We start from the raw sequence: 276,530 nt of genomic DNA, 5'->3' as shown, positions 1-276,530 counted from the left end.
TATCGAGAAATTAAATGTGAGAGTGTGTGCAACATGGAGTTAAACTTTCTGTGAAGTTGCTGTGAAGATTACCATGGCACTTTGAAAAGTTTAACTCCATGTTGCACGCACACACTCTCACATTTAATTTCTCGATACGAACCCAACGCAACAAAAAGCACCTCGATCCGACGCTCCGTATTGAACTGATTCGCGTTCGAACAAAACCGTCGAAATTTTGTATCGAGAAATTAAAAGTGAGAGTGTGTGCGTGCAACATGGAGTTAAACTTTTCAAAGTGCCCTGGTAAACTTCACAGCAACTTCACAGAAAGTTTAACTCCATGTTGCACACACTCTCACTTTTAATTTCTCAATATATATAGATATATACACTAGATAGAAGATGTATGTATGTATGATCCCCATACCCGCAGGCAACTTGGTCCCGAAACACATGTGAGCGCTAGGTGAACAATTCGATCATCTTTTACTCCGTTATCTGTACACCCACGTGCATAAGTTTTTTTGCACGAATTTTAGTGCTACAAATACCGGCGCATAGATCAAAATGGTTTCCCTTTTCCCACCCCCAGCGCCGGAAATTTGTAGCGGGTGTAGGGACACTTTGCATAGACGCCCTTGCTCGACGAGCGACGAGAAATTAATAAGCATGCCCCCCAGTCGAACCTTCATTAGAGAAGCAGGCAATCCACAACTCACAGCGAACGACAAAGGGAACACCCTACCGCGTAGAGGTGGGCAAAATCGCTCTTTTTTAGGAGCCGCTCATTTTCGTTCGCTCTTTAAAAAGAGCCGCTCTTTTAAACGGCTCTTTCGCTCTTTTTCAAAATTTGGATAAAAAGGGGGTTTTTCAAGAATCGTGTGATTTTATAAGTTATTTCACAATGGACTTTTATAAATTAGACCGTAACTCATTTTTGGAAGTTTATGTCCCGCAACTTTGGTCAAAGTCGCAAAAAAAAAACAAGCCATGGTTTGAACATTTTAATGAAAAAAGAGTTTTAAATGCTTTTTACACATCCCCAGTTGTATTGCAATCATTAGTTTTGAAAATATTGATGTATTGATGAACTTTAATTTAATCCGAAAAAAGTTGGAATTGAAAAATTACTATTAATTTTAAAATTGCGTTTATTTCTGCAAGAAATGAACTTTTTAATGCTACAGTTTTTGAAAATTCAATAAATTATATTTATAACAAAAATCATGCCAAATTGAAACGGTTCTTTCAAAAGACCAGAGTTTAAAAAAGAGCCGCGGTTCTTTTTATGTGAGCCACGGTTCGTTCGCTCTTTTCAGTGAACCGGCTCTTTGAGCGGGTCGCTCTTTTTTTGCGCACCTCTACTACCGCGTATATAATATGGTTTGCGTAGTTGTCTTCAGTGGAATGTATGAATGTTGGAGTGGATGTAAGGGTTTTTTGAAAAATAAAATGGAAATCTCTCACCAAAAACACGAAATTTCCTGAAACGGCTCAATTCCAATCGTCTCGCCATATTCCACTTGAATTTTATTTTTTCTTGAATTCCTGTCTTGAATTTGGCTTGATTAGCAGAACTCCCGGCAGCGGACTTGATATTGCACGCGAACAGCAGGCGACACATGACTTTGAAGTGTCCACACCTACTTCCAATACATCCCCAATGCCGTCCTGGATTTAATGTGATAGGTAGGAACTGGACACACAGGAACGCTTGAGGTAATGACCGCGTCGCAACTGCTGTTTTCGACTATTTTTTGCATCCGAGCCGTGGAAGTCGAATTTCTAATGTTCCACGGAAATAACATCCAATGCACTTTCACCATTTCCGCTGCTAGTGTCTGGCACTCAAAATAATAACGAAGTCTTCTTATTTTAACTAATTTCACACGTTTTAAAGAAAATTAAAAAAAAAATCGGAGGTAAAAAATTACAGCAAACAAAAAAAGCGTCCGACCACAGGCACAGTTTGCTTCGATCTCATATATCGAGAAATTAAAAGTGCAACATGGAGTTAAACTTTCTGTCAAGCTGCTGTGAAGTTTTCCATAACACTTGCGAAAGTTTCACTCCATGTTACCGGCTCACATCTCTCTTTTTAATTTCTCGATACACTAGATAGAAGATGTGTTCCAAAAATATGCTTGGAACTGAATCTATTTCTTTTTTTGAAAATGTGAAAAAATGCTTTGCTGAACTCAAAGAACTATTTAATTTAAAAAAAAAAACATACCAGCCGATGATAGTTGCATGCGTAAGCTCCCAACTCATGCATGTTTGAAATTTTGTTACAAATTGTTCTGCGTGATACAAAAAAAATGGAATCAAGTCTCCCCGTTCTTCCGACTTCTCTGTAGGGGAGAGTGGGGAGACTTGGTCCTCTTTTTTGTATCGCACATAATTCACTTAATTTCTGACAAAACTATGAACTTTTTGCATGAATTGAAAGCATGAACACTCAACTATGTTTGGCTGATAAAGGTATTTAATCAGATCTGGAGTTTTTTTGAAAAGGTCCAATAAACCAAATTTCTAGTGTTTGCTTTTTGGTTTTTTTTTAAACCGCCTTGAGTCAGGGGTATTTAAAAACATCCATAAAGTAAAAACTGAAAATTTGGTTTATTGGACCTTTTCAAAAAAAAACTCCAGAGATGAACTCTTCTAGTCTTGTGTCAGGCGGCATTCTCAAAATGTTAGGGTAACTAGATCCCCTTCTCAAAATTTTGAAGAAATCTTGAGCAAAATGTTTCTTATTCATCCAAACTTGATTTTCTATCAGAGCAGTTCTCTACGGAATCGGTCTTTTTTCTTTAATTTTAATTTTTGTATTTTTTATTCCGGCTGAAACTTTTTGGTACCTTCGGTATGCCCAAAGAAGCCAATTTGCATCATATAATAGTTTGTTCATATAATTTTCCATACAAATTTGGCAGATGTCCATACAAAAATGATATGTGAAAATTCCAAAAATCTGTATCTTTTGAAGGAATTTTTCGATCGATTTGATATCTTTGGCAAAGTTGTAGGTATGGATATGGACTATAATGGAAAACATTATACACGGTAAAAAAATATAATTTAAAATTTAATTTTTTGTCACTAAAACTTGATTTGCAAAAAGACACTATTTTTAATTTTTTTTTATTTTTTGATATGTTTTAGAAGACATCAAATGCCAACTTTTCAGAAATTTCCATTTGACTTATAAAAATTCAAAATAGTGTTTTTTGGCAAATCAAGTTTTAGTAAGAAAAAGTGAAATCAAAAATCATCAATTTTTTTTACCGTGTTTCATTTTTTTTCCAGTATAGTCCATATCCATACCTACAACTTTGCCGAAGATATCAAATCGATCAAAAAATTCCTTCAAAAGATACAGATTTTTGAATTTTCACATATCATTTTTGTATGGACAGCTGCCAAATTTGTATGGGAAATTATATGAACGAACTAATGATGCAAAATGGCATCTTTGGGCATACCGAAGGTACCAAAAAAGTTTCAGCCAGATTAAAAAATACGAAAAAAATCGAATGACCGAAATCTCAGAGAATTGCTCTTTTGACATAATAATTTTTATTTTATTTAAATGCAGTGAAAAAATCACTGCACAAGCTCACAAAGCTCACTCAAATTTCTCAAGTCGGTTTGTAATTTAAAAAAAAACAGGTTTCGAATGATTCAGATTCTTACACAACTCAAATTTTAATATAAGCCGATCAAAAAAAAATTTTTTTTTTGAAGAAAAATATAGCCGATTCAAAGAAAATTGTCCGCACTCTACTAAAAAATTAAGGGTTGGCTTGAGACATTTTTCTCTGTTATGGCACACATGTTCGAAATTATTTTGGAATACATTTTCTTTGAATAATTAAAGTAGAAAGTTAAATCCTAGTCCAAAAGCTTAAAATTGTTTGTTTTCATTTAGATTTTTTTTTATTTCCTATTTATGTAGTACTGAACTGCCCCTGATCTCATAAATGTCCCATGTGCATTTTCATCGTTTTTGAGTTATTGATGCAGTTTTGTTCAAAATCGTGTGATCTTTCAGAAAAGCCTATAACATTTTGTGCTTTGTTCTAGAAATCAGGAAAAACATTTAGTTAGAGTTTACATTTTCGAATCATATATTTTTCAAACCCTTTTTTTCACAATTATCATTTTTAGGTATCACATATGTTAGGCAGATTCGTCATATTATTATCCTTTCTCATAGTTTTGGCTTTTTGATTTACACTAAGGGTGTATGTGTTATCACTAAGCTTACATATTTTTATTTGTATGTATAGAGTTTTAATCTAAATATTTGATTTATATTAGAATTTTATAGCACAATTCTTGGTTTGTCAAAATATGTTAAACAAGTGTTAATGCAAAAATAAAGTAAAAATTTAAATCACGTCCTAATCGCTAAATAGTACCGTATTCAATTACCCCCTTCTATTCCCTACAGTATCCGCACTGGTTCCCGGCTGCTGTCCCTCCTCTTCCTCTTCTTCTTCTTCACCCTCATCATCTTCAGAATAATCCTGATAATCGGAGCACGACCCATCGGAAATCGTTCTCGGCACGACGTGCAACGAGCGCAACGGTTCCGCAATGTACTCGTCCTTGACCAGCTGAAACTCGGCCCAAAAGTCGGCCTCCTCCAGCTGCAGGACGTCCCGCAGTGCGTTCCCGTACATAAAACAGGCCCCGATCCGCTCCTTCATGTACTCGTTGATCGTACGCTCGTCGGTCGCCTCCTGCGTCAGCATCTCCTCCATGATCCGCATCTTGGCCCGGCTCTGCCTCGCGGCCACGGTGTTCCGCTGGCGAACGGCTTGCTGCTCCGGCGTACGGTTCTCCGCTCCCGGGAACTTGCGGGCCATGTTGGCGTTGTACCGGACCGGGACCTGAAATGGAACTTTCGGATCAACCGTCACCTGGGACATGTGCCGGGGACGACGAACGGCCTTGATGGCTACCTGGTAATCTCCACTGGTGGGTTCCTCGGGGGCCTTCCTCTTCGCAGCATCCCGTGGCGTCGTTGGTGGTTCAGCCTCGTCAATGACCAACCGATCGTCAGCGTCATCCTCCTGGACCACCGTTGAAGTTGACTCCTCGACCTTCGAAGCTTCTTCTTCTTCTGCCTCTTGCTGTGTCATTTCATCATACCGTTGGGATGCGACCATGACCAGAGCCCACCACAAGCTGTCGCGATCGCACCCTGGGGGAGGCTCGGCCGCGGAATCGATCCCACTCGACTGTTGTTCGTAATCTACGATGCCCATGGCTATGCTGGTGTTTGCCGTTGTTGTTTCCGATTTGGGTGAGCTGGTTGAAGTGATGGCACTGCGTCGTTTGGGCCGCAATTTAACGGAAGATGGCGATTGCGATAGGTAGGACTCGAAGATCATGATCGTGCGGAGAGGTAGTTCTGGAATGGTTTTCGTTTTAGAGGAGTGGCTATGATGGTAGAAGTTTTTGAAGAATAATTAAATATTTGTTTGAAACTGTTGCCTGAACTGCAAAGAAACGCACTTGATGTCAATTTACTACTACAAACAACGTTATAAGCACCCATTGTTTCGTCTTCTTTTTGTTAGAAATGTGCCATAAACCCTGCCTGCACCAACAAAATTGTCTACAAAGAGCACGTGTCCAAATCACCATTAGAAGAGATCAGAGAGTAGGGTATTTTTTCCATTAGTGGACCCCCTAGTAGAGCCGAAAAACATTTTTCACAAATTTTCAATATTTCAAGCACTTTTCCATAACCCTTTGTACAAAACAATGAAATCTGAAGTTTTTTGAACAACTTTGACTATTTGTTTCATCAGTTATTTGTTTTTGAGCAGAAAAATAGCCATCTAAAAAAAAGTTTTTTTTTTGCCTGTTATGGACCCCCTTTTTCCATAGTGGACCCGGGTCCACAATCGTCCACACTATAGGCAAACTATTATTTTTATACCAAATTTAACCGATATTTGATGATTTGATGCATGGTGTAGGTCTAATGATAGATATAATGTATAAATGATGGATTTAGCACACTTTTCATCATCAACAAATATGTTTCGTTAACAAATTTGGCTTTAACCTTCTTTTAGTGGAAAATTGTCCAAAGATTCTGAAAATGCATTCCATTTTCTGATTTGAGATCATGTTCATTAACACTCTACTGCCCAATTTTTTTTTCGATTTTTTTTATTTTTCCCGTGTTCAGGAGGTTATTTTGAGCAACTTTTGTTCTACGAAAAACTTTACCTCTCTTGTTTTAAGTTTTTGTTGTTTCATTTCTAGTATTTTAATCTGCTTTTATCTTGCTTAGTTTATGTTTGTTTTTGGTAGTATTTGCCCTACTCTACACCCTCCTATAATTACATTTTGCCTATCTTATTTTTTCATGTTTTTACAGTAACTTTTTCTATTTTTTGCATGTTTTTCACATTTTCTGCTATAAAATGGCACCATTATCATTTAAACTGTAAATAAATGTGTAAAGTCATAGTCTGGGGCACCAGAAAAGTTATTGCATACTTCTTTTTACTTGAAATTTAAGAAATGTTAGTAAAAAACACAGCTAAAGTTGACCTCTAAAAAAATTACACTTGAGCAACTCTCTACGAAATCGGCCGATTTCGACCATTTTTATTTTTTGTATTTTTTGACTTAAACTTGTGGGGGTAAATTCAGACCATTTTTTAAACTGCTTGTAATTTTAGATAGGTAAGTCAGATCTTGAAAATTCTTAATCCACAAGAAAGGTCTTCTCATATGCGTTCTAAAATATATAACATGTGAGGGTTTCATGAAAAAACCACCCTTTTTACTATAATTTTAATTTAATATGAAACAGTTTTTTTTAACATAACTTGTTAAAGACATGATAAAACTGCATGAATTTAAATAGCAACGTAGGGGACGTTAAGACGGATCGATTAAAACCATTCCGGCAAAAATCGGTTGAGCCTGTGACAAGATATTCCAGTGACATTGATTTAGTACACATGTCTACATACAGCCAAACACACAGACATTTGCTCAGCTGGTGATTCTGAGTCGATATGTACAAATGAAGGTAGGTCTAGGAGGTCTAACTAAAAAGTTCGTTTTTCGAGTGATTTTATAGCCTTTCCTCAGTAAAGTGAGGAAGGCAAAACGGTTAAATTTTTAGTAAAATATTTTTTTTAAATCTAAAAATGAAAGAAACGTTTCTGATGTATCAAAGTGATAATAGTTCAATTGTTAGTAAATTAGCATGTTTTTTCATGCATTGTTCTTCTTGCCCCAACGGGTTGTTCGTCTTGCCACACTAGTTAAGTAGACCGTACGAAAAATCAAAAATTTTCAAATCATTTTTTTTACATAAAACACAGAATTTTTTAAAAACTTGTTCTATCAAAGTCTCAGTCAAGACCTGGAATAAGATGATTCTAAAAAATCCGACAGATTTTTTAACGTTTTTAATGGGTTATAACGAGCATTTCCTTAGCTTGTTACACTTGCCCCACTTTCCCCTATTGTTGAGGACTTTTGAGAAAAAAATAGGTACACGAAAAAAAAATTAGCAGATTTTTTATCAACTTTTTTTTCACTTAAACTCAATTTTCCAAAATATGAATTTTTTGATTTTCGAGATTTTTTGATATGTTTTAGGGGACAAAAATCCGCAACTTTTGAGCCATAGAGAAACATGGTCAAAAAATCTGACGCCGAGTTATAATTTTTTGAAAAAATAGTGATTTTTGGAAAAAATCGAAGTTTCATGCAAAAACAAGTTTGACATTATTTTTTAATGCAAAATTGAATTTGCAATCGAAAAGTACTGTACAGATTTTCTGATAAAGGGCTCCGTTTTCAAGATATAGCCACCGAAAGTTTGATTTTAGCGAAATATTTGCAGTTTTTCAATTTTAAAAAATACTGACCATGACCGTTGACCGTTTCTAATTTTTTTTAAAGTTCAGAAAATTTGCTATATAATTGTCTGAGAGACATTGAAGATTGGACCTCGGGTTGCTGAGATAGAGCCGCTTTAAGAAAAAGAAACACGAAAATTGAAGTTTTCTTAATCTTACCAAAACAACCCACCATTTTCTAATGACCATATCTCAGCTAATAATGGTCCGATTTTCAATTTTAATGCATGAAAAATTCGTGAAATTTTCCGATCTTATCGAAAAAAATATTTTGAAAATGTTTAAATCAAGACTATCATTTTAAAAGGGCCAAACATTGAATATTACGCCCATTTAAAATGCTAGTTTTGATTTTAAAAAAATTCAAAATATTGTTATTTTATTTTTTGATGATACCCTCCTGCCACGTGGTGGCTGATTGCCATGTGGCGTCCTCTGCTCGAGGCATCCTTCTAAGTGTGCTTTGATTTTTCCTTATGGGTAATTCTCTACCGACTCACACGAAATCGGGAAAAGTTGCCCCGACCCCTCTTCGATTTGCGTGAAACTTTGTCCTAAGGGGTAACTTTTGTCCCTGATCACGAAACCGAGGTCCGTTTTTTGATATCTCGTGACGGAGGGGCGGTACGACCCCTTCCATTTTTGAACATGCGAAAAAAGAGGTGTTTTTCAACAATTTGCAGCCTGAAACGGTGATGAGATAGAAATTTGGTGTCAAAGGGACTTTTATGTAAAATTAGACGCCCGATTTGATGGCGTACTCAGAATTCCGAAAAACGTATTTTTCATCGAAAAAAACACTAAAAAAGTTTTAAAAATTCTCCCATTTTCCGTTACTCGACTGTAAAAAATTTTGGAACATGTCATTTTATGGGAAATTTAATGTACTTTTCGAATCTACATTGTCCCAGAAGGGTCATTTTTTCATTTAGAACAAAATTTTTCATTTTAAAATTTCGTGTTTTTTCTAACTTTGCAGGGTTATTTTTTAGAGTGTAATAATGTTCTACAAAGTTGTAGAGCAGACAATTACAAAAATTTTGATTTATAGACATAAGGGGTTTGCTTATAAACATCACGAGTTATCGCGTTTTTACGAAAAAAAGTTTTGAAAAAGTTACTTTTTGCGTTTCTCTTTGTTTCGTCGTCCGTGTCTGTCGCGGGTGACCATGAATGGCCATGATCGATGACGACCAACTTTTTCAAAACTTTTTTTTCGTAAAATCGCGATAACTCGTGATGTTTATAAGCAAACCCCATATGTCTATTTATCAAAATTTTTGTAATTGTCTGCTCTACAACTTTGTAGAACATTATTACACTCTAAAAAATAACCCTGCAAAGTTAGAAAAAACACGAAATTTTAAAATGAAAAATTTTGTTCTAAATGAAAAAATGACCCTTCTGGGACAATGTAGGGGAAAGTGGGGCAAGTGTAACAAGCTAAGGAAATGCTCGTTATAACCCATTAAAAAGTTAAAAAATCTGTCGGATTTTATTATAATCATCTTATTCTAGATCTTGACTAAGACTTTGTTAAAACAAGTTTTTAAAAAATCCTGTTTTTTAATGTGAAAAATTGATTTTAAAATTTTCGATTTTCCGTACGTTCTACTCAACTAGTGGGGCAAGACGAACAACCCGTTGGGGCAAGAGGAACAATGCATGAAAAAACATGTTAATTTGCTAACAATTGAACTGTTATCACTTAGATACATCAGATTAGAATGTATTTGAATGGTTTCTTCATTTTTAGATTAAATAATAATATTTTACTAAAAAAATTATCGTTTTTACGAAAAAAATACTACTTCGATGATAAATAGTAAATTTTCATAATATCACTATACTTTGTATGAACAATTTTTTTTAACGATTGTTTATCAGTTTTAAAGTACTTTCATGTATTTATTTCCCAATAAAATATGTTCTTGCAGCAATTCGTAATTTTTTCCATACTAAAAATCCATATGGTACACTTGCCCCACCTGAACAAGATTTTTTTAAAGCTCTCAACAAAAATAACCAAAAGTTAAATCATACTTTGTAATAGGTGCATGTCATTGGTAGGGACACTACTGATCTAGGAAAAATAGCATTTTGATAAAATGAGCCTTAAAACGAACCCTAAGCCTTATTTTGTACTTTCCAAATATTATAAGAAAACAAAGGTTTTGAAAAAAACTTCATTAAATCTAATGCCCCGTGGCGTTTACGTCATTTTGGCGGTTATGTGGTAGTAGAATCAGCTAATTGCATTGCTAGCAACAATTCCTCATACTGGAAATAATCAAAATTGTAAAAATTACGGCCGTAGGAGCGATTGTTCCTCTTGCCCCATATGGTCGTCTTGCCCCACCTTCCCCTAGATTCGAAAAGTACATTAAATTTCCCATAAAATGACATGTTCCAAAATTTTTTACAGTCGAGTAACGGAAAATGGGAGAATTTTTAAAACTTTTTTAGTGTTTTTTTCGATGAAAAATACGTTTATACGGAATTCTGAGTACGCCATAAAATCGGGCGTCTAATTTTACACAAAAGTCCCTTTGACACCAAATTTCTATCTCATCACCGTTTCAGGCTGCAAATTATTGAAAAAACACCTCTTTTTTCACATGTTCAAAAATGGAAGGGGTCGTACCGCCCCTCTGTCACGAGATATCAAAAAACGGACATCGGTTTCGTGATCAGGGACAAAAGTTACCGCTTAGGACAAAGTTTCACGCAAATCGAAGAGGGGTCGGGGCAACTGCTGTGTGAGTTGGCGGAGAATTACCCTTATACATTTAGCTGGGACCATGAGAATTTCTCCGACGCCGGAATGAATCCGGTCCAAGGGAAGACCAGGGGCCTCGGATCGCCATGCACCCTTCGGAGGAATTGTTCTCCAGACCATCTCCCAGGACCCCATGGTATGCAAAAATCGTTATTTGTTAAGGGCTGACTTGTACAGAGCAATTTACCTAAATGTTCCAGTTTTACGGGTTAATTCCCATTTAAACTTTTTCCTGCTCAAGGCAAGCCAGTTTTCAACCAAATGGGCTGAAATTTTGGCCTGAGCCTCCATTTTCAGCACTCTGTCTGTTTTTTATTTGAGCAACTTTATTTTTTTTTACCCGGGCTAATCAGTACATTTCCAATACCCTTTTAAAGGGTGACGACGGGTGAACTTTAAAAAAGGATACTTTTTACTTTGAGTGTACCAAAGCTGTAAAACTCGATCCTGAAAAGTTATTAGCGGTTAAAAATTGCATTTTGGTATGAAAACCATTTTTCTCGCCAATTTCGGGCTGGGGTATCAATCAGGAAGGTGCTGTGTCCTATCCCTCGCCTAGACCAGACCAAAATCCATGATAAAGCTGACAGACCAAATCTGTCAGACCAAGACTGTCAGACCAAGACTGTCAGACCAAGACTGTCAGACCAAGACTGTCAGACCAAAGAGCAAAAAGTAAACAATCTTGGTCTTCGACGTAGGTGCACACAAATCAACAAAAGAAAATTTGAAAAAGATTTTATTTTTCCAATTCAATGACTGGGTTTGGACTGCAAAATTGAATGGACGTCAGAAAATGATTAAACAGTGCGGCATCCTGTTCACCGACAATTAAATTAGCAGTTAAAAGCCTTATTCTTCCACTGTAATTTTTGATCGCGTTTTCGGTTTACACCTGAAAAATCTTGAAATTATTTATACGGATTTGTGGTTCCTCTCTTTCCACCATTCCCTTGGTATCAATGGGTTAACCTCAACCAATGTAGTTCAAAATCGGCATAGATGTTTAAAATAACCCAAAAAAACCGTTTTCCGCAGGGGTCATTCTCTTTGGGTACCCTACTACCTACCTTTCGGAACAATTTAAAATTCATCCCACGATTTCAGAAATGTAGATTACACTTTTATTTAATCAATATACAGAACATTTTATAATAATTGAGATCAGGTCAGTCTACCAGTACAACTTAAACACTCCCATTACTGTACCTTTCGCGCGAAAGGTATTCCGAAATCACCCCGTTTTCTGATCATCACCTTCCCCACTCTGATTGCCCTTCTCGGGCGTTCGCTCGTTCTGAGCTTGCGAAACAAATATCCTCCCCCCGTTGGTGTCCTCCTCCGGTGTCGCGGCCATCGGTTCCACCCTTCCCAGCAGCCTCCGAACCAAATTCAGCACGTGCGGCCTTCCGGGCAGCTCCCGTGCCTGCGACCTTCTCGATCTCCTTCTGCTGCTTCGAGATGATCCGCCGCTTGACTGTCTACCTCCACGATGCGGCACCATGACCACGGCCACCACCCGCACCCGTGCCACCGGTTGCTGTTCCGAACCTGCCTGGCGTTCCAACTGGCGCCGCACCTGTTCCGACTGGCGGCGGCGATGACTGAACCGCAGGGATCGCTTACTGCTGGCCTCGGACCTTTGCTGACGGTCCGAATGGAGTACGATCGACGCTCGACCCGATCGTTGCAGCACGGAACTTAGCGCGACGGTCGGAACTGGGGCTACTGAGGGTCGCTGGGATGAAGCGTTTGAGGTGGCCGACCTCTGACGATCCCGACTGGGCAGGATTGCAGGCGGAGGTGGTCGCGAAGACGCACTGGAAGTTGCCATCCTGGCTTTGATACGCTGCAACCGCATCAGCATCGTGATCCGACGGAGAAAGCGTTCCGTTTTGTGGCTGTCCATTTTTGTGCTGCTGGGTTCACGTCCCATCCTTGGAGCGTGTGACTTTTATTCTAGAATCTACTAGCACTTGAAATGGCGCGATGGACGCCGAATACTTGCTGTTCTTTAATGTGCTCTAAACAAAACATACAATGGGAACGATTGAGCTACGACTCAGCCTTGTTGGAGGTAGAGACTCTCTTTATAGCACTTAGCTTTATAGTAGTCGGAAGAATAATAGATTTTTATACCAAGAGACGCACGACTACCAACATAACAAATTGGACATTAACCACCACGAAAACCCTCCACAATATAAACACAATCGAATCTGTGAAACGTTGAACATGTCCTCAGAACAAAACGAATCCACCGAAATGGAAGTCGACCAGACCAGCGTCAATCAACCCGGAGTATCGTCGACGGACCAAGAGGATCCCGCCACAAAGCTGGAGCAGGTTCGTCGGATGCAGGCGGCCCGCCGAGCGGTGGACGCCTACGTGAACGATCTCCTGCATGAGATGATGAGCCGCGCCGGGATTGAGATTCCGCGCGACGAGCTGGAGCAGGGCTTTGAGGAGTTTTGCCGGCTGAATACGAGGGGACTGCGCGTTCCGGACCACCTGAGGGAGTGGTGGAACACCGAGCGGACGCAGCTACATCGGAGTGGTCCGAGTGAAGAGTGATGGGAATGTTTGAATAAAAAGATTTGAAACCATTGCAATAGCATCACTCTGTGTTTTCCTGACGAATCGACTAGAAAATCGCTATTCGTAATAAAGATTTTTGAACATTTTTTACGACCTTCGTTGAAATGGAGCCTAACATTTCAAAAGGGCACAAAATTTTTGTAAACATCCATTTCACGCAAATGACAGTTGCATAAGGTGTGAAAGGGATACACTCAACCCCCGTTGGTTGGTCACTATTTTGTTTGACACTTTTTTAGTTTGTACCCCGTTGGTTGGTCAAAGTCAACAAAAAGTCAAACTAAAAAGTGACCCCGTTCGTTTGACAACAGTTGGTGTCAAACCGTCGGGGTTTGAGTGTACACCGACGACGATACACTCTTGTTTAGATTAGTTTTGGGCCCTAATGAAATGGAAAGCACGAAATTTGTATGGGAACTTACCTATATGGATGATGAAAAATGGGATTCTTTTTACCAATTTCGTAAAATCATGGTTCATACAAAAACTAAAAAATTGGTATGAAGAAAAAACACGGTCTGTAAGGGACGATCAAAAGTTGATTTCTTTTTGCCTTTCTTACAAAAGAAAGGTTTATGGTTTGCTTTTGGAAAAACGCTTTTCTCAGAAATCTTAAAAAATTCGTGCACGGCGAGGATTCGTGCCAGGAAAAAATCCTATTACTAAATTGAAGGATAGGATGCGCTCTTTCGATTGAATTTTGGCCCGAAACCCGGAACTCAAAGTCTGATTTTTGAGAGCTCTTTTTCTGAAATACATGAGCAATGTCTGTATCCGCTCCTAAAAATTTGTGTCTTCCATCACTGGAAAACCGCTCGTAAAACCCACAATTTTTATTTTTCAGATCTGTAGCCGTGGGGTCGAAGACGAACATTTTATTTTTCGATACACAATTTTCGACCAGTAAATGTGGTCAAAGCCATTTTTAGAGGTATTTTTTGGACTATTTTACAGATAACACTATCAAATTAAAAGAATTCAGTTTCAAACAAAAAGCCATTCGAAAACATGCGCCATAAACTGCTTGGGCCCAAAATTTGAAGCTTTTCTAATATGTATTCCCAGAGATAAAGCCATTTTAGTGTTTTTCGTTTTATTTTTACCCTATTTTTTCCTATACAATCTATGGATTTATACAAAATCATATACTGAACATCAAATTCGAAGTCCCGGCTCGTTCTCGCTCGAAAAATCGTCAAGTCGAAGTTTCAACGCCAGCGCTTCTACGCTGCACGTGAAAGTGTTCTTTCTGGCTTCTCATAATTGATCGACAAAGTGCAATAGCGATACATATTTTTTAAGTTAATCATAGACTAACAATAAAGACTGAGTACCCTTTATTTTTTTTCTTATAATTTCAATCCAATATGTTTTTCTTAATTAAATTTAAATATCTTGCGACAAATAATGTTCCTCTGAAATAAAAAAATGGCATTTGAGGTTTATTATGTTTCTGAAAAATTTATTACACCAATATATTTCTCGGAGTTTCATCATTTTTTAAGAAAGGCTCTATTTCACCTCTGGTGATATTAAATCGGGTTTTTTTTAACACAAAATAAAAACAATTTGGGCTAAACTACCTTTATTTACGGCAGAGCGTTTAAGAAAGAAAAATTTGTTTTTTTTTGTGAAAAAAATTCAAAAATCGCTCCGCAAAATGTATCAAATTTTTGTGCAATCGAAACTAACGTGTTTAGCTTGAAGGATATTTCACAGAGAACATTTTGCCTTTTTAAATATTTAGTTAATGTTCACGCAAAGTCGAGTTATCCGCATTTTAGTGAATAAAAAGTGAAGAATTTTCAAAATTCTTAGTATATAAGCGTAATTCGCATAACAATTTGGCTACTGTGATTACAAACGGAAAGGCATATTTTTGGAAATTTTTATTTTGCTCGCTCAAAAACGATATTTTTAGAACATTTCATGAAAAAAATATGATATTTTCTCGCAATGTGACGTAAAAGACATGTTTATGAGCACTGCTCTCTCGACTTCTCGATATGAATAAATAAAGCTCGAATAAGTTTTATAAATGATTTTCTTTCATTCAAATCTGAAGTTTTTTTTGAAAAGGTCCAAATTTTTAGTTTTTGCTTTTTGGGTGTTTTTAATACCCCTGACTAGGGTTAGTGCATTTTCACGATTTCGCGGACAGCGTAAAATTCGTGAAATTCCTGAATTTCCGCGAAATTTCGTGTAATTTTAGGACTTTTTGAAATCATCGCCAAAAATTAAAAAAAAAACTAATATTTGTCCAAAAAAATTAGCGAAAAATATGTTTGCTTGAATCATATATTTTCATTGAAAAAGTTGCATTGTATTTCGATTATTTATGCAATTGAAATGAAATTTGTCATTTTTAGGCATTTTCCAAATTTTGTGCTTTGTGACCACTGATTGGATATACCCACCCTGAGTTTTTTAGCTGGAGGAGAAAAGACTTCATTAATATTTTGTGTTTTTTTTTCTCAGTGTAGTATGTTACTTGGAAAGTTAAGTATAATATTTGCTTCAATTGAAATAATTTACAATTAAGTGAAAATTAGTTATAAGTATGTTTGAAATGTTTTGTACAAATAAAGGTACAACCAATTGAAAAAATATCGTTTAGATGCAATTATCATCACTTTTATTACGATTTTACTAGTTCATTTTTTTTTAATATCAGTGAAAATTCCATGTCCAATTCAAAAAAGGCCGTTTTTTCAAACTCGGCTTATTCAAGATTACCTACTTGAGCTTTACACTCAACCCCCGGTGGTTGGTCACTTTTTCGTTTGACACTTTTTTAGTTTGTACCCCGTTGGTCGGTCAAAGTCAAACTAAAAAGTGACGAACTGTCACTTTTTACACGGTGCTCACCCACACTATCAAAACAAACATTTAGTAGTGTGTGTGAACTCCGTGTAAAAGGGGTGTCAAACTAAAAAGTGACCCCGTTCGTTTGACAACAGTTTATGTCAAACCATCGGGGTTTGAGTGTATAATATTATGTTAATTTAAAAATGGCAATTTTCTGAAACATTGTAATTTTTTCTTAAACCCGTAAAATTTTAACAAAACTTGAAGGTCCCGTGGAGCTGGAAATTTTCAGCTTGAAAAATCTTTTAGTTTATTTTAAATGTACAAAAATCTTTCCGGTTGTTAAACTTAAGATTTTATAGGTTATTACAGCATTTTTTACGTTCCGTGAAATTTCCGCGAAATTTTGTGTTTTCGAATAGTGGTCCCCGTGAAAATTGCATTTTTTTTACCGTGAAAAATCAGGAAGCCCACCCCTGACTCAATGCGGTTTCAAAAACACCCAAAAAACAAGAAACTGAAAATTTGGTTTATTGGACCTTTAAAAAAACTCCAGAAATGTACATGCCAACAAAATTTCACGTTCACGGCGTGAAAATATGAACCATAATAAAATTATGGTCGTTTACGTCACAAAAACACTAAAACAAAAACTTTAAATAAAATTTGTACCAGCCTAACATGAGCCATTACTTAAAGTTGCGGTTAATTTAATCGGTTAATTTAAAAAATCGGCACAACATGTCCGTGTACCTTTTTTTACAAATAGTCCTCATTAATATATTTGTAGGTATACCTACAACTTTGCCGTAGATACCAAATCAATCAAACAAAATAGCTTCTTTTGTCCTTGGGAACGACCCCACAAGGTTTGAGGCAAATTAAAAAAATCGAATGGAATGGAACGACTGACAGCTGTCAAAAGCTTGAAACCAAGTGTTCGGAAATTGTCGAACAATGGTGTTGAAACGTCAACATCAGTTTGACATTCGAAGTAGCGTAATTCGAACTAACGAATCAGCTCTGTATGGGTATCAAACTCCAAGGATTTTGATACATACAAGGATGATACATAAATTTGACAATAATAAAACTTTCTGCGGCGATTATTTTTGAAGATCTTCACATTTATTCTAACAACAAGGTTTAGCAAATTATACAGATTTCGTCATCATTTATTAATTTTCTCATTAGTATATCCTATATAACACATTGTTTGTTTTGTTTGTTTGTTTTAGATTATCTTGCATATTTGTATTTAGACATAAACTTGTCAGTGCTTTTTCAATTACGTTTAGGTTATTCATTTGTTTGTGGATATATTTTTTTTTTGTAGATATTTTGATTTTCTCTCATTTTCTCATCCTTCCAGTTTGATAAAATCTATCCAATTGTTCAACAGTTTATATAAAAAAAATATTCAAGAAGACACTTTCCCGTGCCTCTAGCTTTGCAGTTCCGGTCTCGTTCCGAAACAATCTCTCTGCAGTTTAACAACAAAAGTGAAGAAGATACAATAAATGATCAACAGTATTGTTTGCTTCTTTTTTCCTTCCCCCAAACCACGTGGTTTGGTGCTAACCGTGTTGTTCCCTCGTTACCTCGCCTACTACTTGTTTGTTTGCTTGCTTGCTTGCTCTACACGTTAAAAAGAGATTTTTGGCACAAATTCCATCACATACGAATCACATGTTTTGTATTTTTTGTTGTTGTTGTTGTCGTCGTCGCCTACTAGTTTAGAGTTTCTTGCGTACTTTGCGCAAATCACGCGAAAAGATCTTCTTTCACTTTCTTGCTTATACGTTTAGTGATTGTTTTGAACCTTTCTAGCGCTGGTTGTCCCTTCCGTTTCTGTGGGTGAATTTGTTATGTTTTATTTTTGTAGAAATGTTGTTAGAAAAGATTAACGTGAAGTGGGTGAAACCATCTTTCTTTTTTTGAAGGAGGGCACTTGAAAGAAAGCCGTCCTCACTCTGTTTGTAATTTTGTAATGAACACATGCGTTTGTTTTTCAAAAGTTTGCTTTCTTTATTTTTTTTTTGTTATTTTCATAATACAGTTTTCCCTTCTTTTCTTGCGCACAGCATATTCCACAAGCTATCTCACTTTGTTTTGCTTCCATCCATCGTGGACTAGCTTCGACAGGATCGATCAATATCAACTGATTTTGATTCATTTGTTCCGTAATTTGGTGGACCTTAGTTTCCAGTTGGTTTTGAATAAAAATTTATTCCAATTTCTTGGTCTTGTGGGGTGGTCCTACACTAACTAATAACATTTGGATAAAATATTGAAGGGAGAAATAATGGCAATCGACGTATTTTTGATTTCGTTTCTAATTTGAGATCAAATTGAAAAAAGTTAGAAATGAAGCTTGCCAAGCTCTGTGTGTGTGTGTGCGTTTTGTGCGATTTGCAATTTGATAGTACTTTTGCTTCCTAGCTAACAGTTGAAAACAATTATTCAGTATAACAGCTAAAACAGAGTTTAAAAATTATTCAATGCCCCTGATTGCGTTCGCCTGGCTCAATCCATTTTTTTCCTGCCTTTCAGCATTAAACTTATATCACCAACGGATTATTCTGCATTCCTTACAAATCTACTAGCTTTTAGCTCGTTTTGCACTTAAAACAAAATGCGCACAATTTCCGCGCGCGACACATTGATAAATTCTCTGTTGCCTAAGAAGATGGTTGTTTAAAAAAATACAAATTATTATAACATACATTTACTGTTAATAAAAAACCGCTGCTTTTTCAAGCTGAATCTCGTAATTCTGCACTGATCCGTGTTGTTGTTGCGCGTGTCGTGCCCTCCGTGTGCGATTGGCGCTCCCCCTCGGGAACCAAATCATGTCATGTAACGCATAATCTCGCGCAGCGCGTACAGCAGTTCCGCCTGGTTGCGCGCCTCCAGAATCATCAGATTCACGTGGACCTAAGGTTCAAAAAACCAAACCGTTAAAACTCAATCTCCAAATTCCACACCCACCCAACAGCCTACCTTCTCACTGTGCTGCAGCTCGACCAGCACGCTGTCGTAGTCCGGTTTGGTTATCCGCTCCGGGAAGCAGCACGCCGTCTTGATGAACATCTTGAGCGACCGGTCCAGCAGCTGGTTCACCTCGCCGTAGTCGTAGTCGTCGTGCCGGATGCCGTAGATGCACTGGATGTAGTTCCAGATGGCGCGCCGAAACTTGGACGTGTCGACGTTGGTGCGGCCGGCGATCGTGTAGTACGTCAGGTTGTACGCCGCCCGGAACTTTTCGTCCAGGTAGAAGCCGACGTCGTTGTACAGTCTGGAAAGGGTAAGAAAATGATTTTGGGTTAATACATCTGGCCTATTAAAAAAAAATCATGATTTTAGTTAAAATCAAAATCAATAAAATTCCAACGAAATTTACTTTGATGAATTCAGATTATTTAGTCTCACTACATCACTTACATACAAAAAATGTAATGTTTGTAATGTCTAAGAGCCTTTCGTTACACAAATTGCTGATTTTTAATTGATATTAAAAACAATAGGAAATGTTCTCAACTTTCTTAAAAATGTTAAGAAGACAACCTCAAAAACAAGTTCTGAGTTCTCTACGATTTAGCAAATTTTTAGTTTTCATTTTTTGATTTCGATTAATGCCCATGCATTCCCCTTTTCAAAGAAGCCATTTTGCATCATTCGTTTTTCCATACAGGTCTCCGTACAATTATGGGGGCTGGGTATGTAAATGTAGGAAATTCTGGATTTTCTGATCGATTTTGTATCTTCAACAAAGTTTCTGTTTTAGGACTTTTCGGAAAAAATAGGTACACGAAAGAAATCCAAATTTTTAAATTAAATTGTTATCAGTAAAAGTTGAATTCCCAAAATAACTCGAAAACATGTACAACACAAATATTAAAAATTATTTTATTAAAAAAAAATATTTTAAATCAAGTTCATTTTTCGAGTGATTTTATAGCTTTTCCTCAGTTAGGTGAGGAAGGCATAACACGATTTTTCTTTCCTCAAAAAATCATTTTTCATAAACCGGATTTTGCACCATCGCGCTCAAAAGATGTCTTTTTTAGCGCATAAATGTCCCATATGCATTTTAATCACTTTTGATTAATTGATGCAGTTTGCTTCAAAATCCTGTGTTCTTTTACAAAAGCCTAAAACATCCAGTGCTTTGTTCCAGAAATCATTCGGAAAACCAGTTTTTTTTTAGCGAAAACATAACACGTAGCCTTATGTGTGGGACAAACTTAAAAAGCGTTTTTCACAGCTTGCTGTTTTTGCTTATGGGACATTTTTGCGAACATGGGCAGTATAATACATGAGCATGAGCATGAGCATGAGAGATCACCCATGGTTGCCCCTCCGTTGCTGAACAGAACCGTAATATCCTTTCAGCAATACTGATCATAGGCTTCGACGATCTAGTGGTGTTTCCCTTATCAACAGCATGTATGAATGCGCTGAAAAGATAAAACACCATGATTGCTAAAGCAAGATCAGTTGCGAATAGGTAACAGTCATTGGCCACCAACGGCGCCCGCCATGCCAGTTTGTAGATCTCGATTTTAAGGGACGGGAATGTTAGTTAGCGCAGGTTGCTACTAGGACAGCTGATTTACTCTGTGCTTACACCCCACAAGCGCCAGGAACCTGAAAATTGGTTAGTAGGATAGGGTGTTTGGTCAGGATTCATCATAGAAGATGATGATGCGACCCAAAATCATAGTGTTTGTTGAAAGGTATTATGTTTTATTCTCAAGGCAAGCAATCGGATGCTGCGGATGAGACATTTCCCGTTTAACTGTTGTTAAATTTTTAATGAAATGGTTTAATCTTAGACAGCCAGCTGTGGAAAGATAAAACCAAATAATATTTGTTTATAGTATGAGGTGTTAAACGCAATGCTGCAATGATAGCGTAGTCTGATTTTTAATTATATAATCATTTAGTTCATGAATTTGTTACGGAATAGACGCGACGAACTCAATCATCAAGTGCCTTCCTATCTTCTTTCTATTAGCTAGATAGGGTATTGATTTTCGTTGCCTCTCGAGCTACGATGCTATGGAGAGGGCTTAACACACAAACAACCGACGTCGAGCCCTCCGAGCTACGGAGCTATGGGAAGGTCTTTTCAACACAAAAAAGACTAGCGCACCACACGACGTTCTTGATGAATCAAAATAATTTTGTTACGCGATAAACCTAACGAACTCGGATCGTTTTTATCGAAAACTATATCACAATTCACGACAAAAATGCGAAACAAAAGGCACACACAAAAAAAATCACTTTTCACTCCGAATATTTTTTTACGACCACGCGCTCCCTTTGCCAATTATGCACTGATGACGCTGCATTGCAGAGGGTAATCTTCTGCTCGCAGCGCACAATTCACGACAAAAATGCGAAACAAAAGGCACGCACAAAAAAAATCACTTTTCACTCCGAATATTTTTTACGACCACGCGCTCCCTTTGCCAATTATGCACTCCGAACATGGGCAGTATAATACATCAAAAAAATTCGTAAATTTAAAAATGCTTATTTTGTGAAATCCACTTTTGGCGAGTAAGAGTTTATTTTTGCAATTCCGTCGTGAAACTACTTACTTTTCCTGTCATTTTTGAACGACGAAATAGTCTACTCTTCTGTACCAAAAATAACAGAATCGAGTAGCAACACTTTTCAAAATAAATGCTGAAAAGTTCTACTTTTCAGCACTGAAATCGGTGCTGAAAAGTTGAAATTTTCAGCACTTGTTTCGAAAAGAAACACTTTTCAAGTTTTTGATTCAAACGATTTATTGACAAAATACATGAAAATTTGACTTATAACTTCACTCAAAGGGTGTTTTTCGGGATTGTAAAAAATGTTGCATGTAACTCGTTGCAAAACTTGATTTTTTCAGCACTCGTCGTATTTATTCAACTCGGTGAACCTCGTGCTGAAAATAACGTTGCCGAAAACGCCATATCGATCAGAAAATTCCTTCTCAAGATGCAGAATTTCATACATTTACATAGTTATTTTGTATGACCAGCCTCCAAAAATGTATGGTTAAACTAAAGATGCATAATTTCATCTTTTGACATAGGAAATGCATGGACATAGTTTCATTCAAATAAAAAAAATGAAAATAAAAAAAAATGCGACATCGCAGAAAACAACTCAAAACACTCATAAAAAATATAGTTTTTAAAACTCAAGATAAGAAAATTTAGGAATTTATGATTCCATAATTTGAATATTTAAAAATCAAAAAGTAATAAATTTACAAATTCAAAAAATTCAAAATGAAAAAAACTAAACTTTTAAAAGTTTAAGAATTAAACATATAAAAATTCAAAAAAACTTCTAAAATTATAAAATTGTGATTATAAAAAATGAAAAAAAAACTATAGGCGGCATCAGCGATGGAATAGTCATCATCAAAAGAAAAGCATTGGACGCTCATCAAGAGAAAAAATCCGAAAGGAGTATGGCTCTTCTCTCTCGCGCACGAAAGATCGGTAAAAGGAATCTAAAAAAATCATCATCTTTATTATTCGGCGGAACATCTTTTTCACTGCTACACTTGCAAGTGTAACGTCACACGTCGAAAAATGACCTGTTACATTTTGTAGGAAATACACAAAAAAAATCATCAGCAGATTGATTTTCTTGGAGAATTTCGGGAACGATTTTCTTTTGTGTGATTTGCCTCCTCTCGCTTTCGCGGGTGAAGAAAGATCGCATGCGAAATTGATTTTTTTGGCTTTAAAATTTAAAATTTTCCGAAATATTTGATTTTTAACATTAGGGATTATTGAATTCATAAAATATGTATATTTGCATTTTTAATGCATGAATTTTTAATGTATTAAAGCGTTTTTTTTTGGAGCTCCGTATTTATCTTTAACACGATTTAGCGTCATGATTTTTTTTTTAAAAATATCAGATTTCGGTACATTGATCGAAATTTGGTCTTAAAATTAAGCTTAAATTTGCGATAATAATGTTCACAACGATAATAGTAGTTTATGCAACAAGTTGAAAAAACAGGATTTTTTTCAGCACGAGTCGTACATTTATCCAACGAGGTTCACCGAGTTGGATAAATACGAAGAGTGCTGAAAACATCAAGTTTTGCAACGAGTTCCATACAACATTTTTTGCAATTCTAAAAAACACACACTGAGTGAAATTTTATGTCAAATTTTCATGAATTTTGTCGATAAATCGTTTAAATCAAAAAAAATGATGAATAGTGTTACTTTTCGAAACAAGTGCTGAAAAGTTCAACTTTTCAGCACCCATTTGAGTGCTAAAAAGTAGAACTTTTCAGCATTTATTTTGAAAAGTGGTGCTATTCGATTCCGTTATTTTTGGTACAGAAAAGTAGGCTATTTCGTAAGTAGTTTCAAGACGGAATTGCAAAAAGCTTATTTTTATAAGTGCAAAGACCCTTTGTACGACCGCAAAGGATTTAAAATGGATTTTTTAATCAATTTAAAAAAAAATAACTTCGCGGCTCTTCTTGACAGCAAAGGTACTTCTTGACAGCTCGTTTCAAGGGGACGATAGTTGATCCATTGAAAAAATGTTGTCTTGTCAATTTATTTTTTGCATTCAAATGGAAAAAGTGATCAGAAACGGTTTTTATTTGTGGTTTTACCCAAGGGGCTGGAAACTCTAATATTACTTAGGAATACTGAGTATACTAACGATATTCCAGTATACTTGTTAGTATACTAACTGAAAAGCAATAAACGGTTAGTATATTAAGATACTCTCAGTATATTGATAAGTATACTGGAAATATGTAAAGGAAATAATAAGTATACTAACATATATTTTGATATACTGGGTAACATAATAATTATATCTCTAAGAGTTTCCAACCCCTTGGTTTTACCATTGTACATAAAAAATTACAAAGGGCTTTAGGACCCTATTAAAGCACCACGCATCTCCAGCAAAATGTACTTGGATGTTATTTCTATGGAGAAGCATGGTACTTTAAGTTCTATTGATTTATCCAAATCTGAATAATAATATTCAAAGAATCATATATTGGAATCTTTTTGGGTAAAAAAATCTTGATGTTTTTTCGTCAAATCTCACATTTTTTGAAAACTTTTGATTGCCTATCAACTGTACGGGTGTAAAATGCCTTTTCCGATGGTTTTTTTTTTTCATTGAAATGTAGATTAAAAATTGATTGAAATGTTATTTCAATTTTTATACATTTTTTTATTTGTGAAAAATGTTTGGTCTGACTCAACATAATGTAAATTATGGTAAAAGAGCATAACTTCAACCAACCTGTTCACCAGCGAGTAGCCGTGGTCGTCCCACGAGTAGTCCTGTATCCGGAACGTCTGGGGAATGTTTTCCGCTCCGCGCCGCGCAAAGTCCTGATATGTAAAGTTGGGATCGTCCACGAAGCGGCCGATCTGCTGCGGCACCTCGCCCTGCCCGTCCACCCGCAGGACGGAGGACGCCGCCGGCAGTTCGGCCGCCTGCATCTCGACGTGCTTGAAGCGGTTGCTCAGCTCCATCTCGGTGCACTCGGTGCTCTTCTCCGACAGCTTCTTCATGCGCTGCATCAGCGCGTCCACGGTGACCTCGGTGCCCTGCGGCGGCGACGGCTGCAGTTGGCCAAGGGCTGCGGGAATTTTAAACGTTAGCATATCTTCGTTCCGGAATTCGTCCAACGGGATTCGACATACCTTCCTGCCCGATCGGCTGCTCGAGCTCAGTCTTTTGCAGTACAACAATGTTGTTGTTTTCAATCTTTTGACTAGATGTGTCCAGCTCCTGGGTCAGCCCGCAGGAGAACACGAACGACGACAGCGAGTGGAAGTGGGCCAGCAGGACGATCGCGTGCACCACCTCGGCCAGCGACCAGCTGTTTTGACCCTTGGTCAAGCGCTGCAGGATCAGAAAGTGGTGTTAGTCAAGTGCAATATTCAGACAAGTCAATTCCAAATGTACCTCTATGTGCTCCTTGCTCAGGAGCCACGGACGGTGGGCTAGGATTTTGTTAATGTCCGATATGGCACGCAGTTTGGCGGGAATGTACTCCAGTCCTTTCAGCCAGTTCCGATCGCCGCCCTGCAGCAGGAACTCCTTCTCGTACAGGTTGACCAGGTAGGTGCACTTGTGGCGGGCGGCGGCCTGGAATGGAGAAACATTTTCCAAAATTAGTTTTTGATCACTAACTTGCTGACTTTTTTTGTAATCAATAATCATTCAAAATCACGACTCTATAGAAAGGACAAGGAATACTTCCAGGGCAGCTTGGAAATTGAATTCATTGCATCATTGCATCATCTTAAGCCTCATCTGCACTCAAACTTACGCAAATACCGTAAACCGGGGTGACATTGATAGGATTTTAATTTATTTTTGGAATATTTTCCAACTGTTAAGGGTTTTCTCAAGACTATTATTTTTTAAACATGTACTAGGGTAGGCCATGAACTATTTTTGGAAAAAAAAATTTCAATAGTGTTAAAAAATAGTTGCATTGAAAATTATACCGGGGCCAAATACCGGGGTGACTTTGATAGTCATAGTTTTGGTTGTTAAAATCAGGTTAACGGTGCACATCAACCAGAGCTTTGCACCCATATTTTTGTCACAGACATTTTATTGCACACTTTGCACCAAATTCTCCACCATGGAAAATAATATCTGCACACCAAATATTTGCACACTTGAAATACTACCTCTTCTTAACACCAACTTTCTTCGTTGCTGTGCACACTTAAAGGTGTTCAAATTTTATTTTTACGTCGAATGTACCATCGCTAAGGTGGCTGATATAGTTTTTAATACAAAAAAATCAATGTTTATATTTAGTTAACTAAGTTTTTAAGTCTTTTAACAAAATACATATAAATTTTAGGTAAAATTGCTAAAAAGTCAGAATTTTGCCTTAAATTTGTTAATAATAGTTTTGGTTATAAAATAATTTTAATTTTAAACTGAATTCGAAGCCCGAATCAAAAGTTTTCACATTTTGTATAAAATTTGTTGTACTGAAAATGCCTTCAAGTTTGAAAAATTTATTTAATTATGTTTCAAAAACAAACATTTTTTATTATTTCCTAACTTCGTTTACCTACTTTTAGTGGAAAATTGTCCGAAGAATCCGAAAATGCATTCCGTTTTCCGATTTGAAATCATGTTCATTGAGAAAATCATGACAATTTAAGAATATGAAAATAATGCTATTCATCAACACTTTCTTAATCATACTAAACTTAAAAAAAACTTTAAAACTTTTTAATGACAACTTCTTCTAGAAGAGCAACCCTCTACGAAATCGGCCGATTTTGACCATTTTTTTTTTTTTGTATTTTTTTATTTGACTTAAACTTTGTGGGGGCCTTCCCTATGACCAAATAAGCTATTTTGCGTCAATGGTTCACCCATACAAGTCTCCATACAATTTTGGCTGCGGTCCATACAAAAATTGTATGTAAATATTCAAACAACTGTAACTTTTGAGTGAATTTTCCGATCAATTTGGTGTCTTCGGCAAAGTTGTAGGTATTGTTGAGGACTTTTGAGAAAACAATAGGTACACGGAAAAAAATTGCAGATTTTTCAAATCAATATTTCTTTCACTAAAACTCAATTTCCCAAAATGCGTATTTTTTGATTTTCGAGATTTTTTTATAAAATCCGCAACTTTTGAGCCATAGAGAAACATGGTCAAAAAATCTGCCGCCGAGTTATGAATTTTTGAAAAAATAGTGATTTTTGGAAAAAAATCGAAGTTTCATGCAAAAACAATTTTTTTTTTCAAATATTTTTTAATGCAAAATTGAATTTGCAATCGAAAAGTACTTTACAGAGTTTTTGATAAAGGGCTCCGTTTTCAAGATATAGCCACCGAATGTTCGATTTCAGCGAATTATTTGCAGTTTTTCGATTTTTAAAAATAGTGACCATGTGTGACATTTCTAAAGTTCAGAAAATTTGCTATAAAATTGTCTAAGAGACATTAAGGATTGGACCTCGGGTTTCTGAGATAGAGTCGCTTTAAGAAAAAGAAACACGAAAATTGAAGTTTTCTAAATCTCACCAAAACAACCCACCATTTTCTAATGACCATATCTCCATATAATAATGGTCCGATTTTCAATTTTAATGCATGAAAAATTCGTGTCATTTTGCGATCTTTTCGAAAAAAATATTTTGAAATTTTTTAAATCAAGACTAGCATTTTAAATTAGCGTAATATTCAATGTTTGACCTTTTTCAAATGTTAGTCTTGATTTAAAAAAAAATAAATATATTTTTCGAAATGATCGGAAAATTTCACGAATGTTTCATGTATTAACATTGATAATCGGACAATTAGTTGCTGAGATATCGTCATTAAAAAATGGTGGGTTATTTTGGTGAGATTAAGAAAACTTCAATTTTCGTGTTTCTTTTTCATTTCGCTAAAATCAAACTTTCGGTGGTTATATCTTGAAAACGGAACCCTTTATCAAAAAATCTGTAAAGTACTTTTCGATTGCAAATTCAATTTTGCATTAAAAAATAATGTCAAATTTGTTTTTTGCATGAAACTTCGATTTTTTTCCAAAAATCACGATTTTTCAAAAAATCATAACTCGGCGGCCGATTTTGGGAAATTGAGTTTTTGTGAAAAAAATATTAATTAAAAAATCGGCCATTTTTTTCCGTGTACCGTAAACTGGGGTCAATCGGGACACATGGGGCGAATTGGGACAGCAGTTTTAACCATGTTGGAGCACAATATTTTGATTTTTCTGGTTGGTTTCGGTTAGAACAGACTCAGGCCAACAAAATGTGTACATCCATTTCCAAATTTAAAAGCTTTAAGTGCTCTAGAAACTGCTGTCCCTATTCAGACTGTAGTCCCGATTCACCCCAGATTACGGTACCTATTTTTTTCTCATTAGTCCTCAACAATACCTACAAATTTGCCCAAGACACCAAATTGATCAGAAAATTCACTCAAAAGTTACAGAAAACATCTGATGTTTAAATATTTACATACAATTTTTGTATGGACAGCAGCCATAATTGTATGGAGACTGGTACGGGTGAACCAATGACGCAAAATAGCTTATTTGGTCATAGGGAAGGCCCCCACAAAGTTTGAGCCAAATAAAAAAATACAAATAAAATCCATTTCCGGTTTTGGTAGAGAATTGCTCAGAAGTACCTTGAACCTTTCTCTACCCCGGTCAGTATGATTCAATACAATTCCGTACGTATTTTATTTGTAGGTACTCTTCATTTTGCGAAAAAATCTCAAACCTATCATAGACACCCCGGCTATCAAAGTCGACCCGTTTTACGGTACCGTAAACTGGGGTGACTTTGATAGCCCGGGGTGACATTGATAGAAATTTGATTTTGCCACTAATTTTGATACATCCAATGTAACAGTCACATTTTTGCATATATGTTCGATAATAAACTACCCCTTAATGCTTTCATACTCAAAAATCTCAAAAATGTTTAGATATTAATTTGACGGGCATTTGAAAAACCTATCAAAGTCACCCCGTTTTACGGTACTTGTGAAAACAATCATCAAGTTGATCCAGATGTCAGTCGATATCGACCATCGGTTGCTGCGATCCCTGTCTGACATCGCAGTAATAAAGTAAACAGGGGCAAAAGTGACAGACGCAACGAGAGTCCTAAGAAGGAGTTCTTCGTCAAAATATTAAAAAAAGGCAACAATGATGCCAATAATTTGCAATAAAAACTATTTTCAACTCGTATGGTGTCACGAAAACCGACAATTATCCTCTCCCGTGCAACAGCTGTTCCACATTGCGTGGCACGTGTACGAGGTAAGTCACCTCACCGGGGCAAACCTTTTATTTGCTCGCAAAAAATAGCGAACTCCCCCTCCCACCCTGGCCTTATTTGCACTCACTCCCCCTCCTTAACAACAAAAGGCCGGCGTGGATGCCGGTTTAAAAATTGTCATTTTTATGTTGTTAACACATACACGGGGTGTGAGAGTGGAAATCTGCGCCGAGATACGAACAACAAACACGAGAGATAACACGAGCGCGAGCCATGTTTACCGATCGTCTGAAGAACCTTCTCCTCGATTATATTTTTTTTCTCTGTTGTTTCCATGGCTGGCAACAAGTGGCCCAAGAGTGGACATCATCATTAAACCACAGCCTGCTGCTGGCTGCCACCCAAATGACACACACACGCACAGACGGTAATAATGGGCGGTTAATAATAGAGATTCCAGACACGCAGCCGCGTGAAAAAGAAAGAAAGAAATGCTTTGCAATCTCTTCCACCGCCTGCTCCTCCGCCGTGCAAACAACGGCCCAATAATCGAAAGGTGGGGGAGTGTGAGTGACGTGACAAAGCGATGGCGATGCCCTTATCAGTAGCAACAGCTGGTTGGCGAATGGGCGATGATTGTACTCAAGAGAAGAAGATGTTTCATCGAAGAAATAACATACATTTCGACACACCGGCATCGATTTATTAAAAATGCAAAATTAGGGTATCAAACGAAGCGAAATTGTGTACGCTTTTTCGCTTTATTTAAGCTTTTTTTTGTAAAATAATAAAAATTTTAACCTTTTCAATTTATTAGAGTTTTTTTTCTAAAATACAGAAATTTTCAAAAATTACTGTTTTTTCGAAAATACACCAAATTTCAAAATATGCTATAACGAAGCAAAATTTGGTATGCTTTTTCACATTTTTTTTTATTTTTTATTTTTTTGTAAAATATAAAAAAAAAATCACAAAATACCGCACCGTAATACGGGGTGACTTTGATAGGTTTGCAATTTTTTCGCAAAATGAAAAGTACAATTAAAATACGTATGAAATTGTTTAGAATCATACTGGCCGTGGTAGAGAAGAGATCAAAGTACCTCAAAAAGAACTTTTCATAAAATATTGAACTATATAGTTAAGAAAATGTTGATGAAAGTCATTATTTTAAACTTCTCAAAGTGTCATGATTTTCTCAATGAACATGATTTTGAATCGGAAAATGGAATTCATTTTCGGATTTTTTGGACAATTTTCCATCAGGAGAAGGGTTAGTATGTTTTAAAAAAATAAATAATATGTGTTTTTGAAACACAATTTTATAAAATCTCCAAATTTATAGGCAGTTTCAGTTGAACAAATTTCATGTAAAATGTGAAAACTTTTGATTCGTGCTTCGAATTCAGCATAAAATACAATACAAATCAAAAATTTTATAAACAAAACCAGTTTTAAAAAATTCACGCCGAATTCCGTCTTTTTAACAATTTTACCTAAAATTTATATTTGTTTTGTTTAAAAGCTTATAAACTTAATTAACCGAATATAAACATTTATTTTTTTTTCTTAAAAACTATATCAGCAACTTTAGTGATGGTACATTTAACGTACACATAAAGTTTGAACATCTTAAATGTGATTTTAACAAGAAAAACTATGACTTTGAGTCACCCCGGAATTTAAACTAAAAATTTTTAGCGTAACTATTTTTCTAAACACTATTGAAATTTTTTTTCCAAAATATTGCATGGACTTTGTGTGGCCTACCCCAGTACATGTTTAAAAAAAAAATCTTGAAAAAAACCTTACCTGTTGGAAAATATTCCAAAAACAAATTGAAATCCTATCAAAGTCACCTTGGTTTACGGTATTTTTTAAAAATTACCCAACTTTTCAAAATTTGCAATATGTTAATATTAAAATTTTAGTATTTTAGATTCGTTTGATACTCATAGTGCATATTTTGAAAATTAGAGTATTTTCAAAAAAATACGGTAATTTGTGATTTTTTGTATTTAAGACAACTCTACTAATGAGAAAAGCAAACCAAATTTTACTTCGTTTGATACCCATATTGCATATTTTGAAAATTTGAGTATTTTCGAAAAAATATGGTAATTTGTGAAAATTTTAGTATTTTCCAAAAAAAAAACTCTGGTAAAATGGATACCCATATTGCATATTTAAAAAATTGGGTAATTTCGAAAAAATAGGGTTTTTTGTGAACAATTTTGAGCACATATTTTACTAGAGGTGGGCAAAACCGCTCTTTTTTAGGAGCCGCTCATTTTCGTTCGCTCTCTTTTGAACGGCCTTTTCGCTCTTTTTCAAAATTTGGATGAAAAGGTTTTTTTAAAGAACCGTGTCATTTTATAAGCTATTTCACATTAGACTTTTATAAACTATTTGATAAAAAAAATTAAAACTGAAAACGAGAAGATGCCCTTGAAAACCAAAAGTCTTGGTGGTATCTATGTCAAAATTTCTACTCGAACATAAACATTCGAGTAATTGATTGGCATCCAAACTTAAATCTAGGGAAGCTGGAAAAACTGCTATTAATTTAAAAATTGCGTTTATTTCTGCATGAATAGAACTAATATACAATCAGTTGTACATTGAAAAGATTTTTTAGCTCGTTTAGAAAATCATTTACTTTTGGGATTAATTTTTATAAGCATTGAAATATTTGAATTTGCATTTGCAATTCTCAAAAACAAATTTAGTACTAAAATTTTTGGGAAATTCAATTAATTATATTTATAACAAAAATCATGCTATCTTGAAACGGTTCATCCAAAAAACTGAAGTTTAAAAAAGAACCGCGGTTCTTTTTTTGAGAGCCTCGATTCGTTCGCTCTTTTCAGTGAACCGGCTCTTTGAGCGGTTTGCTCTTTTTTTGCCCACCTCTATATTTTACTTTGAAACTTAAAAAATAAATTCTTAGTGAAAGCATTGAAAATTCAACATAATATGGTTGAATTAATCGATTTAAGAAAGGTTTTAAAAATTAGTTATCGTTTATTATCGGCGATAACATTATCACCAATAGAATTATCGAAATAACGATAACGATAACGATAAATTATCGTTAACGAGCCTCGATAATTTTATCGTTAACAACCTTGGGGCCAACATCTTTTTTTTTTTTTTCAATAAACTTCAAAACGTAATCTGCTAAAAACATTTTTAAACGCATTTCGCTTCGTTGATAGTAATTTAAAGCATATTTGAGCACATTTAAAAATATTTTTAATTCGTCTGAAAATCCGAACATTACTACTTACGTCGAAGTCGAAGGGCAAAAAACTTCAAAAAATAATTTGCAGCGGCCTACTTAACAGTTCGACGTCATCGTGCTATCTTGTCGCACCCGCCATTTCGACATCAACCTGGAAAAACGCGTTTTAATGTTTGACCTTGAATAAACAAAACTAGAGCACGCAATGTAAACAATAACTAACACGTTTTATTTGGCTGACCATTCTGTGCATTGTCCCGAAGTTTGGTTGAAGTTGGTAGCTGGAGTCCCGAGTTATAATAACAAATGTTTACGGTAGTCTAACTTGTACGTGCGTCAAACGCGTTCTGACCTGAAATTCCTTTGGCCAGTTGTCGCACTTTTCAGGGAGTGACAAGATAGCATGGCAAGATTGAAACTTCTTTCATATAAAGAGCGACAACAATGCACGGATTTTTTTCGGGTTTTATTGAATATCTCAGGAATGGAATCGAATTTTGGAGATTGACCTTCACAGGTCAAAATTTGAGGCAACTATTATTTATCGTATAGCAAAACTCCCTATTTTGGATATTCATACTAAAAAAACAAGCTAAATAATGTTAAAGTCTTGAAAAAAAAAAAAAATTAACAAACACCAAGTTGATGTCTACTTCGAAAAACTACGACACAGACAGATTCATTAAACTCAGGAATTTTCAGTCTGTAAGAATTCAGAATCGAAAAAAATATTGTTGTTGCGCTACACTCAAACCCCGATGGTTGGATACCAGCTGTTGTCAAACGGGGTAACTTTTTAGTTTGACACCCTTTTTACACGAAGCTCTCACACACTACCAAACGTTTGTTTTGATAGTGTGCGTGAGCGCCGTGTAAAAAGTGACAGTTCGTCAATTTTTAGTTTGACTTTGACCAACCAAAAAAAACTAAAATTTACGGGTCCTTGGAATTCTCGGGAAATTGAAAACCTGGAGAGTCGTTACCTTCTAGCTCAGGTGTCGCCCTTCGAGATTCCGACCCTTTTCACGAGGGTGGCACAACGGAACAGATGTCAATCTGTTCGATCAATAATTACTATCTTCAACACTGAACATCGATAAACACAAAAACGGATGGTGGCAAATGGGAAACCCCCATTATTATCGGCAGATGGAACCTTATTGGGTGGCAGGTTAAATCCTCTTTGTTGTTGTTGTCCTCATTCTTCCAAAAATATCGTATTCATGTTTTTTAGATTTCCTATTATTCAGGCTTATGAAACAACTTTTTTACAGCAAAACTCACCATAATCGCGATGTAGGACCGGTACTCGAACGGCAGCGGCCCGTCGCAGTGCATCACAAAGTTCTGCGTGTTGAAGTAGTGCTCCAAGTAGCGCGGATGGTGCGCAATCACCTTCGTGACATGGTCCAGTTCGGCGCCGTCCATCGGCATGTGCTTCGACCCGTACTGCGGAGGAGAGAGAGAGAGAGGGGAGAAGTTAAGAGAATCTTGTACTATCACAGCTGATAAATGTAGTCCGTTGAACGGTCTACTGCTTGCAACATTGTAAGTTTGACGAGTTGATTATTTGTCTGCTGCACTAGATGTGGAGATGTGGGGACGGGATTGACCCAGAACACCAGTTCTAGAGTTTGCCAAAGGCATCATTATCGCTACAAACTTGATAGTGCATGGGGACGTTGATACACCGTGCGTCTCCATCACAGCTCTCTGGAGTTGGCGGAAATCATACAGACATAGTAAAACTTATTCTTAAGCTTTTCATTGAGCCCAATCCTTCTATTTAAAGCTGAGATTAGCCAGCACCAGGTTGTCGAACTTTGCATCAGGATCCGCGGTGGCCTTAAAAGAGTTGCAAATAACCGGTTCCAATCCACAGATAGCCTATCATCCCCCTGGAGCCTTGGCGTGATTAGCACTCATTTAAATGGCATTTAATCATAAAGTATACACAAACAATATAAATATAAATGGACGGAGTAAACGTTCTAGAAAGCCGCTTATCTTGCAAGACTACTCTTGTTCGCTGGCATGTTAATTTCACAAACTTATCAACCAGGCTCATGACGTCAACCGGTCGCAATTTGCTGTGAAGGATCACTGAATTTCACCTTTCACTGCGAAGCAACCATCACGGGGTGCTGAATTCCACGCAAATAATCCCCCCCCCCTCCCTCCCTCCATCAGAGTTGGAGTTGCGAGTTGCAAATTAACGCGAAAGTCCTGAGCTCAAGTCGAAAAGATGATTTATTAAAAAAAAAACTTTCTCAAAACCAGTAGCTCCAAGTTTTATAACGTTTCACCGCCAATTAAGGTCGTCTCGGACACCTCGTCAGCACAAAAAAAAAAACCAGCAGAACGTCGTAATCAGTTGAATTTAAATTTTCTGCAGACTCGTAAAATTGAGCAAGATAAAAAGTTAAACGTCCAGAAGCTGTGCACACCAAACCAAACCGCCACTTTGTCCACATTTTAACGACCGGCTTCCACCAAATCTCACCTAATGAATTTTGTCGTGAATGAAATGCACGCGAGAATGCAAATTTTATGCGCGCGAGCGCACACCTGACATGAATGAAAAAGGTGGTGATGTTGCATGGTTTTGGACAAATCAGTCGCGTTTGCATTGCAATGTTGGCGATGAGGAAGTGAGACAACTGGACACTGAAAGAATTTACATCTAAAATTAATCGATACAAATAGCTGGCTACTAATTTGTTTTGTTGATTTTTGTGTAATTATCTGTAATTTTTCTGTAATTTTTCTGTAATTTTTCTGTAATTTTTTTGTAATTTTTCTGTAATTTTTCCGTAATTTTTCTGTATTTTTTCTGTATTTTTTCTGTAATTTTTCTGTAATTTTTCTGTAATTTTTCTGTAATTTTTCTGTAAGTTTTCTGTAATTTTTCTGTAATTTTTCTTAAAATTTTCTGTTATTTTTTTGTAACTTTTCTTTTTGCCTTCCTCACTGGAGTAAGGCTATAATCCTGCTCTAAAAATTAACTTTGTATAAAAACGTCGTAGACCCACCTTCATGTGTACATATCGACTAAGAATCGAAAACTGAACAAATGTATGTGTGTATGTGTGTGTGTATGTGTGTGTGTATGTGTGTGTGTATGTATGTATGTGACCAACAAACTAGCTCATGTTTCTCGGCACTGGCTGAACCGATTTGACCCGAACTTGTTGCATTCGACTTGGTTTAGGGTCCCATAGATCGAGTTTTATACAGATTGAAGTTTCGATAAGTAGTTCAAAAGTTATGTATAAAAATGTGTTTTCACATATATTTGGATCTCACTTAACTGTATGTAAACTATGTCCGGATCCACCATCCGACCCATTGTTGGTTAGGTTATCAAAAGACCTTTCCAACGAGCCTAAAACATTGAAGATCTGGCAACCCTGTCTCGAGATATGGCCACTTACGTGATATTTATGTACTTTTAAGATGCCGCATCTCACTTAAATGTATTTAAACTATGTCCAGATCCACCATCCGACCCATCGTTGGTTAGGTTATTAAAAGACCTTTCCAACGAGCCTAAAACATTGAAGATCTGGCAACCCTGTCTCGAGATATGTCCACTTAAGTGATATTGATGTACTTTTTGGATGCCGGATCTCACTTAAATATATGTAAACTATGTCCGCGTCCATTATCCGACTCATCGTTGGTTAGGTTATTAAAAGACCTTTCCAACGAGCCTAAAACATTGAAGATCTGGCAACCCTGTCTCGAGATATGTCCACTTAAGTGATATTGATGTACTTTTTGGATGCCGGATCTCACTTAAATGTATGTAAACTATGTCCGGATCCACCATCCGACCCATCGTTGGTTAGGTTATTAAAAGACCTTTCCAACGAGTTCAAACATTGAAGATCTGGCAACCCTGTCTCGAGACATGGCCACTTAAGTGATATTTATGTACTTTTTAGATGCCGCATCTCACTTAAATGTATGTAAACTATGTCCGGATCCACCATCCAACCCATCGTTGGTTAGGTTATCAAAAAACCTTTCCAACAAGTCCAAAACATTGAAGATCTGGCAACCCTGTCTCGAGATATGGCCACTTAAGTGACATTTATGTACTTTTTGGATGCCGGATCTCACTTAAATGTATGTAAACTATGTCCGGATCCACCATCCGACCCATCGTTGGTTAGGTTATCAAAAAATCTTTCCAACGAGCCTAATACATTGAAGATCTGGCAACCCTGTCTCGAGATATGGCCACTTAAGTGATATTCATGTACTTTTTTATTCCGGATCTAAAAAATAGATGGATTTTTAATACAACTCCATCATATCAGCCATTGTTGGTAATAAGTGAGGAAGGCTCCAACCACATAGGTGGATTAAGTTAGTTTTTTCTTTAATTTTTCTTTAATTTTTCTGTAATTTTTCTGTAATTTTTCTGTAATTTTTCTGTAATTTTACTGTATTTTTTCTGCAATTTTTCTGTAATTTTTCTGTAATTTTTCTGTAATTTTTCTGTAATTTTTCTGTAATTTTTCTGTAATTTTTTCTGTAATTTTTCTGTAATTTTTCTGTAATTTTTCTGTAATTTTTCTGTAATTTGTCTGTAATTTTTCTGTAATTTTTCTGTAATTTTTCTGAATTTTTCTGTAATTTTTCTGTAATTTTTCTCTGTAATTTTTCTCTGTAATTTTTCTTTGTAATTTTTCTGTAATTTTTCTGTAATTTTTCTGTAATTTTTCTGTAATTTTTCTGTAATTTTTCTGTAATTTTTCTGTAATTTTTCTGTAAGTTTTCTGTAATTTTTCTGTAATTTTTCTGTAATTTTTCTGTAATTTTTCTGTATTTTTTCTGTATTTTTTCTGTAATTTTTCTGTATTTTTTCTGTAATTTTTCTGTAATTTTTCTGTAATTTTTCTGTAATTTTTCTGTAGTTTTTCTGGAATTTTTCTGTAATTTTTCTGTAATTTTTCTGTAATTTTTCTGTAATTTTTCTGTAATTTTTCTGTAATTTTTCTGTAATTTTTCTGTAATTTTTCTGTATTTTTTCTGTATTTTTTCTGTAATTTTTCTGTATTTTTTCTGTAATTTTTCTGTAATTTTTCTGTAATTTTTCTGTAATTTTTCTGTAATTTTTCTGTAATTTTTCTGTAATTTTTCTGTAATTTTTCTGTAATTTTTCTGTAATTTTTCTGTAATTTTTCTGTAATTTTTCTGTAATTTTTCTGTAGTTTTTCTGTAATTTTTCTGTAATTTTTCTGTAATTTTTCTGTAATTTTTCTGTTATTTTTCTGTAATTTTTCTGTAATTTTTCTGTAATTTTTCTGTAATTTTTCTGTAATTTTTCTGTAATTTTTCTGTAATTTTTCTGTAATTTTTCTGTAATTTTTCTGTAATTTTTCTGTGATTTTTGTATTGTTGTATTTTTGTATTTTTGTATTTTTGTATTTTTGTATTTTTGTATTTTTGTATTTTTGTATTTTTGTATTTTTGTATTTTTGTATTTTTGTATTTTTGTATTTTTATATTTTTGTATTTTTGTATTTTTGTATTTTTGTATTTTTGTATTTTTGTATTTTTGTATTTTTGTATTTTTGTATTTTTGTATTTTTGCATTTTTTAATTAGTAGATTTTTCGTCTAAAGTCTATTTCTTTCTTCAGTACCACATTACTCGAATTCCGGTCAAGGACCACAGATGATCATTCGATTCTAATTCCGTCCCTTCCTGGTTCCCAATTAGCTCACACCGGCCTATTTCTGGTCGCACAAATCAAATTCGCAACACTCTCTCAAATCATCAACACTTTTGCTACAACAAGCTAGATCAAGTGTATAAATAACACCCGTGTGTTCCCCTACACGTAACGTGACGTAAAAGTAGAACAATAAAAAAGGCAGCGCGTGCACGTAAAAATACACTCAACCGCGGGTTGTTGAGATGTTGATATCGAAGACTTCCTCCTCGCGAGAAATACCTTCTTGTTTACCACCGACTTTCCCACACTAAATAGCTGATGCAATCTTGCGAGGATGGTCGCGTATTGGAATGTTTGTGGAAGAAGCTCACTTTTAAGTGTTCTGAATGACGTTTTTCTCTCCGTGCCAAAACTCGCGTGAGGACACTGATCCGGTAACATATGGCAGCTTTTTTTTTTACTACAATTTAATTTCGGTGCCAAGTTTTTCGATGACACTGATTGGACCATTTATACAACATGTAGTGAATTTCAGTTTATTTACATTTTTAAATGTTGAAAATAAATGCAGAAAAAGTGGCATATGATGTTTTGATGGATTGCCGGCCGCTTCAAACTCACTCTCGATTGACGTCTCTAGCGACAGCCGTGTTAGTTCTGGTGGTCAACAAGTTACATTTGCGCACGCGAATTGATCAATGAAACGTCGACTCAAATAACGACTTTTACGATTACAATCTCGTGGTGCACCTCTAGAAATAGTACAGTGCAACCCTATACCTCTGCTACAGCATGGTGAATCACTTTCGGATTTCATGAGGTTGATGCTCCTCGAAATTGTCCCTGAGAGTTGCATCAGAAGAAAAATGTGATTTTACAGCAGCAGTAGCAGCTGTGACGAATGCCAAGTGCGCCAATTAATCACCTTAACCTTTCACTTACAGCTGGCATTAGCACACAGTTTAGTGACAATGTGGCTAAGCATATGTTGTTGGTGGAGCTTAATGCATTTTTTTTCGTTTGTACTTGGTGGAGACGGATGGTGCCTCAAATTGAGCTGATGCATTTTACCTTAACCTGTTCTTAGTTTTTTTCTTACTATAGTTTTTGTTAATAGCTTGACAGTTTTGTTGTTCAATTTTCTTCTGACACTTGCAGACCTAATCGACACCTTTTCCGTTCGGGGAGGAAAATTTTATTCCTGGTTCAAAATTTCATGAACGCTTGTTCACGATTTTGTGATCTCATTTTTCTCCGTGCGACGTAACATCATCGATTCACTCAACATCCAAACAACAGGCTAAATTTCGACTACTAGCTTAAAAATTGAGCATTGTAGGGTTGTTATACATACCAACCTTAACTAAAAAACATTTTAAAATCTAAATTTTTTTCAAAAAATAAATTGCAGCTGAACACGTTTTTCGGTCCAGTTTGGCATACTAAACCACCCTACATAAAAAATCCAATTTTCGTGCTTACTATTTTTTGACAGAGGAAAAACTCACCTTGCCTTTATAATCAATATGCCTTGGTCAACCCATACATTTTGACAGTTATTAAAACACGGTTTGTCGTTAACATGTTAAAACTCGCCTTTGTGAATTGGATATTTTTCTCAGATGTTTTTCCAACTTCTAGTTGTTTCATAGATGTTATCATCTACAGTCTTGCCTTGGTTTAGCACCGCATATGAAGGATGCAAAACCGAGGTGTGCATAACTTAATCACAGAGCTCATGGGATTTCGGCTATATGGCTATAATCGAATGAAAAGTCATGCATTTTTCCTGTATTTTGAAAATGCTATTTTTTACTCTAAAAAAACCTCAAAATATTTGAAATTGCAATATGGGTATCAAATGATCGTGTTTTTGTCATACATTTCGAATGTCATTCATTATTTTTGAAAATACTGAAAATTTTCAGAAAACTGCGTATTTTCGCAAAAATACTCAAAATTCAGATTTTTGCAATATTAGTATAAAATTAAGATTTTTTCATATATTTCGAATGTATTTACTTAATTTTTATGAAAATACTCAACAATTTCACAAAACTACGTATTTTCGTAAAGAAACTCAAAATTTCATTTTTTTTCAATATGGGTAACAAATAATCGGGACTTTTTAACTAATTTGGAATGTAATAACACATGTTTTAAAATAGTCAAAATTTTCACAAAACTACGTTTTTTTCGAAAAAATACTTCAAATTTCAGTTTTTCACAACATGGGTATCAAATGATCGGAATTTTTTCATACATTTCGAATGTAATAACAACCTTTTTTGAAAATACTCAAAGTTTTCACAAAACTACATATTTCCAAAAAACACTCAAAATTTCAGTTGGGTAACAAATGATCGGATTTTTTTCAAACATTTCAAATGTAATAAATTTTGAAACTTTGAAATTTTGAGTATTTTTTAGATAATACGTTGTTTTGCGAAAATTTTGAGCATTTTCAAAAAAAGAATTGTTGTGGCTTTCGAAATTAATTAAAACTCGATCATTTGATACCAATATTGTGAAAAAATGAAATTGTTAGCATTTTTTTTCTAAAATGCGTAGTTTTGTGAAAAATGAGTATTTTCAAAACATTTTGTTGCAACTTTCGAAATGTTCGAAAAAAATTTGATCGTTTGATATCCACATTGTTAAAAACTGAAACTTAGAGTTTTTTTTCGAAAATACGTAGTTTTGTGAAATTTGTTAAAATTGTTGTTATTACATAACGAAGTAGCAGCTACGGGTAGACACCAATGCTATGCTATGCTATTTGTTAAAATTGTTGTTATTACATTCGAAAGATATAAAAAAAATCCGATAATTCGATACCCATATTGTGAAAAATGAAATTTTGAGTATTTTTTTAAATACGTAGTTTAAATGAGTATTTTCAAAAATTTGGAGTATTGTTTTTAAATACGTAGTTTTGTGAAAAATTTAAGTATCTTCAAAAAAAAATCGAAATGTGTGAAAAATCCCGATAATTTGATAATAATAATAATTTGAAATATTTTTTCGAGAAACATTGCATTTTCAAAATGCAGCAAAAATACGGGCCGTGCTAAACGAGGAAGTTAAACGAATCAAAACCGGGGCAGTGCAAAACCGAGGCGGGCAACACCGGGGCATTATTGTACCGTAAATCAGGGTGATATTGACAATCGGGATGACATTGACAGAATGACGCTTTTTCGGCAAAATGAAAAATGCGAAATTAATACACACGGAATGGTACGGAACCTTACTGAGATTGGTAAAGAAGTATATAAAGTACCTCAAGAAGTAGTTTTCAGTAAATTTCAAAGAATTTTAAAAGATAATTAACTATATATTTTTAAAATATATTGGTGGTTTTATTTTAATGAAAGTACCGTTTGAATTATATTCGCGAAATAAATTGGCTCAACGTTAAACAATAAGTATTTTATTTTAAAAGACAGCATTTTGCTTCAAGAACGAAAGCAACAAATCTTAAATTGGTTGTTACGAGATCAAAAGTCATCACCCTTATCTTCAGTTCATCGGAGTGATCCTCCTCCACACCCGACAAACGTGCACTCGCGCGATCAACTGTGTTTACAATTGCTGCCAACATCTGACGGGGCGGCAAGAAGCCAAAAAACTCATTTGGTATCGAAGAATGCAAAAGAAGAAAACAAACTGAGTAAATAAAGCAAAACAAGTGAAAGGAAACCAGAATTCTTTTACCCAAACGAACAACAACGGCCGATCTTCTCTAGTTTCGCGAAAACAAATCAACAGCGGAAAAAAGTGGTTGAATTGCGCAGATATTTTGCGTACTTAAGTAATCTCTTAAAGTGACAAATATTTTTTTAAGTAAATAAATTTTGATTTGTATTCAGATCATCTGAATGATTGCATCGTTTTGTATTTCTCTAAAAATTATCAAATTTGACTATAAATAAATTTATTGATAAGTTTATCAGTTAATTACCCCTTTTCACTACATCTCTCCCTTCCAAATCAACCTCGAGTAAACAAAGAGATAACAATTGCCAAAAATAAGACCCATTAGCAACTGCCTGTCGACTGCTGTCACATCAGCCAGCATGGCTGGGGTGCGATGACAGACCACTTCCTCGGCGTTGTTCACCCTCTTCCCTGACCTAGGCATCGCGCAGTAGGCGATTCACAGCAGAGAAGGTGTTTGGGGCATTCGTGCACACTAAATTGAACTCGCGCACGGAGGGAGGAAAAAAGGCAAAGTAAAATCAACACTTTAAATTTAGAACGATCTCTTTCAGCACTTTTTCGCTTAAGGTGTGCACCTCGTCAGGCCAGATGTGAGCGGGGTTTGATTGAAAATGGTCCGGCTTGAGCTGTTACCAAAGCCGATACTTCCTCGCACTCTGCTTAGTGAGCATCAAATAAGAGTGTTTACTTTTTTTTGGGGGGATTTTACTTTATTAAGAACAGAGGCCATACGAGATAAGTCCCGGCGCCGTTGCTTTGAACATTTACCACATGTTGCCGTTGGGTTTGTAAACAAAATACTTTGGGAAAATCTTTATTCGATCATTTGTTGAAAAGGAAAAAAAGATTTTTGACAATCAATCAATAATAATTTCTTGGCTTGTTATCAAGTATTCGTTTCTATCAAAATGTATTCGAAACTACCTCGAACAAGAACGATTGTCAAAGAAAAACACATCTCGTGCGAAAACGGTTAACATTTCTCATCTGTTGACATAAACGATACAAGCACATCTAGTCGTGTGGTTGTGTTTACTGTTTACTCAAAGGCCTAAGTCCCACAAAAAAAGTTGTTACCGTCGACTGACCCCATTTTTTTTATTGACAATTTAATATCTTCCAGCTGTCGATGTGTTTTACGTATGTTCCTCAAGCAAAAAATAAGGAGCTCCTAATTTTTTCACGAAAAGTGTTGTTTGTTAGGGGGAGAGGGGGTAATATGCACCCCCGGGGCAAAATGCACCCCCTGCTTTTCTCGGTATTTGGAAGAATTTTCCGGGGAAAAATCATAGAAATTGGAAGCTTATTACTGCTAAACTATGCTGGAAAAATTTGAGCGTCGTAGTGTAAAAACAGCTTAAGTTATTTGCAAAACTTTAAAATGTTGTGTTTTCATCTAATTTTCATTGAAGTTTCTTTATGATTTTTGGACAATATAAAAAACATTTATTGTTATTGTAAATGTTGAGGTGTATAGTTTTGCCATAAGCTTCACTATTCTGTAGATATATGAGTCCAAAAACATCAAAAATGCATTTTTAATTAAATTTTCTCCAAAAGCGTGGTCGGGGCAAAATGCACCGCTGTGAAGCTCCTTTGTAAAAACAGCGGTGTCATCTAGTGGTGACTAGTGAAAACTGCTTTTACCCGGTGCATTTTGCCCCATGTTGTGGTGCATTTTGCCCCGTTGTTGTAGTGCATTTTGCCCCAATGTTGCGGTGCGTATTGCCCCGCATGGTTGTTTGAAATGAATCAGAAATGTTTTTAAAAATTTGATATTTTCGAACAATTTTGAGGTTTTTTAAGACTTTTTTCACATGGATGACGAAGAATAATAGTTGTTTAAGAACATCGAACAAAATTCTTCCACAGTAATGCTGTAATGGTTGAGAAATCACAGTTTTCCCTTAGGGGGTGCATATTACCCCCTCTCCCCCTAGTAACGCATCATTTATTTCTGTGTCTTCGCCTCACACACCGTTCATTTAAAAAAAAATATTCCTTTCGGTTCAACAGTTAAAAGCCCATAAAACTCGTCGCCACCGCGCGCCAAACGGAAGTGACACGATCTCAAACGTAACAAAAAATAATACGAAATTCTGTGTATATTTTTAAAAACACACACAACTCTCCAGCCATTCACAGCTCTGCAGCACCGTGAAATCAAAACAAAGCGATAAATAATAATTCTGAGCTCGCTCGAACTCGCGCTTGTACGCCGTTAACGGGGGCTCTCGCTACACTCTAAAACTAAATGCCATAAATTATGGGTCGCAAAGATTGTGGGGCGAGATCGCGCGCGCTCAGACGAGGTCCACTCCATAAACAGTTCCCGCTCGAGATCCGCTTGAGAATTATATCAATTTCTCGAAAGATTTCCAATGAGCAGCAGCATATAAATCATGCGTGTTGTTTTGAGAAAATATTATTAGGTTTGACTGAAGCCAGCTGTAAATGGCTATGTTTAGTACGAGTCCGAAATTGGCGCACATTTAAACACTTAAAATGCCATTCGTGGTTTGCTTCCGGAATGCGGAGACGCTTGGTGACTCATCGACTTGTGTCAAAATCGGCACAAAACTTGCACGTGCAGGAGGTTAAGCTAGACACATTTAAGACTATAAAATTGAAGTATGTTTCGTCAGATGTACAGTAATCCTTTAATTTGTTGAGTTATTAAAATCTTCATGTGATCCAAAATCCGTTATCTTGGTCTGTTACTTTTTCAATTAAAATAAAGAGATTTTTTATGCACGGTATTAACAATCAAACAGAAAAAAATGATGGTAATATTCATCAGGAAATGGTGACAGATTTTGTGGCAAAAAAATGATTAATTTTACTGAAAATGGTGAATTTTCATCAGTTTTTGATGAATATTCGTCAGGTTCATATTTTTACACATTTTTTATGAAATATTACTTAAAAATGAGGTATTATTCAACCTACCAAATTTTCAACATTCCAAAATTCAACTTTTTTTTCTGTGCAGATACATTGTATACACAGTTAAAATAAGTTAAATTTTAAATGATTGAATAAACCCACTTTATTTATAGTTAACCAAAAATATAATGTAAATATTTTTTAAGTATTTACCGGTTTCTGATGTTAAATAACACTTTTTCTGACACATCATCAGGAACAGTTGATTTTTTTTAGTTTCATTAAAATAATATTTTAGGTAAAATTACTCAAAAAGATACAAGTTTCAAAGTTCAAATTTTTCATTGAATTAAAACTGGCATAAAAAGGACCTAATAAAAATCATTTAATGACACAAAAAAGGCCTGCTCAACCCTTAAGGCTTTTCATGAAATATTCAATAAATTAATTGAGTGTCTATTTAAAAAAAAATCCTTGAGATCATATTTTCAAATATCATAACAAAAATTTAATTAGAAACATTTTGTTTTTTTTTTATTTGCTGTTGCAAAAATGTTGTTTATTCAACGTATTATTTGGAATTTGCCGTTGTATTTTTTTAAAATGTTTTTTTGTTTCAAATTCAATTTTGAATTTAATTCTTATCATCAATTTATGAATATTCAGAATACATTATTAAACTGATAAATGGTGCATTAAAACATATAAATGAGATAGCAAAAAATAATGCATTTTTCCGAACAACTTTTCAGTAATAATGTTTTGTTTGAAAAAAAAAAGAAAAAAAAAATATTCTCACTGGAAATAAAGATAGCTGCAAGTATTTTTAAAATATTACAAAATGTCTCACATTCAATTTAGAAATTCAGTGATGGTCCATTCCCCAGAATGATCCATTCCCCAGAATGATCCATTCCCCAGTATGACCCATTCCCCAGAAATATTTATGACCTTGAAAAACATGTTATGTTTCCCATTTGATACAATGCCATTTCGTATAGCGCCGTTTGGCATACCATAACTTGGCATAATGGCGCATAATGGTCAATTGGCATAATGATATTAAACATTAATTCTATATTAGAATCGGTTTAAAAAAGCCTTCTCGACTTGTGATAACTGCTGACACTATTTTTTTTTATTCTTTAAGAAGGGAAAACTCTCTTTACTAGGGAAAACTGCTAAAGGAAAATTGTCAGCATGCTGGAGTTATCACAAGTCAACAGTGTTTTCCCTTCTTTAAAGAAGGGAAAATTCTACTTTATAGCGAAAATTAAACTTTCGGCAGACAGTCAAGAGAGTTATCTCTTCTTTAAAGAAGGGAAATTCAACTTTAAAGGGAAATTTCAACTTTTGTCCGCAGTCATGACAGTCACGAGAGTTTTCCCTTTTTTAAAGACATAAACTTTGAAAAATATTTGCAACGGCCTAAGATTAAAGCAAACAGTTAAAAAAAGTGTGCCGGAAATTCAGCCTAAAGTTTCGCCGAATGAAAAAAAAAAAAAATGACTGAAAACGAGTTGTTTTTTTTTCAATTTTTTTCAGTTTAGTTTTTTTAAATTTTTTCCATCACGACTTGTTCTTTGGACTATTTATTAGATAACTTTATTTATTTCTGGAGGTTTTTGCATTCTTTTCAATATGACCAGTTTTTAAATGATTCATTTAAAAAAACTGTAGTTTTTACTTTCATACCTTTGAATTTATTTATTAACGGGAGTTTAACAGTTCATTTGACTAAACTGTAGTTTTTGAATTCTTTTCAACATGACCAATGCATTAAAAAAGAATTGGTTTTTTACATGACGGTTTCTCTATTTTCAAGATGATTTTATTTATTTCTGGAAGTTTTTTGTTAGATTTTGAATTGTTTCCAAACTTGACTTATTTTTTAAAAAAAAATTAGGTTTAAAAAAATGGCTCAGTTCCTTGAAAATAAATTGCTTTTTAATGTTAATTTCATTAGTTTTTGCATTTCTATACGTTTATGTATACATTTACATATGAGACTGAAAAATTTATGGACAGCTGGAGCAATATTGATATCGAGAAGAAGCCATTTAGTTCTTTGAGGTTCTGTTTTGTTTTACAACAAATTTCAATCCCTGCCCATTTTTTTCGATTTTTGCCATGCAAATTTCAACGATCAATAGCGACCCTTAAACCTTAACCGATTTGGCTCTAAATTGGCACAGTTACTTATTTGCCAGGGAGCCAGGGATTTCTCTTGAGATTTTCTAAAATTTTAAATTTGTCTTGTCGCCCTAATGAACAGTCACCGAATTCCTCTAAAGTATCCACGTAATTTTTGGATGGCCCCTTACGCAACATTGGACCGAATATATCGTGAATCGATTTTTTAAAGCAAAATTGCTGGAAGTACTTTGGATAATTAAATATACACTCAAGTATGTTTCTAAAAACGGATAAAACACATTTTAAAAATAAAAATACCTTCCAGAACAGCTGGACACCTCCGTAAATGTGAATCATAATCGTACAAACACTATAAATCATCAAACAATGTATGCAGTAAATACCGCCAGACACGTTCATTAAATAATCGCGCCATTTTCCTACCCACCCCCGAAGGGCAGTGTCTGGCAAAGGGGTATGGTAATTTTTCGCAAACAATTCCCGAATACGTTCGTACGACGACGCTTGCACATGCCAGCGAATGCAGGAATGAGGAAGAGTTTCCCAACCCCACCCGCGCCGCGCTGGCTGTTTACACTGACAGTTATATGGGAATGGTTCGTGCACACTATGCGGTATTTCCATATAAGCGAGCGGCCAAAAATATTTTTTTGCTTTTTTGTGACTTTTTTGTGATATTTTTCAAAAAAAAAAGTTTAATTTTCGATTTTTTCATATATTTGAGGCCACATGCATTAAAGTGGTGAATCTTAATATTCTTGCTCTGTCTATTTGATGCACGGAATGGCGGTTTATGCTATGTTAAAGTTTCTGATTTACGTTCAATCTCCCTCCCCTTTTTCTTGAGTTTAAATCCACCTCTCTTTGAAGACCCCCCCCCCCCTCCCTCTCCAATTTTTGTGGTGTTTTAGAATTTTAGACGGTTTATTTAATGGAAAATTGTAAACTTCACGTTTTCCACGATAAATTCTTCTAAATCAAAATCACTATGTAACCGATTGTCGTTAGATTACTTAAAATGTGAACTTCTTCTATGGGCTTTTGTATACCTCGTTTTGAAGCTACAGAACAACATGAGTAGTGATGGTTCTGCAATGTTCTAATTCTTACAAATATACTCGAAAGCAGTTCTCACGTTTTCAGAATAGTGCTTCGTTTTATCGTACAGGGACACTACGGTATTATTATCCATACTTTCAAAAGAACACAACAACGAACTGATATGAATATGCGACGAATCGTTTCTGTAAAATACTTAGAATAGGAATTTCTAATTTTATTAAACGTAACTAAGTACCAACAAAGTCATGAATATCAAAACAATTTCAAAACATACATAGCTGGTACGTCATTTCTGCCTCCGCAGGTAAATAATGTGATTTTAACCAAGCGTATACGCGAAATCATTAATTTTCTTGCATGAATCAAAATGTTCAAAATGGCATAACTCAAAAAGTGCACATAAGTGCACTTTGAAATTTGGAGACAAGTTAGGACATGGTTCAAATTTTAAGCTGCAAAATTTTCAGAACGCACAAATGCACACAAAAAAAGTACTCCATTAACAAAGTTGAAAAAAACTAAATGTTGAATAAAAATCCATCTTTTTTTATTTTTATTATTTTTTTTAGCCTGTAAAAGTGTGTTTTGTAAAATGTTATTGAAAAGTTGAATCAATTACCTTTCTGAATATATATAATGATGCAGGAAAAAATACATAAACAGCTACACAGTACAACTATGAAAAATAATCATTTTTGTCAAAAACATGTTTTTCTTACCATTTTCGCCTTTGAAGGTCTGCAATTCAGTGAATTTTGAACCTACAACTTTCAAACTCCGGATTTTTCTTAGTTAGAATGTTTATTTTCGAAAAAAAAACCAAAAAAATAATTAGAGCATGTCGGTTTTTCGATTTATGGCCGCCTGAAACCCCATAGTGGTGCAGGTCGTAAAATTGGCGATGCATTTCCACCCAGATTTATCGCAAAATTTTACTACGATTTTATGGTGATGTACTCGCTTTTGAGGTTTAAGCTAATTGGGTTAAACATATTGACTGGATTGATTTACAGGTTCAAACTACTAATGCTGCGAAGATGTTTCATGGAGGAAAGTTAGGTAATGAGCCACGATTTAACTAAATCAAACAAAGGCTCGAATCATCTCAAGAATGTAGCAAAAAACGACAGAGTCTATTCGCAAACCATGTTCCAACGTTGAAACATCGCCAAGATCATCACACTTCCCTCCTCGATTAATGCTAATTAAACGCTGCTACTCCCGTTTGAGCTAAGCTAGTAATAACTACTAATTATTCACGTCAAAGCAGATGCACCGAGCGGTAGCAGATCGTGTACAATTTTCTGTTGGAGTTGGTAAAATTATGAATCGCTGACTGTTTCTTCTGCAAACAAATACATTGTATGAGGAGGTTTGATTTATATCGCAATCACTGGTGGCACCGGCGATTGATATTTAGGGTTTATTTACACGTGTTGTGTGGAATTTAGCTATTAGCAGAGGGGAAATAGTTTGTTTGCAGTCCTGAAATGCTGTTTACTTATTGTAGGGATTCCACGTCGATTAAAATTATGAAATACGCTAATGGACAGGCGAAACATTTGCTCCCTGATCGTAAAGTGTGAAGGTTTGGGCAATTTCCGACCTGCCGCAAATGAAAATAAATTAACACTTTGGGTCAAGTTTTGGGCCACCAAACCAAGCTGTTTAAATTTAAGGTATAAATAAAAATCCATCCATCATCATCTACGAACAAACCACGATTCACAACATGATGTCATCAAGCCCACTTTATCTCATTGTTTTATATTGAGATTTTTTTGCAAGTATTAGTAGCAGCGACAGTTGGATTCTCCATGGTAGACGCGAAACAGCTGTTGCCGGCTTTAGGTTGCATCTAAACACTACTTATACTAATACTAATGCAATATCTTTCAATTGAGAGGTGAGGGGAGATGCATGGTACTTCATACTCATGAAATTACAATTGAACGTATTCAACACAAATAAAATAAAAATCAAGAGCATGCTGCCGGCTCGTGACAATATTTTTATACTTGCACAGCAAAGTTTCACAAATACACTGCCAAATTCACCTTTTGAGAGAATCAAAAAGGCCACATATGGCCTCTTTTGTTTGTAGCGAGTCAAATGAGTACGAGTGATAAACAAACGGATCACACCAGAGCGGGACGCATGTGAAATTGATTCGCTAATTACTTGGGAAAATTGATCGAATAAGGTGATAATGGCGAGCACACACGACCGGTGCGTGATTGATCAGTTCTGTGGTGTAAATTTGGGAGATTATCTCACCCCGCTAGGAATTATAAATTTACTAAAAATAAGTGATGATATCAATTCGATGTTGACAATTTGTTAGGCTTTACTCTACTTTATTTTTCAGATTTCTTCTTTTCTTAGTTTTCAAAAACTTAAATTGTTTTGTTTATTTATAGTTTTGATTATGATTTTCAAATGTAGAGTATTGAAATTCATCAGTGTCTGATCAAATTTTGGCAGGTATAATTTGTCCCTTGGCTAGAATCAAGATCAAGGACTAACCTAATTTTGCAAATATTGAAACAAAAAGTATTACTGATTGTTTAATCAATTACCTTTTACAATTGTGCTACTGTAAAAAGAGAAAAAAAAATATATTACTGAATTCGTGAAATACAGTGGACTCTCTGGCTGTCAATCTTCTCGATATCACTATTGCTCCAGCTGTCAATAATATTTTCAGTCCCTTCAAATAAATTGTTCTGATTTTTCGTTCTATGATTTGATACCCCCGCTCTCGACGGTCTCTTCAATATCGACAACGAGAGAGTCCACTGTATTTGTTTCCTGATATTTTTCGTATTTCAAGAAAAACTTTGTTTACACTTCTGCTTCAGCCCTATCACAATGTTTAGCTAGATTTGTCCATTCTGTAGTCGTGAAATACAAAATTTGCAAAATATAGCCCTTTCTGACTAAAAACAGTAATATTAACGTTATACAATGCATTCTTAATAGTTTAAAATGAATAGAACGAAAGCAATTCTCTTAATTTTCTTTTATTTTTTGTATTTTTTTCCTTCCTTATGCCCAAAGAAGAAAATGGCATTTTGTGTTATTGGTTCACCCATACAATTTCAACAGATAAAACATTCAATATTACCCCCATTTGAAATGTTAGTCTTAATTCCAATATTTTCAAAATATTGTGTCCGAAAAGGTCATAAAATTTCACATCTGTTTCGTTTTCAACATTGAAAATTGCTGAGATATTGGTATTAGCAAATGTGGGAATATTTGGATGAGGCTTAAAAAAACTTATTTTTTTTTTCTTCTATTCGTTTTGTTTCTGCTTCCAGAGGCCCAATTTTCAATGCCTCTTAGGCAATTTTATTGGATTTTTTTTTATGGAAAAAAGAAAAATATTTTCAGGAATGTACAATCGACATTTTTTTTTTAGAAATTGAGAGACGGAATTTTTTAGTCAAAATTAAACTTTAAATGAATTTACCATGAAAACGGTGTACCCTATAAAAAATTTACTTACTTTTCAATTCCAAATATGATTTCAAATAAAAACTGAAGTCAAAAATATTTCCACATTTTTGTAAAAAACGCCGCTTTTCAAAACAAATGTCCGTACTTCTTCAAGGATCAAAAGTTTTGTTTTTGTCCCTTAAACATACAAAAAAATCAAAAATTTAAACATACGGTTTGCAAAATTGATTTTTTGTAGAAACAAAAGTTTATTCCACAATCCGCAATCAAAAAAAATATGGTCTAATCATTTCGACCAAGATACCCCCAGTCCAATGATGAGAATAATCGGACAACTTTTTTTTTTAATCATGCTGTTTTCGTTGAGACCTGCTGTATTTATGCCCAAAATGTGTTACAAATTTGTCGAATTTTATTTTTATGAGAATGCGAAGCCATCCAGCTTACTAAGTCCGCGCCCCAATCCGCACGGCCATCTCGCCATTTTCTGACATAAAAGAAGTACTACTTACCAGATGTAATATTACCATGCTTTATTACTGTGTATAGTCAGTCGAAAAAATAAGACTTTTTGGGAAACAAAGCTATATTTCCGCAACAATTTGCCTGATTTTCAAAGTTCAAACATGAAAATTGTAGAGAATTTCCTAATTAATTTCCTATTTAAAAAAAAGTGATCGAAATTGACGTTGTCTGAGAAGCCACTCAAAATGCCAAATAAAATTTTTGATTGATTTTTTTATTAAATGGGCTTATTTCATAGAGAATTGCTCTTTCAGCCGACTTGGATTGAACCAAGGCCAAATGGGGTGACAGGCAAACTCGACATCACTACTGTAACATCAATAACACAGTAAAAAAAAACATGGTAAAATTACATCTAAAAAGGGGTACATCTTTTATGTCAGAAAAAAGCTTTAATTTTACCTCTAATAATGTGTACTGTATTTACTGCATATACGGTACATAGAGGTACATCGGCTTTGATCATCAAGGTTTCATAGCGGCGAGATGGCCGTGCGGGTTGGGGCGCGGACTTAGTAAGCCAGATATAACTATCGCCGGTTTGATTTTTTTTTAGGATTTCAGATATTTTTTCCTAGCGTCTGCCAGATGTAAATTTACACATTTTTAGAGGTAAAATTAAAGCTTTTTTTCTGACATAAAAGATGTATCCCTTTTTAGATGTAATTTTACCATGTTTTTTTTTTACTGTGAATATGTGAAAGAAGTCTCTCTTATGACATAAAATTGCGATGAGAAATAAACTTGAGGCTGTTTTAGAAAAAATGTAATTTTTAATATTTGTTTAAATAAAAATTTAGTTTGTAAATTTAGTTAGTCTTTGTCAACTCATTGCCAAATTATGACAACCAATATCAAGTTTTCACACATTCACTCATAAAAGTGTTGAGTTTTCAACTTTTAACTTTAAAATTTGCCTTCCTCTCCTCAATTAAGCCAACTCCAGTGGTCTATTTTCGAGCAGCGAACAGCAATGTTTACATTTTTCCAGCCCCAAATTATGTATGTACACAGAGTACTCACACACAGTACAAACAGCGCCAAAGATAACGAGCACTGATGATGATGATGAATTTGAAATTGGACCCACAACGGCTCGGTCCGCGGCCACCAGTTCAACCGCCCTGACCTTCGCACAGTGCGAAGCAAATTACACGCTGCCTGCCTGCTGGCGAATATCAGTCCAAGCACCAATCCAATCGCGGAAGTACCCCCCCCTTGGGGATGCCTATTCATGAGGCCACGCTTGGAAAATTACAAACCAAAACAAACATGAGAGGGGAAGTGCGTGGACCACGAATCTCTTCTCGGCGCTCTAGGAAACCTTCCGAAGGTCGTTACAAGACGCGTTTACGAATTGCTGTAGTTTAGCATGTAAATGATCGTGTCAACCAATGGTGCCACCCCTCTTGGCTTATTTTTTTCTGTATATCCCTCTCCGTCACAAGATTGACTGATCATGATTAATGCGTCCGAATGGGTCCCACTTCCTATAAATGTTTGTTTCGTAATGTCCCCCCCCCCCCCTTCTCCGTCCTCATCAACCACAGGCCCGAACTTCCCAGCATAGCTGAACCGATCAACAACACTGAAAACTGAATGAGAAGTGTGTGTGTATGCCAGCATAGTTGATGGCCATGAAATTTTGGCGCCAAACAAACGATCTAGTCGGACGTCAGGTCTGGAGATCGGATGTTTATGGGAAATTGAAGATCGGCCTCACTCAATAGGTCACACATTTTTTTTTTGTGAAGTCGCTTCGAGAGTTAAAAACAACTTGGATAGAATAAACTGATATTAAGTGTTGGAACCACAAAAACATCGTTTGGTTTTCAAAGAGATTCGAACTGAAGCTATTCAGATGAAAGACTGTCCCTTTACCATTGCGCCGCAAGAGCTTGCTGTCAGAAGATAGGGGAAATATACCCATTTTAAGCCTAATAAGCGGTCGTGTTTGAATGATGCTGGATAATCTGGAGTGTTCCTTGAAATTTACTAAAACCAAGTACACCAACGAGTAGAGCAACTTTTTGTGAACATTTCTGTTTATTTTCACTTTTACTAAAAGTTATGGTATTCCTTTTACAAGCATTTAAAAAAAATATTTCCCAAATGTATTCTAATCAAACGAGAATGCACTGGGCCACACCCGTTTTCCTTTTGGGTCTGCTTTGTGCTGCCAAAATTAATAAAATTTTAAACGAACACTCACATAAAGTAGCATTTATAGCGAAAGTTTTCTGGCATCACTGGCTCACTCCAACAAGCGCTGCTGGTGGTGTTGGTGGCCACCATTTGTTCTTTATTTGCCTTCGCTTCTCGCTCGGTTTTCTTCAGCTTTCGGTTGGAATGGGTCGTCAAAATTCAATCGTCAAAAGACTTGGCGCGTTTGTTTTTTTGATGGTGCTTGCTAATTATTTACATGTTTCGTGATTATTTTTCAAGTGAATGACTAACTAATGTGTAAAAGAACATGTTGCCGGTAGTTGGAAGCAATTTCATATCTTAAGCGCTTTGAAAACGTTGGCGTTAAGCTCTCATCTTGCGTGTGGATGTGTGTGCCACCAAAATGAAGCGAAATGGTGTTGCAAAATAGAAATTATGATCAAAAGTGCATTAAATTTGTCCTTTTTGGCCAGTAAATGGCATAAATTTGCGTGCATACTCGAGGGGGTGCTGTCGCTGGTAAGTTCATAGCCTAAATCGTATTTTTGGAGCTTTAATCGAGCATCAAACTCTCCATATGACAAAGATAAGTGTTTGATTCGAAAGGGCATATTTCCCGTAAGAAGAACGCAATTGTGCTCTTCTCTTTTGCTCTCTCTTTCTTCATCCATGATTCAATCATGGAAAATCATGATTTTCTGAGTCTGTCCCCAGCTGTGCTGTCACAATATGATCGACTCTTCAACCTTCTAGAATACGGTCCCATCGCGCGGTGCCTTCTAGAACATAATCCAGAACTATGGTCCAGTGCAGATTGACAGTTTGGATTAGCATAGCGATCAACAGTGTGTAGTGTCGCGCACAGCGGTTCGATCAATCGTTGCGGACTTTGATTTACAATTTGTTTACTCCAAGTTGACTTTTTTTCTTCTTGCGGTTTCGTTATCGATGCATCGATTTTTTTTTCATTGCGTCGCAAAAACACGTTTGTTCCCATTAGATTCCGATGGGGAAAAAAGGAGGCAGCAAAAACAGAAGGAAACAATCAGCTCGTAGTAAGGAGCAAACTCGGCGAAAAAGTGATAGTGATATTACGGTCGCTGGACGCGCTCTGCTGCAATGTTTGTGACGGATTACATCAGCCGATTTTGGGTTTTGGGGTTGAATTGTGCGTCTGCTTTTTTTTCCTGTGATGAGTCCCCCTATCACGTTTGCTCTAAATTGGCGAACCAGCGTCATTAGCGATTATGAATTATGCATTTGGATTAGGAATAAATTTGTCAAACTTACGTCATTTACAACATAATGGTAGACTTATTAATAATACGTACCTGAAACGAAAGAAAAATGGAACAAATTAGTTTTAATGATAACACAATTCAAAAATAATCAGAATCATTTCAAAACTCAATTTAAGAACGCTTAAAACAATCAACAAGAACAGAAGAGGTCAAACGACAGTTTGAACTTGAACTTTTCGCGTGAGCGCGAGCGCGGGTGACAACAGAAACGAGATTTTCTCCGCCGCGACGAAACCGGCTCGCATTGAGTCGCTCTCGCCCATCGAAATGTTGTTGAGAACTGGTTGTACGTCTCGTGTGGCACACCCAGCTAAGCGGGGAACCGTCCCGTGGCGCGACATTGGACAAGGGGGCTGGTTTTGAGCCACTTGGAAACACGGGAGTTGTTCGTGCTTCATTTTTTAAAAGGATAAGGGAAATTCTCCACGGTTTGATGAAGTTTCTCCAAGTTTCATTAGGAGTTGTACGGTTTTTAAGAAGGTGAATGGACTAAAAGCCACCCTAAACGAGTGGTAATGGCCGTTTGTATTGTGTTCTAATTTTTTGATACAAAAGCAATACTTCTTATTTCTTATTTGATGAATTCTAAAAGTTGCCCAGTAAAGTAGATAAATTTTAACTGCAATCTTGAATAATACGCAATTTCAACACAACTTGTCAGCTTTACATTTACCGATCCGTACAAGTTATGCCAATATAGGTACCACACGTTTTTTATACTGGATTAGAGCGTCCAATTTCCCGTCCTGAGAAAAAAAATTCCCGGAAAATTCCCGAAAAAAAATATTTCCTATTTCCCGGAAAATTTGTAAACTTACCGGGAATTCCCTAAACTCAATCGGGAGTATTCATTTTCCAAACTTTTTGGTACCGTATACCGGGGTGACTTTGATATGATTTTCTATTTGTTTGATTATTATTTGTTATACATGAACTGGGGTAGGCCACACAAAGTCCATGCACTGTTTTGTAAAAAAAAATTCAATGGTGTTTAGAAAAAAAGTTAAGTTAAAAATTCTTATTTTAAATTCCGGGGTGACTTTGATAGTCATAGTTTTTTTAGTTAAAATCATATTTAAGATATTCAAACATTATTTGTACGTTAAAATTGTACCATCACTAGAGTAGCTGATATAGTTTTTAAGAGAAAAAAAACAATGTTTTTCTTTAGTTTTCTAATTACATAGGCTTTTTACAAAATACATATAAATTTTAGGCAAAATTGTTAAAAAGTCGGAATTCTGCCTGAAATTTGTTAAAACTAGTTTTGTTTACACAATTATCGACTCATATTGCATTTTATACTGAATTCGAAACACAAATGACAAGTTTTCACATTTTACATGAATTTTGTTCAACTGAAATTGCCTATAAATTTGGAGATTTTTTTTAATTGTGTTTCAGAAACACATATGATTTATTATATACAAACTTATTTAACCTTTTACTAATGGAAAATTGTCCAAAGAATCCAAAAATGCATTCCGATTCAAAATCATGTTCATTGAGAAATTCATGATACTTTGAGGAGTTTAAAATAATGACATTCATCAACATTTTCTTAACTATAGTTAGCTAACATTTTAAACTTTTCAAAATTTTATGAAAAGTTCTTTTTAAGGCTCTTTGAACACTTCTCTACCACGGTCAGTATGATTCTAAACCATTCCGTACGCATTTTAATTGTTCTCTTCATTTTGCGGAAAAATCGCAAATCTATCAAAGTCACCCCGGCTATCAAAGTCACCCCGTTTTACGTTTTACGGTACCATTTTTTTAATTTAACAAAAATAATATGAGGAAGCTAATTTGATTTTATTAAAACAATCTAATTTTCATATTCGACTTATCAGCTCGTTTTTAAATTTCATGCCGAGAATTATTTCAGATAATATTTAATTATGAAGCATTCACACCTGGAAATAATTCTTGCTTATTTGTGGGGCAAAACAAAATTACGCTATTAAGGAATGAATATAAACTTTGTTTGGTAACCTATTAAAACAAAAATTGTTGTTATAGGGTAATTCTCTACCAACTCACACGAAATCGGGAAAAGTTGCCCCGACCCCTTTTCGATTTGCGTGAAACTTTGTCCTAAGGGGTAACTTTTGTCCCAGATCACGAATCCGAGGTCCGTTTTTTGATATCTCGTGACGGAGGGGCGGTACGACCCCTTCCATTTTTGAACATGCGAAAAAAGAGGTGTTTTTCAATAATTTGCAGCCTGAAACGGTGGTGAGATAGAAATTTGGTGTCAAAGGGACTTTTATGTAAAATTAGACGCCCGATTTGATGGCGTACTCAAAATTCCGAAAAAACGTATTTTTCATCGAAAAAAACACTAAAAAAGTTTTAAAAATTCTCCCATTTTCCGTTACTCGACTGTAAAAATTTTTGGAACATGTCATTTTATGGGAAATTTAATGTACTTTTTGAATCTACATTGTCCCAGAAGGGTCATTTTTTCATTTAGAACAAAATTTGTCATTTTAAAATTTCGTGTTTTTTCTAACTTTGCAGGGTTATTTTTTAGAGTGTAACAATGTTCTACAAAGTTGTAGAGCAGACAATTACAAAAATTTTGATATATAGACATAAGGGGTTTGCTTATAAACATCACGAGTTATCGCGATTTTACGAAAAAAAGTTTTGAAAAAGTTACTTTTTGCGTTTCTCTTTGTTTCGTCGTCCGTGTCTGTCGCGGGTGAACATGAATGGCCATGATCGATGACGACCAACTTTTTCAAAACTTTTTTTCGTAAAATCGCGATAACTCGTAATGTTTATAAGCAAACCCCTTATGTCTATATATCAAATTTTTTGTAATTGTCTGCTCTACAACTTTGTAGAACATTGTTACACTCTAAAAATAACCCTGCAAAGTTAGAAAACACGAAATTTTAAAATGACAAATTTTGTTCTAAATGACCCTTCTGGGACAATGTAGATTCGAAAAGTACAATGACATGTTCCATTTTTACAGTCGAGTAACGGAAAATGGGAGAATTTTCTTTTTAGTCGATGAAAATACGTTTATTCGAATTTGAGTACGCCAAAATCGGGCGTCTAATTTTACACAAAAGTCCCTTTGACACCAAATTTCTATCTCATCACCGTTTCAGGCTGCAAATTATTCAAAAACACCTCTTTTTTCACATGTTCAAAAATGGAAGGGGTCGTACCGCCCCTCCGTCACGAGATATCAAAAGACGGACCTCGGATTCGTGATCAGGGACAAAAGTTACCCCTTAGGACAAAGTTTCACGCAACTCGAAGAGGGGTCGGGGCAACTGCTGTGTGAGTTGGCGGAGAATTACCCTATATCATTTGAAAATAACATGGGAGTAGTTCTCCACGAAATCGGTATTTTTTTAATTTCATTTTTTGTACTTTTTATTCCGGCCAAAACTTTTTTGATGCCCTCAGTATGCCCAAATAATCCATTCCATACAAATTTGGCAGCTGTCCATACAAAATGATATACGAAAATTCAAAAATTTGTATCTTTTGAAGGAATTTATTGATCGATTTGGTGTCTTCGGCAAAGTTGTAGGTATGGATATGGACTACACTGAAAAAATGATACACGGTAAAAAAATTAGCGATTTTTAGTTTTACTTGTTAACACTAAAACTAGATTTGCAAAAAAAAAACTATTTTTATTTTTAAATTTTCTGATCTGTTATAGGGTACATCAAATGCCAACTTTTCAGAAAATTCCAGAACGGGCAAAAACTATTTTACCGAGTTATGATTTTTATGAAACAATACTGATTTTTTCAGAAAATCGAATCATTGGTCGCGAAAAAAATTCAACCTCATTTTTCGATGTAAAATCAAATTTTCAATCAAAAAGTACTACTCTAGTGAAATTTTGATAAAGTGCATCGTTTTCAAGTTATAGCCATTTTAAGGTAACTTTTTGAAAATAGTCGCAGTCATTCATTTAAAAAAATTCATACCTTGAAAGAAATATTTTTGAAAAACTGAGAAATTCTCCATATTTTGCCTTTATTAAACTTTTTTGATACGATTTCGTTTATACGTTCGTTCGTTTTCGGAATTCCCGGGAAATTTGTTGAAAATTTTCCGTTTCCCGGGAATTTTGTTACCCCAGGAAATTGGACGCTCTATACCAGATTTGTAAATATCACTTAGAGCCACATACCGCAAATCTCGGTAAAATTTCTGACAAACTTAGATTTTTTTGTGACATTTTTTAGAAAAAAATCACAATTAATAAATAGATGAACATTGCTTTTCTAGATCGAGTATAATTTGTTTGATCTAAAAAAGTAAAAAAATAGGCTAAAAAACAAACCTTAAAGCCTGTTGCTTGTTTTATCAACAACCCTCAGCAAACAAACGATTAGTTTACCATTAAAACACGTTTAAATCACGCACGCAGCTGAGACTTGTTTCGACGGCTGCAAATAATTGCCATAATCCCTTTTTAATGGCTACTGCTAATCTAGTCAACGAAACCTAGTCGTCACAGTCACTGTGCCCTCCGGATACCAACAACTTCGAACCCATCCATCATCAGGCGACTAAATAACAGAAATCGAACCTTCAACAGTGCTCCACTTATGCTAGAACTAGCGGAGCTTAAGGGGCGTTCGACGTACAACACATGTGCCCGAACTATTCAGCGCACGCGAGTTTGCACTCTAATTACAACTATTGACCTGCGGCGGTGGCTTCCAGCTGGTTTGCATCACGAGGTGTGATTGCAGAGTATAGCTAATTACAGAACTTATTCCGAACGGGAACCTGTTACCCGGGCCGTTGTAGGTCACGTGAATTCTGCCTCACAATCGATAGAGCTTTGCGGAAGTGCCAAGCCGGGCTAACCATACAGTGCTACATGTGAGTTTGCAGGAGGAGAGGCCCAGCTTAGCATAATTTGATTGGCTGGTACACGCGATGTGGATCGTACCACAGTCAACCGGGGTTCAGCTGTGTTTTGTTTGCGTCGTGTTCGCAGTCCCATATGGATGAATATTCATAGTAGGTACGTGGAGCGGCGCGGTCTCCACAATAATGGTTTCAATTGTCTCGCCAAAACCGGCGCCGCAGGCCCAGCCAGCGAAGCCATGAAGACCGCATCAACCAACCGGCGAGCGCGCCCCCGGTTAAGCTCCAAGGTTGGAGTCAGCCTCTTTCGTCGCCGCGCACTTGGCGTGTCTTGTGTCTTGATTGGTGCTAATTAATTTATTTATTTTAATAACAGACTACTTAATTCCATGGTAGCGAGACCACAGGTTTAGCCTAGCTATGACGTTCCCGCCCACTCCACGGGCACGGGCTGGGTTGGAGTGCTGGCTGTTAGCACTGGAGGTACAATAACCGTCATTGGGGGCGACATTGGGTTAAACTGATTTTGTTATTTGTTAGATTCTAATTGTCTTAACTGTTTATACGTTGAATCAGAACGTGACAGCCTAAAAAGTTATTGAACGTGCTCAGAAATAAACTACCGAATAATGAAGATTTTAAATAATTTCGCATCAAGATTTGGCAAAAAAAGAAAGTTCTAGCAATAATGTTTATGTAATAAATTGTCCAATTTCCACTAACTTGGACTTTGCACTAAATTATTGCTATCGATTGCATTAGAGAACCTGGATTGGGGTCTCTAGATCGCATAATTGCGACTTGTCAAACTGGCTTGAGAAATTTAAAATTTCTCAAAAAACGATCAAAGTAAGCCGAGGTTACTCGCTTGTTTTTCAGCTGTCAATCGCAATTTTAAAGTGCGAAAGTTCATTTTGGTGGAAAATGCGTCTGGAAATGTAAATAAACAATAATTGGTTGCCTAGTTTTTAGAATATTTGTTGTCAAAAGTGCGAGAGAAAAGTGCGGGCAAAATCCAAGTTAGAGTGTTGCACAGCAAAAAAAAAATCATGGTAATATTACATCTGGGAATGGGTACATCTTTTTTGTCTCAAAAAATGTGTTAGTTTGCCTCTGTAAATGTGTAATTTTGCCACTTTTCTCGTGTACTGCCACTTTTTCAGTCTAAATTGAGGTAAAATTAAAACATTAAAGAGGTTCCAAAGTTACAGCTTCCAAATTTACATTATTTTTTCTGTGTAGGATCAATATTAGCTCTTTCTAAACCAACTGTGCAGCAAACTTGGTTTTTGGTAATGGTATGGTTTGGCCAACTAAGATGATTCAAAAAGTACTTAAATATAACGTAAATAACAACACACTGAGAAAGTGTTGCCAGATCTTCGAACTTTTGAAATAGTTTTAGAGGTATTAAAAAATTATCAATCCAACTCTCTTGATACTCAATGTAAAGTTTAAAATACTGTCTGAAAGAAATTCTGTTCGAAAACAAATGTAATTTTACATCATTAACTGAGTAAAATTATATCAGTGATTCAAGCGATTCGCCCAACAAACATCAGTCGAATCGAGCTACAAACAATTACCAGTAGCAGCGACGTAATTTCTTGTAATCTCGACGACCTGTCAGATCTACCTTTATTCCTCACAAATCCAATCCAGTAGCACATCGGGTTTGAGCCCCCTGCTGTGCAAACAGATTGATGTTGATTTGCGATACAGAACCATTCAGCGATAAAGGCCCAGGAAGGAAGCAAAGTCGGTGTGTTTACCGTGCGGATTAGTCCCGTCCGTCCAGCTTGGCGGGGTTACCTTCAGACAAAGAACCCGTCGATCGCACAAGAACTGGCTCCACGAACAAAGAGAACGCGTTCGAATGGAAGAAAAAAAAAATTGAATTTGTCATCATCGTCGAACAACACGAAAATCCCTTATCATCGATGGGTCAGGTCAGTCATCGTTGCGTTGGGTGCAGTCTTTGTGGTAAAGTGCTTTGTTAATTGTTTTGTGTAGACGTTCTTGGCGAGCAAGTACAAGTAAGTTTATCACTATCAGGCTGCTGGACACACAGTGAACGGTAATTTGACATCGGTATCGTTCAAAGTTCCTATTTTTGGTATTGAGAACGTTTTTTCTGGAACAGCTACGATTTGAATCGAACCAACTGCACCTGATAGATACGCGGCAGGTACAAGGTTATCTCTTTTGTGTTATTTTAGCCAAATTAATGAGTAAAAAAATCAATTCGAGCAGAAAAATCTCACTGATATAATTTTACTCATTTTCTAATGTAAAATTACATGTGTTTTCAGACAGCATTTGTAATTTATCATCCAAATGAATCGTACACAGTTGAATATTACCTCTCTCATGATGTAATTTAACCTCAATTTAGACTGAAAATGTGACATTACACCAGACAAGTTGTAAAATTACACATTAGCAGAGGTAAAATTACACATTTTTTTCTAACATGAGCAATTCTCTACCAAAACCGGAAATGGATTTTATTTGTATTTTTTTATTTGGCTCAAACTTTGTGGGGGCCTTCCCTATGACCAAATAAGCTATTTTGCGTCATTGGTTCACCCATACAAGTCTCCATACAATTTTGGCTGCTGTCCATACAAAAATGGTATGTAAATATTCAAAGAACTGTAACTTTTGAGTGAATTTTCTGATTATGGTGTCCTCGGCAAAGTTGAAGGTATTGTTGAGGACTTTTGAGAAAAAAATAGGTACACGGAAAAAAAATTGCAGATTTTTTAATCAACTTTTTTTTCACTAAAACTTATTTCCCAATTTCCCAAAATATGTATTTTTTGATTTTCGAGATTTTTTGATATGTTTTAGGGAACAAAAATCCGCAACTTTTGAGCCATAGAGAAACATGGCCAAAAAATCTGCAGCCGAGTTATGAATTTTTGAAAAAAAATAGTGATTTTTGGAAAAAATCGATGTTTCATGCAAAAACAAATTTGAAATTATTTTTAAAAGCAAAATTGAATTTGCAATCGAAAAGTACATTACAGATTTTTTGATAAAGGGCTTTGTTTTCAAGATATAGCCACCGAAAGTTTGATTTTAGCGAAATATTTGCAGATTTTCGATTTTTAAAAATAGTGACCATGAGTGACCAATTCTAAAAATTTTTTTTTGAAAATTTCAGAAAATTTGCTGCAAAATTGTCTAAGAGACATTGTCAAACTTGTTTTTGCATGAAACTTCGGTTTTTTTTTTTCCAAAAATCACTATTTTTTCAGAAATTCATAACTCGGCGGCAGATTTTTTGACCATGTTTCTCTATGGCTCAAAAGTTGCGGATTTTTCCCCTAAAACATATCAAAAAATCTCGAAAATCAAAAAATATGTATTTTGTTAAATTGAGTTTTAGTTAAAAAAAAAGTTGATTAAAAAATCTGCAAATTTTTTTCCGTGTACATATTTTTTTCTCAAAAGTCCTCAGCAATACCTACTACTTTGCCGAAAACACCAAATTGATCAGAAAATTCACTCAAAAGTTACAGTTGTTTGAATATTTACATACATTTTTGTATGGACAGCAAGGGTTGCCAGGTTGCCAGATAAATCTGGGAATGCCAGATTTTTCAAGTGGCAGCCAGAATAAAGATTTATCCTTCTCAGTGCCAGATTTTGACAAATTTTGCCAGATTTTTCACTACATGCTTATTTTGAACAACTTATTATTTAAAATTAACGAATTTAATTGAAAATATAAAAAAAATAGAATGAGTTTTGCTTTGAGGGAATGGAAATTCAACATTTTTAAAGTCTTAAAATCAATTAAAACATCTTAATTCTACATTTTTGGAAATAATTCGACCTGCATTGAAAATTTGATTTTTGATTAGATTTAGTATTTATTTTCTGACGGATAGTTTCACCCCACGGGCCCCTCAACTGCACTTGAGACACTGTTCAATTTTAAGGTGTGAAGGCAGACCCCCTAGCCGACCAAGTGTCAAGTGTCCCCCGTTGAGTGTTTGCACAGCACTTGTTTATCAACTGTTTGCAAAGTTTGACTGAACCGCGACTTGTAAAAGCGCGTTGCGTCTGCTGTTGCTAAGCGCCCGCCGAGGATGGTACTTTTTTTGCTATGTAGATGTGTGTTTATGGTTTTTTTTTGTTATGTGTTTTGTTTTGTTGTCTCATGGGCAAGTAAGCAGACTGGCTAGCCAGACTTGAGAGTCATTACTTTGAGTAAGGCATTTTTGGAGCTTTTTTAACACTTCGTTCGTTCAAAAGTTCAACAGTTTTTGTTTGTTCGCAAATTTTCATCTTGTTTTTTTTTTGTAAACTTCTGAAAACTTACTAAAAAAACTTATATTTTTGTGTGCATTGCAAAACCTCGTCTCTAAAAATTAAAAAAGTCATTCCTTATCAACATGTTCCGAAGGTGTGTTATCGTTCAAACACCCCGTCTATCACCTGAACTGGTTTTAACTGGAATGGTACCAATTTAAGAATTTTGAAAAATAAAACAAAACAAAAATACCCAAATGTTTGCAACCATAACTACAGTCTTTTACCAGCAGAATCTAACGAAAACATTTTAACAATATTGCGCACAGTCACGGTTCTCGTGCGGCAAGAATCCAACTGAGCAAACTTTCTTTTTTTTCGATTTTGAAACACACTTCGCGTTAGGAACCTCGACCCACACTCACTGTGTGTGTGTTCAACTGATTACCAATGGGTAAACCTAGGTGCAATACACTTTGTTCAGTTTTTACTCATTTTTTTCGAGCCGGTATCCGATGTATCGGAACGGCAGTGCAATCTTTCTTGCTGGTGCCGATTCGACTGTGGGAGATTGTACTTTTGCTTCCTCTCAACTCAAATCGAGACCATTTTACTCACGAGCCTTTCATTAGTAAACAGAAAGCCTACTATTGCAGTACCTCCAGCGGACCAACTAGCTGCAGCGCGCTGTGCCAATATTGCTGATGAATGTGCAATACAATGTTTACTAGACTTGCACCACCAAGCCTATACTCAGACTCACGCACGGCGGTCACCAAAGCTAAGTCAGTCAGTCAGTCAGTCAACAAGTTGGTCAATTTGTATGTGTGAATCGCGAAAAGTTCAACGAACTCGACGCTGTGAGCTAACTGTGAAGTTTTTTTTTATTTCACGCCTGAGTTATAGCTGCTGGTCAGTCGGTGGGGCCTCCCCGACACGGACGGGCGTTGTTTAATGAAACTGAAAATTTGTTATCATAAACATTTGTTCAGAGAGTAGCCATAAAAACGGAAGGTTGGATGCGGCAATCTTCTGGCGAGAGAAATGGGAATGGTTGAACGGAAATTAATTGGTCGGAATGAGTTTCATTTAAATACTCAAATCTAACCAAAATAAAGTGATATTAGTTACCGATTAGTTCCCATTCAAACACGATACCATCGCGCTATCGAGAGTTTGGTGATGTGAAAGAGACAGTCAAGTTTACAAATTGCCACAATTGCACCCTAAGCCCTATGAAAATGTTTAGTTACAGCGGTAAGAAACACGATTAAAAACCATTTCTGATCGCTTTTTTTTCGTTTTAGTGCAAACAAAATATGAAACGACAACATATGTTACAATAGATGAACTATGGTTCCTTGTCATTGTCAAATTAGTCATTTAAAAATGATCATTGTACTTAGAAAAATAAGCCTTATCGTTATGAACTATAATATCACCAATTAAGCCTTAGTTCTAGGACCCAAATGATAAACTAACTTTATGCATATTTTACTAGAAAAGCAATAATTAAATGCATCACGAAAAGGGTACCAATAATCTTTAGCATTTTTCTCCTGTGGGTCCACAAACTTATGAATTTATTTCATTTGCTTGCTTTGACTGTTGGATTTTAAATTTAAGATTTCAAAGTAGTTTTTTCCCCTCGTGCAACTTTACTGATTACAGCAGTGCACGTACACGCGGTGTGCCGTTTAAGCACCGATTAGTACAACTGGGCCGCGAGGTGTGTGTGTGTTTTTATGTTTTGTTTGTTTATCGAGTTGTTGAGCAATAAGCGGTCAATGCAGATGTAGTGATCTGAAGGCAGGTCGATTTACACATGAAAAAAAAAAAAAACTTTTGAACTGAGTATAACATTGTGAAAAAAAAAATGTTGAATGATTCATTTTCAATACAAATCTCCGAACATTTGCTCGGTTTATTTTATATTAAATGGAGATGTGATTACTTCAAAATCCCTAATTTCTTTGAGAATGATGTTGGTTAAGATTAGGAGTTTTTATCAGCACCGTTTCTAGATTTTTGAAAAAAAAACATTTCTTCTACCTTTAAAAAAATATATTGTTAAAGAATACCACACTTATTTCTGAAAAGCGTCTGAGATGTATTTCTTCTTTTAAGACACTTTGTGCTGAGATATAGCCTCTAAAAGTTAAAATTGTGTGAATAGTGAGTTTTTTTATCAATGTTATGTTGAATGACGATGTCTTTTTAAAATCCCGATATCATGGCAAATTAAAAAAAAAAGTCGAATAATCCTAAATCTGCGATATTTGAGCTTAATTTGACAATTTTTAAATAAAAAGTATTAACAAAGCAAAAGGAATGATTACAGGGCATGCTGCTGCCAAAAAATTGCTAAACATTTAAGACAAATGGCAGTATATTATTAAAATTTACAATTTCTTGATCTTCTGTGGATCTGAACCTGAGAATGTTTACTACAGGGCTGTGGAGTCGGAGTCGGAGTCGGAGCCGGAGTCGGTGGAGTCAGGTCTTTTTGGGGACCTGGAGTCGGAGTCGGAGTCGGAGTCGTCAAAACTCGAACAGCTGGAGTCGGAGTCGGAGCCGGAGTCAGCTAAATTTTATGAGCTGGAGTCGGAGTCGGAGTCGGAGCCGAAGATTTCTGATAACCCGGAGTCGGAGTCGGAGCTGGAGTTATCTTAGATTCAAGAAAAAATATGTTTTTTTATTGAATCTGCTTAATTTACATTACAACTTATATTTTGAATTTTTATTGTGATTGAAAAGCTCTAATTGGGTTATTATACTATAATCACTAAATGATAACCTCTTACCCAAGTATGTAGTATCATAATTCAAAAAATGATAAAAAAAATATTGGTTATGTAATCAGACTACAATTATGTACCCTTTCAATTCAAATTTGACCAAATTTCATCCAGTTATTTCTGAAAAAAGTACACACAAAGTCATCTTTTACCCCGATAGCGAATGTCTTAGAGGTTTTAAGTTAAATCATTTTTTAGGAAAAAATTACGAGGTACATAAAAAGATTATAAACAGTAATCACTGTTTTTGCAGATCGAAAAAGAGCCACTGACAGTTCAACTTTTGTAACAAATAATCAACGATTATAACAATCTCTTACTTGAAACTCAACATGCGCATTATAACTGTTTATAACTGAGTACAAGAAATCAAAGTGTTGCATTTAAAATAATTGAAACTAACAAAAAATGTCAAAAGAAGTTGCAACAAATTTGAAATAATCATTGATTGTTGATGTTGATGTTGATTTTAGGTAAACTATTTTGATATCGTTGCAAATTATCGTTGAAAAAATCTCAAATTTTCCCATACTGTATGTCTCACGCCAATATGACGGAAAGTGATAATCATTGCAAATCAACGTACCTTAAAAAAATATAGAAATATTTGTGACCTTGAAAATATTTTACTTGTGGATATTTTTTTTTATTATATTTTAAGTTTTTTCATATATTTTGATGGAGGCGAAAGATCATCGATAAAGCTTCGTTTTAGATGAAGATTCACGAAGTATCGTGCACCTCCTTTTTAAAGTATATAAAATTTTAAAATTAAAATAAATTACAAATTCCAGATTAAAATATTTTCCATGGCACAGATATTTGAAAAGGACATCTTAAGCGTCCTTTCCACGAAGAAATTGTTAAGATACATTGATTTGCAATAATAATCTCCTTCAGCCATGGCGTGATGTCTATGTACCTCTTAAAAAAAAAAACAAAAAAAATGTTTCGTTTAAAATTGCCATTTAAAAAACAAGGTGCCTGTCACTGCGATTCTTACAAATGTCAGCCTGAAAGTGAGCAAATTGAATTTTAATGTTCAATGGATCATTAAGACCAGGTTTCTTTTAGTTATTCATTCAAAAATATCAATTTAATATTAAAATTTATTAGCTTTGAAAAAAATATTTTCAAATTTGAGGTTAAGCAAATAAATCCAAATTTACTTACAAAACTGTTCTTCTCAAAATGCCTCTAAAACTGAAGATATTTTTTGATTTCTGTTTCCATAACGTATAAAACTTGTAACCTAGAAACTTTTTTTCCGTTTATTTGCTTTACTTTACTTATTTTTCTTGACAAAAACATGACGCTTAGAGAGTATTTAAATAATCCTATTTATCAATGTTTTAAAAATAATTAACCAATAATAGTTGACTAACTTTTGAAACATTGAAAATATGTGGAGTCGGAGTCGGAGCCAACCATTTGTTGAAAGCTGGAGTCGGAGTCGGCTAGAGTTGGTAGGCCGGAGTCGGAGTCGGAGTCGGAGCCAACCATTTGTTCAAAGCCGAAGTCGGAGTCACCTAATCTGAGAATGCCGGAGTCGGAGTCGTTTGAAATATGACCCGACTCCGCAGCCCTGGTTTACTAAAATATCTATTTTTGTAAAATATCAAAAATTCCACCATTTTTTTATTTTTAGAACATTTTTATCTACGGACATTGGAAAACATATAGTTTGTCTCAAGTAATTTCTGTGGTACTGACTAAAAGCATACGTATTATTTTCATTATGGCAACATAAATCGAGTTTTTATGTTATCTTCAAAAACTTCAGCATTATTCCAAGAAAATTTAACGTTAAATTTTTAGGGTAAAATGGAAATTTTACCTTTCTACAATCCAAATCCATTTCAACCTATTTTTGATCTTCAAATAGTATTGGAAAGTGGCAATCTCATTTTTTTTTTGTTTTGAAAATTTTTGACTTTTTTTTTTAATTTATGCAGCTTTGCCAATGTTTTTTTAAATGTATATTTTACGTTGTTAACTTTGGCTGTGAAAGTGCGAAAACAAGCAAAAAAGAAAACGCGAAAAACAAACATAAATTGCAAAGTGACTTTGAAAAGATGAAAAAAAGGCGAAAAAACATTTAAATTAGAGGATTAAACATAAAAAGCCTTAAACTTGAAAACGGTCCGCTTTATCAGCAAGAAGTAAGGTAATTGTCGATTGCAAATTGGATTTTTTCGTTCGATATTTTACCCAAATCATGATTCCAGTACCAGATTCAGCGTAAAAGAAGCATTTTCTAGTCTCTTCTTGATAAGTTTAAAATAAGTATTTTGGTAATTTGAAAAACGTGATTTAAAAAGAAGGGATTTGCGAAAACGTAGAGAACTCAACTAGTTACAGATAAAGCCAAAAATATCCAAGTTTAAGTCGAAGGTTCTTGAGGTCAATCAATAAATAGGTGAAGATAGTTTAGTAAAGGTTGACCAGTTGTAAGATGTTTTCAAACAATCATATATAAAGGATTGTTTCAAATGGTTTACTCATTAAACAGTTTATTTTACGAAAAAGCTTAACTATTGTCCATGGACATTGTTCAACCGAAACAGATGTGTTTGCACTTTTGACTACAAGAAAACAAGAACCGTCCTGGCCGGCTGTTCGTAAACCATTTCGGTGTGTGTAATTGGGCATGATGTTGACGATGATGATGAATAATAAAAAGTTTGATTGCCGAGGCCGTAAATTCAATTGACCCATATAGTTGTTCTCCACGCCGCCGTTCTTGCTCGGTTGTTGTAACATGCCGTGTGGCAAAAATGAGATAAAAAAAAAGTATCAACAAATGAAACTGCGAAATACCCGCTAGAGAACGCGTTGTTGCCCATATTTATTAAGTTATTTGACAGCTCGAAAAGCGCGAATCTGCGCGCACTATTCTGGTCGTCTCGCTCGTTACAATAAACTGTCACACGGGGCATAAATTGAGCTAATAATAAAATCCGTCTCACGCAGGCACCGCAGCTCGGGCTCAGAATATTTTACGCTCAAATTTATACTTGTTTATTGTTAAAGTGCACACCGAGTGTATAGAGATGCCCATGGAGGGGTGTGTACAGCGAGGTTCAAAAGACGCCAGCGTTCAGCGGGTTCAATCAAGCAGTAAAACAATTAATCATAAATCACTTTATTCAAATTAGTTTTTATTCACGTACGAGCGTCGATGCGAGTAGATCTTGCTAGCCTTAAACACGATACCCGAGCACGCTCAACTACAGCGACGTGTGTTGGCGTTATTCGACGTTTAGCGTTACTGTTTCGGTAAGCAGAAGAGTCACGCAATAGTTTACAATTAGTAGTTAAAGCTTCACTTTGTATGTTTAAAGCTCTGTCGACAAAATTTCATGACCTTCAAAAAATAAGGTGGAGAGCAAACCCTCATCTGAAATGCAGGTGAACGTCAGCTTTATTTTTAGTAATTTATATTTGCATTAATTAACATACATTATACGAAATTGTATGAAGTTTGTAAACAAAACCTTCCCCACTGGATACGCTCGGTCTATGTCCCGCGTAGTATCTCCCATTAAAGTTGGAAGTGTTCTCAGCTGGAGAGTAAGAGCAGTATGTTAAAGCTGTCGACAGCTGATTGGACGTGGTCGTGTCAGCTTTTCAGCTAATCAGCATGGCGTTGAGTGATATTTGTTTGGTTACAAGCGTTGGAGAGAAAAGACGGGAAATTTTCATGGTTTTATGTTTCAGACAAATTAAAATTCTAAATCTTAAATCTAAATCACAAAATATATACAAACAACAAATTGCAAAAAGAAGATTATTTCAGCACTAGTCGTACATTTATACACAAATCAAGTTTTGCAACGAGTTGTTTCCAACCTTTTTTTTTTTTTGACCTAAACGCTTTTTTAATGAAATTTGGTGTAAAAGTGTTTAGTAGAATTACCATTCAAATAAAAAAAATCAACATGTAACTTTTCAATACAAGTGCTGAAAAGTTCAATTTGCAAAGCACTGTTATTGAAAGGTATTAATTTTCATTTCTATTTCTTTTGGTAGAGCAAAATGTAGGCCGTTCCAACGTTCAAGAATGACATGAAAAGTAAGAAGATTGACGACAAAATTGCATAAAAATATTTTTGCAATTCCGTCGTGAAACTACTTATTTTTCCTGTCATTCTTTAACGACAAAACAGCCTACTTTTCTGTACCAAAAATAACAGAATCGAATAGTAACCATTTTCAAAACAAATGCTGAAAAGTTCTACTTTTCAGCACTGAAATGGATGCTGAAAAGTTGAACTTTTCAGCATTTGTTAGGAAAAGTTATACCTTTCAACATAGTTTTTTTATTTGAACGATTCATTGAATCAATGCATGGACATTTGTCCTATAATTCTGTCCAAAGGGTGTTTTTCGGAATTGCAAAAAAACGTTGTATGGAACTCGTTGCAAAACTTGATTTTTCATCACTCGTCGTATTTATCTAACTCGGTGAACCTCGTTAGATAAATGTACGACTCGTGTTGAAAAAATCCTCTTTTTGCATAAACTACTATTCCTTCGTTAATGGCCTATCTACAATCAACTTAACTTAGGTTTTTATATACGGAAGCAGTCAACATGGTTATAGGATGTCAATCAAACAGCAGGCCTAGTTTGCTACGATGTTCTGGCACTACTAACGTCATGATTCGAAATCCGGACACTTAGTAGCATATCATTTTTGATATAGCTGGCAAAAAAAAATGTAATAAGTTGGAAATGTAGAAATATCATCAGGACGTAGTATAAATACGGACACTTTTGATTCGAATCCCAGACACTCGTTTTTGCTTATGGTTCGCACAAATTCGGACTGAAATTTTAGTGAAAGGCATTCGCTAGGTCTTAAATCAGCTGTTAACACCAAAATAAACGATATTTTGTATAAAATTTTGCTAGAATTTAAGAAAATCAGAACCAAAAGTTTTTGCTGGTGCTTCGAACGCCTATGAAATATTTCAGTGAAATGTTTCACTTTTTTGCTAAACTTATATTTTTATTTTATTGTTCTGGCATTGCCTACAGCGTCCAAACAAATTTGAAATGAAAGTTTATGTTAGAATCCATCAAATAACACAGTTTTGACTATTATTATGCGAACTTATATCCAAATAATTGATAAAACAAGATGAGGTTTTCGGGTTTCGAAGCGTCCGGGAATTCGAAGCATGACGTTATTGACTATTTTGGCAGGGTCATAAATGACAGCTGAGCAGTTCTCTCAGATTTCGGTCATTCGATTTTTTTTGTATTTTTTAATCCGACTGAAACTTATTTGGTGCCTTCGGTATGCCCAAAAAAGCCAATTTGCATCATTTGTTTGTCCAATTAATTTTCCATACAAATTTGGCAGCTGTCCATACAAAAACGATGTATGAAAATTCAAAAATCTGTATCTTTTGAAGGAATGTTTTTTAATTTAACTTTTTGTCACTTAAACTTGATTTGCAAAAAAACACTATTTTTATTTTTTTTTCATTTTTTGATATGATTTAGGGGACATCAAATGCCAACTCTTCAGAAATTTCCAGGTTGTGCAAAAAATCTTTGACTGAGATATCAATTTTTGAATCAATACTGATTTTTTTCAAAAAATCAAAATATTGGTCGCAAAAATTTTTCAACTTCATTTTTCGATGTAAAACCAAATTTGCAATCTAAAAGTACTTTAGTGAAATTTTGATAAAGTGCACCGTTTTCAAGTTAAGGCGATTTTAGGAAACTTTTGTTGTTGATAGTCGCACTTTTTCATTTTTTTTAATTAGTGCACATGTTTGCCCATTTTTGAAAAAAATGTTTTTGAAGAGCTGAGAAAATTATCTATATTTTGCTTTTTTGAACTTTGTTGATACGACCTTTAGTTGCTGAGATATTGCCATGAAAAGGTTTAAAAACATGTAAATTGATGTTTTCCAAGTCTCACCCAAACAACCAACCATTTTCAAACGTCGATATCTCAGCAACTAATGGTCCGACTTTCAATGTTAAAATATGAAACAGTATCTAGCTAACTCTTCAAAATTAAACTATGAAAAACTCTATGTCCACATATCAAAACTTTACGTAGTCTACGCCATTCCGGTTATGTCTGTGACATAACTACTTTGACTTTTTTGAAATGCATTTCCCTGCGTTGTGAATCATATTAAGCATGTTATACTATTTTAAAAATATTTAGAATTTTCCGCAAAAAACACATTCTTCGCCAGATTTTTTTTTCAATACTTAGATATTTTGAAATCTTATGATTGCAAACCAACTGGACTGGAACAAAATACACTTTTTTCATCCACCTGTTGAAATCATGGCATGCAATTACAATTTTTAAATTTTTATATTTTTTTCATAATCAAGAGGATGTCTCCTCTTAACTGTAACAAACAGCACATGTTTGTTTCTATTAAAAAAGGTACATATACTTAAAAAGGCTTATTTGAAATCGACAAATTGCACTAACTTTTGAATAAAACGAGATATCGACTTAGTTATTCCGTCAAAATACGCTCTAATTATGCCCAAAAACCCAAAATTACACGGAGAAAAAAGAGTTCCCAAAATCGTGAACAAGCGTTCATGAAATTGGGAACCACGAACAAAGTATTCAAATCTCACGGTACGTTTTTGAAAAACGTACCATCGAATTTGAACACTTTGTTCGTGGTTCCCATTTTCATGAACGCTTGTTCATGATTTTCGGAACTCTTTTTTCTCCGTGTACACAAAAAATCAAGTTATAGAACAAAAACACCTGTTTAAAGGTTGATTCTTGAGTAACCCTAGCTCATTTTATTTAAATTGCTGTAGATAAAGAATAAGAAATTAAGTGTCATCAGCAATTTTGTTCAGTATGCTGTAAAATTCTTACTTTTCCAGCTAAATTAAATCCTAAGCCCACTGAAACAACATTTTTTTTTTTTGTGGTAAAAAAAGGCCTTGTTATTTGTAAATTTTCTTGGCTGGACATCATAATTAAAAAAAAAACAGCTTTTAAAACTACGTAATACTGTTATCCAAACCGAAGATTTCTCCGAAATTCAATATCTCGAGAGGTTTCGAAAAATATACTACTAAGTTAAGCAAACTTTCCAAATTCAACGATACAAAAAAAGAACCCAGAAAACGACGACCTACGACAAAATTATGCCCAACCCGGGGGTCCATGACATCGTGCGACGACCATTTCAAAAATAGTAAAAATATGCAAATACCGCCATCTAAATTTTGCCTCCGCGCTCGCGTGGACGCGTCCAATTAATTCGGTCCAGCCTCGTCTTCTCGCACCGGGGACCTATTAGGCGTGTTCGTGGCCACGAACCTCTTTCCGAAACGTTTGCTCTTGACCACCTATTTCCATTTATTAGATTAATAATAATAATAACTCGTCGTGAGTTTGTTGTGCGTCGTCGCGGATCTTTTTTTTTTTTTTGGGTTCCCTGTTGACAACAAAAGAGGGGTTCGATACTTTGGGGACGATTTTCGTTGTCGTTGGTTTTGTATTCCGATCGGAGCTGACCCGCCGCCCTGTCCATAGCGGTATTAATTTTCATCCCACAAATGGTCCGCGATAGCATTGTTAGCCACAGTCAGGCTGCATTTAGTAGAAATTCGACAAAAGTTGTCATTGCACGCAATAAAGAACAACTTTGCAAGCAACTTGCAAGCAAGCTGCTTTCTGGGCTCCGTACTCCAGGAAACCTCACTGTGCTGAACGCGACTCAGCGTCGACGAGGAAGCGTTCGATACAGTGTTAGTTCGCATTCTGGGGTTTGTTTTTGGCAATTTATGCTGGAGGTCAGTCTCACGGACTCGGAGCGCGCGCGCCCGCTCTCGCGGAACAGCGCCGATTTTTTTTTGTGAATAGCCAGTAGTATAGTATGGTAAATTTGGTTAGCACACACACAGCAGCCACTTCTTCGCGCAGCGTGTGATTAGAATATCAATGAGGGTGTGCGGATAGGCCTACAGGCGTGCGCGTTCCAAAGTCCACAGATTTTGGTCGGTGGTAGACTGGTTCGTAGAGTTGACCTAAATTCGAGAAGAAGCTCAAGACGTAATTTTTTGGTTGATTGCAAACGTTAATGGACCGGCCTAGTAGCATCGCAGCTCGGATGGCACGGCGTTGCGAAGCTTAATAAGATGTATCATTATCCTTTGTAACAAAAAATAAATATAGATTCTTTGAATCAGTCTACCAGTCCGACTTCTTGATACGGCTCAAGGTTTTTAAAGAGTCGCAACTTTGTCAACCACGACTCGATTGGCATACAAAGAAAAACACGTTAGAACTTGTTGCAAGCTCGAACACTTTGTCGGGCTAAAAATAGCCGCAAGTAGTCTTCAATTACGACCAGTCAGCTGTTGTGTTGCACGCAGCTTGTCTGCCTGCCTGGAAACAGCGCTATTGCACCGGACTACTGATAACGGCTGTTCCCCTTTTTTTCTTTCTAACCCGGGCCGGTACAATCAGACCGTGTTATCTACGATATCTACGGAAGGGCTTTCGAAGCGAGTTGTATCCCCGTATCAGTGCAACTGCAGAGTGACTCACGGCACAGGAGGAGGCCCCTCTCCAACGGGGTCATACACCTTTCACGGGTTGGAAACACGTTTCCGAACCGTCTCGAAGAATAGACGGAATTCATTTTGCGTTATCTCTAACCAATAAACAAGCCGGGACTGGGTCATCTATACCATACACACACACACACACACACACTCACAGAGAACACAATAGCGGGCCTTTTCTTATCGCGTGTCGAAACGTGCCTAGAGTTGCTGTTGTCAAGGTGTATACTCACATCGTGCCCCAGTTGGCCCATGTCGTTGTAGCAGTCCACCATCGAATACATGGGGAGGTCTTCGCTTGGCCGGTCCAGCCTCGACGATCTTCCGGAAGCGGCGCGCGCGTCGCAAAAATCAAAAGAAAAAGATGCGCTTCTTGTCGACCAGCTTCCAATCCACGATCATAGGTGATGCTTTACGCTCGCAAAATTGTTTTCCTTCAATTGACACTTGATTTTTCTACACAAACACCATCACACACCGAGCAAGGTCCGATTGTAACCGTCTGCGAAGCGAGAAAGAAAGAGGTAATTTTAATTAGGTTAGATAAACATTTAATTTTCTTTTTTTTTTGGTTTCGACTCAAGTCAGATTGTGTTTGACAAACTCGCTGAGGTTATTTATTACTGCGGGCTCGCGAGTAAATGTAACCTTCAGACACAGATAAGAGGACGCACTAATTGGTAGCATTTATGTCACGCAAAAGCTGGACGCTAGCGCTGCCGTGTGGGCGATTGCAGAAGCTTGAGTGTCAAATTGGAACACTTGATGTTTGAATCAAATCTAACATGAATAAAAACCAACTCCAATGTTATTTCGCAATACAGTCGCGCAATATGCATATAAACTGCCGAACGTCGTTAAAATATACGGTAGCAAGATAGAGTATAGAAGCGCGATTACTGTCATGATTGATGACGACCAAGAGAGTTATGAGTGGAAACCGGCGGAGATTGGCGAAAACAGATTAGTAATAAGAGAACTGCGAGTCGACGGTATGCCGGTTTGTCAAAACAACACCTTTGTCAACGCAGAAGCAAAAATAGAATTTGAAAAATGCAAACATTTAGTGAGTTTGGCTTGATGACGCAGTTTATATCAAAATTAAAGTAATTTCTACTTGTCACATAAAATCATTGCGCACCAAAATTAAGAAATGTAAATTTTTTTTTCTGGTACTTTTGTACCCAACCCTCTCCGATTTCAATATTTTTGTACTTCGTAATTTAGGAAATTACTGTATCTCGAAGCCGTTGCATCGTATCAAATAGTAGTCTAAGACCAACTTGTAGGAAATTGGTCTGGCTTTCTGAAAAAATACACTGAAAGAAAAATACACGCCATTTTTAAGACATTTTCCGATTTTTAATTTTAACAGTTAAATTTTAAGATGAAAGACACATTTTTTTCGTTCAAAATTAAAAGGAAATAGCCTAAGTTGTAACAAAAGACGCATGAAAAATGCAGGATGGTATGTCTCTCCTAAAAAATAAAAAAAAATCATTTGCTAAAACTGTAAAGTGGTCTAAACGTCAAAATTTAAAAAAAAAACCGATAGAGGAATCGATTCTCTAGACAATTTGACTCGTTTCATTATTTACATAAGCTTATTTACTATCCGGGTTACTGCCGTTCACTTCATTACACTGAAAAAAATATCATGTTTTTGGTTATTAGCAATGTAATTAAGCTTATATCTGTTAGCAGTTTCTTCTCAAAATGTCAAGTATATAAACCATCACATTACAATTGTAAACTTCAGGAGAAGATGGGATGACTTGATCCCTTTTTTTTTTGTCTCCTAATTAATCACAAAACATGGAACGTTTTGCACGAGATGAAAGTTGAATTGTGATCAAAACAGTTGCCAATTGTTTCAAAAAATATTATAAATATTTATTTCAAAATGTTAGGGGGATTAAAAAAATGAGAGTTATTAATTAATCAAAATAATGTTTAGGCCGATGCAAATAATTTTCAAAGTTTTTGTCCTTCGGCTCTGGCCGGGGCCAGGGGGTGGCAACATAAATAAAATATTTAAATAACAATCCATAGTTTCAACATTTTCATGGAAAAAGTATTTTGAAATGCATTTACGCTTGTTCAGCTGTTTTGCAATAATTAGTTTTCAAAAAATGGAAGATTTAAAAATGATTCTAAAGCAGGAGAATGTATTTTTAATTGATTTCACTTAAATTGCAGCTAATTGCACTTAAATTAACATTGAAATTTGGAAGTTTTTAGAAATAATATTATTTTGCCCCCTGATTGTTCGAGCCATCTTTGAAGGGGGGGGGGGAGGAGACAAAAACTTTGAATATAATTTGTACCAGCCCTATTAAGAAAGGTATAAAACGGAAATATTAATAATTATATCAAATTAAGGTATGTTAGCAAAAGCTGATAAAATGGGCATAAAATTGAATATTTAACCCTTTTGAAATGTTAGTCTTGATTCCAACATTTTATTTTTTTTTTTTGGAAAAGATCATGAAATTTCACAAATGTTTCATTTTTCAACATTAAATATTGGTCCATTAGTTGCTGAGATATTGGCTCTAGAAAATACAAGCCTGTTTTTCTAGGGTTTTTTTTCTCAAAATTTATTTTTCTAAAAGAATACTCAGTAAGCAAAATCTAAACTTAGAAATATGTACCCTCCCTGTAAAGTCTTATGAATTAGTCTCAGTTGAAAAGTTTTCGAAAATATATTTTTTTTAAACCCGTTTTTTCAAGATTTTAATGACAATTGCTTTTTTATTAAAAAAAATAAACATATGTTATAATGCAAGTAATATTATACAAAATTAATGAAATATTTCAGGAATAAAATTTATCAAATAATAATCTTGAAAAAAATGATTTTGTTCTTCGTCATGGCGCTTACGTCACATATCCAAATCAATGAAAACTATAAATTCATAGGGAATTATGAAAAGTCACCATCTTTATTTTAGTAAAATGGCTTTATCCTGGCACTGAAGTGACAAAAAACCTAATTTTTCATAAAATTTTATTATTTAAGATGGATCTTTGAGAGTAATTCGTAGAAAATTTCAGACAAAGCTTTTCATTTTTCCAACTTTAACATGCTGCCAATGACGACTTCCTGGATCAATATGAATACAGAACATTAGTGGTGAGAATACTTGCTATGATTTTAAGTGAAATACGGGGCATTGAACGCATATTTCAAGGTTTTAGAACAAAATTACATAAATATGTTATTTTTATGAAAACAGACCATTTTTCACTAAATTGCAAATCGCGAGTTCCAAACGATCTTTGGGAATTTTTCTTGTATGAAAACATTGTTCCTGAGGTAAAAACCTATCAAAATCTCAATAGTACTCGAAGTATCTTTCGATTGAAATGTTGGTTTTACTTAAAAACTGAAGTAAATTTTTTCCTTCCTAAATTTTTGTGTTATGTTTTTTGCCCCATAAAACATATCAAAAGTCTCAAAAATAAAAAATACGTATTTTGGGAAATTCAGTTTTTTTTTAAAAAAAGGTAATTTAAAAATCGTCCGAAAATTCTGCATAGTCCTTATCCTAACCAAATCGATTAGAAAATGCCGAGCTTCCGAGGCCGTGAGATTACGGGTTTCGCATTGTAAGCGGAAGGTGATGGGTTCGATTCCTGTCTGGCTCGGCAAAGTCAGATCCCTTCAAAAAGTAATTCTACTCACTGGGAATACTGACCGGTAGGGGATGGGTTTCGACTAGCGGCGTGTTGGGTTTCCAATCCAGAGGTCGTGAGTTCGATTCTCGTACCGGGATGATGAAGTTTTGAAAAAAAAAAATTTCAAATTTCTTCAACAGTTACAAATTTTCAAATATTTACGTACCATTTTTGTATGGACAACTGCCAAAATTGTATGGAGTCTTGTATGGGTGAACCAATAACACAAAATGGCTTCTTTGGTTATAGGGAAGGACCCCACAAATTTTAAGTCAAATAAAAAATATATAAATAAAATCTATGCATACTTTGGACTTTGCACAATCGAATCATGAGCAAAAAAAACGTATTTTTTCATTATCATTCTTTTAACATCTAACTCGAGTTTTGCGACCACATTCTAGCAATTTTAAATAGTGTAGTTCCTAATACATCCTAAATTTGTTTTCCAATGTTCCATTAACGCCACATTGGCCACCATCTAGGTTTTAAAATTCTAAATCATTTTAGAGTCGTTTAGAGGTCATACTTAAGCCCGACAATCAGACATTTTGGGCGCAATCTCACGTTTAGACTTTCTAGCATGCTTTCATCGGACTGGCTGCTATTTTGTTGGATTATTTAAGATAAGATCATATATTAAAAATAACACACACATATTTTTGTAAACAATGGCCAGTTACATAAAGATAATAAAAATATCTTGAGTATTATGAAAACACGAAAATACGTTGAAAATTTTCCCAAACCTTAACTGATTAGAATCTGACAATGACATGCAACAATTGTAACTAACTGACCTAAACCAAAAAAGTATTAAGCATCAATACTTAAATCTCAGCACACGACCAAACCTTGCATCGAGAAAAAATAACTTTACACCACCAGGATCGTCGTCATCGTCAACAACACAACACATCGCCACTCGGCCCATATGGGAAGGCAAACCCTTTGGCTTCTTATTTGTTGTCATTTTTTCGTCTTCATCATCTCCGCCATCATCGCCGTTTTGTTGTTTGTGCCAAATTATTTATAAAACGTCTCTGTTTTCCGCTCCACCTTACCCGCGGACCACAAAATCGAGAATAGTGTTTGGAAACGTCTTAAATTTCTATTTAAATTTTATGTTTGTTGTGAAAAAAATCTAATTTTAATCTGATTAAAGCAATCGGAATTTAAAAATTTAAATTTAAACCCGTTTTAAACATGTCCACCAGCAATGGTCTCATATGGGTCTCCCCCCTCTGAACCACTTGTTCCTCTACCTCCCTCGAGCAGATCACCCTAAGAGAACCGGTGTCGGTGTTGAAAAGCCGGTTGTTTACCATGTTTGCCGTATACTGCTCGCACACACACACACCCATACAACGGGCTGAGTGTGTCGTTATCTCGTCGTTTTACCTCTTCCACCCGTGGCGGATCCCCCCTCGTCCCCCATTAGGGTGGTTTGGCTTCTTTTTAAAACCGCTCCATCTCATCCTAGAGGCGAGAGAATTGCATTTCACGTTGGAAGGTGGTGACAGTAGGTGACGCCAAATTAAAAAAAATATTTCTATTTCTTTTTAAATGAAATTTTAAGTTATACTGAAGTGAATCTTGAAGCTACATAAAAAAACGTGAAAATTTTATATTTTTCATTGCTTCTAGTTTTTTTTTATTCCTTTTTACTCCTAAAGGAAAGAAATGCTACAGAAATTGTCATCCTGGTCATGCTAAACGGAATTTTAGGTTTTATGTCAAAATGTTGCTCGCGAGTAAACTTGACAGCGATCTGCGATAATCACCAATACAAGTATACGCTTCTGCGTACCTGAGTAATGGTCAAAGAGAAGAACATGCAAAAAATGCATGATGACAGTTTGCATGTAATTTTGCAGCAAAATGATGCAACCCCCGGTTGGGTGTACCTTTTGTTTGAATCTTCGAAAATTAAGGGGAGATTACTATTACAATTATCAACTAAATTTGAAGCAGTCTATCGTTGGCTCCATTTAATTAGGCAAGTCACCCCAGTCGTCTAGCGATCCACTTTCAGCATCCAGTTACGGGTTAGAAGCGGATGCTGGATGTCTACATTCCGTCGAGCACATAAAATGTGAGGTTGCTGATTCTAGCTCCTTCCTCGTTTTGTGCTACTAAAAATTAGAAACCAAAAAAAAAAATTAAGTTATGTCACCATTTGGATGCCAGCTTGAGAGCAACAGTTTGTGGCAGTTTTTTCAGGTTTTTGTTTTTCACCATGCACCAAGCCAAGATTTCACCTCGGAGTTGGGTTGGGCGGTATAAATATTGATGAAAATGATAAACAGCTCAAATATCAAATGTGCACAACCTCGATTTGGGGCACGAGCGATGAAGGTTCGCAAATTATTAAATTATGTTTCATATTTTGGATTTTTTATATCACTTGATTTAAAAGAGCATTTATCACATGAAATTCAATTTAAGTAAATCCAATTACAAAACGATTGCACACACGAAATTCGAAATCCATTATCATTGGTTTCCTCCCAGAATAACCGTGCTACAAGCAGCTCGGAGTCAAGCCCCCCTTGCGGCCATAATCATAAATTTTGGCCGAGCAAGGATTATTGCCCATCCAGATAGGTCCATTCTCGGCACCTTCGTGCAAAAAGGAGCAAAACTGGTTTTCTTGAAACTGATCGCGTCTGTCCGTTCGATACAATGTTGACCAAAAAAAAAACGGCTGACTCTCAAGAATGAACAAAATAAAATCAAAGCATACGCACGCGGAGAATGACTTTAATAAATCGAGCATTGAAAAACAATCACTCGAAGAACACAGTTTTGGGCTTCCTTGGGCACCATGAATTGGCCTTCATGGTTAGCACAGAGAGGTGGTGAATATTTTGATTCCTCACTTTTTTTCTGGTTTTCCAACTCGGCCGGTTTATTTATTCACGAGACCAAGAGCAACAGGCATTCGCTGCCGGCAGTTTGCTGAACAGCTCTACTGGTTTGGGCATTTAAAAACGAATGCCTCACTGGGTCAACTGAATGCAGTTGGAGTCAACAATAAAAGTACAAATAAAGATTTTTAACTTGCTTCGATAAACTGCAAAAATGATTGAAGAGTTTTTTTTTCAATAAGTTGTAGTTAAATTAAAGAGAAAAACTGTACTTAACTACATCATAAAATTTATATTTTGAAAGATCCAGACAAAATACTGGGAATGATTACAAAATTCGTGTCAAAATAAATAGTATTACATCAGTTTCTGGTGAATTTTCATCAGGCTTTCATTTTTACATATTTCGATGCCGCTGTGCTCTCTTGTACTAAGCTTGCTGGTTTTCCTATCTAGTTAGCATAAGAGAGCACAGAGGCATCTATTTTTTAAAGGTAACATTACTGAAAAAAGAGGTGATTTTCTACCAACCTAATTTTTAATCTTACAAAATTATTATTTTTTTTTTGAAGAGCACATTTTTAGAAATCATAAAAAATGCACCCGCAATTTCAACAAAAAACATAATGATGCATGTTATTTTTTATCACTATCAAAATAATTTTGACTAACGGTACCCCTCCAGTTTTTTTTGTGTATTTTTTAGGCCGATGTAAACATTTTTCAAATTGTTTATCCCACGACTCTGAAGGGAGGGGAGGGGGGCCATTTGACATTGACAGAAAATTTAATTAAATTTTGTATCAGCCTTAGTAGACAAAAAGTGCCAACTTTCATGGCATGGCAAAGGGCAGGGGAGCTCAAAGTATTTGGAGGATGGGCCAAATTTGAAGCTCAAATGAGCTTGCGGGCCAAATTTACAAAATAATATATTTAAAAAAAACATTATTTTAATTTAAAAGACTAGAAAATACTTTTACTTTAAAAAAAATCAGCATTTCCGTTAATTTAAAACAATATAAAGTAATATAACAATATGAATAATAATTAATAGAAAGCACAAAATAGTAGTTTTTTAGGTAATGTTGATTTTATTATTTTAAGTAATTAAAAAAAACTTTTTCAATAAAGGTACTTGAGTCTTCAATAAAAAAAATTATACATGTAATCTGCATAATTCGTGTAACAGCGTAATTTTATCTTTGAATTAAATGTGACTAAGGCAAAATCGTTGAGAGCCAGAATTTAAAAATTTCAACAAAGCAAATGTTAGAAAATGTTTTAAGCACCCGTTACGTTGAATTGCAATCATTTTTTTTTTTCAACAAAAATATAAGATTCGACAAAAAAAACATTTTAGCGAAAAAAAATCATCTGAAATGCACACAAAAATCAAATTATTTTTGAATAAACCAGAGCATGCTTAAAATTATTAAAATAAAGTTTTTTGAAACAATATTTTTGCCCATAATTTTTCGAGCCAATTTTTGATAATGGGTGGAGAAGGGGAATATCGAAAAAAGCTTTGTAAAATACTTGTAACAGCCTAATTCCTTCGATTTCCACATTTTGTCTGCCTTAATCCTGAAGGCCAGAATTTCCAAAAATGTTTGATGAAAGTTTTGTTGATATTTAATAAACATGTTTAAATTAAGCCATTATTTTGAAAAAGTATAAAATAACTTTACGAGTGATCAACGCCACAAAAATTCACCTCGCGGGCCACGTTTCCCGCATAAAGATTTACTATAAACCAACAGTAGATTTTATGGTTATCACACGATAAATTCTATGGTTATTTTTACCATGATTCTACAGTAGCCATTATGTTTTTTCACCATAGAATATATCTTATTTTGGGAAATTACTATAAAAAAGGGGTATTGTTAGGCACAGTCACCATAAAAATTTCGACTTTTCCCCATACAAAAAAACCAAAACTATATACTCTACCGTATTTTCATTGATGCCTTTTCCGTCCAAAAATTACCCTGACCATAGAAAACATCATACATTTATAATAAAAACAGTAACCATTACAATGGTTTGCACAGTAGATTCACAGTTCTTCATGGATTTTTCCATACTAAATAGTACGGTTTAAACTATATTCGTACATTGAAATAAATAATAACTACAGTATGATTCATTGTATTTTCATTGTATTTATTTTTTCTCTCCACTAAATTGTACTGTAAAACATATATTTATACATTGAAATTAATGGTCAATATGGTAAGTTTTATTGTATTTTTATAGTTTTTTCGTAGATTTAAAAAAATAGTACTTTTTCCGCGTCTTTTAATATTCTGCTTCAATCCGAACTTTCTGACGTTGTTCGAAATGTTTGTAGCCGGTGCCGGAACTACTGCTTCGTATTTGGGATGAACTCTCGCGTATTTATGAAGCACAATCCTCAGTGGAATAGGCCCCTGTAAAAGAGAAACACACTAAATTAGACATAGGGAATATTATGTTTGTTTCGGTATAAATGCTATTAAATTAGCTGTTACTAGAATTCTAAAATTCTAAAATTCTAAAATTCTAAAATTCTAAAATTCTAAAATTCTAAAATTCTAAAATTCTAAAATTCTAAAATTCTAAAATTCTAAAATTCTAAAATTCTAAAATTCTAAAATTCTAAAATTCTAAAATTCTAAAATTCTAAAATTCTAAAATTCTAAAATTCTAAAATTCTAAAATTCTAAAATTCTAAAATTTAAAATTCTAAAATTCTAAAATTCTAAAATTTAAAATTTAAAATTCTAAAATTCTAAAATTCTAAAATTCTAAAATTCTAAAATTCTAAAATTCTAAAATTTAAAATTCTAAAATTCTAAAATTCTAAAATTCTAAAATTCTAAAATTCTAAAATTCTAAAATTCTAAAATTCTAAAATTCTAAAATTCTAAAATTCTAAAATTCTAAAATTCTAAAATTCTAAAATTCTAAAATTCTAAAATTCTAAAATTCTAAAATTCTAAAATTCTAAAATTCTAAAATTCTAAAATTCTAAAATTCTAAAATTCTAAAATTCTAAAATTCTAAAATTCTAAAATTCTAAAATTCTAAAATTTAAAATTCTAAAATTTAAAATTCTAAAATTCTAAAATTCTAAAATTCTAAAATTCTAAAATTCTAAAATTCTAAAATTCTAAAATTCTAAAATTCTAAAATTCTAAAATTCTAAAATTCTAAAATTCTAAAATTCTCAAATTCTCAAATTCTCAAATTTTAAAATTCTAAAATTCTAAAATTCTAAAATTCTAGCATTCTAATATTCTAAAATTTTAAAACTTTAAAAATTCTAAAATTACTTAATACATAATAACTCAATTTCCTAATTGCTTTATTTTTTAATTTCTCAATATCCTAATTTCCTAATTTTCTAATTTTCTTATTTTCTTATTTTCTGATTTTCTAATTTTCTAATTTTCTAATTTTCTAATTTTCTAATTTTCTAATTTTCTAATTTTCTAATTTTCTAATTTTCTAATTTTCTAATTTTCTAATTTTCTAATTTTCTAATTTTCTAATTTTCTAATTTTCTAATTTTCTAATTTTCTAATTTTCTAATTTTCTAATTTTCTAATTTTCTAATTTTCTAATTTTCTAATTTTCTAATTTTCTAATTTTCTAACTTTCTAATTTTCTAATTTTCTAATTTTCTAATTTTCTAATTTTCTAATTTTCTAATTTTCTAATTTTCTAATTTTCTATTTTTCTATTTTTCAAATTTTCTATTTTTCTATTTTTCAAATTTTAAAATTTTAAAATTTTCAAATTTTCAAATTTTTGAATTTTCTAATTTTCGAATTTTTGAATTTTCGAATTTTCGAATTTTCGAATTTTCGAATTTTCGAATTTTCGAATTTTCGAATTTTCGAATTTTCTAATTTTCTAATTTTCTAATTTTCTAATTTTCTAATTTTCTTATTTTCTAATTTTCTAAATTTCTTATTTTCCAATTTTCTGATTTTCTAATTTTCTTATTTTCTAATTTTCTAATTATCTAATTTTCTAATTTTCTAATTTTCTAATTTTCTCATTTTCTCATTTTCTAATTTTCTAATTTTCTAATTTTCTAATTTTCTAATTTTCTAATTTTCTAATTTTCTAATTTTCTAATTTTCTAATTTTCTAATTTTCTAATTTTCTAATTTTCTAATTTTCTAATTTTCTAATTTTCTAATTTTCTAATTTTCTAATTTTCTAATTTTCTAATTTTCTAATTTTCTAATTTTCTAATTTCCTAATTTTCTAATTTTCTAATTTTCTAATTTCTTAATTTCCTAATTGCCTGAATTCCTAATTTCCTAACTTCCTAATTTCCTAATTTTCTAATTTTGTTATTTGTTAATTTCTAAATTTCTAAATTTCCTCATTTCCTAATATCCTTATTTCCTAATTTCCAAATTTCCGAATTTCCTAATTTCCTAATTTTGTAATTTCTTAATTGTTAAATTTTTTAATTTCTTAATTTCCCAATTTCCTAATTTCAAAATTTCCTAATATCCTAATTTTCTAATTTCCTATTTTCTAATTTCTAAATTTCCTAATTTCCCAATTTCCTAATTTCATAATTTCATTATTTCCTAATTTTCTAATTTTGTTATTTGTTAATTTCTAAATTTCCTCATTTCCTAATATCCTAATTTCCTCAATTCCAAATTTCCGAATTTCCTAATTTCCTAATTTTGTAATTTCTTAATTGTTAAATTTTTTAATTTCTTAATTTCCCAATTTCCTAATTTCAAAATTTCCTAATATCCTAATTTTCTAATTTCCTATTTTCTAATTTCTAAATTTCCTAATTTCCTAACTTCCTAATTTCCTAATTTCATTATTTAGGAAATTTTCTAATTCTATTATTTGTTAATTTCTAAATTTCTAAATTTCCTCATTTCCTAATATCCTAATTTCCTAATTTCCAAATTTCCGAATTTCCTAATTTTGTAATTTCTTAATTGTTAAATTTTTTAATTTCTTAATTTCCCAATTTCCTAATTTCCTAATTTTCTAATTTCCTAATTTCCTAATTTCCTTATTTCCTAATTTCCTAATTTCCTAATTTCCTAATTTCCTAATTTCCTAGTTTCTAATTTCCTAATTTCCTAATTTCCTTATTTCCTAATTTCCTAATTGCCCAATTTCCTAATTTCCTTATTTCCTTATTTCCTTATTTCCTTATTTCCTTATTTCCTTATTTCCTTATTTCCTTATTTCCTTATTTCCAAATTTCCTAATTTCCTATTTTCCTAATTTCCTAATTTCCTAATTTCCTAATTGCCCAATTTTCTAATTTCCTAATTTCCTAATTTCCTAATTTTCTTATCTCCTAATTTCCTAATTTCCCAATTTCCTAATTTTCTTATTTCCTAATTTCCTAATTGCCCAATTTCCTAATTTCCGATTTTTCTAATTTCTAAATTTCCTAATTTCCTAATTTCGTAATTTCCTGATTTCCTGATTTCCTAATTTCCCAATTTCCAAATTGCCTAATTTCCTAATTTCCTAATCTCCTAATTTCCTAATTTCTTAATCTCCTAATTTCCTAATTGCCTAATTTCCTAATTTCCGAATTTCCTAATTTCCTAATTTCCTAATTTCCTAATTGCCTAATTTCCTAATTTCCGAATTTCCTAATATCCGAATTTCCGAATTTCCTAATTGCCTAAATTCCAAATTTCCTGATTTCCTAATTTCCTAATTTCCAAATTTCTTAATTTCCTATTTCCTAATTTCCGAATTTCCTAATTTCCGAATTTCCGAATTTCCTAATATCCTAATTGCCTAATTTCCTTCCAAGATTCAGCATTTTGAGATTCGGTCTGATGAGCAGCTCTATATGTTTTCATTAAATACAAAATTATATGAACCTTTGTAATAATCAGTGGCATTCAAATTTGCAAATTCTATTATTTTATTTATTCATCAAAACAAATTTAACACAGGCACCGTGCCAATAAACGTCAAACGCTACTTTCTGTTTCTGTTATTTTTCAGTTGCGTACCACTCAACAAAATTCTTTTCGTGACCTTTTCCTTGACCGTTGTTTGGACGTTCACCGTTGAGCATCAACACACAACTTACCTAACGATTTTCGCCTCCAGACGAAACGACCATCCTGAACAAATCCGGCCGGAAGTGTCCGCAGCAGGCGCCGGGCCTGGTAGAAGAAGTCCCTGTAAAAAAGAGGAACACACACAGTTTGTTCAGACCATTGCTCTCGCAAACTTGACCTTGACCATTCTCTTTTGAACATAACCAAACTTGTCCGCACCCTCAGCAAACGTCAAATCAAAACAAATTGCTGCCGGATCTTTCTCAGGATCTCTCCCGTAAAAGATCCGGCAACAATTTTGTATGGCTTGAAGTTTGCGGAGGGTACCAAAAATGTAAACAAATCACTTTGTGCATCAGCCAATAGCTTGGGAAATTTGCCTGAAAATGCCTGCTGCTGTTGCGGGTGCGATTCCGCCCTCTCCAAGTTCAACAAAACTCCAAATACTCACCCAAATATGCGAAAATTCCGCCATCCCAGAGCCGTTCCGGTTCGGTGACCCGGTGGATTTGTCCATCAGAACCATGTTGAACGAACGCCGGAACAACTTCATTCACGAGCACACGCGATTCGATTTGAGTATTCTCGATTTCAACTGCGCCACACAAACAGGATCAAACACGCGCGCGGGTGAAAAAATGACATCCTTAATGACAGCTCGATCAACTATGGTGTGTTCGTTAGGGAGCGTCGCCCAGATTAGGTGTCATGGTGCGTTCGTTAGGGAGCGTCGTGTTCGTTTTGTGACCCTTAATATTTTTTGCCGTTTCTATTATTGAATAAAAATGTTAAAATGTTTAAATGATTAAATGTTTAAATGTTTAAATGTTTAAATGTTTAAATGTTTAAATGTTTAAATGTTTAAATGTTTAAATGTTTAAATGTTTAAATGTTTAAATGTTTAAATGTTTAAATGTTTAAATGTTTAAATGTTTAAATGTTTAAATGTTTAAATGTTTAAATGTTTAAATGTTTAAATGTTTAAATGTTTAAATGTTTAAATGTTTAAATGTTTAAATGTTTAAATGTTTAAATGTTTAAATGTTTAAATGTTTAAATGTTTAAATGTTTAAATGTTTAAATGTTTAAATGTTTAAATGTTTAAATGTTTAAATGTTTAAATGTTTAAATGTTTAAATGTTTAAATGTTTAAATGTTTAAATGTTTAAATGTTTAAATGTTTAAATGTTTAAATGTTTAAATGTTTAAATGTTTAAATGTTTAAATGTTTAAATGTTTAAATGTTTAAATGTTTAAATGTTTAAATGTTTAAATGTTTAAATGTTTAAATGTTTAAATGTTTAAATGTTTAAATGTTTAAATGTTTAAATGTTTAAATGTTTAAATGTTTAAATGTTTAAATGTTTAAATGTTTAAATGTTTAAATGTTTAAATGTTTAAATGTTTAAATGTTTAAATGTTTAAATGTTTAAATGTTTAAATGTTTAAATGTTTAAATGTTTAAATGTTTAAATGTTTAAATGTTTAAATGTTTAAATGTTTAAATGTTTAAATGTTTAAATGTTTAAATGTTTAAATGTTTAAATGTTTAAATGTTTAAATGTTTAAATGTTTAAATGTTTAAATGTTTAAATGTTTAAATGTTTAAATGTTTAAATGTTTAAATGTTTAAATGTTTAAATGTTTAAATGTTTAAATGTTTAAATGTTTAAATGTTTAAATGTTTAAATGTTTAAATGTTTAAATGTTTAAATGTTTAAATGTTTAAATGTTTAAATGTTTAAATGTTTAAATGTTTAAATGTTTAAATTTTTAAATGTTTAAATGTTTAAATGTTTAAATGTTTAAATGTTTAAATGTTTAAATGTTTAAATGTTTAAATGTTTAAATGTTTAAATGTTTAAATGTTTAAATGTTTAAATGTTTAAATGTTTAAATGTTTAAATGTTTAAATGTTTAAATGTTTAAATGTTTAAATTTTTAAATGTTTAAATGTTTAAATGTTTAAATGTTTAAATGTTTAAATGTTTAAATGTTTAAATGTTTAAATGTTTAAATGTTTAAATGTTTAAATGTTTAAATGTTTAAATGTTTAAATGTTTAAATGTTTAAATGTTTAAATGTTTAAATGTTTAAATGTTTAAATGTTTAAATGTTTAAATGTTTAAATGTTTAAATGTTTAAATGTTTAAATGTTTAAATGTTTAAATGTTTAAATGTTTAAATGTTTAAATGTTTAAATGTTTAAATGTTTAAATGTTTAAATGTTTAAATGTTTAAATGTTTAAATGTTTAAATGTTTAAATGTTTAAATGTTTAAATGTTTAAATGTTTAAATGTTTAAATGTTTAAATGTTTAAATGTTTAAATGTTTAAATGTTTAAATGTTTAAATGTTTAAATGTTTAAATGTTTAAATGTTTAAATGTTTAAATGTTTAAATGTTTAAATGTTTAAATGTTTAAATGTTTAAATGTTTAAATGTTTAAATGTTTAAATGTTTAAATGTTTAAATGTTTAAATGTTTAAATGTTTAAATGTTTAAATGTTTAAATGTTTAAATGTTCAAATGTTTAAATGTTTGAATATTTTAATATTTTAATATTTAAATGTTTAAATGTTTAAATGTTTAAATGTTTAAATGTTCAAATGTTTGAATATTTTAATATTTTAATATTTTAATATTTTAATATTTTAATATTTTAATATTTTAATATTTTAATATTTTAATATTTTAATATTTTAATATTTTAATATTTTAATATTTTAATATTTTAATATTTTAATATTTTAATATTTTAATATTTTAATATTTTAATATTTTAATATTTTAATATTTTAATATTTTAATATTTTAATATTTTAATATTTTAATATTTTAATATTTTAATATTTTAATATTTTAATATTTTAATATTTTAATATTTTAATATTTTAATATTTTAATATTTTAATATTTTAATTTTTAATATTTTAATATTTTAATATTTTAATATTTTAATATTTTAATATTTAAATATTTAAATATTTTAATATTTTAATATTTTAATATTTTAATATTTTAATATTTTAATATTTTAATATTTTAATATTTTAATATTTTAATATTTTAATATTTTAATATTTTAATATTTTAATATTTTAATATTTAAATATTTAAATATTTTAATATTTTAATATTTTAATATTTTAATATTTTAATATTTTAATATTTTAATATTTTAATATTTTAATATTTTAATATTTTAATATTTTAATATTTTAATATTTTAATATTTTAATATTTTAATATTTTAATATTTTAATATTTTAATATTTTAATATTTTAATATTTTAATATTTTAATATTTTAATATTTTAATATTTTAATATTTTAATATTTTAATATTTTAATATTTTAATATTTTAATATTTTAATATTTTAATATTTTAATATTTTAATATTTTAATATTTTAATATTTTAATATTTTAATATTTTAATATTTTAATATTTTAATATTTTAATATTTTAATATTTTAATATTTTAATATTTTAATATTTTAATATTTTAATATTTTAATATTTTAATATTTTAATATTTTAATATTTTAATATTTTAATATTTTAATATTTTAATATTTTAATATTTTAATATTTTAATATTTTAATATTTTAATATTTTAATATTTTAATATTTTAATATTTTAATATTTTAATATTTTAATATTTTAATATTTTAATATTTTAATATTTTAATATTTTAATATTTTAATATTTTAATATTTTAATATTTTAATATTTTAATATTTTAATATTTTAATATTTTAATATTTTAATATTTTAATATTTTAATATTTTAATATTTTAATATTTTAATATTTTAATATTTTAATATTTTAATATTTTAATATTTTAATATTTTAATATTTTAATATTTTAATATTTTAATATTTTAATATTTTAATATTTTAATATTTTAATATTTTAATATTTTAATATTTTAATATTTTAATATTTTAATATTTTAATATTTTAATATTTTAATATTTTAATATTTTAATATTTTAATATTTTAATATTTTAATATTTTAATATTTTAATATTTTAATATTTTAATATTTTAATATTTTAATATTTTAATATTTTAATATTTTAATATTTTAATATTTTAATATTTTAATATTTTAATATTTTAATATTTTAATATTTTAATATTTTAATATTTTAATATTTTAATATTTTAATATTTTAATATTTTAATATTTTAATATTTTAATATTTTAATATTTTAAAATTTTGTATTTTAATATTTTAATATTTTATTATTTTATTATTTTAATATTTTAATATTTTAATATTTTAATATTTTAATATTTTAATATTTTAATATTTTAATATTTTAATATTTTAATATTTTAATATTTTAATATTTTAATATTTTAATATTTTAATATTTTAATATTTTAATATTTTAATATTTTAATATTTTAATATTTTAGATTAGTGCGCTGACCGCGGGGACGCGCTGTCTTGTTTTTGCATGCTTATTTTCATTTCTTTTGTGTTGCTGTTTGTGTGCTTGGGTGATTTGTTATAATTGAATCATGTCATCATAAGTGCAGTGCTTCTGGGAACGCGCAGTCCTGTTTTTTTCGCGATAATTTTCATCGTAAATGATCGTAAAAATTTATTCCAACTGGCAGTTTTATTATTAATTCATCAAATTATCGATTTTATGAAGAGTAAAGCGTCATCTATTTACTTTTTTTGAAATTTGCTCGCGTTATCTAAATTGAAAAAAGTAAAAATATACTGATAAGTCCAGCCCATAGCACTACTGCTCGGCTGGCACGCGTTCGATAAAAAAAAAACTTTTAAATGATCAATTGTCTATCTTTCCGCAGCCGGCTGCCTAAGATTTAAAATTTTCAACCGATAAACAAAATGCTCATGGTCACATCACTGCCACTCGTGAATCCTGACCTCATACCCATCTACTAACCCCCTCAAAACTCATGTGATACTTTGTCGAAGATGCAGTCGATTGGGCGGTCTCTATCACTCAAGTATCGGACTAACATTCCCATCCACTTCCCCGTGACCCTACCACTGGTCGTGGCCGGCGCCGGTATTGATCAGCATGATAGGGGCCTTTGAGAAGTTGCGAAGCGAGGAAAGATAGCTCCACTTATCTTCCACGGCTCGTGGATGTAACTTCTGGAGGTCCTGGTCAATAACGGAGTAGCAACTGCGGGTGGGCACCTATGCTTATGCTTATGCTTATTTTAATATTTTAATATTTTAATATTTTAATATTTTAATATTTTAATATTTTAATATTTTAATATTTTAATATTTTAATATTTTAATATTTTAATATTTTAATATTTTAATATTTTAATATTTTAATATTTTAATATTTTAATATTTTAATATTTTAATATTTAATATTTTAATATTTTAATATTTTAATATTTTAATATTTTAATATTTTAATATTTTAATATTTTAATATTTTAATATTTCAATATTTTAATATTTTAATATTTTAATATTTTAATATTTTAATATTTTAATATTTTAATATTTTAATATTTTAATATTTTAATATTTTAATATTTTAATATTTTAATATTTTAATATTTTAATATTTTAATATTTTAATATTTTAATATTTTAATATTTTAATATTTTAATATTTTAATATTTTAATATTTTAATATTTTAATATTTTAATATTTTAATATTTTAATATTTTAATATTTTAATATTTTAATATTTTAATATTTTAATATTTTAATATTTTAATATTTTAATATTTTAATATTTTAATATTTTAATATTTTAATATTTTAATATTTTAATATTTTAATATTTTAATATTTTAATATTTTAATATTTTAATATTTTAATATTTTAATATTTTAATATTTTAATATTTTAATATTTTAATATTTTAATATTTTAATATTTTAATATTTTAATATTTTAATATTTTAATATTTTAATATTTTAATATTTTAATATTTTAATATTTTAATATTTTAATATTTTAATATTTTAATATTTTAATATTTTAATATTTTAATATTTTAATATTTTAATATTTTAATATTTTAATATTTTAATATTTTAATATTTTAATATTTTAATATTTTAATATTTTAATATTTTAATATTTTAATATTTTAATATTTTAATATTTTAATATTTTAATATTTTAATATTTTAATATTTTAATATTTTAATATTTTAATATTTTAATATTTTAATATTTTAATATTTTAATATTTTAATATTTTAATATTTTAATATTTTAATATTTTAATATTTTAATATTTTAATATTTTAATATTTTAATATTTTAATATTTTAATATTTTAATATTTTAATATTTTAATATTTTAATATTTTAATATTTTAATATTTTAATATTTTAATATTTTAATATTTTAATATTTTAATATTTTAATATTTTAATATTTTAATATTTTAATATTTTAATATTTTAATATTTTAATATTTTAATATTTTAATATTTTAATATTTTAATATTTTAATATTTTAATATTTTAATATTTTAATATTTTAATATTTTAATATTTTAATATTTTAATATTTTAATATTTTAATATTTTAATATTTTAATATTTTAATATTTTAATATTTTAATATTTTAATATTTTAATATTTTAATATTTTAATATTTTAATATTTTAAAATTTTTGTATTTTAATATTTTAATATTTTATTATTTTATTATTTTAATATTTTAATATTTTATTATTTTAATATTTTAATATTTTGATATTTTAATATTTTAATATTTTAATATTTTAATATTTTAATATTTTAATATTTTAATATTTTAATATTTTAATATTTTAATATTTGAATATTTTAATATTTTAATATTTTAATATTTTAATATTTTAATATTTTAATATTTTAATATTTTAATATTTTAATATTTTAATATTTTAATATTTTAATATTTTAATATTTTAATATTTTAATATTTTAATATTTTAATATTTTAATATTTTAATATTTTAATATTTTAATATTTTAATATTTTAATATTTTAATATTTTAATATTTTAATATTTTAATATTTTAATATTTTAATATTTTAATATTTTAATATTTTAATATTTTAATATTTTAATATTTTAATATTTTAATATTTTAATATTTTAATATTTTAATATTTTAATATTTTAATATTTTAATATTTTAATATTTTAATATTTTAATATTTTAATATTTTAATATTTTAATATTTTAATATTTTAATATTTTAATATTTTAATATTTTAATATTTTAATATTCAAATATTTAAATATTTTATTATTTTAATATTTAATTTTTTTGTGTAGAAACAGTTAAATATGTAAAATTTCTAGTATTTTAATGTCTTAATGCTTAAGTTTTTAATACTTTGATTTGATTTGAGCTTTTCACAAAATCGTTTGTGAAGTTTTGTATTTAAAATATAACTCGATTTCAAATACTTTTGTTACATGATTCAAATTATTTTAAAAAATCGTTAAAAAAGTTAACACCACGGACGAACGGACATGACACCACGAACAAATTTTGCTCATTTTTCTGAGGCAAAATTCAAATTTCAGCCGAATAAAAATACGTTAAAACCGCCTTGAAACACTAGCGCTACAGGTGTTCACGTTGGCGAACTATTTTTGTGTTGGTATTATTACTATAATTCAGTCAAAATGTTGTCATGCTGCGGTGATTGAAAATTGTCGTTGATTTTCCCGCTTCCAATAGTTTTTCACAGCGCGCTGTTCTTTTTGCGGTGAACGGTAGTTGTACATTTTTGATTGATATCAACAATACTATCTGAAGCGAATCACGGAATTTGTAAATAAACAAAGTAATAAAGATGCACACAAATTTCGAGAAATTTTGAATTCAGGGCGATTAACAACGTTAAAAGGTATTTTGTTTATGCTTGATCCGCAAAATGAAATAAAAATAAATTTCGTTTTCGTCCATCAAATGTCACGCAGCTGGTAGTAAAAGGATATCCCGATGCCGTTTCTCCACGGTTCCAGATTTCAACAAAAAAATAACAGCGATAGATAGTCCTAGGCCAAATTGATCGCCATGGAAAAGGGAGGCCCTCAACACACGGAGCTCGAGGAGTGGCCTCCCAACTGAAGGACACCGCAACTTCCCAAGGAGTTCAGAAACGAGCTTTGTTGTGGTCCAGATTGTTTCGCAGCGATGGTGTGAGGTTTGCTAGGTTGAAAATCAGTTTAAAGTTTGATCTACAAATAAGGCACATTCGCGCAGCTTTTCCATTTCGTTTAGACAGTTGGGTAAAGTCAACTCGTCCTTGCAGCTCAACCAAACGATGATTTATCCGGTTCAGCAACGACGTGTGTGCTGCTGGGGTTGCAGTCTAACACGTCTTCGGCAACCAGGGCGATCGAACTGTTCAGATTGCCGATCCATTTGGACTTTGTCGTCCAACACATGAGCCACCGAGGTAACCGTTAAACTCGTCCCCAGCTTCAACCCTTGTTCCAACCACTCTGCTTTGTCGAAATTGTGATCCCAATAATTGGGTTTCCTCTTGCACAAAATTTCTTGTTTCAACCGGAACCAGGAAGGGAGGTACAGCCAAGGAACAGCCTACAATTCACGGAACGATTCTAGATTGGAGTCCTTGAGCTTGTCGACCCCGAATCCGGAAATCTTCTGCCGCACATTAACTGAGCACTCCGCCCACTGCTAAAAATTGCAGAATTCAGTAGAAATTTGTTGACGGAAGTTCGGATCTGTTTAATTTTTATTCGATTTTAGAAACTTCTCAATTTGATTAAATTACAAGCGCGAACTGAAAATTTTAAACGTTTTTTTCAGCCGACGAACCAACCAAAAAAATCAGGCAAACTGTCAAGTAGCGCAAACTGTCAAAGTTTGTTTTGACATGAGCGTTTGCGCACTGAAGACAAGCAGGAAAAGAAATAAGAAGAATTAGAAGAAAATCAGCTTCAAATTCAAAATGCTCGTGTCATGTCCGTTCGTCCGTGTTAACACTACGCAACTATAACATTACAATAAAACTTACTGTAACAAAAATTTGGAAAAAATGCATTATGAGATTTCCAATAACAAAACCATGATATTTGCTGTCTTCATGTATTTTACGGTAGTTTTATTGTTTCAATTTATAACATTTCCAATAACAAAACCATGAAATTGACTGTAACCATGAAATCTACGATAGCTTTATCGTCATTCCAATGAAGTTCAAAAAAATCAACCATAAACTAACTATAGATATTATAATATCTATTGTAACTGCATGGTTTTGACAATGCATAATATCATATAATTTTATTCGGGTTGGCCCACGGGCCATACATGATTTTTTAATGCTAATTTTTGGAAAGTATCGATAATATTTTTTTGATGATACGTTGAATTTTAAATCAAAAAGTAAAGTTGTGATAATAATAATAATTTTCTTATTTATGTTTTATCACAAAAACTAGGTTTTGATTAACATTATTTTTTATACTTTAGTGGAAATTAGGTGTTTTTTTTATGATACATTTTATTTGGAATCAAAAAATAAAGTTGTGATTGTTTGATAAAATGCATTGTTTTCGAGTTATAACCATTTTTAGGCTATGATTTTCAGAATTTTGATTTTAGTATTCTTTAAAAATTACTTTTCGAAAAATAAACATTTTAATATTTTTGTTGGAATAGCTCGAAAAGTACCTAAATGTTTGAAAATCTCTACTTCAAACATTGCAGCATGTCAAAACAATTCCTTCGAACTATAAACACTGTTGGATGACTTGTTTTTACCATATCTTTGATTTTGAGCATCATTTTTGTTTCATTTGACCCAATGTCAGCCCCTCTATGGGGTGAGATTGAGTCAATTTTCAAACGATTGCACGATTAAGTAGAGTCCATCAAATTCCACCATATTTTGGCAAAATGTTTGTAAACTATCTAAGAACAATTCTGGAGTTTTTTTTTAAAAGGTCCAATAAACCAAATTTTCAGTTTTTGCTTTTTGGGTGTTTTTTATACCCCTGACTCAAGGCGGTTTCGAAAACACCCAAAAAGCAAAAACTAGAAATTTGGTTTATTGGACCTTTTAAAAAAAAACTCCAGAATTCTACGTTAAAAAAATTCCGATGTTATTTAAATTGTTTGTGTTAAGAAATTATAGTTATGCTACCATCAAAACATTGCAATTTCAATGAATTCATAAAATTATATTTGTCATCAACTTGTATTTGTAAGTGGCCTTATATTCAAAATTTGTCAAAATATTAAAATAACAATTTTTTTTTCTTCTGTGGAAATTGCAACTTTTCCTCAAAAGGGTGATTAAAATAGAAAAATGTACATATTTACAAAGCACTGATCAGCATTTTGAATAATGTCTGCAATTTTGTTGAATGCAAATTTCCAACTCTCTTCGGCTAGTTTAAATTCACTGTGATTCTCGGCAAAAAGAAATGCGCACAGGAATCAAAAATAGATTCAATCTCTCCAGACTCCAAAATATATTCCATCAACTCGCACCGACAACCTGTCGAGAATAATTTAAGGCCAGCACCACACAATCCCACTCCCTGCCCCCCCCCCCCCTTTCTTTCCCTCCTCATCAGAACTTCTCACTTACTTGTTTATGGTCGACGAATAAGCTCCAATCAGGTTCAATTGTCGTCCTTCACGACTCGTTTATACTCGTCGGTGGCAAACAATTCTGTGTACGTAACACACAGGTCCAGCTCGGCTTCGATTCCAACTTGGAAGTGCTCGAGCCTACCAAAAAAAACCAGCTCAGCTGAACAACAACTCAACAACAAAAAAAAAACGCAAACTCCACTCTGTGCCCTTCGACAAACAGCGACGACAAAATTAACGATCGTCGTTTTTTTCTTTTGGTAAAACTTGCGCTATTAAGCGACAAAACGGCAACACTACTCCTCCTCCTTCTTCTCTGTAGGAAAACTGCCTTTTTGGCCTCGACTTGTCAGCGAACACACACACACACAAACGCACACTCTTTTGCCGCTTGATTTGATTGTTACGCGACGAACGCTTCTTTTGGTTATCTCTGTTTTCCCCGCGAAAAAACACTCTTCGTGAGCAACACACACTCCTCGGAATAGTTTGTTGATTCCTCTTCGTTTGCGAGCGAATTTTCACTCCTTTCCTAGTTGGAGCCAATTGCTGATTTTCACTTTCGCTTTTCTTTCGGCGTGAACTAGCTTTTTCGCTGAATCAGCTGGATTTTTGGTTGATTTTTGCTCTCATCCAACAGATCCTTTGACCTTGCCTTTCAAATCTGGCCAAGTCTCCCCCCAAAGAGTAAAGAATCCTGTATTCCTTTCTTTCGAAACAAAAAAAAGGTGCTCTCCCGCTGTGCACAGAAGACTTGGGACAATTTTCCACCCCACCAGCTAATCAGCTCGAAACACTTTCTTTCCCCTTGAACCGTTCTCGGCTATGGCTTCTGGCGAACTGAGCTCGACCGGCGACTACCCGTCGAGCATTATACTTGCGGGCCGTCGAGGGGCTGCTGCTCGGAGAGCGAGAGCACAACTCGCTCTCCGGCCTGCCCGAGCAGCTGATGAGCTAATACAAAAGCCAGTGCTAGTATGTATAGGCAAGGTTGTACTAGTGAAACGCGTCAACAACCGGCGACTTTGAGTGCAGTGCGAAGTTTGCCGGCAGCGTTAGGTGGGGTGAAACGGGACATTTTTCAGTTGTTAAATTTCATTCAAAAAATCCAATAAATTTGAATATTTGTTAAAATTCTAGAATCTCAAAAAAATCTACTTCAAATTAAAATCACACCACTTGACGGTAACACCATCAAAAGTGTGAAAAATGAGAGAGAGAGCTTTGTGTTGTACTAAACAACCACTAAGAGTCATACCCTATCTCGGCATATACTTTGATGCACTCTCAACGCGTTCGGCGAAAACGTGACCGCTTTCTCGGTAGTGGTGAGTAAGTACCTACAATCCCACTGGGCCAGGGCAGCGGCGCAGACTGGCCGTTGCCTGGCCTGTTCGCGAGAAGATGTTCACATATGGCGAATGTATTCGTTTTCGGACGGAGCAAGATTTTGAAAAGTATTGGAATATTTGAAGACTAGTTCATACATTATACTTGGAAAATCAGGATCAAACTATTTAAATATTTTTTCAAAAAACAAATAAATTTCAATGGAAATTTCAGTGCAAAGTGTTTGGGTTAGTCTGATAAAATCACTAAAAATCATTTTTTTCTTATTCCTAACAATAAATTCCAGGTGTTTAAAATTAGTGATTCAAAATAAGACAAGGTACAAATACACAGAAAAAAAAACGATTCTCGTAATCGTGAATCGTATGGTGCATTTGCACTATAAACGTGCATATATTCCTTCGTGGTTCTAGCATTCGTGAATTTAATTCACGATTTCGAGAATTGATTTTTTTTCAGTGTATCGTGACACAATTCTCCGAATATTCAGTAAACCAACTTGTTTTTTTTTTGTGTGAAGACTTCGGATAAGCCATCTTGGACTTGGACGCCATTAGAGGGTGACGATTCTCGAGATTTTCAATTTCTCGGGAATCGAGAGTTGAATTTGGCTATTTCCCGGGAATTCCCGGGACCCGGGACCCAAGTAACATTTTTTTTTCCAGGAGTTCTACAAGAGCTCTTCAAGATAGCTACAGCATAGCAGTTTGGACCGCGGTAGGATAAAACTATCTTCAAGTACTCTTCCAAACTCCTGAAGAAGTTTTAAAGAGAATTTTATCCTATCGCGGTCCAAACTGCTATGCTATAGCTATCTTGAAGAGCTCTTGTAGAACTCCTGGAAAAAAAAGTTACTTGGGGAGTTTGTTTTTACTATGCCAATAGTGTCGATAATTTAAAAAGAAAAGTAATGTTTTTTTCTTTTCAATGAATTTAGTTACAATTAATTCATTCTTATTTATTGAAACGTTAATTTAAGCAGTCTTATTATTTTGGAGAACTATTTCTACCTTTTGATTTTTTTCTGAGTCGGCAAATACTAGATCGTTTCTGGAGCTTTTTGAGACTCAAAATTGTAGTTTAAAATGTTAGCGAGTCTTTATTTGCACTGAGTGATTTTTCAAAAGTTTTACAAAACTTGTTGCATGAACTTGTTATTAGATTTTTGTGAAGCTAACAAAATAGTTAATATATAATTTCTCAGAATCGGGATTTTGGCAATATGATAATTAACGACTCAAAACAACAATTTAAACTTGTTTTTTAAGGTCAACGATAAATATCAATTGAAGATATATTTACCTTTATCAGGAAAACCCGAATGTTCACAATTGACAGACTTTAACTTTGCATAGATTGCCAAAGTTTTTTTTCCAAAATATTATCTAATATTTAGGTTGATGCAAAACACAAAATGACTTATTGACATCAAAAAAGGAAATTACATTGAAACAGCGAAATTTACTTATCTAGAATAAAAAAAAAAAGATTTTGAGGATTGCTATGCTCAAGAGAGGATATGAAAATCGGACTTATTTGAAAAGGCTCTCTTAGAAAATGTTGAAAAAAATCGATTTTTATTTCTGGGGTGTAACTGCTAAGAGTACTTTAAGGTTATTTTTGGGGTACACATTATTTATTGGCTACCCTCAATTATAGTTGTTGGAATTTTTGACAAATTAAAATAAACAATTGCTAAATTCGAAGATTGGAGAAGCATTGTTTTATTCGAACTTGAACATCGAACATTGAACATCTAATGTTCTAAATAATTTCGAACATTTCAATTGTTTTTCTGATTAGTTTATATAATTTTGCTTCAATATTTATAAGTTTAAAATTTCCCGGGAGTCTCGACCAAATTTCCCGGGAATCGAGAGGTCTAAAAATTGTCGATTTCCCGGGATTTTTTTCTCGGGAATTCCCGCTCGTCACCCTCTAGACGCCATCTTGGATTGCTCAATCTCTGAGTACTTTGAAGTATTCTTGGGATCATATTCGAGTTCAGCGACCCCAAATTAGATAAATTTGACCTGTTGATTGCCTGTTACATTTCTGTATAAACATTTCCAATATTCTCACTGCGCCATATCGGCCGCCATCTTGGATTGCACATTCTCTGAGTACTTTAGAGAATTCTTCGGGTCATATTCGAGTTCAGCGACCCCAATATAGTTAAATTTGAGTAGTTGATTGAACTTAAAAATCCTATTATTGGGATTTTTTCCATTCAGCCTCCATATTGGACGCCATCTTGAATATCTCGGTTCCCTTTGAGAATCAGGAAAATCAAAAGGCAGATTCGGATTTAGAAGGGTCGATTTAGTCTAAATCAATAAAAAAAACTGGCCTGTTACACGATTTGCTTCTAGACACGACACCTTTTTTGAATTCGTGCCTTAACTATAGCATTAGTTGAGCACTAATAGTGCCCGTAGTTGCTACTCCGTTAAAGACCTCCAGAATTTACATCCACGTGCCACGGAAGATGAGTGGGGGCTAATCTTTCCTCGTTTCGCAACTTCTCAAAGCCAACATGATAGGCGTCAAGCCCTTGAATTTTTCGGTCATACTCAGGTGTTTAAGGATTCCTTCTGTTCGAAAATTCCTTGCTATGAGCAGCAAATGGGAGTCGAACCCAGAATCATCCGCTTATAAAGCTAACAGCATAACCATTTAGTCACGCCTGTACCTGAATCTGAGTAAAAAAAAAAACATGCGCCAAAAACAATAGTTGACCAATTCTCTGAGATTACGGTTATTCGATTTTTTTTGTATTTTTTAATCCGGCTGAAACTTTTTTGGTGCCTTCGGTATGTCCAAAGAAGCCATTTTGCATCATTAGTTCGTTCATATAATTTTCGATACAAATTTGGCAGCTGTCCATACAAAATAATATGTGAAAATTCAAAAATCTATATCTTTTGAAGGAATTTTTTGATCGATTTGGTGTCTTCGGCAAAGTTGTAGGTATGGATATGGACTATGCTGAAAAAAATGATACACAGTAAAAAAAATTTGGTGATTTTTAAATCCACTTTTTGTCACAAAAAATTGATTTGCAAAAAAACACTATTTTTATTTTTTTTATTTTTTTATATGTTTTAGAGGACATTAAATGCCAACTTTTCAGAAATTTTCAGAATGGGCAAAAAATCTTTGACCGAGTTATGATTTTTTGAATCAATACAAAATTTTTCAAAAAATCGAAATATTGGTCGCAAAAAATTTTCAACTTCATTTTTCGATGTAAAATCGATTTTGCAATCAAAAAGTACTCAAGGGAATTTTTGATAAAGTGCACCGTTTTCCAGTAATTTCATTTTCAGGTAATTTTTTTGAAAATAGTCGCAGTTTTTATTTTTTTTAAATTAGTGCCTATGTTTGCCCACCTTTGAAATTTGAATATTTTTGAAAAGCTGAGAAAATTCTCTATGTTTTGCTTTATTGAACTTAGTTGATACGACCCTCAGTTGCTGAGATATTGCCATGCAAAGGTTTAAAAACAGTAAAATTGATGTTTTCTAAGTCTAACCCTAACAACCCACCATTTTCTAATGTCGATATCTCAGCAACTAATGGTCCGATTTACAATGTTTAAATATGAAACATTCGTAAAATTTTTCGATCTTTTCGAAAACAATATTTTCAAAAAATGTAAATCAAGACATTTTAGGGGGGCGTAATATTGAATGTTTGGCCCGTTTTTTTTAACATGGCAAGATCTCAGCAACTAAGGGTGATATCAACAAAGTTCAATGAAGCAAAATGTAGAGAATTTTCTCAGCCTTTCAAAAAAAAATTTCAGAGGTGGGCAAACATGGGCACTTATTTTAAAAATGAAAAACTGCGATTATTTTCAAAAAAGTTACCTTAAAATGGATTTAACTTGAAAACGGTGCACTTTATCAAAAATTCACTAGGGAACTTTTTGATTGCACAATAGATTTTATATCGAAAACTCAAGTTGAAAAATTTTTGCGACCAATATCTCGATTTTTTTAAAAAAATCTGTATTGATTCAAAAAATTATAACTCGGTCATTCTGGAGATTTCTGAAAAGTTGGCATTTGATGTTTTTTAAAACATATCAAAAGATTAAAAAAATTAAAAATAGTGTTTTTTTGCAAATCAAGTTTTAGTGACAAAAAGCTAAATTAAAAATCACCAAATTCACCATATCCATACCTGCAACTTTGCCGAAGACACCAAATCGATCAAAAAATTCCTTCAAAAGATACAGATTTTTTAATTTTCACATATCATTTTTGTATGGACAGCTGCCAAATTTGTATGGAAAATTATATGAACGAACTAATGATGCAAAATGGCTTCTTTGGGCATATCGAAGGTACCAAAAAAGTTTCAGCCGGATTAAAAAATACAAAAATTAAAATTAAAGAAAAAGGACCGATTCCGTAGGGGACCATCCACAAACCACGTGGACACTTTTTTGGAAATCTCAACCACACCCCCCCCCCTTCGTGGACAATTGTCCATACAAAAAAACTTTTTTGTATGGAGCGTGGACAATCGCCATACCCCTAAAGTGTCAACGTGGTTTATGGATGGTCCCTAGAGAAAACTGCTCAGTTGAAAGAATGAATCAATCAATTATTTAATTTTAGCTTTTAATATTTATTTATAATGCTAAATTTGACATAAAATAATCAAATATCGAAAAATTGATAAAAAAATTAATGAATCGATTTTATTCTTAACTTTTTGTAAACATTTCTGTTTAAGTTGACTTTTGCTAAAAGTTATTCTATTTCCTTTTCAAGCATTAAAAACAAATTTCCAAGTGTATTCTAATCTAGTGCTGCCATTTAGGTCAAAATTGTAAACAAACACTCATGAAAAGTGGCATATATAGCCAAACTGCCTCAATAACACAAAAGTGTATTAAAAATGCATTTGAGAGTGCGTGGCCGAATGGTTACGCTGTCCGCTTTGTAAGCGGATGATTCTGGGTTCGATTCCCATCTGCTGCAACCTTCCATCGGATGAGGAAGTAAAATGTCGGTCCCAGCCTTGGTTGTTAGGCCGTTAAGTCATTCCAGGTGTAGGCCATAAGTACAAACAACACACCAAACCAAGCCTACTCCGGTGGAATCGCTGGCGGCGGTTGGACTCGCAATCCAAAGGTCGTCAGTTCAAACACTGGGGTGGAAGGTTCCTTGGAGTAGAAAGAGGTTTGGGTGCTCTCCCCATTCAAGCCTTCGGACTCCTAGGTTCGAGCAGAAACTTGCAATAGAGACCACAAAAGACCCGGGGGTCGTTAATGTGGATGGTTTGATTTTTTTTTTTTTTTTTATTTTTGAGACATTTATGCAAACAGGGACAGAAGACAGCATTAAAACGTAATTTCCAAAGATGCTACGAAACATGCAACGCAACATGCAACAGGACAAAGGATGCAACAGGAAATCCATGGCGAATTGGTGGTTTTGAAAAAGTAATCTTGATAATAAATAAAAACTTTAAAATCTTGATGGCATGGTATGAACTTGAAGCAATTTAAAATGGATTTTCTTGCGTTAATAATAACTTTCAAGCATAATTGAACCAGTTTTAATTTTTTTTTAACGTTCAGAACATATTTTATATGAATTATTAAAAAAAATATTTGTACAAAGCAAAATCGTCTGATATCAAGAAATTCATATTTTTGTATTTTTCTTTGATTTGGCTAAAAATTTCTGTGACAAAAAAACAATTTTGAAAATGTTGAAATCAGCAACGTCATGCTTAGAATTTCCGGACGCTTCAAAACTAGGACACCTCATCTTAGTTTATCAATTATTTGGATATTCATTCGCATATTAGCTGTCAAAACTGTATTTATAGTTTGATGAATATTCTCATCAACTATCATTTATATTTAATTTTGAGGCTGTAGTCAATGCCAAAACAATGAAAAAAAATTAGCCATTCATCAAAATTTTAGTACAGATTTGTGTGATTCATAAGCCAAAACGAGTGTCCGGAATTCCAAGCAAATATGTCCGGATTACGAATCAGCTTTTGACAGTGTCCGGGATTCGAAGCAAAACTAATCATTCGAATTTTTAAAATCCTGATGAAAAAGAAAATTGTTTATTTGTTGATATTTCCACATTTCCAACTTATTACATGATTTTTTGTCAGCTATAACAAAAGTGATTTGCTACTATGTGTTCGAATTCCAAATCATGACGTAATTTCGGAAGGGAACTTTCTGAATGAATTTCTGTCTTCCAAAAAGTTTTGCACTGAAATAAAAAAAGTACCGTAAAACGGGGTGACTTTGATAGCCGGGGTGACTTTGATAGGTTTGCGATTTTCCCGCAAAATGAAGAGTACAATTAAAATACGTAAGGAATGGTTCAGAAACATACTGACCGTGGTAGAGAAGTGTTCAAAGTACCTCATGAAGAACTTTTCATAAATTTTTGAAAAGTTTATAAAGTTAGTTAACTATAGTTAAGAAAATGTGGATGAAAGTCATTATTTTAAACTTCTCAAAGTGTCATGATTTTCTCAATGAACATGATTTTTAATCGGAAAACGGAATGCATTTTCGGATTCTTTGGACAATTTTCCACTAGGAGAAGGTTAAATAAGTTTGTAAATAATAAATAATATGTGTTTTTGAAACACAATTAAAAAAAAATCTCCAAATTTATAGGCAAATTCAGTTGAACAAATTTCATGTAAAATGTGAAAACTTGTGATTCGTGCTTCGAATTCAGTATAAAATGCAATATAAATCGATAATTTTATGAACAAAACTATTTTTAACAAATTTCAGGCAAAATTCCGACTTTTTAACAATTTTACCTAAAATTTATATGTATTTTGTTAAAAAGCTTATAAACTTAGTTAACTTAATATAAACATTGATTTTTTTCTTACAAACTATATCAGCTACTTTAGTGATGGTACATTTAACGTACAAATAAGGTTTGAACATCTTAAATATGATTTTAACAAGAAAAACTATGACTATCAAAGTCACCCCGGAATTAAAACCAAGAATTTTTAACGTAACTATTTTTCTAAACACTATTGAAAAAACTTTTTTTCCAAAATAGTGCATGGACTTTGTGTGGCCTACCCCAGTACATGTTTTAAAAATAATAATCTTGAGAAAAACCTTACCTGTTGGAAAATATTCTAAAAACAAATTGAAATCGTATCAAAGTCACCCCGGTTTACGGTACCAAATTCCTAAATTCTAGAAATTTAGGCTCCATTCCTAATTTAGTAATTTGGTTTTTTGGATTACTTAATAAGAAAAGGAGGCAAAATTCCTAGAATTTAGGAATGTGGTACTTATTTTTATTTCAGTGGTAAGGACTTCTCAAGAATAAAAACTACAATCATTTTTGTATCAAAAAATCTTAGATTGCAATTTTTAGAAATTCAGCTTTTAGTGATTAAAACTTTGAAGTGTCCGATTACGACTAATTAAACAGGCGTTTAGTACTAGGATAAAACTTTATAAATTCTAAGGATAGTTTTACGAAGGACGTCTTGACTCGACGACGGACGACGACAGAAGAGAACGACTCTTCACTTGGGTTGTTCGACTGAGCTCTTTGCTATAATCTAGCACTGCAATTATGACTACCTACTTCATATTGCACTTCTGCAGGTTGGTACTATTTTAAACTTATTTAAAACAAATAGGTTAATTTTGTTTACAAGACCCTAATTTTCAAGAAAATTAAATCGAAAAAACGATAAACAGATTCATATTTTCCCAGAACACCAAAACTAATCCCCCACATGATTCCAAACCAAGAAGCCAAACCAACTAAACCCTACCAAGGACACACACAAGGGACCACCAACCACCACGGCATGGAAATCCAATCCACGCCTCAGCGCGGCCAGAAAATGACACGCAATTTCACCAGGGGAGAAAAACATTAGCGAATTGCGTGCTACATTGTATGCTCCTCTACCAAACACCAATCGTTCTATGCTAGGAGCTGTGAGTAAATATTCTTTTTCCCTGACAGTGGCAACCAATTCTAAATTGCCCTTTGTGCCGCGGACGGTCGGTTTGGATTGCGTGCCAAAGCATAAAGACATTTTATGCTCGCGAGGATTCACCCCTCGAACTATTTATTTTTCTGGTGCCAAACCAGCAGCGGGTTTGGTTGGCGCGCAAAATCTACCGCGCAACACGTGCCACACAGTGACATAACTACAATGTTGGGCTTTGTTTTGGAAAGCAGGAGCAGCGTCGCGACGCCAACTTTGGAAAATCGAATATGAAACAGCACTGGAGAAATTGGGGTTAATTAGGCAAGTAGATTTTTTTGTTTAAAGATCAATTTTTTTTAAACTAGTCAATTTATTTATTCATTGAAAAAATATCTGTTTAATTTTGGTGAAAAAAACAAAACCAAACAACTTAACCCTTATGTCCCTCTCCACAGTTTGGTCAAACTAGTTTAGATGATATCTTGTCGATTCATTGTCGCTTAAATGTTAGTATTTTTTATCCATAAAAGCAAGCTACACCAGTTTTTCTGGCCAAACACAACAACCAATGAAGCTACCGACTAAAAGTCGATTGATGTGTTTGATAAAGTTTTTTTTGTTGTTTTCCTGTCACGGTAAGCAACACTCGGTCGTTCCCTAGTTTGAATAATAGAGATGATTTCCCAAATGGCAACGCTAGGGCCTGGCCAAAGTGAGGTGTGTCACGCAGAGCAGTAATAGGGTTTGGATCTTAACCAGCATAAATCAGTCAAATGTTTCTTTGTCGTGCCGTGAAAAGCAGTGCATGCTTTACAAAGGGCCGCGAAGTTAGTAAACTTAATTGACACGGATGGGTTGAGTTTCTGACTAGGTTCTTATGAGTTTGGAATCAGGTTTTCTACCTCACTTAAGCCGTGCGGTATTAACTAGGAGAAATTCGATATGTAGTCATAATTTCGTAATATAAAACTTGGTTCCAGATTCGGCTTTAATTTGTGTTTTGTTCTGCACAAAAAACTTTGCTTTTCTAATTTGTGGGGGGGGGGGGAACAAAAACTTTTAAAAGTATTTGTACCAGCCTAAAACCTAAAAACCTACAAATAAACTATAATTTTTAATCTACAAATCACATTCTATAAAAAATAAATACATCTCAATACATTTCAAATATCAAAATTATTTAATTTTATTTTCAAAACTTTAGAGTTGCGTTGTAAAATGATCATTGATTAAATATTCTTTTTCTTAAATAAACATGTAATGAAAATATCTAATAATCTTAAAGTTGACGTATGCTCGATCACATCATAACTTTTAAGTTTATTAAAAAATAAAACAAAACAATTTGTTCAATAAGGGTGAAATTTTGGCTAAAACGAGATATTAGCACCAGGTGGTAAAGGATGTCCCAACGCATCTTTTGAAACATGAATTTCACTAAAATAGTGTTTAGATTTGGCTGCCGATGCGAAAAACCAAACGGCAAATATGCCACTCTTATGGAAAATTGCCTTGACGGAGATTTGGTGACAAACACTAAAACGCGTTTTTCTCGAAATACTTGATTTGGCATAATCGCCGAATTTTCAATTATAGGCAGCATATTGCATGAAATAGAATTTTGCTATATAAAATTATAACATAAATTTAAATTAATCAGAAAACATTACATCATTGTTTATTATGCATTCTAAAACAAATAAAGGACTCTTTAACATTTTTTACAAATTTTGAATTCCCGTGATTTCCGGAAAAAAAATATTTCCCGTATCCCGGGAAATTTGTAAATTTACAGGAAGTTCCCGAAATTCAACCGGAAGCATACATTTCTTAACTTTTTGGCACATTTTTTATTAAATTATGAAAAAATAGTGATAGATCTCAACTCACTGATAAGATCAATAAGTAAATAACAGTAAATTGAATTGAACAATTTACTGTTCTTATTGAACTTATCAGTTCGTCAAAAAATTGAATGTCAAGGTTAATTTCAGATAATATTAATTTCAGAAGAATTCATAACTGAAAAAAGGTCTTGTTTATATGTTGGACAACAACAATTATGTTGTTTATTTTTTAAATGAAATTAACTATTATAATTTTTATATTTTTTAAAGGAAAATTGTTATACTAGTTCAAAATAAAGTACTCCTTCCCGCCATGATCAAAATTTTGTTTCTTCTACCATTACCAAATTGGATGAAAATTGAATTGATATCATTCAAGAAATTGTTGTTCAAGAAATAACAGTTTAAAGTTGAAAATTCATAAAACACTTGAGCTACCAAGGGCGTAAGAGGTTTAAATATAAAACTACTCAACTACTTTTTTGATATGAAAGGTATTTGAACCGAAGGCTGCATCAATAAAAAACATTGAATAACTACTTCGTATTGTACACAAGGTGCCCAAAAATGCAAAAAAAAAAATCAAAAATTCGCACCAAATATTTGAAAAACGTGAAAAAGATGATTTTTAAGGCAAATTCAAAAGGCTTATCATATTCATGAGCTTAAATCAGTAAGATTTGTTCTGTTAAAAAATATTTGACATGAAAAACATATTGTCTGATTTTTTTTTTTTCATTGCAACTTGATTATCAATATTATTCTTTATGATTTTCTCTCAAACTAATCACAGAGACAAATCTAAATGCAATTTGGTTAGGATCATAGATTCATTTTACTCACTGCCCAAACACTGTGGTTTAAAAAATAATACCTAATTTTTAACAAAAAAAAATACTTGTAATATTTTTTTGATATTTTGTATGAAGACAATTCGAAAATTTTGAAAATTTGGATATATTTTTTAAATTCAATTTGTTTACAGGCAGTCAATGCATTAATTGATCTTTACACTTATTTTTACTACTGCTATAATAGCTATATTGCTATAATAGCTTTATTGCTATATTTTGATATTTTTACAATTTCGTTGCAAAATAATATTGAGAACCAGGATCAGATCAATTTTCGATAAATTTCAAACTTCCCGGGATTTTATATTAATTTCCCGTTTTCGGGAAATTGAACGCTCTAATTAAATCCGAACAAAACGTTACAGTTCAAGAGTTTTTGTTTCAAAATTCATTGAATTTTGTGATGTTTAATGGTTTTTTTTAATACTTTTGGTTTCGAATTTTTTAGCATAACATATGATTTCAAATCAAAAATTGTCTAAAAAATGTAAAGCTTAACTATCGAACAAAAACAATCAAACTACTTTTACCAACTCAAGACAAAAAATAAAAAATTAACTTAAAAGAAAAAAACTTCCAAAAAGGAATTTATTTAACCTATTTTTCAGAAAAAACATAAACAGGAATCTTTTTTCTCCATACATATTTTCTACAAATCCATACAAACTTCTACGCCGAATTGGCTCAAATTTGCCATAGCAATATTTATTTGGTAACAAAAACTTTTAATAAAATGTGCCAAATTATTGTCCATTTTGTTGAATTTCTCCTTCAAAACCATCCTAAAAAAACTTACTTCAAATTTAGACAGCTGCCAAAATGACAGAATTTGTTGTATGAATGAGATTTTTTCAGCTAAGTCATCTTTAGATGTCCCCTACACAACCATTTTAACAGAATTTAGTTTTATTGAGAAGAACCTGAGAAATTGTCAAATCCGTAAAAAAACACTTTGACCCAATCTCACCCCCCAGCAGGGATGCCAGATACACAGATTTGTCTGTGTTTCACAGACATTTGAGCTCGTGTCAGACATTTTTTGAGGTACACAGACTTTTTAAAAACTTCATTAAATTGTTATTTTGTTAAAATATCAATTGAAACTTATTTCGTTAGTCTTCAAATGCTTAAAAACACAATTTTTGATAGATTTCTATGACTGTAAATTGATTTATTTGAATTTTAAACAAAGACACAGACATACACAGACTTTTTCACAGACATTTTAAAAAATCATGTGGCATCCCTGCCCCCCAGACCCAATGTCACCCCCACTGACGGTAGTAAATATACTTAAAATTTCTTTTTTAAAACCTAGAAATGCCGATTACATTGTGAAATGCTTTTTAAATCAGATAAAAATGTTTTAATCTTTTTACAAATTCTATATTTTGGGGCCACAAATCAGTAAAAGACGTAAAATAATAAAAAAAAACAGACATTCATTGATATTATGGAAATTTTTGATAGAAGCAAAACTGTAATAATGTAGAACAGCATTTTGCGATATTTTTTATTTCGAAATTTCTAAAATTAGACTTAAAATTTGTAGTTTAGCTTTTTTTTAGAACTCTATCTGTGATTATCGATAGTTTAGGGAGCGTTCTTTTATTACGTAACGCAGTAGGGGGGGAGGGGGGGGGGGTCGGAGGCCGTGTTACGCTCCATACAAAATTTTTAAAATTTGTATGGAAATTTTGTTACGAGGGGGGGGGGGAGGGGGGTCTAAAAGTCCGATTTTTCGCGTTACGTAATAAAAGAACGCTCCCTTACCTTACCTCATTCTGTTCTTCTATAATTAGAACCACTAATCCCAGTAGATAAATGCTTGGTTACACTTTGATGTTTGCCAGAAGAAAAAAACAAGACCACTAATCGGTTTAGCAAAGCTTCCGAAGTGGTGCACCCGGATGGAAGCCATATGCAAGCTCGAGCAGCTCGGAATTCTCTCTTCCTCTCGTCGCTCTCGTTTGTGTTCATTTCATTACTAAAGAGATAGTACATACCGAAGCCCACATGTCGTCGCCATCGTGCTAACATGTCGTACGTGCATTTTGGGCCAAATTGAGTTAAGAACGCCATTTTGTGCAGCTCACAATGCCTCACCTTTTGACCTTCACAGATCCCCAAAATTCGATTTCTATCCTGAGATATTAAACAAAAACCGAAAAAACTCAGTGCATTTTTGTCACTTTACATATGAAAGTAGTTTCAATCTTGTCGTGCTATCTTGTCACTCCATGATAATTGATGTAAGTGCGACAAAAGGCCAAAGGGATTTCAGGCCAGGAAAGTCAGGATGCGTTTGTCGCACGTACAAGCTAGACTACCGTAAACATTTGTATTTATAACTCGGGACTTCAGCAACCAACTTCAACCAAACCTTGGGACAATGCACAGAATGGTCAGCCAAACAAAACGTGTTTGTTATTGTTTACATTGCGTGCTCTCGTTTTTGTATATTCAAGGTCAAACATTAAAACGCGTTTTTCTCGGAACGTCAAAATGGCGGGTGCGACAAGATAGCACGACGACGTCGATGTGAAACTTTCCATATGGAAAAATTGAAACTGATAGGACACAAACACAGAGCTTGGTTACTTATTTTTTGTTGTTTCAGTAAGTTTCTCTCTATCGCTCTCTTTTCGAGGCCAGAACGAGTCCCTCTTTTTATCAACGATGCAGAAAATGGGACAATAATCTTATCAGGACTGCAAGGCCCGCTCTCGTCAAACAAAGCTCGATTGTTTGTTTACTTTGTTTTGGTGACACAAAAGTTCCTTTATTGTTAAACAAAATTTTCCGTTTAATAACAAGTTGCTTTAAAGTGTCATCGTTTTATCATTGTAATTTAAAAAAAATATTAACACTGATTTAATTATAATCTGTTGCGCTGCATCTTGCGTTAGATTGCGATTCGTAAACATCCGTTTGGGATCTCACTCATTTCTCTCGTTTTCTCGCGATGATGACGCTTCTTGTCGCGGGTTGAACGATTTTCGCGCCGAAAGTAGGACACGCCGAATGATTTAAGAACGTTAAAACAACACGGACTTGATAACACTCACACAATGCTTAATTTGGCATGGCATAAAGCTACTAAAATGCACTTATCGCGGCTTGTTTTGACGCGATTTTTTTGCGCATTTGTTTTGCTGAACCACAGGATAACTGATTTTCATATATTTTTTGTATTTAAACATTTCTAGAACTTATGATAATGAGTTAAAAACCCTTTCGAAAAGATACCTTCCGCCGTGGCAGTATTTTTGGCACCACCAGCACCCCCAGAGCCAGTCGGTCTATTCGGTGAGAGTCAGCTGCTGTTGATTTGCTGTAGTCTTGGCTAGCAAAATAGCAACAGTGATTCACCGTGCAAATTACGCGAGTTGTTTTGATTTTATTTTCAGGACATTACGCGACACACGCAGCACCGCGAAAGCGCGATGGTTAGCACCCAAGGGTTCAGAAAAAAAGGTTGAAGTTCAAGAGAACTTTAGGCGATTGAGTCACTTATCTAATCATTTCAGTACAGTTCAATTGCAATGTCAAACTGTTTATTTTTAAAATTCAAATAAAAAATTTAAAAGGAATACAAATTTGTTTGCACAGCTTATTTAACATTGTAAAACATACAACAAGATTATTCAAATGCATTCCGATAACATGTGCACACAAGCATGGTGATGGCATGACACCTGAGTAAAGTAACTCACCTTGCCGGTTGCATCAGCTAAAATCATTGCCGGCGATTATCGTAGTTTGAGCGAAAATACATTCAAACGGAGCAGATATTGGCGGCAGATGGGAAAACTACTCGAACTAGAAACATGGTATTAGGTACTTAGTGAAAACAACAGACGAAGCAAAAAAAGGTACAGTAAAACAGTTATAGTAGGATTTTTTTTACAGTACAGACTCGATTATCCGAAGTTTCGATTACACAACTCGACATTTTTAAAGTTGATATCAGACAACGCCTCAGTTTCGTCAAGGTATGATAGATTTGGGCTCCCTAAACACGCTCCAATTGACAGAATTTAATTTTAGTTGATTTCCTGCCAATAAATAAAATTATAAATTATGGGTAAAACAGGGGGTGCGCATGGTTGTTATATGAGAGAACGCATGGTTGTTTAACATGTTTCCATAGGTTTTATACCCAAATTTACAATTTTATTTATTTGCAGAGAATTCACTAAAATTCTTTCGAGTTGTGTTATCCGAAGTTTCGATTATTCGAAGGTTTGTATGGCTTTGGACTTTGGATAATCGAATCATGAACTTTTTTTTTAGAAATAAAAAAAATTAAAATTCGAATTCTGCCTAAGATATAAAAAAAATCTAAAACATTTTAAAATAGTTTAGGGGTCATACATAAGCTCAACAAACAAAAATCAGACGATGAAAAAAAAAGTTTTTTCGTGATTCGATTATCCGAAGTGAAATTAACCCGATGCCTTCAGATAACTGACCAATAATTACCCTCAAATAAAAAGCTTCCGAATAACATTTATCAGATTTTTAAGCATTCTTTGAAAAAAAACACTGATATAAATATTTAAAGCAAGAGATATTTTTTTTAATTCATAAAATATTTTTAAAATGCCTCAAAAAAACACTAAGTATATTTCTAAAAATTGTGTCCTGAAAATGACTGAATTATTGTTGGTAACAATAAAAAAAATCAACATTAGAAATACCCCTTGATTGCTCAAAATGTTCACAGATTCTTATTAATGCCTAAGAAATTAATAAGAATCTGTGAACATTTTGAGCGAAATTGGTGAACGGTTAAGGTTCGCTTATTTTCGTTGAAGTTGGTAAAAAAAATCTATTCATACAAAAACGTCTTCCTTAATTCGTCAGAGTTAACTCGGATCGTTTTGCGGTCTTGGAAAAAGTTGTTTGTCATATAGTTTTACATAATAACCTCACACTTGACAATGATCCGACACATTTAACGCCATTTTTTGCCTCTTTCCGTACATTTTTTTTAATTGGCACAGTTACTTATTTTTGCCTAACGAATCGGGCCAGGGGCATCTCTTACGATTTTCCAAAATTATATTTTTTTCTTGTCACCCTATTGTACCATGATACACTTCTTTTAATAGAGTTTAATACATGATTTTGGTTTGCCCAATTTAATTTTGTATCTAATTTTTCTTTGGTGTACCATATTTTCTAAAAAATAAAATTAATGTCAAATAAAACTTAATTCCATAAAGCAAAAGATATCTTTTTGATTCCCTAATGAAAATAACTAATTTCTAAAACAAAACAAAAAAGTTTCATTGAGAGTTTGAATTTTATTGAAAAAAAAACATTTTGACTTTTTCGTTTTGATAAAAGATTTTTAGGCCGTTGCAAATATTAACCCCTTCAAATTGGTCCAAAAAGTCAGGGGAGCAGTTCTCTCAGATTTCGGTCATTCGATTTTTTTTTTTGTATTTTTTAATCCGACTGAAACTTTTTTGGTGCCTTCGGTATGCCCAAAGAAGCCATTTTGCATCATAAGTTTGTCCATATAATTTTCCATACAAATTTTGCAGCTGTCCATACAAAAATGATGTTTGAAAATTCAAAAATCTGTATCTTTTAAATTTTTTTTTTTCTATTTTTGATCGCCGAGTATTTTTACTTTCTTTGTTTAAATTGATATTTTTCGGCGAATAATAACACAATTGTTAAACGTTTTTTCTTACGTTTCGGCCTACTTTTCTCCTTTCGGCCATCATCAGAATCTATTTAAAACAAAATTACAAAAATATTACAATGTTACAAAAATTACAAAATTATTGACAATTTGTACTACAATCACACTTCCAGCTGGAAGAAGGGTTTTAAGGTAGCTTGTGTGATTGTAGTACAAATTGTCAATAATTTTGTAATTTTTGTAACATTGTAATATTTTTGTAATTTTGTTTTAAATAGATTCTGATGATGGCCGAAAGGAGAAAAGTAGGCCGAAACGTAAGAAAAAACGTTTAACAATTGTGTTATTATTCGCCGAAAAATATCAATTTAAACAAAGAAAGTATCTTTTAAAGGAATTTTTTGATCGATTTGGTGTCTTCGGCAAAGTTGTAGGTATGGATACGGACTACACTGGAAAAAAATGATACACGGTAAAAAAAATTGGTGATTTTTTTATTTAACTTTTTATTACTAAAACTTGATTTGCAAAAAAACACTATTTTTAATTTTTTTTATTTTTTGATATGTTTTAGAGGACATAAAATGCCACCTTTTCAGAAATTTCCAGGTTGTGCAAAAAATCTTTGAGCGAGTTATGATTTTTTTTATCAATACTGATTTTTTCAAAAAATCGAAATATTGGTCGCAGAAATTTTTCAACTTCATTTTTCGATGTAAAATCAAATTTGCAATCGAAAAGTACTTTAGTAAAATTTTGATAAAGAGCACCGTTTTCAAGTTAAATCCATATTTAGGTGACTTTTTGGAAAATAGTCGCAGTTTTTATTTTTTTTAAATTAGTGCACATGTGAAAAACTTTTGGAAAAAATATTTTTGAAAAGCTGAAAAAAATCTCTATATTTTGCTTATTTGGACTTTGTTGATACGATCTTTAGTTGCTGAGATATTGCAATGCAAAGGTTTAAAAACAGGAAAATTGATATTTTCTAAGTCTCACCCAAACAGCCCACTATTTTTTAATGTCGATATCGATATCGATAGTTGCTGAACTAATAGTCCGATTTTCAATGTTAATATACAAAACAATTGTGAAATTTTCCGATCTTTTCGAAAAAAATATTTTCAAAATTTTTAAACCAAGACTAACATTTCAAAAGGGCCAAACATTCAATATTACGCCTTTTAAAATGTAAGTCTTGGTTTAAAATTTATGAAAATATTGTTTTCGAAAAGATCGGAAAATTTCACAAATTTTTCATATATTAACATTGAACATCGGACTATTAGTTGCTGAGATATCGAGATTAGAAAATTGTGGGCTGTTTGGGTGAGACTTAGAAAATATCAATATTCCTGTTTTAAACCTTTGCATTGCAATATCTCAGCAACTAAAGATCGTATCAACAAAGTCCGAATAAGCAAAATATAGAGAATTTTCTCAGCTTTTCAAAAATATTTTTTTCAAAAGTGTGCAAACATGTGCACTAATTTAAAAAAATGAAAAACTGCGACTATTTTCCAAAAAGTCACATAAATATGGATTTAACTTGAAAACGGTGCACTTTATCAAAATTTTACTAGAGTACTTTTCGATTGCAAAATTTGATTTTAAATCGAAAAATGATGTTGAAAAAATTCTGCAACCAATATTTCGATTTTTTGAAAAAATCAGTATTGATAAAAAAAAATCATAATTCGCTCAAAGATTTTTTGCACAACCTGGAAATTTCTAAAAAATTTGGCATTTTATATCCTCTAAAACATATCAAAAAATAAAAATAAATTAAAAATAGTGTTTTTTTGCAAATCAAGTTTAAGTGATAAAAAGTTAAATAAAAAAATCACCAATTTTTTTTTACCGTGTATCATTTTTTTTTCAGTGTAGTCCGTATCCATACCTACAACTTTGCCGAAGACACCAAATCGATCAAAAAATTCCTTCAAAAGATACAGATTTTTGAATTTTCAAACATCATTTTTGTATGGACAGCTGTCAAATTTGGATGGAAAATTATATGGACAAACTTATGATGCAAAATGGCTTCTTTGGGCATACCGAAGGCACCAAAAAAGTTTCAGTCGGATTAAAAAATACAAAAATTAAAATTGAAGAAAAATGACCGATTTCGTAGAGAATTGCTCAGGGGGCAAAAAAAATATTTTTTAAAAAATCTTCAAAATTTTAATGAAAATAGAAGTCAAATCAACTTAAAACAATCTTAAACGCATTTTTCTGCATTTATAATCATATTGAGCATGTTTGGGCTGGATTAAAAGTATTTTAAATTTTTATGAAATTCCAATGTACAGCACCGCAATAGTAGTTTATGCAACAAGTTGCAAAAAGAGGATTTTTTTAGCACGAGTCGGATTGGTGCGCTGGAAGTGGGGACGCGAAGTCGTGATTATTCAGGTTAATTTTTTGGTGTGCTTTTGTGTCGCTGTTCGTATCGGATGAGTGATTGTGCTAATCGAATAATAGCATCTTTGGTGCGCTGGAAGTGGGGACGCGAAGTCGTGATTATTCAGGTTAATTTATGGTGTGCTTTTGTGTCGCTGTTCGTATCGGATGAGTGATTGTGCTAATCGAATAATAGCATCATTGGTGCGCTGGAAGTGGGGACGCGAAGTCGTGATTATTCAGGTTAATTTTTTGGTGTGCTTTTGTGTCGCTGTTCGTATCGGATGAGTGATTGTGCTAATCGAATAATAGCATCTTTGGTGCGCTGGAAGTGGGGACGCGAAGTCGTGATTATTCAGGTTAATTTTTGGTGTGCTTTTATGTCGCTGTTCGTATCGGATGAGTGATTGTGCTAATCGAATAATAGCATCATTGGTGCGCTGGAAGTGGGGACGCGAAGTCGTGATTATTCAGGTTAATTTTTGGTGTGCTTTTGTGTCGCTGTTCGTTAGGGGTGAGTGATTGTGGTGATCGAATAATAGCATGACTTACTGAATTATATGTGTCTTGAGCGTAATTTTCGTTGAGTAATTGGTGTTTTTTTGTGATTTTTTTTTTTGAGATCTTAATTAATTGTTTCGTGATTTTCAAAGCCCTTCCTATATCATCGTTGATCGGAAGGCACGGCGTCGGGTAAATTGTGTATAATGTTTTGAATAAGGTTTTATTTTTAATGGTGAAAAAGCCATTTCTATATAATGATCGAAAGACGCACTGACATTTTGGATTAATTAATAGTGGAGTGAAATAATTGTGTGTGAGTGACTTTGTGTGTTAACCAAAAGACCTTCCCATAGCATCGTTGCTCGGAAGGCTCGCCGACGGGTCTGTTATGAAAGTCCTCCCCATAGCATCGTAGCTCGGGAGGCATCGAAAAGCCAATCCCTTATCCTACTAACCCAAAAAATAATAATCACGTGATGCTTGAAGGAGATGCTGTGGATTCAACGGTCTCAAGCGGTATCAACAAGTATATAGCGAAAAACTGTGTGCTTGATGAGTCTGCAACTTCAACTATCGGACTAACATTCCTCCCTTTCGTTGAACTGCAGGCTTCTTGGGAGGGCGCCGGTATTGACTAATAAAGTAGGGATCTTCAGAGGTTAAACAGTGAACGGATGGTTGGCTCCCACTGATCATTTTTGATTCATTGTTTAACTTCAGCTGATCTGTCAATAACGGAGTAGCAGCTCATTGGCAGTCAACCATGCTCATGCTCATGCTCATGCTCAAAAGAGGATTTTTTTAGCACGAGTCGTACATTTATCCAACGAGGTTCGCCGAGTTGGATAAAAACGAAGAGTGCTGAAAAAATCAAGTTTTGCAACGAGTTCCATACAACATTTTTTGCAATTCCAAAAAACACACACTGAGTGAAATTTTATGTCAAATTTTCATATATTTTGTCAATAAATCGTTTAAATCAAAAAATGTTGAAAAGTGTTACTTTTCAAAACAAGTGCTGAAAAATTCAACTTTTCAGCACCCATTTGACCCATTTTCAGCATTTATTTTGAAAAGTGTTGCTATTCGATTCTGTTATTTTTGGTACAGAAAAGTAGGCTATTTCGTCGTTCAAGAATGACAGGAAAAGTGAGTAGTTTCACGACGCGACGAGTTCGCACTTGCAAAAAAAAATAATTTTCGTCAATACTTAGGTATTTTGGAAACTAACTAAACATTTTCCAAGATTATGTCGGTTCCCCCTTTTCGATGCAGCTCGAAAAATCGAGGAACAAAAAATCCAAAAATGTTTTCAAAAAATCAAAAATTGGACTTACATTTAACTGAAACATTTTAAAATACGTTGATAATTATTTTTATCATCATTTTGAAAAATATTTCATTTATTTTGTGAAATTTCGACGTAAAAAATATACAAGGAGAAATGGATTTTCGAACAAAAAAGATTACTGTTATGGTTCAAGCATTTAAAAAAATGTAGAAAAAATACAAAACAAAGAGCAAAAATCCAAAGTGAAATAACAAGTTACGGTATTGACCTTTAAATTAAAAAAAAAGTGTTTAAAATGCATTTTACACCTGCCCAGTTGTTTTGCCTTCATTAGTTATAATAATATCAAAGTAATAATTTGTTGTGTCAGATATTAGGTAAAAATCTTAATATAATCTTTAGATTTTATTGACTTAAAACTTAACAAACACCAATAACGTCATGATTCGAATTCCCGGACGCTTCGAAACCCGAACACCTCATCTTGTTTTATCAATTATTTTGATATAAGTTCGCATAATAATAGTCAAAACTGTGTTATTTGATGAATTCTAACATCAACTTTCAATTCAAATATGTTTGGACCAATGCAAAAACAATTAAATTAAATAAAAACACGAGTTTATCAACACTGTGAAACATTTCGCTGGAATATTTCAAAGGCGTTCGGAGCACCGGGAAGGCAAAGCAGAAATTTATGATTCTGATTTCCTTAAATTATATTAATTGTTTATAAAAAATATAGATTGTTTTAATTTTAACAGCTTTTTTGAAACCTTAAATTTCACTTAAATTTCAGTTCAAATTTGTGCGATTCATAAGCAAAATCGAGTGACCGGAATTGGAATCAAAAGTATCCGGATTTTGAATCATCAGTGTTCGGGATTTGAAGCACAACAAGTCATTTTAATTTTCAATTTCTGATGAAAAATTGTTAGAAAAGACATATTTTGCATACATTCTCTTAAAACTGATTGTTTTCACTACATCCTGATGTTATTTCTACATTTCCAACTTATTACATGATTTTTTGCCATCTATATAAAAAATGATATGCTACTAAGTGTCTGGATTTCGAATCATGACGTTACAGCGGTTTTTAACTGTTTAAAAGATTAAACAAATAGCTGTATGGAAGGTATTGAATTGAAAATTGTATTAAAAAATTGGATGACAATGTATAAATCATAACAAAAATTTAAAAAAATCGTCCGGTTTCTTTATAGTCGACCTAACAAGGTTCCACTGTACCTGTTAATCTCAAGAATTCAACAGCTGGCAGTGGCATGATTACCTTTTTTGTTGTTGTCGTTACTACCGATGTTGTTTTGTAGTGGATTCACTCTCTTACATGTTCAGTGCCGTTGATGATGATCTTGTGCAAATAGTGTGTTATAAATCGCGATAAACAGCCAACTCACCGCTCGAGAATGCGTTTGCCGCAACGCGTTTTTCAGTATCGTCAAATAACATTCTACTGGGAGTTAATTTTTGTCATGTCTAAAATCAATTAAAGTGATTAAAATTGTTTAGAATGAATTTAAGAAGATTTTTACACGTTTGTTCACCACTTATTACTAATTAAGTGGAAGAAATTTTAATTGATATCAATTAAATTCATGATAAAAAAAATGTTTTAAAAGAATTAGTTCAATTAAAATGTTTTTTGAATAAAATCAAATCGATGTCAAAAGCACCCGCTGGGCTTTAGAGAAACAAAATATAATTTATAATCAAATTCTCTTAAACAAATCTCCGATCAACTTTTAACAAATTTCTAATCTCCGCCCGGAAGGCAGTGGAGAGTGGACGCATTTGGCAAATATTGACCGTTCCCATCAGCAAAACCTAGCAAGACACTTCCTATTGCATTATAGTACGGTGGCGACACGAATTGCGGCGCCATTGTGTTGTATCACAGTGCAAACTAAACTGCTGCCACCGGAGAAGAGTAGAGGAGATCTCCAGAATCGAATGCTGGACGCTTGGAACACACGCGCTGTCCATCCCGGAGGAACGTGAACAGTGGTCCCTGGCTCCCGGCTGGGGAGGGTGGCTGGGATGCGGTGGAGGAGGAGGAGGAGGAAAAGGAGGAAGCAGCAGATGGGCGGCGCCTACGCAAGTAAACTTTAATAAAGTAAATTAATAAACTGAACAAGGGACGCGCTGGATAGGGTGATGTTTGAGGTTACGACTTCCATTATTGACATGATTTTGCATTCGATGATATAAATTTTGCATCGTTTTCAATTTTCAAAATTTATTCTGCAGGCTGTTTAGAATTGTCTCCTACACGATTTGATACTTTTTTGTAATTTTGTATGTCTTGGTAAGATATGAAAATCTTTACTATAAATGTCTTATAAGGCTTTCTAGGCCCAGTGAAAAAAATATAATATAACCCAAAAATGACGAACTTCTCGTCACAGTGTTCTGATGCAAACAATGATCGAGCTCGAGCTGTCACAGCCCGGCGAAGTATGTTGGCTAACATATCGGGCGGCCAGTCAAAAAAAAACCAGCTAGAAGTCGCCTGACAAAAAACTTTTGCCAGAAAGAGATAGGAAACCTGATGCAAACAAACGTCCAGCTGTAATGTAAACATTCTTTGAATGTGTTGGTAAATTTCTGACTAGAAAGCCTTATGGGAGTACTCGATTTATTATATTTTGCTTCCGCCATACCGTGATATGCTGATTCATATTGGTGCAGAAATTCGTAAAATTGATCTAAATACACTCAAACCCCGTTGGTTTGACACCAACTGTTGTCCATCGAACGGGGTCACTTTTTAGTTTGACATCCCTTTTACACGGAGTTCACACACACACACACTATCAAACCTTTGTTTTGAAGGTGTGCGTGAGCGCCGTGTAAAAAGTGACAGTTCGTCACTTTTCAGTTTTTAGTTTTCGATTCTGTTATTTTTGCTAGGGAAAAGTAGGCTGTTTCGTTTCTTCAGAAGAACAGGAAAAGTTGAAAGTTTTACAGCGAAATTACTAAAAGTATATTTTATTATTAACACGATTCTCCTCGAAAACCGCGAAAAATGTTGTTGTTTGTAATAAGAATAGTTAGGCAAAAATTTTGAATATATCTATGTTTAAAAAAAGTCATTTTGCATCATTGTTCCAAATCTCCGTACAATTTTGGCCGCTGTCCATTCGGATGCAACATGAATTTAGAGGCGTACGGAGCCCAAATTTTAAATATGAGCTTGATTGAACGTAACAGGTGCTAGCCCGGGAATTTTGGTCTTGAATTGATATGAGGATTAACAAAAAAGTAAATTTAAAATTGCATTTTTTTAACAACGTTTTACATTTAGTGTGAAATTCAGTATTTTTGTTATTTTTAAATTCGTGTGAGAACAGTTAAATTTTTTAGTGTGAAACAATTTCAGTACATTTCAAATGAACATTGTCCATTGCAAAAAAAAATATGTTTTTTAAAAACCGAGACTATTACCTAAAAATTTCTATTCCAAACATTGCAAATTCAACAACAAGTAAATAAGATAAATCAAAAATCAAAATAGACATTCATCAACTATTCTATGAACTTTTTTAAGGAATATTTTTTGCACTACTTTTATCAAAAGAAGCCACACAATTTTAAAAGCTGCGTCATAAAAAAATAATTTTCAGACCTTTTTTGAAAACAAAAATCAAAAAAACACAAAAAATTTAGATTTTGTTCGACTTATTCTCACAAAAAGATTTTTAAAATAAACATTTGAAATTCGAATTAAGTGTTATTTACACAAAATAACATATTCATTTGAAAATTCTCAAATTTCCAGAATCTGTGATACGACTTCGGTGATTTTTTATATATTTTTTTTTAATTGAAAGGAAAAAAAAACCTTGCTTAATCCACCTTAAGGTGGTTGGTGCCTCCCACACATAAATATACTCTTAATAGGGTTGTCAGATTTTCATTCTATTGCACTCATTATAAATGGCATGATTGATAAGGACATCATTTTCATCAAAATATCTGAGATTCGGCTTCAAAAAATTGTGCAATGACACTTAAGTGCTCATAACTTTTGATACGGTTGTCAGATCTTCAATCTATTGGACGTGTTGGAAAGGTCTTTTGATTATCCATCCAACGATGTGTCGCATGCTAGATTCGGACAACCTTTTCCTCAAAATCTCTGTGATCCGGCCTCTGAAAAGTGTATAAATAACACTATTCTTATAACTTTTAATAGGGTTGTCAGATCTTCAATGTTTTGGACTCGTTAGAAAGGTCTTTACAATAACTTTCTAAAAATGTATAACATGACAGGTTTTCTTACAAAAACCACCATTTTTACAATCTTCCGGGCATTCCTCAATATGTTTTTTTTATCATATCTTTTGAAGTACTTTTCTAAACTTCATAATATTAACTAGGGTCTTATGGGACCCCAAGACGGATCGAATGAGCCCAAAATGGTCAAAATCGGTTCAGCAGAATTTGATTCTGAGTCGATAAGTATACGTGAAGGTGGGTCTACGAGGTCGTATTAGGAAGTTCATTTTTGATATTTTTTATTTAGGAGCAATCCTCTACGAAATTAATTTTGTATTTTATATTTTTTTTTAATCTGGCTGAAACATTTTGGGTGCCTTCCATGGCCCAAGGAAGCCATTTGCATCTGGTTGCGCCATTAATCAGTGCATTGAATTGCAAACCCCGGAAAGTAGGCCTTGAGCGCAAGCGTAGGTCTCGTGCTTAGTTTTGAATAAAAAATTCAAGTTTTTATTTTTGAAGGGTTGTTTCTCGGCAATGGTTTGGGTAAGTTTGAGATATGCCTTGATTTTTTTGTAAAATTGTCCGGGGTGCACGATGGTGATCAAATAAAATTTATATAAATATAAGGAATGGGTAAAAATCACGTTTTAAACCATAAACTGCAAGTAAACAATATTGGAAGGCATTTGAGGGTTGATTTTTTAATGATTTCCTTGGAAAATTTTCTATAAAATGAAACCAGAAAAAAGCATGTTGGTCTTATAGTTGAAAAGTTAAGAGTAAAAGAATAGAAAGGTTTTAAGAAAATCGTCAAAAAGGGGATGTAGTCGAAGAAAGAGGGATGGTTCAATCGGCACCAAATTTGAGATTTCTGTTAACGATCAAGTTTGGTCAAAATCGGTGAAGATCGAGTCCAAAAGTGTACCCAGTTGACACGGAAATGTTTTAGGAAAAATAAAATGCCATCTTTCTAGCAAATTCCAAAAAGGTTAATCAATCTTCGACTACTTATATTTTTAAAAAATATCTTTTTCTGTATTTTACTAAACAAATTTTACTAGAAATGTAAAACGTTCTAAATAATATAAAAATAAGTTGAACAAAATAATAGTAATTATAAAAAACAAACAAGCATTGGAAAATTTATGTTTTACTTCTAATAATTCTAATAATTCTACAGGTTTAAAAACCTTAAATAAAACCGTCAAAATGATCCCTCCTGACACCGAAAGACCATTCCAGCAGCTTTCCCGCGCTGATGTGCCTGCTGGTACCTTTGTACGTGCTGGAAGCCACGTTGAAACAATACGCAATCATTCGACGGACAAGCAAACAAACACGCACACTTCTTCACAGACGTGCACATGAGCCGATCACGCGTCCGTACCGTGCCGGACGGGCAAAATAGCAAACAAATTTATAGCGCGCACACACACACACACACCCCCATACAGGGAAAGGAACGCGCAAATATTTGATAAAGATTTGGGGGGAGAATTGAAATTGGGCTGGTGATAATTTCAAAATTTAACTATGATTGTTGCACGAGCTCTGTGGGTCGAGTGCAGTTTGAACAGTCTGGATTAGGGACAGATTAGAAGCTATTTGGAGCAAATGCAAGTAAACAGCGTTTGAAGAGATGTTTACTGTTTATTTGCTCTAAAAACTTCAAATTTGATTTTATTTCATTCGAATCGAATATTGAATCAACCCAGTTGGAAAAGCTGAATTTGAATTATCATGGGTTCCCATAAACATTATTTTACATGAGTCATGGAGACGCATGGTGCAACAAATGTAATCTCGTAAATATGCTTACTTTTTGCCATTTCTATTTCTACCAAATCATGTGGGTAATTTTAAACTAACATTTGGCAAACATTTCCTACGCGTCACTTCTCGCACACATCTGTTTGTTAAATTGGCGATCCCCGGCAAGACTTTTTCGAGCAAACACGATGTCACATGTTTCAACTTGACGAAAGACGTGCGACAGAGTGCACCAGACTTTGCGTCGAGATTTAATTTTAAGTGCAACAAACAATCTAGTGGTCACTGTCAAAAATGATTGTTTTTTTTACTAAATTTATAAATTAATTGATGTTAAACATAACAGAAGGATACCAAAATCATCTATTAGCTCATCTGTGTACATGCTGAGGTACCTGCCAATAAAAATCGTAGAAAAAAAAACTTAAATAAAAATGGTCCCGAGAGAGCTCAAACTAAGTAGTACACCAAACCCGAAGGGGTTGTTGATTGACCAGGTGTTGGCACTCGATCGGCAGACTGTTTGTAACCAGCTGATTGCGGCTATCGTGACAGCGGGGAAAATTATGTAAATCAGACAGAGTCGGCACATTCTTGACCTGCTGCTGCAGGAATACCATCCATCCAAGCAGGCGGGGGCCAGCAACAGCAAGTGAATCAACAGGAAGTTCGGCGGTTGTTTGGCCACTAATCGGTTGCAAATTAAGTCACATTGTTTTGTAACCGCAATCCGGGCGAAAATTTGGGTTTGTTCGTTTTGACTTATCAAACATGTTTTTTTTACTTTTTCGCAGCGGGAATCGTACCGACAACCTCTGGATTGTGAGCCTAGCAATTATCATCTGGAAGTGGATATAATACTTAATTTTGTCTAAATGAAACCTTTTAAAACATCTCAATTAATGTAATGCGTTCCAAAGACTCAACTCAGAATCTCAAACCTTAAGCCGTGTCAGCTTAACAAAACAAACAAACCAATTAAAAACCCACCACCAGATCAGATACCAACACCCCGTGGGTCACGCACTTAAGGTTGCTACCAAATTGAGCGACCTCCTCCCGCGCACACGCACCACTTTAGACCACAACGCACTTGTTCCGGCCAGATATATCCGATAAGCCCAAAACACACTCAAATTTTGAGCGTAATTCGCGGAATTTCGGACCCATCGTACGAGCCGGCCGAGCCGACCGGTTTTAAACACTCCTCTATTCCGGCCTCCCGAATAAAAAAGAAGAACAAAATAGAATCATGTCTAATGAATATTAATCCGTCGTAAAGTTAAAGTACAGCCGCTGTCAAATAAATATTCATTTTCGAACTGTCCAGCTACTTGTCCCGCGGATATTTTCGAGTTTTTAGTCAATCCAAAACAATTTCCACTTGATTTTGGTGGATTTTTATTTCGACACTTTGGATCGAGCAGCCAAGAACGGTTGAGCACCGCATAGTCGATTTGTGGGCAGAGACGTTGCATTTAGGAAGGGTAACATTTTAACTTTCTTACGTTAATGAAATTTATCCAAGAGTAACCATTCCCTTGTGGACCACCAAACAGTGAGGTACTCCTCGTTATTAGCTCCTGAAAAGTGCTAAAAAGTGCAAAAAAATGCCTCACGGCAAGAAAAAGAGGCGGTCCTCTCCAGCAGGATCGGCAGATTTGAAGAAGCTAAAGAATGCCGAAGCGCTACCTGCAAAGCCAGGCAGTTTGAGCAAGGACGCTCAAAATTCGTCTGGTAACCAGGTCGCTACCCTCCCTGTGGACGTGAGCGAGAAGGAAGAATTTGAACGACGGGAAAAGTTGCCACCCATTTTTGTGAAAACATCGTCATCGGATTCGGTGCGAAAGTGGCTGACCGGGTTTATCAAATCTGGTGCTTTACGAGCTTCCATTCGCTTGTGTGCTGATGGACTCCAAATTCTGCTACCTACCAGAAAGGATTACAACTACGTTCGGGATTTCCTGAACAACACCAAGATTGAATACTACAGCCATGACGATCCAGGTAAACGCCCCATGAAACAGGTCCTCCGAGGCCTGTATGACATGGATGTGAGTGTGCTGAAAGAAGAGCTCAAATCTCTTAAGCTGAACGTGATTGAAGTCTTCAAGATGACGAGACACAACAAGGACATCAAGTATCGTGATCAACTGTACCTGGTTCATTTCGAGAAAGGATCGACAACGCCGTCTGAGCTGAAAGCAGTTCGGGCAATTTTCAACATCATCGTGACTTGGGAACGTTATCGTCCAGTGCACCGTGACGTGACACAGTGTTCGAACTGCTTGCAGTTTGGACATGGTGGAAGGAACTGTTTCATCAAGAGTTGTTGTGCAACCTGCGGAGGTGAGCACAAAACTCAAGCTTGCGAAACAATCATCGAGAACATCGAAGCGAAATGCTTCAATTGCGGCGGCGACCATTCGACCAAGAATCGAAGCTGCCCAAAACGAGCTGAGTTTGTAAAAATTCGGCAGCAAGCGACGACGAGGCACCAACCAAATCGTCGCAAAACACCACCATCTTTCACGGACGTGGATTTTCCTGCTTTGGCGTCACCTGGAGCGGGATCTGTTCGAGTGGCTCCAAATCTGCAGCCATTGCCGTTGAATCAGCGGCCAAAAGTTGCAGAAAATACAACACCTCCAGGTTTCAGTCAGCAACCGAGGGGAAACCAACCAGCATCAACGGATGAAGGCAGTAGTGACCTGTTTTCACCACAAGAACTTCTGAACATTTTCATCGAGATGACAACAACACTGCGTGGGTGCAAAACTCGCCAGGAACAAGTAAGAACCCTTGGAGCATTCATCTTAAAATACAGTTCGTAGTTTACTCGTTCTAATGATTTTGAATAATTCAAAGAATTTTTATTTTAGTTTTAAGTTAGGATTAGTTGTTAAAGTGATTTTTTCTTTTTTTTACCCAAATGTATCCGATTAAATGCAAAAATGTAAAACAATTCGAAATAAATGAATGAATGTGAACAGTTAATAATAAAACGAAAAATACAACAAAGATGAAGAGCATTTAGCCATACCACTTAGAATGTAAATGAAATGTAATTATTATAAGAGAGTTTAATAAAGACATATTTAATTTCAAAATTTCAAAAAATCCAAGAGTAAGCAAATCTTTGGAAAAATCTCATTCCCGCATTCACAATCAACCTCACAGAATTCGACAACGCAATGCGTGGTCGTTTCTTTCATTGCGGTTTTCTCAGAAAGCAAAAGAATCTTCGGCGAGCGTGCGTGAGCAAGGAAAAGAGAAGGATTGAAAGAAAAGGCAATCACGAGATAAAACAAAAGAGAACTTACAAGCTATGCGGTCGCAATACTCTTTGATATTTTGGTGCATGAATCTTCAAGCGATAGCTTTTTTTCTATCACTCATTAACAAAAATGGTGTGTATTCTTTATATGGCTAAATGTAAATGTAATAATGCATCATTCGTAAATCCATACAAATATGCTTGTGACAAATGACCCCATTTCGACAAAAAAATATATGAAAATTGAAATAACATGCCATAGCACAGTGGGAAAAAATTACCAAAAAATTACCGCAACATGATTTTGCGCAAACCATCGATTGCTATACACCAAAAGCTCCGTTTTTACACCAGGAACAATAATTCGGTGAAAAATCGCACTGCACGGACCGGTGGCCGGAATACAGGCCACCGGAAGATCGGGATTTTTGGAAAAAGTATCTGATTTATCCAATTGTGACCTGATACGCTTTCTTCTATCATAAATAATCATGCAAAACAATCATAGAGCAATATTAAATATCATAGGACCCATCGGAACCGTTTCCACCGATCTCCAGTGGCCACATCCGGAGTCACAGTGGGAAACAGCATAAACTAGTCGTGCGACGTATCAAACTTCTTGATTTTGGATGGGGGCATGCGTTATACACTCCTCTTTTAAAAACATGAAGCTTGATATGTCGCAAGAGTGGTTTTAGGAATTTGCCAAATATGATCTTAGGATGTGGCCACCAGAGAACCTGGGAACCGGTCAAGGATGCAAAAATACATCTCAAAAAAATACTCTCCATCCAAAATCAAGAAGTTTGATACGTCACACGACTAGTTTATGCTGTTTCCCACTGCGATTCCGGATGTGGCCACCGGAGATCGGTGGAACCGGTTCCGATGGGTCCTGTGGTATTTAATATTATTCTATGATTGTTTTGCATGACTATTTATGATATAGAAGAAAGCGTATCAGTTCACAATTGGATAAGTCAGATACTTTTTCCAAAAATCCAGATCTTCCGGTGGCCTGTATTCCGGCCACCGGTCTGTGCAGTGCGATTTTTCACCGGATTATTGTTCCCTGGTGCAAAAACGAAGCGTTTGGTGTATAGCAATGGATGGTTTGCGCGAAATCATGTTGCGGTAATTTTTTGGACCCTTTTTTCCCACTGTGCATAGTCTCATCATTTCCATGAAAAAGTATTTAAAATGCATTTTACACTAGTTTAATTGTTTTGCAACCATAAGTTTTCGAAAAAAATTATAGATTTGACGAAAACGAAAATTTCAGCGAAAAAAATGTGTGTGGTCCTGTACATAGAAAATTTTATTTTTTTATTTTTTTGTTTTTTCAGTTAATGGAGTTTAGGAAAATTGGACGAGTAAAAATATTTCAAGAATCAAGTCTGTAAATTGCCAAAAAAAATCACAAAAAGACCTATTTTTACATTTAAAATTTTAAAACCGCTGTTTCTCAATATGGAAAATTTTTGACGTTCAGATCACTTAAAAAACAGTATTAGTTAGTAAATGATTTTTGTATTATTTTATCATACCGTCGTGCATTTTTTGTGAGTCTTTTTGTAACATCTAGGGCTATTTCCTCAAATATTTTAAACGAAAACAAATCGTGACATCGCCTTAAAATTTTACTTTTAAATTTTAAAAATAAAAATACTCATAGAAGTGGAGTGTATTTTTCTTTATCTGTAGTTCTTTTTTCTTTTTTTCAGAAAGCTCGTCCAATTTCCTACAAGTTTGTCTTTGACCACGACGATGCAACGGCTTCGCGATACAGTAATTTTAAAATTCAAAATATAAAAATATTTAAACAACATACGCCCGTCTCAAATGTAATTTTGGAGTAAAATTGGCGCCATATATACAAAATGAACTTTGAGTGATATGAGCCCGGTGGTATGAGCCCGGTGTATGAACCAAGGTGCTTCACTCGGTACGAGTCGAGGTACGTACCGTGGTATGCGCTGGCGGTACAAAACGGGTTCAATACCACGGCGCATACCACAGCACGCTGGGTTCATGCCATGGGTGAGTGCCAGACACAAAACCGATGGGGCGAGCCGAGAGTGTCGTGGTGCGATGGTACGATGTACCAAGGTACCAATACACAAATGGGTTCAGGCACATACCGAAGCTAGCTTTTTTTTTTTTTTTTGTTTATGACCATGTCATGCATCTATGCAGGATGATGTATTAGAATGATGCCTTGAAGTTTTGCATCATTTCCGGCATTGTTCTGTGAAATGGCTTTTGTTCTATTGACTAAAACCCCAAATAGGAGGGCCGAGGTACCCCAACGGAATCCGGAATATCTCGAGTAAAAGTGGACCATATTTGTCCCCCATCTTAAAGTTAAAAATATAGGCAAATCTGGATCTTTTGCAACCAGAAGCATCCAAATTGGTCCATTCTACCAAAAATTTCTAAGAAAAAAATAGGGGTCAAATGATTACCCGAGCGTTTAAGTGTTAAGCACACATTTAAAAACTTTTGAATATATTTGTACCAACCTTATTAACAGAAAAAACAGTTTCAAAAAATCAATTCATAATTCTAGATTAAATTTTCAAAAGTTCCTATCTGCATAGGGTACCCATGAGTCAAAAGGTTGTTTTGAAATTTTAATCTAGAAATCCTTGTAGAAATCACCTTGTGCAATAGCTCAAATAATGCATTTTCAATTATCTAAAATAGCAAATCTAAAAAAAATAGGTGAAATTATTTTTTTGAGTTAAAAAAAGAAACAAAAAATTTGCATTTTTTTTAAGTTGTACCAACTGGATTGCTATTATTTATATGTACCATATGTGCCTACAACTTTGCCGGAGACACCAAATAGATTAAAAAAAATCCATCCCAAAACATTGATTTTTGAACATTTTTGTAAAACCTTGGAAATTTGAAACGCACGAATAGATGATTGAAATTGATGTTTTGAACATACCATTGAGCCTAATAAAAAGTACAACTCTAGAGTTTTTTAAAAGGTCTATAAGCTATGTTGATAGGACCCTTTTTAAAAAAAAAAAATCTAGAAATATTCATTGTCTACTTAATACTCGCAATCATTTGCAAGAGCTCTTTATAGCCGGTTTTAAAGTGTGAACAAGGTTTTAACTCATACACTTCAACAGTTGAGGTTTTAAACACTTTTTAACTGGCTACTGGCTATGCAGTCACTTTTTACACGGGACTCACACTTACTATCAAACCAAATGTTTGGTAGTCGGTATGAGCTCTGTGTAAAGAGGGTGTCGAACTAAAAAGTGACCCCGTTCGTTTGACAACAATGGGTGTCAAACCATCGGGGGTTCAGTGTAAGTGGTCTGTTCTTAGGCCAATACAAATATTATTTAAAGTTTTGGTCCACCATACTCCTTATTTCTGGTGTTTTTAATAGTTTCTAGAAACATAAGAAACCCAGAAGAAAACTACAGAATGTATTTTGCCAAACAATCCTGACTTTTAAAAGAAAAATCTCGTTTTTCGTATTTTTAACATTTCTCAATATCTCGACAATATTGAAGAAAATATTTTTTACGGAACAGAATCGTGCATAAAACGCGAGGCTTTAATATCTGGAGTTTTTTTAAAAAAAGGTCCAATAAACCAAATTTCTAGTTTTTTTCTTTTTGAGTGTTTTTAAAACCGCCTTGATTCAGGGGTATTAAAAAACACCCAAAAAGCAAAAACTGAAAATTTGGTTTATAAGACGTTTTCAAAAAAACTCCAGATATAGGCTATTTTCAAGTTTTTGAATCGACCTAACCTATTTTTGTAAACTCGTGTTGCAAACATTTAATTTAAAAAACATTTTTAAAGATTAGAGCAAACTATTAGTTTCATGAGGAAATGTTTTTATTTTTATGTTTATTTCCATATTCCATGTACAACTCCGCCTTTTCTCTACGCCCCTGACCATTCCAGAATTCATTCTAACGCAAAGTGCTGGCCCCGTTTTTGGTCGCGGTCAAAAGCTGAGTCATGTGGACGCGGTTCTTCGTGGTCTTTTTATTTCGATTTGCGTTTTTTTTTTTTCACCGCTCCTCCACTGAATTTATTTTCGTTAAAGCCACTTCAAAGTCAAGGTCACATTCAGAACTTTACACCACCGTCGGCGCCGCCACTGGCCAGTTCCGCGATTCCGCGACTCGCCCGGTGCATTTAAATTGGGGTGCTGCATTTTGTGTGTTTGCACTGTGCATTCTGTGGCATTTTATAATAGAAACATTTGCGCGCGATCGCGTAATAAACACGGCCATATATTGCACCGATCACGCGCCCTCAAGCTAGACAGGTTGGCAGCTTTGACGCAGCGAAGGGATTGGGGGGGAGCGCGACGAATCGAGCCAAATCGTATGATCCGAGGGGACAGTTAAACAGGTTGACGCAACGAATCGGCTACAATTTGATCGCAAAGTGTCACTGAGCTGAATGTAGCCATAATAGGAGTTGCTATAAAATCGATGCGGTGACAGTTTGCGTTGGCCGCCATTATGGCAGACTCATCAGCTGATTAAAAACAATTGCATAGTATCACGTGCTCGGACTAATCCAGCGGTAGCGTGATATTGAACAAGTTTGTTCTTGCAAGCCCTTCTTGACAGTCTCGGCTTGGTAAATATTGTTTGTATCGCACTTCTACTAGGTGTGTAACACTTAGTTGCTATATTACATTGTAGCAGGCTTTGGATTAGCCTCTCAAGTGAAGATGTCGGCTCTTCCCAGCAGATAGTTCGCGCAATGGATGAGTTTATAAAGTGTATAAACAACCAACTTTGCGATAGAGGCCGAGTGACAAACAAAAACAAGGTGTAACCACACCGCATCGTGTGTTTTGCCCAGCCAGAAATGATTGCAGCCGGCAGATAAACAATGCAAAGTGTCCGCAGGTTTGCGTAATATCTGCCGGTTCGGGTTAGAATTAAGCCGTCAAGTAGTTTGGGTCGATCGCCATTATGGCGCGACCCCCCTATTCAAACGTCAAACTTTGCTATAATGGCCTTGAGCGGCCAGCTCGTATCTCAGCGCGGTCTAACTCGCAGGGGCAGATAAGATATCCGCTGACCTATCCCAGTGGATGTCGAGGTGTGGTGTGACAATACTTGAAGGTAACAAACAGCTACGCTGAGACCTTGCTATAGATTTGAGGGAAACCTTGAGGAAATAAACAAAAATCCATTCTCTTGACGTTTCTCGTTTAGGTGTACAGGTTCGCAACACTTCCTTCCAGCTATAGAAGCCCTCCAGATGACCGGGAACTCGCGCTCCCGCTTGGAATCTTGTTTTTCTTCCTGTATTAGCGAAACTAGTCAAAACAACTGTGCAGATCCCAGTTTAGCAAGCTCTGTTTTGTTCCATCTGGTTGGGTTCCGTACGTGACTTGTGACCACTGAGATTTGTGTGTGCATTAGTAATTGCATCCCCAGCCGGCAGCAGTCATGCTCCGGCCTAGTTTTGAGTTGGGGCGATTAGGGGGGATGTTTTGCGAAAAATGTTTACCTCCTCGCGGTTGATGTCGTGTGGGGGGGTAAACAAGCCGGCCCCATGTGGTGGGTGAGTCCTGCCTGTCGGAATCAACAACTTAATTCTGGCGATAATCAGAGGATTGTAGCCGATAGGTACTAATGATCTCATCAGCGCGCCACATTGCACAATCAATACAATGTTCTTAATAGAGCTGTTGTATTTTCAATCTGTGTCAATTGCTTGAACTACAATTGAGTTGAACTGTTACATCATCCTCCGTGTAAAGATCTCGGTGCGATTACCGCCGTATACTGAATCTACGGGTCAGCTCCGGGGTCACACTTTGTAGTACAAATAGTTTCTGTATATTATGGAAGATTCATTCTTGTGTGGGCCTCGTGTGTAAACAGTTCTAGTGCACAACACTTGCGCTATCACTCGTAGCAACAAGCTGTTTACCAATAGTTGAACCACCTCTGCGTTTGACAGATGCTTACCTTCACCATTGTTTACATTGATTCTAACCAAAAGGTAAGCATCTGTCAAACGCAGAGCTGTGCTCGTCTGCTTGAGGAAACTCAATAAGACCAAAATAGGTTCAACCGCAGCCGCAGATGAGCGTGAGCAAAATTTGCAAAAACAAGTGCGTTCGAGCCCTTGCCCTCTTGCCAACCCAGCTGCTGCCCCTCTTGCCGGCTTATCTTATCAGCTGTGTGTGTGTTAAGTGGACTTTAAATTGTGCAATTTATGGCGGACATTGACTGTGATTTGCCGGTTGATGTTGTTTTCTTGCAGTGCAGTTGCAGAGTATTAAAGTATTTTTGTAACTGGGCTGAGAGAGAGTTACCGCAGATGGACAAACAGACTTGAAATCTCGTCTTGTCGTGGACTGGTTCTAGTAAGCGTGGAACTTTCATTTTGTATAAACAGATCAGTTATGGAAAGATTCGACTCAAAATAGTCTTGTTCTTTTTTGTGGAGTTACCAACATATTTTTGAAAATATTTGTAATGTTTTTTTTTTTATTCTGTAAAAGTATTTAATTTTATAATTAATTCTTGAGTGATTTTCTAAACATAAAAATAAACGTTTTGGTACCATTACAGTCAAAGAACAAACAAGTCTCAAGTGCATATACTCACAATGATCAACAGATAAACAGATAAACAACAATGTTTCCATCCTACGGCAAGATAATTGTTTTATTAATGCAATAAAAAAAACCTCGACCGTAAACGCGGTCCACTTTTTGAAATTTGTGCCTTCTGCGAATCAACAGAGGACACGAAAAACATAAATTTCATGCATATGGATAGAATAGAGGAGTGATCACATCGCCATCGTCAACATCGACGTTGCGCCGTTGGAATCCTTGTTTTCGTAATAGAGTAATATTCTAGACAGGATGGGTGTGAATTAGAATAAAGAAAATATCTTTTAAAAGCACTTAATTAAAAATTCAGAAAGAATTCATGAAAATATAACCTAATAAAATGCAAAAAAAAAATGAAATGTTTCGAATTAATGATTCATGATTGTTGTTCACGTTTTTGAAAAAAAAAGCTTCAGAAAAATATTTTCGATTCTTCAAGTAATTTTTAAAAAGGGATAAAAACACAAAATTTTTAAAATAAAATCTGCAATGAATTAATACGACTTGTATAAAACATTATAAATTATAGTATTCAATCTTAAATCCGAACTCCTTTCATTGTGCTCTTATTCGCCATCTATGGAAGCACATCGCGAGGCAAGACGCATGAGGAGGAAAAAAAATTGAACCTTGAATTTATTTTGTATATAACGTAAATTTAAAGGGCCACCACACACCACCATCCATATCATTAAAGCGAGCGAGCGACGAATGTGGAGAGGCCAAAAAAGCATCGAAAACAACCATCCATCGTGTGAGTGTGTATTTTTCTGTGTAGTTCGCAGAAACAAGCAGCAAAAAAACAACATCACCATTAAGAATCGCTTCCTCTCTCGCAGTTTAAGCTTGCTCTATCATACCAAGAAAAATGTTAATTATTTAAATTTGATTCAATTGCCTCCAAAACAGAGGCGAAAAATGGTTTCGATCTTCGAAAACACTGCTACGTGGATTGATCGAACAATTGAAGCAATGAAAAAAAATGCCAAAAAACGATTCTTCAATTCCAAACTGAAAAAAAAAAACAAAAAACAGCAGCTACGAATTTGCAGCCACAGACATGTGATATTCACGCTTCCATGAATGGACAGACAAGCGTGATCAATTTATTTAATCTCGATTAACAACATTGTTGCAAACGGTTTGATTTAGTAACTTTTTGAACAAAAAAAAATCTTTTAAAAATGCAGGGTCAATCAAGAATTTCATTTCAACAGCTTGTTATCTGTTCAATCCCATGCATCACATGTGTTTTTTTTTTGCACTTCAATCGAAAACATCTTCATTTTCACCGGCCGAAATAGCTCAGTTGGGAGAGCGTTAGACTGAAAATCTAAATGTCCCCGGTTCAATCCCGGGTTTCGGCAAGAGTAAGTTTATTTTTTTAGTACTTAATTCTTTTGAAAGAAGCAACAGAATTGATAAATGTCTTGTTTACTTTTCAATTGCCATGTTAAAAAGAATGGATGCCGAAACCCGGGATTGAACCGGGGACATTTAGATCTTCAGTCTAACGCTCTCCCAACTGAGCTATTTCGGCTTATAAATTCAATGCATCGGTCGTTAATTATTTTTTTAATAATAATATTTCTCATTTCAGCATTTTCTTTTTATTGATTTTTTACCATACCACCAACCAACACCATTTCAGGCTGTAAATTACCAAGTCTTATCTTGAATGTTCAAAAATGGAAGGGGTCGTCCCCTTCTTAGTCACGAGATTTTAAAAAAAATTAGCTCGGAATCGTCATTAGGGACAAAAGTTACCCCTTGGGACAAAGTTTCACGCAAATCGGAGAGGGGTCGGGGTATCTTTATTCCGATTTCGTGTGAGTTGGCGAAGAATTACGCATTGAATTTTTAAATCAAAGATGGCTGCCAAAGTGGCGTTGCAAATTTCGACGCCAACATTTCAAAAAGCATCATGTACAAACCATGCATTTTGAGAAAAACGCATTTGAATGTTGAGCATCCATTTTCAATTCCCATTTTAATATAAAAGCAAAATAAGATGTTCTAATGATAACAAACGATGAAAAACGTTGCTTTTATTGATACTTGATCATCCAAATTCAATAAAACATTATTTCCGTAATTTTATTTGAGAAAAACAAACATAACTTCTTTTGAAATCACCAACGTTTATATCACCCTGCTGGCATTTAGGGGGACGCTTTGTTATGATTCGGTTTTCTTCGCTGAATGTACATTGTTATCCGAGCATTCGTTGGTGAAGGTTGTCTGAATCAACATGACTCGTCGCGTCCCGGCGCAAAACGCCGGTAATATTGCCCTACCTGCGGCTCAAGCAGGCAAAAAAGTGGGAATTTCCAAAAGGAAGGTTGAGGCCTCAACTGATGGCCAAAAACCGGGGATTTCCAAAAGGAAGGTGCTTTTGGAAGTGACATCGAACAGCAAAAAGACGAAAAAGAGCGACGGTACTGTACCGATGGATGAGGAGGAGGAGAACTCTTCGTCCCACGAGGAGCAGCTATTGAAGAACAAGTTCGCTGGACTGCCTGACGAGGACCAGGTAGCGGAAGCAAAGGAGAATGAAGTGAAACAGCGAAAGGAGAAACTGCCTCCTTTTTATGTGCGGCAATCAGCAGCAACGATCGACTTTCGAGCGGGGCTGGTTGAACTCATCAAGTCTGGGAAAGTCCTAGGCAACATTCGTCTGTGTCAGGACGGATTTAAGGTGCTGGTGCAATCCAGGCAGCACTATCAACTGGTCAAGGATTACTTGACCGAAAACGAGGCGGAGTACTTTACCCATGATGTCGTCATGGATAAGCCGTACAAAATCGTCGTCAGAGGTCTGTACGACATGCCAGTGGAGGAATTAGCTGCCGAGCTAAAAGTTTTGAAACTGGATGTGTTGGCCGTGCACAAAATGAGCCGACGCAACAAAGACATCAAGTACCGTGACCAGCTCTACCTGCTGCATTTGGCTAAGGGATCGACGACGCTTCCTGAGCTGAAGGCAATTCGAGCGGTTTTCAACATTATCGTGTCGTGGGAGCGATACCGACCAGTGCATCGTGACGTCACACAATGCTTCAACTGCCTGGGTTTCGGGCACGGAGGTAAGAACTGCCACCTGAAGCGTCGTTGCGCCAAATGTGGTACCGATGCGCACATCACATCCCAGTGCATCCAAGATTCGCTGGTGAAGTGCCTCAACTGCAACGGTGAGCACTCGTCAACCGACCGAAAGTGCCCCAAGAGAGCTGAGTTCGTGAAAATTCGGCAGCAAGCATCGACGAAGAATCAGCCTCAGCGTCGTAGAACTCCTCCAGCCCTGGTGGAGCAAAATTTTCCACCTCTTCAACCGCGACGCCAGGTCCCGAACTTGGCACCGTTGCCGTTGGATCCCAGGAAGAGAGCTGAGATGAATCATCCACGGCCGGGTTCCAGCCAGGAGCCGAGACCGCCACCACCGGGCTTCAGCCAGGAGCCAAGACCAACCCAAGAACCAGCAGTTGAGGAAAATGGTAATGATCTTTACACCTCAACCGAACTCCTCAATATTTTCAAACAGATGTCCGCTGCACTGCGTGGATGCAAAACCAAGACCCAGCAGATTGAAGTGCTGACCTCGTTCGTCATCCAGTATGGATCGTAGGTCCCTCAAGCTGCTGAATTGGAACGCTTGCTCCATTAGGAGGAAGAACTTAGAGCTGGTGGATTTTCTTCGCGAGAAGGAGATCGACGTAGCTGCCATCACGGAAACTCATCTGAAGCCCGGTGAAAAAGTTTATCTGCAAAACTACAAGATCGCGACGCAGCTCGATAGGACCACCTCTGGAGGAGGAGGTGTGCTTGTCGCTGTTCATCGTGATCTCAAGCCACGCCGGCTGCCACACTTTAAGCTGGACATCATCGAGGCCGTTGGGTGGAAATTCCCACTTCGGTTGGCCCAGTACTCTTCATTGCTGCATACTGCCCACGTCAGGTGAATGCCAGAGATGGTTCAGCAGCAAAACTGAAGAGCGATATCCAGAAGCTGACACGGCGGAGCGCAAAGTACATCATCGCTGGTGACCTCAACGCGAAGCATGAAGTTTGGGGCAACAGCAGGAGGAATCGGAACGGAGTGATTCTGCACAACGATCTGCAAAACGGATACTACAACGTTGTGAGTCCGGATCGTCCAACGAGGGTGGCTCGGTCTGGGAATCACTCAATCATCGACTTCTTCATTACCAATATGGCTGAGAACGTGGCTCATCCTGAGGTGTTTGAAGAGTTGAGTTCTGATCACTATCCGGTGGTTGTGGAGGTTGGAGCTTCCGTTACTCCGCAGCGGCAACCAACCCGGAAAGATTACCACAACGTTGACTGGCAGCAGTTTCAGCAAGTGGTCGACAGCAACATCGACTATGATCAACACCCGGAAACTTCTGCTGATATTGATCGTTCGCTGGAGGTGATCCAGCAGGCTATCAACCAAGCAGAGGCTGCCAACGTTCGGGAGGTTCCTGTTAATTTTAAGGTAACTGATATTGACGTAGATACTAAACACTTGATTAGACTTAGGAATGTTTATAGGAGACAATATCAACGGACTGGGGACTATGACAAAAGATTTCAGTTAACAATTTGAACAAAATCATACAAGACCGACTTGACAATATCAGAAATCAAGAATTTTCAAAACATGTAAGCCAGCTTGGGAATTATTCAAAACCATTTTGGAAACTTTCAAAAGTTCTTAAAAACAAACCAAAGCCTATTCCTCCTCTTATTGTTGAGGATTCTCCTTTGATTACATCCGAGGAAAAGGCAAATGCACTTGGGCTTCATTTTGTTAGTTCACATAATCTTGGCGCTTCCATGACCAGCCGTAAAGAAACATCAGTTGCCAATAGTATTTCAACAATCAATGACTCTACCTTTGAATTTCCTGCAGATTCCCATGTTTCTGGTGAGGAAGTCAAAGTTGCAGTTAAACAAATGAAAAATATGAAAGCTCCAGGCTTTGATAACATTTTAATCTAGTGTTGAAAAAACAGAGTGATCAGTTCTTTCAACATCTAGCCAATATTTTCAATAAATGTTTGCAACTTGGTTACTTCCCCACCAATTGGAAACTGGGCAAAGTCATACCAATTTTGAAGCCTCAAAAGATCCAACATCGCCAACAAGTTATCGTCCCATTAGTCTTTTGAGTAGTCTGTCCAAACTCTTTGAGAAGGTCATCTATTCAAGGCTTTTGGATTTTACCAACGATAATAATATAATTTTGAATGAACAGTTTGGCTTCCGAAAGGGACATAATACTGCTCATCAGCTTACGAGAGTAACTAAAATCATCAAGCAGAACAAGCTTGAGTCTAAATCAACTGCTATGGCTTTGTTGGATGTTGAGAAGGCTTTTGACAATGTTTGGCATGATGGTTTGATACATAAACTGTATTTATACGGTTTTCCAATGTATCTTATCAAAATTATCCAGCACTATCTTTCGGAGAGATCGTTCAGGGTTTTCTGAATGGGATTGCTTCTGGATTATTCAACATTGATGCTGGGGTTCCCCAAGGAAGTATTCTTGGCCCACTTCTGTACAATATTTTTACATCTGATTTGCCTACTCTTCCTGGTAATGGTGTGTTGTCACTTTTTGCTGATGACACTGCCGTTATTTATAAGGGTAAAATAACCAGATATTTAGTTGGCCGTCTTCAGAAGGGTCTTGACGTTCTTTCCGAATACTTTGGCGACTGGAAAATTCGCATAAATGCAGCCAAAACTCAAACCATCATTTTTCCACTTTCCAAATCGGCCAGATTTGTCCCAAAGGATGATGTTTTGATTAAAATGAATGATGTTTCGATACCCTGGTCAAAGGAAGTTGTCTATTTAGGTCTCATACTTGACTCGAAACTATTGTTTCGGCAGCATGTAGATAAAATATTGAACAAGTGCAGCATTCTCATCAGGTGTTTGTATCCTTTAATTAACAGAAAATCAAAGCTATCTTTGAAAAATAAGCTAGCAGTTTACAAACAAATAATTTACCCCGTTATTGAGTATGCAGTACCTGTTTGGGAGTGTTGCGCTAGAACTCATAAATTGAAGCTCCAGCGTGTCCAAAACAAGGTACTCAAAATGGTTTTGAATGTTCCTGGCTGGACAAGATCAAGTGAGGTTCATGAATTAGCAGAAGTAAAAATGTTGGATCAGAAGATTCAAGAAAAATGTTTGAAATTCAGGGAAAAATGTGCTATATCTGAATACCCCTTGATTCAAGGATTGGTTTAGTTTATGGTAAGATTAAGTTAGTTTTAGGTTAGGTTATGTTTTCTTAAATTTTTTTCCTCATTGTACCTAGTGTTACAAAAATGATAAATCATATACTTTTAAAGTTAAGAAAATGAACAGTGTTTAAATAACGAAAAGCAAACTAAAGCTGAAGAGCCACAGCTGACCACTTATTATGTAAACCAAATGTAATTATTATAAGAAAGATTCAATAAAGTATATTTAATTCAAAAAAAAAAAAAAATTCGCTGAATGTACATGGCGCTTTGTTCATGTTGCTTTTTTTCCGTCACGAGGTTCATGTAGTCTTTTGTTTGACAGGTTGACAGGGCTATATAAACAGAGACTGCTGATGGCAGAGATTTTGTTTATGCTACTTTATTTAAAATCATGATTAAACAGACTTTACTGAAGTAACTTTTGCTCATTTTTGGTGGAGAGGTAGCTTATTAGGAGTACTTTCAGAATATGCAATAACCCAGAAAGTGTCAAAATGTACATGATGTCTTTTGAAATGTTACCGTCGATTTGACTGAAATGGAATCGCAGAACTCAAATTTCATGTTAAGAATATAAGAAAATAAAGAAACATGAAACACTTTTTTCATGATATTCTCGTTTATTTATTCATTCATGTTTTCATGTTTTCAGGCAGATTTTTAAACATTGTTTCAGTTACAACAGTAACAGTTATACATATGTTATTTTCAAAAAGGTGTTCACGTGGTTTATGGATTACCCCTTATGGAATATTTTGAAATCCAGCTTTACTTTTGAATAGGTCTGGAAATAGATAATTTTTTTAACTGCATAGTTCAGACCAAATTATTAAAAATTTTGAAATATTTTTATTGAAAAAAAGTCACTAAATTTTGAAAAAAGTTTAGTCAGTTAAAAATTACAGGCTAACTAGGCAACAGTCTGAAAATTTAATTTTCGTTGATTTGAATTCTTTGTGAGGCTGTACAATCAAACCCCGATGGTTTGACACCAACTGTTGTCAAACGAATGTGGTCACTTTTTAGATTGACACCTCTTTTACACGGAGTTTACACACACTATCAAACACTATCACTTTTTAGTTAGACTTTGACCAACCGACGGGTCACAAACTAAAACAGTGTCAAACGAAAAAGTGACGAACTGTCACTTTTTACACTGCGAATTTTTTTTGAGTGTATCTCAGAAACAAAATGCCCGATTTTCAAAGTCTCTGTTAGAAATTTGTAGGAAATTTTCTCTGCTCCTCAAAATTTTTTTTTCGCGGATGCCTTTCTTTCAAGAAGTATTTTAAAAACGCAAGTAGCTATAAGTTGAAAACGATAAATTTTATCAAAAAAACAAATTAAAGGAAAGTACATTAAATGTATTTAAATTTTCCATAGCAAATTTGATTTAGCTTCAAAAAATAATTCTTTATAACTTATTTTCCAGGTTATCGAAATTTTCATTAAAATCATGTCCTATCCAGATTTTGCACCTTCAATAGGGTGCCATCAAATAAAATCGACTTGAGGGATTCTTTGTTGTAATGTTGGTACCACTGCGCGATTTTGACATTTCGGGCGTGCATCATTCGTAACGCCATCTTCGCATAAAAATCTGGATATCTTACCATTTTTGGCTTACCATTTCTGGAGTTTTTTTTTTAAAGGTCCAATAAACCAAATTTCCAGTTTTTGCTTTTTGGGTGTTTTTAGAACCGCATTGAGTCAGGGGTATTAAAAAACACCCAAAAAGCAAAAACTGAAAATTTGGTGTACTGGTCCTTTAAAAAAAAACTCCAGATTTCCACACTGAGCAATTCCATGCCAAGTATAGGGAATCGGTTGTACCGGACCCTCTCCAATTTCAATGAAACTTTGTAGATATGTTATCCTACGGTTATGTAAGCCATTTTTATGTATATGGAGCCAGTTTCACTCGATAATAACATTTGAGAAGGGCGTAAGTGTTTTCAATATTTTTGTAATTCGGAATTTAAATATCGCTGTATCTCGAAGCCGTTGCATCGTATCAAAAAGTGGTCAAAGACAAACTTGTAGGAAATTTGACGGACTTTTCAAAAAAAATACACTGAATGAAAAAAACACGCCACTTCTATGATTTTTTTTTATTTTTATGCTTAAAAGTCAAATTTGAAGGTAAGCCCACGATTTTTTTTTGTTCAAAATTTTTGTGAAAATAGCCTAAGATGTTACAAAAAGACCTGCAAAAAATGCAAGATGAAGCATCTCAACTAAAAAAATATAAAAATCATTTATGTGCTCTAAACGTCAAAGTTTTCAAAAACCGAATACGGGAATCGATTCTCTAGACAATCTATATAAAAGTCTCCATATTGACCACTGCCGTAAGTCCAATCTTTGTGAAGTTACAGCGGTTTTAAAAATAAAAATGTTGAAAAAATGATTTATTGATGGTTTTTGACGATTTCTATATGACATACTTGATTTTTCAGTCTCGTTAATTTTTTTTTACCGGAAAGCTCGTCCAATTTCCCATTAGATTGTCTTTGACCACTTTTCGGAATAACTCGTTTTTGTCGATTTAAGACATTCTACTGAACTACACTGAAAAAAATATTCAGTTTTCAGTTATGAGTTATGCAATTAGCTTATATCTGTAAGCCAATACTTCAAATCTGGAGTTTTTTTAAAAGGTCCAATAAACCAAATTTCCAGTTTTTGCTTTTTGGGTGTTTTTGAAACCGCCTTGAGTCAGGGGTGTTAAAAAACACCTTAAAAACAAAAACTAAAACTTTCAAAAAAAAACTCCAGAAATTGAAAAGTGGTCAAAGACCTAGTCAAAGACAATCTTATGGGAAATTGGCCGAGCTTTCCGGTAAAAATATTTACGAGATTGAAAAATCAAGTCTGTCATATAGAAATTGACAAAAACCATAAAAAACATGAAAAAAATAAAAATAAATAAATAAATAAAACATAATATTTAATTAAACATTATTTTTTAGGACACTCAAGGGCTGCTAGATGTTCTGCACCACCCTGTGGGAGTAGGAAAACGAACACATGGCACGAACTGTCAAAGAGGAAAGAAAATCAAAACAAGATAAGTAAACAAGATTAGCAGAAAACTTCGTGCACATTTCATTAAAATAAAATTACTAAATTCTACAAGTAAACATTTCCAAAATCATGAACATCGAGCTCCGAAACGTAAGCTACGATCTCCTATTCAAAATTCGCCAAAAAACAGTAAATTTCCAACCAATTTCCCCTCACCCTTTTCAGCTCAAAGACTTTCTCGGGTTATACAATCGCGTAACGGAGCTCTGCTTCTCGTCCTGCGTGGACAACTTCAACGTCCGCGACCTGTCGCCGGAGGAGGTTCGCTGTGCGGAGAACTGCGTCGGCAAGTTCACCAACACGAACCAGCGGCTGATGCAAGTGTACATGGACGTCCAGGGCAAGATCAACGAGCGCCGGTACGCCGAAGTGGAGGCCCTGCAGGCGAAACAGGAAGCGGAACTGCTGCAGCAACAGCAGCAGCAACAAGAGTTGGCCGATAGTCAGTTGCCGGTGGATGGTGGGACTAGCGGGGACAGTGGGCCGGAACCTGCCAATTTGACTCCGGTGGCCACGAATTAGGGTTAAGGTGAGAGGTAATTTTATTTAATAAAAGTAGATTCGAGCAACTAAAGTCATGAATAAGGTTTGCTTGAATGTCCTGGTTGGGGTTCCAGGGGCAGGAAAGACCACGTTATGCCAAAGGATTCTGGATTGTTTGATTTTAAAAGAGTCCTCGATACGGTTAATCCACATTTGTTTCGATGATTTTATTAAATTCGACGCAAAGATTAACCTGGAAAACAGCTCATTCAAAGGCAAACGAAAGCGACTTCTAGAACTTCTTGAGGAGATTATCCAGAGCATCAAAATTACCAACCGAGCAAAGTTAGAGGAAATCAATCACATTCTCTATGAAGAATTTCAACAGAAAGTAGCAATAGATTTAGCAGAAGCGCCCTCAAACTATCTTATTCTAATAGACGACAACATGTACTACCGGAGCATGCGCTATCAAGTGTTCCAGATTGCTAGAAGACTCGGAACCGGATATTTTCAAACTTATTTCGAAGTCAGTTTAGAAAGTGCCAAGTCGAGCAACTCCAAACGATCTAATGCTGTTCCAGAAGAAGTGATTTCTCGGATGTTTTACAAGCTAGAAAAACCGGACGAACGCATTTGTAGGTGGGAAAAGAACACTGTAATTTTAAGAAATTCTTCCGATGAACTAGACATTATTTTAAACACAACTTTAAATTGTTTGGAGCGACCTGTAGCACCATTGGAAGCCCATGGCACGAAGAATCCCGTTGAACAGTCATTCGTTCACAAGGTGGATCTATTGCTTCGAAAAGTGGTTGGCGAAATGATCAAACAACAGAAAGAAATGCTCAACAGTGGTGAGGTCAAACTGTTGGCCGAAGGCTTGTTGAGCAAAAGAAAACTGCTGTTGGAGGATTTGAGGGCAGGTTTGGTTGAGATCGATCCAGAGCGTGTTACCGGCGAGCAAATTCAGACTTGGTTGCAGTAGGAATTGTTGAAACTTTGTAAATAAAAAAGATTGTGTGGAAATCAGTCTCTACATTATTTTTGCTGATGCAAAGTCTTATCACAGACCTAATTTAAAAGACAAAATTAAATCTCATTAATAAAGTTACAGGAAATGAGTTTCTTCACAATATACAAAAAATCTTTGAAAACAACTGAGTGCTCAAAATATGTTTACCCTCAAATTTTTTGAAGAAAAAATTCCAAAATATTAAAATGTATCTGTTGTAATTTACAAGCTCTATCTAAATTTACTGTCGTTTAAATGTTTTATTTTTCATGTCGATTGTTTCTGCAGCAAGAGCTAGAGAAAACTTTACCTCAATTATTTTTTAAAATAAGCAAAATTATTTTTTTATTATTCTTTAACTATTATTGGAAAAACTTTAATTGAGAGGTATTTTTTTCATTTTGCAGTAAGTATTTTAATTTAGAGATTTGTTTGACCAAGATTTTTTAATTTTGAAAAAAATACTTACAAATGGAAGTCACAACTTTGTTAAAAATTCTTCGGAAAAAAATAATACTGCGATTTACCTGATACAGTCCAGACTCGATTATCCGAAGGCCTTGGCAAAATTTCACTTCAGGTAAACTTCGGATAAACGAATCACGAAAAAAATGTTTCGAACTTTTTTTTGGTTGTTAAGCTTTAGTATGACCCCTAAACTACTCTGATAGATAATCAGATAAAGTCTCGACAGTAGCTGGATTTTTTTCACTGACGTTGAAAAAAAATGTTAAATAATTTTTCCGGAATAATTTTTATTCAGCTGGAAAAATACTTTATTTCAAATCAAGTTTCTTCTTTCGCTAACTAACATTCCCGTCCCTTAAAATCGAGATCTACAAACTGGCATGGCGGGCGCCGTTGGTGGTCAAAGACTGTTACCTATTCGCAACTGATCTAGCTTTAGCAATCATGTTGTTTTATCTTTTCAGCGCGTTCATACATGCAGTTGATAAGGAAAACACCACTAGATCGTCGAAGCCTACAATCAGTAATGCTGAAAGGATATTCTAGGCTTAGTGATTTTTCACGCTCAAAAATTGCTAATTTCCCGAGGACCTTAATTTCAAAACACCAAATTTCACGGAAATTTCGCGGAACGTGAAAAATATTAAAATAACAATGTAAATTTTAAGATCAAATTACAGAAACTACCTTTTATGCTTTATTATATACTATTATCATTTTAAAAAATCTTAACTTAATTTGAACGTGTCACAAAACTTGTTTAAGGATGGGCTCACATATATATTTTGAAACCAACATGTAGGGCATGCGTATTGTCAGCTGTTTTATTTTTCTACATTTTATTGAAAATAATATCAAAGCCAAATTTAACAAAACAATCTAACAATTAAAATAACTTTTTTGCGACATTTTGCCCAGTAATAATAGTTTTAAGGTTTTCATCTCACTTTTCAAATACTAAATTAAAAATTAATACAAAAATGAATAGAAATTTTCAACATTTTATTCAAATTCAGAACAGAAAAAAGTTTTTCAACTTCCACGGGAAACATCCATCAAAATAATTAAATATCGTGAAAATTAAATAGGACTAAAATGTTCTTAAAAGGTGACTTTAAAAGATAAAAAGCTATTTATTAAATCTTGAATAAACCAAGCTTGAATCATTCAATTTGTTTTAAAATTATATCTTTCAAATTTCATGTTAAATGATAGTTAAATTGTTATTAGTGCGAATGAAAATATTGCCAAATTCAGGAAGTTTCCTTAGAAAAATTGATAAACTGTTATTTAGAGTATCAAGATAATAGCAACCTATGTTCTAAATATTTTTCTTTATTTTTTGTTCCTTCGGTTATGTCATTGCCCGGCGGAAAAAGGAAAGACTAATATTTTCACTGAATGTTACTTTTGCATGAATGTTTGCTTTTAATTTATTTTTAAAATTAAATCAATACAATTTAAAAATAAATTAAAGTATACTTGTTCAGTCAGTTTTAACACGTTTTGGATGAAAAGACAAAATTTTCAAAAAAAAAAAAATGCCGAGAATATTTTTTTCTTTTTTGATTGATTTTAGTAAAACATCATTTAAGTATTTGCAGCACTCACTTCTCAGTAATTGTTGTATAAATTTCATGTTAATGTTTGTTTTGCTAACAATTCTCTAAATGGTTCATATAACAGTTTTCAAATGAATACTCGTGAAATTTACATTAAAAGTCTTTATGAATGAAATATTTATAATGTTGTTATTTTATGAAATCGATTTGAGAAAATTAAAATTTCACGGGATTTCACGGAAATCTTAAAATATCACGAAATTCACGCTGTCCGCGAAATCGTGAAAATTCACTAACCCTAGATATTACGGTTCTGTTCAGCAACGGAGGAGCAACCATGGGTGATCTCTCATGCTCATGCTCGTGCTCAGCAATTCCCCACGAAAACAGCATGATTCGAAAAAAAAGTTGTCCGATCGGGCCCAAAATTAGCGTCGGCCAAGGAACCCGAAATAATTTGATCTTTTTTTTTATGGACCATTTAGGGTTTTCGAAATTTCAGAGAGATGCTTCAGATCCTATTTCTGATTAAAAAAAAAATCCAGAAATTAATTCTGCATTAGATTAACAAATAAATTAACATGGAATGATATGATAACATGATAACAAGTTGTTGTCCCTCGGCCCTGCATGCGGACTCAAATTCAAATTTCAAAAGATTAAATTAAAAAATACAGTTCTTTTCGAAACAAACTCGCACTTTTTCGTGTTTGACAGTTTGCCAAACTCGCAAACATGGCTAAATGTATGTAGGCTGACGTTTGTACAAACAAATCCAGGCAAACAAACAAAGCAGGCAAACTTTCAAAAAGTGCGAATTTGTTTGTTTGTTTGCCGTAGTGTAATAGCTCCTTCACCGAATGCTGCTCGCTAACTGGGCTGAACGAAAAATTACGAGGGGACTACCGATGCATAATATTTTCTTGATGAAATTTAAAAATAAAAGTAACTATTTTTTTATAGTTTTCTTTTCATATTTCTTTAATTGTGACTTAAAATAAAATAAAAGTTTGAAGAAAGTTTTTTTTTTTATTTATTGAACATGATTCTTGCATCAGTTAACCCCTCAGTAATTTTTGTTTGTTTTGGTTTTTTGAAGTTTGTCTGCGCCAGTCAAAAAGCAAGGATTAAACAGGATGCTTTAAATATGACAATAGAGCAATTCTCTACAAAATCGGTCTTTTTTTTTAAATTTTTTTTTTTTGTATTTTTTAATCCGACTGAAACTTTTTTGGTGCCTTCGGTATGCCCAAAGAAGCCATTTTGCATCATTAGTTTGTCCATATAATTTTCCATAAAAATTTGGCAGCTGGCCATGCAAAAATGATGTATAAAAATTCAAAAATCTGTAACTTTGAAAGGAATTTTTTGATCGATTTGGCGTCTTCGGCAAACTTGTAGGTATGGATATGGACTACACTGAAAATATGATACACGGTAAAACAAAATTTGGTGATTTTTTATTTAACTTTTTGTCGCTAAAACTTGATTTGCTAAAAACACTATTTTTTTTTTTATATGTTTAAGAGGACATCAAATGCCAAATTTTCAGAAATTTCCAGGTTGTGCAAATCAATACTATTTTTTCAAAAAATCAAACAAACATGTTTCAACTTTATTTTTCGATGTAAAATCAAGTTTGCAATCAAAAAGTACTTTAGTGAAATTTTGGTAAGGTGCACCGGTTTCAAGTTAAATCCATGTTTAGGTGACTTTTTTGAAAATAGTCGCAGTTTTTTATTTTTTTAATTAGTGTGTGCCCACCTTCGAAAACAATATTTTTGAAAAGCTGAGAAAATTCTCTACATTTTGCATTTTTGAACTTTGTTGACACGTCCCTTAGTTGCTGAGATGTTGCCATGCAAAGGTTTAAAAACATGAAAATTGATGTTTTCTAAGTCCCACCCAAACAACACACCATTTTCTAATGTCGATATTTCAGCAACTAATAGTCCGATTTTCAATGTTAAAATATGAAACATTCTTGAAAATCTTTTCGAAAAAATATTTTCAAAATTTTTAAACCAAGACTAACATTTTAAAAGGGCGTAATATTGAATGTTTAGCCCTTTTGAAATGATAGTCTTGTTTGAAAAAAAAATATAGTTTTCTAAAAGATCAGAAAATTTCACGAATGTTTCATTTTTTAGCATTGAAAATCGGACCATTTGTTGCTGAGATTTTTTTTCTCTTCATAAAATTATTTTTATTAGGTCCTGGGACCTGGTTAGGACCGAGTAGGCTTTTGTAATTACACTTTTTTAAAGTAATTAGGTTTTACGCCAACTCGGTTTTGAGGTTAGAAATTTGACAGCTTGGCTGCACTGTTTATATTTTTTGCACGTGTGTCTCAGTAAAAATGTGTGTGCGTGTGCCTTCGTGACACAGCGTGACCTAATTACAGAGGATCTTGTGTGTAAATGTTAGTGGGAGGGGAGCCGATTAATTTGTTGCTAAGATGTCGACATTAGACATTTTAAGGTTGTTTGGGTGCGTGAGACTTAAAAACTTAATTTTTTTCTGTTTCTTTTTCTTTAAGCCGCTGTATCTCAGCAACCAGAAGTCCAATATTCAATGTCTTTAGACAATTTTATAGCAAATTTTCTGAACTTTTTGGATTTTTTTTTTCAGAAATGAACTCTCATGGTCACTATTTTTAAAAATCAAAAGATTGCAAACATTTCGCTGAAATCAAACTTTTGGTGGCAATATCTTGAAAAAGGGGGGCCCTTTATCATAAAGTCTGTGAAGTACTCTTCGATTGCAAATTCAATTTTACATAAAAAAATTAGGTATTTTTATTTTTTCTGTGTGAGATTTCAATTTTTTCCAAAAGTATGTTTTTTTCAAAAATTGGCTATGGCTCAAAAGTTGCGGGCTTTTGTCCCCTAAACATATAAAAAAAGTCTCAAAAATAAAAAAGAAACGTATTTTTGTGAAAAAAAAAACTTGATCAGAAAATTCACTCAAAAGTTACAACTGTTTGAATATTTACGTACCATTTTTGTACGGACAGCTGCCAAAATTGTATACACTCAAACCCCGTTGGTTTGACACCAACTGTTGTCAAACGAACGGGGTCACTTTTTAGTTTGACACCCTTCTTACACGGAGTTCACACACAATACTAAACGTTTGTTTCGATAGTGTGCGTGAGCGCCGTGTAAAAAGTGACAGTTCGTCACTTTTTAGTTTGACTTTGACCAACCAACGGGGTTGCAGGCCAAGGGTGCACATGATACTGATGATACTCGTCGGTTGACACACCTAGGCGAGGAACATCCCGGAAGGAGCCCAACTACATCCGTAGTGCTGTTTGAACAAAACAGCATGGCTCTGGTTCCTTGCAAGTGTCCTATTTTCTTACCTCCACGTTGGCTTGGTTTAGTCATCATGATGACAAGGTGTAACCTAGCTGGTGGCCTGTGGAAACGACTCGTAAACCTTTGACCAGCGAGGGTCAGAGTAGAGACGGCTAGAAGAAAGGGGCGCGTCAATGTGGGAAAGGGAAGTAATTTGTGATTGTAGACGGTATTGTTTTGATTCGCAGTATGTTGAGTCAACTGCTGTGGATGTACCTGAGCATCGCAGAACGGGGTTTCTCTTTTTTCCATTTCAGCTAACAACTATCTTCTGTTTATTTTGTTTCACTGTTTTTCTAAAACGGCTTCTGTTTACTATCCTCCATTTGATTTTGATTTTACGTATTTGATTCTCTTATTTCTCAACGCTTTTCCACTCTATTTTACCAATTGATGCTGCTGTAACAAACTATCTGCTTTCCTTAATTTGGCAGCGATGTCAATTTTGTTTATCATGTGCCTTTTCTTTATGTATCTATTTGAATAATTTCTCATCTTCCCTGTAAATGTCCCATCATTACAATAATCTAAGCTTGTTTGTTACCTCTTTTATTAACTATTGTTAATTTCTATATCTACTTCATAAATTACTATCTTCCTTTTACTATTGATTCTTTACAAACTATGTTTCCTTCACTCCTTCATTGTTTTGAAACTTCACCTATTTCTTAAGCAAGTGAGGTTCGAGCCCTTGCTCAATTTATGGAATGATTAAAGGATTAACACAAATATTACTATTGTACCTTTGAAAAACTTTTCTAAGATGCTTAGGACCCCAATATTAACAAAACACCGCGACAAAAGAAATAGCAACAGATAAACACGACTCAACAATAGGGAAGATTTCAGGAGAAAACAATACACAGTAAAATAACAACTAGTTTTTGAATTCAAACTAAAAATAAAACAGTTTTTGCTTTAAAGAAAGTTGATAGGCACACTTTAAATGGTTAGGCGCTTATACTTACATCAAACCCTACGTAATGTACCACCCCCGGCCGAGTTAAAATGCGTAACCGGAAAAGAAGGTGTGCATGCCTGGCACGAACACTCAAAGCGTGTTCTAGCGTGCTGCTCGTACTGACTCAGAGCAAGGGTGAGATGTAGGTGTAAGGGCAGTGCGTGTTCGTCGGGAACCTAGTGCATAAGATCGGTCAAGGCCCGTTCTTACACTGAAAATTGCGAATTGCGACTTTGACCAACCAACGGGGTACAAACTAAAAAAGTGTCAAACGAAAAAGTGACCAACCACCGGGGGTTGAGTGTATAGCTTCTTTGGTAAAGGGACCATCCACCAACAACCTTAAGGTGGATTAAGTAACTTTTTTTTAATTATTTAGATACGGTATTTTGTTTAAAAAAAACTTGTTTGAAGAAAAGAAGAAAACGTCCATTTCGTGAAAAGCCATGTAAATTTTGGCCTGACTTGATGCACATTAAAAAATGAGTTTTTTTAAATAAATACTGTATTTGTCATATCAAATATTTTTCTGCAACAGTCTACTTAAAAATATCAATAAAATAAATTACGAAAAAAATAATTACATATTGCCGAAACCCGGGATTGAACCGGGGACATTTAGATCTTCAGTCTAACGCTCTCCCAACTGAGCTATTTCGGCTTCACACTTTTCTTGGTTTTTAACGTGCATGCGATTATTTTTAGCATCCCCCAAGTCAGCTGTCGTCGTCGCAAGTAACAGGCTCGCAGCAATCCAAGCAGGCCCATCTCGAAACGTTCCCTCGAAAAGGAATCGCTTTTTATTTTTAGCTCGCGCTGGACACTGGGCAAAAGTGGGGTGCGACTTGCGGTCAAAATTCAAGGGAAGTTTCTTTTCTAATTGATTTGAAGGCGCGTTTCAATAAATTAATCCGTATTGTATTGCAAATACATCACATACATGCACGCGATTTTCCAACAAACTATTCGACGTAAAAAAGGCACAAAATTTAAACAATAAAAATGCATCCGGTGCTGGCCGCTTAAGCCAGGGCCCACTTTCAGTCGGTCGCTTTGCTGCTGCTGCCGCTGATTTGGGCCAGGTCGGGGATTTTACGGAACATTTTGCGCCCGATGCCGACCAGCAGGATGACGTGGCACGTGTGAAGAATCAAGCTACTTACGCCGGTGCTCGGGTAGGTGTTCCAGCTGAACTCGATGAGCAGCAGAAGCAGGAACTTGAGGCTTGTTCCGTATTCGGTGAACCAGGTCAGGTAGGGCAGACTGTGGAAGTACCACACGTAGAACTGGTAGTGCAGGCTGCGGGAACAGACGATGCCGATAAAGTTGGCCAGGAAGATCGGGAGGAGACAGAGCTGGGTGGCGCGATCGAAGTGGATCGAGAATTTGTTGGGTTGGGCGGGCTCTTCGGGTTCGGGTTCCGGTGGGGGCGGAGCAACGCCATTTGATTCCTTGTTGGCCATCTTCTTGATGCCCTTTTCGAAGGATTTCAGGAACATTTCCTGATCCTTGGAGAGGTTTTCAGCCTTTTCTTCTTTCTTGGGTTTTGGTGCTGGCTTGCGTTTCTTCTCCTGAGCGACTTCGCGATTCTTGGCGGAAATCTGCGGGGCCAGCATCATCTCCAGATGGCGCAGTCGGCAATAGTTTTGGAAATACTTGAAGCACGGCGAAGCGAACGCAACTAGCAGAAGCACATGCAAGGCAAGCAGAGCCAGGTGAAACATTTTGCTCTCGAAAATATCCCTTTCCAGGAATCGATAGTTGACGGTCCATTTGTGCTCGAAGATCCGTCCCAAATCAAAGCTTCCTTTGAGATACTCCCACGGATGGGTCAGCAGGAAGGGAGCTCCCAGAACCAACTGAATCGCCCCACAAATGGTCAACTGAATCAGAGTTTTAAAGTATCCAAGGTTCGTGATGAAAAGCAGCAAAATCGCAGGTGCAAACAGCAAAATGTTCATCTTAACCGAAACGCCCAAACTCAGGAAGACACTTCCCAGCGTCCACCGGTTATCAATAAAGGCATTCAAGGCCAAGTAAAGGAACAGAATCGCCACCGGATCGTTGAATAACCGCAGCACATAAATCGAATGAATCCGGTACGACGTAAAGGTCGTCAGCACAAGCACGTACGGAGGCAACTTCCGACTCTTGGAGTACAACCGCAGAACCAGCCACATCTGAACGAGGTAGATTCCAACGAAAATGTACTGCGCCAGTCGGATGTTCCGCCCTTGGCTCGTGATAAAGTACAACGCACTGTAAATCCACACGAAACCCGCCGGATAGACCAACGGACCGGTGTCTCCTAAAATGGACAAAATTAGAACGAGTGTCTATTTTTAGCCCCGCCAAGCTCAACTCACCTTTTAGCAGGGCGTAATTGGTAGTTCCATTCAGAAAGCCCTCGCACTCCTGCATGTAAGCCTTCCAATCAATCTCCGTATAATTCACATTCTGGACCACAAAAACGTTCAGGAACAATTCCGCTGCCAAAATAATCCACGTAACGAGCGGCAGCCGGGCCGGATCGAAGACGAGCGATTTCACAAATGCCACCGTCAAGTATTGCTTCTGGAAGCGATTCCAGTTAAAACCCGGCGAGGACGAGCCGCGGTCTGGCTTGCGGGAATTGGGTGGATTTTTGTTTTTCGCTCCCGGTGGTGCCATGTTGTCACAGCAAACGGAACGAACCGACTTCTATCGCGGTACGGGTGGATTCTGCTTTGTGGCCAAAATTCGTGACATTTCTCGTGAGTGCGTGCGTGCGTGCGAGTGTGGGTGGATTTGACAGCGGCTGACGTTAGGGTGACGACGTGTTTGTTTTGATTTGTGGCCAGGGTTGCCAGTTATGCTGAAAAATCTGCGGTATGGTAGAAATTATAGCTACAGACTTTTTAAATTTAAAAAAAAAGATTCACACTCTCAACAAGTTTTAAATTCAGTTTTAAAGAGCTTTATACAAGCGCACGTAGATAATTCTATTGAACGCTATAATCGCGATTTTCAGGATAACCTCCTCGTTGTCTGCATTCTGGAACATCTTGACAATAATTTTCGGGAACTGATTTGTGTTATTGCCCAATTCCAAAAAAAAAAATAAAAAAACCAAAAAATCGTAAATCAAAGAATATCTTTATCGTGAAAATAAAAAAATAGACTAAAAATTAAAAAAAAATTAAAAACATTAAAATTTAAAAGATACCTAAGAATTTCGAAAACTATGAAAATATTCCAAAGATAATATTATGCTGTATTCATTTTAATTAACTTTTGATAAAAACCCATTTTTTTTAATTTTAAATTTTTGTATTAACCATATTTGCTTACTTTTACAAAATTTCCTTTGTACACAAGGGGCTGGAAACTCTAATATTACTTAGGAATACTAAGTATACTAACGATATTTCAGTATACTTGTTAGTATACTAACCGAAAAGCAATAAACTGTCAGTATACTAAGATACTCTCAGTATATTGGTAAGTATACTGGCGATATGTAAAGGAAATAATAAGTATACTAACATATATTTTGATATACTGGTCAACATAATAATTATAGCTCTAAGAGTTTCCATCCCCTTGTTTGTACATAGGAATCCTCTGGTGCAAGTTGATTGACACAAAATTAGACATTTAAATATAAACGAAGGGGCATTTTTTCGGTTCTTCTTCAGTACAGACCGAATTTGTTAAATTGTATTTCGCTACACTCAACCACAGAGTAATCCAGAGGGAGCACTGGTATTTAATTTATGGTTGCGTTACGCGGTACATCGTGGTACATCCCCCCTTCAGGAAAAACCTAACATGAGAAGCTTTTTTTTGCTATCTTAGTTCACTGGTTTTTCAGCGTTTCGTTTTTCAATGACAGTTTTCTTTGTCATAATTTCAAAACATTACTCTATCCTTCTCAATCTGTTGAAAATTGATATTTTTTAGTTTGCTTTCGAACTGTTATCTGTTTTCCGGTAAATATTGGATAAGGCGTTTCCCGAGCCGCAGGGCGTCTTAACGTCTTGGAAAAAACAACGCTGAATGCATGCAGATGGGAAAGTTGCTAGCACAGGTTTGCGTACATCAAAAGTGGCTGATTAATTGCATGATTGAAATGCTACCGAGAGGTCAATTCCGAGTAGGTGTTGTTATCGATTCGCAGCCCATCTTTCAATCCACTCTTAAAAGTGCCATCGCTCAAGTTCCAAATTCTATTGATTTGTGATGTATTGCGTTTGTGTTCTCGGCCTTGGAGGGGAGAAGAGGAGGTGATGTGAACAACTTTTGATGATTTAATCAGTTTTCTTGCTATCAAAAACCCCGCAGCTCCCAAAAAACATGTCCCGCGCATTATACATTGCCTCCTTTCGGTTTTCATTTGAAAATAAGAAGCAATTCCCATAATATAAATTAAATTTACAGCCGTTTACAATTTTATTAGCCATATTATATTCAAACATTAAAAAACACATACAATTTTTTACACAATCCGAGCCTGGCGGATTTCCTCCTTCAGTTAAACAAAACACTTCTTCAAAGCCGACTTTCCGACGGCCCCGAGACGAGGTCAGTTTGCCCGGCGGATTATCTCTCTCGCCAAAACAGGACCCCTCGATCGGTTCGTCGAAATTGTTTTGCAAAACGAAACGAGAGTCAGTTTGACAGAAAATTATTTTTAATTATTGGCTACTAGATTTAATTCAAATATTCGTTCAAAAACATAACGCCTGAAAAAAATATAACGCCTGCTACCCTTAGGAAAATCCAACAACATCAACCGTAACGCAACCACAAAATTCGATGACATTTGTTCGGACTGCGTCCTCTGGATTACTCTGTGACTCAACCCCCGGTTTTGGTTACTTTTTCGTTTGACAATTTTTTAGTTTGTACCCCGTTGGTTGGACAAAGTCAAACTAAAAAGTGACGAACTGTCACTTTTTACGCGGCGCTCACGCACACTATCAAAACAAACGTTTGGTAGTGTGTGTGTGTGTGTGTGTGTGTGTGAACTCCGTGTAAAAGGGGTGTCAAACTAAAAAGTGAGCCCGTTCGTTTGACAACAGTTGGTGTCAAACCATCGGGGTTTGAGTGTACTTCGAATGTCTGCTTATTTGAATGTTCGCTAATTCGAACGTATTTGAATTAAAAAGCACTCAACCGTCAAATCCAGTTGTCGAACTGATGTTGACGTTTGAACACCATTGCTCGACAATTTCCGGACATGTGGTTTCAAGACTTTGACAGCTCTCAGTCGTTCCAATTAGCGAATTGAGATTCGCTCATTCGAATGAAGTTCCTTTCGAATTAGCGAATCTGCTCTGTGCATTTAATGATCACAGTCAAAACCTCGGTTGAGCCTTTCCAACAAATAAATAATAAATTAACTAAAATTAAACAAAAACTCGAAAGTTCCAACTTCTAGAATCGAGCCAGGAACCTTTAGCAGACCATCTCAATGATTTAACTGCCTCGGACACCACAGCTTGGCGACTAGATTGGGGTCAGAAGTCGATGCATTACAGTTCTGGAGTTTTTTTTTAAAGGTCCTATAAACCATATTTTCAGTTTTTGCTTTTTGGGTGTTTTCGAAACCGCCTTGAGTCGCCTTGAGTATTCAAAAACACCAAAAAGCAAAAACTGAAAATTTGGGTTTTTGGACCTTTTCAAAAAAAAAACTCCAGACTTGTTTTTTTTATGATGAGAAAGAAAATCAGTTTAAGAGGAGCGGCCGTGGCTGACTGGTTACGGTGTTCGCTTTGTAAGCGAATGGTTCTGGGTTCGATGCCCATCTGCTCCCAACGAGAAAGTTAAGAATACATAAATTTGAAATAATGAATATGAACGAAAAATCAAAGTCGCTCGAGGCGGAGTTCGAACCCCCGTCCTTTGGATTGGTAAGCAAAAATGCTAACCACTAGGCTATGTCGACTTGGTGAGCGTGGACTGGAATTAGGAATACTGTTACAGAGAGCGAGTTGTGGCGCTATAACCAGGGCAAATAGTGTCCAGGGCATTCGTGGAAATACAATTTCCCATCCCACGCTTCTTCCTCCCCTGTCGATTCAGAATTGTGTTGTTGTTCGAACACTCAGTGCTCAAACTTAACCCAATTACGAGTCATCTCTGCGATACGGCTTTACGCAGTAAGCCTGGCCGCTTTAACGCTTGTGTTGTTTCAATGCATTCCGATGCAATGGCGCACTACAAATGTTAATAAATGACAAGAAGAGTGCTAGGCGTCATCTAATCTAAGGCACTCTCCAGGTTACCTTCAAAAGATTGGCTGCGCTTGGGTCTGATTAGATTAGATTAGATTAGATTAGATGAGAAAGAAAATCAGTTTAAATACCAACTGTGATGAAAAATTATTCCGCAAAGTTGGCAGTTCACAGTCCTGCTATGCAGTGTGAAGAAAAAAATCTAAGCCTAGCACGATTGACACAAAACTCGCCAGGAAATATTTATTTTTTCTTATGATTTTTCCATGGCTGGGCTGGGCTTGAATTTTTAAATATGCCAAAATTGCATTGAATTTTTGAAATTCATTTTTTTTTTAATTTCTGCAGCAAAAGGCACGATCACCACCAAGCTGGCACCCCTGCCTGCCTGTCAAACGCGTTTTCCCCTCCATTTTTTTCGCGCGCCGTTCCGTCTTCTCTCTCTCTCTCGATTTGTTTTGCTCTCGTCATTCGCCAGTCAACCCAGCAGCAAGCAGCAGCGCAGCGCAGCAGAAGTTGCAACCGCCAGAATTTTCCCTCCCAAAATCCAGCAACGATCCCGCGCAAATTCGGCAACTGATTAGAAACTTTTTTTTGCTCGCGTTTTCCACCGGTGGTTATGGTGAGATTTTGTGCCCGGAAATGAACACCGTGATTAGCTTGTTCGAGCGGCAGTGCGGAAATGGTAGGTTTGAGTTTGTCGTCCTTCGGGAGGGGGGACAGGAATTTTCATGAAATTGATTTGGTTTTTTTTTGTGTCGGCAGGATTCGTGGCGTCGTACGATCCGGTGCTGGCGAGGTTGGCGGTGAGCGAGCAGGACAGCTGGAGGGGGATCAGCCCGTCGACGATGTCGGCGGATTTTAATCCTTCGCCGCCGATTCTGGCGGCCAAGTTTGCCAAGTGTGCGGGGCAGGAGCATATTTTGGCGATTGCCAATGAGGACGGGAAGGTGGCGATTCAGGACACGAATTTGCGGAATGAGGAACCGGGCGGGGAACGTGCGTTGGAAGGGGAGCAGTGCCACCTGAATGCGGTGTTTGACATTGAGTGGATGCCGCGGGACATGAAGCTGGTGTCGGCGTCGGGGGACCATACGGCGCGGTTGTGGTCGTTGACGGAATCGTCGTTGGTGAATAGTCAGGTGTTTAACGGGCACACGAGATCGGTCAAGACGGCAGCGTTTCGGCAGACGGATCCGGCGGTGTTTGCCACTGGGGGACGGGATGGAGTTATAATTCTGTGGGACATTCGTGCGCAACTGGGGTCGGATATGGCGCCGCGGGCGGACAATTGCATCTTTAGTGGTCATGCTGGGGGACCGGGTACGCCGTCAACACACCGGAAGAGGACACGTGCTACGCCGAAGATTCCACCGAACGGGTGCAGCAGCAGCATAACTGGGTTGGCCTTCCAGGACGATAACACGCTGATTTCGTGTGGAGCCGGTGATGGGATCATCAAGGTTTGGGACGTTCGACGGCACTACTCGACGCATAACCGGGAACCGTTGCCAAAGTATTCGTTCCCGTACGCCGGAACGACCACGTTGAAGGGATTCACGAATCTGCAAATCGATTCGTCCCGGATGCGGTTGTACGTGAATTGCATGGATAATTACATCTACTGCTACAACATTTCGACGTACGCGACCCAGCCGATTCAGCGGTACGGTGGATTCAAGAACGGAACCTTCTACATCAAATCTTGCCTCAGCCCGGACGGGCAATATCTCATCAGTGGATCAAGCGACGAAAAGAGCTACATTTGGAACGTGGACAATCCAAACCCGTTGGTACGGTTGAACGGCCACACCGTCGAGGTGACCAGCGTGGCGTGGATGCAAAGTTCGCTCGAAACACGGATCGTGACCTGCAGCGACGATGCACGGCACAAAATCTGGCGAATCGGCCCCGAAGACATATCCCAGGACGAACTCGCACAATACCGCGGCAACACGGAGTACTGCGAAAACTACCGCCAAGAAAAGGCCAAGGTCCGGTTGAAGGCGCTCGAGTTCACGCCGCGATCGGTCCGACGCCTCGTCGAACGAAACGAAACCACCCCAAATACGGTGGAGAAGAAAGCCACCTCCAAGCGGACCTTCACGGAAATGGCCGGCAATGACCATCAAGACCCATCAACGTCCTATCTGGAAATCAAACGACCCAACATCGAAACCCGTGGTCGTCGTCTGTTCAGCCCCGCAAACACAAACTCAAAATTTTCTGGTTTTTCAGCGCTCGAAATTGCCTCAACGTCCTCCTCCTCCCGAAGTCTCAACACAATCCTCGAGGAAAGTGGCGACGACAAACCCAGCTCACCGAGCTACAAAGTTCCCCTCACCCTGTCCGACATGAACCTCCGCTCACCCCCGGAACCCTCCTCCAGCAGCACCGCCGCATCATCACTCTCCTCCCCCACCATCAACCTGCCCAACTTTGTCATCGACGGAGACGCGCCCCATCTCGCCAACGTCACCACCAACTCCAACAAGCGCAAACTCAAGGAAAACGTCGACTGGCTCACCAAAATCCGCAAGCAAAAACTCCTCCAAGCGGCCAAATCCGTCGAAAACTCCACCTCCTCAAACCCGGAAGACGTCTCCCTCCTCCTCTCCCCGCGCCTTCAAATGCTGAAAACCTCCGACGACGGCCAGCAGCCGACGACGCCCCGCCGCCGGACGGCCTCCCGGTGCGGCTCGACGGACGGAACGCAGCCCCGGACGCCGAGCAGCAGGCGAAACTCGGTCGGCCCGCCGAGCACACCGGAAACGTCCATCCTGCGATTCTTCAGCGTCACGACGCCCACCGGAAGTGGATCAAGCTAAGCGCGGCGGAATTCTCAAAAGGACGAGGTGTAAATAGGTGTTGATTTCCTACTTATGTTTTTTTTTGCGCACACACTGCCACAAAGATCTTCTTTTTTTTTACTTTTGCGATAGTTAAAGTTGATTCTTTAACGTATTTGTCTCCCCTCTTTTCTTAAATACCTAATTACATTTATAGTAAAACAGTGCACGCTCTTTCACGTTCAGAGAGCAAAGAGAGAAGAAAAATCAATCTTGACTGATGTTGTTAATCTATTGATTTTAAAGTAAAATAAATCGAATGAATTGGACGAAACTAACCAGATTTTTCACAGGAAAATAAAATTTACACACACGCTTTTATTGCTTTAAGTTTCTACGGTTTTTCAATGTTTTGTACAGAAATATCAAATCACTACTTACCAAAAAAATTGAGTGAAAAAGAGAGAATATATCGAAATATATGTTTGCAAATTTATAAACTGCACGATTATTTCTTATTATCCGAAAAACTTTTTGTTTTCAGCTTGTGTATTCCAGTTTTTTTTTTTTTTTTGAAAAGGTCCAATAAGCTATTGTGTTTCATATGTTTAATAAAAAAAAGTCTAGGACTGTCAACGCATAATTTTCAAAAGGTGTTCTATGTCCAATGTACATAGGTATCCCATGGCGCATTGGTTGTTTTGAAAAAGTTATCTAGATTTATAGTTATCGTTATTACGGTATTTTTTTTTTTTAAGTTACTAGAGAATAACCCATTTTATTTTTCAAACAACTATTAAAGGAATTGTGATATTTGAAAAAAAAAAATCAACTTGCTTTCTCTCAGTATTTTTTACCGAGCTGCCTGTTAACAATTTACAAAAGATTTATTTCCTCACATTCACGATGGGCGACACGCGTTGAAAATCTCTTGATCCTTTATTTGAGTTGATTACATCGTTTTCTAGGTTTACACATGTTGTTAGTACCACATATTTTCAACATTCAATGTTAAACAAAGAGAGTGAGAAGTGAGAGAAGAGTTATGAAAGGGAAGAACTTTATTTTTAACATAAACTCTAAAAGCAAATCAAGTTTTCACAGTTAAATTTACAGCCTAAAACGTACTCCTGGAAAAGGCACTATTCTGCTAGTAATGTTTCGAGTTTTTGTTGCTTTTAGATTTTAGACAGTGATTTTTAGATAAGGTGCACTACTTGATAATGTTACGACAGTCTTTCTACTCAAAGGGGTAAGTTTATAATCTCATTAGTGATCGCAAAACATAAAAACTAATCAAAATTGAACAAGGAGTTAAAAAAAACAAAAAACTTTAACTTACCAGCAACATTGACGTTTTACGCAAAGAAGCCTCTTTTTACTACGCAAGCAGTTTTACGAAAATTACTCACATTCACTCATCTTGATACAAATGATTTTCAACGAAAAAAAGTTCGTTGCGGTTTAGTTTGACAACCTTGTTTTCGATTTAATATACTTTAAGGGATTTTTTTTTTGCAATCAATTATTGTTTCCGAAGTTTCGCGAGTTTATTTTTATTTTTTGTTAGTGTTTTGAGCAGATACTTCGTTCGCCGGAATTGTGATGTTGGTATAAAATTTCTACATTTAAATATTGCTCTATCATCTACGATTTTGGAAACCCTATATTTTTGATGATCTTACATCAATTTTTTGTATTTATGCATGTATGTATGATTGGTTTTTAATAAATTTGGCAACAAAAAAATATATGGTATAATAAAATGTAAAGCAATTTCGTTTCGCAAATACTTACATTCCCTGTTATTCTATAGCGACGAAATGGCTTACTTATCCTCGCTAAAATTGAATGTACTGAAAAGTTCATTATTGTGGTTTTTGAAATAAATAAAACACTGAAAAGTTAAACTTTTTACCACCTTGTTCAAAAGTAATACTTTTCGACACTGTTTTGTTTTTGTGAGTTGATCAAACACGGGCGCCAAACTGACATAAATTTTGAAAAATATTTGCGAAGGCTTAAGGCTGCCCCCCTCGCCCCTCTTCCCCCCCTTTTCAAAGTTGGCCCGAAAAATCAGGGGACAAAAAACATACTTCAGCTGAAATCAATTTTAAATTGGTTTCCCTGCGTTCAGAATCACTTTAAACATGTTTGAGTTGATTTAAATTTTTCGATGTTTATGTTTTTTCTCTAAAAATTTTGTTTTTTTTTCAAATCTTCCATTTTTTGATAATTAATGATTGCAAAACAACTGAACTAGTGTAAAATGCATTTTAAAACCCTTTTTCCACTCCTCCCCCACCCCCTCTCGACCTCTTGACCCGGGCAAGAGCCGAGGGACAAAAACTTTGAAAAATATTTGCTACGACTTAATAACACTCCAAAAGCATATGATTTTGGTAAAAGCTTTCCGCAGTAAAATTTTTAAATTGAGTTCATTTCTTGTCCCAAATGCACTAAAAAAATCGATTGAATCACTTTATTTAAATAATACAAAAATATATATAAAAAATTAAATACAGTCATTCGGCCCCTCCGCCTTCTTTCAGGAAAAGTTCGAAAAGTAAGAATAATAATATTTTTTTCAGAAAACTTCCAAATGTTCATGAAAATAGCAGTGTATTCAACTCAAATTTTTTTTGTAACAATCTAAAATGCATTTTTCTATGTTGGTAATCATCATATTTAGAATTTTTGTGATCTTTTAGAATTTTCGGTAACTGGATGTTGATCATCTGGGCTGCTTTTTAACTGGGCTGTACTGCTGTTCTACGCATAATTGTCCCATATGCAAAAACAGCATTTGAAGTTTGTCCCATACATAAGGCTACGTGTTAAATTTTCGCGAAAAAAACTGGATTTCCTCCTGATTTCTAGAACAAAGTACTGGATGTTATAGGCTCATGTTAAAAAAAGTGCAACTGAGAAAAACGCGATTGAAATTTTTCGATTTCTGTGTTTCTACGCATAATTGTCTCGTGGGTCCCTATTAACCCTATAAGTCCCCAATCATCCCAGTACACTCAAACCCCGATGGTTTGACACCAACTGTTGTCAAACGAACGGGGTCATTTTTTAGTTTGACACCCTTTTTACACGGAGTTCACACACACTACAAACGTTTGTTTTGATAGTGTGTGTGAGCGCCGTGTAAAAAGTGACAGTTCGTAAATTTTTGTTTGACTTTGACCAACCAACGGGGTACAAACTAAAAAAGTGTCAAACGAAAAAGTGACCAACCACCGGGGGTTGAATGTATGCAGTTTATCACTCTTATTTTTTATCCTCTTGCTATACAACAGGTAGGTAAACAAGACACAATACTTCGTAAAACTGATAATTTCGTCAAGGAAAATACTTGGTGGGACAATTAGGTTTTACAGCGTGACGTCACGAGCGCACACGCACACACATTTTTAATGAGACACACGTGCAAAAAATGTAAACAGTGCATCCAAGCTGTCAAATTTCTAACCTCCAAATCGAGTCGGCGTAAAACCTAATTATGCGTAGAAGTACAAGGATGGGACAAATCGAGGACAAACAGACTTGGTGTTGTTTTTGATGAGTTGGCGAACAAAATACTAGATTTTATGTGTTTTTTCAAAAAGTATACGCCAAGCTAAACATAAAAATGACAAAAAGTCAGAATCGACCAAAAATGACATGGGACAATTATACGTAGAACGGCAGGGTAGCTCAGATAAAAAGCAGAAAAACGTCAAAAAACAATAACAAAGCAAAATGATCGATGGGTCAATGGATTAAAAATGAATATCAATAAATATAAAAAATTGTTGAGTTTAATTGAAATCTTCAAACTGTAGGGTAGAGTAGTCATCAATGAGACACGGGGAACAATGATAAAATGGCTCTCACAAGTCGCAGTTTCAACCAATCAGGCTCATATTTGGGGGAAAGGTGTATCTACTGGATACACGTCTGCTATAATAGTGGCTTTGGTTAAGGACGCTTCCTTGAAAAGTTATTCATAAATGTTTGATTCTGGGGTGTAAAAGTAAATTATGGACAAAAAATACTTTTTCGCTCGTAGGCTGCTATTTACACCAAAACTAATATTTCTTCAAATTTCTTTCGACGTTCCATAGGGATTGAGTTGGGCTACAATGTCCTTTCATTAGGTTTGACCAAAATTTAGAATATACCCAGAATCCAGGGCTGTCTCATTGTTCCCCACTCATTTTAGCCCATGGGGAACAATGAGACACTTTGATTTTTCTTCATTAAACATTTCAAAATCCATGTGAATCTTTCAAAACATGAATTGGAAGTGATTTTTGGCATATTTATAGAGTTTAAACTTCATTTAACCAAACATACAAAGTTATTTGGTATAAATATATGAATTTTACAAAATTTCAATACTTTTTAGTATAACTTTAGTTAATTAAAGTTTCATGTTGGCAAAATTGCTCAAAAATGTTCAAGGCAAGTCACCTGCAAAGGAACAATACAAAAAACATGATGTTTTATTTGAAAAAAAAAAATGATTTTCGTAGAGTGCCTCATTGTTCCCCAGCTGTCTCATTGTTCCTGCCAAGTGCGTCTACAATGAGACAGTTGAATAACTCTGGCTGTAGATGTCGGATCGATCTCATATTTGGTCAATGTTAGAACACACTAAAAGAAAGAAAATGCAACAAAAAGCTCATTAAAACATGCTGATGAAAAAATTAGAAAAATCGTTGAAAGTTGAAAACCAAAAGTGTCTCATTGATGACTACACTACCCTACACAAAAGGGCGTTGTATTGAATGTTTGGACCTTCTGAAATGATAGTCTTGTTTAAAAAAATCAAAATACTGTTTTTGAAAAGATCAGAAAATTTCACGAATGTTTCAAATTTTAACATCGAAAATCGGACCATCGGTTGCAGATATCGACATTAGAAAATGGAGGGATGTTTGGGTGAGACTTAGAAAACTTCAATTTTTTTTTTCTTTAAGCCGCTGTATCTCAGCAACGAGAGGTTTAATCTCCAATGTCTCTTAGAACACAATATTGCTAATTTTCAGAACATTAAAAAGAAATATTTTTTAGAAATGGTCACTCATAATCACTAATTAAAAAAAAATAAAAATCGAAAAACTGCAAATATTTCGCTGAAATCCAACTTTCGGTGGCTATATCTCGAAAACGGGGACCAAAATCAAGAAATATGTAAAGTCCTTTTCGATTGCAAATTTTACATAAAAAAAGTTGGTCAAAACAATTTTATGTATAAAATTTCGATTTTTTCAAAAATCACTATTTTTTCTAAAATTCATAACTCGGCGTCAGATTTTTTGACTATTTTGTCCGCTAAAAATATAAAAAAAATCTCGAAAAATCCTTGTATCTTTTTTTTCTGGATATTCCTCAACAATACCTAAAATTTTGCCGAAGACACCAAATTGATCCAAAAATTCAATCAAAAGTTACAGATTTTCGAATATTTACGTACCATTTTTGTATGGACAGCTGCCAAAATTATATGGAGACTTGTATGGGTGAACCAATTACACAAAATAGCTTCTCTGGTCATAGGGAAGGCCCCCACATAGTTTGAGCTAAACAAAAAAAAAATCCATTTCCGGTTTGGGTAGAGAATTGCTCAATTGTAGTTTATGCAACAAGTTGTAAAAAGAAGATGTTTTCAACACGCGTCCTACATTTATCGAGGTTTACCGAGTTGGTTAATACGATGAGTGCTGAAAAATCAAGTCAAGGAGTTGCTTGCAACATTTTTTGCAATTCCGAAAAACTCTTCGAAGACTTTGAGTGGAAACTAATGTCAAACATCCATGAGTCAAAAACTATATCCCTTCCATTAAAAAAAATAAAAATGTTACTTTTCGATACTAATGCTGAAAAGTTCAAAAGTTCAACTTTTCAGCACCCATTTCAGTGTTGAAAAGTAGAACTTTACAGCACTGGCTAGTCCGTCTCATATGTAATTTCTTCAGTTTTGAGGTTATTAGGTAATTACCAGAGAAGTTCGGTTCAAAATCATGTAAAATATCGAAAAAACCAATAAAATTTAGTGCTTTGTTCTAGAAAACCAGAGAAAATCCCTTTTTTTCGTGAAATTCTTACACTTATCCTTATGGGCGGGACAAATTTGACATGCGTATTTCTCGGCTTGCTATTTTTACAAAAAGGGACGGACTCGATTAGAGCGGCAGGCTATTGAAAGGTATTAATTTTCAATTTTGTTATTTTTGGTAGAGAAAAGTAGGCCGTTTCGTCGTTTGAGATTGACAGCAAAAGTAAGAAGTTTCCCAACGGAAAAATTTTGAACAACAAAACCTTCTGAATCATTGAATCAAAAAAAGTAAACAGTAAATAAAATAAGGGTTTTAAAATTCTAAGTGCCACATGCGGAATTTTGACTTCATGATAATCTCACATTTACGTTAAAATGAATGCTAACGTAAACATTAATCATAAAAAATATGAATGTAATCATGAATGTTCATAAATTTTAAAACATTTTATAAATTTTTGACACCAACATTTAGCTTAAATCCTTGTTCTCAGTTCCTGTTAAAACCCAGTAAGAAACCTAGGAAGATCAAGAAGATTAGACCTGCTTCGGGCCTACAATTTTAAAAGGGTTGTGAAAGTCACTCAGAAAAAAGGCTCAAGGCAATTGAACATCATTAGGTGAATAAGGTATTCCTTAGGTCAACATAAAAATTATTGTTCCGACAAAAAAACATACCAGGAATATTTCCCAGCTTATTTTTTCGAGGAGTCAAAAAAAAGTCCACACCGTCGCTTGTGTTCTATCTTTTGACGCGTCTTATCTTTTTACAGCAGACGTGTCACACGATAGCATACAAGCGATGATATGTAAACGTAACGAAATGCAATCGAAAGTATAAATTTAAAATGAATTAATGCGGAAACCACTGAAAAAAATATGTTCAAACGAAACACACATGAACAGCAAAAGCCGGACTAAATTCTAAGCACGCAGCAAGCTTTTTGAAGAAGTTATTTTTCTTTCCTTTCCAAACGCAACACAATGCCAATGAAAACTAGTGTACAAATCTACAATGTTGTTTATTGTTTTATTTAGTTTTTCGATTTTTTGCTCGCATTTTTATCTCTCTCTCGATATTTTCTGTTTTATTGTTTAGAGTATATTCTGCTGCCTTTAACACATTTCTTTTCTTCTTCTAAACTGTTGCAGTAACATGATGGAATAGGCTCGTTTCTTCGCGCTCGCATAACGTCGTTTTATTTCCATGAAAATGTTTCACAAAGGTTATCAAATGTTAATAGTTTTTCTTAGTTAGTACATTTCTTCCTCTCTTTTTTTGCTTCTAGTATGATGTGTATGTGTGTGTGTAAGTGATAATAGATGCACTGATTTGATCCGACATCTTTCGTCCTTTACTTTGTTAACTTTTAGCGTAAAATTGGTTACAGTTTTTTGTTTTTTTTTTTCCTAAGTTGAGTAGCAAACACTCGCGCGCCTAATCGCATCAAATTTCCTTCTGTTTCATCAGATTGTTTTAAATATATTATACTATATCAAAAAAATAATAATATGTTATTGATAATGTGTATGTGTGTGTGTGTTGGTGTAATCTAAACTGTTCGCTCAACTGATCGCGTTACTGTACAATTGATAATCGCTAGTCCGCAAAGGTTCAATATATAAATACGAATTCATCTCTCACTTTTTTAAAAAATATATGTATAAACACTTTTCAACCGATAAATTATAGCTCTCTTTCTCGCGCTCGCGCTTATTCTCTCTCTCGTTCACGCTCACCTTAGTACCAATTAGAACAATTCCGTTTGCGCGCACATTCCCCTCGGGATATTTGATATCCACGTGTGCCGCAAAAAAAAACCCGTCAAGACAAAAAAAAAATCTATTCACAAATATCCGCCATCGCTGCGGGGGCACCGTTTTGGCGCCCACCGCCCTCAAGCTTGCACGTGCTGCTGGACCAGCACCTCCTGCCCGGCGGTGGTGGCCCCATTGTTGTTGCTCTTCAGCATCGTTCCACCCCCCGTCGTCGAGATGAGCGTCTTCTCCGGCTTCTTGTCCTTGTCCTCCTCCTTGAAGAAGATCTTCGTGATGACAATGTCGCCGGTACTGAGCGTCTGGCAGGACGCTTCCCGCGTTTCGGCCTTGGGGGCCGGTGGCGGAGTCGTGCCGTGCTGCAGCCGGGACGACAGCTTCGACGAGCCGCCCGAGCTGGCACCGGTTACGGACGTCGCGCTCGATTTGGACGATCGTCTACAGAATCGGGGGAAAGTTGAACTTTTAGTATTTGGATCCGGTTAGGGATATCAAGCGAACTTACCCCTTAATTTCGTCCTTTTTCGAGGGCTGCTGCAGCAGAATATTGTTTTCGTTAGTTACTACTATCGTATTGGTATTGAAATTGTTCATTGTCTCAGTGAAGGACTATTTTGGTTTTGTTTTAATTTGACGTGGATACATTTTTTGATGGTTTATTATTTTGGTGGCACGTGCAAATTTGGTATGTTTTTGTTGTTGGTTTACATGAATTTGGTAGGAAGAGAGTAGTACATAATTATGATAGTAGTAGTAGCGGTAGTAGTAATTCGGTGGTGGAAGGGTAGAACGAAACGAGTTTCAGGAATGGTGGTGATCAGGTGGTGTTGGTTACACAAACACAGGGGGAGAAATAAAAATAAGCAGAAACAGAAGATTAACATTTGGTTGCACAGTCGAATTTTGTTGGGTTTAACTTCTAAATTTCTAAATCAAAGCAACAATCTAGCCAAGCAAACCAATTTCCGCATCAATTCTACACAAACTAAGCACAACCAAACCAAAATCTTATTTTCAAAAAAGTTCATCCTAGCCCTACACTACATAAATTAAAAGCAAGCAAAAATAAATTTAAAAGAAAAACTCAAGGAGGCATTACACTACCGCAAACAAATAAACAAACAAACTCGCCCTTTTTCGTGTTTGACATTTTGCCAAACTCGCAAACAAGGCAAAATGTATTCAGGCTGACGTTTTTGCAAACCAATCCAGGCAAACTGGCAAGCTGTCAAAAAGTGCGAGTTTGTTTGTTTGTTTGCCGTAGTGTAATAGTTCCTTCACTACAAACACTATTCAAACAATAAATAAGAAACGCTGTTGATGAGCGAAAAAAACTTTCACTTGTTAATTTATCAGATGGACTGAAAATATTTGAATGTATTCGCTGTTTGTCATTCAACGTTTTTTTTTCGAGAAAAATTACTTTTTTTTTCAAAAATTGTGAGTTCTCATTGAGCATTGCTACGCGAACTTTTCTTTTTTTGATAAAGAGTGGCTACTAAAATCTCATTTTTAAATTCTCGACTTTTTGTTGTCTATACCAGAACCAAAAAAAAATATAATAATTTCTTAAATGATTGCATCAAACAAAATTTCTAACTAGGCCATTGCAAATTTCATTTCAAATTTTTATTCCTTCTCCCTTAAAAAAATCCTCATAAAATCAGGATGCAAAAAAGGTTTGTTACTGGAGATTCAAACTTGTACGATTTGTTGTTAATTGTTTGAAATGCATTAGCGTTTATCAAATAATTTTGGACTTTTTTCAAATTTTGAATTTTTGGAACCACAGATCAATTTTTGCAAGTTTTCGGTAGTTGCATAAATAAAATAATGTATTAAGCATTTGCTGATACTTTTTGCATTAAATTTTAATAAGTGGGCTTAAACATAAAATTTGTTCAAACCACAACTAAAAAAACAAACAGTTGACCCCTGCCTTCAAAATTGGCCCGAAAAATAAGAGCAATTTTTTTTTTCAAGAAAGCTTCTAAATTTCAAGGGCAATCAGCTGAAATCAATTTAAAATTTAGAGTTGTTTAGAAACATTTTTAGGATGTTTGGGTGAATTCCATTTTTTTATTTTTGTAAATTTTCGAACTTTTAAAGTTGTGTACGATATTTATTTTTTGTTTTTGTCAAATCTTACATTTTTGAAAGCTAATGATTGCAAAACAATTGAACTAGTGTAAAATGCATTTAAAAACACTTTTTTCAATCAAATTTTGAGACTTAGGCTTGTTATTTAAATCTTTATATATTTTTTATTCTCAAAAACTTTTAAAAATATTTCTATCACCCTAATTGCGATTCTGACACAAAACTTAAGCATTCATTTTTTTTGAATAATAAAAAAACTTTGAAATACTTGATGTTATGGTTTATTTCAGGATTTGTTTTTGTTCGTAGGTTTTAGAAGAAAATAAAAAGAATAGAGAAGGGAAAGAACTAACAAGCAGTTTATTTGTATTTAAGCATGATATCAGTTTTATTCCTAACAAAAAAGTGTATTGAGTTTCCATTAAAATTTTGTGAATTTTTATATTTAATAAAAAAAATCCATATTTAATAATCAATTCATTTGACGTTTTAAATTAAATTTAACTAAAAAAATTAAATCTAAACCAACTTATACTTTACCTCTAACTTTATGCGAAATTTTGAAGAACAAATTATTTAAAAATCTTTCTAATAGCCTGACTTTAAAATGTCTTAATTTTAATTGAAATGGAAATGAAAAAAAAAATCAAATAAAATTAAATTTAAATTTTCAAAGAGTTAAAAAAAAAACGTTTATGCCACTTCATTTTTTAAAGCTTCACTCATATAATAGAAACGAACCAAAAAATACAGTGACTAAAATAGATCAATTTCTAAGATTTTTTTGTCGATTTATCAAGTTTTTTTTTGAAAGGTAAATGAAAATAGATTTATACAATAATTTATATAATAATAGCATATTTTAGCAAAAAAAAAAAAAAAAAAACAAAAAACATCTAACCTGATTATAAAAGTTTTCTGACTTTTTCGAATATAAAAAGCCAGCAGAAAGTTCATTTGTTGAACACGAATTACAAAGTTAATATAAAAGTACATATAAATGAAGCCCGGAGACAATTAAGAGCATAAAACAATGCAAAATTCTTTAGATTTCTAAAAGAAATTAAAAAAATGTTGCTGCCCAATTAAATTATGGCACTTTTTTTAAATTATCTATACAATCATATTGCAAAAAGAAGCTTAAGATCAATAGTAGTGAAAAAATGATTATTTTCGTAAGACAAAAAGCGATTTTCTCCAAATGTATGTATTTTATTCTCATTTAACACGTCGTGCAACGCCTGCTTAGAAGCTTACAATCCACATTCTGGAAGTGTCCCCAAGTGGCCACCAGAAACCGGTTCCGAAGAGGCCACGTCGGGTCAGAGAACAACGTCATGACCATAGGTTGTAAAATCTTTCACTTTTATGGAGTTTGATATGCAACACGATGATGTTAGCGTTGTAAATTAGTGATAGAAAAAAACTATCATTTCATGATTCCTGCACCAACATATCAGAGTTTGTAGCGACAGTCACTAACGCTTGTGAGTTCTCCTCTTTTATCGCACGATTGCCAGAGAAAAGCAATCTCTTTCTATCACTCCTTCTCGTTTCCTCGCTCAGCTCACGCACACTCGCTGAAGATTTTTTTGTTTTCTCAGAAAATCGCAATGAAAGAGCGCAAGAAGGGGGATTGAAAACCAACCAAGCAATTCTTCTCATTGAACTATATTCGTTCGTAAATTTTGGTTTGTTGCAGCTTTTATGGCTACGCTTTGTTGAGGAGGGATGATTGTGAATGGGGGAATGAGAGAGAAAAAGAGAATGTCACACGGGATTGTGAAAGCACGTGATAGCGACCGGAAAAAAGGCAAGTTGCTTTTTACAATCGTGTGTTGTAGTTTCAGTAAGTTATGTCGATCTATTTCCATCAACGTTTTGGATTTTCCGATCCGGTAGGTCAACCGGCAGCAACCTGATAGGTTAAAATTTCCCGGAGAGAAAGATTGTCAAAGTTAGGGTCCCGAAAAGGTTTGGGTCGAAAAGACCACAATACCTTAGGTGTTATTTCTGTTAATACCAATAAAAGGTTATCATAGACTGTTTTATTGACCATGATCATGATAATACTACATTAGGGAATGTTGATAGATTTTGTTTCGGAAAAAAGTGTAATATATCTTTAAATTTACATCTTTTTTGTGTAGATAAAATAATATAAAATCTAGCAAAAAAAATTAAGGTAAAATGTTTATGTACAAAGTTCCCTCCACCATTGCAAGATTTATAAATAATTTCAAAATTTACATTACGAGCAAATACACCCTTAAATCAATTTATACTGTGATAGTTATGAATATAATTTGTGCAAAGCAAACTCCAAACTAAAGCCAAATCCGTTCCACCATCCAGTCTCAAACCAAAATAAAACCAGTCCAAAAAACCAAGAACAACCGCCAAAAAAACACTCCAACTTCTTCCAACTCACCTGATCATTGGGCAAAAGCGTGGCCGCCGACAGGATCGCCTCCAGCTTGTCGATCCTCGCCATCCGATCCATCGTCGTGTTCGACAGAATCTCGTCCATCAGCTGCATCGACTCGGTCAGGCTCGGCGGCTCGGAACTCTTGGGGGAAAACGTTCCGGTTCCGCCGCTGCCACCACCACCACCACCACCGCTTCCTCCGCCAGTCCCCGTCCCCGGCAGGGAATTATCCGACGGCACGCTGTCCAAACTCTGGTAGTCCTGCTCGACAATGTCGCACTCGTCGTCCGAATCGCTCTGGTCGCCACGATCCCGGTCAAAGTTCTCCAGCTTGTCCAGCTTCTTGGCCACCTTGTACGACACTCGCAGCTTCTCCTTTTCCTCCTCCGTCAAATCCATGTACCTGGAAGAATGATCCGAATATTAGGACGACCAACTGGCATCACCTGATAAAGACCACCCACCTCAGCAATCGAATCTCGCGATTGCTCAGGACCACGTTCTTGCTGGCGCCCTTCAGCTTCACCTTCAGGTCCTGGATCTCCGAGCGGACCTTCCGCTGCTTCTTGCGCATCTTGACGTCCACTGGGCGGATTAGCATTAAAATCTGCTCAGTGCACAGCTCCGCGAGCAGCTCGCGGAACTCCGGTTTGATCGATCTGCAAAAAAGAATCAGACATTATTCTTGGCTCGTCAACTAGAGCGGAGTCCAACTCACGTGGCCATGTTGAGGTACAGCTGCTCGTTGATCAGGATCAGCACGTCGCCGGCCGCGTACAGCAGCATGTCCCGGGTGAGCGGCCGCCGGGCCCAGTACTTCTGGTCGCGCCGGTACACGTTCTTGAGCTGGTCCTTCATCGGGTTGACGGTGGCGTTGTACATCTCGCACAGCGTGTTCAGCGAGACGTTCTTCACCTTGTACACCTGCTTGCCCTGGTCCTGGAACTGGAGCACGGCGTGGGCGGACTGCGGATCGAAGGGATAATGTTAGGGAGCGTTCTTTTATTACGTAACGCAGTTGAGGGGTGGGTTAGGGGGTCGAAGGCCGTGTTACGTTTCAAACATTTTTTTTTAAATTTTATGAAATGTAACAAATGTAACCGGGGCCGTCGAGAGCGGGAGGTATCAAATTATAAAACGAAAAATCAAAGCAGAATACTCGAAGGGACTGAACAATTTATTGACAGCTGGAGCAACATTGATATCGAGAAGATCGACAGCCAGGGAGTCGACTGTATGAGCTTGATTGGACGTAACAGGAGCTGGCGCATTGCATTTGAATTTTAAATGGGATTGTTTAATTTTGATTAAAAAAAAATTCGAATATTGGAGATAGACCAATTCTGTCATTGTCAATCGAACGGGCGTCGAAAATCGATCGTCCATATGTTTTTGCAGATTTTTCGAATGAATATTTCTCGAGAAATGATTGGATTACGAAGCTTGATTTTGAGTCGGAGCCAAAAGCAAACCCTATCCAGGTTTTTAAGCGAAGATGGCGTTTGAATGGTGAACGTCCGAAATGTCAAAATCACGTAGTGGTACCAATATTCCGAAAAAAGTGTGCCATGGCATGACAGCCACATTTGTTTTCTAATGTTGGTGCTACTGCGCGATTTTGACATTTCGGATGTTCGCCATTCGAACGCCATCTTCGCTTAACCTTTTTTTAGTAAGAAAAGCAATAATGATAGGATTACGATTATCGGTGGGGACTTCGAATGAAAATAGTATTTTTTTAAATTCCGGAGTTTTTTTTTTAAAAAAAGGACCAATAAACCTAATTTTCAGTTTTTGCTTTATGGGTGTTTTTTAATACCCCTGACTCAAGGCGGTTTCAAAAACACTCAAAAAGCAAAAACTGGAAATTTGATTTATTGTAGAGGTGGGCAAAACCGCTCTTTTTTAGGAGCCGCTCATTTTCGTTCACTCATTAAAAAGAGCCGCTCTTTTGAACGGCTCTTCCGCTCTTTTTCAAAATTTTGATGAAAAGGTTATTCTAAAATCGTATGATTTTCAAAGTTATTTCACATTGGACTTTTACAAATAATTTGATAAAAAAAAATAAAACTGAAAACGAGAAGATGCCCTTTAAAATCATAGGTCTTGGTGGTCTCTAGGTCAAGATTTCTACTCGAACCTATGCATTCAAGTAATTGAATGGAATCCAAACTTAAATCTAGGATGTTGGAAAAATTGCTTTTAATTTTAAAATTGCGTTTATTTCTGCAAGAATTGAACTAATGCTGGTATTTTAATTGGAGAAAACATTCTGCAAACTCTTTTCATTCTGATTTAATGAATAAAGTCTGTAATTGCTTAAAGGATTTTTTTTCCAAAATCTCTAAATTATTCAGTAAATTTTTGCTCAAATTTGTATTCCGGTAATACTTTAATGTACAACAGTTTTTTTTTCATATTGTTTAATAAATCATTTACCTTTGGAGTTAATTTTCATAAGCATTGAAAAATTTGAAATTTTATTTTCAATTCTCAAAAAGAAATTCAATACTAATATTTGTTTGAAGTTCAATAAATTATATTTATAACAAAAATCATGCCATTTCGAGCCAGATTTTTCAAAAGACGGAAGTTTAAAAAAGAACCGCGGTTCTTTTTTTGTGAGCCACGAATCTGTCGCTCTTTTTAGTGAACCGGCTCTTTGAGCGGCTCGCTCTTTTTTTGCCCACCTCTAGTTTATTGGACCTTTTCAAAAAAACTCCAGAATTGTACTATTTTAAATGTTTGAACTTTTGAATGCTTGAATCTTTGAATTTTGAGTTTTTCGTTTTTTTTTTTCGCCGTAATTGTAAAAGATTGTTTATTTGAGAAGAGAGCCTGTCAGTTTAACACTGGAACGCCCAACGCATGTCCAACTTACACGGACGCCCAAGCCTCCCAAAAAAGTTGGAACGGTAACTTCAACACGCCCGTTCTCGGGCATAACTCAACCAATCGGGACGATTCTTGTTCCCAGTGATTTGTAAGAATGATCCTAAAATTTTGCAGAACTTGATTTGAACAAATCTGTAATTTCTGCGACCGAAAACATCGTTCCAACTTTTTTTAAACGACTGCCTCCGCGGAATTTTCGGCGAATTTTTTTTTGCACGCGAAAAAAAAAGTTGGAACGATGTTTTTGATCGCAAAAATAATAGATTTTATCAAATTAAGTTCTGCAAAGTTCTAGAATCATCTAGACATCCTAACAAATCACTGGAAAGAAGAATCATCTTGATTGGTTGAGTTATGCCCGAAAACCATTGAGTTGAAGTTACCGTTCCAACTTTTTTGGAGCCTTGGGCGTTGGAATGTTAAAAACGACAAAAATTCAAAATTTTAGAGTTTTGTGCTTTTTTTTATTTTATAATTTTAGAGTCATAACTTAGAATAATTTTGAGAAAAATTAAAATTTCGCGACAAAAGTCATCAAGACTTTTGATTATCAAATACGGACAGTTTTTAAATTTCCATATCCTTGATAGTTATTTTTTATTTTCAAGTTTCATTTTTTTTTAATTTTTGAATTATTTTAGCGTCAGAATTTTTGTTTTTTTTTTTAATTTCTGACTTATTAAAAAAAGCATTTAAATTAACAAAAAACAATTTTGAGAGTAAGAAAAAATTCTTAATGCGATAACCTCAAGTGAAAATTTTGGTGAGGACTTCGAATTATCGGTTGCGGACTGTAATAAATTTCCAAATCCTCAATTTTTTTATTTTGCGATTTTTTGTTTTTTTTTCTTTTTTAATTTTTGGGTTTTAGAAATTTGGGTATTTTGAATTCGATGATTTCAGAATGTTCAATTGTAAAAACATTTGAATTTTTAAAAATTGTTTTTTTTTAAATTTAATTTAAAATCATTTTATAATTTTAGAGTCATAATTTAGTATAGTTTTGAGAGAATAAAAATGTCGTAATTCGGATACCTTAACGGTACACATAAAAAATAAAATAAATAAATAAATAAATAAATAAATAAATAAATAAATAAATAAATAAATAAATAAATAAATAAATAAATAAATAAATAAATAAATAAATAAATAAATAAATAAATAAATAAATAAATAAACAAATAAATAAATAAATAAATAAATAAATAAATAAATAAATAAATAAATAAATAAATAAATAAATAAATAAATAAATAAATAAATAAATAAATAAATAAATAAATAAATAAATAAATAAATAAATAAATAAATAAATAAATAAATAAATAAATAAATAAATAAATAAATAAATAAATAAATAAATAAATAAATAAATAAATAAATAAATAAATAAATAAATAAATAAATAAATAAATAAATAAATAAATAAATAAATAAATAAATAAATAAATAAATAAATAAATAAATAAATAAATAAATAAATAAATAAATAAATAAATAAATAAATAAATAAATAAATAAATAAATAAATAAATAAATAAATAAATAAATAAATAAATAAATAAATAAATAAATAAATAAATAAATAAATAAATAAATAAATAAATAAATAAATAAATAAATAAATAAATAAATAAATAAATAAATAAATAAATAAATAAATAAATAAATAAATAAATAAATAAATAAATAAATAAATAAATAAATAAATAAATAAATAAATAAATAAATAAATAAATAAATAAATAAATAAATAAATAAATAAATATTCTTGCAGGGTTGGGTCCGTAAGTTTCACAAAATTGGAATTAGAAGACAACAATTTCTTTGGCTGCTGTGCACTCTTAAGTTAAAATTTGGTAAGGGCTTCGGATTATCGAATCGAAACTGTATTTAAATTTTGAATCCTCAGTTTTTTTTTAATTTTTAAATTTTAGAATTCTTTGCTTTTCATTTTTAATTTTTAGAACAACTGAAATTTTTAGATTTTTGGAACGTTATAATTTTTTTTAGTTTTAGAATTTTTAATTCTTTTTTAACTTTTTTAAACTTTTTTCTGGTCACATCTGAACTTTCAAAAACTAAGCAAACATAAACAGACTGCCTTAGCAACGGTTTTTTCGTCATCACTGTGATTAGAAAGCACTGAAAAAAATGCGCAAGGCTCTAGTAAAGTGCAAAATGCGCAAGATATTTTAGATTTTTAGTTTAGAAAAACCGTAATTTTTTAATTTTTCACTCAGTTTTTATTTTTTTTGTTGCCTTGAATTTCAGGTTTTGAAATTTTTTGAAATTCTAAATATTTGATTTTTTTTTTAATTTCATAATTTTAAAGTCTTTATGTCTATTTCGAAGGTTATTTATGCATTTTTTTTCCTTCTCTGTCCAATTCGTTCTCCTTAGTACCAGTAAAATCTCTCCCCATTTTGAACAAATCAGCTGGTAGTCCATATCTCAGCTCAAGATAACAACTGCACCAATGTAATTGTTAAAGCAACCTAATAAAATTAAATGAAATGAAAGTCTTTATGTAGTCTAATCGTGAGAAAAATAAAAACTACGTGATTACCGAATGCTGCTCGCTTACTGGGCTGAACAAAAAATGTCGAGGGAACCACCAAAGCATTATATTTTCTTTATTTATTTTTTTAAAGTAACTTTAATTTGTGTCAAAGGCTAATAATTCAATTTATTAAACCTGATTTTTGCATCTATTTACCCCTCGGTTTGTTTTGGGTTTTTGACGTTTAATTGCTTTTTAACCCTCTACAACCTAACCCCGCCTTTAGACGGGCTTCGATCTAAAAAATCGCCAAAAATCAATTTTCCAACCAATTTTTGATATTTAAAAAGCATTGGAAAGAAGAACTCTTAAAATTTTAGAAAACTTCAGGGTTGGAAGTTTAACTTGTTTTATGTGACTTTGCCAATGTTTTTAAAAATGTAATTTTTTTAGGGGTCAACTTTGGCTGTGTTTTTTACTAACATTTCCTATATTTTAAGTAAAAAGAAGTATGCAGTAATTTTTGTAGTGTCCCAGACTATGCCTCTACGCATTTTTTGCAATTTAAATGATGATGGTGCGATTCTATGGCGGAAAATGTGAAAAACATGCAAAAAATGGAAAAAGTGACTGTAAAAACATGAAAAAATTAGATAGGCGAAATATAATTATATTAGATGGTAGAGTAGGCCAAATACTACCAAAAACAAACATAAACTAAACAAGATAAATGCAAATTAAAATACTAAAAATGAAACAAGAAAAACATAAAACAAGAGAAGTAAAGTTTTTCGTAGAACAAAAGTTGCTCAAAATGACCTCCTTAATACGGGAAAAATAAATATTTTCGAAAAAAAAATTTGGGCAGTAGAGGGTTAAGTTGACTACAGCCCAGTTAACGAGCGCACCTTTAAAAAGCAGCCCTGTTACCGAACAAGTACTGCACCTTGAGAGACACTTTTGGTGAGGACTTCGGGTTATTATTAACTTTTTTAAGTTTATTTTTTGAATAAAAAAAATTATAGTTAATTATTTTAGAGTCATTATTAAGTTTAATTTTGTGAAAAAAAGCAAAAAAATCGTGATTCGATTTTGGTGAGGACTTTGAACTACTAAAATTTTCGAATCCATAGACTCTTTAATTTTTTTAATTAAGTTTTAAATATCACTGTTTAGAATTTTAGAATTTTTGATTTTTGTAATTTGATATCTTTTGTACTCTGGACTTTTGAATTTTTGAATCTTCGATTTTTTTGACATAAAAATTAAAGTGAATCCACGAACATGGCATACTCCCTTGTTAGGGACGTCACCAATCTGACTGAGAATTACAGGAGTTGTTTGGAAATAATCAATTAGCATTTCTGGAGTTTTTTTTTGAAAAGGTCCAATAAACCAAATTTCCAGTTTTTGCTTTTAGGGTGTTTTTAGAACCGCCTTGAGTCAGGGGTATTGAAAAACACCCAGAAAGCAAAAACTGAAAATTTGGTTTATTGGTCCTTTTCAAAAAAAAACTCCAGATTTGGACCATTGGAGCACTCTAGATCAAAAGTGGGGAAGCGAACAAATTTTGACAGTTTGAAGGTTTTAAAAATCTCAAACATCATGAAATGTCTATTACTAAGCCAAAATTCAATTAAATTTCAAAACTCGACTCGATTATCCAAAGTCTTTGCAAGAATTTTACTTTGGATAATCGAATGACAACATGCAGAAAACAATCGATCCCACTCACCTGCGTGTCGAACACATTCCGCAGCATAATCTGGAACTGGTTGTACAGATTGACGGAATCGTTCCGGCAGTCGTGGATCACCTTGATGACCTTCTCCGCTTCGAGCACCTGCTTAATGCCACCGTGCGGCACCATATCGGGACACGTCGCCACGTCAAAGATGAACGCCTCGCCGCGCGTCGTCCCCAGCTGGATCATGGTTATTTGACCGCGCACGCCCAGGTTGATGCCCTCGCAGTCGAATGATATCACGGTTTGATCCTCGTAGGCGGACTTTAGGATGGCTTGCGTCACGAACAGCGACTCCTTGACGGTCGAGATGACCCGGGTGTTTTGGAGGACTTTGATTTTCCACGTGTCCCCGATGAAGTAGTTGTTGGAGTGGACTGGACTGCTCGGGGTGGGTGACACGGGATGGGGCGAGGGATTGTTGTTGGTTTGGGTGGGGGTGGGGTTTGTCGGGGTGGTTCCCGGACCGACGGCGACGCTGTGGTGCGTCTGTTGAATGGCAGACATTGATTGCTTATCTTTTTCTAGGTTTTCGGCGAGCGTTTTGATCACCAGATTGTTGATGCGTTGCTTCAAGCTCTGGTTCTTGATGTTCACAGCCGAGTTGTTGTTGGCCTTGTCGTTGGCCGCGGTTGTCGCGTTCGGGTCTTGTTTGACCTGCTGCAGCTGGTGGGGTTGCTGCTGCGACTGGGGTTGGCTTCGGGAGTAGATGGTGGTGGGGCAGTTTTTGGGGCAGAGGTTCTCCATTTTGAAGTCGTTGTTGATGAGTAAACTGTCGAACCCGCTGGTGGGTTCACTTTTGCTGCTGTTGAGTGCGTTTACGGCGGCCACGCTGGTTGGTCCGCCGATGCCGACCGAGACCGGTTCGTTGAGTTTGAAATCGCCGATCATGTTTTTGGGGGAAGCCGTCCGGCTGGTGTTGTTGCTTCCGTTGGCGCTGCCACTGCCGATGCTGCTGGCGATCGCCGGTGGGACGATGCTGATGTGGGTCGTCGTCGTCGTGGGGAACGTGCTGTTGGAGAGGTTGAGCTTTTCCTGGGCCTGCTGGATGTGCGAGTTGGACAGCTTTGGCTTCTGCAGCAGCGTGACTAGATTGGACTGGATGTGGAAGCAGTCGGAGAAGAGCTTGAGGAAGGTCTTCAGGTCGGCTGGGTTCTTGAACAGCTGGAACCACTGCTCCTGGGGGAAGTTGGATGTGACCATGTGGAAGAGCTGGTCGACGATGATGGGGCCCTTGATCTCTATCACCTGGGCGAACGAGTCCAGCAGCTGCTGGGTGGCTTGTGTGTCGATGGCAGAGTTGGGCAGATGCAGCCGCTCCGACGCCGGGACATCTTCCTCGTTTTCGCACCCAACCAGCACCACATTCTCACCGTCCACCACCTGGAACGTGTCTTCGTGCTTCAGCAGAAACTCGGTGAACTCTCGGATGTGTTGACCGGAGATGTGCCGCACCTGGGGCGATGCCTGGCTACGATGGCCGAGCAGACTGCGGATCGGAACTTCCGTGCCCTTGCCGTACTGGAGCAGCTTGTGTTTGAAGTAGTCTTTTGCCTCCTGAATGTAGTCGCGCTTGCCCGAGATGGACGAATCGTCCACGCTGCTCGACGTGTAGCTGTTGATGTGCACAAAATCGCCGTTGATCTCGAACAGCGCCGGATACTGCGAGAGGAATTTCTTGAGACCTGCAAAAAGGAGAGAGAGAGAAAAGACCGACATTAGCTAACTTCCTCCGTGATCTCGGTAATCGATGGCACTAAATCGATCGCGGCGCGGTTTTCTATTTTGCCGTTAATGAGCTGGGACCACGACTGAGCGCAAATTCATAACCGCTCAGATGGCGGTAGTACGGCGATGACAACCACAGCAGGGTCGCTCTTTATAGGCCGGTCGTATAACAATTAATGGCAATCTGGGTGCCATAAACGGCACACGCTAGACTAGGCCGCGCTATGGGATTAAGTAATACATATAGGCAACTTTTTTTGGGTGGTTTGTTGCTGTCAACAGTTTTGGGCCGGCGGAAAGTGGGCCATCAAGAAAATCTACGGCATTTTTTGCTGTTTTATTTTAGAGTTTACCCTCTAACCATATGGTTTACGCATCGGTTCAACGGAGTAAAACAGGCGGCTTAATTGATGGAAAACGAAAGCCAGGTAAACGATCTGATGATGTTTACGATTGTTTATGATTGGGAATGAAAATTTCAACTTTTGATTTTTTTTAATCATCAAATGCTTACAGTGAAAAAAATGGTGTAAACAATTATCAATATTGAAGGTTTCATGCTCCAGAAGTTACGATTGTTGGAAAAAATACATCCTTTAACAATTCAGGAACATGTTTTATGCATACCTCCATAAACTGATACTTCTTGTACGTGGGCGATTCTATGCTACACTCCGAGCATGAACACGAGCAATTCCGGGATATAGCATCAAACCCACACCAAACTCCTACCAAGCAAACCAGTAGCCATAGCCGTGGCTGTTTGTGTGTTTGGTCTGTCTTCACCGCGGTGCATCTGGTGCAGTCCTAACCATCTGTATACTCCAGTGTCTGTGTGAGTGTGTGTTTATTTTCAACTTGTTCAACATTGCAACCATAAATACCTAACCGGTGAAAAATGAAAATGTTCAAATTGCTGCCCCCCCCCCTTTCCTCTCGCCCTAGAGTTTGCTGACTTCTAAAAGTCCATTGATCACCGATTGACTCCCCCACCCCCCTCCCACCCCAACAATCCCGGCAACAACAATAACAATACGCGCTATAGTTACGATGTGCGCTTATCGGCTGCTTCTAATCGATTCGACCCAGTAAACTCCTAAACAGAGGTGCCTGCCCGACTGCCCCAACTGTACGCCGGTTTTGCTACTGATTTTTTAAAAAGAGAGAAGAGAAGGGGAGGGGTTTGGGGGGACCACGTTGTGATGTTTTCATCCCCGCCCTGGACTTCCCCCAGATCCAGAGACTCGATGTGAACACGATCAGATAGAGCTTTGCGCGCAGAGGCTTGTTTCGTATTTTATTGTTGTTTTTTTAATATTGTTTATCGGTTTGATAAATTAACTGTTAAATCTGTACTAATTGCTTCGCCGTGCGCTGTTATACGCTTCGGTGTGCTCTGGATTTGGGGTTGGTTTGTCTCTTTGTAGCTTCTTCGTTTTATATTATGGTGATAATTAGAGTTGGGTGATTTTGGACTTGATTTAAGATTCCTCTTTAAAATGGGAATTGAAATGGCTTCGAAAAAAAAAAAATAATAATCCGCTATGGACGTAACCCGCCTTAGGAAACTCAAACCCCATAATGTTAAAACGCAATAAAACTTTTTTAGTAATCAAATTAATCGATTTCCGAAAATTTGTTTAAAAGCTTAAGTAAAGGGGCTCGACAAAGTCAAAAATGTTCTTAAAATTTGATTATTTTCTTCTGAACTACGATTTATTATTATTGAGCAATTCCAGCCCATAACAGGATTTTTTAGGTACTTTTTTTCTCGACCCTCTCCGATTTTAATGATACTTTGTAGACATGTTATCCTACGGTTATGTAAGCTATTTTTGTGTATATGGAGCCAGTTTCACTCGATAGTGACATTTGAGAAGAGGGCGTAAGTGTTTTAAATATTTCTGTATCTTGAACCGGTTTAACGTATCAAAAGTGGTCAAAGACAAACTTGTATGAAATTTGACGGGCTTTCCGAAAAAATATACTGAAAGAAAAAACACGCCACTTTTACGAGTTTTTTTTTTTAATTTTAAAGTTTTAAAGGCAAATTTGAAGGTGAGCCCACGATTTTTTTTTTCGTTCAATGTTTTTTTTGTGAAAATAGCCTAAGGCAGCGATTTTCAACCGGTACCGGGTACCGGGCCTACTTGATTTACACGGCAGGGGGTACCAGCCTAGAATAAGCTTGAGAAACGCTGGCCTAAGGTGTTACAAAAAGGCTCACGAAAAATGCAGGATGGAGCAACTTTCCTAAAAAGATAAAAAAATCATTTACTGAAACTGTTTTTTTAAAGTGCAGGGTTGTTACGGAGAAGTCGAAAAAAAATCCGCGCCGTCCCAAAACCCAATCTGCGCGAAATCTGCGCCATATTAAGAAAAAAAAAAAAAAACAACAAACATACAAGAAAGTTTTATTTTTTTTTGTATTAGAAAAAAGAGAGTGCTTGATCTAATCTAATCTTATCTAATCAGACCCTAGCGCAGCCAATCTTTCGAAGGGATCCTGGAGAGTGCCTTAGGTTAGATGACGCCTAGCACTCTTCTTGTCATTTATTAACATTTGTAGTGCGCCATTGCATTGAAATGCATTGAAACATCACAAGCGTTAAAGCGGCCAGGCCTACTGCGTAAAGCCGTATCGCAGAGATGACTCGTAATAGCATATTACGTTGTTTACCTCCATAAACTGATACTTCTTGTACGTGGGCGATTCTATGCTACACTCCGAGCATGAACACGAGCAATTCCGGGATATAGCATCAAACCCACACCAAACTCCTACCAAGCAAACCAGTAGCCATAGCCGTGGCTGTTTGTGTGTTTGGTCTGTCTTCACCGCGGTGCATCTGGTGCAGTCCTAACCATCTGTATACTCCAGTGTCTGTGTGAGTGTGTGTTTATTTTCAACTTGTTCAACATTGCAACCATAAATACCTAACCGGTGAAAAATGAAAATGTTCAAATTGCTGCCCCCCCCCCTTTCCTCTCGCCCTAGAGTTTGCTGACTTCTAAAAGTCCATTGATCACCGATTGACTCCCCCACCCCCCTCCCACCCCAACAATCCCGGCAACAACAATAACAATACGCGCTATAGTTACGATGTGCGCTTATCGGCTGCTTCTAATCGATTCGACCCAGTAAACTCCTAAACAGAGGTGCCTGCCCGACTGCCCCAACTGTACGCCGGTTTTGCTACTGATTTTTAAAAGAGAGAGAGAGGGGAGGGGTTTGGGGGACCACGTTGTGATGTTTTCATCCCCGCCCTGGACTTCCCCCAGATCCAGAGACTCGATGTGAACACGATCAGATAGAGCTTTGCGCGCAGAGGCTTGTTTCGTATTTTATTGTTGTTTTTTTAATATTGTTTATCGGTTTGATAAATTAACTGTTAAATCTGTACTAATTGCTTCGCCGTGCGCTGTTATACGCTTCGGTGTGCTCTGGATTTGGGGTTGGTTTGTCTCTTTGTAGCTTCTTCGTTTTATATTATGGTGATAATTAGAGTTGGGTGATTTTGGACTTGATTTAAGATTCCTCTTTAAAATGGGAATTGAAATGGCTTCGAAAAAAAAAAAATAATAATCCGCTATGGACGTAACCCGCCTTAGGAAACTCAAACCCCATAATGTTAAAACGCAATAAAACTTTTTAGTAATCAAATTAATCGATTTCCGAAAATTTGTTTAAAAGCTTAAGTAAAGGGGCTCGACAAAGTCAAAAATGTTCTTAAAATTTGATTATTTTCTTCTGAACTACGATTTATTATTATTGAGCAATTCCAGCCCATAACAGGATTTTTTAGGTACTTTTTTTCTCGACCCTCTCCGATTTTAATGATACTTTGTAGACATGTTATCCTACGGTTATGTAAGCTATTTTTGTGTATATGGAGCCAGTTTCACTCGATAGTGACATTTGAGAAGAGGGCGTAAGTGTTTTAAATATTTCTGTATCTTGAACCGGTTTAACGTATCAAAAAGTGGTCAAAGACAAACTTGTATGAAATTTGACGGGCTTTCCGAAAAAATATACTGAAAGAAAAAACACGCCACTTTTACGAGTTTTTTTTTTTAATTTTAAAGTTTTAAAGGCAAATTTGAAGGTGAGCCCACGATTTTTTTTTTCGTTCAATGTTTTTTTTGTGAAAATAGCCTAAGGCAGCGATTTTCAACCGGTACCGGGTACCGGGCCTACTTGATTTACACGGCAGGGGGTACCAGCCTAGAATAAGCTTGAGAAACGCTGGCCTAAGGTGTTACAAAAAGGCTCACGAAAAATGCAGGATGGAGCAACTTTCCTAAAAAGATAAAAAAATCATTTACTGAAACTGTTTTTTTAAAGTGCAGGGTTGTTACGGAGAAGTCGAAAAAAAATCCGCGCCGTCCCAAAACCCAATCTGCGCGAAATCTGCGCCATATTAAGAAAAAAAAAAAAAAACAACAAACATACAAGAAAGTTTTATTTTTTTGTATTAGAAAAAGAGAGTGCTTGATCTAATCTAATCTTATCTAATCAGACCCTAGCGCAGCCAATCTTTCGAAGGGATCCTGGAGAGTGCCTTAGGTTAGATGACGCCTAGCACTCTTCTTGTCATTTATTAACATTTGTAGTGCGCCATTGCATTGAAATGCATTGAAACATCACAAGCGTTAAAGCGGCCAGGCCTACTGCGTAAAGCCGTATCGCAGAGATGACTCGTAATAGGGACGCTGCGTTACATCGTGCTGCCATCTGGTTTTTTTAAGTGCAAGAGTGGAAAAGTGCTGAGTCATCGTCTAAAAATAGACGGCGTCCTATCTCGCCCAGCAAAATGAAGTCGATAAAGTAGTCGGTTTCGATGAGAAAAAGTGGAAAACGTGGTCTAAAAATAGCGACGCCATCCCCCCATTGGGTTGAGTTTGAGCACTGAGTGTTCGAACAACAACACAATTCTGAATCGACAGGGGAGGAAGAAGCGTGGGGACACACCACCATACGCTCCGAGATTTTGGTTGTATTCGTTGGGAGCACCATGCTAAGAAGGTTTGGTACTCCGGGACCCTCTGGGATGGAACATTGTATTTCCACGAATGCCCTGGACACTATTTGCCGTGGTTATAGCGCCACAACTCGCTTTCTGTAACAGTATTACTAATTCCAGTCCACGCTCACCAAGTCATCATGGCCTAGTGGTTAACATTTTTGCTTACCAATCCAAAGGACGGGGGATCGAACCCCGCCTCCAGCGACTTTGATTTTTCGTTCATATTCATCATTTCAAATTTATGTGTTCTTAACTTTCTCGTTGGGAGCAGATGGGCATCGAACCCAGAACCATTCGCTTACAAAGCGAACACCGTAACCAGTCAGCCACGGCCGCTCCAAAATAACATCAATCTGTTGAGAGTTATATCCAGATTACCCAATCCGCGCCCCAACCATCTCGGCTATCTCGCCGCTTTAGAAAAAGAGAGTGAAATTTTATGTAAAATTTTCATGTATTTTGTCAATAAATCGTTTAAATCAAAAAAATGTTGAAAAGCGTTACTTTTCGAAACAAGTGCTGAAAAGATCAACTTTTCAGCATTTATTTTGAAAAGTCAAGCAAAACAATGTAAAAGGACCGAAGCCGAAGTGTAAACAAAGAGTCTATCTTGCTCACGTCAGTTGATGTTTACATTAAGAACGAGCAGGATAGACTCTTTGTTTACACTTCGGCTTCAGCCCTTTTACAATGTTCAGCTAGAAGTGTTGCCATTCGATTCTGTTATTTTTGGTACAGAAAAGTAGGCTATTCTTCATGTAAACTAATGTCAACAACAAAAACAATGATTTTTATATCCCGCCATTTGGCATGTATGGTTTTTAAAACCCGTCAATCAAATCGCAGCAAACTGGCGGTTGCTGAGGGAAAATCGGAAAAGTCCTTGTCAAAAAAACTCAGTTTTCTGAAGAAACGGTGTTGTTTTTTTCGGGGTCCTGTTTGAAATTTGGGAATGAATAAAGACGGATAAACGTGACCAAGTTGTTTAAGGAATCCCGATCCCGACATTTCATCATTTTTTATGAGATATAACTTCTAAGAAGGAGTTTTATCGTTCCGGATGTTAATCGGATAATGGAAGATGAAGTAATCCATCTAATCGCTTTCGGCCTTTGCCTCGGATCGTGGAGTGAAAAAATCGTGGAAAAAATGCAAAATGTTCGTCACCATTTTTGAAGTGAAGCTGAAGCAGAAGACTAATTATGAATTGTTTGTTATTTAAGCCTAATTTGATTTTTTTTTTGTTGAGAAAAATAAATAAGTTTTTGAAGAGATTGGTGTGATTCCTGGAGAGTTTGTTATATTTTGAAATTGTTTCGAATTTTATTAGACTATTTTAATTTATGGACCTAGGGAAAATTTCGTAGGTGATTTGAACAAAATTAAGGGTAAACCTAGAAAATAAAGACAAAATACTTCCTAAGGTTGTCTTAAGCACTACATTTTTAAAAGTTTTGCGTCGTTCAGTTTTTGCTTAGGTCAAGAGTCAAGACAGAAAGAAAAAGAGCAATTTCCCTTTCTTCTGCATTGTTCTCGTTTGCAGTGGCCATTAGGAAAAAGAGTGTCTTTTCTGGCCTGTCGTCTTGCTTTTTTTTCAGGAATCCACAAACCCAACCAGAATTTCCGTAATGTTTTCTTATGAAACGGAGTGTAAAAGAATGGCCGAGGATTTCACAAACAAAAATAAAATTCGTTCAGGAACTTTTCCCAATTCACGTGTTTAAAATTCGGAACAACTAAATGAACATTACTGCACTTTCTTCGGAATTGTGGAATCTAGGGAATTGGAATTCCTCAATAAACTTGGCAATGATTAATAGGAAGCCAAAAACACCACCGTTTCATAAGAAAACAGAATTTGTTTGACAAGAAATTTTCCGATTTTACCTCAACAACCCCCAGTTTGCTGCGATTTGTTTGGCGGGTTTTAAAAATCATACATGCCAAACGGCGGGATATAAAAGTCATTGTTTTTGTTTTTGACATTAGTTTACATAAAGAATTTCGTGGTTCAAGAATGACAGGAAAAGTAAATAGTTTCACGACGGAATTGGAAAAAAAATTTTAAATCCAGAATAGCCTTAATGAGGCCGAATCTTAGAATGCAGAATCTTGAAAAGCCGAAAATTAAATGGACAAATTAATTTTTGCTGGAGTGAAGTAAACCAGAGGGAAAGCATAACAATAATGTAGTAATCAATAAAAGAAATTTCGAAATTTGAATATAAAAATATAAAATAGAATTCAAATTCATTTTTTAATAAAAAGCATAAATAAAAAAAATAATTCATAAATCTAAGGATTAAAAAATTTAAGTACAGTTCGTACTCGATGATCCTCGCCAAAGTGTCGCTAAGAAAAATCGAAGCACGAAATTTGTAATATTTTCTTCTCTAAATTTCTCTTACCTAAAATATAACTCCAAAAATGTTCCAAAGTTATCAGATTTTTTATAATCTAAGATGGTGACAAAACTGGTAAGAATCTAGATATAAAAATTCTGTAGTATCGAGTATCGAGAAATTAAAAGTGCATCATGGAGATAAACATTCTGTCAAGCTTCTGCGAAGTTTTCCATGAATGCTGGGAATGTTTCACTCCATGTTGCCGGCTTACATCTCTTTATAAAAGTTTGTTCTTTTGAATGTTTTCGACTTTTTTGAATTTTTATATTTTCACTTTTTAAATAATAATATTGTTGAATTTATAAATTTTTGAACAATTTTTTGAGTTTAATTTTCGGATCAAAAATTGATTGAATCTGAATTTTTAAATTTAAAAATCAATTTTGAATTTTTGAATTTAATAAACTTTGAATTTTGAATGTTAGAGTCGTCCCACCAGAACAAGCCCCAAAATTCTTTTTTTATCATCTTAATGTCTATATCTTCGGAAAAAGTTAAAAATATGATTCACAAGATTAAAATTTGAATATATCCTGTATCAAATATACCACAAATAAGTTTAAAAACATTACTTATAACTCTAAAGAAAATCAACAGCCAGCAGAAGATGTTACAAAATAGTTGATAAACAACAATACAATACAACTATACACGACGTTTCTTATTAAAAAAAAACTTTTTTGGAAGAAAATTCAATTTTGTGTGTGTAACAACTTCAAAGAAATCAAAGTTTTTGAACCAAACGAAAAAAAAAAACAAATTATCCTTATTCCTGATAATATTTTTCTTTATAACTTGAACGTTAAACTATCTCTTTCAATTAATTTATTCATCAAAAATGCCATTCGCGCGAAATCCGCGCCTGAGCAAAATAAGCGAGCTGATCCGCGCCAAAACCGCGCTATCCGCGCGATCCGCGCCTTCCGTAATAACCCTGAAAGTGCTCTTAACGTCAAAATTTTCAAACCCCGAATACGGGAATCGATTCTCCAGACAATTTTACATAAATGTCTCTATATCGACCTCTGTCTTTAGTCCTTAGCAAAGTTACAGCGGTTTTAAAAATAAAAATGTCGCTGGCGGCGGTTGGACTCGCAATCCGAAGATCGTCAGTTCAAACACTGGGGTGGAAGGTTCCTTGGAGTAGAAAGAGGTTTGGGTGCTCTCCCCATTCAAGCCTTCGGACTCCTTGGTTCGAGCAGAAACTTGCAATAGAGACCACAAAAGACCCGGGGGTCGTTAATGTGGATGGTTTGATTTTTGATGTGTTTTTTTACATCAGAAACTGGTGAAGTTTTCATCAGTTTCTTGAAGTTCACATTTTTTTAGGAAAAATTACTCCAAAACAAAGGTAACAGTCAACCAACTAAATTTGTAACATTCCAAAATTCAACTCTTTGTTCTGTGTAGATAAGAAAACAAGAATTTATTGTTTTATGTAACGATCGGGAAATTTTACAATTGTTTCGTTTTCAAATTCAAAATCTGACAATTAATTGCCACGCTATCTTGTTTTGAAAAATTAATAAATCCAACTTCAACAAATTTTTTATCTCAGTAGCTAAATATCCGATTTCGAAAGCCCAAAATTAATACTTGGATTTATGAAAAACTTTCTCAGTCATTCAAAAAAAAAAAAAAAAAAAATGTACAGAAACAAAGACTGAACATAGGTGAAAAAACTATTTTTCTTTCAACTAAAATTAACGTGGTGATGGTCCCTTGAATGAAACATTGTAAATATCGCAATAAGCCTCGAATTTATTAGTGCTAATTCTTGACAAATGTTCACTTGCAATTCGTTTACCATTAGAAATCTTTCTCTGATTTTGCTCAAATTTAGTCGAGCATTATCAAAACATGCAAATAGCACAAAATTCATCATAATCGAACCCGAACCCCTTACCTATTCTGGTACAGCCCAAAATTCTTGCGATTACGTAATTTTTTTTCTTCAAAAAGCGTTTTTTTAGACTTTTATATCTTACAGACAGAACAACACTTGACCAAACTTTTTTTTGTGTACGGTTGGGGTGAAATGGAAGATTTAAACCAATCAAGCTCATAATATATTATTCAAACTTCTAGCTCGGTGCAAATATACACTTCAAGCTTAGGTGTTTGTGTCGGCCGCAAATAATAATAAGTAAAATTATTGTTCTTATTTTAAAGATTTATAAAAAAAGAACAACCATTGCCGAAACCCGGGATTGAACCGGGGACATTTAGATCTTCAGTCTAACGCTCTCCCAACTGAGCTATTTCGGCAGATAGAAAAAGGATCGATACCACCAGGAGCAGTTCATACAGCTGCGCGTTTGGGGAACTGAATTCGATTGATAAGCTTTTTGATTATAGGTTTAGTTAAAATTTTAATTTCTATATTTTTTTCTTAATTATTTTTTTGGAAATAGCTCTGTTTACTTTTTAACTGATCTTTTTATTTTAATTATTAATACAAATCATGCTTTGAGTTAAATAAATCCAGTTGATAACAGATTTTGATCTACATCATTGATAGAGAAAAAGGGGGTATCGTTAATTACTGTAGACAAATCCCACATCTACAAACACGATCTGGCTCACACAAACGTACGCTTCTCAGCCTACCACACAATTTAAGTGCCGAGTAGCGTAGTCTATACGCGAGATGAGTATCACCAGAGCTGACCGACCATCAGTCTATTAGAGATCGCACCGACCAAGACCACGAGAGAGGAGAGCCAAGAGGAAAACAAACATGTAATCATAACTATCAGCAGGCAATAAAATACAAGAGCTGCTCGAGTGTTGCAGGAGCCAGACACAAACACACACAGCATCATCATTTCAGAGAGTGGTAAAGCTAGCAAGCAAGAAGCAAAAACGGTTTGGTTATGGGGGTTTGTGTGTGTGGGCAATAATGTCGAGCAAAAGCAGCCAAACTAGACTTAATAGTGCCAGGAGAAAAGAGCAATTAATTGAATAATCGCAATTGTGTAGAGCGCCTTGTGGCTGCCAGAAACAATAACAACTACAACAATACAGAGAAACACAACAACAGAAACTTTGAATTTGAGCGTCGTTTTGTGGTCTACGAATTTAACTCAACTGAAGGAAGCTTTGCAATGTGGTTGATTCAATGGAATGGAATGTAATTCATATATATTAGCCGAAGTCCTCGCGAAAATTTCACTTCGGATTATCCAAACACGAAATATAAACTTGAGTGCAAAGCAATAACGCATAAAAAAAAACAAATAAAAATGATTTGCGAAATCGTATAGAATGGCAATATTGAAATAGAGCCCCCTCCTTGTTCTGGAAGGAACCTACTAAACATTGATACCAGACACCATCGTCATACAAGCACAGTTGGATCTAGGTTACACTTGTTATCATAAGCTAGATTGAATTGTGTTTACTGTATATATTTTTTTAAAGAAGTGTTAAGTCTTATTAGAATTCTAAACGACTAGTCTTAGTCTAATGACGTTTGCTTAAAGCGTATCCTGGTTCAAATCCCAGCTAAGGTTATTTGGGGATACCGTGGAGAATTTTCCTTATCACCTTAAAAAAGTGGAGCATCAACACTTCCCATCTTCAAAAACTTTATCGCTGGTGCATATCCGGGCCGGTTAGCTTCACATATATATGACGAAATCCAGTCTGCAGCCTATTAAGGGTTAGCTGTTGACGTACTTGAGCTCACTCATCCCATTGATACTGTTTCGACCATGCTCTAAACAAACTGTATCACCTTGCAAACGCAGGTCTGTGCAGTCCAGCCCCGTCAGTGCAACGAACTCTGCGCGCACGTTGTTGATCATCTTGCTCGCTCGGATTACAACATCCAACTCCACGCCACCGCACGCCGAACCCCCTACAAACGACAACCGCATCAACGCGTGCAACCTTGCGATACCTCGAGGCAACAACTCCAGCTGAAATGGATTGGTTCGGCCTTGGAACAGGTATCGGTATCGACTCGCTTCCCAACCTTCAAGAGTTGAGTCCAACGGCGGCGAAAGGGTGGTGACGTGTGAGAAAACTCCGACTCCCAGAGCTGAGAAATTATCAAAAGACAGGGCGCTCTCGTAAAGCTTTTGATGGACAGTCTGTGTACCGGGGAAATGATAGTAATTGGTTCCAAGCTACTGGAGATCTGGGAGTTGTGTTGAAGGGGGTGCGTCTTGGCGAAGTTTGCCATTTTTTATGTGTACGAAGACTTGGGGCCTTTCCCTTTCCTCTTCATGACGGATGAATTCTTCTTCGGTTTCATTCATCAGTTTTGCAGTTATTGTTGGAATTAATTTTCTTCTTGTAAAATTATACTGGTTTGGCAAGATTAATATCCAACCAAAGTTTCAAGGGCACTTACGGTTTATGCCATCGCAAACAAATCCTCACCCAGAGTTGGCAGGAATGCCATAAAGTTGCCAAACATATCGCCTTCGAGCAGGTATATCCACCCATCATCATCATCAATGTCCTAAAAATACCCCTTTCTATGGCGAACTAAGTCGGCGCGCGGTTGGTTTAGAAGGAGAAAAGAGCTTTTTACGAGCCAAGTCGGCCAGCAAAAGCCGGTCGGTGACACGCGAAAAGGTGACTTAATTTATGCAAATTCGAAGCAAACAAATTTCAGCAAATATATACCTTCGCGGAACTCTGCGGTACCGTCAGGTATATTAGTGTGAGTGTGTGATTTGTTGGGAAGGTGGATTTGAATCGGGGATGTTAAGCACGAAAGAAGAATTTCAGTGGACTTTGCGTTTCTTTTGTCTAGTTTAAATTTTTATCGAGCTAATACTTTACTTATTTTCTTAGGTTATATGAAACACAGTAGAAAAAACATATTCTGTGGTTTAAACAAGTTAAGTAAGGCCGTTGCAAATATTTTTTTCTTAAATTTCAACTGGGATTTTATCCATAACTACACGTTTGTTAAAAAAATGCGATTTTTGAGGCACTTTGGCCACTTATGCGATTTTTTTAACACCGTTGACGTGTAGGCGGAAATTTTCTATTTGTTTTGGAGACCTGTTTGAACGAACTAGTTATGCAAAATGTTTTCTTTAGTAGTAGGAAAGCACCCAGCATATTCGAAAAATATAAATGAAATCAAATCCTGTTTTCTTTGAAAAAAATTATTTGTTCTCATTTATAATAGCAAAACAGTGATTAATCACTTTTTCACTTGTAAAATAATGGTTTTTTTTTTCACTGAAATCAAATTGTTCGCATTTAGTTCCTATATCGACATTATCTATCTTGAAATTATAAACTTTGAAATGTTTGAATAGAACAGTCGTTTGAAAACATTGAAAATATAACCAATTTTCTAAAAAAAATAAATCTTACAAGGCTTCTCTCAGCAACAAGTTTTTGGAAAACATTGTTTTTTTTAAACACATTGTTTGAAAGTTGGAATCAAAAGCAAAAACCAAGGTTGTTAATCGATCGAATTATCGTCGATAGTATTATCGTTAACGAATTTTCAAGCTAAGGAAGTAAATAAGTAAATATTTTTTTGGTAATATGGTAAGTGTCAAATTATAAATACTATTTTTTTTACAAAATACCGTATTATTTGAAAGTACTAAAATTTTTATAATTTGCAATATGAGTATCAAACCTTTCGAAATTGTGCAAGCATTTAAACTGTTTTAGAGTTTCAATTTTTCATACAAAAATCTCTAAAACTGTTAAAATACATGCAAAATTTTTAATCGTTTGATACCCATATTGCGAATTATAAAAATTTGAGTTTTTTCGAGAAAATACGGTATTTTGTAAAAAATTTAGTATATCATTCAAAAATCTCTAAAACTGTTAAAATACATTTAACGTTTCAAATCGTTTGATACCCATATTGGGAATTATAAAAATTTCAGTATTTTCGAGAAAATGCGGTATTTTGTGAAAATTTGAGTATTTCATTAAAAAATCTCTAAAACATTTAAATACATTTAAAATTTCGAATCGTTTGATACCCATATTGCGCATTATAAAAAATTTAGTATTTGCGAGAAAATATGGTAATTTGTGAAAATTTGATTATTTCATTCAAAAAACTCTAAAACAATGAAAAAGCATGCAAAATTTGGAATCGTTTGATACCCATATTGCGAATTATAAAAATTTGAGTATTGTTGAGAAAATACGGTATTTTGTGAAAATTTGAGTACTTCATTCAAAAATCTCTAAAACAGTAAAACTACATTTAAAATTTCGAATCGTTCGATACCCATATTGCGAATTGTAAAAATTTAAGTATTTTCGAGAAAACACGGTATTTTGTGAAACTTTGAGTATTTCATTCAAAAAACTCTAAAACAATGAAAATGCATGCAAAATTTGGAATCGTTTGATACCCATATTGCGAATTATAAAAATTTGAGTTTTTTCGAGGAAATACGGTATTTTGTAAAAAGTTGAGTATATCATTCAAAAATCTCTAAAACAGTTAAAATACATTTAAAATTTCTAATCGTTTGATACCCATATTGCGCATTATAAAAAAATCAGTATTTTTTTTTTTAGAAAATACGGTATTTTGTGAAAATTTGAGTATTTTATTCAAAAACTCTAAAACAGTGAAAATACATGCAAAATTTGGAATCGTTTGATACCCATATTGCGAATTATAAAAATTTGAGTATTGTCGAGAAAATACGGTATTTTGTGAAAATTTGAGTATTTCATTCAAAAAACTCTAAAACAATGAAAATGCATGCAAAATTTGGAATCGTTTGATACGTATATGCGTTTATCGTATTGCAAATTATAAAAATTTAATAGCTTTCAAAAAATACAGTATTTTGTAAAAAAATAGTATTTGAGCATGAGCATGAGATTCTGTACTTTTTTTTTAGTATTTATACTTTGAAACTTATTATTGTCAACCATATTATCAAACAAATAATTACTAAGAGAAAGCTATCAATTTTATCGATAGTTTCCAATGATCACATAAAAAATAAGATATTTTTGGAATGTAACTTCTAGCAATAATTTTTGATTGCTGCCTAGGGTGACAAGAAAAATTTAAAATTTTGGAAAATCTTAAGAGAGATTTTCAGACAAATCGGTTAAGGGGGTCGCTTTTGGTCGTTGAAGTTTGTATGGGAAAATTCGGAAACAAGTATGGGGAATGCTAAAATTGAGATTAAAAGTTACCGATTGAGATTGGAAACTCCATAATATTTTAACTGAACATGGATAAATCTGAATAAATTTAAATTAAAAAAAAAGTATGGGATCATTTTTAAGTGTAAGATTCTTAAGTAAAAATGTATGACAAAAAAAAATTGTCGAAGACCGAAAAACGATCCGAGTTAACCCTGACGAGTTATTGGCGCTTTAAGGAAGACGTTTTTGTATGAAAAGATTTTTTCTACAACTTTAAAGATGTAGTTAACCAGCTGCGTGTAAAAGGTCTGGGTGTAGAGTAAATTTTGCATTATTTTATGAAATTCTATGTAATATTACACCCTGAAATATGGAGCTCATCAGTATGGGAAACCTACTTGATCAAAATACCATGCTCATATATGATATATTTTTATATATTTACAGACCATTTTGTATTACAAGATTCTTGGACAAATTTCATCCAAATAATAAATTACAAAAATTGAAAATATCAGAAAAATGCGGATACGTATGTATCCGTATGTACGTATGTATGTATGTTTTTTGTTCCCAAACAAAAAATCGAAAGAAAATTACTTTTTGAAATTTTCCAAATTTCAAATAGATTTTTTTCTCAAAATTGTTAACATTTGTTGCCAACCCATTCACCACCGTGGCTCGCGCCAGCAATAATAATTGAGGCACGAATCACCGACAACCGACGGAGCCAGCGAGTGAAACAGCACAAAGAAAGCCAAACAAAAAATTAGAAAAAAAAAAATCGAAATAGAAAATTCATTAAAGAAAATCAATGCCCGATTTTGCGTGACTTTCGTTTTTCCTGACCGCCCGCCTGACGACCGAAAATAAAGAAATGAAGCAGTGCCACACTATACGTAACATCTCCAAACTGAGGCGTGGCGAGGGGGGGGGGGGTAAGCTTTTCCGGAAAGGTGGTGCAGAGGGTGGCAACAATTTTTCCGAAAACTATCGCAAGTGATGCTTTTTTAACCCTTGAGTGATGATTTCGACTTTGGGAAATAATATCTGAAGGAATACGTTCAAAATGTTTGAACTGCTTTTTTTTCATAATTCTACACTCAAAACAGCCTACACCTGCACTCAAAACAACCTAACTGAGAGGAAAATGCTCTCAAGTTGGTAGCAAACCCGGGCAGACGGTAATAACAAAATTCATGCCATTTCAATAACAAATACTGTTAAAATAACAGAAAGTGTTATGGAAAAATCAATTTTTGCATAAGGGTTTAATAACTGTTTATGTTATCATAACAAAATTTGTTATTGGTCTGATATTGGTTGAAATCCAAAACAACTTTGGAATAACATTTTTTGGAAAAATAACTCCAACTGTTATTGGGATGATCGGATTAGTTGTTAAAATAACAAAACATAATAACAAAGATTTGTTCAAAGAATAACTAAAAATGTTATTAGTCTGTTATTACAATAACGATTCAATAACAAAAAAATCATAACGACGAATAACAAATCTTGTTATAAATAACATAAAATGTTATTGGCCTAGTATTTTTAAATATCAAAAAATGTTATTCCTAAGTTATTTCCGTCTGCTCGGGAAAGGCACAGTGTACGAACTGAGAGCATTTTACTCTCAAGTTGATTCTCAAAAAGTCCTTTTCTGCGAACAATAACGAAAAGTCGTAAATAACGAGAGTCGATTCCAAAACATTGGATGAGACTAGATGGTAGCGAGTATTTTTTTAAATAATTGTCAATAGAGGGTTACCGTACACTATATTTAACGTTGCAACTATCTGTGTCTTAGAGTCGCGAAGAGAGCACCACTCGCAGCGTAGAGTCGAGCCAGCAATTATCGAACTCAATGGCTCATGGTGGTGGTGATTTTGGATGCACCTTGCACCTTGCTGCAATTGGCGGGCGGGCAGGAGGGGCAACTTCATGGCAGCGGGGTTGGGGCAGAGCACACACCGATTTACGGTTGAGTAATCCCGGTCGAAAGTGATAACTTTTAATTTCGGACCGAACTAGCCGCGTCCGTCCCAGCAGTGTATAATCGTCGTTACACCGCGCAACTTATGAGCGGTTACTTTTGGGGCGAATTTTCGAAGCGTTTCTTGTTCGTGCTTTGGAATGGCAAGTTGGAAAAATAGCAATTAAAAGGCACACTAATAACCGTTAGCAGTTTGGCGCGGCAGTGCCATTTTTGGGATGCGGTTTGTAAGGTAAGGGGCGGTTGATGGATGCAGGCATTGACAGGTTGTGCGCGAAGGAGCTGCAGCGTGAGTGAAGAGTGAAGAGTGTTACGAAAATGTCAAGGATGATTTTTCACCGCGGATTTGGCGAAAGAGGACATTAAATTCGAGGGGACACGGGTTTTAAGATAATTTAATAGCATCGTCAATCGGTTGAGTAATGAATAATGATGACACAGATTTCAGGAGAAAGGACAAAGTGCGCAAATTAAGGGGAAGCTGTCCATCATTATCTCTGCTCTATATTTAATTCAATTCGACGAAATTCTGCACCAAAATGAACCAGCTTGTGCCAGTTGTACACTTTAAAGCAGGGAAAGCTTTTAAGACACTCCGGGAAATACAATTCTTCATTGGAAATATGAATATGAAATATGAAAATATGAAACTATTTTCTAACAGTTTTTTTAGCTAACGAATTACAAAATAAATGTATGTATTAACCGTTGATATAATTGTTCAGCTCCTAAAAAAGGGATTATTAATTGAATTTATAATAATGATGGTAGAAAATAAAAACACAATTTGTCATTTGTTATATAATTTTGATAAAATTATCGTCGATAATAATATCGTCTGACGATAACGATAATTATCGATAACGATCGTTATCGTTATCGTTATTTCGATAATTCTATCGGCGATAATCTTATCTTATATATTAATCGTAATTCAACCATATCATGTAAAATGTTCAATGCTTTCACTAAGAATATATTTTTTGAAAATATGGTAAGTAACATGTACTCAAAATTATTCACAAAATACCGAGCTTTTTCGAAAATACTCAAATTTTCATAATTTGCAATATGGGTATCAAACAAAGCGAAATTTTGTATGCTTTTTCAATTTATTAGAGTTTTTTCAGAAAATACTAAAATTTTCACAAATTTCCGTTTTTTTTAAAATACTCATATTTTCAAAATATGCAATATAGGCATAAAACGAAGTAAAATTTTCCATGATTCATACATACATTAAAATTTGCGTCATTTGATACCCATATTGCAAATCAATAAAATTAGTATTTTAGAAAAAAAATACGGTATAATTGTAGTATTTTACAAAAATCTAGTAAAGTGAAAACAGCATACAAAATTTCGCTTCGTTCGATACCCATATTGCAAGTTATGAAAATTTGAGTATTTTCGAAAAAATACGATAATTTGTGAAAATTTTAGTGTTTTCAAAACAATCTAATAGAAAAGAGTGAAGAGTATGCAATTTTTTTTTGTTTGATACCCATATTGCAAATTATGAAAATTTGAGTACTTTGAAAAAATACGGTATTTTGTGAACTTTGAAAGCAAAATGAAAGCATGGAAAATTTAACATGATATGGTTGAATTAATCGACCATAGAAAGATTTTAAAAATTAGTAATCGTCCATTATCGGTGATAAGATTATCACCGATAAAATTATCGAAATAACGATAAGGAAAGATTATATTATTGTTATCGAGCCTCGATAATTTTATCGTTAACAATTTTGATAATTTCAAAAAAAAATATTATTTTCTTCGACAACAAAGAAAGTTTAATGAACTTGATCATTTTCAATATGAAAAAAAAAAAACTTTAAGAAACAATTAGGATTTCAAAAATATATTAATTGTCGAGTTTCGATTATGCAAAGTCCTTCAAAAAATTTAAGATATTTACAATATGTAAAAAAAGTGTTTACACCCCTTGGGCACAATGCAAATATTGTGATGAAACATCTAAACAATTTAATGTTGACAGAAACCTAAAACTACGTTTCGTTCAGAAACTCATGCCAAACATTTTTCTACAAAAAGCTCATGAAAAGATGATTTCTATAAAAAGTTCTATAACAAATACTACTACAAAAATAAAAAAGCTGCAAAAAAAGTTTGTACACCTTAATAAAGTTATTTGATGACAAATCATCATAAATCCAGTCTCCAAACTCCAAATAGGCATCCTTGACTGATTAAAAAAATAATTTGGGTTGAATATAAAGTTTAGTATAAATGTTTATAAATCTCTGGATATTCTATATAAAACTTGTATAAACTTAATTTTGCAAACTTTTAATTCAACTAAATGTCAATATATTACTATAGAATTGCTAAATAAACATTTTAGAGTGGGTATAACACCGTTTTGGGGGTCTTTGTATCGATAGAATAGAATTTCGGAATTTCGTACCAACCCGGAATTACGTCGTCGGAAAATCCGCCAGCATCCGGAATCCTATTTCGGAAAATGGGATTCCAAAAATTGTTATAGTATCATTGCTCAACAAACAGTTTTGACATATTTTTTTGGAGAAATAAAAAAAGGAAAATGTTAGACCTTTTATGTGCAGGTGTAACGAAAATTTTAAACTCCTTATACTCTATTCATTAATCGTCGTTATTTTGATGAAATTTAAATTCTGAAAGCTTGAAAATGGTCTAAGGAATGATCTCCAAGCAAACGTGGGGATATTTTTTAAACTGACAAATTTAAAATCAAATTAATCTTGGGTAGCATAAATATATACAAATTGCAAGTATAACTTGAATAGTTGTCTCTAGTTGTGACAAAACCGTTTGGCGCGTGGCAAGTCACACTGCTCTATGATGAAAGGGAAAGCAATAACTCAATCTGAGGTAATTCCGTTGCTTATTTCTCACGTCACGAGCGATTAAAATTCCGCCGATTTGTAAAGCAAACCAACTGCTGCCGCCGCGCCACAAACTATGCGAATCTGCGATGAAATTCCTCAACGAAAATAGACTACACAATCAGCCCATTTTGTTTTATAATCAATTTTCCTAGCCGTTGTTTTTGTTTATATCTGCCTCCAGTAGGGGCCTTCCCCGGCCCGTCAACAAGCAAATTCTCACATTTCTTATGCGATCCGGGCTTCAACCAGCCACCTTTTCCATAAACATTGACAATTGTATGCAAAAAAAAACCTCTCAGTAAAGGTGTCGGCAAAGTATTTCGCAGCTTTTTGGGCGAGTTCTTTTCACGAGGACTGCTAATGGTGGCCCCTCGCTTTCGGCCATCGTCGTGTTGCGCGTTTGTGCAGCACTCATTTCGACGGCTGGTAACTACTAATTAAACCATCAAGAGAAAATGCCAGCGTGATGCCACCACCCGCCCCCGCACTGCTGCTGCCGGTCACCCACGCCACCTCGCAGAAGATGGAAAAAAATGCCATGTGAAGAGGCACTGAGAAGCTACCCAAAGAAACGCATCTTCGCGATGACGGAGCAGCACAGTTGGTAGGTAGTTGGTAGGTGAAAAAGATTTTTTTCAGGAAATGCGAGCAATTTGTTTTTAAATATATTTTAGAAAATGACACAGAGCAAAACTGAAGTTTTAAGAGGCTCTATTTCAGCAACGAAGCTCGATCATAAAGTTAAAGAGATGATTGTAGAAATTTTCTCAGTTTTTCGAATTTATTTTAAGAGGGGTGCTTTTCCCTCAAAAAATAAATTATGCAATTAAATTTTGATTTAAATTGCAAAAACATATTCGAAAAAAATACATAAAAATGCCTATATCATAGTGCGTCCAACCCGGGAATTCCCGGGACAAAAATCCCGGAATTTTACCTAAACCAGGAATTTCCGAATCCCGGGATTTATATATATTGTCCCGGGAATTCCAGAAATTGAAAAAAAAACATTGTTTGGTCTGGAAACTGAGATTTGGTTTTAAAGCGTTAGCAAATTTGTATTTGGCATATATCAACATTTATTTGGTTTATATGGGAAAATTATTAAAATTTTAGTTTACGGATCCGCAAAATGCCTTGCACTTAAAATATTTTTCATTAAATTTTATCTATTTTTTGAATATTTACGTTTTATTTTTTTATTTATTTTAAACTTCAAAAAAAAAACATATTTAATTATTTTTTATCAAACATCGACATCAAGAGCAAATTAGGACAATAGTAACGAATAAAGACAGCATAATGTGCTGATATTTTTGAATTAACAAAACAATTAGTACACCAATTTTCAAATTTAATGCTCCAAAACACCCTGTAGCTATTCAGACTGCAGTCCCGATTTCCCCCAGTTGGCGGTAGTGACATAAAGATAGTTTGTAAAAAATGTTTTATATAAAACATGAAATTCTAAACTTTTCTAAAATTTTACATTGTATAGTAACATTTTATTTGTTTTCGTTTCTTGTTTTTTTTTTTACAGTTTCAATGATTTTTTTTGTAGTTTTGTAGTCATTTCATATATAAAAAAATAAAGAAATATATTAATAAGAATTTTATGATTATTATTATGAAGTAATTTGAATGACGTTGGATTAAAAATTAAGATTCATAAAAAGAAAAGAATTCCCGGGATTTGAAAAATATTTTTCCCGTTTCCCGGGAAATTCAAAACCTGGGAAAATTGGACGCCCTACTATATCATGAAAACATACTTTTTGTGAAAGCGTATGTAAAGTCCTTTTCGATTGTAAATTTTGTTTTACACCTAAACATATTTTTCTAATTTTAACATTTTCGCAAATCGAAATTCTCTTTGTATTTTTTTATATGAATGAAGCTTTGTCCATACGTTACTGCATGAAAAAAAAGCTATTTTGCATCATTACTAATTTATTCTACACCTAATAAAAACAAGTTCGTGAAAAAAGATGATCCTAACGTAAAGTTTGGCTTTTTTATTTTGAAAGTAATTCTTGAAAGTTTCCTTCAATTTCCTTAAATTGACTCAGGACATTTGAAAATCGTCCAATTGGTTTCTGTGATTCAGGCTCATTAATAATTAGAATTGATGAAAATGTTTTTTTTTTCCAAGTGTCACCTAATTTGCATGTTATTACCTATCAACTGACGATGTCTCGAAAATTATTAGTACGTTTTTCAATGTTAAAAAGGAGAAGATTACCCTCTGAAAATGCAGCGTCATCAATGCATAATTGACAAAGGGAACGCGTGGTCGTAAAAAATATTCGGAGTGAAAAGTGATTTTTTTGTGATTTTCAAAGCCCTTCCTATATCATCGTTGATCGGGAGGCACGGCGTCGGGTGGATTGTGCTTAAATTTATCGATTAAGGTTTTATTTTTTTGCGGTGAAAAAGCCATTTCTATATAATGATCGAAAGACGCACTGACAATTTGGATCGTTGAGTTAATAGTGGAGCAAAATAACTGTGTGTGAGTGATTTTGTGTGTTAACCAGAAAGACCTTCCCATAGCATCGTTGCTCGGAAGGCTCGCCGACGGGTCTGTTATGAAAGTCCTCCCCATAGCGTCGTAGCTCGGGAGGCATCGAAAAGCCAATACCTTATCCTACTAACCCAAAAAACTATTTAACACGTGATGCTTGAAGGAGATGCTGTGGATTCAACGGTCTCAAGCGGTATCAACAAGTATATAGCGAAAAACTATGTGCTTGATGAGTCTGCAACTTCAACTATCGGACTAACATTCCTCCCTTTTGTTGAACTGCAGGCTTCTTGGGAGGGCGCCGGTATTGACTAATAAAGTAGAGATCTTCAGAGGTTAAACAGTGAACGGATGGTTGGCGCCCACTGATCATTTTTGATTCATTGTTTAACTTCAGCTGATCTGTCAATAACGGGGTAGCAGCTCATTGGCAGTCAACCATGCTCATGCTCATGCTCAATTATAAAATTCATTGAGAGGGTGTACCTCAGAATCTAATTGGCCAATTTTCTATGTTCCAGATAGAAATTGTAAGAAATTTACTCAGCTTATCGGAAATAATTTTTTAGGGTTAAAAAGTATTTTTAAAATACTAAAATTAAACAGTTGTGCTACTTGTCTAAATCTCAGAATCTAATTGGCCAATTTTCTAAGTTCCAGAGAGAAAATTGTAGAAAATTTTCTCAGCTTTTCGGAAATATTTTTTATTTTTTTCAAGAAGTATTTTACAAATACAAACAATAAACAAACTGCAAACATAAAACAATTCATTTATCTGAAGTTTAAAAATATTTTTTAGTCTGGATGCTTTTCCGATCTGTGGTCCCATAAAATTAATGTTAATTTGTTATACAAACACACCATTTTTGAACTCTATTATGCCCTATTTTTTGTGATTTTTCCGTTTTCAGGAGGTCAGAAGGTTGTTCTACGAAATTTTTTTTTTCAAAATTTTATAATTTTCAAATCTGTTTATTTTAGTATTTATTTTTCATTAATATTGATTTAGAACCCGGACAGACGGTCATAACAAAATTCATGCCATTTCAATAACAAATACTGTTTAAATAAAAAAAGTGTTATGGAATGTTCTTGAAAAGCCCATTTTTAAATAAAGAATTTTGTTATCATAACAATTTTTTTTATTAGTCTGATATTGGATGAAAGACAAAACAACTTTGGAATATCATTTTTTGCTATAGAAGAATATCTCCAACTGTTATTTGGATGATCGGATTAGTTGTTAAAATAACAACCCAAGTAGCACACTTTGTTCGCCAAAAGATTTCCGAACTTGTTGTTGAACTCATTTACTATGTTTTCCCAACGTCCCTGAGAACTCTTGAACGCTGGAAAAAGCGCACGTTTTTCTGTTGTTGAACATCTCTTAACCTGTTAGAAATGTGCGGGGTTTAATTAAGTTTTACCAGCGCACGTCCTACTTGCATAGAGAACGTTTGTTGAACATGTCATAAGAACTCTTGACTATAAGATTCTGAACCGGGTTGGATAACGTCGTTAGAACCGTTTAACAACATTCTGCCTGTAAGATTCAGGAGGGAGTTAGGCAAACGTTTTTATAACCGTTCAAAAACATATCGTGGCAGACAAGAATGTTAAACAGGCTTTTCATAAAATACGTCCAAGGTGTTCGCTCACAAGTTGTTTTTTCTTTATTTAATCCTTTATTTGTGAGTAATGTCGCTTTACAATACTTTAACTACTAGTTTTTTTGTAATTTATTAGTTTGGACAGGGATATGCCATTTATGAATAATAATAATATGAATGATGGATAATACAAAAATATCAACCATAAAAAATCATTCAGTTTCCTAGTTATGCCTTTGGGGATTTTTTTTTTCAATTATGTTTGAGTGCTAATGAACATCGCTTGCTACTTCTACTCTACTACTGCTGCTGGTTCCCGGTGCTGCTTTTTCATTTTTCCTTTTTGATGAAGAATGCTCAGGGCAAGTATCGAACCCAAGATCACTCCAAATGTCAAGTCCGGGCGCGCGTCTGCTTCTTTCCACGAGGGGTTATGTTGGATGAGCAGGCCTAAACGTCAATAAGAAGTCTGCGGTCATCTAGGTTTTACCAAGTTCACTAACAGTTTGCCCAAACTTCTTTCGAACGTAAGCTGTTTCTATTTTTAGAACTATCCTTGCTTGTTTCGTCAACATGTCCTTGCTCGGATTTTAGATCACGAACGCGAACTTCACATAAACAACTTGTTTACGAGAAATCCCAGCCGAAAAGAAAGGTCAAATCTACTATGTTATCACGTTCAGCAAACTGAAATGAAACATCATGTCTGCAAATGTCATTTTGCTTTACGAGTTCTACAAGCATGTTTCATTGAGGTCAGAATAAACTTCAAAATGAACTATTCGTAATCCGTTGCTAGATTTGGCATTTGTGTTACACAGCCATGTTGAACAATGGTTTTTTGATCAAAATGTGAACAATTGACCAAATGTGTTGCCACTTGTTGAATAATTAACGAATAAAAACACTTATGCTGCAATTGTTTAACAAAAAAATAAAGAGCGATGTTTTTCTTGCTACTTGGGAAAAAACAATAAAAAAGATTTGTTCGAAGAATAACTTAAAATGTTATTAGTCTGTTATTACAATAACAATCCAATAACAAAAAAATCATAACGATGAATAACAAATCTTGTTATAAATAACATGAAATGTTATTGGCCTAGCATTTTCAAATATCAAAAAAATGTTATTCTAAAGTTATTACCGTCTGCTCGGGAAGCAAAATTAAATGTAATGATTTTTTTAGATTGCAAACAACTTTCTTGGTTATAATTAAACTGAAGAGAAAAAAATCTATTTTGTCCCAAATAACAACTTTTTTTGCCATTTTGATCACCCATATAATCCCACAGTGCATCTCCCCTACTCGAGTGTGGAGCGCCTAATTGAGCTTCCAATCACGTCCAAATTTTTCTTCGCTCTGGACATTGCAACAGCGGATTTTTTTGTATTTTGTTCGTTTGATTTTCACTGTCCGTTTGACTGACAGTGCGTCGTGTTGGCCGTATTAGAGCTATCCCCAAGAGGAGGGGGAGGATGGTCTCCGTTCACATTTTCACGACAACACTGCGCATGAATATTTATTGTTTATTCGCGATCGGGGCTCGTATGTGCCTTCGAACAATCATCGAAAATGGCCACACTGTGCCCGATTGATGGTCATTACAGCCTATTTCTCTCACTGTCTGTTTCGGTCTAGGATTTTCACGCCGAACCTCTCCGATCATGTGAAAACTGTTACTTTCGTTCAACTGTTGAGAGTCAAAGTGCGGAAAAACTTTCCAAAATATTTGAGAGAAAATCTCCAAAATTGATTGACAACTTCAAGAAGGGGATCACGGCCTGCAGGGTGGATCACTCGCCGTAAGACGGGCTGTCTAGTTGCCAAAAAATCGCTCAAAGTACACCTCACCTCACGGACCTTATGATCATCTCTTGGTAGCCGACCTGCCACCGGTTGGTTCAACGACCGTCTAATTCCTGTGAGCTCTGATGGGGGCAGTTGAGAGCGTCGTTTTTTTTTGGTGGAAGATCTCCGCCCGTGAAGCTTGTTTTCTTGTCAGATCCGAGGTTTGAGCGGGCGAAAAAAAAACCCAAAGTGGGTAAATCGCCCTCCTCCAATGCTGGCCAGGGGTGTTGAGTGGGAAAATATTTGGACAAGGTCCATTCAATTTTTTGTTTGGCAGAGAGAAGATTTTGTTTTTCACCCAGCACTAATGCAATGGATGTAATGATTGTGGATCTACAACCGTTCAGTGTCGATCGTAATTGCGTCTATTTTCGTAAGTATTTGGCCATTTTGGAGCAAAGTACGTCGTTTGCATCATAAATAATTTACACTTTTGACCATGACGATTATGAGGTAATTGAGTCCTAAAATGAAGCTTAAATTTGTGATATTATTGCTCATAATGATAAAGCTTATTTTTCGGAGTACAATAACCCTTTTTATAAACGCAAAGGAATGGATTTTTAAATCAATTAAAAATATAACTTTGCGGTTCTTCTTGACAGAAAAAAGTTCTTCTTGACAGCTCGTTCCAAGGGGACCATAGTTGATCCATCGGAAAAATGTTGTCTGGTCAGTTAATTTTTTTTTGCATTAAAATGAAGAAAAAGTGATCAGAAATGGTTGTTAGTCTTGATTTTTACCGTTGTACATAAAAAATGACATAGGGCTTTAGGACCCAATTCAAAAATTAGAATTATGATGTTAAATCAAAAGCTTTGTGAACTAATTCTATAATACAGCCGAATTATATAGTTTTTTTTAATGATATAAGGCTTCAGATAATCGAGTTTAGACTGTAAAATTTCCTTTCAGTGTTTCTTTAGAGCTTCACAGAACATTTCACAGAACTTTTACTTTTTAACATTGAAAATCGAACCAATAGTTTCCAAGAAATCGCGAGTTGAACTCGAGGGAAATTAGGCCAATTCATATTTTTTCGATTGTTTTTTCTCCTCCCCAATAAAAAAATCCGGAAAAAAACAAAAAGGTAATATAGGGTAGAGGACCCAGAAATCGCCCACTTTATAGTGGCAATCTAGGAAATTTGATGAGAATTTGATGACAATTTATGGTTTTTGGATCTATTTGTTGTAGAACGTTGATAAACTATTTGATTTTAAGTTTCCACAAGGTTTTTATCATTTACATGTTCATTTTTGATAAAATTTTGTGTTTTAATAAAGTGCTCTGAAGAGCCTATTTTCGCCCCCCTAAATCCAATTTTCGCCCACCCTTGGAACCAGTTTTCGCCCACGTTAAAAATCAAGTAATCAAATAAAATTATGACACAAAGCTAAGCAAATATGGTCTCCTATTGATACACAACATGTTCCCGAAGCTTAATTTTATTGTTGTGCACATATTTTGTCATACATATTATAAATTGAGGTTCAAAAATCCTAGGAGTTTTTTTCAGATATCCTACTTATTTTGAGATTCTCTGTCTATTATAACTAAAACCAAAACATGTTCTCACTCTCACTAAAAAAATATGACTAATTTGTGATAGAACTCATGTGTCCCTGTTCAACCAAGATAAGGGCACACAGTTACAATAAGCTTCATGTTGTTGTTGATTTTGTTAGGGGAGCTTTAATCCTATGGGTAATTTGCTCCCGAAATAACTCCATATAAAACATCGAGTCCCTCTTAATAAAAATATTAAAGCACATGTGTAACTACTTCTCCATCCTCTGCTTAATTTGTTCTCCTATGAACCAGTAAACTTTTACAACATTTGAACCTAAACCCCTTATGAATGAAAGTAATTAAAATGATTATTTAACCTTTAAAAATAATCAAGAATGTTCCAAATATATTTTCAAGCACATTTCGCTGCGATTAGAAAAGTTTTTATGGTAAATGAAAACTGGTTTTAGATAAAATCTTAAAATACAATACTAGATTTCGCCCTGGTCGAAAATTGGATCGAATGTTTTTTCATGACCCCAGAAATCGCCCACTTTATTTTATTGAAATAACCTTTGGTAAACGTTTAAAACAGGTAAATCACTAGATTTTCATGAAATTCAGACATACAGTGAACTAATGAATTATTCATTCACATTATTTTCGGACAAAATGAGTTGTTTTCCCTCATTAACATTATTACCCGCTGCAGTCTAAATTGACAAAAATATGGCGGCTGCAGTAAGGCTTTTTTTTTGAAAAGCTTATAAAAACTTAATAAACAATAGAAATTCATTAGGAAAGTTTCAGTTAGTACTAGAAATGAATGAATATGTAAACCTGCATAATAAATTCAACCAAAAAACGGTATGAGTTTGCTAGATACAGATTAAATCCAGTAGGTGGGCGAAAACTGGAGCAGGGCGAAAACTGGGTCCTCTACCCTAGAATATATTATATAGAACGTTTACTTTTATGCATTTTTTCTAATATCCTTATATTTAAATCGTTTTATTTTAAAACCACAGACATGATTTTTCAATTTTTAAATTTCACTTCGTATAATCGAATCACAACAAAAATGTCTTTCGTTGTCTCATTTTTTGATGGTCTAGCTTGAGTTCGACCCCTAAACTACTGTAAAATGATTTAGAATTTTTAAATCCAAAATGGCGGTGATAAAGTATTGCAAAAGTGCATTTTTTAACAGGTAATCAACCATTCAAATTTGATTCCACTATCCGAAGTCTCATACAAACCTTCGGAAAATCGAAACTTTGGATAATCGAGTCTGGACTGTAAAGCATTTTGTGATCATTTTTGCTTAAACAATTTTGAAAACTAGGCTAGAAAATAGCATTTTTTTTTTCAACTATTAGGAAAACGTTTTTAACATGGGTGCTTTTTCTTCATGAAGTAATTTTACATTTGTTTTTAAATTATAATTTTTCAAGTTTCCTTTTTTCGCGGTTTGGCACCGTTTTTTTTGCGTTTTTGAGTTGTTTAATTAAATTGTCTTTTTTTATTTAAAAAAAGTCAGGTTTGGTCCATCTTTGAAAAAATGCGAACAGCAGAGTACTTTCACTGAATTATCTTTTTTTCAATAGTGTTTTTTATCGTTTTAGAGTTTAAACTATTAATTGGTTAATTATTCAACAAAATGAATGTGCGACAAAAGGTCGAATGGACAAAAGGTCGAAAGTGGACAAAGGACGAAATACATAAGCTCGAAAGACATAAGGTCGAAAAGACAAAAGGTCGAATGTGAATAATAGGATAAAAATTTGAAAGAAAAAAGTTTTTTTAAATGCATTTTATACCTACCCAGATGTTTTGCAATCTTTGTTTTCAAAATATGAAGAACAGTCGACTAAACTTCAAAAAATATTTGCAACGGCCTTATAAACTTCTAAAAAATTCTTGAATTTTTTTTACTTCCAAACAATTTTAATTTTTTTCTGTAAGTTAATCCTTGGTTTATCCATCTTTTTAGTAATGACTTTTTTTAATAAACAGAATAACTTCCGAACCATTTTTTTTAGAAGATTTCCATTCTTTCAAACATGAGTAGTTCTTTCAAAATAAGTTCGACTTCTAAAATGAGCAGTTTTTTTGAAAAAATCGACTTCTAACATATTTTGAAGATTTATTTTTAGGCCGTTGCAAATATTTTTTTAAGCTTATGTCCCTTGACTCTGACCAAAGTATTGACGAAAATTTATTTTTTTGCAAAAAAAAAAATGTTTTTGCGGTGCTGTACATTGGAATTTCATAAAAATTCAAAATACTTTGAACCCACCCCAAACATGCTTAATACGATTATAGAGCAATTCCAGCCCAAAACAGGAATTTTTCAGGTACTTTTTTCTAGACCCTCTCCGATTTCAATGAAACTTTGTAGACATGTTATCCTACGCTTATATAGGCCATTTTTGTGTATATGGAGCCAGTTCCACACGATAATGACATTTGAGAAGGGCGTAAGTGTTTTAAATATTTTTGTAATTCGGAATTTAAATATTTCTGTATCTCGAAGCCGTTGCATCGTATCAAAAAGTGGTCAAAGACAAACTTGTAGGAAATTTGACGGGCTTTTCGATAAAAATACACTGAAAGAAAAAAACACCCAACTTTTATGAGATTTTTTGATTTTTAAGTTTAAAAGTCAAATTTGAGGGGGAGCTCCCGATTTTTTTTCGTTCAAAATTTTTGTGAAGATAGCCTAAGATGTTACAAAAAGACTCACGAAAAATGCAGGATGGAGCAACTCACCTAAAAAAAATACAAAAATCATTTACTGAAACTGTTTTTTTGAAAAGTGCTCTAAACGTCAAAATTTTCAAAAACCGAATACGGGAATCGATTCTCCAGACAATTTTACATTAAAGTCTCTATATTGACCATTGTCCTAAGTCCAATCCTTGTAAAGTTACAGCGGTTTTAAAAATAAAAATGTTGAAAAAATAGGTTTTTTGATGGTTTTTGGCAATTTCTATATGACAGACTTGATTTTTCAGTCTCGTAAATATTTTTACCGGAAAGCTCGTCAAATTTCCCATAAGTTTGTCTTTGACAACATTTGAATTGGATGTACACGGAGAAAAAACCGTTCCGAAAATCGTGAACAACGTACCACGAAACCGGGAACAACGTGATTTCTACGGTACGAAAACGTACCATGAACAATTTCCATGAACTAATTGCAAATCATGCACACTTGTTCACGCCGCTAAGCTTCTCCAATTTCATAGGGGATTTAAACTTTTTGGTATCGACGAGCTTTAAGCTTTCATGCAATTTTACAGCGCCATCTGCATATCGTTTCATACTGTGAATGAAGCTTTCAACCTGACATCTAGCGGTGGGTAATGTAAGCTTTTAATTCGAAGCATTTGAAATTCATTGAAACCACAAACATAATGTAAACGAATTGTTTACTTTTATTAAAGAAAACAACAAAAAAAAAGCATCTTTATTCATAAAAATAATGATAACGACATTGCATTTTATAAACTAAGCACTGTAAAATAATCACTGCACTTTAAATATAACTTTAACTCCGCTCTCCGCCTAAAATATCCTTGCAGCAACCCAGTTGGCACTTCCGGATAGAAATTGGTAAGGCTGCCGGCGGTTAGCTGCTCTTCGCTGGTGTCGATGTCCTCAAAACAAAAACGTCTAACCTTTGTCACTTGGTTGTCGAAATCAGTTCCGGCAGACTCCTTTTCCAGCGGACCAACCAAAACAAGGTGGTTTTCTCCTGTAAGAAAAAAAACCTTCAGAATCAAAACATCATAAAAAAGATAGAAACAACTTACCAAAATCGAGATTCGTAACTTGTCCCGGAAAACCCGGGACCAATATTGGCCGATTCTCCAAAAACGGTCCATTTCAGCAAACGATTTGGGAGAATTTTTTCGCGACTTTTTGATCGGACTTGTTTCGTTGGTTTGCGTTTTACGATGACAACAATGGCGACTGAGCTTTTCAGGGGACCGTTCAGCGAAAACTCGACGCGAAAACAGAAGATCTTTCAAATATTACGGAACGCTTTGAAAATGCAAATAATTAATCAGATTAATTATTAATTATTAATATATACGTTAATAAATTAATTTGACAGTAACAGTTATTCATAAATAGGTATGTTTTATTTATTAATCAACGAAATACATAAGTTAAAAGTGTTGAATAGGGTCCTAACAAGCTTTACGTAAATATAGAAAAAACTTATTTTATGAAGCACAGTGACATTTTATATTAACGTTTAAAACTAGGTGGAATTTGAAATAATTTTTAATAAAACCCACGGTCTTCCTTGAGCATCATTTTTAAGAGCTTGTTCTATGGGACCACAGTTGATTTTTCGAACCATACACTCAAACCCCGATGGTTTAACACCAACTGTTGTCAAACGAACGGGGTCACTTTTTAGTTTGAGATCCCTTTTACACGGAGTTCACTCACACTATCAAACGTTTGTTTGATAGTGTGCGTGAGCGCCGTGTAAAAAGTGACAGTTCGTCACTTTTTAGTTTGACAATGTAAATTTTAATGTGCAACGGCATAAACACGATAAAAAAACATTTAATTATTCTTTTTTTATTTTTAATGCAAAAAATATTTACAAGACAACATTTTACGATGAATCAATTATAGTCCCATGGAACAAGCTGTAAAGTAGAATGCTTTCTGTCAAGAAGGGCCGCGATGCTTTTTTTAAATTGAATTAAAAAAAAAGCAAAGCAATCCACTTTAACGACCCCCGGGTCTTTTGTGGGCTCTGTTGCAAGTTTCTGCTCATTTCTAGGCATCCGAAGGTTATGTGTGGTGAGTCACCCAAAACCTCTTTTACGCAAATGAACCGACGTTTTACTTCCCCATCCGATAGAAGGAAATTGAATTAAAAATCAATTTTAAATACATTGCCGATCTACAAAGGGTCATTGTTCTTAGAAAAATAAGCTTTATCGTTGAGAACAATAATATCACAAATTTATGCTTAATTTTAGGACCCAATTATCGTAGAACATTAGGACCAGATTTGAAACCAGATTGCTGGACTTAATTGGTCCTAAAATAAAGTTTTAGTAGGGTCCTTAAAAGCTATGTTATTTTTATGCACAACAATAAAACAATTAAACTGTTTAAATAGCTGATTAATAAATTTCTAATAATTTGTGCGGAATTCTACTTCGCGGCTTTGTTTTAAAGATAGTAAATTACTTGACAGCTCGTTCCAAGTGAACATTTTAAATTTAATGCAGAATATTTTATAGTGATGATCAATTTTCTTCGAAAATGATCAACGGCTTCACCTTAAGCGTGTTTTTTACCGTTGTACATAAAAAATTACTTTGAGCTTTAGTACCCTATTAAGATTTTAGGTACTTATACAACGAACGGAATTTTTTATTCAGTTTACGTTAATGTATCAATATTTTATATTATTTTTAATTAGTACAGAACTGATTCGTTATTTCGAATTTCCCTACATCGAATGTCCGATAATTCGAACGTTTTCGATAAAAAAGCAGTCAAACGTCAAAACCAGTTGCCAAACTCATGTTGCCATTTTAACCCCAATATTCGTGGTTTCAAGCTTTTGACAGCTGTCAGTCGTTCCAATTAGCGAATTCGAATTTGCAAATTCGAATCCAGTTCCATCCGAATTAGCGAATCCGCGTTGTGTTTAAATTAAAATTAAATAATTCAAAATGAGAAAACTTTTTTTTTCTTTAAATGTGGATAGATCAACACAAACTTGATTGAACACGTCAAAATTCGTTCCACTACGCATGAGAACAAAAGACTGCGTTGCACTAGTGTGAGTGCATGAAATGTTAGAAAGCTCCCTTGGCCAACAACAATCCACAGGTAGGTGGCGTCACAAAACCATGTTATTGAAACAGGAAAGCTTTTTTAGACATTAGATTCAGTTTGCAATTTCATGAACTATGTGCACGATATCGTGTTTTTTTCTTCATGATATCATAAAAAAGTTCACGATTTCATGAACAGCGAAAGTATGCGATTACATGCACATTTGTTCACGAATTTCAGAACGATTTTTTCTCCGTGTATGAGCTTGCAGATATAAGCTAATTACATTGCTCATAATTGAAAACATCATATTTTTTCAGTGTAGTATAGTAACCTGGATAGTAAATTAGCTTATATCTGTAAGCCCATACATCCAATTGAAATGTGGTCAAAGACAAACTTATGGGAAATTGGACGAGCTTTCCGGTAAAATATTTACGAGACTGAAAAATCAAGTCTGTCATAAAGAAATTGCCAAAAACCATCAAAAAACCTATTTTGCAACATTTTTATTTTTAAAACCGCTGTAACTTCACAAGGATAGGACTTAGGACAGTAGTCGATATGAAGACTTTTATGTAAAATTGTCTGGAGAATCGATTCCCGTATTCAGCTTTTGAAAATTTTGACGTTTAGAGCACTTTTCAAAAAAACAGTTTCAGTAAATGATTTTTGTATTTTTTTAGGTGAGATGCTCCATCCTGCATTTTTCATGAGTATTTTTGTTACATCTTAGGCTATCTTCACAAAAATTTTGAACGAAAAAAAATCGTGGGCTCCCCCTCAAATTTGACTTTTAAACTTAAAAATCAAAAAATCTCATAAAAGTTGGGTGTTTTTTTTCTTTCAGTGTATTTTTATCGAAAAGCCCGTCAAATTTCCTACAAGTTTGTCTTTGACCACTTTTTGATACGATGCAACGGCTTCGAAATACAGAAATATTTAAATTCCGAATTACAAAAATATTTAAAACACTTACGCCCTTCTCAAATGTCATTATCGAGTGGAACTGGCTCCATATACACAAAAATGGCTTATATAAGCGAAGGATAACATGTCTTCAAAGTTTCATTGAAATCGGAGAGGGTCGGGTACAACCGATTCCCTATTTGGCATGGAATTGCTCTATAAATGCAGGAAAATGCGTTTTAGATTGTTTTAAGTTGATTTGACTTCTATTTTCATTGAAAAATTTTGAAGATTTTTTAAATTGATGATTTTATGAATTTTTCAATTCTTTCAAATATTAGCGGTACTTTTCTATAAATACAACTTATTTTTTGTACATTTTTATTTCATTTATAAAAATCGTTGGAATATTTTAGAGACATTCTCTCAAATTAAAATTTAAATGGTTTCGAAAAATGAAATGCTTTTTAAGTATTGCTGCAAGTTTACTATCCTTTTTCAATCTATCTTTTATGGTCACAATAGATCCTGAGAAAATTCTGGCTTCAAATCAACAACATAGTTGAATATATAAAACACAATAGTATTTATTAGAGATGGGCTTTTTTGAGCGAACCGTTCTTATGAACCGGCTCAAGCTAAAGAACGAATGAGCGACCGCTCAGAAAAAATGAGCGGCGGTTCATTTTGTGAACCGGTTCTTTTCAAAGAACCGTCAAATCAAAGAGCGAGCCAAAGAACGAACCGAACGAGAGCGAATGAGCGAGAGCGAATGAACGAAAAGAACGAACGGAGCGCTTGATAAACGTCGCTCGCGCCGTCGTCGACGTCGTCGAACGGCGTCGTTTTCGCTCACTCTTTCGTTATTTCGCTCTCGCTCATTCGCTCTCGTTCGGTTCGTTCTTCCACGCGCTGGTGGTGACGGTGCTGTGGAGAAAAGAGGGGAAACTAGGTTCTCACCGGTCGCCTCATATTCCAACATTTTGGCGCACTTTGTGCTTGTTGCTAGCCCGTGTCGGAGCGCCTGTGATTTTGGATCAGCTGACTGTCGCCCGATGTTGCATGATCTCATTATGAAAATATCGATACATTTCTCAAATGTTATGTACATGAAGTTTTTACACGCATTCGAACATAGTTCGTATGCTAGTTTGCGGTTTTAATCCATGTATTGGACCGTTTATGATTTAAAATGTAATTCACCACAGCACATCACACAAACTTGGTACTCTTTTGTGGTAATTGTTCAATAGATTTATTAAGGCATTTTTTCAGATCTTCTTTTTCGACGCTTGTTTTGATCATTCATTTGCTGTCATGAATAAAAGTTGTTCTTATTAAACAAAAAACTGCATTTCAAGACTAATTTATTAAGTGCAGCAAAACGCTACCTCAAATATCGTTAATGAGCACCAAATTAAATTTTTTGTTTCACAAAATAATGGGAAGATAATTATAAAAACGATAATTCAGCTAACTTTTCATTACTTTTTACTTTTTACAATTGAAAGCAATAATTTGGTTGAAAATATTCACTTCTGAAATAAAAACTCAAGTTTGTTTACCTCTCTATGAAAAAAGTTTTCGATAGTTGTGGATTTCAGAGATCAATGTTTTCTTTTTTCATATAAAACGTTTATATTTGAAATGCTTTCCAAAAAAGGATAAAGCAAATCGACGGTTTTCTATGTTTTATGACCGATCTCCAATCTGTTTTCTGCGATGAAAACATATATTTTTGAATTATCAATCAACAATAATCATACGAAGTGTGACACTCATGGACACTCCATTGGTCGTTTGAAAAAAAAAAAAAAAAATCTAAATATCTTGAGCACATGTTTCAGTTTATTCCAGTCTATTTTCTGACTTTGAGCGAAATGAGCGGATGAGCCGTTCAAAAGAGCCGCTCATTTAAATGAGCGAACGAAAATGAGCGGCTCACAGAAATGAGCGGTTTTGCCCACCACTAGTATTTATTTATATTTTTAAGGATAAACCCCCTGTAACCCCCCCCTAACCCACCCTTTCAAAAAGTCTCCAACAATCCGCGGGCAAATTTTTATTCTAAATGTTTAAGAACATAGAAGTGAAATTAAAGAAAAACGTTCAAATCGCCTTTCCATAGCTGCTTATCAATATTTGTGTATTTAGGCTCAAATAAAAAGTTTTGTCCATTCAACCTTTTGTCCACATTCGACCTTTTGTCCATTCGACCTTTTGTGCATTATAAGGTCAACAAGTGTCTTTCAAATCTTTTCATACATTCGTTTTGAAGTATGGATTTTTTTGTGCATTTTCAATAGTTTCCAAATACATCAGCTTAAAAAAAATAAAAAAAGATTGCCAAAAACAAAACAACCGTCAAAACCTATAAGTTCAGAAGTTAGCAATTTTTGTCTACTGAAACATACCAAAAATTAAAAAAATAAATAGGAGTGGGTTAAGTTTGTTTTTGTGATGAAAAGCTATTGATTTTTTTTTAGAGTGAAACTATTTTTTTCTGAATGTATCTACACTCATCCCTCATATTCGGAACAGTTTACAGATCGGCCAATGTTCAACAAATCATATAAAATCGATAATTGAACATAATGAATTGCTTTTACCTTCATGAGAAAGCTTTTCTTGCGATCTTTCGATTGATGTATAGACCGGCTGTACATTTTTACGTTTTATATCAATTTTTCAAAGAAAAACATTGACCCTTGAAATCCACAAATTCGGAACACTTTTTTCTTACGATGTAAACAAACTTATTATTCTCTCCAGGAGTACGTATTTTTTACAAAATAATGACTTCGCACTCCGAAACCAATAAAACTCATGCTTAGTAATGTTTTATAAATGGTCTGATAACTTTTTTGTGAAAATATCAGTTAAATACAGGTTTTCCATAATCGTGGGAGGCACAATAACATCCCACGATCATGGAACAGGCAATTTGGAGGCAGTGTTTTGCTGATCTGGATAAAATAGTCTTGAAATGAAGTTTTTTGTTCAAAAAGTATTACTTTTACTAGTGAAATAGCAAGAAAATGTCCAAATAAAGGCCTTAAAAAAGCAGGGTCGGCAGAAAAGTTGCATTTTGCATTCTATTGACAAATTACCACAAAAGTGTTCCGAATATGTGGGATGACTGTACTCATGTTGCTTTTCATAGAGCTTTTCTTTGGATAGCTCCCAACATAGAATATAGTTTCAGTCAGATAAAAAATAAATACAAAAATTACGTTTTTTTTTGCGAAATTAGAGAGAACTGCTCCTAACTACAACGATGTATTATTTAAAGTTGCAGTGAAATATCAAACTGTAAAATATATTATTCTTCATAAACAAGAATCATTCAAGAAGGTCCTTTAGACGACATTCCAGCTACTGAGACCTTTCCTTTGTAATCCTCTCCAATGACAATAGCCATTAACCAAGTCTAATCGATGAATTGATTTCCAATGACCAAATGCCAATTCCCAAACCTTCCGCTCAGCCATTTGTCTCGCCAGTTGAAGGCTTTAATTGAATTGACGCCAACAGGTACGCGTCATTCCCGTCCAGATTACACAACATGGACCGTCCACGATCCAGCAGACACGTGAGGTGTTCGCGTCAATTTCCATTTAAACAGTTTGCCTCCTAATTCAATTTAAGCTAAAAACGAAACTATTGGCACTACGCCCCCCGGGGCATGGCCTTCCTCTAACGTGGGATTTCTGCTCCAGCGCCTCTGACGAGACAGGAGAAACCGGGACCGACGTTTTACTTCACCATCCGATAGAAGCTCAGTGGATAAGGCGGGAATCGAACCCGCGTCTCATAGCATCATCGGGATCGGCAGCCGAAGCCGCTACCCCTGCGCCACGAGACCCACACACAATTTAAGCTGCCGGATTTAAATTTCCAGCAATTAGGCACATACCACTTTCGATCGCTGCCAGCAGCTGCTACTATTTGGCCACCTTTCCTGATCTTCAAGTCATGAGCTGTATACGTAACAAAATTTTCCACCCCACAGACACTTTAGTCCGAGATGTGTAAGGGAAAAGCTGCCAAAAACATGGCTTCTTCGTGCCCGCGCTCGCGCAAAACTTTGCCGTAAAAGAGAGTTCCAGCTCATTTATCTTTCAGTTTTGCTTGACTGCATTCCTGTTGTTGCTGCTACGGAACTGCATCAGAGCAGCAGCCATAACTCGATGGCTGCCACCCTAATACTAGTACGTTGGATCTGTTGGCATACACTAACTAGTCCAGCGCTCCGTGCTTCTATACTGCATAGAGATATTAGCATTCTTTAAATATTTGCCACCCATAGTTATACTTTGTAGACTGTAGACGCGTTCAAGTCCAGGACATTTTTTTTCAGAAGAATGAATCTTTATTTGTTCTATAACAGTTCTATAAGCATTGAATTACGGAGAAGCTTAGAAGAGGTTAGTAATCCTCCTATTACTTGAGCTAGTCTAAAGAGCTCAGAATTACACCAACACACTTCAGAACCAACTCAGCTATTGCGACTCGGTTCGCACAGATGTCGCAGCGGGATTCGGCGATCAAAAATCTCAGCCGTAACGACTTGAGGTTTGAGCAATCGATTGCCGGTCCCACCAGCAGCAGATGTCGAAGGCCGCCGAAATTCGAGATTCATGACGCGGCGACCAATAGCCAGATTCCAGTGGGACACATACGCGCCCGAGCAAACCGGAATAATGCTTTGTGGTGATGGTAATGGGGCTGTTCCGACGATGATTTCAGAGGCAATATCAACCCAACGCCGTGTGTGTGTATGTGTGATGGTCGCAATAAAAATGACATCAAAATGTAAACACACGTTCGCGCGATAAATTTTTTGCGCGCCCAAGACTTCCCGATTACCTTGTAACTCTTGAAGGAGGTAGGTACTCTCACTCTCTGCAGGTGGGACGAGGTGTGATGGGATGGGATACCGGGATCAGAACCGAAGGTGGATTTGGAATATTTGTTACCCCGACGGTGAGATCTGATGGGAATACTAACCAGCTCCAGGAACGGAATTGGATGCTGCTGAGTGCCATTAAACTCACGGTTTATTTGTGTGGTTTCTTGGTAGGGAAAAATGGACCATTTGGGAGCAATATCGTGCTATTAGGGAGCTAGAGTTGGTAGCAATTGTTATCCAGTGCATTACTTATTCCGTGCAAGGGTTGCATTGACGTGTTTCCCGGCTATTAGACGGTAAACAGTCCTGACTCGGTTTCACGAAGGCAAATTTAATTGTAAAAAAAACTGATTTTTGGTTGTTGATCCCGAAAATGTTTCTTTTACTGCACCAATGTGGTATGAGAATCCAAAATTTCGACGGCAGAATATTAAAAATATTAATTTCGAAGTGTAAAAGATGATAGTCAGTCCTTTTGACGTTCTACGCAGAATTGCATTTTTTTGAAAAGTTGCTGTGTTTCTACGCATAATTGTTTTAGCTATATCGCAATTTACTCTTTTTGTCTAAACTATACAGAGTATTTTAGAGTGATGACGATCTTTCTTTGAAAATTATTATTGGTATTACTTATTTTATTGTAAAATTAAATTTGCAATCGAAAAGTATCTCTCAGTGATTTTTGATAAATTTAAAGTCACTTAAAACTTAATTTGAAAAAAAATGTACGTAATGTAATGTATGTAATGGTACGAAAAAAATCGGAAAATTTACTATAAATTTGGCCCAGAAACGATGGATTTCTGATTACTGTGACACAAAAAAAAAAAACAAGCAGGAAAATTGAAGTTTACAAAGTTTTAGTCAAAATGCCCATTTCCTAATCCTCATAATAATATGCCTAATGCCAACTAATAGTACATTTTTAATGTTAAAAAATAAACATTCTTGAAATTTGCTGATCCTTTCGAAAAAAAAATAAAATTATTGAATCAAGACAGACATTTCAAATGGATGAACAATAATGAACTGCATTACCGAATATTGGTAAGTTTTTACCGATTTCGGTGATTTTCAGTTTACCAAACTGTTCAGCAGTTGAAAATTCGGTAAACTTTATCGAATTTGGTAAAAAAAACTATGTGTAATAGTTGTGTAAATTACAGTTGAGTAACGAAAAATGCCAAAAATATTACTGACACATTCCGCCGTGACGTTGCAACGCTTTGACTTTTCTTTTTTTAGTATTTCGGCTGTAACTAAAAAAATACATTGAAAAGGTACATATGTTATTACAGATTCGAAAAGTACATTTAATTTCCTAAAGAAACAATGTTGAAACATTATTTCAAGCGAATATTCTATTTTTGAGAGGGGAATATGTAGCATGACGTTGCAACGCGTGACTTTTTCTCAATCCTGACCTAATTCATGGGGGAGGGGGGCGGGGTTCGAGGATTTATACAAAAAAAGTGTATCGGAAATGTATTTCCAGGGGGTGGAGGGGGTCTAAAAATATAAAAATGTTTTGTTACGTAATGCAAGAACGCTCCCTTAATATTTTAATGGTTTTGGGCAACTTACAAAACACGTGGAAGTTTTAGAAGGGAGGTATGGAGCTTCAAGTTTTCAGGAGGGCAGAAATGTATAACTAAAGTGCCCATATCGTTTGTTAATGGCCCCTAAGGGGTGAACTGCAAACAACGTAACTTATTTTGTTGACTTTTGTGTTTTTTATAAATTTGAGGAAATAATAAAACTGTTTACCTGCGCAACATAACATCTTTAATTGCAAACAACTAAACGTTGCATACAACTTATTTAGGTAAGGGTTCGTCCAACAACAAAGTGACAAAAGTTTGTAAAAAAACAATCGAATCACGTGATTATTATTGTTTGGTGAATTTCACCGTGATTTGGCCTACATAAGGGTGTGCGATAAAAAAATTCGTTGCGTTGTATTAGAATGAACCCTCACATAAATTAGTTTATCATAAAGGGGCCATCCAGTAACCACGTGATTATTTTTTTGAAAGTTTTAGAATTTTTCCCCGTTGTGAACATCGGTCTATTTTGATTTACTCACCAAGTTTTATAAAATACCTATTTTTAAACCGAAGTGACGGAATTTGTGAATGACCCATGTACAATTTTGCTGTAAATAGGCTCGGAAACATTATATAAAACATATATAATATCTATTATCCTTTGATCTCCAACAATCAATTACGCACACACCTTTTTTGCCATGTGACCAATATGATTTAAAATTTCGTGATGTTGCAACGCAAACTTAAACCTGTTGTAACTTTGGATCTAGACAACCAATTAAGTCGCTCGAGGTTGCATTTGAAAGCTCTTTCCAAGTACAAAAAGCATCCGAAATATCAAAATGATTGTATGTTTAGTTTTCTGTTGACATAGAGCAATTCCAGCTCAAATCAGGAATTTTTCTGGTACTTTTGTACCCGACCCTCTCCGATTTCAATGAAAGTTTTTAGACATGTTATCCTAGGCCTATATAAGCCATTTTTGTGTATATGGAGCCAATAGTACTCGAAAATAACATTTGAGAAGGGCGTAAGGTATTTAAATATTTTTGTATTTTGCAATTTAAAAATTACTGTGTCTCGAAGCCATTGCGTCGTATCAAAAAGTGGTCCAAGACAAACTTGTAGGAAATTGGATGGGCTTTCTGAAAAAAATAAACTGAAACAAAAATACACGCCACTTCTATGAGATTTTTTGATTTTTAAGTCTAAAACTTAAATTTAAAGGTGTTGTCACGATTTTTTTTGTTCAAAATTTTTGAGGAAATAGCCTAAGATGTTACCAAAAGACTGACGGTAGAAACCTGGATAATAAATTAGCTTACGTAAATATCAAAACGAGTCAAATCAAAAAGCTGTCAAAAGCAAACTTATGGGAAATTGGACGAGCTTTCCGGTAAAAATATTTACGAGACTGAAAAACCAAGTCTGTCATATAGAAATTGCCAAAAACCACAAAAAAACCCATTTTTTCATAATTTTTATTTTTAAAACCGCTGTATCTTCCCAAGGATTGGACATAGGACAATGGTCAATATGGAGACTTTTATGTAAAATTGTCTGGAGAATCGATTCCCACTATGGGTTTTTTTTTAAATTTTGACGTTTAGACCACTTTTCAAAAAAAAACAGTTTTAGTAAATGATTTTTGTATTTTTTTAAGAGAGACATACCATCCTGCATTTTTCGTCAGTCTTTTGGTAACATCTTAGGCTATTTCCTCAAAAATTTTGAACGAAAAAAAATCGTGACAACACCTTTAAATTTAAGTTTTAGACTTAAAAATCAACAAATCTCATAGAAGTGGCGTGTATTTTTGTTTCAGTGTATTTTTTTCAGAAAGCCCATCCAATTTCCTACAAGTTTGTCTTGGGCCACTTTTTGATACGACGCAATGGCTTCGAGACACAGTAATTTTTAAATTGCAAAATACAAAAATATTTAAATACCTTACGCCCTTCTCAAATGTTATTTTCGAGTACTATTGGCTCCATATACACAAAAATGGCTTATATAGGCCTAGGATAACATGTCTAAAAACTTTCATTGAAATCGGAGAGGGTCGGGTACAAAAGTACCAGAAAAATTCCTGATTTGAGCTGGAATCGCTCCATAAATAACTGTCCCTTTTTCGTGACGTGACGCAATAAAATGGTAAACTTACACTAGTTTGAAAAAAAAACTTAACTTTAGATAAACTGTAAATCCATGACATTTCCGTTTAGTACATCTAAAAACCTGGGTGCAGAATAGTTGTCCGCAAAGCGGCCTCAATTTAGAACTGTCAAAGCGGAACCAATTTACTGTTTGAAAAATGATGCCAAGAAGTGGCAAGTATTGTAATCGATCTATAGTTTATTTTGTCAGGAATAAAAAAGTTGAGGGCGTCGAGCTTTTGAGTCAGTCTTAAGAAAAGAGATGAAATCGAGATTGCCATAATTTGTCGCTTACATTTCCATTAGCGCTATGTCTCACTCAAAACCTATGTTTACGAATTGTTTACGACGAATTATTAGTAACTGTGAATGGCACCTGCCAAATAACTCCTTTATTATCACTGCGCTTCAAAGATACATAATCTCGTAACTTCCATCCGGTTGCTTTTCTGATTCACAAAATTCCCCCACTTCTGACTCAATATTTCATCACGTTGAAAACAAAGAAGGACTTTTTAACCGCCCATCGTTTAGCCTACGAACAAAACAGGCACGAAGAACTTAATTTTTCAACGAAAACTTTAATATCATGAGATCCAAAATGTTTCAAAACGAGTCACTTCAGCAGCAAAAAATATGTCACGCTTGAGCTTGAACAAAGCCTTCTACTTTGTTTATGTTTACAACTCTAGTGCAGTTGTATTAGTGAGGAGCAGTGGGGATCATTCGGAAATCACGTTACGTATTCTGTCTTTTCAGCACCCAGATAATGATATTCAAAAGTTCAATTAATGAAAACCATGATTTTTGAAGCTTCAAGTAGTCTAGAATCGAGGAAAAATATCCAAATAGCTCTTACACGCTTTTCAAAATTTCATCCTAAGGTGTACATTGCTGGAGAATGTGTTTACTGTATTTTTTTCGATGAAAAATACGTTTTTGAGAATTTTGCATAAAGTCCTTGGAATATTTATGAAACATCATGAATTTAAAAAAAAATCCTTAGGTTAGGTTTTGTCGAACTTCTCTTTGGCTCGAAAAAGGGGAAAAAGTCAGAATCGGTGAAAATAGTATGGGACTCTAGTAACTCCTGAATGCTCTCAGACCTCTTCAGAGTACTCGGCTGTGTATGTCGTATTCTAACCCCAAGATAGTTTAATTCGAGAGGATATGAAAACAAAATTCCGTTATCCAAAATTGTTATGGACTCCAGATTATTGAGGTCGGACTGTACAAGTTAAAAAAATGCTTTATTTTTTTGCACGAATTCTAATGTGTATTCAACTTCTGCCTGCAACATTAAATGCTCCAAACTTTCTCGAAGTAGCTCAACCGCACCGTATAAGCAAATTAGAATTCAACACCAGCCATTCGTCAACAAATCCAGTTCCTCAGTCATTGCCCTCGTTGCGACTCGTCACAACAGATTTCACCCTCGCAGTCAAATGCAAACCAAGCCGGCTCTACCGAAAACTACGTGGACACGCGCTGGCATTCCAATTCCGCCCGGCAGTCAATCAAGCAAGAAAACGAAGCGCTACTGGCAGAGGAGTGCTCGACTCAGTACTGCCAATCGCGACTTGACGGCGTTACCCAAATACATAAATTAGAAGGGAAATGCCCCGATATGGCAGAGGAAGCCGGCCTAAGGTTTCGCCGACCAGAACCGCAAAAGTTCAACACAAAGAAACCAACAAAATGTGTGAGTCTCGTTCTAGTTCTAGGTGTTTGCCTCCTCGCTCTCGGCACACCCTCGCCTTCGACGACCTCCTAATCACAGTCGAGTTGGGGTTATTATGCTTGCGTCGCGAGTGGCAGTCAATTTGTAATGATACGAAAATAGAACTGTTTTTATAGGCGCGCAGCGCGACGCGGTGTTGACTTCGCGATCTACGACGGAATGCCGGTCACTGTCACAACTCGGAGCGAGATCTCCCAAACTGTTCAACGTCAACAGATCATGAATTAAACAGAGAGATCTAGAGTTGCCCAGCTTTGGCGGAGGGCATTCTAGAGCGCTTCGTGTGTGTGTGGGAATACCTTTGGTACGACCTTCACTACAATGCACAGGGTGAGTGAGGGGGAGGACGGACATGCCACGGCATTTTTGGGGCTTCCCTGCGCAGCAGGAGGAGGAGTAGGTTCGCGGGTCAAATGATAGCCCCAAGCAAAGAAGGTATTAAAAGGGAAACAGCTCCTGTCACGCTGTTGTGGTACAGATTATAATGCTCGCTTTGCCCCCATATTGGATGTGACGCGATTTTACGTAAGTTGTACGCAATCAACGGTTTCCATTAGGAAAACCAGTCATACACCCAGACAGAAGATTGCGGGCATTCAATGTGAACATCGTAACGTCATGGCTCGAATTCCCGGACGCTTCGAAACCCGGACACCTCATCTTGTTTTATCAATTATTTGGATATAAGATCGCATAATTACTGTCGAAACTGTGTTATTTGATGAATTGTAACATCAACTTTCATTTCAAATTTGTTTGGATGCTGTAGCCAATGCCAAAACAATTAAATTAAATTAAAATATGAGTTTACCAAAACTGTGAAACATTTCGCTGAAATATTTCATAGGCGTACGAAGCACCGGGAAGGCGAAGCAGAAATTTATGGTTGTGATTTCCTTAAATTCTAGCAATTTTATATACAAAACATCGATTGTTTTGACGTAAACAGCTTATTTGAGACGATTTCGTGGCAGCTCTATCAGTGTCCGGGACAACAAGGTAATTCAATTTTAAATTTCAGAAAAATTGTTAGAAAAGATATATTTTGCATGCATTCTTTTAAAATTGACAGTTTATACAACATTCTGACGATATTTCTACATTTCCAACTCATTACATGATTTTTTGCCAGCTATAACTAAATCGATATGCTACTAAGTGTCCGGATTTCGAATCATGACGTTATTTTGGCGTTTAATGATAGCGATTCAGCCATAAAATGAGAAATTGTTTAATTTTTTTAGGAATAGTTTCTTTTTCAAGACCTCTTGAATTTGACCAAATAAGCAACACAGAAAATAGTATTTTCAAAAAAAAAAAAAAAATCATCAAACAATTATTACATACATTTTAGTATCTTCAAAACAACGGGATCTATCATTTTAATTTTGGATTCAGCGTACTGTGTACAAAATAATTTACAACATAGTTTGTCATTTTCGCAGGATTGGCTCCGTGTTTCACAATTTTGCACCCTTTAACTGCACTTGTTTCAACAAATTTTATTGTAGAGGTAGTTACATTTTGTCACAAGACCATAAAAATATACCACAATTCATCACATAAAAACAAAATTCCGTTATCCAAAATTGGTATGCTCTGGCACGGACGACGAAACAAAGAGAAGCGCAAAATGTAACTTTTTAAAAACATTTTTTCGAAGAATCGCGATAATTTTTGGAATTGTCTGCTCTACAACTTTATTGAACATTGTTACACTTGAAAAAAATAACCGAAATTTTAAAATGAAAAATTTTGCTCTAAATGAAAAAATTACCCTTCTGAGTCATTGTAGATTCGAAAAATACATTAAATTTCCCATAAAATGACATGCTTCAAAAATCTTTAAAGTTAACTAACGGAAAATGGTAGAGTTTTTAAAACTTTTTTAGCGTTTTTTCGATAAAAAAAAATACTTTTTTCACATAAAAGTCTCTTTGACGCCAACTTTCTATCTTATTGCTATTTCAGGCTGCAAATTATTGAAAAACACCTCTTTTTTTGCATGTTCAAAAATGGAAGGGGTCGTACCGCCCCTCCGTTACGAGATATCAAAAAACGGACCACGGATTCGTGATCAGGACAAAGTTTGACGCAAATCGAAGAGGGGTCGGAGCAACTTTCCCGTTTTCGTGTGAGTTGGTAGAGAATTACCCACTCATAAAAACTAAATTTTGCAAAATTTTATTAATTTTTAAAAATGTCAATAAATTTTCAAAGAATTGCAAAAAAAGAAAAAAAAAATGGAGAGGATATAACAATTTTTTGGGGGCTTTTGTGTTGATAGAATTTATTTTTCGTTGAAATTTCGTACACCCAAAACTGGGCAGCGTTAGTCCGAGAGAATAATGGCCTCAAGGCGAGAGAATAGTGATGCCATTTACGGACACAGAGAACACAGCTTGAGATGGGCGGAAGAATTATTCGCTCGAGATTTATTTGCAAAAAAGTTCTTTCGTCAAAACAAAAAACCAAAAGTGTCGACTACGTGAATCGAACCAGAGACCTTTGAGGTACTAACCCAATGACTTAACTGCCTCGGCCACCACAGCTTGGTGAACAAGGAGTGGTCAGATGTCGATGTATGACACTTGTTGGAGATTTATTGTTATAATTATCGAATGAACTCATTTGTTATGGTGGTGTGAGTTGGTAGCATTATTCTCTTGATTTTGGCGTTGAGCCCTCAATAAATTTTGAGGGAACGATTTTCTCGACTCGGAATTTTGGGTGTACCAACCCGGAATTACGTCTAGGTTCTCTAAAAAAAGGTGGTTGTGGAGAACTTCTTCAAAAGTTGTCCTTTTAAGTTGTTTTTTGTATTTTATTCAGATTTTCCTTTTCATGTACCGTAATAATATAGTAAATATTATGTAAATAAAGTTATAGGCATGTTCAGTTGAACAACTTTCAGTTTATTATGCAATATAAATTGACAATATTATAAACAAAAATAATTTTAACGAAGTCCAGTTTAAATTCTATTTTTTTAACAATTTTACCTTAAATTTACACTTTGTTTCTTTTTTCTATAAAACTTTATTAGCATCCCTAGTGAACACCTTAAGTCTGCTTAACAAGAAAAACAATGACCTCCAAACACTTTTGAACAAACTTTTTGTTTTTCAAAAATAGTGCAAAGGCTTTGTGTGATCTAACCCAGTACATCTACAAAATGTTCCAAAAATAAATTGAAATCCTGTCAATATCACCTCAGTTTACGATACATTCATTGTTCAATGGGGTGACAAGAAAAAAAAATATTTGGGAAAATCGTAAAAGATACTCCTGGTTCGATTCTTTGAGTAAAAATAAGTAACTGCGCCAATTTTTAGCCAAATCGGTTAAGGGGTTAAGGGTCGCTTTTTAACATTAAAGTTTGTATGGGAAAAATCGAAAAATGTATAGGGAAATTTCAAAATTCCGGCAAAAGGGCGTTCAATATGTTGGATCATTGTCAAGTGTAAAATTTTATGGTTAACAACTTTGTCCACGACCGCAAAACGATCCGAGTTAACCCTGACGAGTTTTTAATGATTTAAAGAAGACGTTTTTGAATGAAAACATCTTTTTTCGCCAACTTCAACGATGAAAAGTGACCCTTAACCCTTAACCTATTTCGTTCAGTTGCTTATTTTTGCCTAGAGAAGAGCAATTCTCTGGGATTTCGGTCTTTCGATTTTTTTTTTTGTATTTTTTAATCCGGCTGAAACTTTTTTGGTGCCTTCGGTATGCCCAAAGAAGCCATTTTGCATCATTAGTTTGTCCATATGATTTTCCATACAAATTTGGCAGCTGTCCATACAAAAATGATATGTGAAAATTTAAAATTCTGTATCTTTTGATGGAATTTTCTGATCGATTTGGTGTCTTGGGCAAAGTTGTAGGTATGGATATGGACTACACTGAAAAAAAATGATACACGGTAAAAAATTTTTGGTGATTTTTAATTTCACTTTTTGTCACTAAAACTTGATTTGCCAAAAAACACTATATTTAATTTTTTGATATGTTTTAGAGCAGCGATTCTCAACCTTCTTCTAGGCTGGTACCCCCTACCATGTAAATCAAGTAGGCCCGGTACCCCCGTTGAGAATCGCTGTTTTAGAGGACATAAAATGCCAACTTTTCAGAAATTTCCAGAATGGGCAAAAAATCTTTGACCGAGTTATGATTTTTTGAATCAATACAGATTTTTTCAAAAAATCGAAATATTGGTCGCAAAAATTTTTCAACTTCATTTTTCGATGTAAAATGGAATTTGCAATCAAAAAGCACTTTAGTGAATTTTTGATATATGCACCGTTTTCAAGTTACAGCCATTTTTAGGTAATTTTTTTTGGAAATAGTCGTAGTTTTTCATTTTTTTTAAATTGGTGCCCATGTTTGCCCACCTTTGAAAAAAATATTTTTGAAAAGCTGAGAAATTTCTCTATATTTTGCTTTTTCGGACTTTGTTGATACGACCCATAGTTGCTGAGATATTGCCATGCAAAGGTTAAAAAACAGGAAAATTGATGTTTTCTAAGTCTCACCCAAACAACCCACCATTTTCTAATGTCGATATCTCAGCAACTATAGGTCCGATTTACAATGTTAAAATATGAAACATTCGTGAAATTTTCCGATCTTTTCGAAAAAAATTCAAAAATTTAAAATCAATACTAACATTTCAAATGGGCGTAATATTGAATCAGCTTTTCAAAAATATTTTTTTCAAAGGTGAGCAAACATGGGCACCAATTTAAAAAAATGAAAAACTACGACTATTTTCAAAAAAGTTACCTAAAAATGGCTATAATTTGAAAACGGTGCACTTTATCAAAAATTCACTAAAGTACTTTTTGATTGCAAATTCCATTTTACATCGGAAAATGAAGTTGAAAAATTTTAACGACCAGTATTTCGATTTTTTGAAAAAATCTGTATTGATTCAAAAAATCATAACTCGGTCAAAGATTTTTTGCCCATTCTGGAAATTTCTGAAAAGTTGGCATTTTATGTCCTCTAAAACATATCAAAAAATAAAAAAAAATAAAAATAGTGTTTTTTCCAAATCAAATTTTAGTGACAAAAAGTGAAATTAAAAATCACCAAAATTTTTTTTACCGTGTATCATTTTTTTCAGTGTAGTCTATATCCATACCTACAACTTTGCCGAAGACACCAAATCGATCATAAAATTCCATCAAAAGATACAGAATTTTGAATTTTCACATATCATTTTTGTATGGACAGCTGCCAAATTTGTATGGAAAATTATATGGACAAACTAATGATGCAAAATGGCTTCTTTGGGCATACCGAAGGCACCAAAAAAGTTTCAGCCGGATTAAAAAATACAAAAATTAGAATTAAAGAAAAAAGACCGATTCCGTAGAGAACTGCTCAGAAGCAATTTTAATGCTATCAAGTGATTTCAAATGTAGGAAGTCCTACAGTTACAAAAGGATGAAGGAATACCTTAAAACCAACCTATAAACTATATAAAGAGCAGAATACTCCCGTTTGGGTGTGTACCCACTACTGACTGGTAGGTGGTAGCTCAGTAAATAGTGTCAGTGTGGCGTAGAATGTAGGGCTTGTCGCGACGCGGGAGTTGTAAATAGAATCACGGATTTGTTTGCGTACAGAATGGCTGAGTAGAACAAAACATCACAGCCCCGGGGAGGACGTCGTTGGCGCGTTGTGTCCGTGGGGGACATCAGCTTTTTTTTTTGCAGTGGAAGCGTTTTGGCACCATACAATGGATATTGTGTTTGTTTTCGTCAAGGTTTTCAGGAGATTCTTGCTGTAGATTCTAATCATAGAAGTTTGTCCATGTGATACCAATAAAACGACGATTTATACTGATGTTTTTCTAATTGATCCACACTTTAGTCACCTCTGGTCAGGTAATCGCCTTGATGGCCATCCAACACGAAGCAACTTACTTTATCTCTCCATTATCTCTCTCCACTGACTACTCCCCAAAGACCACACAAACGAAGCAGGTTGTTGAGACGCACGCACCGCAGCCGTTCGAACCTTCTCGGGTTTTTATCGCTGCGATAACGAACAAACGAAATTTCGATAAATAGCCAATGATTGGGGTCTTCTTTCGAACTCCACCACCACCACATAATTTCTTCCTGCATATTTGAGTGAGTCCGCCGTTTGTGTGTGTGCTTATCTTTAGGGTTGGGATGTGGTTCAGCAACACGTAAGGCACCCCGTTCCGTGCCAAGGCAGCCCAGACCGATTCCACACATTCCGGTGATGAGCTCTACGTTGTTGTTGACTTTTTGCAAGGAAGACCTTCACAGGTGAGTTGATTAAGGTATTAGTTGGGTGGTGGGAACTGAAGAGTCAATTTTGATACGAGATACCAAAATGCTGGTAGGTGGATTCATCGCAGTCTTTTCTGTCTCCCTCTATGTATCGGCAGTAATCGTTACGTTATCCGCCGTGTGGTAAAGTGGAGAAATTTCAATACACCAGCTGAGTAGCAAACGCGGGCTGCGAGAGCAAAGGAAACAACTTCTGTAATGGTAGAGGATCGGTTTGGAAGACATGGATAACAAACACCGGAGAAGGTGGCGAGGTGTGTTTCACTTTTGCCACAATCCAGTGCACAGCACAATCAGCGGCGCCGAACAAGGAGAGCAAGAGCTTCGATAAGAGATTGCGTTGATTGCGAAGGATGTGTGCGATGTGAGAAGCGGATCAACGCGGTCAGCTGTCGGTTGAATTTGTTCGTAGATCAACTACATGGTACCAGGTATCTCCAAGTCGTTAGTAGTGCAAGATTTTGTATTTCCTAGTTAAGACTGAGATTTAATTTTCATTCAATCTTTAACAAGTGAATTTTTCACATCCCTGACTCAAGCTATCGCCACCGCCAACAGTACTGGCAGGGTGGTAATGTTGGGGATACTGAAAAGCTACCAGTGTACCAACACAAATAGAAACGACTGCTAGTGTGTGGTGCTAGCTGCAGGTGGATGGAAATCGGAAAACAATAAAATAAGGAACACGACACGAAATATACACAAGAAGCGAAGCCAGGACTATTCGAGCAGCGGTCCCTTGTGAATTAGGTCTTGAAGTGGAAAACATTTTGCTTCTCGAAACAACGTTCCTTATAGCGGTGCTGACGAATCATGTTGGCTTGCAATTAGATCAAGGGAAAATACATTATTTGATAAACTTTTGTTTTGCGTCAATGGCAAAGGAAGCGTTATTCTATTGAACTTTAAAGTTCTGCACTCGGCCAGCCCTTTGTTTTGATTTTATACTTTTATTATACTTATTTTGGATCTCAAACTGCTTTAAAACGAAGAACTTTGAAATTTCAATGGACGAGTAATCAACTGAAAACATATTTCAATGCATTTTCCAGCGTTGATAATCATGAAAACTGTTCTCATGCATTTTTTGCGATATAGAGGGATAATAATTTTGCCCGTTACCGACAATTATGTCGTTTCCGATGACCGTATGATTGCATTAAAAAAAAACTTGTTGGGACGAGATTTGGACCAGCTATTTCTTACACCCAAAGTTAAAGACCGAGGGGATAGTCCTCCCGAAAAAAAATGTGAAGAAAGTACTATTTTGCGAGAGTAAAGACCTTTCGCGTGTTCATTCGTTCATGGGAACAAATCATCCTATTGAGTGCCTTATATGAACAAATGACTGCCACTTAGTCATCGAACCATGGTGGCCCATACGGCAAAGGCTCGCTTCAATAAGTCGAAGGTCTTATGTTCGAGTCTAGGTGCAGGTACTTTTTTTTTGATAAATGAACTTTTTTGGAAAATGAACCCATGAGTAAAGTACTCTCGGTAATTTTGGGATTTATCCTCTCCGTCCGCACACAGTACCATTTTACTACCGAACCGTGCTCTTTATCCTCTCGTATGCCGATGCCCAGTTCTGGGTGTAGTTGGTAATTCAAAACAGAGCACAAACATGTTCATCTCTTTGAACAGTTGCTCGGAGATGTGCCAGCATAGAAGTGTTTTGGTGAAAACCTAAGTAACATTTAAAGCTTTGGAAGCTTATTTTTTGCAATTAGTGCCTCAAATTCAGCTGCGGTTGAAATTTTATTGATAAATGTAGGGGAGATAGAGCCAAAAAAGTCAACTCGCTTGATCAAAAATCATTATTTTGTAACCGTACACATAAAAAAATCCGATGGTAAAATCGCATGAAAAAGCATACACTTCACCTTTGTGAGCAAAAGCATGTAATATTGTATGAGAAAACGTGTACACAAAAATCATGTACCGAAGAAAAAAAATCAGATCTGCTCACCCCAAAAATAACATCAATCCGGTGAGAGACATACACAGAAAAAAAAAATCATGTAATATTACATCTGGGAAGGGGTACATCTTTTATGTCAGAAAAAAGGTGTAATTTTACCTCTGGAAATGTGTAATTCTACCACTTTTCTGGTGTAATGTCACTTTTTCAGTCTAAATTGAGGTAAAATTACATCATAAAAGAGGTAAAATTCAACCTTCCAAAATTACAGCTTCCAAATTTACATTATTTTTTTCAGTGTATCCAAATTACCAAATCCACGCCCTAACCCTCTCGGCTATTTCGCCGCTATGACAATGGTTGGATATTCACCGATGTAGCTGTAGGTTTCCCATACATCGTATGCAGCCAACACAGTATACGAAAACCTACTGTTACATTGGCATTGATCCAACCATTAACACAGCGACGAGATAGCCGAGCGGATTGGGGCGCAGATTTGGCAATCTGAGTGTAAGTCTTGCCAGATTGATGTAATTTTTGGGGTGAGCAAATCTGATTTTTTTTTTCTTCGGTACATGCTTTTTGTGTACACGTTTTCTCATACAATATTACATGCTTCACAAAGGTGAAGTGCATGCTTTTGCATGCGATTTTACACAGATTTTTTAAACTGTGTAGTTTTTAACGTTTAAAATTTGTTATTGCAATTGCAATGTGTATTTTCGTCAAATTCGTTCTCTTTTTTCAACCAAGATGGCGGTCAATCACATTCAGTCAGAAGACGCGTTTAGCGCCATATTTATACACTGGCCGCCTTAAATGCTTTTTCAGGAGCTTATTGTTTTAAGTAAGCTTTTTGCATGCCTAATGGCACTTGACAACTAAAACAGCCCTGGTTTTAAAGAAGCATGCGATAAAACCGTTTGGCATGACATTGCCATTGGGTTCTCAAGACTCTATTAAAACTTTCCTAAAACCTTATGGAAAGTCATCTGATTTTAATTGTCACAAGGTTTTATGACCGAAGCATAAAACCTTGTTAGAACCCAATTAGTAGCTTTTGCTTATTGGTTGCGGTGAATGCCTAAATAAAACTATGAAGCAATCAAGATGCTACTGAGCAATTCCAGCCCAAAACAGGAATTTTTCAGGTACTTTTTTTTCGACCCTCTCCGATTTCAATGAAACTTTTTAGACATGTTATCCTACGCTTATATAAGCCATTTTTGTGTATATGGAGCCAGTTCCACACGATAATGACATTTGAGAAGGGCGTAAGTGTTTTAAATATTTTTGTAATTCGGAATTTAAATATTTCTGTATCTCGAAGCCGTTGCATCGTATCAAAAAGTGGTCAAAGACAAACTTGTAGGAAATTTTACGGGCTTTTGATAAAAATACACTGAAAGAAAAAAACACCCTTTTATGAGATTTTTGATTTTTAAGTTTAAAAGTCAAATTTGAGGGAGCCACGATTTTTTCGTTCAAAATTTTTGTGAAGATAGCCTTAGATGTTACAAAAAGTCTCACGAAAAATGCAGGATGGAGCAACTCACCTAAAAAAATACAAAAATCATTTACTGAAACTGTTTTTTTGAAAAGTGCTCTAAACGTCACAATTTTCAAAAACCGAATACGGGAATCGATTCTCCAGACAATTTTACATAAAAGTCTCCATATTGACCATTGTCCTAAGTCCAATCCTTGTGAAGTTACAGCGGTTTTAAAAATAAAAATGTAGAAAAAATAGGTTTTTTGATGGTTTTTGGCAATTTCTATATGACAGACTTGATTTTTCAGTCTCGTAAATATTTTTACCGGAAAGCTCGTCCAATTTCCCATAAGTTTGTCTTTGACCACATTTCAATTGGATGTATGGGCTTACAGATATAAGCTAATTACATTGCTCATAATTGAAAACATCATATTTTTTCAGTGTAGTATAGTAACCTGGATATTAAATTAGCTTATATCTGTAAGCCCATACATCCAATTGAAATGTGGTCAAAGACAAACTTATGGGAAATTGGACGAGCTTTCCGGTAAAAATATTTACGAGACTGAAAAATCAAGTCTGTCATATAGAAATTGCCAAAAGCCATCAAAAAACCTATTTTTTCTACATTTTTATTTTTAAAACCGCTGTAACTTCACAAGGATTGGACTTAGGACAATGGTCAATATGGAGACTTTTATGTAAAATTGTCTGGAGAATCGATTCCCGTATTCGGTTTTGAAAATTTTGACGTTTAGAGCACTTTTCAAAAAAACAGTTTCAGTAAATGATTTTTGTATTTTTTAGGTGAGTTGCTCCATCCTGCATTTTTCGTGAGTCTTTGGTAACATCTTAGGCTATCTTCACAAAAATTTTGAACGAAAAAATCGTGGGCTCAAATTTGACTTTTAAACTTAAAATCAAAAAATCTCATAAAAGTTGGGTGTTTTCTTTCAGTGTATTTTTATCGAAAAGCCCGTCGAATTTCCTACAAGTTTGTCTTTGACCACTTTTGATACGATGCAACGGCTTCGAAATACAGAAATATTTAAATTCCGAATTACAAAAATATTTAAAACACTTACGCCCTTCTCAAATGTCATTATCGAGTGGAACTGGCTCCATATACACAAAAATGGCTTATATAAGCGAAGGATAACATGTCTACAAAGTTTCATTGAAATCGGAGATGGTCGGGTACAACCGATTCCCTATTTGGCATGGAATTGCTCTACTATAACACCTCAATAAAACTAGGTGGTGGCTTGCTGGTTTAAAAATGTTACTTGGAAACAGCACATCGCTGACACTTGGACTTGGACAGAATTTATACCTTTATACCTTTTTTTCTTTTAGTATATCACAGAACCCGTTTTAAAAAGATTTCGATTTTTTGTGAAATTTATCATTTAAGTTTATTTTTTCCCAAAAAAAGTGTTTCGTCAACAATTTTAAACTTTAACTCAGATCCATTTTGTAGTGTAATGTAATGCTAACATTTTATTTAAAAAAAATCCTTTCTTGAGAAATCATCACTTTCATAGCTTTTCGCAATTTTGTAACGATTTTGCATTCCTTTTGTCCAAATAGGTCATCATGCAACAAATTCGAAAAAAATATCTCTTGAGAAGGGATTTGTCCATCGAGTTGGTGTCTTGGACAAAGTTAATGTTCAAGATAAGGAAGCTACAGAAAAATTATTAATCTTTTAAACTAAAATTACTCTTAACTTTTGATAAATTTAACCCTTTCTAACTTTTCTATATACATTTTTTTCTTTGTTTTTGGCCAAGTTCTGATTATAAAAATATTCAGTGGTTTTGTGGAAAGTTTCGAAATGAATTCGAAAATAAGAATTCAAAGAATAATTTCAGATGAAACATGCAATTTGCAATCGACAATTACTCTTTGCCATTCCGTTTACGTTTAATGTCTTTCTCGTATTACTTTTCGTTAAAAGGGCTGAAAAGTTACACTTTTCAGCACTGAAATGGTAAGGTTTTTTTCAGAACTAGTATTAAAAAATAATTTTTAATATTTTGTTGATTAGAACGGTGAATTAACCAAACACATGAAAAATGTATTTTTGCAATTCTGTCTTGAAACTACTTACTTTTCCTGACATTCTTCAACGACTTCTTTTTGCCACTTTTTGCTTAAACTAGAATTCGATAAGCTTATAAAATGTTCTATAACTTTCTGTTTTGAACATTGTTGATCCAAACCTTCGCTTGCTGAAGAATGAAAATTATGAAAAATAAGTTTTCTCTACACGGTGAAAAATTTGTTGCCAAAATTCATGAACGCTCGTTCACGATTTTGGGAATTGTTTTTTCTCCGTTTGAGTGCTTCTCAATTTGTTCAATTGATGATATCTTGAAAAGTTTTGTGCACTCCTCCTTTTGTGTCGTGCTTTTTCGTCGATTTGCAAACATGTAGAGAAATGCTTACATGTTGAAATTTGGTGAGATAAATATTTCAACCTAAAACTGAAGAACATCGAACAAGTTTAAAAAATAGTGGTACTGGATTGTACAGGATTAATTTGAAGCTCGGTGGAATGAGTTGGTAACATTTTGTTGAGCTCATTTTTATACAAAACTTGTTTTCATAAACAGGTCACCCAGCTATCACGATTCCCGCGGCCTTCAGAAAAGATATGCAATCTATAATCTTCAATAATTGACGACACTCACCCGACTGGCTTCCGCCGGCGATCTGCCGCATCTCCTTGGTGAACCCGCGCGCCCCAAACTGGCAGGACAGGTCGTGCAGGGTGCGGGGCTCGCCGCGGTCCAGCAGCCGCTCCAGAAAGAACAGCAACGTCATGTTGCGGGCCATCTCGTACTCCATCGACTCCATCGTCGTGGCTGGCGAAGTTCTGCGTCCGAACTACCGTCACTATTCGCCGCCGTAACTCACGGACCTGGTCGTCGTCGCCGTCGTTACTTAATCCTAGTTACAGCTGCTCTTCGCGCCGTTGATACCAATCACTGCCAGTGTCCGTGGTCCCCGTTAGCTGTCGTCGTAACCCCCGTGTGTGAGTTTCCGCGTGGTCTTTGTCGTCGTCGTCAGCTGGTCGATCTGCGCGTTCGTCTGATATAAATTATTGAATTTCAATTACACACGACGGACGCGTCTTCGCTGCACTGTACTGCACTGCACACACTGTTTTAGGTGATGGCGGTGGTCGTCGTCGTGGCTCAACCACTTGCGCACCGTTCGCGCATCACTTGGTATTTGTGTGTCGGCACACCACACCTCGGGGGAGCTACACTTTCGCGTACTGCGGGGTTTCTGACTTTTTCTTCTTTCTGCCACACAGGACTGCACACACAATATTCTCGCGGTGGGTCTGTCTCGCTGCTGCCGATGCTTCTGGGTAGGTCAGTGTGGGTGAGAAATGTGAGTAATATTCTTTTCGCAAAGTTCTTCTAGTGAGTGTATTTGTTTTAACGATTATTGCAGGGTTGTTGCGGAAAATCTATTTTAATTAAACTGATTAAATTTATATTTTTTAACATAATTTAGAGAAAGTTTAAAAAATATAAATAAATGCAACACTTAGAGATTGAAATGAAATTTTGATTGATAGAGAGTCCAGACTCCATATCCGAAGCCTTTGAGTAATCAAATCATGAAAACACTAAATTTCATATATCTTATTTCATAATTCATAACAACAATAATTTTATAAAATTCTCTTATGACCAAATATCGGCCAAAAATTTCGTTCTTGACATGATACAACGTATAAAGATCCTCCATGAAAAACCACAAGAAAAAAAAATCGATATCAATGTTGAGATAATCATCAGAAACCGAAAAAGCTTCGTGCATTATTGTCACTTCTTAGATGATCTGATCGTGCATTCTTGACACACCCCGAAAATTGCAGCAACTGTGACAACTGGCCAAAGAGATTTCAGGTCAGAACGCGTTTGACACACGTAAATGCCCGACTTCTGTAAACATTTGTAATTATAACTCGGGACTCCGGCAACCAAATTCCACCAAACTTCGGTACAATGCACAGAATGGTCAGCGTTTGCGTGCTCTATTTTTTGTTTATTCAAGCTCTAAAATTCGAACGCGTTTTTATCGGAACGTCAAAAAGCGGCGTGCGACAGAATAATTACGTAGAAATTATGAATTTGTCAATTTCATCTGTTTATACCCTTTAACCCTTTCTGGCCTGAATTTTCAAAAAAAATATTTTTTAAGTTAATGATGGGAAAATGATTTTTATGACCATACGAAAATTATAGAGTAGTTTTGGAAATATTGATTTCTGGGACATACACAGAAAAAAATCAACTCTCGAAATCGTGAATTAAATTCACGAATACGAGAACCAAGAAGCAATATATGCATGTTTATAGTGCAAATGCACCATACTCATGAATACATTCCTTCGTGGTTCTCACATTCGTGAACTTAATTCATGATTACGAGAATTGATTTTTTTCTGTGTATATGACCCATCAGGCCTGAAAAGGTGAAAATGCAATTTTGGAAAAAATAAGAATCTTGTAAACGAACCTTTAAATAAATGTGAAACGGAGTTATTTTCAATTTTCGTTTTGTAAAAGGTATAAATAGATGAAAAAAACTTTTTAATACGCGTTTTTTTTGTAATTAGCTCAGAAACCAGAATTTGATAAAATTATCATCAGAAAATGTCCGCTACAAACTCCAGGTCAAATCGATGGAAAATTTATTTGAGTTATAAAATACACAAAAATACATCTTTTATGTCAGAAAAAGGTGTAATTTTACCTCTGGAAATGTGTAACTTGACCACTTTTCTGGTGTAATGTCACTTTTTCAGTCTAAATTGAGGTAAAATTACTTCATAAAAGAGGTAATATTCAACCTTCCAAAATTACAGCTTCCAAATTTACATAATTTTTTTCTGTGTAGTACTCCCTTTGATTTGATTTGTGATTTTTTTTTTAAATTTGTTCACACTCCAATTTTTGCCTTCCTCAGCTTACTGAGAAAATGTCTGTGCGTGTGTTTGTCTGTAAGTCAGTGTACCGAAAAAATGCACTCGATTATCTCAGGACTGGCTGAACCGATTTGGACCGTTCTGGGCTCATTCGATCCATCTTGGAGTTTCACAAGACCCTAGTTGATATTATGAAGTTTTATAAAGCACTTCAAATGTTATGCTAAAAAACGATTTTAACAAAAGCCCAGAAGATTGTAAAAAGGGAGGTTTTCGTAAGAAATCCCGCCATGCTATACATTTTTAGCAAGGTATTTAAAAGACCTTCCAAAACATCGAAGATCTGGCAACCCTGTCAAAAGTTATAAGAACTTATGTGTTATTTATACACTTTTTGAGGCCGGATCTCAGATATTTGGATGAAAACATTGTCCGGATCTATCATGCGACCCATCGTTGATGGGTAATCGGAAACCCCTTTCCCACACGCCCAAAAGATTGAAGATCTAACAATCTTATCAAATGGAAAATATAGCTCTTATCAAATGGAAAATATAGCTATAATGTGAGAAAGGCTTCAACCACCTTAGGGTGGATTAAGTAACATTTTTTAAAAAGGTTGTTGAGAATTCAAAGCTGAAAACTTGACATTTGAAAAATATTATTCCATACTTAAAATAAACCAAAGTGATTTCGTAACAACCCTGCAATTGAAAATGTTTATAGCTTCCGAAAGACTTACATATTTGAGCAGCTCTCACGTTATTTGCAAATACTTTCAAATTTTAATTACAGCCACACGATATGTATTATCTAATATTTTTAGCAATTAATTGAGCTTATTCGAGAACTTGATGTTCTCTTAATCAAAAATGAGCTTAATCCACTTAATCACGTGCACCTGCCACACAATCAAAGTCGCGTTCGCAGACGATTTCTTGACCTTTCTCCACACTTCTTCTCTCTTCGGTGACAGTGGGCGGCAGCAACCAACAACAGTACCAAATTCGATCTCGATAGGGTAATTTGCCACGATTTGATCCTCGCGTCGGGGATTGGAGTGCCGTGAAATCGCACAGTTTTCACTCGATCAAATAAACACAGGAGAAAAAAAAAAGATCAAACCACTCGCACTTTCAAAAGCAACAACCAATAAATATCGAACAACGAATAGTAACAAAAAAAGAAAAGAAACACTTTATAAGAAAATCGAACACGAAAAAAAACGCACACACACAGGAGATGACGACGACCTCCTTTCGTTTCGTTGCTGGGGTTGTGGCAACCTCGGCAACAACAACAACACGCGGAGAAAAAAAAGAGTTATTGTTGCTGAATATCGCGACTCTACTCAGTACCAGGCAGTAGCACAACGCACAACACTGCTGGGCGGGTGACGACTCACGAGACGACAGGTCCTCTTTCCACGACGCACCGAGACCGAATCAATCAACAAAACTGTCTTTTGGTGCTGGCCGAGCGAGCAGGCTTGCCACAAATACAGATTTTTTTAGCACATACCAAACACTCAATCGAGTATAACTTTAAAGAATAATATTCTTACCAAAAACTGAACATGCCAAAAGATGCTTACAATGTTTATCTTTTTGGACAATTTGACAAAAACTGCTCAAATTTATTTTAACTGTAAAAAAAAATTCGTTTGCGTTTCAGGCCTGTGCTGAAAAATCTGTATTTGTGGCAAGCTTGCGAGCGAGTCAAACGCATCGCGAGTGAGTTGAGGTGGTGTTGGTGCAGTGTGTGTGTTTGTGTGCGAGACAGAGAGAGGGAGAGCGTGCCAACACAGTGAAAATTTTCCAAAAGAATTTTCCTTTTACACCTGACATTAGAGTGTGGCAGTGTTGCTAGATAATCAATTTTTACTCAAGAAGTTTGAAACAAATTTAATTTTTATATAAGATTCATAATTCAATAAAAACCATTGTGTATACTATTATTAAAAGTTGTGAAAAACCAATTCAACCAACTTGCGAAAACCTCTATAATCCGAATGATTTAATCGTGAATCGTAAACAATAGACTGTTGGAAAAAATGATGAAGATTTCTGAAGGATTGTTTTTCCATTTTTTTGGTAAAAACCTAGGATAAAAATATGTTTTTAAAGAATGAATCGATAAAGAAAAAAGATAAAACATAACCATTAGAAAATCTAAAATTTAGCAGCACTTCCACATCATCTGACAGGTAACTATTTTCCATCCTCTCTCTTTCTCCCACTCGCGATTATATCGTATCGGTCGCCATTTTGAATTTATCGCACGATTCGAGAACATACACTACCACACCTGCACGCATTCCACCACACCGCTACACTTGTAATAATGAGCCACGAAATCGTACGCAATTTTACGGATTCGAGTCCATCGGAATGTTGCGTGTTTTCCAGTTGGAATATTCACTAAAATTCTAACAAATATGTCGTCCCTAAATCGCGAACCAATTCGCACCAATCAATCGCCCACAGTAGGCCACTTTTCGTCACTTTACACTACCTCACGAGTCGGGGAAACCAAAAACTCGGCAGGCCACGATCTGCGACCGATGATGACGACGCGAAAGCAAATGCACTACTAATGAAGCCGAAACGAATATACGCAAACATCTGACACGACGACGATATTCATTCATAACACGTGTTGGTGGGTGTTGGAGAACTATCCACACACAAACACACAGCTGTGGTTTGAACCGGGACTTTGGTGAGCGGCGAGCGAGCGCGGCTGCTCTCAACAAAACGGTTCTGTGCGTGCGGTTGTGGTTGTGAGGGATTTTTGTTTGTTTACATTTTGCTTCGAGCTGTCAGGTGAATTCAAGGTGGCTTTTAAACGAGGTGATGCGCGGTAATCGCTTGAAAAGTGTAAAATGAATGAATTTTATTAAACACGGCCGATTAAATATATTTTTTAAAAGTTTGTGTCACTTCCACTTATTTTTAAAATAAGTATTAAAATTTAAGGGAGCATTTTTTTTGCAATAAATCGAACACAAAATGAAATATCAAAAGAAGCTATTTTGCATCTTTGGGAGCGTTCTTTTATTACGTAACGCGAAAAATCGGACTTTTAGACCCCCTCCCCCCCCTCGTAACAAAATTTCCATACAAATTTAAAAAAATTTGTATGGAGCGTAACACGGCCTCCGACCCCCTCCCCCTACTTCGTTACGTAATAAAAGAACGCTCCCTTTAGTTTTCCATAGGTACTAGACGCCACACAATATCTAGTCGTACAAAATGAGCATTTGAATATTCCAACATCTGTATCTTGATAAAAGATTATCTGATCGGTTTGGTATCTTCAACAAATTGTATGTCAGAACTTGAAAAAATGTAATCGGACAAAAATGCTGAGTTTTCAATGTTCACTAAACATGCACTTTTTGAAATTTTTCGATATTTTTTATCGAAAAAAAAGGCAAAACAAAATCAAATATTGCCCAACTAAATGTAAAAGTGCAGTTTCCATTTAGACTTTGTTGCTAAGAAACAGTACCGTAAAACAGGGTGACTTTGATAGCCGGGGAGACTTTGATAAGTTCCTTTGTTGCTGTGAATAACTTTGACCATCAAGGTCACCCCGCAATTCAAAATAAGAATTATCAACGCAACTATTTTTTTAGCACTGTAGAAAAAATCGGAAAAAAACTTTTCTTCAAAAATAGTGAATGGATTTTGTGTGGCCACTCCAGTACATGTTTTGACAATAATAATCTTGAGAAAAGCCTCAACAGTTGGAAAATATTCCAAAATTCCCCGGTTTACGGTATAGCTTAAATTTAGTGAAAAATGAGAATTTCTCGGTGTCATCCTGCCCTCATTTTTTAACTCGCGATATTTTGGAAACTACAGTCCAGACTCGATTATCCGAAGCCTCGATTATTCGAAGGTTTGTATGGAACATCGGATAATACAATCACATGTCACAAAATTCACCAAAAACTGATGAAAATTCACCAGTCAGGCCGCTGCAAATATTTTTTGAATGTGTCACTCGGCTCTGACCAAAGCCGAGGGGGGGGAGGGCAAAAAAAAATATAAAAATTGAAATTACAAGCCTAGGTTTCAACATTTGGATGAAAAAAGTGTTTTAAAATGCACGCTTCCAGTTGCTTTCCAATCATTAGTTTTGAAAATATCGATGTATTGACAGAATTGTTTTTTTTTGCGTAAAAATAAACTTTTCGTGGGACTGTACATTGGTATTTCATGAAAATTTAAAATGTCTTGAAAGGAGTTCAAACATTACATATGATTATAGCGCAGGAAAATGCATTGTTTTCGGTTGATTAAACTTTACTTTTCATTAAAATTTTTAAGTTTTTCGAAAAAATATGGTCCCTTGATTATTCCGGCCGACTTTAAAGGATGGGGGGAGGGGGAGGGGGCGCTTTTTGGATCGAGTTAGGAGCGAGTGCTTAACGTGCCAAACCTAAGAGTATTTGCGAAAATCTGGGAACCACTCAAAAGTGTTTATTTGACTGAAAATGCATAAATAACCGTTGCACAGTGTTTTCTTCATAGTTTATAATCGATTTTAATGTTTTTTCATTTTTTTTTATTTTTACTTTGTTTAAGATCAACCAAAGTATAAAACAGTAAATTCTTCAAAATTTCTACCAATACTTATGCATGTACCAGTTTGTTATACCTTCTCAAACCTCAATTTGATTTTCAGCCCATTGAAATATTTCAATATGATGTTCTCTATCAATTTTGATTTTTGGTTTGAGATTTGCTCAAGAAGTAAATTTAAAACAATTGTTAATTCCCTGGTTTTATATTATTTGGCAATTCAACTTATTGAACAAAATTTACATGAATTGAAACATTTCACTGTTCATGATCCGTGCTTTTTTATTCACGGACGGCCCAAGCAGTGGTCACGTGCTTTTAACTGTCAAACATCTCAAACTTTCTGTGACTTAAAACATGATCATCATAAAATATTGATTTTTGTTTGAGAACTTCACGCTAAGAAATTTCTCGATAGTAATGTATTAAAAAGTTACGTAAACATCTCGAAAACATGTCGATCTTCCGAAGTAAGGCCGTCCTGGGCCTTAGCGCCGTCGGAACGCTGGTCGGATGTGGCGCTCTGCTAAAGTAAGTAACAAAATCCGTCTAACATATTGTTACGAAACCAAAACCGGCCCAAACTAATTACAGGGACTACATGCAGGGAGCGCGCTTCCAACGTCCGGATATCCGAGCGGATGGCAAGGTGGTGATCATCACCGGGGCCAACACCGGAATCGGCAAGGAAACCGCGATGGCGCTGGCCCGGCGAGGAGCCCACGTTTACATGGCCTGCCGGGATTTGAAAAAGTGCGAGGAGGCACGCCAGGAGATCGTGCTGGAAACCCAAAACGGGCAGGTGTTCTGCCGGGAGTGCGACCTGGCCTCGCTACAGTCGGTGCGCAAGTTTGTTAAACAGTGAGTATACTCAGAATAAAATCTTTTTAGCAATTCCCCGCGAAAACAGCATGATTCGAAAAAAAAGTTCTCCGATCGGGCTCAAAATTTTTCTGGGGGTTCCTTGGCCAAAATAATTAGATCCGTATTTTTTGTTTGGCCATTAGGGTGACCTACGCCGTGTTAGGGTGGTCTGAAAAGTGGGCTTTTTCGTTATTTTTCGCAAAAACCACTTTTTTCAAAAAATCATATCTCCGCGCCATTCAATCCGATTCTAGCTGTCTTGAGCGCAAACGAAAGGATATTAGACAGGCTTTTAAGGAAAAATAGTTGAAAGTTTCAAATATCTAGCCTGACATTTGAAAAAGTCAAAAGAAAACTTCAAATGCTCTTTTGAAGGTTTCGGGACCAAAGCGCTTATGTCTGAAAATATTTTTATCAGATTGCTTGGAAAATTTTTCATGATATATCAAAAAATGGTGAAGTTATATTTTCAATATTGCGAGATACGATTTTTTAAAAATAAAAATGGGGTTTTCGACGCGCCACGCGCAAAAATGGGAAAATGACGGAAACGGCAAAAAATCGACTTTTTTCACTAAAACTGCGATAACTTGAAAATTTCAGCAATAACCTATACATGTTAGGGTACCAAAAGTTTTCAAAATATCAAAGTTTTAGTGAAAAAAGTAGTTTTGTTTTTGCGTCGAAAACCCCAGTTTTTACAGTAAACAACATTTTAAGTTTTCATACGACCTTTTCAAATGTTAAGCTAGATTTTTTAAACTTCTTACTATTTTTTCCAAATAGTCAAATAATCACATTTCTTTTGCGTCTAAGACATCTAAAATAGGATTGAATGGCGTGGAGATATGATTTTTTTGAAAAAGTGGTTTTTGAGAAAAATGACGAAAATGACAATTATTCGGACCACCCTAACACGACGTAGGTCACCCTAAAGGCCAAACAAGAAAATACGGGTCTAATTATTTTGGCCAAGGAACCCCCAGAAAAATTTTGAGCCCGATCGGAGAACTTTTTTTTCGAATCATGCTGTTTTCGTGGGGAATTGCTGTTTTGTCTTATTTTTTTGGTAGTTTTTTTGTTTGACTTAGTGCTGTTTTGGAAACCGATTTGAATGTTGTTAAAATCCTTTTTGTTTAAATTCTTTATTGGCTTTTGTTTGATTATCAATAATACAATTTTATAATGTAATGTTTCTTTCAAATGTTTTTTGTTTAGGCGTAATTTCCATGATTGGATTCAGTGTATTTCTTTACTTAACTTCAATGAAAAGTGACTGATGATTTATCCCTATAAGATTCTATTTTTTTTTTTTGCAAATGCATACTAAATTTTATTTTTTCGTTTTTGAAATTGCCTCAATACAAAGTATACAATGATTTCTGTCACACAAACCATCCCGCTTATAATTAAACCAAGTGTCACTATCGTCCAAGCCAAATGTAGATCTTCCAAATGCAGCATTTCATCTAGCGTTGTTGAATACGACTTAAGCCGTTTGATGAACGGGAATAAACCCGCCTGCATTCCGTATCTCCAGAGTCCACTTTCGATTAGAACAGCCTGCGTGTGGTCTAGCACCTCTGCCAGTGGGCTCCGGTAAGCCAACAAGTATGCTGGTGTATACATCACAATAGACTGCTCCAGAATCTCGTAGCGGTTAAATTTGTTTACGGCGTCAAAATAGAGGGGCAAAATATCCTCCGCAGTTGATCGAGTGCTGACGTAGGCATGAGCTTTGTCCATTGTGTAATTCTCTCCACTGATATTGACGAGAGAGTGGGCCAACATTGGAATGTTGAACATTATACCATCGTGTGCTAAATTTACCTTAATCTTAAGATTCGATTTGGCTAGATCTTGCATCTTTCGAATGTGCCTCGATGTTGGACGACTTGCTATGAATGACATCAGCTTTGATTCGTAGGCGCAGGTCATCACAAACATCAGTGCAATGACTGAAAACAGGATCATCTTTTCTAATGGGGCGGACTTATTCAGGTCGTACCTTTCATAGCCACAAACACTTAGTAGAATGGGATCATTACGTAGTATGTTAGGCTGGATTTTCATGGATTATGCAACGACATCGAGAGCACGAGCATCGAACCAACTCGATGCTCGTGGCTTGCGTTACTTCATTTAGCTTGGACACAAACCCAAAATCGACTTTCCAGAATTAGGAACACTTGCATGCAAGTTAACGAAGGATGGAAAATGACATATTCAAACATAAACAAAGCAGCATAGAGTTATCTACGTGCGCATGTATTGCGTGTACGTACACGAAAAAAAAGTGAGGTTAAATTTTGTACCGACCAGCAAATCAAAGGGTGTGCTAGTGTGCGTGAGAGCGGGCTTAGATAACTCTATTGAGCTATCTACGTGCGCATGTATTGCGTGTGCGTACACGATGAATTTTTAGGTTAAAATTTGTGGTCGCCAGCAAAAACAAATGGTAAGCTGGTGTGCGTGAGATCGGGCTTAGATAACTCTATTGCGTGGCGATCGGAATTCTAGTATAACTTTTGAAATAAGCAGATGTTGCTCAATAAATCTTATTCAAAAGGTCGTATGAGTAGACTAGCGCATAATTTAATTTAGTAAAACTTATGCCTCATGTTCAAGGAATTTCAGTGGAATTCGAGATGCGAAGCCAGTCAACATTTTTATAATTCCAACTGTGAATTAGCGACTAAGAAATCAGTGCTGCAAAAAAAACAATTCCAAATCCAAACATTTCATGAAATTTTGTTGAAAATTTGCTGATCGCTGGTTTTCGACTCAAACATATGATTTATTCTATTTCAAATTTTTCGTTGGGAAAAATCTTGCAAAAAAGACAAAAGATACAAGAGAGGACTAAATATTTTTAAAAAATAATAAAAAATCTGAATTTTAAGAAAATTTACGTAATTTAAGAAATTTAAGAGATTTACGAAATTTAAGAAATTTAAATTTTTTAAAAATTTAAGAAATTAAAAAAATGAAGAAACTTAAGAAATTAAAGAAATTAAGGAAATTTTAGAAATTAAGGAAATTTAAGAAATTTAAGAAATTTAAGAAATTTAAGAAATTTAAGAAATTTAAGAAATTTAAGAAATTTAAGAAATTTAAGAAATTTAAGAAATTTAAGAAATTTAAGAAATTTAAGAAATTTAAGAAATTTAAGAAATTTAAGAAATTTAAGAAATTTAAGAAATTTAAGAAATTTAAGAAATTTAAGAAATTTAAGAAATTTAAGAAATTTAAGAAATTTAAGAAATTTAAGAAATTTAAGAAATTTAAGAAATTTAAGAAATTTAAGAAATTTAAGAAATTTAAGAAATTTAAGAAATTTAAGAAATTTAAGAAATTTAAGAAATTTAAGAAATTTAAGAAATTTAAGAAATTTAAGAAATTTAAGAAATTTAAGAAATTTAAGAAATTTAAGAAATTTAAGAAATTTAAGAAATTTAAGAAATTTAAGAAATTTAAGAAATTTAAGAAATTTAAGAAATTTAAGAAATTTAAGAAATTTAAGAAATTTAAGAAATTTAAGAAATTTAAGAAATTTAAGAAATTTAAGAAATTTAAGAAATTTAAGAAATTTAAGAAATTTAAGAAATTTAAGAAATTTAAGAAATTTAAGAAATTTAAGAAATTTAAGAAATTTAAGAAATTTAAGAAATTTAAGAAATTTAAAAATTTAAGAAATTTAAGAAATTTAAGAAATTTAAGAAATTTAAGAAATTTAAGAAATTTAAGAAATTTAAGAAATTTAAGAAATTTAAGAAATTTAGAAATTTAAGAAATTTAAGAAATTTAAAAATTTAAGAAATTTAAGAAATTTAAGAAATTTAAGAAATTTAAGAAATTTAAGAAATTTAAGAAATTTAAGAAATTTAAGAAATTTAAGAAATTTAAGAAATTTAAGAAATTTAAGAAATTTAAGAAATTTAAGAAATTTAAGAAATTTAAGAAATTTAAGAAATTTAAGAAATTTAAGAAATTTAAGAAATTTAAGAAATTTAAGAAATTTAAGAAATTTAAGAAATTTAAGAAATTTAAGAAATTTAAGAAATTTAAGAAATTTAAGAAATTTAAGAAATTTAAGAAATTTATGAAATTTATGAAATTTAAGAAATTTAAGAAATTTAAGAAATTTAAGAAAATTTATAAATTTTATAAATTTTATAAATTTTATAAATTTTATAAATTTTATAAATTTAAGAAATTTAAGAAATCTAAGAAATTTAAGATTTTTTTTGAAATTTTGTAATTTTTTTTAAACTTTTTTAAATTTTATAAATTTTATAAATTTTATAAATTTTATAAATTTTATAAATTTTATAAATTTTATAAATTTTATAAATTTTATAAATTTTATAAATTTTATAAATTTTATAAATTTTATAAATTTTATAAATTTTATAAATTTTATAAATTTTATAAATTTTATAAATTTTATAAATTTTATAAATTTTATAAATTTTATAAATTTTATAAATTTTATAAATTTTATAAATTTTATAAATTTTATAAATTTTATAAATTTTATAAATTTTATAAATTTTATAAATTTTATAAATTTTATAAATTTTATAAATTTTATAAATTTTATAAATTTTATAAATTTTATAAATTTTATAAAATTTATGAAATTTATGAAATTTATAAAATTTATAAAATCCATAAAATTTATAAAATTTATAAAATTTTATAAATTTTATAAATTTTATAAATTTTATAAATTTAATAAATTTAATAAATTTAATAAATTTTATAAAATTTATGAAATTTATGAAATTTATAAAATTTATAAAATTCATAAAATTTATAAAATTTATAAAATTTATAAAATTTATAAAATTTATAAAATTTATAAAATTTATAAAATTTATAAAATTTATAAAATTTATAAAATTTATAAAATTTATAAAATTTATAAAATTTATAAAATTTATAAAATTTATAAAATTTATAAAATTTATAAAATTTATAAAATTTATAAAATTTATAAAATTTATAAATTTTATAAATTTTATAAAATTTAAAAAAAAATTAAATTTATAGACTTTATAAATAGTTTTCAAAGCTAATATTTGCAATGGCCATATATTTGGAAAAAAAATTATATAATTTTTACAAATTTAAATCAAATCAAAAAAATAAAAAAAAATCAGAAATTCTGATCTTTTTTCAATTTTCATAATTTTAAAAAATTATAGATTTATAGATATTTTTGAAATAAAAGAATAAAATAAGAAAGTTAAGAAATTTGAAAAATAAGAAAGAAATTAAAAAATAAAAAATAAGAAAATGTCAAGGGACCATCCATAAACTACGTGGACACCTCAGAGGGGGTTGGTGATTATTCACGCTCCATATAAAAAAGATTTGTGGGTCTCGTGGCGCAGGGGTAGCGGCTTCGGCTGCCGATCCCGATGATGCTATGAGACGCGGGTTCGATTTCCGCCTTATCCACTGAGATTTTCAAATATGTGTCCAAGTGGTTTATGGATGATCATGGGTTCGATGCCCATCTGCTCCTGCCTTCTATCGGATGGGGAAGTAAAACGTTGGTCGCGGGGTAGGTTCCTTTGAGTAGAAAGAGGTTTGGGTACTCTTCCCATCCCCATTTATGCCTTTGAATTTCTAGGTTCGAGCAGAAACTCACAACAGAGATCACAAAAGACCTGTGGGTCGTTCAAGTGTATGGTGTTGTTCAAATCCCGCTCACCGGCATTTTTTACATTGAATTGAAAACTATCAGAACAAAAATAGCTTCCATTTTGTATAAATTTGTGAGTCTTTCTGTAAAAAAATATTGTTTTGAATTAGAATTAAAAAAATCGAGGCATTCTGGCTAGGATTAATCAAACCAAAATTTACCATTTGTCTCTTGTGTGCTAACTGCTGCTGTAAAAAGATACGACGTGTCACAAGATAATACACAAGGAAATGGCAAAATAAGAATTCAGCCGAAAAAGCACTGATTTCTTCCGAGTGTAAAAAAGATAGAGTGGGATCAGCTCTTGTTTTGTCAATTCAAATAAATCAGTGAAACTAATTACAATTTTATTGGTTTTATTTTTAAGTTTATTTCATACTTATCTTTCTTAATGTATATTTTTACAACATATTACAATTTTGCCTTCTTTATTACGTCCTTTCACTCCAGCGTCGAGTGTCATCGTTGAAACATTTCCGGTGTGACGTTTCCGGTTCTTCTTTTTCTTGTCCCTCTTTCTTTTCATCTTCGCAAACACTTCTTCCTCCTTCAGCCTCAGAATTTCGTCACTGAGCGTAATCCAATGTATTATTACCGTTGCTGTCAATCTTGAATCGACTTTTGTTCGACCCAAAAGCTGCTTCCGAAACTCAAAAGTAACTCAGCTTGAGCGCTTCGCTTCCGTTTCTGGTGCTTCTCCGACGGTGTTGGCATTTCTTGCGGCATTTTGAGATCACCAAGGAGATCACTCACCCAAACGAAACGGAATCTGCTCTCGAAGGTGGTGGTGCCGATGTTCTGAATGGAAATTCGGCTAAAGCGACCACTTCTGCAACAAAACATTAAAATGGTAAACAAAAACTTGGTTTGTTTCTCGACGTCTGGGCACTTACCAATGGTTTGGAGATGATTATCTATGTTTTTAAATTACATATTTGCACATCTTATAATTCTATTTTTATTTGATTAAAAAAAAAATATTGAAAAGATGGACTTGAAAACTTTTTGACAGCAGCAAAATCAGCTGATTTGACAGGGCCTACTTTGACAGATCTTTCAAAATTTGTTTCGTCAAACATCGTCAAGTTTCATTTCCCACTCGTTCCCAACAGTTACAAAGCGTTAGTTTGGGTTTGTGTCCTTGGTGCTGAGGTGGCATGACTTCGCTGCGGATGAGCATCGCGTTTCGATGCTCTGACATTTTAGCAAAGCATGGTCGTGAGTATGCTTTTGATGTCGGTCATTTCAAGATGCTTGTGCATCGAAAATAAAAAGTCGGAAAATCGTATTTTCACGACATACCAGCAATGGCTGTTTGTTTTTTACTGCTTGTGTTGCTTTCTAACGTTAATATAATTTATTTTCGGACTTCATCTGATTGAAAAATTGAAGTTTTTGGCGAAGTTTGACCACGAGCATCGTAAGTCGTTTTCGATGTCGGTCATCGAAAAATCCATGAAAATCCACCCTTAGGACACAGTTGGTATATATGGAGTATGGTGAAAAGAACAATCCAAACCTCCCAATTGTATGGCAAGAAAAACAACTCGTAGATTTTCAGTTGAAATTTGGGTACCACAATTACTTTTTGCTCTGGTAAGTTTGAAAAGAGAACTGTTATATCTTCGAAAGTGCTCACCGATAGTTGGTATGGTCCGGTGATAATATCTATATTATTGCTTAAGAAAAAATCAAAAAAAGCCGGATCAAGAAGGTTCTTATGCGATGAGTGATGTTTGTTTTTATACAATGTTGTGTTCATCATACGACTTGTTTCTTCTAACCAATAAATTACCACATGCGGGTGATAGGGTAGAGGACCCAGAAATCGCCCACTTTATAGAGGCAATCTAGGAAATTTGATGAGAATTTGATGGCAAATTAAGGTTTTTGGTTCTATTTGTTGTAGAACGTTGATAAACTATTTGATTTTAAGTTTCCACAAGGTTTTTATCATTTACGTGTTCATTTTTTATAAAATTTTGCGTTTTTATAAAGTCCTCTGAAAAGCCTATTTTCGCCCCCCTAAATCCAATTTTCGCTCACCCTTGGAACCAGTTTTCGCCCACGACAAAAATCAAGAAATCAAATGAAATTATGACTCAAAGCTAAGCAAATATGGTCTCCTATTGATACACAACATGTTCCCGAAGCTAAATTTCATTGATGTGCACATATTTTGTCGTACATATTATAAATTGAGGTTCAAAAAATCCCAGGAGTTTTTTTTCATTTATCCTGCTTATTTTGAGATTCTCTGTCTATTATAACTAAAACCAAAACATGTTCTCACTCTCTCTAAAAAAATATGACTGAATCAAAATTTGTGATAGAACTCATGTGTCCCTGTTCACCCAAGAGGCACACAGTTACAATTAGCTCCATGTTGTTGTTGATTTTGTTAGGGGAGCTTTAACCCTATGGGTCATTTGCTCCCGAATTGACTCAAAAAACATAAAACATCGAGTACCGTAAACTGGGGTGACTTTGATAGCCCGGGGTGACTTTGGTAGGTTTTTCAAATGCCCGTCAAATAAGTATCTAAAAATTTTTGAGAATTTTAAGTATGTAAGCAGTAAGGGATAGCTTATTATTGTACATATATGCAAAAATGTGACTGTTACATTGGATGTATCAAAATTAGTGGCCAAATCAAATTTCTATCAATGTCACCCCGGGCTATCAAAGTCACCCCAGTTTACGGTACCTCTTAATAAAAATATTAAAGCACATGTGTAACTACTTCTCCATCCTCTGCTTAATTTGTTCTCCTATGTACCAGTAAACTTTTACAACATTTGAACCAAAACCCTTTATGAATGAAAGTAATTAAAATGATTATTTAACCTTTAAAAATAATCTAGAATGTTCCACATATATTTTCAAGCACATTTCGCTGCGATTAGATTCGTTTTTATGGTAAACGAAAACTGGTTCTAGATAAAATCTGAAAACACAATACTAGATTTCGCCCTGGGCGAAAATTGGATCTCATGTTTTTTCATGACCCCAGAAATCGCCCACTTTATTTTATTGAAATAACCTTTGCTAAACGTTTAAAACAGGTAAATCACTAGATTTTCATGAAATTCAGACATACAGTGAACTAATGAATTATTTATTTACATTATTTTCGGACAAAATGAGTTGTTTTCCCTCATTAACATTATTACCCGCTGTAGTCTAAATTGACAAAAATATGGCGGCTGCAGTAAGGCTTTTTTGAAAAGCTTATAAAAACTTAATAATCAATAGAAATTCATTAGGAAAGTTTCAATTAGTACTAGAAATGAATGAATATTTAAACCTGCATAATAAATTCAACCAAAAAACGGTATGAGTTTGCTAAATACAGATTAAATCCAGTAGGTGGGCGAAAACTGGAGCAGGGCGAAAACTGGGTCCTCTACCCTATGCATCAACTGATGATAAAATCGTTATGGGCCGACCAAGACTATGGAAAGGTGAACGTCGGTACAGCAAACTAGGTTGAGGAAGTTTGACAAACGTTCCATTGTAAATCATTTTACAGTTTTCAAGGGTCACATAAATCGCGTTGTAGAATTTCAATCTTCCGATAACTTTCGGAAAATGATTCCTCAGACAATATGGTGTAAAAACAATCACTTTAGAACTTGGATCGAAGGCTCGAAAAGTTGTGGCAAATATTTCAAAACAATAATTTGGACCTCCGTAAACAACTAGTAGCGTCACTTTTGAGGGCATCTTCCCAATACTTGCTAATGGCAGGTTACAATCCATCACTAGTTTGGATACAAACACCAGCTCTGATTTTGGGAGTGTCCTTTCCAGAACAGGATAGTGTTCATTCAGGCCAAAATCAAAGAATACAACTCGCGGAACTCCGCGTTCAACGTTGCTACTTAAATGTTGGATCAGAGACACGGTGTACTCTACAGTTTCCTGGGGTGAGCCTAACGAACCGATGAGTGGCCTTGTAACCGTGGCCAACAGAATGCGTCCTAACAACTTCATTGTTCGTGTTGGAGTGTTGGCTGCACTTGTTCACAGCGATTGAAAGGACTCGTGTCGATAATGGTGGTGTTTGGAGGGCAACATGATTAATTATGCACTGTTAACAAATTGCACAACAGTTTCACATAGGGGAAATATACAATACCTATTTTAATCAAACTAAGTCGTTCGACCAATTCGCATCACTTTTGCCGTTTTCCGCTATAAAACCAACATTTTCAAATGTATCAACAATCAAGAGTTGCTGCTCACTTTAGTTTTATTACTTTGGAACAGTCAAAAACACTTTATTTAAGCTGTAATTCATGATCAAAGTGCTGATAGGCCGATAATAGAAATAGGTTGAGAAAGGGTATAGTTCCCCTACTTAGTTTGATGTTGTTAAATGTTTGTTTTCGTGATTCATCAAAATCAAATGTATATCCAAATGAATGAATCCAAACTAACAGTGAATCATTTCCCCATTTCAGATTCAAACTCGAGCAAAACCGTTTGGACATCCTGGTGAATAATGCCGGAGTTATGCGCTGCCCACGTTCCCTCACCAAAGAAGGCATCGAACTGCAGCTCGGAGTGAATCACATGGGCCACTTCCTGCTCACGAATCTTCTCCTAGATCAACTCAAACTGTCAGCCCCGTCCCGTATCGTTGTCCTGTCCAGCATTGCCCACACCCGGGCTAAAATCAACGTGCAAGATTTGAACAGCGTCCAAAGTTACGATCCCGCCAATGCGTACGAGCAGAGCAAACTGGCGAACGTCCTGTTCACGCGCGAACTGGCGAAACGTCTCGAGGGAACCGGCGTCACGGTCAACGCCGTCCATCCGGGCATCGTGGACACCGACCTGATGCGCCACATGGGCCTGTTCAACAGCTGGTTCTCGAGCTTCCTCATCAAGCCGTTCGTGTGGCCATTCCTCAAGTCGGCGGCTTCGGGGGCGCAAACTACGCTGCACGTGGCGCTTCATCCGCAGCTGGAGAAGGTATCCGGACAGTACTTTAGCGATTGCGCACCGAAGGACGTGGCCGAGCAGGCGAAGGACGACCAGCTGGCGAAGTGGCTGTGGGCCGTTAGCGACAAGTGGACGGGCACGCTGACCGGAACGGCTGCCGTTTCCTGACAGCGGATTGTCAAGAAGAGCAACAGCAAAGACATCATCATTTTCAGCGAGCCAGGGTTGGCGGAGTGATGTGCTGGGGATTCAGTCATGAACTTTGAATCGATGGAAGTCTAGAACTAATGCTTTGTACGCAAATTGTAAACTTAAAATACTTACGGCACAATTAACACAAAAATGTTAATAATTTCGCAATTTATATAACAGAAACCAAGAAATAAAAAATATAACGACTGGCATTTCTAGTCTTAACCAAGCAAATGGCATGTTAGTAAGAATTAGACGTTTAAGAACCGCACGAATGGCTCTCAAAAATGATGTATGTATTTGCAAAAATATTAAAATAAGTTTAAAACGATTGTTCATATACATCTCTTCTTTGTACGATGACCATTCATCAGAATTCCTGGATTTAATTTTCTGTTACACTGTGATCAACGGTGTTCTCAGATGTTTGTAATGATAACCAGGGTTACCAGGTCAAAATTAAAAAAATCTGGCAAAGTATCGATAAAAAATCTGGAAAAATCTGGCAGACAAAAATCTAACCATTTTCAATGGTGAAGGAAAGGAAGGAAATGGATTAATTCAAAAATTTGTAGAATTCAGATGGTTTAATTGATTTTATGACCTTAAAAAAATTATTATTATTCTTTTTAAGAAATACCCATTCTATTTTTTTGTTTTCAATTAAATTCGTTGATTTCGATAAATCTGGTGAAATCTGTCAAAATCTGGCACTGAGAAAGATGAATCTTTATTCTGGCTGACACTTAAAAAATCTGGCATTCCCAGATTTATCTGGCAACCCTGAATGATAACAATGTATTGATTTTTTTTAGAGAGTTGTTAAACAATCTTAGTAGGCTATGGTCAATGTGTAAAGGAAAATTCAATCCAAGAATTTTTGGAAAGTAAAATAGCGCCTATTTCTATTGCTATTGAACCAAAGATAATATTTTGTTTAGAAAACGTGTTCTGTGTACTGCTTTTTTGTAATGTTCTTTCTATTCTACCTTTTTTTTAGAAATGCCGTTTGTGGATTTGAACAATAATTAGCTTTTCTAAGAAAAAAATTGTGTTCGTTACTTGGTGATTTCACTCTCTTCTGGCAGCACTAGCTGCTACGGCAGAAAAGACTCAGGGTAGGCGTCGCGACGCCTATGGAACCAGGTAAGCTTATGATTGCCAGAAGAGCTTGAAGAAAAAGTTGATGTTTTCAGCGGTGGTGTTATAAATTCTGTAACATTCTTAATATTTGATCAAGCTTTTAACACTCTTCGGCAAAATTGTTCCCTGGAACAAGAACTATACTGCCCATGTTCGCATAAATGTCCCAAATGCAAAAACAGCAAGCTGAGAAAAAAGCATTTAAGGTTTGTCGCATACATAAGGCTACGTGTTAAATTTTCGCGAAAAAACTGGATTTACTCCGGATTTCTAGAACAAAGTGCTGGATGTTACAGGCTCTTTTGAAAGAGCACACGATTTTGAACCAAACTGCTTCAATAACTCGAAATCGATGAAAATGCATATGGGACATTTATGCGATCAGGGGCAGTATAAGCTCGTGAGGTTTTTTAAAAAATGCAAAAATCGTTAAGGGGTTCTAAACTGGCAAAAACCAGAACGCACCAATTTTACGGGTTAAATCCCACTTAAACTTCAAAGACAAAGCGCCAGGTCCTGTCGCAACCAATCAAAGTCTTATTTGGGATTCGGGCTCAATATACCTGGGGAATCATTCCCTGAAATGGCCGCAAAAATGACTCATTTTGTTCAAGAGGATAATGTAAGAAGAAGATGCACAATTTCGCATACTTTATTGCAAGATGCTTTAGGTAAACACCGAATATTTAGGTAGTTGAAATTTTAAATAAACAAAAAATGCCATATTTTTTTTTATTTTGTCTGTTTTCGATAAGAATCCGATTAACTTAATCATTTTTTAGGCGATAGACTATTTTGCTAAGCTTCTAAACATATTTTTTGTTGAAAAAATATTTTTGTTGCAAAATTGGGAACAATATCAGTGTCTTGAGTTTGTTTATTGTCCGTTTATTTCAAGGGTACACGCCAGCGATTTTCTGCATTTTTGGTGCAATATAAAACATACCTGGCAACAATGCCAGGCGATTCGAAGAAGAAGATCCACAAAAACAAAATGCGCAGTATGGAATTTGACTGCACGCATTTGCCGAAAGTGCGGCGCGTCGTTTCGAGGCTGGTTTGCCGCGTGTCTTTCTCGGGAATACGCGCAATATCTTTTGCTCTTTGGTCTGACAGGGGGATTGGCAGCCAAACCCACTTTGGTCTGACAGTTTTGGTCTGACAGCTTTATGCTGGATTCTGGTCTGACCACGCGAGGGATTGGCAGTCACACCCCCTTGAATAAACCTCGTTTAGACATAGGCTCTTTGGTCCAGACACCGTCAAAACTGCATTTTAAGTTTTCATATGGCTTTTTCAAATGTTAGGCTAGATTTTTGAAACTCTTAACAACTTTTTTTTGAAAGCCGTATCACTTTTCATTTACGTCCAAGACAGTGTGAATCGATTGAAATGGAGCAATATTAAGATTTTTTGTAAAATGTGATTTTTGTGAAAATGGACGAAAATTGCATTTTTTTTTGACCACCCCAACAAGGCGTAGGTCGCCCCAATGGCAAAAAAACGGGTCTAATTATTTTGGCCAAAGAACCCCACTCAAATTTTGATACAAATCAAAGCAATTTTAATTTTTTCCTTTCACTTTCTAATGAAACTGTTGATAAATAAAAGATTTCCAACATAATGGCATTTTTTAAATTATTCAATTTAAAAAAAAAATCATAACCGCTCGCCTAACATCTTCCTATAGTGCGTCCTTGACGACCTTTCTGAGAGAGGATCCAAGATCGGAGGTAACTGTCCCCCCCCTCTTCTTTCCTCTACAGGGCACCGAGTCAAGAACGCGGACATACGAGGATGGAACCGGTTTGGAAGCAACACGCCCGCGAGCAGTTCATAGCTCTTCTGCCTCTGCCAACATTCAACAGGATTGCCCGCAACTAATTTGTAGCATCACACTTATGGCAAAACTCAAAATTCCTAAAGTCATGCCCAACTCGACGCCCAAAGTCTTAAATCTGTAATCTGCAAGACGAATCTTTGTTCTAGCGTGTGATATAATCTTTTGAAATTATTCAATTAATTTAACTATTCTATAGAAGGCGCGACGCGTGTCTCGCCTTCATTTGCGACTTGTCAGGAGCAGATCTTCCCCGTCGTCAGCCGGTCGTTGTCTGCTTAGAGACATAGTCTGGGATTTTTTTTAGGAAAACGGAGTGTTCAAAATTAACTTTATGCAATTTTTTTTAATTTGGAAAATGCTTTACATTGAAAAGTTGACCATTTGAAAACGTCTTTATTAACCAATTGCTCAGTAAAAGTTAAAACAAATTTATGAATTTTCAGCCCCACCGCCCTCAACCAAATTCCACAACCAACAATCTTCAATCTCCACACCAGCAGATTGACCGCCGTAAAAGTGCGCCCGGCCGCTCGTGATATTTGCGTGAATTCCCCATTTGTGAGAATTACGGTGGCGACACGCGTGACCGACCAGCTGAGAAATCTTCAAAAAATCAACCCGCGGACGATCATTTGGCGCGACATAACGATCAATATATCATGATTGGACGAGTTCCGGAATGTGGCGGCGGCTGGCGGCAGGCGACAGTCGGTTGACGCCACGCCGCCGCGGGTCTGGCCACGTGACGTGACGCTTGAGGGGATCTTTTTGGGGCTTTTTTGATATTATCGGGATTTTGTCTGTTTCTTGCTGATAGATAGTAATGTACAACTATTGACGCAAGCATTTTTGAAGTTGATGTCAGTAAATGCTTCTGATATGTCAGGGTATGATAGATTCGGGCTTCCTGAACACGCTGCAATCGACAGAATTGAATTTTAGTAAATTCCCTGCCAATAAATACAATTGCAAATTTCGAGTATAAATGTTATGGAATAATCTTAAGCTACCATGCGCACCCACGTGTATTTATAGGGGTAGCAAAAGCACCAAAGTGCGCACGGTTCCTTATAAGAGGGTGCGCATGGTATCTTAAGATTATTCCTTAGAATTTAAAATTTTATTTATTGGCTGAGAATTCACTAAAACTCAATTATGTCGATTAGAGCATGTTCAGGTAACCCAAATCTATAATACCTTGACAAAACTGAAGCGTTCACTGACATCGACTTCAAAATTGTTGAGATTATTATCCAAAGTGATTTTTGTAGGACACTTCGGATAATCGATTCTTGACTGCAAGTTACATTTTTGTGAACATTGTCAAGTCAAATAACGAAAGCCCCGATTCTAAAAAAATGAGTTATTTTTTCCAAGGCATATAAAGATAAATGGGCCGAAATTATGTTTAAATTATTTGATTTATTGAAGCCCGCCTTAAGGCTCTGAAAAGCATCATTTCTGATCGGCCTTCTGGCGGCCATGTTGGTTTTAGAAGAAATTGTTCAAATCTTGATTCAGAATGTATCAATCCAAAAATGGATTTCTTTGTGTTGTTTGTAAAAGCAGTTTACATATCGTGATATTTTTTTCATTTCAACTTACTATTTCTGGACCCTGAAGTCAGAACCATCATTGACAGTTATTGCCCAAAAAGTGAAGGACACCATCTACGACCTTAAAGTGGCGTTTGGTTGAAGAGGACTAAACAAAAACAAATCATATCAAAAAAACTTTTTCGAAACAATTTTTTGTGGAACTATATACAGCTGAAAGTTTCCACCAAACAGGTGTAACTTTATCGAAAGTTCACCCTGGGTGTCGAATCTCGAAAATGTAAATTCGACCCTTACCTTACCCAAATCTGTTCTGAAGGTTTCGAAACCTTCGAACATCTGTTTTGTGCGCATTTTATGGCTGGAAATTTTCCATGTTCTTGGCGTCTCTAACGCTTTACCAGAAGTGACATTTTGGAGCGTTTTCGATCATTCGACATTGGGGCTGTACCTTCCTGCTTGGCTGGGTGTTAGCCAGGTTTGGTGATTTCTGTTTTTAATAGCTTAATTTAGCTGTGCGCTATCAAAGGTTTACGATACGGCGACGACGACGGCCTACGTGAGGTAAACAAGATCGTAAAACTTTTCTTCTACAGGTTTATTTTTTAGCATCCATCACCGGATCTAGAGAGAATGCGATTTTTTTTTCGCAAATCATGTTCTACCTGGTTGAGAAATATGTTGAAAAAATCTCCAAACCGGCGCAGAAAAAAAAAATCATTGCTAGCTTGGAATGTTTACGATCGAAGCAAGAAAAAAAAGTTGTGGGTGTCGTAAAGAGGTGATAAATTTCTCCACCAAGCGGATCCGCCTCTCAAGATTATTTATATGCAAATCAGCTTGAACCTGAATTTGAACAATGTTTGCAACCCGAAATGGAATGGCTTGATCTAAAAATAATTTTCTCATATTTCATTATTCGATGTTTGATGACATTGGGTTGGGTAGGTCAGAATTTGTAAACAGTAATCAATAATGTATTCGGTTAGGACAAAACCAGTTATGACTAAATATATTTTTCGAAATCCTGGCTTCAGTTTTAAATCAATGTTTTAATTTTAGAATTGTTGAATGCAATGCAACGATGTATAACTGAAGCAATTAACTTTTTAGTTTTTTTAGACATGAAAGAGCAAATGAGTCTGGTGTAGTTTGATGGTTCTGAACATTTAGAGTTTACATTCAATGTAAAAAAATAATCGTTTGAAGGAATGAATGCAACATTACAAGTGTTTTAAATTTTTGCCGATTTTTATGTTACATACATTTAGGACGATGCATTGTTTATTTAATGAAACATTTGTTTCACCACTTGATTGTTATTTGACAAGATATGTGTCAACTCCATAACATATTCAAAAAGTATTAATTTTCGACACAAGTGCAGAAAATTTAAACTTTTCAGTGTTCAAATGGATACTGAAATAGTAGTTTATGCAACAAGTTGCAAAAAGAAGATTTTTCAGCACGAGTCGTACATTTATCCAACGAGGTTTACCGAGTTGGATAAATACGACGAGTGCTGAAAAAATCAAGTTTTGCAACAAGTTGCTTACAACATTTTTTGCAATACCGACAAAGCGCTTCTTGAATGAAATTTCATGTCAAACATCCATGTGTTTAGTAAATCTACCGCTCAAAACTAAAAATATTGAAAAATGTTACTTTTCGATACTAGTGTAGAACTTTTCAGCACTGGTATTGTAAGGTATTATTTTTCCATTCTGTTATTTTTGGTAGGGAAAAGTAGGCCGTTTCGTTTCTCCAGAAGGACAGGAAAAGTTGACAGTTTCACAGCGGGATTGCAAAAAAGTAGTTTTTGCAATTCCTTCGTAAAACTACTTACTTTTCCTGTCATTCTTGAACGACGAAAAAGCCTACTTTTCTGTACCAAAAATAACAGAATCGAATAGCAACACTTTTCAAAATAAATGCTGAAAAGTAACACTTCTCAACATTTTTTTGATTTAAACGATTTATTGACAAAATACATGAAAATTTGACATAAAATTTCACTCAGTGTGTTTTTCGGAATTGCAAAAAATGTTGTTTGGAACTCGTTGCAAAACTTGATTTTTTCAGCACTCTTCATATTTATCTAACTCGGTGAACCTCGTACGACTCGTGCTGAAAAAAATCTCTTTTTGCCACTTGTTGCATAAACTACTATTATGCAACAAGATGCAAAAAGATGTTTTGTTCACCACGAGTCGTACGACGAGTGACGAAAAAATTTAGTTTTGCAGCAAGTTCCATACAACATTTTTAATAATTCCGAAAACACCCTTTTCACAGAATTATCAGTCAAATGTGCACGTTTAGTCAATAAATCGTTTAAATCTGGAGTTTTTTTTTGAAAATGACCAATAAACCAAATTTTCAATTTTTGCTTTTTGGTTGTTTTTTAATTCCCCTGACTCAAGGCGGTTCTAAAAACACCCAAAAAGCAAAAACTGGAAAATTGAAAAGTAGAACTTTAAGCATTTGTTTTGAAATGAATTATTTTTGGTAGAGAAAAGTAGGCTGTTTCGTCGCTCAAGAAAAACGAGCAAACCATGGTTGTCTCTCACCCAGTCGGCTTGGGTTCGATCCCAGACGGTCCCGGTGGTATTTTTCGAGAAGAGATTTGTCTGACCACGCCTTCCGTCGGATGGGGTCGGTATAACCTAAAGGGTTAGGTCGATAGCTCAGTCTAGGTGTAGGAGTTGTCTCCCTGGGTCCTGCCTCGGTGGAGTCGCTGGTAGGCAGTTGGACTCACAATCCAAAGGTCATCAGTTTGAATCCAGGGGTGGATGGAAGCTAAGATGTAAAAAGAGGTTTGCAATTGCCTCAACAAAATCATGCCTTCGGACACTTAGTTTCGAGTAGGAATCTTGCAATCGAGAACGCCATAGCAATGTTGTAGAGCGAATAATTTTAGGTCAACGGGAAGTGGGGCAAATCTGGACACAAAGTTCAAAAACGTCAAAAATCTTAAAAAGGCTATAAATTAGGCAAAATTTAATTTAATTTCAAAATTCAAAATGTATCTGAAAGGGCTTATAAAATGCAACAAAATACAGGGAGAAGCATCCCAATTGGTTAAATCTAAAGGGAGTTATTGGCAATTTAGTGAAAAAATAGCATAATTAAAAACCCAAATAAAAAAGTGTTCCATCTAGATATCAACTCGGTTCGACCTGCAGCTTGTAGGGGACATCTACTGCCCATAATTGAAAATTCGGCTATTATGCCAAATCAAGTATTCCGAGAAAAACGCGTTTTAGTGTTTGACACAAAATCTCCGTCAAGGTAATTTCCCATAAGAGTGGCATATTAGCCGTTTGGTTTTTCGCATCGGCAGCCAAGTCTAGACACTATTTCAGTAAAATTCAGGTTCCAGAAGATGCGTTTGAACGTCCTCTACCACCTGGTGCTTATATCTCGTTTTTGCCAAAAGTGGATATTAGCCGTTTTTTTCAATGGTGGGCAGTCTAGGACTACCATCTAAGACGAAGAACGCTTGGTTATTTTCTGATGATAATTTTATTATATTCGTGTTCCTGAGACAATTTTGCAATAGAAACATACACAAAAATGTTTATTTTCATCAATTTATTTTTTTTTAAGTTGAAGTTGCATTCTTTTTTGCTCAAATTTTTTTTCATGGTTTATTTGATGGAATTATTTCACAGATAACCAGTTAACATAAATTTGACAAAAGTTTAATTTTTTTTTTGCAATTCGGCAATTTTGTTATTCTAAGATGATGGGACAAGTAAATAATGTCATAACGGAGAACATTTTCAAACTTTCGTAAGGGCATATTGACAATAAAGATTTCTTTGTCGATGTACCCTAGTCCGGCCCGTGAAGCCAATTCGGCCCGCGACAGCTTTTCAAAATAGTTCTATGACCGGCCCTTCATAAAATATTCAATAAATAAATTGAGTGTCTAAATAAAAAAATATCTTGTGAATCAATTTTTCAGATATTATTAAAAAAAACATTTATTTGTTTATTTTGCTTTTGACATACAATGTTGCTAATTCTGTTGAAAGTAACAGTGTTCACCTTTCTGCCTCCTTCCTGACCCGCCGTTTCTGCACCAACCTTCTGTTGAGTTGCCTCGGCGTTTACACGACATCATTCCCGCCCAAAACTTTGTCGCGTGTGGTTCAACTTTCTCGCTAAATAAAAACGTTCTTTTTGTGAAGTTAAACGCGAGTGTTTTTCCTTTCGCCGATTTTCGTCTCGTCGCGGTAATCCGCTGTGCACTCCTGACCAAAGTCCGTCAAATTCAACTTTTGTTAGGATTGTGCCTTTGTATTTTTTTAAATGATTTTATTTCACATCTAAACATTCTTTATGCAAAATATGAAAAATATGCAAAAAGATTGCAATAGACACTGAATTGTAATTTCTAAAAGATTTGGATGTTAATATTTCTAATGCAATTGTTTCTTTTTTGAGGATTTTGATTAATTATTATTTCAGTGCAACTTTTCAATGATAAAGTTTTGCTGTGAAAAAGCTTAAAAAGGCAAATTAATCATATTGAAAATAAAGATCGCTGCAAATATTTAAAAAAACGATCTAAAGAAGTTAAGAAATTAGATAGCCTTTTTTCATAATCTTCAATAATTCTAAGACATTTGAAGAATGACGAATCAGATATATATTTGTATACAATTTTTTTTAACTTCATGTCTTTAAAAAAAATTGTTTTGTAAAATATTTGAATAAAGGTGCACAACAACGCAAAAATTATTCATTCCTAGAGAAGATTTGAATCCAAATTTCGTTTTAATAAATTTTATCTTGTCTCGTTGATTTTGCAAACTAACTAAAAGCTTGCAACGACGAAATTTTGATATTTTTTTTAGTTAATGTTGTCAGGGAATTCAATTTCAATCGACAACAACAATATCAACACAATTTTGTCCAAACAAATTATTTGAATCTTATTTGCATCACTTGTATAGGTATGTATTTGTTTACTTGAACTAACCTATTAAAATAAATTTTAGGAAAATAAATGTTTTTGGTTTTTTACTTTCACCAACATTAGTTCCGGCCCACTTTAGAAAAATCAGATCTGGTTGGGATCAGGTTGGGCACCCCTGCATTAAAGTTTAGGTCTATTTTCCTTTTGTGTGATGTAGTGCTGATTTTGATTTGATTCAAAAGCCCTTCTAAAACATTTCCGATGAAGTTTCACACACCTATAATCACTTTTCCTCAAGCTTCATAATAACGTACAATTTTCCCAACAAATTTTCACCTGCGCCTCCCTCGTCTCGAGGTGAAGGTGAGTCAATTTCATGCTCTGCCCGAGTGCCGTCGATAATTTCGTTCAATAACAGGCCGCGCTCTTTACAACATATCGCACACCAAACCACATTGTAATTATTACCGCCGTCGTTCTCTTCCACGGCAACGTCTTCCAACAGTGTGCCGCTGGCCATCCGTTTACAACACGTTCTTCTTTTATATACTTCTAATCCAATCAAACCTCATAAAAATTACTTTGTCTTGTTGTTTTTGTTGTGGCGTTTTTCACTTCTCATGGTTTCGAATCGACACCTCCTCGGCACTTTAACAACAGACCCCCACGTGTAGCAACTCTTCAAACAATCTCCAGCAGCAATTCTTCAATCCACTGCAATAGCTCAAATCTCGTTGAGAACGCTACAGTTCAGGGGGGCTCGTGGGTGATTTAAACAGTAGCACGACGTGGAGTCTTTTTGTCCAAAAATATGAAAAAACGAAAAAACGAAACTATTGGCACTACGCCCCCCGGGGCATGGCCTTCCTCTAACGTGGGATTTCTGCTCCAGCGCCTCTGACGAGACAGGAGAAACCGGGACCGACGTTTTACTTCACCATCCGATAGAAGCTCAGTGGATAAGGCGGGAATCGAACCCGCGTCTCATAGCATCATCGGGATCGGCAGCCGAAGCCGCTACCCCTGCGCCACGAGACCCAGTCCAAAAATATATTCTTGTTTAATCCCCCTAATGGGGTGCTTAATGACCGGCGATTGGTTGACGAAATGTTCAACCCCGCTGTCTTCTTCAAAGAATTTGCAACCGAGTGTCGTGGACCTCAACAATGGAAGAAACAGTGAGATGTTTTTGTTCTTCGTAAATGAGCAGGTCCGGAGTTGAAGAAGATCGGAGAGCACTTTTGCAATTGAAATTTTTAAATTGCACAAACCCGTCCATCAATTATATATCTCTCATTATAGTGTCGTTTTTTCCATTCTTTTGCTTCTTGTTTTGTTTTGCACTCGGAATTCCATTCACGTTCGGTGTGAGTGACGGCGGCAATGGTCGGATTTCACCAGCCCACGTGGTTCACAGGGGCATCTCTTTCGAGATGATGATATGCATTGTACTGAGGGGATCAAGATGGACCAAATCTGTGACTTGATACTTGAATCGAAGCATTTATTGCATTGCAATGTTTTGTTGTTCTTTTTTTCTAATTTGATTAACGATCCTTCTAATAACATGTTTTTTTTTTATCATTAGTCCCAAAACTGTCTCATTTCATGTTGCTCAAAGTTGTTTATCAAGATTAGTCGAACAATCATCGCACAATGTATAATTTATGTCCATCGATTGGCATATGATTTAGTGCAGCAAGTTCTCCTTAAAGATATTGCGCATCAGCAACTCCAAATCGTATCACTGATTAAATTTCGATGTCCACAAAAAGCAGCCCAACCAGTTCCCAGACCTTTTACTGCACAAAAAATCTCATTTCCTTCATTTTACCTGGTTTGTTTACGAAAATCCGTGTACGAGCAGCAAAAGTACGTCTGCCTCGTCCGAAATTATTTATAGCACAATTTTCCAGCGAATTCTTTTATTGGCCCTGTTTCGGGGATTGGATCTGGGACCATCCTTTTTGGGAGTGGGTTTTTATTTTTAGCATGCCAGCAACAATTAGGTGGCGGACGATCCGGTTTTTCCTTTTTCGGAGATGCCAATGTTTCGCTTCGAGAGCTAATGACACTTTCATGTCCAGTTCGTTTTGCACAATTTTTGCGAACCCAGTCTGGTCAGTTGGAAGTGTTTTTGCATTAATGGCGTATCTTAAAGGGTAAAATTTTCTGTCAATCTTTTTGATAAACTTAGACCCGGTGTTTTGACATGGATTGTTGTCATACCATCGGGGTTCACCCCTTTTAAACGGTGCTCACAAACACTACCAAACGTTTGTTTTGGTAGTGTGCGTAAGCGCTGTATAAAAAGTGACAGTTCGTCACTAACCGTGTCAAACCACTGGGGGTGTAGTTAGCTGTTATCACAAATATTTGTAATCAAATCAACATAAAAAACTAACTTAATCCACCTATGTGGTTGGAGCCTTCCTCACCTATTACCAACAATGGCTGATATGATGGAATTGTACAAAAATTTCATCTATTTTTAAGATCCGGAATAAAAAAGTACATAAATATCACTTAAGTGGCCATATCTCGAGACAGGGTTGCCAGATCTTAAATGTTTTAGACTCGTTGGAAAGGTCTTTTGATAACCCAACCAACGATGGGTTGGATGGTGGATCCGAACATAGTTTACATACATTTAAGTAAGATCCGGCATACAAAAAGTACATCAATATCACTTTTGTGGGCATATCTCGAGACAGGGTTGCCAGATCTTCAATGTTTTAGGCTCTTTGGAAAGATCTTTTGATAATCTAACAAACGATGGGTCGGATGATGGACCTGGACATAGTTTACATACATTTAAGTGAGATCCGGCTTTCAAAAAGTACATCAATATCACTTAAGTGGGCATATCTCGAGACAGGGTTGCCGGATCATCAATGTTTTATGATCGTTGGAAAGATCTTTAGATAACCTAACCAACGATGGGTTGGATGGTGGATCCGGACGTAGTTTACATACATTTAAGTGAGATCCGGCTTCCAAAAAGTACATCAATATCACTTAAGTGGACATATCTCGAGACAGGGTTGCCAGATCTTCAATGTATTAGACTCGTTGGAAAGGTTTTTTGATAACCTAACCAACGATGGGTCGGACGATGGACCCGGACATAGTTTACATACATTTAAGTGAGATCCGGCATCCAAAAAGTACATAAATATCACTTAAGTGGCCATATCTCGAGACAGGGTTGCCAGATCTTTAATGTTTTAGACTCGTTGGAAAGGTCTTTTGATTACCCAACCAACGATGGGTTGGATGGTGGATCCGAACATAGTTTACATACATTTAAGTAAGATCCGGCATACAAAAAGTACATCAATATCACTTTTGTGGGCATATCTCGAGACAGGGTTGCCAGATCTTCAATGTTTTAGGCTCTTTGGAAAGATCTTTTGATAATCTAACAAACGATGGGTCGGATGATGGACCTGGACATAGTTTACATACATTTAAGTGAGATCCGGCTTCCAAAAAGTACATCAATATCACTTAAGTGGACATATCTCGAGACAGGGTTGCCAGATCTTCAATGTTTTAGACTCGTTGGAAAGGTTTTTTGATAACCTAACCAACGATGGGTCGGATGATGGACCCGGACATAGTTTACATACATTTAAGTGAGATCCGGCATCCAAAAAGTACATAAATATCACTTAAGTCGACATATCTCGAGACAGGGTTGCCAGATCTTCAATGTTTTGGACTCGTTGGAAAGGTCTTTTGATAACCTAACCAACGATGGGTCGGATGGTGGATCCGGACATAGTTTACATACATTTAAGTGAGATCCGGCATCCAAAAAGTACATCAATATCACTTAAGTGGCCATATCTCGAGACAGGGTTGCCAGATCATCAATGTTTTAGGCTCGTTGGAAAGGTCTTTTGATAGCCTAACCAACGATGGGTCGGATGATGGACCCGGACATAGTTTACATACATTTAAGTGAGATCCGGATATATGTGAAAACACATTTTTATACATAACTTTTGAACTACTTATCGAAACTTCAATCTGTATAAAACTCGATCTATGGGACCCTAAACCAAGTCGAATGCAACAGGTTCGGGTTAAATCGGTTCAGCCAGTGCCGAGAAACATGAGCTAGTTTGTTGGTCACATACATACATACACACACACATACACACACACATACACACACACATACACACACACATACACACAGACATTTGTTCAGTTTTCGATTCTGAGTCGATATGTATACATGAAGGTGGGTCTACGACGTTTTTATGCAAAGTTCATTTTTAGAGCAGGATTATAGCCTTACCTCAGTGAGGAAGGCAAAAATACAACTTAATATGTCATACAATTGTAATAAAAGCTTGGTCAGTGTTTTCTAACTTTTTAGAAAGACAGGTTCATTTGCTTTGAATTGTTTTAACTTTTAATACAGTACTTGTTCGGTAACTGGGCTGAGAACCTAGCCCAGTCACCGAATGCTGCTCGCTAACTGGGCTGAGCGAAAAATAACGAGGAAACCCCCGATGCAAAGTATTTTCCTAATGAAATATAAAAATGAAAGTTAATCAATTTTGTTTACGATGCTTACTTTTCGTGTTTTTTAAATTGTGACTTGAAATTTAATAAAAGTTTTAAAAAAGTTTTTTTATTTATACATAGAACATGATTTCATTAACCCCTCGGTCATTTCGGTTTGTTTTGGTATTTTGACGTTTGTCTGGTTTTTAACTGGGCTACGGCCCAGTTATCGTGCGCCCAGTTAAAAAGCAACCCAGTTAAACAACGCCCTGTTTCAGAACAACTACTGTATGTCTAATTTCATGTCTGAAATTGCTCAATAAGTTTTTTTTCTCGACCTTCTCAGATTTCAATGAAACTTTGTAGACATGTTATCCTACGCTTTTGTAAACCATTTTTGTGTATATGGAGCCAATTTCACTCGATAATGACATTTGAGAACAAACTTGTAGGAAATTTGACGAGCTTTCCGAAAAATTACACTGAAGGAAAAAAACATGCAACTTTTATGAGAATTTTTGGATTTTTAAGCTTAAAAGTAAAATTTAAAGGTAAGCCACGATATTTTTTGTTAAATTTTTTTGTGAAAATAGCCTAAGATGTTACAAAAAGACTCACGAAAAATGCAGAATGGAGCAACTTACCTGAAAAATACAAAAATCATTTACTAAAACTTTTTTTTTTTTTTTTAAAGTGTTCTAAACGTCAAAATTTTCAATAACCAAAAATCGATTCTTCAGAAAATTTTACATAAGAGTCTCCATATTGACCACTGTCCTAAGTCTAATCCTTGTTAACATACAGCGGTTTTAAAAATGCTGAAAAAATTGTTTTTTTTTACAATTTCTATATGACAGACTTGATTTTTCAGTCTCGAAAATATTTTATCCGGAAAGCTCGTCCGATTCCCCATAATATTGTCTTTAACCACATTTCAATTGGAAGTATGGGCTCACATATATAAGCTAATTGCATTACTCATAACTGAAAACTGAATATTTTTTTCAGTGTAGTTCAGTGGATGGTAGTAACCTGGATAGTGAATAGCTTAAATCATAAAAAATGAGTTATTTCGAAAAGTGGTCGAAGACAATCTTATGGAAAATTGAACGAGCTTTTCGGTAAAAATATTTTTGAGACTGAAAAATCAAGTCTGTTATATAAAAATTGTAAAAAAACATCAAAAAATAAATTTTTTCAACATTTTTTTATTTTTTACTTCTTCTTCTAACTTCTTAAGGATTGGACTTAGGACAGTGGCCAATATGGAGACTTTTATGTAAAATTGTCTGCAGAATCGATTCCCGTATTCAGTTTTTGAAAATTTTGACGTTTAGAGCACTTAAAAAAAACAGTTTCAGTAAATGATTTCAGGTGAGTTGCTCCAATCTGCATTTTTTGTGAGTCTTTTTGTAACATCTTAGGCTATTTTCACAAAAAATAATGAACAAAAAAAGTCGTGGGCTCACCTTCAAATTTGACTTTCAAACTTAAAAATCAATAAATCTCATAAAAGTTTCGTGTTATTTTCCTTCAGTGTATTTTTTTCGGAAACTATGCCAAATTTCCTACAAGTTTGTCTTTGACCACTTTGATACGATGCAACGGCTTCGAGATACAAAAAAATAATACTCTTACGCCCTTCTCAAATGTCATTATCGAGGGGAACTGGCTCCATATACACAAAAATGACTTACATAAGCGTAGGATGACATGCCTACAAAGTTTCATTGAAATCGAAGAGGGTCCGGTACAATCGATTCCCTATTTGACATTGAACTGCTCTCCAATCAATGTATTGAATCAATTTTTTTTTAAATCCAGACATTAATAGTTTTTTTTTGCTTAAACTATTTTTAATCATTTTCTATATAAATTTTTCAGAAGTTGAAAAAGGGATCATAAACTAACATTTTTTTTAACTTTACTTGAATAAATTCAATATTTAAGCCAGTTTTGTCCTCAAATCACTCCCCAAAAAACGTTCGCAAAAATGCTGCGCAATTTCCCAAAATTTTGGACCCACAGTCCCCGATAAATTATGCCAAAAACTGCGCCAGCTAAAAATAGCCTCTCGCGAACCACCTTGAACGAGTAAACCTGGAGGGCCGAATCCAAAATTGCCCTCCAAAAAAAAAAAAAAAAACTTGCCGTTTCTTCTTCCTCGCTGGGTGCTGGTATGCAAATATTACCTCAGCCGGGTCGGGGCTACGTGACCGCAGCCCATCTTTCGGGCATTCCACCGGAGAGCTTTCTGGATGCATCCGCCTCGAACCGGATTGCTATTTTTGGGGGTTTCGCGCCTGCATGCATCGAAGTCTCTCCGGTTTCGGGGCTAAAAATAAACTGACCGCAGCTTGGGCAAGTCCATAATTTGCGAGTTGTTATTTTTGAGCGTTGGTTCGGTAACTCTTTTGGGATGCGTGTTTTTATATGTTGTTTCACAATAAATTGAGTGAAATGCGGCCCTTAGTTGGCATTCGAGTATAAGCACAAATCCCAGCAAAGGGAATTTAATCAGTACTTTACATGGCTTTGTTTATTGTAATCCGAACAAATCGCCGGCAAACTTCCAGAACATTTCAAACCAATCAATCAACTGTAAATGTCAGCGCCAAGCCAAGCCGGGCTTTTCGCGTTGACGAACTATGAGGAAGTACAAAATCTACATTGATTCTAATCGAAGAAGCTCTCCGGCGATTCGTCTGTATAGCGGAGGGTGTTATCTGGAATCAAACAACACTAATGCTAACGGCGAACAGAGCACACCTGCTTCTGGTGATGCTGCGTGTCGAAGGGGGGCTAGGGAGGGAGGGCTTTAGAACACCTTCTCAAACAGAACCTCTAATAACAATGATGTTCGTCGTCGTCGTCGTCGTACACTCAATTAAAACACCTTCGAAACCTGGCCAGCGGCGGCCGACAATTCCTAAATGTCTTCCTGGTTTGGGCCCCCACGTTAACGTTCTACGCTTGAAACTTGTCAGAATCATGTGCTCGCCGTGTGATCAGCAGCTCATTGAGCCCCCCGCGAGAAACTTTACTAATATGTATGGAATTATGACAACGTAGGGTCTAAGTGATTTGGGTGGTCAGGGTTTTGATGGCACCTTAAGCGTTTCACGAGATTCGTCATCACGCGCCCTGTCACGATACCTGCAGGGGGAGGTAAACAATTAATGGTCGCGTGTTTGGGTTTGCTGTACAATGTTGCTTGAATGTCTGAGGTGTTAAAAACAACTCAAAATTTAATGCTTCCAGCTAATTGCTAAATGGTTTGCCACTAAAAGTAAAAGATCTTAAATTTAGAGCATTTTTTGAATGTCCAACTTTTGAAACTTGTTTATTACTAATCATCATCAAATTATTAGAGAGTTTTAAATGTGGTTTTTTAATTGATGCATACATTTTAAAAACAAA

At 34.9% G+C, this 276,530-nt stretch overlaps 8 protein-coding genes, 1 long non-coding RNA gene and 4 other non-coding genes across 21 annotated transcripts; 5 read left to right on the top strand and 8 right to left on the bottom strand.

Annotated features, from left to right (window-relative positions):
- Positions 1-4,096: 4,096 nt before the first annotated feature.
- LOC119770757 (helicase SWR1-like) lies at positions 4,097-5,609 on the bottom strand. The gene is made up of 3 exons (XM_038266206.1): positions 5,506-5,609; positions 4,950-5,401; positions 4,097-4,877 (listed from the first exon to the last, which is right to left on the bottom strand). Exons 1-3 carry the CDS (start codon positions 5,546-5,548, stop codon positions 4,413-4,415), a joined length of 960 nt encoding a protein of 319 aa, XP_038122134.1. The 5' UTR covers positions 5,549-5,609; the 3' UTR covers positions 4,097-4,412.
- Positions 5,610-17,177: 11,568 nt separating this feature from the next.
- Positions 17,178-99,690, bottom strand: LOC6043648 (sestrin homolog). The gene is made up of 8 exons (XM_038259736.1): positions 98,825-99,690; positions 75,819-76,087; positions 33,395-33,559; positions 25,051-25,233; positions 24,786-24,987; positions 24,379-24,721; positions 19,075-19,369; positions 17,178-19,008 (listed from the first exon to the last, which is right to left on the bottom strand). Exons 2-8 carry the CDS (start codon positions 75,867-75,869, stop codon positions 18,922-18,924), a joined length of 1,326 nt encoding a protein of 441 aa, XP_038115664.1. The 5' UTR covers positions 75,870-76,087; positions 98,825-99,690; the 3' UTR covers positions 17,178-18,921.
- A 38,247-nt stretch (positions 99,691-137,937) lies between these two features.
- Trnaf-gaa lies at positions 137,938-138,010 on the top strand. Its single transcript has one exon. It is a non-coding gene; the product is annotated as a tRNA-Phe (tRNA).
- Positions 138,011-138,110: 100 nt separating this feature from the next.
- Positions 138,111-138,183, bottom strand: Trnaf-gaa. Its single transcript has one exon. It is a non-coding gene; the product is annotated as a tRNA-Phe (tRNA).
- A 7,744-nt stretch (positions 138,184-145,927) lies between these two features.
- On the top strand, positions 145,928-146,570 carry LOC6043711 (mitochondrial import inner membrane translocase subunit Tim10B). Its single transcript, XM_001861300.2, has 2 exons — positions 145,928-146,086; positions 146,162-146,570. Exons 1-2 carry the CDS (start codon positions 146,066-146,068, stop codon positions 146,516-146,518), a joined length of 378 nt encoding a protein of 125 aa, XP_001861335.2. The 5' UTR covers positions 145,928-146,065; the 3' UTR covers positions 146,519-146,570.
- On the top strand, positions 146,552-147,508 carry LOC6043710 (L-seryl-tRNA(Sec) kinase). The gene has a single exon (XM_038264683.1). The coding sequence runs from the start codon at positions 146,574-146,576 to the stop codon at positions 147,465-147,467; it is 894 nt and encodes a 297-aa protein (XP_038120611.1). The 5' UTR covers positions 146,552-146,573; the 3' UTR covers positions 147,468-147,508.
- Positions 147,509-154,435: 6,927 nt separating this feature from the next.
- Trnaf-gaa lies at positions 154,436-154,508 on the bottom strand. Its single transcript has one exon. It is a non-coding gene; the product is annotated as a tRNA-Phe (tRNA).
- Positions 154,509-154,743: 235 nt separating this feature from the next.
- Positions 154,744-156,657, bottom strand: LOC6038671 (lethal(2)neighbour of tid protein 2). Its single transcript, XM_038264827.1, has 2 exons — positions 156,214-156,657; positions 154,744-156,155 (listed from the first exon to the last, which is right to left on the bottom strand). Exons 1-2 carry the CDS (start codon positions 156,515-156,517, stop codon positions 154,888-154,890), a joined length of 1,572 nt encoding a protein of 523 aa, XP_038120755.1. The 5' UTR covers positions 156,518-156,657; the 3' UTR covers positions 154,744-154,887.
- Positions 156,658-160,534: 3,877 nt separating this feature from the next.
- LOC6038664 (protein lethal(2)denticleless) lies at positions 160,535-163,304 on the top strand. Its single transcript, XM_001848369.2, has 2 exons — positions 160,535-160,750; positions 160,831-163,304. Exons 1-2 carry the CDS (start codon positions 160,708-160,710, stop codon positions 162,891-162,893), a joined length of 2,106 nt encoding a protein of 701 aa, XP_001848421.2. The 5' UTR covers positions 160,535-160,707; the 3' UTR covers positions 162,894-163,304.
- A 6,645-nt stretch (positions 163,305-169,949) lies between these two features.
- On the bottom strand, positions 169,950-245,421 carry LOC6038667. 9 transcript variants are annotated; one of them, XM_038258921.1, is made up of 9 exons: positions 245,324-245,421; positions 243,552-243,894; positions 240,555-241,236; positions 182,344-184,037; positions 175,926-176,173; positions 175,672-175,866; positions 175,211-175,610; positions 171,185-171,288; positions 169,950-171,117 (listed from the first exon to the last, which is right to left on the bottom strand). In XM_038258921.1, the coding sequence occupies exons 3-9, from the start codon at positions 240,718-240,720 to the stop codon at positions 170,802-170,804; spliced, it is 3,123 nt and encodes a 1,040-aa protein (XP_038114849.1). In that variant the 5' UTR covers positions 240,721-241,236; positions 243,552-243,894; positions 245,324-245,421; the 3' UTR covers positions 169,950-170,801. The 9 variants fall into 9 exon arrangements, with proteins under 9 accessions (XP_038114849.1, XP_038114847.1, XP_038114850.1 ...); XM_038258919.1 differs by having other exon boundaries at positions 243,552-243,942; positions 245,324-245,398; XM_038258922.1 differs by having other exon boundaries at positions 243,552-243,710; positions 245,324-245,394.
- Trnaf-gaa lies at positions 193,708-193,780 on the bottom strand. Its single transcript has one exon. It is a non-coding gene; the product is annotated as a tRNA-Phe (tRNA).
- A 2,175-nt stretch (positions 245,422-247,596) lies between the features above and the next one.
- On the top strand, positions 247,597-259,195 carry LOC6043704 (retinol dehydrogenase 13). Its single transcript, XM_001861295.2, has 3 exons — positions 247,597-247,932; positions 247,996-248,262; positions 258,445-259,195. Exons 1-3 carry the CDS (start codon positions 247,856-247,858, stop codon positions 259,094-259,096), a joined length of 996 nt encoding a protein of 331 aa, XP_001861330.2. The 5' UTR covers positions 247,597-247,855; the 3' UTR covers positions 259,097-259,195.
- LOC119770013 lies at positions 254,318-255,133 on the bottom strand. The gene is made up of 2 exons (XR_005278617.1): positions 254,872-255,133; positions 254,318-254,807 (listed from the first exon to the last, which is right to left on the bottom strand). It is a non-coding gene; the product is annotated as an uncharacterized LOC119770013 (long non-coding RNA).
- Positions 259,196-276,530: the final 17,335 nt, after the last annotated feature.

Source organism: Culex quinquefasciatus, chromosome 3, assembly GCF_015732765.1.
Source record: "Culex quinquefasciatus strain JHB chromosome 3, VPISU_Cqui_1.0_pri_paternal, whole genome shotgun sequence".
NCBI lineage: Eukaryota > Metazoa > Arthropoda > Insecta > Diptera > Culicidae > Culex > Culex quinquefasciatus.
Note: the sequence above shows the minus strand (reverse complement) of the source record. Positions and strands in the feature narration are given on the sequence as shown.

Excerpts from the sequence above, each read along its gene's own strand:
- LOC6038667 (XM_038258921.1), bottom strand. The coding sequence starts at position 240,720 with ATGGAGTCGATGGAGTACGAGATGGCCCGCAACATGACGTTGCTGTTC. Across the intron at positions 184,038-240,554 it reads CGCCGGCGGAAGCCAGTCGG|GTCTCAAGAAATTCCTCTCG; the intron begins GTGAGTGTCGTC and ends TCCTTTTTGCAG. Across the intron at positions 175,867-175,925 it reads CTGTACCTCAACATGGCCAC|ATCGATCAAACCGGAGTTCC; the intron begins GTGAGTTGGACT and ends TCTTTTTTGCAG.
- LOC6038664 (XM_001848369.2), top strand. The coding sequence starts at position 160,708 with ATGAACACCGTGATTAGCTTGTTCGAGCGGCAGTGCGGAAATG. Across the intron at positions 160,751-160,830 it reads CGAGCGGCAGTGCGGAAATG|GATTCGTGGCGTCGTACGAT; the intron begins GTAGGTTTGAGT and ends TTGTGTCGGCAG.
- LOC119770757 (XM_038266206.1), bottom strand. The coding sequence starts at position 5,548 with ATGGGTGCTTATAACGTTGTTTGTAGTAGTAAATTGACATCAA. Across the intron at positions 5,402-5,505 it reads TAGTAGTAAATTGACATCAA|AACTACCTCTCCGCACGATC; the intron begins GTGCGTTTCTTT and ends AAACCATTCCAG. Across the intron at positions 4,878-4,949 it reads CCACCAGTGGAGATTACCAG|GTCCCGGTCCGGTACAACGC; the intron begins GTAGCCATCAAG and ends GTTCCATTTCAG.
- LOC6043710 (XM_038264683.1), top strand. The coding sequence starts at position 146,574 with ATGAATAAGGTTTGCTTGAATGTCCTGGTTGGGGTTCCAGGGGCAGGA.
- LOC6038671 (XM_038264827.1), bottom strand. The coding sequence starts at position 156,517 with ATGGCACCACCGGGAGCGAAAAACAAAAATCCACCCAATTCCCGCAAG. Across the intron at positions 156,156-156,213 it reads CAATTACGCCCTGCTAAAAG|GAGACACCGGTCCGTTGGTC; the intron begins GTGAGTTGAGCT and ends TGTCCATTTTAG.
- LOC6043711 (XM_001861300.2), top strand. The coding sequence starts at position 146,066 with ATGAACATCGAGCTCCGAAAC. Across the intron at positions 146,087-146,161 it reads TGAACATCGAGCTCCGAAAC|CTCAAAGACTTTCTCGGGTT; the intron begins GTAAGCTACGAT and ends CACCCTTTTCAG.
- LOC6043648 (XM_038259736.1), bottom strand. The coding sequence starts at position 75,869 with ATGTATTCGATGGTGGACTGCTACAACGACATGGGCCAACTGGGGCAC. Across the intron at positions 33,560-75,818 it reads TGGGCCAACTGGGGCACGAT|TACGGGTCGAAGCACATGCC; the intron begins GTGAGTATACAC and ends TCTCCTCCGCAG. Across the intron at positions 24,722-24,785 it reads GCAGCCGATCGGGCAGGAAG|CCCTTGGCCAACTGCAGCCG; the intron begins GTATGTCGAATC and ends AAATTCCCGCAG.
- LOC6043704 (XM_001861295.2), top strand. The coding sequence starts at position 247,856 with ATGTCGATCTTCCGAAGTAAGGCCGTCCTGGGCCTTAGCGCCGTCGGA. Across the intron at positions 247,933-247,995 it reads GGATGTGGCGCTCTGCTAAA|GGACTACATGCAGGGAGCGC; the intron begins GTAAGTAACAAA and ends AACTAATTACAG. Across the intron at positions 248,263-258,444 it reads GTGCGCAAGTTTGTTAAACA|ATTCAAACTCGAGCAAAACC; the intron begins GTGAGTATACTC and ends TCCCCATTTCAG.